At 42.7% G+C, this 225,410-nt stretch overlaps 1 protein-coding gene across 2 annotated transcripts; it reads left to right on the forward strand.

Annotated features, from left to right (window-relative positions):
- The first annotated feature begins 2,122 nt into the window (after positions 1-2,122).
- CREBBP (CREB binding protein) lies at positions 2,123-177,683 on the forward strand. Of its 2 annotated transcripts, none has more exons than XM_054041404.1 (31): positions 2,123-2,545; positions 27,601-28,313; positions 85,707-85,883; positions 98,584-98,833; positions 99,460-99,573; positions 108,319-108,561; positions 109,303-109,399; positions 110,023-110,169; positions 110,837-110,954; positions 119,697-119,889; positions 120,101-120,154; positions 122,574-122,698; positions 123,594-123,782; positions 125,020-125,439; positions 126,128-126,307; positions 126,556-126,742; positions 137,955-138,073; positions 142,369-142,608; positions 143,115-143,203; positions 149,561-149,641; positions 150,444-150,500; positions 151,441-151,518; positions 152,059-152,126; positions 161,629-161,779; positions 162,647-162,793; positions 163,303-163,416; positions 163,983-164,148; positions 165,299-165,466; positions 171,340-171,501; positions 171,784-172,065; positions 173,245-177,683. In XM_054041404.1, exons 1-31 carry the CDS (start codon positions 2,461-2,463, stop codon positions 175,420-175,422), a joined length of 7,392 nt encoding a protein of 2,463 aa, XP_053897379.1. In that variant the 5' UTR covers positions 2,123-2,460; the 3' UTR covers positions 175,423-177,683. The 2 variants fall into 2 exon arrangements, with proteins under 2 accessions (XP_053897379.1, XP_053897380.1); XM_054041405.1 differs by having other exon boundaries at positions 122,604-122,698.
- Positions 177,684-225,410: the final 47,727 nt, after the last annotated feature.

Consider the following 225,410-nt stretch of genomic DNA (forward strand, 5'->3'; position numbering starts at 1 on the left):
GAGTGGGCACAGGCTTTTGCTGTGGGAAGGTATGGACACCACAGAGAGGCTGCATGAGGTGGCATTATGGAGAAAACAGTATGGGGAGTATGGCGGGAGCATTATGAGGTGGAAGGGGGTATGGGTGAATGTTGCTAAGAGGTTTGGGTGCTGTGGGTAGGCAGCATGGTGGATGGTGCACCATATCACACCAGTGAGATAGGGTGTGGCTGCTATGGGGATGCAGCCTGGGGGCAAGAGATTTGGCTCTACAGCAGGGGTGGGCAAACTACGGCCCGCAGGGTGGATCCGGCCCTTCAGGGCTCTGGATCCAGCCTGCAGCGCCGCCGGCACCATGTCCCTGCGGCCCCCAGGTGGGGGGCACAGGGCTCCGTGCACTGCCCTTGCCTCCAGGCACTGCCCCCCGCAGATCCCATTGGCCAGGAATGTGGAACCGCGGCCAATGGGAGCTTCAGAGGAGGTACCTGGAGGCGTGGCAAGGGCAGTGCACGCAGAGCCCTCTGCCCTCCCTCCCCCAGGGGCCGCAGCACTTCCTGGAGTGCCGCGGGGCCGGGGACAGGGCAGGCATGCAGGGAGCCTGCCCTGGCTCCGGTGCACGCCGCTGTCACCCCGGAGCCGCTTGAGGTAAGTGGGACTGGAGCCTGAATCCCTCCTGTACCCCATCCTCCAACTCCCTGCCCTGAGCCCCTTGTACACCCCACACCCCTCCTGCACCCAACCCCCTGCCCTTAGCTCCCTGATACATCCTGCACCCCTGTGCACCCCTACCCTGAGCTCCCTCCTGCACTCCAGCCCTGTGCCCCCTCCTGCACTCCAGCCCTGTGCCCCCTCCTGCACTCCGCACTCCAACCCCCTTCCCTGAGCCCCCTCATACACCCCGCATGCCTCCTCTGCCCCAATCCCTTGCCCTGAGCCCCTTCCTGCACACCGCACCCCCTCCCACACCCTAACCCCCTACCCTGGCCCTGCATACTATTTCCCCACCCAGATGTGGCCTTCGGCCCAAAAAGTTTGCCCACCCCTGCTCTACAGGGAGGCAGCATGTGCAGGGTATGGGCAGATAGGGCAATGGGGAGGCAGTGTTGCAGCCTATTGCACCAGTATTATAGGTGAGCAGCATGGTGCAGAAGCCTGTACTCCAGGTCTCCCAAGGCAACAAAAATCCAGCTTGATGTTCTTTGTAAATGTTGGGGGGTGCTGCACTCTGTTGTACCAGTGCTATGGGACCGTGGGAGTGGGTTGGCAGGGGGAGAGTATGCACTGCCCCATGGGGACACATGGGTGGCAGGCTGGAAAAGAAGGCAGGAGTGCTCTCCTCTGAGAAGACTATGGGGTGGGTGCTGCCCCTCTTGCACTGGTCCTATAAAAGGCGGGCATACAGGACGGGGTCAGTGCAGAGAGGGTATGCTTGGAGGGTGCTGTTGCACCAGTGGGACAGCAGAGTGCCCATCCTATGTGGCTCCAGGTGATAGGCCCCTGGGTAATTTAGTAGGCACTAGAGGGGAGGGATTAATTTACATGTTTCTTTACATACAATTGCATCCTTTCCTCCCGCAGCCAGGAGCCCCTTGGCAACTCAGGCTCAGTTCGGTTCTTTCCGGTAGTACTCGCGTTTTTACGGGAGCGGCGAGGAGGGGCGTGCCCGTGCGCGGTGACGCAAAACGCAGGCCCCGCCCCTGCCCCGCCCCCATGGTCCCTGGAAAAGAGAAGAGAAAAAAAAACTTTTTTTTTTAATTGAGGAATCAACAGCCGCCATCTTGTCGCGGAGCCGGAGCGCGGCGCGGGCGGGAGCGGGGCCGGGCCGGGCCGGGCCAGGGCAGCGGGGCCGCCCGCCGGGGCACGGGCAGCCGCACGGAGCGCCGCGGAGGGGCAGACGGGCTCGGCCAGCGGGGCAGCGCCAGCCGAGGGGCGAGCCGGGCGCCGCCGCCGGGACCGGGAGCAGTGGCCGCCGCGGCCGCCGCGCTGCGCTCATTGTTTTTCTTGCCGGCGGTGGCGGCTGCTCCTGGGCGGGCGGGGGTCGAGGGGCCGAGTGAGGGCCCGGCGCGGGGCCGGGGCGAGTCCCCCGCTCGGAGGGGAGGGGACGGGGCGAGGAGGAGCGGGGTGGGGGGGCGCTATGCTCCCTGAGTGACTGACTGAGCCGCCATCCGGGCACCTCCTCGCTCGGCAGGGAGGGGGAGCGGCCGGGAGGAGCGAGCCAGGCAGGGAGGGGGCGCTGGGCTCTCTCCCTACCCCGCCCCGAGCCCTCCTCCCTGCGGCCTGCTGCGGCGGCGGCCCGGCCCGGGCATGGGGCAGCGGGGGCCGCCGCCGGCCGAGCACTGAGCGGCGCTGTTGCTCGGCCGAGTTTTCCCAGGCGCTCCGCGCGGAGTCTCTGTTGGCTGCTGCCCGAGGCCGGGAGCGCAGGATCCGGGCGGCCCCGGCGGGCGGCGCGGGGCTGGAGCTGTGACCGCCGAGCCGGCTACCATGGCGGAGAACTTACTGGACGGGCCGCCCAACCCCAAGCGAGCCAAGCTCAACTCGCCGGGCTTCTCCGCCAGCGACAGCACAGGTGAGGGGGTCGGGGGCAGAGGGGGACGGGTGGGTAGCCCAGCGTAGCGCAGCTCCACTTCTTCGGAACCGGGCAGGGGGCGGCTTCATGGGGGTCGCTTATACACCAGAGCCGCCGTCTCCTTGGGGTGCGCGCAGCATTCCCCAGGTGCAGACCCTGCCCGAGATCGGGAGAAACGAGCCTCCCCGCGGAACCGGCCAGGGTGACTCGCACTTAGCGGGGTCCCCGCCCCCCTGCCAGCTGACAGGGCAGGAGCGGAGGCTGCCCTGCCGGAGAGCTGCAACTGCCTCCTGGGGCTCGTCCAGCTGAGCTCCATGGTCGCTCGGTCGGACCCTGTGTGTAACTTCATCCCGTAACCATAGACCTATAAACAGTGAAGGGCTCTAGGGCGTAGTAAGAGCTGACGGAAGCGAGGGGGATTGTTCCAGCCTCACCTTGCACTTGTTTGTGCCTGAGAAACAAGTGCAAGTTAACGATAAGAGTCAACCAGAACTTTAGAATTTCTATGTTTTTCTCGGACTGAGGCAACATCTTCAGAGGCTTTTTTGGTTTCTCAGGTAAACGTGTATTCAGACAGATTTATTCCTGCATAGCCTGTGCATGTATAACTTTGTCAAAACCGCATAGTTACCCAGTGTGATGGAATAGCTCCTATCTGTTCAGAAATGCGGTATAAATATGTGGGAATCAGTGTGAAGTGCTTCAGAGAAGTACAGTATGCGTTTTTCGTTCACAGTAACTGCTTTCAAAAGTTTTGGCTTTGGATAATAGTGTTTTTTTCAGAGCACATGATGTCGTTTTTAAACACCCTGGGTCAGAGTATTTTATGGGCTGGCAAATTTCCTCCCTTAAAATATAACTCTGTGCAGTGTACACACATTTCTTTTGTCTGTGCATCCAGTTTAATCCTTGAATGTATTATTACGAACCTGTTCTTAACTAAAAACTGGGTTTAATAAATGGTTGACTCAGTCTGCTCTGAGCAATTTTCCTTAAAAAAAAAGTGCATATCTTGTTAAGCATTTCAGTTGTATGGTACATTATCTTGTATATCTGAAAACACCCCCACTAGTTTTGTAATGTTTGCACATTAATGTGGTGTAAATTTGACAGCAGGTTGTCTTTCAGCCATCTTTGCTGTTTCTCTGAGCCTTTCACATAACAGGTGGGGAGCAGAGGAACTCTTGAAAAAGAAAATGTACAAAAATTGGCAAAAGAACTCTAGGTCAGGTGTAGTACTTAGCCATTTTTAGTCTTTTTGGAACTGACTGGAGTTGACAGTGAATGACAGTACACACTGCTGTGAAATGCACCATGTAAATTAAAAAAATTGAAATAACTTTTTCTACTCTTTCAGTCACTTTAGGTTGTAACAACAATAGGTAAAATATTTGAAACAGTGTGAAGTTTGAAGGTGATAATTTTGGATGTTCTAATTTTAAAGAGAAACTGTGTGCTAATTTTTCATGTGGGTAGTCTCTAAACAGAATCACTCCGGTAGATAAAGTTAAGCATGTGCAAAAGTGTTTGCGGAGTTAGGGCCTTGGTCAATGGAAAAATGACAGTGTCAGAGCAAGTACTACATGTCTGACAAATAGGAATATCTCAGTAGGCACAATGTCGAAAATAACTTTAAAGATAAAAATTAAGATTAAAAAAGTTGCAGGTAGCATTGGTTTTGTTGTTGATCTTAAGTATTTTGAAAGTGCTTTTTCCAATTAAATGTTTTTATATTTGTTGCCATTGCTAGTAGGCAATACAAATTGTTAGGGTTCTTATGTAAAATATTACTGAAAACTCTGAACTTAAAATGGGATCTTCTTGCCCATTGGTTTAATAACAAAGTAGTGTTGCAACTGTGAAAGTTGCCTTTGACCAGTTGCTCTGGTTGATGCTTTTGAGGGCACATCACTCAAACCTAGCAGGCTGTATATTCTGCTATTGAATGATGGATAAAGCCTCAGTCCTGGAAATGCTTACAGGCATGCTTAATTTTACTATTGTGAGTAGTCCCATTGCAGGATTGGACTAAAAATTTAATGAAAATACCATTATTTATAGCTAAGTTCTTCCTTGTTTCTCTTTCACATGCTGCTTTCTGTAGCAGTTAGATTTAAGCAGCCCGTTTTCCTTGAGATTAGAATATGTAGAATTTTGGTTCTTTCCATTTATTCTAGGGTGATGTAAGAATTGTTTGAGGCAAATCTTCCTTAGTGTATTGGAGTAATGTTTGTGTGATTGAAGTTAGTCTTGTGAACTTTTTTGTTAATGTCATAGTTCTGTAAATTTTAAAATTACACTTTGATTTAGCATTTTATTAACAGTAGAAAATCAAGGTATATTGATAGAATTAATACAGTGTATATGTCATAAGTCAGTATATTAGTTGGATTACTAAGGTGCTTGTGTTCTTAGAACAGCTACACAGTACACTAATCAAAGCTAGTTACTGGGAATACAGCTAGCTGCCCACTAATTGCCAAGTTTCATCCATATAACTCAGCTAATGAGTTTTTAAAATATCCACGGGAAAGGGATTTCATTTATCTACCTAACCAGGAGGAAGGATCAATGCGTTTTGTTTCTGTATAATTATTTCTTTCTTAAATACTAAGTCACTTTCTTGTTGCACAACTTTAAGCATTTAACTCTCATTTCATCTGGTATTTATTTCATAACACCTAAATTGTAAAGTCTTCATAAAAATATTTAATATAAAAAGTAGGTTTATGGTAACCTGGTTATTGCAGTCTGTTAATTTTAATCTTTGAGGGCCATAATCATTTAGTATTTTAGTATTCACATTTTGGCATGATGTACAGTAAACCATCCAGATTTTTAAATTAACATCTCTGGAGCCAATGCATGCTGTGTGGGCACTGATGATGTATTAATTAGTAGCATTTTATATAAAGATGTAGCAAAATGGGCATTCCTTAAGATGCCTAAAAGCGCCAATATAATGTGGCTGCTGTGATTTTTTTTTTTTTTTTTTTTTACTACTGTATACTATGGTGCAAACAAGGGAATGCATCTGTATTTGTTAAATGCCTTGCAAACTTTTGGTGCTGTAGAAATGTATTATTTTCAAGAACTAATAATTATAGTCATTCAAATTGTTTTTTTTATAATCTTTAAAAATTTAAATGTTTACACTCACCTGATTTAGGGAAGTTAGGATGGCTCAAGTGAGTTAATAAGTTGCAGTTTCAACATTGAATTGCCTGGTGTTTTTTTACAACTTCAGATTATGTACTGATTAATAATTATGTCTGTTTCTTAAACATCCAAACAAGTAGTTGTGACAATTAATGACGTTTTGTGACTGTCCGGTGTATAAATTTTTTAAACATAAATATTTTAGTATATTTCAAATTATTTAAAATAGAAAAAAAGACCTTGTTATTAATTAATCTGCATACTTTTAAATTAGCTGTATTTCCTATTCATTATTTTTTTAACTAAAACACTTTTAAGAAGTATACACATTTTACTTTGACCTTTTTTTCTACACTGTACCCAAGAAATATGGATATGTACTTCAGGTATCATTTCTTTCAGTTTAAAAGAAGTTAGTTTAATAAAAATCATCCAGTTTTTAAGGCCCTGAAATCTTTAAGATAATACCTTCTATTTAAATTAAACCAGACTATGGGAGTAAATATTCATGTACCTAACTGTGAATTCATATGACTTTACAAAGTGGTTTAAACCTATCTCCTTTTGTGTGCCATGTGTATATATACTTTAAAAGCATTAACTGTTATGCACAGCTAATAAAATTTGCTTCCATGAAACTTACTGCCTGTATGATCAAATGTGCAAACACAAAAGGTCACTTATACAATACAAGACTTTCTTGGATTTACATTCATGCACAGTCCCAACAGTAGTTAGCGCATTTGAATTCTGCTGAGAAAAAATTATGAAATAAATGCTTTTCTGGGAAAAAAGGTACAGATGAAGAAGAAATGCTTTATATTGTGTTTTTAAATTGTTCTGTAGAATGTATTTTCATTTATTTGCAACACATTGCATTCCATTATCCTGAAAACTTTTCCCATGACACTTAAAGCATGTCAAAAAGTTTCTTCCGCATGGAACTATAGAACTCAGTGCCATAAGATGTAATTCAGACCAAGAGCTCAGTAGGATTCAAAAATGGATTATGTGTTTGGATGAGAACACCCAGAGTTACACTAGATAAGATAAAAATATATAAATGAGATAAAAAACTTATGCGTTGGGATATAAGAAAAACATACTAACAGCATGATGTTCAGAAGAGAAATTCCACTTGGCATCTTATTCCAAAATTATCCATTATGGGGTTTCTTGCACTGTCCTCTAAAGCATATGATGATAACCCTGTGTCAGAGGTAGGATACTAAATGGATTACAGGTATGATCTTGCATGGAAGTTCATATGGGAGGTATTTTGTGTTTTGCATTGTTAATTTGGAATTCATTTTGAAATTATATTTTGAATTCTAATTGTACATGTGCCCAGAAGTTTATCAATGGGTGCATTTTTTTATGGCTTTATAAATGTCAGGATAAATTCTGCCTTGTGCTGTGGAACAGACACATTACCCATGTGTAATCCTTTGCAGAACATAGACAGGAATCTAGGGCAGGGGTTCTCAAACTGGGGGTCGCGAAGTTATTCCATGGGGGGTCATGAACTGTCAACCTTCACCCCAAACCCGGCTTTGCCTCCAGCATTTATAATGGTGTTAAATACATAAAAAAGTGTTTTTAATGTTTGGGGGTGGGGGATGTTGCACTTAGAGGCTTGCTATGTGAAAGGGGTCACCAGTTAAAAAGTTTGAGACCCACTGATCTAGGGGTTGTGGATGAGGGGGCACACTTTGCTGCACCTTTGAGGTCTCCTGCTATCTGTTAGGGTAATTCTTGAAGCTTTCTTTGTAGAGGTGATTCCATTTCTGTTCCTGCTGTAGTTTCCTGACTTGGTCATAACCATGTGTCCATACCATCACAGTTATTTCCACAGCAATCAATGTGATGTATCAAACAGAATGTTATGACTTCAGATGAAGAATAAGTAGTCAGAAGAGATGAACTATTAAACAATGATCTTGTTTTCATGCAAATGTCTCTAATAATAAAATGTGAAGAAAGATGCATACAAAAATCTTGCTACATAAGCAAAACTTTGTTTTTATGAAACAGCAGCAGAAGAAATTCAGGTTATGGCCCTGTACGGTGAAATAACTGGGACAGCTTAGGAATCTGACATCTTCTTCTTTACTTGGTTTACACTTTCAACTTGAAAAACTTCTGTTAATTCATGCACGTTATAAGCATCATAAACTGTGCAAAAACTGTGTGAAAGCCAGAATAGAACTGGTTTCAGAGTGGTAGCTGTGTTAGTCTGTATCAGCAAAAACAATGAGGAGTCCTTGTGGCACCTTAAAGACTAAGGACTCCTCGTTGTTTTTGCAGAAGAGAACTGTCATCTTAATTATTGCTGCAAGTTACTAAATATTAAATTCTGAACCAGATGTAATTAATAGTCTGTCACTACTCCACTTCATCTTGCATTTACCTTCTCCTTTGGCACACAAGAGAAAAATAAATTTCTACTCCAAAATTTAAACCGCTTGGTAAATACAATGTACACTTTTAGTGCAATAACTTTTCAGTATTCATATAATAAAATAACAGGTGTATAAGCATAGTATCAAGTATGACCTGGTGAGAACTCCCAGAGTAAGTCTGATACAGTAACTCCCCACTTAACATTGTAGCATGTTCCTGAAAAATGCGACTTTAAGCGAATCCAATTTCCCCATAAAAATTAATGTAAAGAGGGGCTGGGGGGAGGGTTAGGTTCCAGGGAATTTTTTTTTTTTGCCAGACAAAAGGCATTATATGCAATTTAATACAGGTATTTAACAGGCTGGCAGCCCCCCCGTCAGCCCTCCTACGCCCCCCCCACAGCGCCTCTCACCTGTCAGCGGACCCTGCGGATCAGTGCCTTCCCCCTGCTCCTCTCGCCTCCTGCCCACGGCAATCAGCTATCTTGGGGTGTTCAGGAGGCTGGTGGGAGGAGTGAGGCTGGGGGGGGGGGGCATAGGGGAGCTGCCAGCTGTGGACAAAGCTGGCAGCTCCCGTATGCCCCCTATGTGGACATAGGGGAGCATTGCACAACTTTAAACGACCATGTTCTGTAATGGAGCAGGGACGTAACATCGAAAGAACATTAAACAAGAGGACGTTAAGTGGGGAGTTACTGTATAGCAAAATGAACGGTTTTGTCTGAGAGGTGAAAGGCCTACATCATCCCCACCAATCACATAGGTAGAAATAATTTAGTTCTTATCTGTTGTTAAAAGCATGTTTGGTGCAATGTTTTGGGGCAGCAGTCTTCTCTTGCGCAGTGAGAAGGAAGTTGGAGCATCCTAGGTCAGGATACATTTTTCTGCCACATATAAGCAGGCATCTCACTATTTCAGGAGTTACCCTTATTCTTAATGATAAATTGGGGTGTGTTCACTTCCTCTTTGTGTAATTTCTGCTTTTGTGTACTCTTATGGGATAAAGCCATGAATTAATACAAAACTAGGATCTTCTAAATATTGAATTTGAATCTATTTTGTAGTAGCAACAGTTCCCCCTCCCCCCCTAAATTTCAGAGATGCAGTTCAAAGATGTACAGAATCTTTGTATGGTTATACAGGATAAGGGCCACCATCTTGATGGTGCTGACTAGCCTCAACTCATTGAAGTAAATGGGAATTGAGACTACTTGGCTTCTTGCAGGTTCAGGACCATAGTGCTTTACACAGGGTTGACTATCATTCTAGTATGATGATGTTGGTATTTTTATGCAGCACATTGAAAGTTGAAGGTTTCTTACAGTAAAGTGTATAAAATCACTGTTTCCAAGTCTACTGTGGGCATGTGATCTCTTTCTTATGTATATTTGGAATATGCTTCAGTGCTGTACGCTTTTGCACAGGCTCTCAAAGCTAAGTTGCCAAGCAAAGGAAAAAGTGCCCTTCAGGGATTTAGAATTTAACATAAAAATACAACATTTGAGGCCACATTTATACAACCTAAAGGAGCAGTAAAGAGCATAAGTTTTGTTAATTTTTACAATGTGTCATGGGTTTGCTGGTTTATAATGTTGCTTAAAATTATCCTTTATAGTAGGTTACGGTAATGATTAAATTACATCTAAATATGTGTATTGTATATCTATATTAAGAAGACAGTTTGTGGGAGAGACTTTCAGAATATAATGTGTATATATAATGAGGGTATAGTTGCATTAAATTGATGTATCCTTTTAGATGAAGGAATGTAAACCCCACATTTCCTTGAACAGAAAGAAATGCTTTAGGAGCTTTTGTGATTCAAAAGGAGATATGAGCAGGTAGACTTTTCACCCCTTTAATATTGCCAGTTGCCGAAAAAATAATTTGAAGCTAATTTAAAAACAAAATAAATAGTAACTATTGTGCTACATGTCTGACGTTTGACAGTAATTTTACAGTTATGCAGCACTACAAATATTTGCCTGGCAAGAGAATTTCCTCCCCTTGAGTTAGTATCTGTTCATTCTTCAGAGGTGGGTTGTCTCTCCTTCACTGCACTATGTGGAGGCTGCAGAGCTGTCAGTTTATGGAGGCTAAACCAAAGGGACTCGCCTGTTGACTTTCTGTCCCATACAGTTCGTGCATTTCATGCTTCTTTCAGTAAGAGCCAGCTTTTAATTTTAAACATTCTTTTCTCATAATTCCACCTTTTTAGAAGACCAGAATCAACTTAAATTCTGTGTGTGAAAATGTTTTACCTGCTGTTACAAGCAAGGCTGAAAAAATGCATTCACTGTGTCACTTGTGGTGAGACAGGAAGCTTTCCTAGGTGAGTGACAAATTTTGAGATTTAATTTTAAAACCCTGAAATTTCTAGTCTTTATGGCTGTAAAGATAATCTTATACTAAGTTTATGTTTGGAACTAATAGTGTGTCGTCTTGGTCAGTGGATAGATAGCTTCAGTGCCCTTGCTGCTGTTCAGAGCATTTGCAAGCTACAGCAAATAAAAAATGACATGTTTTTTGGCTGTAGCTTTTCGGAATCCAGTGGGCAGCTTGATGTGACAAAAATCACATCAGTTTTGCTGATGCTTTTGAAATATGAGCAGTAGCAGAAGGAGGATCTGGAATTACTCACGGGACCAGAGGGACTGAGAGGATCTGAGTAGTGAAGATACACCTCTAGCAGCAGCCGGAGAAGGGATGGAGCTGTGGAGAATGCACATCACTCAGCAGCAGGAGGCACTTTGGTGTCAGAGGGAAGCAGAGCAAGTGTGCTGCTTTTACCTTTCAGCTGTTAAAGTTTTTGTGGAATCCAATTGAGACACCTAACCAGAGGTTGATTTGAAAGGTGATTACTCACTACTCCAATGATGAGTCTATGGCAAGCATCTTGATAGGAATTCCACTGCTGTCTTCTTTCTGGCAGCTCGAGGTAGGGGAAGGTTGGTTTCTCACCTGGGTGTTACCCCCGTTTTTCATTTTTACTTCTGGCTGTTAACTGTGAATGTTAACTGGAGTTATTGGAGTGAAGGGTTTTTTAACCCTGACTGATATTCTTAAACCTCAAGCTAGTACATGTCAGGTAAATTTATGAAATAGCAAATGTGACCCTTTATATTATAGAAGAAAACATTTTTTATCTAAATCTTTCAATTATTTTACTTTGTGCAATCAGTTTCAGTATTTGAGGAGTCAGTCAGTTCCTCCTTTGTTTGGGTTTTGCACACAGCAGCCAGGGACAGGGCAATTTTTTTTTTTTAAAAATAGGAAAATGTTGGCCCTGAAATTACTTTTAACTCACATTTTGAGGTTAACTACATTTTGAGTTGGGAGTGTCCTTTTTATCTCTGACTATTTACACCACACATCTCCACTTTTACCCAAAGATCTGATTGCCATTCCTCTTGTCTGGGATACCACTGTGTTGCTAGAAGAGAAAATGGCAGAATAAAAGGAGACCATCCCTGCTCAAAGGTCAAAGTCACCCTCTCTGTTATATTGGGGGGTTGGAAGGGAGACTGTTCTGTGCTCATGGCCTTGCTCTGTTTGTGGCCCTCTTCTCAGTAGGCTCCCTAATAAGCTGGATTCTTTTGTAAAGATGGACTTATTCATGGTATCAGTTTTATTTCTCTAGAGTAACCATAGAAGAGAGCCTTGGTAACTGATGCACTGGCTCAGAAATGGGCAAACCAGATTCTGTCTTTCAAGAAAGGTGTTCAGAAGTTCAAGTGCAAAGGAGTCTGGATAGTTATCCAGTCACCTATTCTGTTATGCAGGCTGTGGCTTACAAGATTCCATTTTCAAGATAAGTACTACTTTTGCATGCAGTCATTTTTGCACCGTTTTTCCAAGAAAAAAAATCCACCAACCAAGTATACCCCAAGAGTTGGGAAAAAATCATATTCTGCTGTAGAAAAGCCAGGTGTTTTTCAGGAAAAAATCAAATCAGTTGTTTTTTAAATTGTTCATTTTCTTTGAACATCTATTACACTCATTCATTTAAATGAATATAGTATGTGTATCTGTTCTATAATTTTGATACTGGAAATAGGCTCTAATATTTTTGTGCATGAAATTTTAACTGTTCTAAAAAGTTGAGTGTTGAGGACCTAAGTGTGCTTATGCCTGTTAGAAACAATAAGAGTTTTATTAAACTGTCTGGGTGTCTAGAGGTGATGGGAATGGGACAGACTGGAGAGAGTAGCATGGTTAGTGGGTTTGTGTTCATCTTGGAAATCCAACATTGACACAGATCAGTGGAAGGTTATGCCATAAAATCTGAAATGTCCCACCCTGATTTTGGTAGTGTCACTTGTCTGTTATGCTAAATAGCATCAGAATAACAATAAATAAAAAAAAAAACAGTTGAAGTATTTTGCTTAGAATATAGTCTTCCAGGAAGATCTAAGTTTGTATATCCACTAAATACTGCATGTGGAAAAACAGGAAAAAATAAACAAAGAACTAAAGAATCAACAGTGATATTAATGGATGGTGGTTGGCTGAACACAAGAAATGATCTGATAATAGTAGTAAGTATTCATACAATGGAAAATGTGTCCCTTCTAAATGCGATTGATTCTCTCTCTGAGAAGCAAATGGCAGCGTAAGTATCCAAGCTGCTGAAGATGCCATCCAAGAATGGAGAAAAAATGTAATAAATAAGTCTTTTTCCTTTTTTCTCAGTATACAAACAAAAAATGGAAATAGATTAGAGAACTTCTCAGGTGCAGCCGTCCAAACATCTAATGCATGAATATTCCATACACTCTTTACTACGGTCTCCACAAGGCTTTATACCTAATGTACAGTGTGGAAGCTTTGTCTCTGCAACAGCCATCAGGTCCAAGATTACAAGATTTACCCCAGGCATGAAATATATCATGATTTTTCCAGACTTTCTCCACTCTAAAACCAGCTACAGTTTTATTGCTTTAACCCCAATCCCAGAATCCTTTGTAGGATTAGGGTTGAGGTGCCTTGGATGGATATTGAGTGGAGTGAATCATAGAATCCTAGAAGCTTAGGGTTGAAAGAGACCTCAGGAGGTAATATAGTCCAACGTGTTGCTCAAAGCAGGACCAACCCAAACTAAATCATCCCAGCCAGGGCTTTGTCAAACCGGGCCTTAAAAACCTCTAAAGATGGAGATTCCACAGCCTCCTAATGAAATAGTTTTTCTAGTATCCAACCTAGACTTCCTCCACAGAGTGCTTCAGCTTCTTGCCCCCTTCCCTTCTGTCCCTCCCTCCTGCACTGCTCTGCTTCAAGGATGCATAATTGTAAAATGGCATGAAGCCATTTGAGTGATTTGATGGGGGAGGATGGGGTGCAGGTGGTCCAAAGTAGTTAACTCTTAGCATTGTCTATTGCCCCTTGGAGGCACAATCTCAGTTTGAGACATGCTGATCTAGATGTATGAAGTATCAGAGGGGTAGCCGTGTTAGTCTGAATCTGTAAAAAGCAACAGAGGGTCCTGTGGCACCTTTGAGACTAACAGAATAGATGTATGAAGTACCTTAATCTCTATCAAAGACTGTTTTTTCCCTCCCCCCCACTAATCCCATCAGCACTGCTCACTATAGCCCACCTGTTAAGGATAGGAGACACTAACCTGAGAGACTTTCCTTATCTCAGTTTCCTCAAACTAGTCTGTTGCTCCACCAACCCTCCCCGAAGCCAAGGACCTTAACTGTACTTTGTTAACATTTATCTTTCTAGGGTCATTACTCTTAAGAGAGACTTTGCTTGCATTTACCATAATTTTAGTATGGGTTTTAGCTTTGAGAGTACTGTATTTGATACAGGAGTCAGTGAGACAGTAGCCAGCCTGTGCCACCTTCATGACAGCTCTGCTGCTTCCTAGTGACCGAACTGGAGGATCAGCAATCCCTAGTTCTGTAACAAGGAAGAAACATTTTTGTTTTCAGTAAGTATGGAATAGAGTAAACTTAAAAAAAGAAACTGGTGTCTTTGTTTAAAAAAATAAAAGCAAACCTTACTGATTATTGGGAGTTGAGGGAAACAAGCTATTCTCCAAACACTGACGTTAATTCTTTCTGAATTTAAGGTAGTTGGATTATTTTCAGTCTCATACACAATGTGACATACCAGTACCTAAGTTTGGTTACACAAATGACAAGAATGTTAATTTTAAACTGACCTCATAAAACAGCCCCAAATAATTAACTAAAAATTAACATGCAGAGACATGGCCATCATATTCTGTCTGAATATTGATTTATTACTTTGCTGCTTTTTCTGACTAGATTACAATTTGAATTTAAAAGGTTGTTTCAATCAATTAATTTTTCTAAAATGTAAAAGGTGGTGTACATTTAACTTTCAGAAAGTTAAATTAAAAAAATACAAAATTCTAAAGCAAATAATTTTCTCTTTTGTAAGTGTTTGTATAAATTCTCTGTAGCTTAGGATATGTCTTCACTGAATATGTGACAGCTGCGCTGCTCTAGCATTTCATGGTAGACACTGCCTATACTGTCAGCATAGATAATCCGCCTTCCCAAGAGGTGGTAGAAGTCTTTTGTCGACCAAGCACTGTTTTCACCTGGGGTTAGGTCGATATAGCTATGTCTCTCAGGGGTGTGGATTTTTCACATCCCTGAGAGATGTAGCTGTGCTGATGTAAGATCCCAGCGTAGACTATCCCTTAGTCTAGAAAGACACTACTTTATACAAGGTCAGGGTTGCAAAGAGAAACTTGGTAGTAAGTAGTTTATCTCCAAATATCAGGATCATTATAGGCTGCTATTGAAAATACTAAGTGTTGATAGCAATTACTGATATGTCTTTGTGCTTATGTGCTCTAGATGTAGGATCCTTTTCTTTTGGTGATCAGAAGGTTTTGGATTCTTCATAAAAACCTATGGTTCCTCAAAAATGAGATTCTAGCGGTATCCACCAAAATCATGAGATGGGCTTAAAAATCCTGAGATTTTACAAATTGGATTTTGAGATTGTAGGGTACACTTGGGTTACATTTGTAAACTGTTCTGTGCAATGAAGGGATAGGAACTTTTTGTATATGAAAGCTGAAATTCTCACTGAATCACATTCCTGTAAGGGCTGGGGCTCTTAAGAAAAACACCAAATATTGTGATACTTGTGATTAAAATTGCAAGAGTTGGCAACACTGATTTCTCTTCTGGTATGTCTTCACTGCAGAGTTAGTCTGGGCTCTTACTTGGGCGTTGGCCCTTACCACTCTCCATCCCCCCCCACACACAAGTCACTCATCAGAGTTAAGAGGTGCTTGAAAGTTTGAAAACTGGGATAGCTAGCACAGCTGAGGTTGTGGGTTAGAGTTTGGGTTCTGCTTTCACTCAAGCTGGTAACCTCCCTGTTTTGAAGTGAGCACACAGGCTAAATCAGTTGATTGTAGATAGTGCTTCAGTGCTTTCCAACATTTCCCTCTGTGCCCGGAAGGACAGACAGAATATCCCACAATTCATTGGGAAAGAACCATAGAGCTTACTGCAGCCCAGAGAACTGTAGGATGCCCCCCAGAAAGCCTAGCAATATACAAGGAAGAGTGCCGCACCAGTGAGGACACAGTAACTTGGGTAGAGTTCTGCAGGATGGCACTTCACACTCAGGCAGGCTAATGGGGGTGTTCAGACCTGGATGCTGATCACTCAGGCTAAGTGACTAGTCTGCACTTTTTGGACCTGCACTTTTTGGATTCAGAACCAAGACGTTTTACTTCAGTCTCTTGATAACTGCTGACATTCCTTGGATTTGAAAATGACAGACATAATAGAAACTAACAGAAAAGTTTGAATGTAAGCAATTGTGTTTGAGATTAGATTTTTGTTTTTTGTGGGCGGGGGGGGGTAGGGGGAGTGAGTGTGTTCATCTAACATGAGAATTGGGTCACTTACTCAGCCATTTTGGCAAGGAGGATTTTTTATAGCTGCTGAGAGAATCACTTGCCTTTATGGATTTGTAGCAAAAGTGCATATGCAAACTCGTGTTCTATTGCATTTTATTATAACTATTTTAAAATGGATCCTGTATGTTGATGGGTTGTTTTTTTAGTGAACACAACACTACCGACTGAAATATAAAAACAGGAAACGGAATCATTATCTTAATGGGAATTGAATACTGAATGTTTACAAATCTACGGTGTTAAGCTTTATGCTTGTTTTTTCTTACGTGCTTGCTTTTGATTGTCAATAAGGCACAAACATTCCATTGTTTAGAATAGATTTGTCTCATTTTGCAGGACATCAGGAATGGATAATATCTTTTTAGGTGTTCAGCGGATGTCTTCTGTTGCATTTTCTTATCTTTTGTATTATGTTTATAAAAATTCTTCCAGTCCTTATGGTGTGTGAGTACTTGGCTCTCAGGTCTCCCAAGAGCATGCACAGTGAGCAAGGAAGATGAAGCTTAGGGTACTTACGTTATGCTTTCCATCTGTTGGTATCAGAGCTTTGCAAAGCATCGTTATCCTCATTTTGTGAATGGAGAAACTGGGTATGTCTGCACTACACAGACTGTACTGGCATAGCTATGCCGTTGTAGACCTGAAGTGTAAATACACCCTACACTGACACAAAGGTGTTTTTTTTTTTTTTTTTTTTTTTCTGTCCGGTGTAGGAACACCACTTCCCCAAATGAAGTTAGCTGAGTTGATGGAAGCCATCTTTTGTCAGCATCACTGTATCTACACTGGAGGATGTGTCAGCATAGCTATGTTGGTCAGTGATACGGGTTTTTCAGTCTCCTGACCAACATAGTTGTGTGTAATTTTTCAGTGTAGAGAAGGCCTTAGTTACAGAGAAGTTAGTAGCTAAAACTTCCAAATTTGGGTGCCTACAGGTACACCTAAGCCCATATATAGGCACCTAAATAAATGGGAATTGCAGATGCTCAGCACCATTGAAAACTAGGTCATTTATTTAGTTGCCTAAGTATAGATTTGGGTGTCTAGCTTTTTGGCACCAAAGAAAATTTTGGCCTTACTGACTTGCTGAAGACCATGGTTAAGGCCATGACTTTGTCACGGAGGTTACTGGAAGTCATAGAATCCGTGACTTCAGCCCCTGAGGCTGGGAGCTGCAGGGTCCTGTCACTGCCTGCTGCGGTAGTGAGCTTTGAGGTATCCCGCTGCCTGAGGTACCCAGCTGCCATGGGCAGCGGGGGTGCCCGGGCAGCTCCCTGACCACCGTGGCAGCGGCAGGGGGACCCCGGCAGCTCACTGCCCTGGGGCAGAGGGACACCTGCAGCTCCCCACCGTGGCAGGGGTACCCCCGCAGCCCCCTGTTACCACAGAGGGGCAGGGGGACACTGACGGCTCCCCTCTGCGGCAGTGGCAGGGGGGCCCCCGGAGCTCTCCTGCGACAGCAGCAGGGCAGGGCAGCCCCAGGAACTCTGAGCCCCCACGGGTAGTGGGGGCCCCAGAGCTCCCAGCCACCCGCAGCTGCCCCAGTCCCTTCCCAGTTTATCATGGATATTCTTAGTAAAAGTCAGGGACAGGTCACGGGCTTCCATGAATTTTTCTTTGTTGCCCATGACCTGTCCCTGACTTTACTAAGAATATCCATGACACAATCTTAGCCGTAACCATGGTTGGTGGCAGTGACTGTTCCCTTCTTCCCCCCCTCCCCCCGCCCTGTTGTTTTTCAAATCAAGTGAAAGTAAAAACCAAAACAGAATCTTATGTTGTCTTTCCCCATTCTCCTTCTGTTTTCATCTCCTTTTTATTTCTCTTTTTATTCCTCAAGTGTGTAGCATCAGCAATTTTATGAGCCGGGCTTTAAAAAAATGTATACTTCTCTGACATTTGGGAAGTTTGGTTGGGCAAGTGCCATTATCCTCTTCAGCATCTACGTTTTCATTTAATAATAATAATAAAAAAAAAAAGGGGAGAGGGGAGCTTGTAGCCCTTATGGTTTTTATGGTAAACTTCAAACATGGGCCAGGTGTAAACTGATGCATTATTGTCTTCCTGTGTCTGCAGACAGATGGTTTCATTAGAACTGGAAAAAGTACAGAGAAGGGCAACAAAAATGATTATGGGTATGGAACAACTTCCAGAGGAGAGATTAAAAAGACTGCAACTGTTCATCTTAGAAAAGAGACTACTAAGAGGGGGTGGATATGACAAAGGTCTATAAAATCATTAATCGTGTGGAGAAAGCGAATAAGGAAGTGTTATTTACCCTTCCATATAATTTAATTGGGTAACCCCTGGTTCATGGGTTACCCAATGAAATTAAAAGGCAGCAGTTTAAAAAAAAAAAAAAAAGGAAATACTCCTTCACATAATGCACAGTCAACGTATGGAACTCACTTTCAGGGGATTTTGTGAAGGCCAAAAATATAATGGGGCTAAAAAAAAAAATTAGATAAGTTCATGGAGGATAGGTCCATGAGTAGCCGTTAGCCAAGATGATCAGGGATGCAACCTCGTTCTCTGGGTGTCCCTAAACCTCTGACTGCAGGAAACTGGGATTGGATGACAGTATATGGATCATTCGATAATAGTCCTGTTCTGTTAATTTCTTCTGAAGCATTGGCCTCTGTTGGAGGACAGGACACTGGGGTAGATGGACCATTGGCCCAACCCAGTATGGCCATTCTTATGTTCGTTGCTATTCAGAGCTTGACTAAGCTTCAGCAGAATCAAAATTAACTAGAGTCTTGTCAGTCTTGCTGTTGCGAATAAGGTTCTGAACAGCAGGAGTGATAACTAACAATCAGCAACTTAGCTTTGTTGCTTGGGAAAGCAATAAGTAGCACTGAAAGTAAGCACTACAGTTTTTCACTGGGGCCAGTGGGACATGGAAATGGGTTGGATGGAGAGATGATGGAATAATTTAGAAAAGAGAAATGTAGAGAGAAATCTGGGAGAGAAGAAGCAGAAAGTAAAGAGGCAGAACGGTGTAGAAGAGAAATATAAAGAGGTCATGTAGGGAAGAGAGAAGGAAAAGATTAAATATGAACTGAAGACAACAGCTTAAGGTATACAATGATCTCCTGTAGGAAAGAAAATAAGTAATTTTTCCTAGGTTGGTAAGAGAAATTAACAAATTCAGTGTAGTAAGTAGGGTTTGAACAAAAAATCAGCTAAGTAGAAAGTTGATAATGTTACAGTTAAAGAGTATACAACAGCATTCAGGAATTTGAAAGCAGTAATAAGGAAATAAGTATGTAAGAGTGTTCAGCTGAAATCTGAGTCGCAGCTAGACCCTAGCCCAGGGGTCTCAAACATGCGGCTGGTGGGCCGCATGCGGCCCGCAGAGTTATTAGCTGTGGCCCACCAAGCTCTCCTCCCCTGCCACCCTCGCCCCCTCCAGTGTGCTTCATCCCCGCTCCTCTGCCTACCTCCAGGTGCTTACACTTTCCAGGGGAGCGGGGTGGAGGAGCAGGGAGCCGCGTGCTCAGGGGAGGAGGCGGGGCAGGGGTGGGGATTTGGGAAAGGGGTTGGAATAGGGGCAGGGAGGGGTGGAGTTGGGAAGGGGTGGCAGGGGCGGGGCCCCATGGAAGGGGTGGAGTGGGGGCGGGGTAGGAGGGTGTCAGTGATGCGGCCCTCCAGCCAATGTACTAGGTCTCACGTGGCCCTTGTGGTGATTTGAGTTTGAGATCCCTGCCCTAGCCGGCTCACATGTATAAATACTTCGCAGGGAGAAAATACTAGATACTAACAGGTTCTTGACTATAGCAGAATAATGGCTGGAAGCAGAAGCCAGGCAAATTTAAACGAAGACAGACCCATGTTTTTAGCAATGCATGATTAACCATTGGAACAAATTACTAAGATAAGTGGTAGAGTCTCTATCTCTTGATATCTTCAAGACTGGATACCTTTCTGGAAGACATGTTTTAGCCAATCAAACTCAAATTATTGGGCTCAGTATTCGGGTAACTGTGTGAAATACAATGGCCTGTAATGTATGGGAGGTTTGACTAGATGATCTAATGGTCCCTTCTGGTTCTAAACTCCATCTGTGAAAATGACTGCCTCATTTTTTTTTTTTTTTTTTAAGTCCAAATAAGTTATACACTACAGGGTTTGTTCCAAAACCATGGTTTTCAACTTTTTTTCATTTGTGGACCCCTAAACATTTTTGAATGGAGGTGCATAACCCTTTGGAAATCTTAGACATAGTCTGGGGACCCCCAAGGTCCGTGCACCACAGTTTGAAACCCACTGTTCTAGAATATGAATTATGTGCCTCTCCCTCAATGACAAACTGCTGACCTGATGGATATATATGCCCTGTGCTAAAATGTTTCATTTAATTAAAACCTGTCTGTTAACAGTCACAACTAATCGTATTGGGAAGGGGCCATTTTGGTAAAGGGGTGTGTGCAGAAAGGAGGGTGGTAATCTGGGGAAGGGGAGCTGAGTTAAGGTTAAGATTGTAGTATGTGGTAGTGGTAAAGTGGGTGGGGGAATAGAGGGTGTGTACTATTAGTCTTTGATGTCTTTTTCCACTTCCTTTTGGAGTTATGTCACTTGTGTAGCAACCTTAAGTATTGCATAATGAATTATTTTGTGGATAAATAAGCTTATTGGCATAGGCCAATTTTTTATGAAGCTAGTATTCTAATGTGTATAGCCATCAAAGTGATCTATTTTAAAACTTGTAAGCATCTAGAACTGTGTATAGACATTTAAATAATCAATCAAGAAACATAAATTAAAATTATAGGGAAATTCCCCTTCAAGTGACAAAGGTGCATTTTCAGCTCTTAGTAATGTTGGACAGATACAAAGTCAACTGTTCATTTATTCAAAATACCCAAATCAGGACATGATTATGTTGGTTTAGTAATTTAAAAAATAACTGTGGTTTAATATGAAAGTGAAATGGCTGAACAATGAAGGCCCTTTTCCAATTGTGAAATCACTCTTAAAGCAAAATGGGAATTGTTTTACAGTTTGACGTTGGGGGGTTGTCCCCATTTATCATTACTTTATATAATATGGTCACTATCAGCAGGAATGTTCTTATGGCCATTTAAATAAAAACCTGAATTAGTGGGTATTTTTGAAGGTATTAGCATATTAACTTTGAAAATACTCTTATGAGGAAAATAATGTAGTTCTTCTGTATAATGTTTTGGGAATGATTCATCCTTCACATAGTCTAGTTATTTGATATTGAAAAATGTTGATGAGGACATTTTTAAAAGGCCCTTTTAAGTTAGGACATAGAATGATAGAACTGGAAGGGACCTCGACAGGTCATCTAGTCCAATCCCCTGTACTCATGGCAGGACTAAGTATTATCTAGACCATCCCTGACAGGTGTTTGTCTAACCTGCTCTTAAAAATCTCCAATGATGGAGATTCCACAGCCTCTCTAGGCAATTTATTCCAATGCTTAACCACCCTGGCAGGACGTTTTTCCTACCATCCAACCTAAACCTCCCTTGCTGCAATTTAAGCCCATTGCTTCTTGTCCTACCCTCAGCAGTTAAGAAAAACAATTTTCTCCCTAGTCCTTGTAACAATCTTTTATGTACTTGAAAACTGTTATGCTGTCCTGTCTCAGTTTTCTCTTCTCCTGACCAAACAAATCCAATTTTTCAATCTTCCCTCATAGGTCATGTTTTCTAGATCTTTAATCATTTTTGTTGCTCTTCTCTGGACTCTCTCCAATTTTTCCACATCTTTCCTGAAATGTGGCGCCAAGAATGGATATAATACTCCAGCTGAGGCCTAATCAGCGCAGAGTAGAGCAGAAGAATTGCTTTTCGTGTCTTGCTTTCAACACTCCTGCTTATACATCCCAGAATGATGTTTGCTTTTTTTGCAACACCGTGACACTGTTGACTCATATTTAGCTTGTGGTCCACTATGACCCCCAGATCCTTTTCCGCAGTACTCCGTCCTAGGCAGTCGTTTCCCATTTTGTATGTGTGCAGCTGATTGCTCCTTCCTAAATGGAGTACTTTGCATTTGTCTTTATTGAATTTCATCCTATTTACTTCATCATTTCTCCAGTTTGTCCAGATCATTTTGAATTTTAATCCTATCCTCCAAAGCACTTGCAACCCCTCCCAGTTTGATGTTGTCTGCGAACTTTATAAGTGTACTCTCTATGCCATTATCTAAATCATTGATGAAGATACTGAGCAGAACCGGACCCAGAACTGATCACGGCGGGACCTCGCTCGTTATGTCCTTCCAGCATGACTGTGAACCATTGATAACTACTCTCTGGGAACAGTTTTCCAACCAGTTTTGCACCCACCCCCCCCCCCACCCCACCCCCCCACACACATTGAGTAACGGGCCTACTCTGTCCATGGTCTTCCTCTTGCTTCTAATGTATTTGTAGACTGTTTTCTTGTTACCCTTTATTTCTCTAGCTAGTTTGATCTCATTGTGTACCTTGGCCTTTCTAATTTTGTCCATACATACTTGTGTTATTTCCTTATATTCATCCTTTGTAATTTGACCTAGTTTCTACTTTTTGTAGGACTCTCTTGATTTTTAGATCGTTGAAGATCTCCTGGTTAATCCAAGGTGGTCTCTTGCCATACTTCCTGTCTTTCCTATGCAGTGGGATAGCGTGCTCTTGTGCCCCTAATAATGTCTCTTTGAAAAAACTGCCTGCTGTCTTCAATTGTTTTTCCTCTTAGGCCTAGTCTTCACTTACCGGCTGGTCCGGAGGCACGCCATCGATGTTCTGGGATCGATTTATCGCGTCTGGTTAAGACGCGATAAATCGATCCCGGATCGATCCCGGAAGTGCTCACAATCGACGCCGGTACTCCAGCTCGCCGAGAGGAGTACGCGGCGTCGACGGGGGGAGACTTCTGGCCGCGTCTGGACCGCGGTAAGTCCGGAGTAAGGTACTTCGAATTCAGCTACGTTATTAACGTAGCTGAATTTGCGTACCTTAGTCCGAAGTCCGGACTAAGTGTAGACCAGCCCTTAGACTTGCTTCCCATGGGATCTTACCTACAAACTCCCCGAGTTTGCTAAAGTCCGCCTTCTTGAAATCCATTATCTTTATTTTGCTGTTCTCCCTCCTACTGTTCCTTAGAATCATGAACTCTGTCATTTCATGATCACTTTCACCCAAGCTGCCTTCCACTTTCAAATTCTCAACCAGTTCCTCCCTACTTTTCTAAATCAAATCTAGAACAGCCTCTCTCCTAGTAGCTTTCTCCACCTTCTGAAAAAATAAAAAAAATTTCCAATACATTCCAAGAACTTGTTGGATAATCTGCGCCCTGCTGTGTTTTCTCAACAGATGTCTGAGTAGTTGAAGTCCCCCATTATCACCCAGTCCTGTGTTTTGGATGACTTTGTTGCTTATTTAAAACAGGGTAGATTTCATTTAAATCACTAGTCAGGAAGATTTGTTTTAATCATGGATTTCTACATAAAAGTGCATTCTTGTTGGTTGTTATAACCTTAATACATATTCTTCACAACTCAGAGATGGATGTAGGTTTCATTTTTAGAAGGTATATACCATACATTTTTAAAGTGATTTATTTTGAAAACTTTTCAGATTAGTTTTATAGCTATATGAGAAAATGAATGATTGTTTAGTTATTTCATTTACCAAAGGTAATTGAAGCAGATAGTTCAACTCCCAATGACTTCATTAATATCTCCAATTCAACAGGTTAATCATTAATATTTGGAGGCTTTTCTTGCCATGCTGTATTAGGAGAACATCACCTGACAGACATTTAAATGGTTTTATTTAACTAAAACAACAATGTTATGTATTCTGGATTTTTTTCTTCAACAGCAAACATATAATATTTTAGCAAAACAAGCATTTGAATTTTTGAATTTAGTTAAACATTCAAGTTTTTTAAAATCAGGTTTGTTTTTGTTAAAATAGTTTTAAACTAAAGTAGTTAAATGAATTATTTAAAAAAACAAAAATTGTTGACTGTCAGCCAGGTCAACATGAGAAACTTAAAATATTAGCTTTTGCAGCTAACTCAGTTGTCTTCACCTTCATTTTCCTGTTTGTTCGTAATCTGGAAAAGAAAAACAAACTTTCCTGCTTTTTCAGGTCCCAAACAATTTCTCAGTTTGGAATGAATTAGTCCAAAGGAAGAAAATATTCTTTCTACACCGGCAGAAGAAGCTATTGCTGTTAAAAGTGAGATGATCACTTCAACAGTCTCTGAATCCAAGTGCTTAAGTGACTTCCACCAGTTCACTGGTGTGACGTTCTTTAAAACATCATCACCAAACATATATTTCTTGAACGTTTCACCTTTAGCTCTGAAGTTTATTATAGTTGGCATTATGGAGGGGTGATTGCTGGATGTCCATATCGTAGCCAACTCCTCTTCTTCAGCAGTTAAGGTTTGACCCTGGTACCAAGTATTGAGAATATTAGCAAGAAAATGAGCTGGAGATAGTGCTTGTCCCATTCGTTTTTTTAATGCTTGTAATTTAACTCTGTCATTGCATATTTCTCTTTTTAAGATCTCACTCTGTTCCTTCCAAATTTCAACAGTGTCAGCAATAAACCATCTATTTCCCTGCATCTTGTTGAAGGCTACAGAAATAGGCTTCAGGGTACTCAGCATGTGTTCAACATTTCTCGTAAGCCCAATGTTGAGAACTTTGGCTGTGACAGTGCCATCTATTATTTTTCACGATTTTGTTCACAAACTGTCATCAGATTAGGCTAGTTCTTGATATAGTGCTCAAAACAGTCCACTACTGAGTTCCATCGCACATATGGGAGAGTTAGCTTGGTTCCTCCCACATCTTTCAGAGCAGCTGCTGCAGAGTGGTTGTTATGGAAGTATTTTGCAATTTCAACAACATTAGCCTTTATTTCTGGAACACTGAAGTCTTTGGCTAGGAGGTGAATCAAATGAGCACTGCAACCGTATGTTATTAGCTTGGGACTCTCTTGTAAATAGTTTAGTCTCATCTTGGATACATTTGCAGCATTGTCTAGTACTAAGTCTGTACTAGACATTTGAATTTTTTTTATCACAGTTTGTTATAGCTTTTACTGCTACTTCTTGTAAGTATTCTGCTGTGTGTGCATTTCCTGATGTATTAATTGTTTCTGTAAGGAAGACATTCCCTTCTTCTGTTGTCACAGAAGCCCATTCAACAGGATCATTGTAGACATTGCTCCACCCCTCAAGACTCAGGTTAACAATTTTACCCACTAGACCTTTTGCACACTGCTCAATTTCTCTTTCATATGCTTTATCCAGCAATTTGCCTGCCACATCTGCTCTGTTGGGTGGACTGTATCCTGGTCTTAATGACTGAACCATGTTAGTGAAGTGTGGGTTCTCAATCATAGGGAAAGGAGAGTTTGTTGCATAAACAAACTCGGTAATTTTTTCATTAATTACCTCTCTTTGTAATCTGCTGGTTCTTATCACAAACTTATCTCTGGTTGTTTCTGGATGATGGAGATTTTTTTTTTTTTCCTTTTTGCTACAGGTGATATACTGTGGCTATGTGACATACATGAAGTGATTGAAACACTATCATAGACCTTAAGATTAAACGGGACCATTATGATCATCTAGTCTGACCTGCACAATGTAAGCCACAGAATCTCACCCACCCACTCCTATAAGAAACCTCTAACCTATGCCTGAGTTATTAAAGTCCTCAAATCATGGTTTAAAGACCTCAAGGTGCAGAGAATCCTCCAGCAAGTGACCCATGCCCCACGCTGCAGAGGAAGGCGAAAAACCTCCAGGGCCTCTGCCAATCTGCCCTGGAGGAAAATTCCTTCCCGACCCCAAATGTGGCCATCGGTTAAACCCTGAGCATGTGGGCAAGACTCACCAGTCAGCACCCAGGAAAGAATTCTCTGTAGTGACTCAGATCCCACCCCATCTAACATCCCATCACAGACCATTGGGCATATTTACCTGCTAATAATCAAAAATCAATTAATTGCCAAAATCAGGCTATCCCATCATACCATCCGCGCCATAAACTTATCAAGCTTAGTCTTGAAGCCAGATATGTCTTTTGCCCCCCCTACTCCCCTTGGAAGGCTGTTCCAGAACTTCACTCCTCTAATGGTTAGAAACCTTCATCTAGTTTCAAGTCTAAACTTCCTAATGTCCAGTTTATATCCATTTGTTCTTGTGTCCACACTGGTACTAAGCTTAAATAATTCCTCTCCTTCCCTGATGTTTATCCCTCTGATATATTTATAAAGAGCAATCATATCTCCCCTCAGCCTTCTTTTGGTTAGGCTAAACAAGCCAAGCTCTTTGAGTCTCCTTTTATAAGACAGGTTTTCCATTCCTCGGATCATCCTAGTAGCCCTTCTCTGTACCTGTTCCAGTTTGAATTCATCCTTCTTAAACATGGGTGACCAGAACTGCACACAGTATTCCAGATGAGGTCTCACCAGTGCCTTGTATAACGGTACTAACATCTCCTTATCTTTACTGGAAATACCTTGCCTGATGCATCCTAAGACCACATTAGCTTTTTTAACGGCCGTATCACATTGGCTGCTCATAGTCATCCTGTGATCAACCAGTACTCCGAGGTCCTTCTCCTCCTCTGTTACTTCCAACTGATGCATCCCCAATTTATAACCAACATTCTTGTTATTAATCCCTAAATGCATGACCTTGCACTTTTCTCTATTAAATTTCATCCTATTACTATTACTCCAGTTTACAAGGTCATCCAGATCTTCCTGTATGATATCCCGGTCCTTCTCTGTATTAGCAATACCTCCCAGCTTTGTGTCATCCGCAGACTTTATTAGCACATTTCCACTTTTTGTGCCAAGGTCAGTAATAAAAAGATTAAATAAGATTGGTCCCAAAACCGATTCCTGAGGAACTCCACTAGTAACCTCCTTCCAGCCTGACAGTTCACCTTTCAGTATGACCCGTTGTAGTCTCCCCTTTAACCAGGTCCTTATCCACCTTTCAGTTTTCATATTGATCCCCATCTTTTCCAATTTAGCTAATAATTCCCCATGTGGAACCGTATCAAATGCCTTACTAGGGAGACTTGAATAAAGGGAAGACTTATATGAAGAGCAATTTAGTTTGCCAGTTATCTCCTGTTCCCTGCTGAATTTGCAAATGTTTGAGGAAGCTAACATTGTTAAACCTATTTTCTTTTGTTTGATGCTGTAGTGAAGTCATAACTGATGTTTTGCAAAACAACAACAAAAACAACTTAGGACAAATATGTACATTTAGAGGGGAGTAGTTCCACTTAATCTGCCTTACAGAGTTTGTCACTTTGCATACATTTCAGTGCAGATGCACTTCCCATATAAAAACAATCTATAATTACTGGTGCATCTGCAGTCATTCTTTCCCTGTGGAGATATTGGTGGATATTAATGTATAATATTGTAGTAAAATAAGGCATACATTCTTGGATTTGTGTTAACGTATAATGTCTCTTGTTATGGTTAAAATACAGCTATATGAACAAATAGACTATAGTCACTTTGCCTATTCAGTGTATTTGGTGTCTTATATACATTTCTGTTTAACTTGTAGATTTTGGATCTCTGTTTGACTTGGAAAATGATCTTCCTGATGAGCTGATTCCCAATGGAGAGTTAAGCCTTCTAAACAGCAGTGGGAATCTTGTTCCTGATGCAGCTTCCAAACACAAACAACTTTCTGAACTTCTAAGGGGAAATGGTAGCTCTACCCTAAATCCTGGAATTGGAAATGTGAACTCAAATAGCCCTGTCCAGCAAGGAGTTGGTAGCCAAGTCCAAGGGCAGCCGAATAGTGCTAACATTAGTAATCTGGGTGCTCTGGGTAAGAGCCCTTTAAACCAGGGAGACTCTTCTGCTTCAAGCCTGGCAAAGCAGGCAGCCAGCACCTCTGGACCTACCACACCTGCATCACAAGCACTGAACTCTCAAGCACAAAAACAAGTGGGGATGGTGACAAGCAGCCCTGCAACATCACAGACTGGACCTGGGATATGTATGAATGCTAATTTCAGTCAGACTCACCAGGGCCTTCTCAACAGTAACTCTGGCCACAATTTAATGAATCAGCCTCAGCAAGGACAAGGGCAGGTAATGAATGGATCTCTTGGGGCAGCTGGAAGAGGAAGGGGAGCAGGAATGCAATATTCTGCTCCTTCCATGCAAGGGAATGCAGGCAGTGTGCTGGCAGAGACTTTAACCCAAGTATCACCACAGATGGCTGGTCACACAGGCCTGAACACAGCACAGACAGGAGCAATGGCAAAAGTATGTACATATAACTTTATAAATTCTATGTGTCTAGATGCATATTTTTTCTCCAGGTATCTGAGAAACCGATTTTAGTAACTGATAGAAATTCAGGTGCCTTGAAAGTATTTGTTTTTTTTTTCAGTTTTTATTAGGTGTAAATTAGATATCCCTGGTTCATGTAAAACTAAGATACAAGACTTTTTGTAGTGGTGAGTGTAATTTAACTGACTGTGTGCTAAAGATCCTAAACAGATCACATTTCTGAGTGGAAGAGGAAACTTTTGGTCCTGCTCAAGTAATCTATTTATCATGTGAAAATTTTAAAGGTTTCATGCTTACAGTAAGATATGTGTAATTTAAAGAAAATTGGGTTTTGAAGTTACATTTTAAAATTAGCCTAAGACTATAAATTCTATATATCAAGTCTTTTCAGCAATGAATACGTTTCACTGTTTAAAAAAGATTCTGATTCAACTCTGATTCTCTTATAGCTTATTGCATTCCATTGTGTGTAGTAAGAAAAATAAAAGAGGAAAAATATGCTTTGTGAATTCTGCACTTATCCGTTTCAGGCATTAGAATGTCCTGAAAATGAGACACTAAAAACAGTGATTTTCATTGTACTATCATAAATGAAAATGTCTGTTTAGAATCTCTTTGAAGAAGGCTAAAACTAGGACAAAATCTTGCTAGTAAGTTATTGGAAGAGAAGAATTTAGTGGTCCAAAAAAGAGAAAAGGTGACTTGCTGACCATTTCTGTATGCTTCACTGTAGCAAATAGAAAAAGTGTATATTTAAAGCTAAGCAGATTTAGTACTGATAAAGGTGCTGGACTGACAGGCTTGAAGATATGTACCTGTTTACAGAAAAATTACAGAATAGGCACAGGCAATACAAGCTTCTCCATACTGCCATGTCAGTGTGATTCCATTGAAGTCTTTGGCTTCTTTGCTTAAAGACAGGTACCAATTAGCAGAATTATAGTGACTGTTTTTGTTATGCAGACACCTGTCTGTCAGAGGGCTATGAGACCATCAGAGACAGTACAAGTGTGTGAGTGGCAAGTCACCCATTTATAGCATCCTTTTTCGTCTCTCTCCCTACAGCTGAAGAGCGGAGTCAGAGTTTTTGTATTTATTGCGTTTATTGATCTGGTCTATAACAAATCTCCTATTGGTGGGTGGGGAAAAGTCATGTTTCACAAGTTAAACAAAACTGCTATTGTCAGTCTCCTTTCATATTGGAATCTCAGGGACCCCACTTTTGTATTTTGTTGCTGTAGTTACAACTTTGAGATATTGGAAAAGTGTAAAAGTCATGTGCTAGTTTTGGAGACTGACATCCTATTTGGCCACTGAACACTGAAAAAGACAGATTCAATTTCCATTCCCACTCAGTTCTTTACACTTCTGCTGAAACTGCAAACAAGAATGCATTGAGTAGTTTGGTGATGTGGCTACATATCCTCTTGGGTTCTGTTTTGAAGACTGTTCATTTCATATAGGCCACTAGGCTAAACATGACAGAGCAAGAACCTGTTTTCTGTGTGAAGTCTAGTCTACCAGCCACTTCACTCCTTCAGCAGCTGGGAGTGCAGAGCTTTCCAGTAAGGAATTTCCCTGAACTCTGTCTGAGGGTTGGGGATTATTTTAGTATCACTCTTGGTTGCAGTGTGTTAAATTTGTCGGTTTGTTGCTGACAGAAGTTGGGGCACAAATTCTTCTCTTCCCCGTTGAGGGATGATTTTCTTTATTTTAAGGAAGGGAAGCTTAAAGGTCTAAACAGATTGGCAGCGTGATATAAAGCTGAGCATACTTATCAGTCTATGGACCTAAACATTTAGATGTGCTTTGTATAAAGATTAACTGCTATAGTTACAGGAAAAGAATGGTTATTGGGAGGTAACTAGAGAAAGGGGCAGGTGATTATTTTCTCTTACTAGATTTGTTTTTCTCTGAAATGTGTGGAAACGGAATGAAAATATCTGATTATTTGGCTTATTTCCATTTTTTTTTTAAAAAGTAACCCATTGGAGCAGGTTTCTTTAACTTCTACACGGCTGTGTGTTATGTAGGTTATAACTCGCTTGTATGCACTTAGGGTGAAATGGACCTTGGGGCAGAGGTCCTTACTTAGGCCCTCTGCCCTGGAGTTAATTTTACCAGTTTTGAATAAGGATGACTTATCTTCCTACTGTATTTTCCACTACCTGCATCCAATGAAGTGGGTTTTAGCCCACGAAAGCTTATGCTCAAATTTGTTAGTCTCTAAGGTGCCAGAAGTACTCCTCGTTCTTTTTGCTGATACAGACTAACACGGCTACCACTCTGAAGCCTGTCACCATGCAAGGTACTGCATTTAGCTGTATGAAGTGGAAATCCATCAACTTCATGAAAAACTTGTACAGATACAGACCGACATCATCTTCCTTTCCAAATGCAAACTGATGGACATCATACCAAAAGGACTGAAGGTAAAAAATCCATTACAATCTACATACCATACAGACTATGCTGACATATTATGCCACACACTCTCAAAGAAACTGCGGAACCACCTGATCAACATCCTATACAGCAAACGGAAAGATCAAGAATGAGCTCTCAAAACTGGATACTCTCATAAAAAAACAACCTTCCACACAAACTTCTTCGTGGCATGGCTTTACAAAAACTAGACAAGTCATTTACAACACACACTTTGCTTCTCTACAAAGGAAAAAGGACACTAAACTATCTAAACTATTACATGCCACAAGGGGCCACAACAGTGGTTCCCTTAACCCACCCAACAATATTGTTAATCTATCCAGTTAGATTCTTCTGCTGGGCTAAGAGTATGTCCTATCTTGGGGCCTCTCCTTCTGCCCCTCCACCCCCACAAACGTGATACAGTTCTGTCGTGACCTAGAATCCTACTTTCGATGTCTCCGACTCAAGGAATATTTCCAAAACACCTCTGAACAGCATACTAACCCACAGAAACCTTCCTACCAACACTACAAAAAGAAGGATTCTGCGTGGACTCTTCCTGAAGGTTGAAACAACAGACTGGACTTCTACATAGTGCTTCCGCTGACGTGCACGGGCTGAAATTGTGGGAAAACAGCATCACTTGTTCCATAACCTCAGCCGTGCAGAACACAACGCCATCCACAGCCTCAGGAACAACTCTGACATCATAATCAAAAAGACTGACAAAGGAGATGCTGTCGTCATCATGAATAGGTGAGAATATGAACAAGAGACTGCTAGGCAGCTCTCTAACACCACATTCTACAGACCTTTACCCTCTGATCCCACTAAGGGTTACCAAAAGAAACTGCACCATCTGCTCAAGAAACTCCCTGAAAAAGCACAAGAACAAATCTGCACAGACACACCCCTAGAACCCCAACCAGGGGTATTTTATCTGCTACCCAAGATCCATAAACCTGGAAATCCTGGATACCCCATCATCTCAAGCATTGGCACCCTGACAGCAGGATTGTCTGGCTATGTAGACTCTCTCCTCAGACCCTACGCTACCAGCACTCCTAGCTATCTTCGAGACACCACTGACTTCCGGAGGAAACTACAGTCCATTGGTAATCTTCCAGAAAACACCATCCTGGCCACTATGGATGTAGAAGCCCTCTACACCAACATTTCACACAAAGATGGACTACAAGCCGTCAGGAACAGTATTCCCGATAATGTCACGGCAAACCTGGTGGCTGAATTTTGTGATTTTTTTTCCTCACCCACAACTATTTCATATTTGGGGACAATGTATACCTTCAAGTCAGCGGCACTGCTATGGGTACCCGCATGGCCCCACAGTATGCCAACATTTTTATGGCTGACTTAGGGGAAGAGAGCTGAGGAAGCGTTGATGTAACGCCCCTACTCGTGCTACATTGATGACATCTTCATCATCTGGACCCATGGAAAAGAAGCCCTTGAGGAATTCCACCATGATTTCAACAGTTTCCATCCCACCATCAACCTTAGCATGGACCAGTCCACACAAGATCCACTTCCTGGACACTACAGTGCTAATAAGCGATGGTCACATAAACACCACCCTATACCAGAAACCTACTGACCGCTGTACTTACCTACATGCCTCCAGCTTTCATCCAGACCACACAACACGATCCATTGTCTACAGCCAAGCTCTAAGATGCAACCGCATTTGCTTCAACCCCTCAGACAGAGACAAACACCTGCAAGATCTCTATCAAGTGTTTTTAAAACTACAGTACCCACCTGCTAAAGTGAAGAAACAGATCGACAGAGCCCGAAGAGTAGCCAGCAGTCACCTACTACAGGACAGGCCCAACAAAGAAAATAACAGAATGCCACTAGCCATCACCTTCAGCCCCCAACTAAAACCTCTCCAGCGCATTATCAAGGATCTACAACCTATCCTGAAGGACGATCCCTCACTCACAGATCTTGGGAGACAGGCCAGTCCTCGCTTACAAACAGCCCCCCAACCTGAAGCAAATACTCACTAGCAACCACACAACGAAAACACTAACCCAGGAATCTATCCTTGCAACAAAGCCCGTTGCCAACTCTGTCCACATATCTATTCAGGGGACACCATCATAGGACCTAATCACATCAGCCATGCTATCAGAGACTCGTTCACCTGCACATCTACCAATGTGATATATGCCATCATGTGCCAGCAATGCCCCTCTGCCATGTTCATTGGCCAAACCAGACAGTCGCTATGCAGAAGAATAAATTGACACAAAATCAGATGTCAAGAATGACAACATTCAAAAACCAGTCAGAGAACACTTCAACCTCCCTGGCCACTCAATTACAGACCTCAAAGTTGCAATGCTCCAACAAAAAAACCTTCAAAAACAGACTCCAACAAGAAACTGCAGAATTGGAATTAATTTGCAAACTGGACACGATTAAATGAGTCTATAATGACCCATCCACTCCCAATCTTTATTCAAGCCTATTTCCCCATACTAATTTTTCCCCCTACTGTTACTCAGACTTTCTTGTCAACTGTTTGAAATGGGCCATCGTGATTATCGCTACAAACTTTTTTTTCTCCAGCTGATAATAGCCCACCTTAATTGATTACTCTCGTTATAGTTGGTATGGCAACACCCATTTTTTCATGTCCTCTGTGTGTGTGTATATATATATATCTTCCTACTGTATTTTCCACTGCATGCATCCAATGAAGTAGGTTTAGCCCACGAAAGCTTATGCTCAAATTGTTAGTCTCTAAGGTGCCACAAGTACTCCTCATTCTTTTTATCAATCTGAATGGAGGTCATGTGACTTCTGTTTTTTTATTCTGTGATGCCATTCTATTTTCATTTTTTAAAAAGAACTTATCAGTACTGCTGGATTGCACATATGCTCCTGCCCTCCTCATGCACAGAGCAGGGGAGACAAAGGTGACATGGCTGCTGCCTCCCTCTCGGTTCCTTCTTACCGCCTGTGGTGGGAGTTGGAGCTTCCTGTCACTCGTGAGCCTTGGTTAACCAGTTTAGAAAGAGAGATTCTCATTTGGTATATAGTTCATTTAATTTAGTTATAGTATTAGTTAGTTGATAGTTTTTTTTTTTTTTTTTTTGGTATGCAGTAATCCCTTGGATTTAAACAATGTGCCACGTGCAGGGCTGTTATCCTTATCACTGGTAGACACAATAGTTACCTGATTTGTTTTGGTGAGGGATCTATGCCCTCTCTGTACCATGCTCCCCATGAGAATGAAAAAATAGGAATTTCCGCCTTAAGGTTCATCATCTTAAAGTGACATATCCCTCTTCAGGGCCTGACCCTCACAACGAGAAAGCAGAGAGCTCCTCTATGGGGAGTGCCCTATTTGGTTGCCACTACTTTGAAGCCTCTTTCAGGTGAGGAATGTAGATCTTCCTCCTCTCCCGCAGCTTCCTCAGAGTGCTCAAAACCTTCTGAAGCTGATGGGCCATGCTCCTTATCTCTCAGAAAAGCACAAAAATAGTCCCCTGGTACAGAGTCACAGTCTGGTTGTAAGCAACACACTCACCAGAAATCTGAGGTGGCACTGTCAAATAAGGATCCAGTGGGGCTGCCAAACATTTCGTAAGACAAGGTTTCTCTTAGGCATAGAGTTGGGGTCTGGCCTAAGGTTATATCTGCGTTCCACTTCAATCAGACCATTCATCTTCTGGTATGTGTTCCAAAACCTTGCTCTAGTAAAGTCATTGAGAAGCTCCCTACTTTGGATGTTGGAGAGCTCTATCCATGTGGTCCACAAGTTTTTTAGATTATCTCCTAGACTCTTTGTAGGCTCATTCTACCCCAAACTCTTTAGTAGTTCGGCAAATGAACAGTCAAGGAAGTTGTTCCCCAGGTCTATACTGAAATACAGGGAATTTAAGAGATTGGATTTATATAGTAAAAGGTCTATACTACTGTGAGCCTTCAAATGAAGGTGTCATACTATCAGGCGTCATACTATCAGGCTTTATTGGCTAAGTATTCCTTTATTAATTGGTCAGGAATTTCTGTATTCACAAACCAGTTGTCAGAGGATTATAAAGAGCAGTTCTTGATCATTGCCTCTGAAGGTCACCTCACTGCCTGGACATCTCTCAAAGGCTATCAACGCATCTAACGTGGCTTTATGTTCAGTGGCAACAGGCATTTCAGAGGTGTTCTTCTTGGTTGCAGGCCACCAGCATCCAAAAGGAATGCTTGGACTTGCTATTTGAGGGCACTACGTTTTTTCAGAAGACCAATGATGCCATGCACATGTCAAGAGTCCCATAGAACTCTTCACGCTCTGGGAGTTTATACCCTAGTGACAAACACGACAAGCACAGCACAGACCTTGCTACTATTCAAGTCTTCAGGATGTCCCTAGATGGAGATATAAACTTCCTACATATCACCTATCAGCTTTGTTCACAGCAGGCCCTTCTCCTAGATCTTGGCTTCATTAGGGTCATCTTGTCATCACAGTTGTGGACAGCATAGAGACTGTAAATCATCTTAAAAAAAATTTGACATCTCCCTTCATCCCCCAGTTTGGAAATATCTATCTATCTTTTACAGTGAAAGGACAGCAATCCTTTTCGACAGTTGGGATTTCAGCACTGTGCAGGAGGGAAATGTTATCTAGTTCATTTCCGTACCCTTCCCAAACCCCGCTTCCCATCCCTTTTCTGGGACCCATTTCGCAAGGCTATATTCATGTTAAGAGACTTTCAGTCTCTTTTTGATCAGAGAGCAATAGCAGAAATTACTTACCAACACAGAGGGAAAGGGTTTTATTCCCGCTATTTCCTGATTCCCCAAAAGGGAGGCTCTTTGGCTCCTCCTAGATATAAGAAAGTTGAATATATTAATCAAGAAAATCAAGTTCAAAATGGTTACCCTTGCATCTATTATCCTATCCATAGTGATGAGGGATTGGTATGCTCACTTTCTGTTGCCAGGATTGAAGGATCTTTGATACGAAGTAGGGAATGTGCACTACCAGTACGCGGTTCTGCTCTTTATTGAAAGAAGTAAAGTGGAACTGGTTACAGACTAGTGTATATATCGCTGCATTTCTGACTTTATCAAGCTCTGTTATAATCTAGCAAATGTTGTTCTTCCTTCTAGAATAACAGCCCATTCTACAAGGGTTCATTCCAGTTCATCAGCCTTCTTGAGTTACATACTGATGTGGACGTTGGCAAGGCAGCAATGTGGTCATTGGTACATACCTTCTCCAGACACTGTTATCACTCACGCTTTCCCAGGCAATGCCAATTTTGGCAAGTCAGTGCTACCGTCTCTCTTCATGTAATCCAAAGTTTCATCACCTGTAAGGGAATAGCTGATGAGTCACCTTCACTGGAATGTATATGTGCACAATCACTTGAAGGATTGAAAATGGTTTCTTTCCTGTTCCGTAACTACAGTTCTTTGAGATTGTTGTGCATACATACATTATACAATTGTCCCACTATCCCCCTAGTTCAGGTATTAGATGTCTGTGTGAAGAAACAGGGAGGCAGCACCATGCCCCTTTATGCCCTCTGCTCACTGCACAAGGATGCATTTGTCTCCTAGTGGTACTGCTGGCAAAAGTCTCTAACTTGAGTTCATTGGGTGTGTATAAACCTACACTGGAATGTGTATGTGCACAAGATATCGCAAAGAGCAGTTAACATACAGGGAAGTAACTGTTTTCTTGCACCATAGCTTTTAGTTTTGAGGGCCTTTCAGGATTGCTCTGCTCTGCTCTGACCACCTCTTTCCATTTTTCTTCTCACTGGTGTCAGTCACAGTAGTTCATCCCATGTTAGTGAAGCTTTTCTGGTTTGTTTTCTTTTTCCCATGTTTTTTCCCTCTATGATAGAGGGGAAAATTTGAGAAAGGCAGAAAGTGCCTCTGTGAACTGTTTTGAAGCTGAAGCTTGTTCTGAAGGGAAGTGGAAGTTGGATTGGCATTTACATTGAGCTACATTACTGTGCCCTTGGGATCACACATGTCCTATCCATCCACATTAATGTGTCCTGGATTCTCCTAAGATCTTGGAAGATAAAGCTTGCCTTTGAATCAGAACTAGAAAGGTGCATGGTGAGTGATCGGACAGTAGGCCTCCAGACCTTTAAGAAAAGAACATTTTTTCCCATGCTCTTCACTCCTTGGCTATTCAGTCCCAGGAAGATGTTGCCAAATTAAAAGGATATTGGAGAAGAGCAACAAAAATGCCTACGCAGTTGCAAAGGGATTTACTTACATGGGACAAATATAAGCAAGATGTGCACAGACTGGCTAAACAGTCTTAACACCTAGCAGTTAATATACTGGAAGAATATCAGCACCAAGAGTAAATATTTAGATACAATTAGAGCTAATGTGTTGAACATCAGGAAAAATTTCATCACATGAGATCTGTTAGGCTGGGAGATGTTGTCCCAAGTGCAGTGGTTGGAAAGCATTATCACTTGGACCACTTCAAAACAGACAAAACAAAGCGTTATAAATATACGGTAAGGGAACAATCTTGTAGTCTCCGTGGAATGACCTAGATTAACTAGTGTTCTTCTTTGAATAGTGTCCCTATGGGTGATCCACTGTAGGTGTATCTGAGCCTCTAATCGGAGAATTTAGGTAACTGTGTCCCTTCAGCCTACACATGCGCTCTCCCTCCCTTGTGATCTGCCTCCAGGCTATCTAGTACTGCGCAGGTGAACCTCCCTCAGTTCTTTCTCGGCCGCCTTTAGCCAGGCACGGAGTAAGCAGTAGTCCCTTCCTTCTTGGCATTGATAAGTGTTTAGTAGAAGCAGTAAATGTTCTTAGACTTTCTGCTTTTGTTTTTTTGTTTTTTTGTTTTTTTAATTTTTCACATTTCCTGCCCTTGTTCGGGGGGCGGGGGGGGTATCACCTTCTCATGGACATTTAGTAGTTGAATTAAGTTTTTCAGTTCTTTAAATAAAAAAACAAAAACCATACCTTTCACGTTTCCCTGCCTTTTGCGGGTGATTGTCCCAGGAGAGGCATGCCTGGTTCCCCTGGCTTCAAGAAGTGCCTCTTTTGCAACGAGGCAATCCCAATAATGGACAGATACTTTCATTGTATCCGGTGCCTGGGGGGACACACATTCTTTCCGCCAGAAGCTAAAGGCGAGATCTCATAAGAACCGGGAGCTCAAGTTAAACTTCTAATGGAGGGTTCTCTTCAGCCGCTGATTGAACCCAGTTCTCCAGGACGAAGATTGTCCGCAGAGCCTTCAACATCCAGAGGGGTAGAGTTGTGAAAGAAGTTGTCTGATTCCCGTCCCGTCCCCTCTCCCCCGCAAAGCCTCTAGAAAAAGGGCTCCAAGCCCTCAAACTTGAATCCTTGGCCAGACAGAGGGGATCCCCGGTGTGCTTGGCCACCTTGGTACTGACGGCTCCGAAGCACAGTACCCAGAAATATCAGGGAACTGCCTGTATGAGCTCTGCGGCACTGCCTAGGGACCTGATGGGCAAAGGTGTGGAGGCAGTGTCACCACCTCCCAGACATAAAGACAGAGACCGAACAGTCTCTAAAAGATCAGCACAGACAAAACCATCCTTGTTCACAGAGTGTGGCAAAACACCCCTCACTGTAGCGTTCCTCCCATAAACAACTTGATACCAATGAGTTGACACCGACACTCCTCAATGGTACTGAGTGTATCAACAGTATTGCAAGAGTTCTGTTCTTGAGGGACCTGGCAGTCGCCGAAGAACTGGAATCCCCACTACTTGGCACCAGAGCCCTGGTTCCAAGCATGTCTAGGTCCCCTGAATCACAGCTAACACTGGGCCATTTACCCACAATGCCCCAGTCAGCACCACCCTTCTCCATCGAGGAATCTGTCATCTTGGTCACTGTCCATCTTTCCCTGTTCTCTCAAAATGTTCCACCATTGCAACATCAGGGACCTCCCCAACTGTTCCCTTATGCCAACCTTCAATCCAGTATAGTCCATCATGAGTGCCACCGCTACCATTTCCATCCTCTTCCCCCCTTGGCCGTATTGGGATCCATGGGTGATGTATGGATTTATACCTTGCGAGCATCCTTTGTCTCTCATAAAGAATCCATCAGGTGGTCCCTACGGCTTCAGTGTCCAGGGGGCCAGAGCCTGAGGAAGAAACTTTTGAAGGGCAGGAGGCCAGACTTTGAAGTGGAGACTACCCCACCAGCAAACTTCAGACTCAGCCATATGAGGCTGTGAAGCCCCCTCCTTCATCACTAGCTGATGACTTGAGGCTCTTTCAGGACCTTACTAAGAGGGTGGCAGTTGACCTTCAAATTACCCTACAGGTTGTGACAGATACACACCACAGGGTGGTAGATATTCTACACACTTAACAAGGTGCTCCTGGATCCTTCCAAGGTCATCTGGCAGACACCAGCTTCCATTGCACCAACGTGCAAGAGCTGACAAGAAGTACTGTGTCCCCACTAAAGAGGCAGACTCTCTCTCTCTACGCACCCTCAACCTAACTCTATTGTGGATGCAGTTAATGCACAGGGAAAACAACATCATGCCAAATCAACTCCTAATGATAGACTGGAAGATGCTAGACCCCTTTGGGAAGAAGGCGTACATGTTGGTGACCTTACAATTCAGGCTGCCGTACTACAAGCCGTAATGGCTAAGAACGAATACATAAATTATGGGAAACTCAGCATATTTATTGACTGCTTGTCAGAGGTGCAAAAAGAACAATATCAAGCCATTGTTAAATAGGGTCAGTTAGTAGCTAGAATAGTGCTACAGAAGGCCCTGGACGCAGCAGATATGGTGGCCTGCTCGGTCTTGATGGCAATGGTAATGAGACAAGCATCCTGGCTACACCTCTCCAAGGAAGTGCAGATGATGGTCAAAGACTTCCTGCTTGAAGGGCCCAAACTCTTTGCCAATAAGACTGATGTGTCACTTCACATGTTAAAGGACTTCAGGGAGCAGAGCATAGCCCTGGGAATCTATGCAGTGGGGCAGAAGACAAAATATGGCTAACAACCACCTCACAGATCCCAAACACCTGAGTTCCCACTGTCGAAGTAGTAGTACGAGTCACAGCGTAAGACCCAGAATGCAAGAGGAAACAGTCACCCAGTTCTCAATCTCTCAACCCTCATCCTCTAAATATCAGTTTTGATGCTTTAGTTGAGCCCCTGAACAGCAGCAACCATTGTTGCAAGGGATGGTTATCTATGGACCTTCCATGTCCCTTCGGAAGTTGCCTGACCCTCTTCCATAGGGTTGGGAGAACATCACCTTTGACAAATGGGTCTTGGAGATTTTTTTTGAAGGGTTACGCCATCCACCTCACGTCCCTCCCCGAAACCCACCTTCCAACCCTATCCCTCTTCAGGGACCCTTTTAACTTGAGTCTACTTCATCAGAAAATAGATTTGCTATGCCTAGGGGCCATAGAACCAGTCTCTGTTCGTCTGTATTTCCCAATCCCCCAGGTGAACGGATATTGGGGACCCATACTAGATCTAAGGGCGTTGAGCAAATACATGAAGGCTCCAAAGTTCAAGAAGGTCACGCAAGTAGCCGTTGTTCCAACTCTGGAGCAAGGAGATTGGTTTTTGGCCCTCAGTCATCTTCCATTTAAATCTGGCCATCTCACAGGAGGTTCTTCCAATTTCCTTTGGGCAGGACAATTATCAGTATAGAGTGCTCCCATTCAGTCTCCCATCCGCACCTAGGGTATTCTCCAAGGTTGTCTCCATCTTAGCGGCACAACTGCAGACATTGGGTATTGTTATCTATCCATATGTGGAAGACTGCCTCCTCCGGGCTCCTTTGTTCGAGGATGCCTTGTAGGCCACCCAGACGACTATGTGCATATTTGCACAACAGCCTACAGCTCAATACCCAGAAATTGATCTTCACCCCTGGTACACCTGGAGTTCTTTGGGGCCGAGCTCGATGCAGTACAAGCAAGAGCGTTTCTCTTGCCATACAGATTTGCCACTCTCATGAGTCTCATAGAAACAGTCCAAGCCAGTCCGCAAACATTGTCCAGGAATTGTCTGCAACTTCTTGAACACGTGTCAGTGTGCACTTTTGTGACTCGACACACCTGGTTGTTCATGAAATGTTTGTAGATGTGGCTCAGATCTTTCTGCTCCCCGAGCAGAAACGCCTTGGATTGATGGAAGCAGCCTTCCAGTGTCCAAGTGGGTATTCCATTAATACAACCCCCACCAATGCTGACCCTAACACTAGACACCTCCCTGATAGGTTGGGGAGCCCCTCTTAAATGACCACGAAGTCCAGGGCAAGTAGTCTTCCTCAGAAGCAGTCCTCCATATCAACTTCTTGAGCTGTCAGAAACTCCTGCACACGTTCTCTCCCATTCATCAGGGATACTCTCACAAAAGTCATGACAGACAGTATAACCTACATGTTTTACATAAATCACAAAGGGGGCGCCAGATCACCCTCCCTTTGTGCGGAAGCGATAAAACTTTACAATTGGTGCATCCGCCACAACGTATTCCTGGCAGGCAAGCAGCTGACATGGATACAGAAAGCCGACAGTCTCAGTCGGAACTTCTCCCACGATCACGAATGGGAAACTAATCCTGCAATGCTTTATGACATTCAACCTATAGGGGACCCTCACAATAGATCTTTGCCACTTACTGCTCCCTGTTACACCTATCCATGAAGATGGCATTTAGGTGGCCATTACTTAGCTCGAAGGATAGAGGAGAGGGTGGCGTTGATGGTGCACCTGCTATTCATGGTCTTCTTTAAGGACAAAGTCACCTTGAGGCCACACCTCAAGTTCCTCCTCAGGGTAACCTCAACTTTCCATATGACCTAGCTAATTCACCTCCCTGTATTTTTTCCAAAACTGCATCGTGCCAATAGGGAGGCCACACTACATATGCTGGATGTTAGGAGGGCCCTAGCATTCTATTTGGACAGTACTAAGGACTTTAGGAAATCTCCCAAACTTTTCCTTTCAGTTGTGCAAAAATCCAAGGACTCCACAATATCACCCCACAGATTCTCCAAATGGTTCTCCAGTTGTATTAACCACTGTTACTATGTTCGGAACTTGCAACCCCCATTAGGAATCTGCACATACTCCACAAGATCCGTTTCCACTTTGATCGCGTTCGTTAAAGATGTCCCCATCTCTGAAATCTTCAGGGCAGCAACTAGGCCTCTGCCCATACTTTCACAGAATACTACGCGATTACCTGTGACTCAGCCTCTGATGCCGTCTTTGGCTCCACAGTGTTATCAACAACTGCCTCCATTCCAAAGTTCTAGCCCTCCATGGGGGATACTGCTGTGACGTCACCTACAGTGGAGCTCCCATAGGGACACTACTCAAAGATGTTATTCACCTTGTGCAGTAATGATGGTTCTTCAAGATGTGTCCCCCTATGGGTGCTCCACAACCTGCCCCCCTCCTTTCTGCTTTGGAGTTCTCGACAAGGGACTCTGTAGTAGCAAAGGAACTGAAGGCAGTGCTAGATAGCCTCAAGGCAGACCATGAGTTGGGAGAGCGCATGTGCAGGCTGAATGGACACTGCTACCTGAATTCTCTGATTAGAGGCACAGATGCACCTATAGGGACACTTCCTCCTCTTCTCCATCCCTAACTTTTCTATTCCTCCAGAGTTTATAGAACCTTGACATCTAGAGTAAAATTTAATTCTAAGGACTTGGCCTACTTTTCTAAGCTACTAGCAAAAGTATATCGTTTTAACTTGGAACAAACCCTGAAACCTCCTGTGTGCACACCCCCTCAGTCACACATACCCTCAGTCTTTCCAGTTGACAGACCAGTGGGTATATCTATTTCATCCATCTGGAATCTCTGTATTCCAAACTTTCTTCTTCACAGTGTATGTGAGCTTCTGCAAGATGCCTGGAGCTAAACAGCCTCTTAGAAGGCAGCCTTGCCAAGGAAAACCCAGCAATCACATCAGATACTAGCAACTCTTCCCTTTGTGTGGTGGGCAGTTTTACACCTAAATGATCCAAAGATGAGAAAATTGATAGGGTAGTCAGTCTATTCAGATGTCCAGTGGACTCTGCTAAAATGAGACAGACTTGGTTATGTTGGATTAATCAAGAAGGGTCCTTATAATATCACCTAGCAACAAGCAATCCTCATGTTTCACAGAATGCTCTTTGCATCTCCTCAGCACTTACTCTAGTTCTAATGGTGGCTTAAAACAGGGCTCAGTGCTTGGATTTAAAGGGTCTTCTGTTGTTAAATTGTGTTTGCAGCTGTTGTATGTGCTTACCCTTTCCTGCCCTACATAGTTTTTTTGGAGCAGGACCTGAGTTTACTCAGCCAGTTTCTCCTGCTGGCTTTATAAGGAAGTTGAATGTATTCCAAGACCCAAGGATCAGAATAATTGATGGATCAAAAATGAAGGAAATCCCCAAGGTCTGAGATTCCTTCCCTCCTTCCTCACCTGCTTTTGTGACCTGTTCCTTTTGCCCCATGTGCACCACTATTGCTGCTTCTGTGGGTCAGCCTTGGGTTCTCTCCTTGGGCACACAGTGCTGGATTTCAACAGCCATAAAGCCTGAGGTGGTCTATCATTTAAACAGCCTCTTGGTCTTAGATGAGGAGCTGCCTCTCAAGCTCGCCCAGGCAAACTGCTTAGGGTTCTGAGACCTCATAGAAGACTTGGACAGTATTCTACCTGTCTCCCAGTAAGATTTTCAGCAGACCCAGCCCTCAGTCATCCTATTGTCAAATCCCATTTGAATTTCTTCAAATAGCTTGCTGTCTCAGAAACCTTCCTGGTCTACTCCGACCTTGTCCCAAGAAGGGAAATGCCTCAAGAAGAGTGGCAGCCAGCTCACTTTCTTGTTTCCTACAGGGCAGACACTGAGCTGCTCAGTTATTCAGTTTGCCTTAAAAATAAAATCCTTCCTCATAGCCTTAAAGTAAAGATGACTCACAGACTTCTTCAGCCTTGTTTTCTTTCTGGTACCTGGAGAAAATCAGACTTCAAATGGGTCTTTTTGGAGTGAAGCAAGCAATCATCAGGGCCAAGTTTATACCAGTTACAACTAGGAAAGTCAGTCAGGTTCCCCTAGTTCCCACAAGATTCTTTTCTGCATCTCAGACAAACCTAGGGCCAGCCCAGAAAATTTCCGTCATAGTGGACGGAGCAGTGCCCTCAAAATCCATAGTGGACTGGAAGAGAGCTCATTAAAGAAGGGAATCTTCCCTCCCTGGCCTGTGTAGTTCCACATGCAGAGCCCTTTAAATAGCCTTCCTCATGTTTCATCTATAGCTTGAGAGGTTTCTTAAGGGCATAGCAAACCTCTTTCCACAACCTAGGCTTCCCACTCCCCAGTGGGATCTCAATCTAGTATTAAAAGGCCTGATTAGACCGCCACTTGTTCACTACCTCACCTTTCCAGGAAGACTGTGTTCCTCGTCGCTATCATCTTTGCAAGAAATGTAGGGGAGATAACGGCTTTGATGGAGCATCCCCCTTTTCGTGTTTTCTTCCCTGACAAGGGCACTCTTACACCACATTCAAAGTTCACTCCCAAGGTGATTTCTGCATTTCACATGAATCGGCTTATTTAGCTTCCAGCCTTTTATCCCAAACCCAATGGGGATAACAGGGAATCCATCCTCTAACCGCTCAATGTGAGTATAGCCTTGCCTTCTATTTGGACAGGACAAGGGCTTTCAGGAAATCTGAGACTTTTCCTCTCCATTGCACATAGGTCAAAAAGTATAGTGATCTCAACTCAGATTCTCCAAGTGGGTCTACAGCTGTATTAAACTCGGTTACTAATTGCATAATGTAGCACTCCCATCTTCAGTATGTATGCATTCTATGAGATTGGTCCCCTCTTCCATCACCTTCTCCAAGAAATCTGCAGAGCGGCTACCTGGGCATCTGCTCATACCTTTGCAGAACACTGCCATCCTGGTTTCCAAATATGGTGCCACAGTACTATCATCTGTATCAGACTTGACTCTGAAGTTCCAGCCTCCAGTGGTGGGTACTGCTTGGGAATCACTTACAGCAGAGCACCCACAAGGACACTGCTTGAAGGAAGTCTCTGGGTTAGGCTAAAAGGGGTAAAAAACAAGGGTGATGTCATGCTAGGAGTCTACTACAGGCCACCTAACCAGGTGGAAGAGGTGGATGAGGCTTTTTTTAAACAACTAACAAAATCATCCAAAGCCCAAGATTTGGTGGTGATGGGGGACTTCAACTGTCCAAATGTATGTTGGGAAAATAACACAGCGGAGCACAGACTATCCAACAAATTCTTGGACTGCATTGCAGATAACTTTTTATTTCAGAAGGTTGAAAAAGCTACTGGGGGGAAGCTGTTCTAGACTTGATTTTGACAAAAGGGGAGGAACTCATTGAGAATTTGAAAGTAGAAGGCAGCTTGGGTGAAAGTGATCATGAAATCATAGTGTTTGCAATTCTAAAGACGGGTAGAAGGAAGAACAAAAAAATAGAGACAATGGATTTCAGGAAGGCGGATTTTGGTAAGCTCAGAGAGCTGATAGGTAAGGTCCCATGGGAATCAAGACTGAGGGGAAAAACAACTGAGGAGAGTTGGCAGTTTTTCAAAGGGACACTATTAAGGGCCCAAAAGCAAACTATTCCGCTGGTTAGGAAAGATAGAAAATGTGGTGGCAAAAGACCATCTTGGCTTAACCACGAGATCTTGCATGATCTAAAAAATAAAAAGGAGTCATATAAAAAATGGAAACTAGGACAGATTACAAAGGATGAATATAGGCAAACAACACAGGAATGCAGGGGCAAGATTAGAAAGGCAAAGGCACAAAATGAGCTCAAACTAACTACAGGAATAAAGGGAAACCAAAAGACTTTATCAATGCATTAGAAGCAAGAGGAAGACCAAAGACAGGGTAGGCCCCCTGCTCAGTGAAGAGGGAGAAACAGTAACAGGAAACTTGGAAATGGCAGAGATGCTTAATGACTTCTTTGTTTTGGTCTTTACCGAGAAGTCTGAAGGAATGCCTAACCTGGTGAATGCTAATGCTAAGGGGGTAGGTTTAGCAGATAAAATAAAAAAAGAACAAGTTAAAAATCACTTTAAAAAGTTAGATACCTGCAAGTCACCAGGGCCTGATGAAATGCATCCTAGAATACTCAAGGAGCTAATAGAGGAGGTATCTGAGCCTCTAGCTGTTATCTTTGGAAAATCATGGGAGACGGGAGAGATTCCAGAAGACTGCAAATATAGTGCCCATCTATAAAAAGGGAAATAAAAACAACCCAGGAAACTACAGACCAGTTAGTTTAACTTCTGTGCCAGGGAAGATAATGGAGCAAGTAATTAAGGAAATCATCTGCAAACACTTGGAAGGTAGTAAGGTGATAGGGAACAGCCAGCATGGATTTGTAAAGAACAAATCGTGTCAAACCAATCTGATAGCTTTCTTTGATAGGATAACGAGCCTTGTGGATAAGGGTGAAACTGTGGATGTGGTATACCTAGACTTTAGTAAGGCATTTGATACGGTCTTGCATGATATTCTTATCGATAAACTAGGCAAATACAATTTAGATGGGGCTACTATAAGGTGGGTGCATAACTGGCTGGATAACCGTACTCAGGAGTTGTTAATGGTTCCCAATCCTGCTGGAAAGGCATAACGAGTGGGGTTCCACAGGGGTCTGTTTTGGGACCGGCTCTGTTCAAGATCTTCATTAACGACTTAGATATTGGCATAGAAAGTACACTTATTAAGTTTGCGGATGATTCCAAACTGGGAGGGATTGCAACTGCTTTGGAGGACAGGGTCATAATTCAAAATGATCTGGACAAATTGGAGAAATGGTCTGAGTTAAACAGGATGAAGTTTAACAAAGACAAATGCAAAGTGTTCCACTTAGGAAGGAAAAATCAGTTTCACACATACAGAATGGAAAGAGACTGACTAGGAAGGAGTACAGCAGAAAGGGATCTAGGGGTTATAGTGGACCACAAGCTAAATATGAGGGTACATCTACACTACAGGGGGGAGTCGATTTAAGATACGCAAATTCAGCTACGTGAATAGCGTAGCTGAATTCGACGTATCGCAGCCGACTTACCCCGTTGTGAGGACGGCGGCAAAATCGACTTCTGCGGCTTTCTGTCGGCGGCGCTTACTACCACCTCCGCTGGTGGATAAATTGATCCCCGAGAGGTCGATTTCTACCCGCCGATTCAGGCGGGTAGTATAGACCTAGCCTGAGTCAACAGTGTGATGCTGTTGCAAAAAAAGCAAACACGATTCTGGGATGCATTAACAGGTGTGTTGTGAGCAAGACATGAGAAGTCATTCTTCCGCTCTACTCTGCGCTGGTTAGGCCTCAGCTGGAGTATTGTGTCCAGTTCTGGACACCGTATTTCAAGAAAGATGTGGAGAAATTGGAGAGGATCCAGAGAAGAGCAACAAGAATGATTAAAGGTCTTGAGAACATGACCTATGAAGGAAGGCTGAAAGAATTGGGTTTGTTTAGTTTGGAAAAAAGACTGAGAGGGGACATGATAGCAGTTTTCAGGTATCTAAAAGGGTGTCATGAGGAGGGAGAAAACTTGTTCACCTTAGCCTCTAAGGATAGAACAAGAAGCAATGGGTTTAAACTGCAGCAAGGGAGGTCTAGGTTGGACATTAGGAAAAAGTTCCTAACTGTCAGGGTGGTTAAACACTGGAATAAATTGCCTAGGGAGGTTGTGGAATCTCCATTTCTGGAGATATTTAAGAGTAGGTTAGATAAATGTCTATCAGGGATGGTCTAGACAGTATTTGGTCCTGCCATGCGGGCAGGGGACTGGACTCGATGACCTCTCGAGGTCCCTTCCAGTCCTAGAATCTATGAAGAGGAAGTTACTCATCTTGTGCAGTGGTGATGGTTCTTCAAGATATGTCTCTATGGGTGCTCCATGACCCACCCTCTTCCCTCTACTTCGACGTTCTAGTAGTTCTCTTTGCGGTAGAGAAGGAACTGAGAAGCGCATGCTGGCTAGTCTCGTGGCAGGTGAGGAGCAGCGCATGCGTGGGCGGGATGGACTCAACCAAAGTTTTCCAATCAGCAGCTTGGAATTCTGTAAAAGGAACCACGTTTTTCTCCGCTTCTCTGAAGAAAGCATATTATTCAAATAGGAACACGTTCTGATGATGGACAACTAGGAGGGCTGTTCCTATGGAGTTTTTTCCAGGGGGGATGTTCCTTTGGAGCTTTCCAGAGGTCCATAAGATTGAAGGCGCACTCAGTACTTTTTTTTTAATTGAGGTGAAGTGGCATCTTCTGTCAGTTTTTCAAGATGCTTTTCCCAGTAAGACTGGGTGCTTTCTGGAAGATATGGTTTAGTCAAACATGAGTGTTTGGGCTTAGTACAAGGAGTAGGTGGATGAAATTGTATGGCCTGGCTTTAAAATCTGTGAATTTATAAACCAGCATATCTGTGAATCTATAAACCAGCACTCTTCCCCCTTCTGATCTTATTCATATTTTGAAATTTACTTTTGTCATCAATAACTACCTAAGGAAGCTGACAAAGGTTACACCAAAAATCTTTTTAAAAAATGTTTTAAAAAACAAGATATACCCCCATTATAATCCTAAAAATGCAAACATCCTCCTGGATCAATATCCTAAATACAGTTCACTTCAAAATTAACCCTGATTTAGGCCTTGCTGGTCACTAGAAGAGTTCATGTGGTTAACAGTTTAGTTTTCCAATGTAACATGTGAGATCTAGATATATATTGCTTCAACAAAATAGATATTTGGATGAACAAAACTATGGGTTGCAGCACAAGCAAGGTTGTTTGATTTTCTTTTTTTTTTTTTCGTTTTTCTTTTTTTCCTTTCCTTTCCTTCTTTACATGTTTTTTGTTTGAGGCATTGGTCAGTTGAGATCAAAATTGGTCTAAAGGTGCAGAAAGAGAAATGTAACGTGATTGGATTTCTGTTTTCTCTGTACCAATTCAAAATAATCCTACCCCTTATTTATTGTGAGACTTATCATAAGCTAATTCAGTTTTAAGTCACGGTGTATCAGGGTGGATAAAAATCGATTATATATTTAAAATTTTAAATATTTTTTAAAATTAAAATAAAAAAACATGTTGAAAATTTAATTTGAAATTGAGAGCCTGTGTACAGGCCTAAATTTAGTGTAATTTATTAAAATCATGTATATAAATTTTACTGCATCAGTGAGCCCTCTTCAAATTTTAATGTGTTAAAGGATGCTGCTTTTTAACTATATAAAGAACAAGGGGGAAAACATCTTTAACTTATGAGGTCAAGTCAGACTTTATAAATGCCATAATGTCATGTACTGCGTTAAGTATTTATTATTTTTGGTTTTTACAGTGGAGGAAGTGGTGGTTATTTACATTTTTCTAAATGTAAGTACTTTCAGTTTCTGTTTTACAGAAAAGCTTTTGCTTTAATTTTAGTTTCAGTTTAGCTAGCAGGTGCAGAGAATATTTTCTTCATTTGGACTAGTTTCATTCAAACCTGAGAAAGTGATTAATAGTTGAGAAGTCAGGAAAGCTTCTTTCTTCTTCAAATCTATGATTAAAAATTAGGTGAGACAGGAGATCTACTAATCCTAAAACACAAAGGACATAAAGCCAGATTTTCACAGGTATTTTGGTACCTAAATACTTTTGAAAATCTGGCCCGTAATGACCAAACCAATTCCTCATTTTGCTGTTATCTACAGTTTGGGTTTGCTTTTCATCAATTCCAAATTTTTGTCCAAAAGAGCATGATATCATATCAGAGTTTTAAAAAAAATCATCTTGTAATCTTAAATGCATCACCCACCATTTTCTAATATAAATTATTTTTTTAAATTCAGAATCTGAATAAATGAGTGTGCTGAGTTATAAAATTGCTTAAATAAATGTATTGCATCCTCCTGGTTAGCAAAAAGTACCTAATGTGGTGAAAAGGTTGTTTTTTAGTTGCAGATCAACATGTTTTATTGGTTACAGCAGCCTTTTTCTTTAGGAAAATAACTTTTTTATGTTAAATGAGATTAAAATCAGTTAATGAAGGTTTCCTACTTGCTGATTTAAATCATGATGATGTTGGTGATCGCTGATGTAAATTAGTTCACCTTGTGGTGCATGAGTTCAGTTTTGTTGGATTTTAAAATTGTTACTCTTAAGTGCATATTGTAGTAGAGAGAGAGTTTTGAAGAGTGTGGACTGAAGGAAAGGGGGAGCTCTGAGTAGGAGAATGCACCAAAATTGTGTGGTTAGTGTCTACCAAGGAGGAATAACCAATCCAACCTTTTAAAGTTGATGTGCAGAGAGGCAGAAAGAGAATAGTTGCTTCCTATTTAGACTTTTTGGTAAATAGGATGTAGGCAATAATAAACTATCAATATTTTTATAAGAAAATAAGTAATGTAACCGCACGTAATTGTTCAGCTGGTGATGTTTTGACATCATGCTAATTTTAGGCAAACTGGAGAAATGTTGGAAGAATTAACTGTTATGAAGATCAAGAAGCCTCCGATTTCCTCTTACATGGGTAACATTTTCATTAAAAATGTAAAAAGCAACAGAGGGTCCTGTGGCACCTTTAAGACTAACAGAAGTATTGGGAGCACAAGCTTTCGTGAGTAAGAACCTCACTTCTTCAGATGCAAGTAATTAAAAATGTAGTTATGGCATTTGTCTTGTGTATCTTAAGGAGTGTACAGTATAGAACACAGCTGATGCAGAAATACGGTATGCTCCCTGTTTAAGCACTATGCCAATTAAATGTTGTCTTGCCCTGAAACAGATTTAAACCTAATGACACTTGCTGATTGCTGCTTAATGAAGACAACTTGAGGTGTTTTTGTGTTTCCTAGATCTTCTGTATGTTCCAGTCATGCGATGGTAGTATTTGATCCTCTAATAGTTTTCAATCTGTGTATATCTGTGAAACTTACATAGTGTCTGAATTGCTTTATCACTGACTTTCTGTTAATTTGCTGCTTCTTCGAGTGCTTGTTCATGTCCATTCCACATTAGGTGTGCGCGCATTGCGTGCACGAGCGTCGGAAACTTTTCCCCTTAGCGGCTCCCGGCGGGGCCCCCGCCAGAGTGGCACCACTGCGCCGTGCATATATAATCCCGCTGTCCCGACCCCCTCCAGTTCCTTCTTACCGTCCGTGATGGCGTTGGAACAACCTCTTGCTCTCCTAAGAGAAGCAATTCCCTTAGCCTTAGTGTTGCATAGCTGTTATCAATTAGTTATCGGTTAGTTAGCGTTTCATTGTTGCTGAACTCTTAATAGATTAGGTGCTTGGAGGACTCCGGCACCCGCCCTGGGCTGCGGGGCATGCCGCAGGCCCATGGATTTAAGGCTTGCGCCACGTGCCTCAAGCCTATGCCCGTTAGTGACCCCCATGATTCCTGTCTACGTTTCCTGGGGGAAGCTCACCAAATAGAGAGGTGCAAGATTTGTAAGGCCTTTAAGCCAAGAACAAAGAAAGAGAGAGACTTTCGTTTAAGGCAGCTGTTGATGGAGGCCGTACTGCAGCCACCGGGCCCAGAAGGCCCGACGCCGGCCCCAGCCTCCTCGGTGTAGAGCGCCCGGAGTCAAGACACCTGGTACCTGCCAAGCATCATAAGCCGTCGGCCTCGGAATGCCAAAATAGGCCCCGGCACCGCTCATCCTCCCTGGTGCGGTCCAAGGCAAAACCAAAGGAGGGACGCAGATGCTCCCCGCAAAAGACAGGCGCCATCTCAGGCCCCAGGCACCGGGAATAGCAGAAAGGATGCTGCACCTACTCCAGTGGCACCGGCTCCACAAGTCCCACCGAGTCCAGCTATGAGTGAGCTCAGTGTGGACGCAGGGCTTAAGGCATGATAGATCAGCCCTCTACGCCTGACACCTTTGAGGCTGCAAAAGACCTCATCGGATTGTCGGCGGCAAGCCCCCTCCCGGCCAGGGAGATGCCTCCGGCACCTGGACCCAGGTTGCCGTCGAGGGAAAAGCCAGCAATGGTGCGCCATTCGAGGTCACCATCCCGGCACCGGTCCCGGTTGAGCTCTGAGTCCGTGGACTCCCAGCTACCCTTGACTCAGACGGAAGTCTCGATCCCGGAGATGAGTCAACACACGAGGTTAGTGCAGGACACACGGTGCTCTCCAGGGTCCCCCAAGACTGGCACCAGCAGGAGTCGAGCTGGGAGTCGCCGAAGGCGCCCAGAAGGCACCGGTCTCAGGAACACTGGTCCTGGTCCCGGTCCCGGTCCAGAGAGCAGCGGTCCTGGTCCCCGTCAGCCAGAAGCCGATCATCAGCCTTCTGCTGGCACAAATTGACGGCACCGCCATGGCCCTCGTGCTCGATGTCGTTGGAATCCGGCGCCGACTCAGGCTGATACAGCTACCCGGAACGGGCCCCGGACAGCAGGGAACAACAAACTGGCTGGCTACCACAATGGGGACCGCCAAGACACTGGCCCTTCTGGACCCCGTGGGCCTACCACCAGGTTCAAGGTGCTCCCTCTAGGGCCAGCTATTCGGTACAGCGGGTCCCGGTACCCGCACCGATGCTCTCCTGTAAGGGAAGCTATGGTATCCAAGCCGCCTACAGCCTCGCCAAGCAAGAGACCGGAGAGCCCGGCACCGTACCCAGTGCCGTCCCAGGATCACTGGCCGTGGCTCAAGCTGGAAGCCCCTCCCCCGGGGGAGGAAGACCGGGGGGACCAGCAGGAGGAAGCTGAGCAGCTGCTAACTTCTTCATCATCCCCAGATGAAGCAGTTGCAAGCATGGCGGTGTCAGGACCTCTGCCATTAGGCCACAAGGCCCACCAAGAACTGCTTCATAAGGTGGCCCATAACTTGGGGTTGCAAGCCGAGGAGACGGTTGAGCAGGAAGACCCCATGGTGGACATTCTGAGCCCAGAAGGTCTTTCCAGAATAGCACTCCTGCTCATTAAGACCATTCAGTCTAATTACATGACTATATGGCAGAACCCGTCATCCAGCTCACCAACAGCCAAAGGTGTGGAGCGCAAGTACTTTGTCCCGTCAAAAGGTTATGACTTCTTGTTCTGTCACCCGAGCCCATGCTCATTGGTAGTCTTGGCGGTGAATGAGAGAGAGCGCCATGGGCAACAAGCCATGGCCCCCAAGGCCAAGGAAGCAAAATGCCTAGACCTGTTCGGCAGGAAGGTGTATTCGTCAGGAGGCCTCCAGTTGAGGATTGCTAACCAACAGGCCATCCTCAACAGGCATAACTTCAACTCCTGGGTGGCGGTGGGGAAGTTTAAGGACAACCTCCCGCAGGGCTCCCAACAGAAGTTCACGGCCCTAGTGGAGGACGGCAAGGCCGTAGCGAAAACCTCCCTCCAAGTGTCCCTGGACGTGGTGGACGCGGCAGCCAGGACGATAGCATCAGGCATGGTCATGCGGCGCTCAGCGTGGCTTCAGGAGTCAGGTTTGCCACCTGAGGTCCAGAATTGGATCCAGGACCTCCCATTCGAAGGGTCTGGACTTTTCTCGGACCAAACTGATTCGAAGCTACATAGCCTTAAGGACTCTCACTCAAGTCACGGGGTATACATACCCCAGCAACTCAGAGGAAGCCCTTTAAGCCGCAACATCCTCCCCAGCACCAGTACCAGCCTCGTCCTCGGCAGGAGCCTTACCACAGGCGACAAAAGACAAAAGGAGGTGGCGCAATAACAATTCCAATAGGCCGGGCCAGAACCAACATAAGCCTCAGCCGGGCTCTAAGCCAGGCTTTGAAGGCGCGCTCGAGGACAGCGTACCAGATCATCCACCGGATCCATCCCCGTGTTTCTTCAACCGCCTGTCCCGCTTCTCCCGTGCATGGTCCAGCATTACGTGAGGTCATTAGGTGTTACGCAGGGTGCGAAGCGGATACATGCTACAGTTTTCCTCCCTGCCTACCCCACACACCCCTTCCCCGTCCCTCTTCAGGGACCCTTCTCACAGGCCTCTCCTAGAAAAGGAGGTTCACTCGCTCCTAGAGGCGGGGGTGGTACAGACAGTGCCCTTAGACCTAAGGGGGAAAGGGTTCTACTCCCGCTACATCCTCATCCCCAAGGCCAAGGGGGGCCTTCGTCCCATCCTAGACCTGCGCGGGCTCAAGAAGTTCCTGGTCAAGACCCGGTTCCACATGGTGTCTCTGGGTACCATCATCCCCTCCCTGGATCCGGGAGACTGATACGCTGCCCTTGACATGAAGGACGCATACTTTCATATTACCATCCACCCAGCGCATCACCGATTTCTGCGCTTCACCGTGAACCAGGAACATTACCAGTTCACGGTTTTACCGTTTAGTCTTGCTGCAGCCCCACGGGTATTCACAAAATGCATGGCGGTGGTGGCAACATGCTTGCGGAGACAGAGGATTCGAGTTTACCTGTACCTCGATGACTGGCTCCTGGCAGGTTGGTCCGAAGAAGAGGTTCGGACTTGCGTACAGATGGCATTGAGTCTATTCCGCAAGCTGGGGCTCCTGGTCAGTGTTCCCAATTCCACCCTTGTCCCAGCACAGAGAATGGAGTTCATAGGGGCGGTCCTAGACGTGGTACAGGCAAGGTCGAGCCTCCCAGCATCATGATTCCTGGCCCTCCAGCAGGCGGTGAGCTCCCTGTGCCAGTTTCCCACTACGACGGCCAGATGTTGCCTGCGACTGCTAGGCCACATGGCAGCTTGCACACACGTGGTCAAGCATGCCAGACTAAGACTCAGAACTCTGCAGGCTTGGCTCGTCTGTGTATACTGCCCTGGCAGGGACCCCCTAGACTTAATAGTGACAGCCCTGGGGGATGTGCTGGACTCATTGAGGTGGTGGCAGTCTCAGACCTGTAGTTTGTGAGGGCATCCCCTTTGCCGCACAACAGCTGGACTTGACGCTGGTAACAGACGCATCAGACCTCGGATGGGGGGGCTCACCTGGGGAACCTCAGAACTCAGGGCTCGTGGTCGGGGATGGAGCAATCACTCCATATCAACGTGAAAGAGCTCAGGGCAGTTCGTTTAGCATGCCAGACCTTTCACGCCACTCTGAGTGGTCACAGCGTGACAGTTCTGACAGACAACACGACCGCCACGTTTTATATAAACAAGCAGGGTGGATCCCATTCCTCCCCGCTTTGCCACGAAGCTCTCCTCCTCTGGAACTTCTGCATAGCCCATGCTATTCACCTCTAGGCGGTGTATCTCCCGGGGGAGCAAAACGAGTTGGCGGACCACCTCAGCAGGTCCTACTGCATGCATGAGTGGACGCTCGAAACGGACGTCATGCTTTCACTTTTCCTGAGATGGGGGTTTCCCCGGGTGGACCTGTTCGCTACCAAGGACAACACCCAGTGCCCACATTTCTGTTCGTTCCAGGGTCGCAACCCGGGCTCAACAGCCGACCCATTCGCGATCCGGTGGGGAAGGGAACTAAAATACACTCCCCCCCCCCCCCCCCCCCATATACCCCCTAGTGCACAAGGTATTACTCAAGGTGCGCAGGGACAGGGCGTCTATCATTCTCATCGCCCCGGCATGGGCCCGCCAGCATTGGTTCACCATGCTCCTGGAGCGGTCGGTGGAGGCCCCGATAAGCCTGCCCCTACACCAGGTCCTCGTTATGCAGGAAGGAGGGTGGCTTCTCCACCCCGACCTGCAATCACTGCATCTGACGCCATGGAAGCTACATGGTTAAATGCTTTGGAGAGCCAGGGCTCCCTTCCTGTGCAGCAGGTTCTACTTGGTAGTAGGAAGCCCTCTGCCAGGGCGACTTACTTGGCCAAGTGGAAGAGGTTTTCGTGCTGGTGCGGGTCACAACAGGTGCAACCACTCCAGGCCCCAGTTCCGACCATTCTGGAATACCTTCTGCACCTTAAGCAACAAGGGCTGGCCCCATCCTCGATTAAGGTGCACCTGGCAGCTATTTCTGCCTTTCACCCAGGGTTTTTAGGTAGTTGTTTTTTCTCCCACCCAACGGTGGGACGATTCCTCAAAGGTCTGTAAAGGGTGTTCGCTTACTCACGCCGGGTCCTGGAGATCTGCAGGGTGGCCACCTGGTCATTGGTGCACACCTTCACGACCTACTACGCGGTCAACCAGCAGGCACGGGAGGATGCAGCAGTTGGCGGGGCGGTCCTCCGATCGATTTTCGTGACTCCTACCCTCCTCCAAAGGTAGCTTGTGATTCACTTAATGTGGAGTGGACGTGAACAAGCACTCGAAGAAGAGAACGGTTACTTACCTTTCGTAACTGTTCTTCGAGATGTGGTGTTCCCGTCCATTCCACCACCCACCTTCCTACCCCTCTGTCGGAGTCACTGGCAAGAAGGAACTGGACGGGGTTGGGCCAACGTGGGTATATATATGCATGGCACAGTGGCGCCACTCTGGCCAGGTCCCTGCCGGCCCGATGGGAGCCGCTAAGGGAAAAAGTTTCCAACTCTCGTGCACGCAATGCACGCACACCTAATGTGGAATGGATGTGAACAACACATTTCAAAGAACAACAGTTATGAAGGTAAGTAACCGTTCTTTCTGCCACTCCAACTATGGCTATATCTTCACTGTTTGTTAAGCAAGAGGAAAGCAGTCATGGGGCAGGTTAACCTGTGGTAGCCTAACTTGCGATAGTGCAACTACATTACTGTGCTATATCTGGCCGCAACAAGTAAAACAGTTATCTGGGCACTACAAGCTTTGTAGTGCCACAGTTCACTGCACCAATCTATGCTTACATTTGCATGGACAACTTGTCTGCTCACTATGGGGATTGTGGGAGGAAATGGCCTACACCAGTAAAATTAATTTCCTGGCATGTTCTCTCCAGGAATCTCTCTACCCCTCACTGTATGTGAGTGAGGAAACCATTTGGGATAACATTATGTTCCTTCCCCAAGGACAGAGTCTTCTTTCTGCCCTGTCTTTGCGAGGGCTGTGTCTCCTCCCTCCCCCCCCCCTTTTAAAAGGGTCCTCTATTATAGGCAGTAGGGATGTAAATAAGGTTTAAAAATAGTAACTGTGTAACTTATTAAAATTCTGTAGGTTAAATGGTTAACCGTTAAGGAGTTCACATAGGTGGGGAACTAGGGGTGCAGATTTTCTGCAGGGTCCCGGCTGCTGGGGTCCCGCGTGCCTGGGGCCAACAGTGGAGTTTAATCCTTAACCGAAACCAATGAGACTGATGCTTATTGGTTAACCGGTTAAACTTTTACGTCCCTAATAGGCAGCAGCTTCATCACTGCTGTACATGTATCTTGGTTTTTTCCCACCCTCTGGTAGGAATTGTGTATTATGCAGTACTCAATGCATCCGAAGAAGTGGGCTGTAGTCCACGAAAGCTTATGCTCTAATAAATTTGTTAGTCTCTAAGGTGCCACAAGTACTCCTGTTCTTTTTGCGGATACAGACTAACACGGCTGCTACTCTGAAACCTGTCAATTGCTTCAGTTTCCCCACACTGAGGGATGTGTGTGAAACTGGAGAAACTGCAGACTGCAAGTAGGAAGCTGAGCAGAGGCAGGTTGATAGTAAACTTCTAGTTAAGGGGCTTATGAGAAGGGATTGGAGGGCCATCAGGTCTCAATTGTTGAGATTGCCCGTGGTTGCACATCTTCACTGCATTTATCTCAGGGTAGCAATATGTACTGACAGCTACCTCAGCATCTGCCCTATAGTTCAGGGAGGGAGTGTTGGCTGCCGTGCTGGGTGATTCTGATAGAGGCATGTGCAAACACGGAGCGTGTTAAGGACAAAACCTATGGTTGAGCCGGAGTTAAATCTGCTGTGAAGACCAGCCCTGAATGTACTGGACTGCCAAACTGAGTGTCTAAGCTACCCTACTTCTGTCAGTGATAAGGAGCAGGCCCAGTTCCTATCCCAGTGCAAATAGTACCTCTTCTCAACTCCACAGGAGAGTCTAAGGCTTGCCAAAACTCTGCAGCTCTCTGCTGAAAGTGTTCTGTCATCTGTTAATTGTTAATTCTTGTCTGTTGGGGCAAAAGTCAAATTGGGACACTCTCATTAAGATCTTATTGTAGTGAAGAAGTATTTTTGTGTTTAGTGTAATTACATGCAGAATTTAAACATACAGAAACACATAAGACATCAGAATTGATTGTGTGATTTTGTAATGGAGCTAAAACATTTTAAAGTGAAATTCTATTCTGAAATGTCATGTAAGAATGAGCAGTTCTTACTCCACAGATGTTTCCTGTAGATACTAATAAGATTAGGTGACTTTTAGTGACAAATGAGTTTTTAGTACTTTTTTGCCTGTTACTCTTTTTGGAACCAGCATAGCTGAAAGACAGTGAGCTGGATCCTATTTTTTGTGCAACAGAATTGTTTACTAAATTCCAGTTATGCTTGTGCATACCCACTGAAGACAGTAGTGGTGGTAACTGAGTACATAATCTGAATGTAATAGTTTGCACAGGTGTGTCTAAGTACAGTTTGGCTTGCATAGTATTTATTAGAAGTAATGCATGAGAGAGAATAAACCCTGTTGACTGAGTCTAGATTGATTTTGCAGGGCTGGCAGTTAGCAAACCTATCTTGTTACTTGTAAAATGAGCACACTTAATCTGAAAGTCAGATAGTAAACCAAAAATGACCTTTTTAGAGTCTCTTTCAAAGTAGAACTACACTTCAAATGGTCTACTGCACGGGTTCTCAACCTTTTTCTTTCTGATTTCCACCCCCCACTCGCAACATGCTATTAAAAACTCCACGGCTCAGCTGTGCCACAACAACTGTTTTTCTCAAAAAGAACAGGAGTACTTGTGGCACCTTAGAGACTAACAAATTTATTACAGCATAAGCTTTCGTGGGCTGCAGCTCTATGCATCTGAAGAAGTGAGCTGAAGCCCACGAAAGCTTATGCTGTAATAAATTTGTTAGTCTCTAAGGTGCCACAAGTACTCCTGTTCTTTTTGCGGATACAGACTAACACGGCTGCTACTTTGAAAGCTGTTTTTCTGTATATGAAAGCCAGGGCTGGCCTTACGGAGTAGCAAGCAGGGCGATTGCTCAGGCTTTGGCCGGTGGGGCTTGGGGCCCTATGCTTCAGTCCCATGCAGTCGGGCTTTTGCTTTCCGGCCTCGGCCCCAGTGAGTCTAACATTGGCCCTGCTTGGTGGACCCCCTTAAACCTGCTCACGGTCCCCCAGGGGGGTCCCGGACCCCTGGTAGAGAACTGCTGGTCTACTGGAAACTGCAGTAGTTTAATGTGAATCATTCACAAGTGAGAGCTTTGTCACTAATTGAAAGTCAGATTGGATTATTTTTGTTTACTTGTAATTTTTTTTGCAGTATTACTAGTAATATGAATATAAATGTGGTTCCCAAACTCTTTAATAGTCCACACGTGGCAGAAGTGTAGTTCTGATTTTCAGGCTTACCCGTCAGTATTCCTGAATACCTTTCTGCTGCTGTTTGGCTTCTAATTTTTATTACCCTTTAGTGGTATGAATCAGATGCTGAGGAGGGGGAACGCATACGAATTTAAATGTTAATCAGTCGAAATTAGGAAGTGCATGGGTAGCTGAATGTCAGGAACAAGTAGCTTTATCATAATAAGTTTTCCAATAAAGTTCTAATAAAAATTCACTTATAAATTCTGTTATACAGTAGCACTTTTCTGCCAAGACTTTTTAGCATCTTGAAAGATTTCTGCTTGCTTGTTTCTGGTAGTTGGCAACAAAGTGTGAACCTGTACAGAATGGTGTAATTAGAAACAGGTTTGAAGAGATGTCAAGGCAGCCAACATAATGGTATATGGATTGAATGGTAATGGCTCAGTTCCTTGGAAAGCAACAATATTTGACAATAGAATAAAGTTTCAAAACCACTATGTATAGTGTGCTACAGCAGAGCTGACTACAATGGGCTGTGTGTGGGGTGGAGGGAGGAGTAGATTCAGCAGAAATGTTTCAACAAATTCAAAAGCACTGTCCCATATGTATTTTAACAGTCTTGTTTCTGTCTTCTGAATTTTCGGTGTGACTATTTTTGAGAATTTAATTTGAATTTTTATTTCAAAAATTGGAGAACATTCTAGTTTTGAAAATAATCCCGTGTAACTAAGATGACCAATCAGAGGTTACATACTGGTGAAGTGAAAAATGGAAATAGAAGAAATATTTTAAGTAACACCCAGCAGGCTAAATTTTTTATTTAAAAAAAAAAAAAAAAATTGACAAACTTTAAATAGGAAAACATAGATTTAGAAAGAAAACCCTGCTCTTAAAAATAAAAAAAAATCTGACCAGCTCTAATCTAGAGTAACATAATTGTTGGATTTTTACTGTTCAACACTATAAGGAAAAGATTTATGCTAAAACTCTTCCCTTGCCTCTCAGGGAGTTGCTCTGAGGAAATAATCATCCTTATATGTTGTTGTTTTGGTTAGCAAATCTCAATTCTTTGTCTGGTTGGTGTTGACAGACAGTTTTGACTATTGTGAGAAAGGTATGTTGCCAGGTTTTCATGAATGTTGTTGGATGAATTTTCTTTCTTCTTTCCTCCTCCTTTCAGCCAAAACAAACTCCCCCTTTTAAAGTTCTTGAGATGAAAAAATGACACACAAAATGCTACACTCTAGCTTACAAAAAACATTCTCACTGCTGTGGGTTCGCAATATATCTTATGTTCTGAAGAGCATGAAGATCTGAAATACTTTGTAGAATTGTAATGCTTGAACAGGTAGCAATTTAAATATTCTTTGCACTGTCTATATTTATAAGTTTGCCTCGAAGGCAAAGTCATCTACATAGCAGTACATCCAAAGAGTCATATATGCCACATTTCTGAATATGCATTCTATATATACTAAATTTACAAAGTGAAGTTAAGATAAAGTAGATGCTTAGCAGCCATCACTGTGATTTTTCTATTTTGGAGTGTTTATTTAAATGTTTGAAGTTGCTACTAAATAAGAACCACATACTTTACTGTAAAATGGCTTTAGTAGCTCCCCTTGGATAGTGCACATCACAATACCAAGGATGAAGCACATGAGAGCTGAGCATTCTTGGTTAAGAGACTCTGGCTATGGAATAAAGTTTTAGAGGAGATTAGGCAAATCTGGAGTTTGGTCGTCTTTTGGAAATGTTGCAAATCCTCCTTCTTGGACAAAGTATTTCCACGATAACAAGAATAACACTCGCAGTACTAACTTCCCCCTTCCACCTGCCCATTTACCCCCCACTCCCAAACAAATCAACCAAACAAAATCATAAGTGCTACCATAAATGTAGTTTTTATGATCTAAAAAAGAGAGGAGCCAGAGAGTAGGTCATGACAGCTTCCTTACTGTTAAAATGTGGGCCCTAGGTTAAAATGTTTGTGCATGATGCCACGATGTAACTGTGTAAGCTGTTATGAGCAATCCTCAGCATGCGTAACTAGTTTGCTCCTGCAGTTTGTTGCATTTTCAGTGTTCATTTTAAACAAGACCATCAATGTAGCAGCTTTTGAAAAGCAACAGAGTAGGTCTGTCAGCGGCATATGGATTGTCACATCCTCATTATTGCTTTTCAGATATTTGCATAGAATGACTGTAAAAACTATGTATTGTCTCTAGTTTCAATGTCTTCAAAAGATACACATGCTTTTGTTATAAGAGCATTTTAAAAAAGTATTCACATTAATAAACTTGTAAAATTATACATTTAGTGTAATATTTCTTGGTGTTCCTAATCAGAAACAGCAAGGTACTAGTTTTGTGTGATGTAGCCATTTCGAGTAACCTGTGTGGGTGACGTCTTGTGTGATTCTTTGTGTGGACTTCTCCATTATTTTCTCTTGCATTTGATCTACTGCTCTGGATTGAAATAATTCTGGGGGCATTTCTGTCCTATCCAGCTTGAATAGAGGCTTTTTGTTTATATTTGGAAATGTAATCTCCCCCTTATGATATACTTGCTGAACCTGTCCATGACTCCTCTAGCGTATTTACCTCTGCTAAGGAGAATAGGTACTTCCATTTCCTTGAGCAAGGGAATCTTGGAGCAGAAGAGGATTTCTTTCCTCTCTCTCTCTCCCCTCCCGCCCACCTAGTTGAAGACATTTTTAACTTCCCCCATTATTTCTTCTTTTCAGACACTTGTTCATCAGAGGAAATGTTTCTGAAACTATCTGATCTATCATATGGCTCAAACACTCAAGAATGGGCAGTGGGCAAATTGTGCAGGATGAAAGAAAATTACTTATTTTCCTTCATACAGTAATTGATCTAGAGGTATTACCTGTCTTCCCCCTCTGTTGTTAAGGTGGTTGAGGCTTGATATGCAACCATCTGTTTTTTCTCTACCCATCTTCGAAACATCATTAAGAGCTTTAGGCTTGATTTGGATTTCCAGTATTGCTGATCGTAAGTGGATTTGGCAGTGTCCTCACATTCTTAGATTGTCTCCTTTCAGGGCCTGTTGGACATATGTGGAAAGGGCTGTCAGGAAGACATTTGATATAGAAGGTACAGAAACAGTTATTGGCATTATTGTTCTGTGTTTTCAGAGCTACTATGATCCACTAACATAAACAAGAAAAAACTCTAAATAATCCACAAATAGATTAGCACATGAGGTGCCATACTAGTACCCATGGAGGCTTCTTTTAAGGTAAAACTCCTTCAAATCTGATTTTTAAAAAAATATATAATTTGGATTAAATTAAAATGTTCACCTATCGTATTGGTCATTTAAAAATGATTAAATGCTTTAATGCCATCAGCATGAGGTATAAAGGCTCCTTACATCTAAAGTAGCCAAACACTATTTCTTAAGACTATTAGTAACAGATAATATATTTTTTTAATCTCTTAGAAGTGTTGGTAATGGTGTTAGAAAATACTTTATAGACTGGAGAAAGTAATGTGTACAAAACAGGTGGATTACAAGTTTCCACATCAAACCATTTCTAAAACTCCTATTCAAAATACTAAGTCTTTCATATGAGATCCATATTTAATTTTAAAAAATGCTGATTTAATATTACTATTGTATGTATTGTGGTAGCTCCTAGAGATATAGACTAGGTTGGGTCCTCATTATGCTAGGCACTGTACACTGACTAGTATTGGATGAAACTCCTATTTTATCATCTATTACCAGAATATGAGCCCTTTGTCTGCAGGTTGTATTATAATAGTGTGGCAGGGTTAAGGGCTAAGGGCTGTCTGCCTGTAACATGATTCAGCAAGGGTTTAAAGGAAGGGGTGTTCCATCTTTCCAGTCAAGGAGAGTTGCAAAAGGAAAGGGCTCTTGGCCCCTGCAGTCTGTTTTGGGCAGGGAAATAGCTTAGCTTAGTTCTGTGTTAACTTTTGAGTTTTTGTTCGAATAATAAACTATGCCTTGAGGCACAGGCCTGAAGGAGACGTGAGCATGACACTGGTCCTTTCCTGGGCTAGTGAGGGAGCTCACTTAACATATCGGTGGTGCAGAATGTGAACAGTTGCCACAGCCTGAAGGTAGAAATGAATCCTGAAGTGCCATTGATATGTTTGGGGGAACACGATCACTAGCAGCTCTTGGCACAACAGTAACAGTACCAGCAGCTGCAGCAACAATGGTTATAATTGCAGCAACATAAGTTCCAACAGAAACAGGAAAGCAAGCAGCAGTTACTTCAACTACTGGATCAGGGTGACTGGGACTCGTAATTTTAGTGTGATGCCTCAGTTACCCTTCGGTGGGGTAGGTGGGATTTCTCACTAATATGGGGCCAGAGGACAATCATGATGCCTTCTAGAAGATCTGTGAATTGGTGTCAGCTGCCTACTGATGGGCCCAAGAGATGTGGACCATCAAAATTGCCCCCTACTTTACAGGGGGAGTTCCAGGCAGATTGTGCTAAGGATAGGATCTGAGTAAAGGACGATGGAGAGCTGGAAGCAAGGAAGGACTTCTGTGCTGGTTAAGACAGGAACAGTTTGTCCCAGAATCTTTGCCTTGAGCAGTATCTCAACAATTGTTGGGTTTTTGCTCTTAGTGGCTAAAATTGGATATATGGTCCCCAGAGGAAATCAAGGAGGTGATGGCACTGAAGCAGTTTTTCAGCTCTCACCAGCAGGGCCCAAAGAGTGGGTCTGCCATCATGCCTGAATGAGGTGGTGGTGTGCCTCATGGAGAATTTGCTGAAGGCAGAACTGGACTGCAGGGCTATTGAAAGATTTCTGAGTGGGATCAGTGGTGGCTGGTTTTATGGGGGGGGGCCCGGGATTACAAGGCTCCCTCCAGGAAGGGTTCTTCTGGTCTACAGGACCTGATTATGATACCCAAGGAGGTTGAGACCCAAGGTAGCCCTCAGTGTTAGGCCTGGGTTAAAGACTGGAGAAGAGGGACCTATGGTGAGAGTGTTCCTGTCAAAGAGAAGGGGGGCGGGGGGGCTCCATGTTTGGGTAGTCTCCTAATTTGCTTCCTCTGTGGGCAGGAAGGCTGTGAGTACTAGTATTGCCCCAGTATGGAATGTAATTATGCCCAAGTGTGTGACTCTCTGAATCCCAAGGTGATCCACATGATCCAAAACGTTATGAAGTTCCAGTCATAGTGATGGGAACAGAGGTGTTTGTGGAGGAACAGCTGATAACCTCTGAGACTCTTTGGCTATATGTCGGCTGCATCCAGGGGAACATCTTGTCCTATGTAATGACCGAGGTTAGGTTGTCTGTGGGAGGCTGGAATACAGAAATGAGAATAGCCATGGTAGACCTTGTAGCCAACCCAGTGGTGTTGGGCTGGGCCTGGTGCCCCATAACCACTTTCTTAAGGGAAGCAGTTGGGATGGATCCAGAGATGGGTGTCAACACTCAAGGGGCGAATTAGCCAGAAGAGATATTTCTCTTCTCTGGTTCTGAACTCTGCAGTCCCTAGCCCAAGTTTCAAAGGGATCCTCTTTGTGCTAGGAGGGAGGCTCTTGGGAGACCAAGGGGCCACAGGGAAAAAAGTTGGGAAAGTCACAGCAGTGTTACGTAATCTGGACCCTATGGGGTGCCCCTTTAAGGACTGGACTTCTCAGGTCCCTACTCAGGGCAGGTGCTCAGTCCATCGCTAGCAGGCCTGATTTTATTCAAAGTGAGAGGGATGGTGCGGTGTTCAGGTGACTGTGTGGACTGGCTAGGGTGAATGGGGTACTGTCAGTGCTGAATGGGATTCTCAATACACCTCCCACTTTGAGCTTGAGGGGGACATTCTGATAAGAGTGGTCCAGGATAGTCAGACAGGATTATGACAAACTCATCCTTGTCCTCAAACCATACCAGAGAAAGATATTGTACCTAGTACATGGTGTATGGTGGGCAGGCCATTTACGGGGAGAGGAGACCCAGGAGAGGGTGCTAGCTTGAATCAAGGCCTGCAGTAAGGGGAAGACCGTGCTGGAATCTCCAGTCCCCACTATGAAACAAGTGAAATCTTTCCTTAGGTTAGGAGGGTATTTATTACTGCCACTTTGCCAAGTTTTCCACAGTAACTGCTCACTTAATGGACTTCTGCACATGAAGGCACCCTGCAAGACACATTGGTCTCCAGCTTGTTCAGATCCTTTTGGGGGTGATCAAATGAATCCTCTGCCAGTGAATTGATTCTGCAGCTCTTGATTTCTGCACATCAAACAGGATACTTTTGTGGATACTCTTTCATGGAGAGGACAATTGCTTAGTGATCAAGAGAGTGTTTAGTGGTGAAAAGGGCTTGTGATAGATTAGATGATCTAATGGTCCCGTCTGGCCTTAAATTCACATTCTGAGTTTATCCTACAGACAAATGCCTCTGAGGCCTGGCCTACACTACAGAGTTAGGTCAAAATAAGGCGGCTTACATCGACCTAATTATGTCAGTGTACACACTACAGCCGTGTCCCACTGATGTAAGTGCCCTACTACACCGACATAACTCAACCTCCACGAGAGGCATAGGGCTTATGTTGGTGTAGTTAAGGTAATGCAGTGTCTGTGTAGACACTTCATTACTTACATTGGCTGTTGGCTGTCTTGTCAATTTCACGGCTCCATGCTGGAGCTGTGAAATTGACAAGAAAGCCAGGCAGCTAGAGCTTGGCTGCCATGGCTCCCTACTTCTAGCCAGGCTGCTGCCTGCAGGCTCCCTGCTCAGGAAGCCGAGAAGCACAGGTGGCTGGAAGGAGAGGGTAGTGTGGACATCAGCTAGTGCAGTAATTACAGCAGTGGCTGTAGGTCGACCTAACATAGCTCTGTAGTGTAGATGTGCCCTGAGGAGAGGCTTGAGGCCATTTTGTCACAGGTCCTAGATGAAGGCAAAAACATCTGCTGTTATCTTAGTACAAAATTCATTCCTGGAGAGGACCATTGCTTGGTGGTCAAGAGAGTGTTTAGTGGTAAAATGGGCAGTTATGGCCTTACAGTATTACATCCTTGAAGCACCTTTTACTCTGATAATCAGCCACGCCCTTCTGAAATGGCTGCAGTCTGAGAAGGAGGCCAGTGCCAGGCTGACATGCCGGTGTCTAGCTCTGCATCACTGTGTTTTCACAGTACACCACAGGTCTGGTGCAATCCATGTAAATGTGGATTTCTTCTCCGAGGAAGGGTGAAGCTTGTTGGACAGAGTGTGTTTTGGACCCCAGTCTTGGACAGAAATGAGAGTGTGTGATTATAGAGTGAAACAGCCAAAAAAGGGTTTAGGGGTCACACAATTTAGTGTTGATTTAAAGGAAGGTGCATGCCCTTTTCAGGGTGAAGTTCATTAAATCACCAATTTTAATCTTGTTTTCTTTTGTACTTTTTAGTTGTCCCCCCTTCCCCCGTCCCCCCAAAAAAAGTTGATTCTCTCACTGGTAACTATTAGCACATGTTGATGTGTAACTATACATAACCTTTACACTAGATTTGCTAATCAGGAGGCTACACAATATGCATACACATTTATTTAAGTATATATAGCTTAATGTACATTTATTCAGATTCTTAATTACTTTTTTATTGTTAGAAAATGGTACGATTCTTATTTGGAATTTGTGTCAGGCTCTACTTAGTTTTATTAACTAAAAACATCTTCAATGTACTGGATACATTTAAAGTTTATCAAAACATATTTTGCATTTAAAACTAACTGATGTATTAAACAAAGGAAGTAACTAACTGAACTGATTGTTTTTGGTCATCCTGTCCAGGACTTTAGAGCTATTAGATCTCATCCTCTCACACCTAATTAGAAGAGGAAAACAAGTTTTCCTGCTTTTTCATCATGCAAATTGGTTTCTTAACTTCGAATCAGCTAGTCATTGAACTGAATTAGTTGAATAACTGAAATGAAAATATTCTCTCTGCACCTGCAGAAGAGGCTACTGCTATCAGTATCTGTTCTAGCACTTCAGCAAACTCTGGTTCCAAGTGCTTAGCGAGTGATTTGCTAGTTCAGTGGTTTGACTTTTTTTTAAATTTGGGCAACAAACGTACTGCTTGATAGATTTTAATTTAAAATTGCCACAATTTCATATTTAATTTTAATTAGGTTTATTTTTTAAATGTGTATTTAAATAAATATATCAATTTTTTTTATTTACAATTTGATATTTCTTTTTAAATTCAATCTGGCCCTTTCTCCTGGGAGAAGTAATGCAAGAAGAAAGGCCTCTGGGCCCCTGTAACCTGTTTTTGCTCAGGGGAGTAGCTTTGTTTTATGTTACTTTGTGAGTTTTGTGTTTTGAATAATAAACTGCCCTTAGGCAGGGGCCAGAAAGAGTCTTGGTCATGGCATTGGTCTTTCACAGTCTGGTGAGGGAGCCCATTGGTCTTATAAGATTCTGTAGAACAACTGTCCTCACTATTCATATATCCTATGATTTAATCACAGTTTGGACATAATGCCACTGAACTGATTTTAGTACAGGTGTCTAGAAAATGATTGGGAGAAGAAGAAATAAATGTGCTTGGAAGCTTGAATTTTTTATCTGCATCACTGACCTAATCTTATTGTCAAAATAAATTATACTAATATCTTGAGAAGACATGTTATTAGTATTTTGTCCTAAACTTGGATTTATTCAAAAATTCTTGAAAAATAATTGGGTTTTCTTCAAACTTGAGAAAAAAATTCATTTGTTGAAGCTTTGTTTGAAATTGATATAATTTCTTGATATTATTTCATTCTGTATTTGTGTATGTACTGGAACAATGGCTGTGTTCAGATGAACAAAAATTAGCTTTCTGCTTTGACCTAATAATCATAAAAGAGAAATTTGAGCTGATTAGAACACACGGATTAATCTTAGCTAAATACTTAGAGCTGCTGCAAAGTTTCTATTTTCAGAGGTTGTATTTTCCACAAATTAAACATCTTAATGCTGTTTTTAAGACTTTTTTGATCAGACCTGCAAGCCATGCTGTTTTGCACATGAATATTTTAATCTTGAATATACTATATTTGGTATTCAGTTTCCATGAATGCGATACAATCATTAACCAAAATACAAACTCCAAAATTTGAGTTCAGATAGTCTTATAAAAGCTTCATGTAGCAATCTGCGTGTGTAACTTCCTAGCAAAGTGTGGATTCTCAACTAATCAGGATTCATCAGAATTTTTCCTTTGTCCTTCTTTGCCTACTCAGTTACTTTCATGTAATTCTTCCCAACTCTCAAATGGAGATAAGGTAATAGAGTTAATCTTCCTGTGTAAAATGGACTTGTATTGGAATGTTCAAGCTTTGCCTGCAGCAGCTGGTCTGATGACTGGCATTGTGAAAATCTCCCCGTAACTTTTACCAAATCTGTCCGTCCCTAAAAAGAATGGTAAAGTTACAGTTGTCACTGAGACTTTGAATGTGTTTTCAGGAGTTAAAGTAACATTAACTCTTAACAGCATGACGTTTTGAAAGCTTCATGGCATCCTTCCCTTGTCAGAGAACTATTCACAATGACTTCAAGATCTCCTTCTTGAGTGGTAAGAGCTGATTTAGACCCCTTCATTTTGTATGTATAGTTGGGGTCATGTTTTCCAGTGTGCATTACTTTGCATTTATCAACATTGAATTTCATCTGCCATTTTGTTGCCCAGTCATCCAGTTTAATGCGATCCCTTTGTAGCTCTTGGCTGTCTGCTTTGGACTTAACTATTTTGAGTAATTTTGTATCATCTGCAAATTTTGCCACCTCACTGTTTAACCCCTTTTTCCAGATAATTTATGAATATGTTGAACAGCACTGGTCCCAGTATAGACTCCTGGGAGTTATTCTCCTCTCCATTCTGAAAACTGACTATTTATTCCTACCTTTTGTTTACTATCTTTTATCCCGTTACTGATTAATGAAAGGACCTTCCCTCTTATCCCATGACTGCTTACTTTGGCTAAGAGCCTTTTGGTGAGGGACTGTGTCAAAGGCTTTCTGAAAGTCTAAGTACACTATCTCCACTGGATCATCCTTGTCCACGATTGTTTACCCCCTCAAAGAATTCTAATAGATTTGTGAGGCATGATTTCCCTTTAGAAAGCCATGTTGATTCTTCCCCCAACAAATTGTGTTTGTCTCTGTCTGATAATTCTGTTCTTTACTATAGTTTCAACCAGTTTGCCTGGTACTGAAGTCAGGATTTACCCCCCTGTAATAGTTGGGATTGCCTCTGGAGCCTTTTTAAAAAAAATAGCATCACATTATTCTGTCATCTGGTACAGAAGCTGATGCAAATGATAGGTTACATACCACAGTTAGTAGTTCTGCAATTTCATATGAGATCCCCTAGAACTCTTGGATGAATACCATCTGGTTCTGGTGATTTATTACTGTTTAATTTTGTCAATTTGTTCTCAAACCTCCTCTAATGATGCCTCAATCTGGGACAGTTCCTCAGATTTGTCACCTGAAAAGAGTGGCTCAGGTGTGGGAATCTCCCGCACATCCTTTGTAGTGAAGACTGATGCAAAGAATTCATTTAGTTTCTCTGCAGTGGACTTAACTTTCTTGAGAGCTTCTTTAGCATCTCAGTCGTCCAGTTGCCCCACTGGTTAGCAGGCTTCCTGCTTCTGCTGTACTTGAAATTTTTTTTGCTGTTTTTGCTAGTTGCTCTTCAAATTCTTTGTTGGCCTGCCTAATTATACTTGACTTTCCAGAGTTTATGCTCCTTTCTGTTTTCCTCAATAGGATTTTACTTCCAATTTTTAAAAGATTACCTTTTTGCCTCTAACCACTTCTTTACTTTCTTATTTAGCCATGCTGGCACTTAAGTCCTCTTACTATATTTGTTAATTTCGGATTTACATTTAATTTGAGCTGCTATTTAAGTGTTTTTCAGAATTTTCCATGCAGCTTGCAGGTATTTCACTTTTGGGACTGAACCTTTTAATTTCCATTTAACTAGCTTCCTCATGTTTGCATTGTTCCCCTTTCTAAAGTTAAATGCTACTGTGGTGGGCCTCTATCAGTGCCTCCAGTGTGTTTGCCCTGTATTTAGGTTGATGAAACATTGAATCCTCAGGCATCTAGATGCCTTGTGTGTTCCACCGCCTTCCCTCAGTTTAAGCAAAAGTGGAAAATCGGTTACTCGACAATAGCTAGATTGTCCACCTCAGATGTTTGGTTTCTCATGCAAAGGATGAACAACAGTAATTGTGAGATTCTGCTTTCCTAGAGGAAGGCTTTGACAACCTCTGCCAGTAGTGAATTCAGTTCTTCTGTCCTGGTCTTCACCGACCAAGGGGAACATAGGTCCAAATACAAGTCCTATAATGAAGGCTTCCCACATCTCTAGTACTCCAGTGAGTGTTACTCCTCTAAATTCAATCAGAGAAGACTGCATTTGTTGCTGTCAGATACCATTCTGCTTTTATCTATAAAGTAATCAGATATAATGTAATAGGATGAACTTGGCCATGGAATTAAAACAGCTCGGATTGACCAAGTTGTCAACCACACTTTGGGTGTAGAAGGAAGTGGTCTGTGATAGAGTACAGGGTAACTCTGTAAAGCACCTAAAAACTGATGTGAAGAACTTGACAAAGCTCTGGATCTAGAGAGGAAGCCAGGGAATGGACTGAGGGAGGAGAGTTTCATGGTTGTAATGAAACAAGAGGTGATAATTTCTGGCTGCTGCAGAGTTTTGGATAGAAAGAAAAGAGATCAGAAAGAGAGAGGGTGGCCAGAGTGGAGGTGATTATAGTAGTAGAGGTGAGTTGAAAGCCAAAATGTGGAATATAGTTTTAGCAGTTGAGGGAAATTCCGATTTTAGTCAGATAGAAAATGGAGAAGTTGGACTTGGTGAGAGTTTGGATATGTCAGCCTAGTGAAAGAGGCAAAAATGATACAGCTTTCAGCCTTGCTGAGATAAGCATAGTCTATTTCTCTTTTTTCCCCCCTCAAGCCCGCTTCTCTTTTCCCCCTTTCCATAGTGGCTCAAGAAGTATTTTGACACACCAAACCATATTAATCTCTTAGCATCTAATGTGTGCCTAAAGTGTACCAGTCTATTTGTATCAAACCCAATGGGGTATTCGTTAGTGCTCTGGGACATAAAATAGGCTTTGTATTGGTCATAATTTTCATACCATGCCAATTCCCCACTGGTGTCCAGAGAATGATCCTTACTGTATTGATGCCATGGTAGGTGACTTAGCACAAAACGAATATGAATGTAAAAAAGATGTTTTTCTAACTGTGAGCCCTGCATGTTCCCTGGAATCAGAGTTATTCTGGGTTCTCTACTTCCCACCCACCATCCCTGGTAGTAGAGAGTCTGGTGGTCAGATTATGCCTGTAGTGATACCTGTGCATCTTCATTGGTTTTTCACAGGTGTAACTGGCAATAAAAATAATTTAGTGAACAGTTTTGATACACAGGGAATGGAATCTGGCTGGCACCGCAGAATTAGACATTACTAAACTTGTTTTTGTCAGTAATTCAGCAGCTCTGACCCTGAATTAAAAAGACGGTGATATTTTTTCCACAGATTCTTTAAGATACACACTAACCTACCAGTAAGTTGCAACAGCATGCATAGCATTCGTTCCAAGCACTTGCATCCCTGGTCTTTGTAACTTTTACATTCATGTAATTTACACCACCTATGAGTGTGGCTCACTGAGTTTGACCGAGCAATGGGATAACCATTATGAAAGCAAACTGGCAGTGATGCGGCAGTAGATGCAGAGTGATGCAGAAGAAAGACTAGGATTGATAAAGAATTTGTTTTAACAAAGGTGGGAGTGGATGAGACAGACCACACAAAGAATGGAGTGAGTAGAGGATTTAGGATTGAACTCTCAGAGACTGATGGGACCAGAAGGGAGAGACAGAGCCATTAAAGGAGACTGAAAAAGGATTAAGGGACAAGGATATAATAGAGTTGCAAAAGTGCAAGAAAGGGAGGTTCTCAAGAAAAAGGGGATGGTCCACAGCATTGAGTAAAGAGAATCTGGTTTGTGGTAGTTTTTTGGTGACTTTAATGCTGGCAGTTTCAGGTAGAGAGGGGTGAGTGGAAGCCAGATTGAAGTTCAAGAGGAGCCATAACCTGTGAAGCAAATCTGTAACCCCAGGTGGTAAATCCAGTGAAGACCTTGCCTGTTAATTGTGGAGATTGCTGCCTCCTTGAAAAACTCAGTTCTTCATGATTGGACCAAGAGTTTCACATTGCAATATATATACCATCACCGTATCTAGTGGAAAATTATATTACTACTTTAACTTTTTATCTTGTTTTTGGTGATCTGTAATTAGAAAGTATAATTCTTCTGAACCACTAACTCTCCAGAAATTTGAGAAATATGAGAAAGCAGATCTATTGAGAATGGCGGTTATTTTGTGTTGCTCACAGGTATGTGGGTTGAGGAAGCGCAGTGCTGAATTGGAACAATCTGGGTTTCATTCACCTTAAAGCTGTTGGTTTCTCAGTCTGAAAAATAAGCAAAAATACTGCAGAGATTTTGCATTTTAGATTCTGAATAAATGTGCAAGCTTGTTTTGAGATTTAACAAGCCAGGATTAATTGACACACTTCTTGAAATGGTTAACTACTTTAAAATCTTCAGATACATAACTAGGAAGCACAGAATTACCCCATTTGACTCTGGATATTTTTGGTGTGTGAAAGTGCTTGGCCTTAGGTGGGTCCTCTAGATTCCTGCCTTCATTGTTTTTTTCATCTTTCTTGTTCAGATTGGTGTTACCTGCTTGGCCAAGAAAAACTGAAACTGGTTCTCTCCAAAGCAGTTACTGTCAATCTGTAGTTGCTGGAGTTGTTGCTGTAGGAATGATATGAACCGTACTGCTTTTTGGACCAAGAGTACTGCCTCAGCAGCATTGCTGACTCTAGAAGATCCACTCTGATTCTGACCTGCTGTCTGGCACCAGGTTTTTCATAGATTTATACATTATAGGACTGGAAGGGACCTCGAGAGGTCATCGAGTCCAGTCCCCTGCCCGCATGGCAGGACCAAATACTGTCTAGACCATCCCCGATAGACATTTATCTAACCTACTCTTAAATATCTCCAGAGACGGAGATTCCACAACCTCCCTAGGCAATTTGTTCCAGTGTTTAACCACCCTGACAGTTAGGAACTTTTTCCTAATGTCCAACCTAGACCTCCCTTGCTGCAGTTTAAACCCATTGTTTCTGGTTCTATCCTTAGAGGCTAAGGTGAACAAGTTCTCTCCCTCCTCCTTATGACACCCTTTTAGATACCTGAAAACTGCTATCATGTCCCCTCTCAGTCTTCTCTTTTCCAAACTAAACAAACCCAGTTCTTTCAGCCTTCCTTCATAGGTCATGTTCTCAAGACCTTTAATCATTCTTGTTGCTCTTCTTTGGACCCTTTCCAATTTCTCCACATCTTTTTTAAAATGCGGTGCCCAGAACTGGACACAATACTCCAGCTGAGGCCTAACCAGAGCAGAGTAGAGCGGAAGAATGACTTCTCGTGTCTTGCTCACAACACACCTGTTAATGCATCCCAGAATCATGTTTGCTTTTTTTGCAACAGCATCACATGGTTGACTCATATTTAGCTTGTGGTCCACTATAACCCCTAGATCCCTTTCTGCCGTACTCCTTCCTAGACAGTCTTTTCCCATTCTGTATGTGTGAAATTGATTTTTCCTTCCTAAGTGGAGCACTTTGCATTTGTCTTTGTTAAACTTCATCCTGTTTAACTCAGACCATTTCTCCAATTTGTCCAGATCATTTTGAATTATGACCCTGTCCTCCAAAGTAGTTGCAATCCCTCCCAGTTTGGTATCATCCGCAAACTTAATAAGCGTACTTTCTATGCCAATATCTAAGTCGTTGATGAAGATATTGAACAGAGCCGGTCCCAAAACAGACCCCTGCGGTACCCCACTCGTTACGCCTTTCCAGCAGGATTGGGAACCATTAATAACAACTCTCTGAGTACGGTTATCCAGCCAGTTATGCACCCACCTTATAGTAGCCCCATCTAATTTGTATTTGCCTAGTTTATCGATAAGAATATCATGCGAGACTGTATCAAATGCCTTACTAAAGTCTAGGTATATCACATCCACCGCTTCACCCTTATCCACAAGGCTCGTTATCCTATCAAAGAAAGCTATCAGATTGGTTTGACATGATTTGTTCTTCACAAATCCATGCTGGCTGTTCCCTATCACCTTACCACCTTCCAAGTGTTTGCAGATGATTTCCTTAATTACTTGCTCCATTATCTTCCCTGGCACAGAAGTTAAACTAACTGGTCTGTAGTTACCTGGGTTGTTTTTATTTCCCTTTTTATAGATGGGCACTATATTTGCCCTTTTCCAGTCTTCTGGAATCTCTCCCGTCTCCCATGACTTTCCAAAGATAATAGCTAGAGGCTCAGATACCTCCTCTATTAGCTCCTTGAGTATTCTAGGATGCATTTCATCAGGCCCGGGTGACTTGCAGGCGTCTAACTTTTCTAAGTGATTTTTAACTTGTTCTTTTTTTATTTTATCCGCTAAACCTACCCCCTTCCCATTAGTATTCACTATGTTAGGCATTCCTTCAAACTTCTCGGTGAAGACCGAAACAAAGAAGTCATTAAGCATCTCCGCCATTTCCAAGTTTCCTGTTACTGTTTCTCCCTCTTCACTAAGCAGTGGGCCTACCCTGTCTTTGGTCTTCCTCTTGCTTCTAATGTATTGATAAAAAGTCTTCTTGTTTCCTTTTATTCCCGTAGCTAGTATGAGCTCATTTTGTGCCTTTGCCTTTCTAATCTTGCCCCTGCATTCCTGTGTTGTTTGCCTATATTCATCCTTTGTAATCTGTCCTAGTTTCCATTTTTTATGACTCCTTTTTATTTTTTAGATCGTGCAAGATCTCGTGGTTAAGCCAAGGTGGTCTTTTGCCACATTTTCTATCTTTCCTAACCAGCGGAATAGCTTGCTTTTGGGCCCTTAATAGTGTCCCTTTGAAAAACTGCCAACTCTCCTCAGTTGTTTTTCCCCTCAGTCTTGATTCCCATGGGACCTTACCTATCAGCTCTCTGAGCTTCCCAAAATCTGCCTTCCTGAAATCCATTGTCTCTATTTTGCTGTTCTCCCTTCTACCCTTCCTTAGAATTGCAAACTCTATGATTTCATGATCACTTTCACCCAGGCTGCCTTCTACTTTCACATTCTCAACGAGTTCCTCCCTATTTGTTAAAATCAAGTCTAGAACAGCTTCCCCCCTAGTAGCTTTTTCAACCTTCTGAAATAAAAAGTTGTCTCCAATGCAGTCCAAGAATTTGTTGGATAGTCTGTGCCCCGCTGTGTTATTTTCCCAACATATATCCGGATAGTTGAAGTCCTCCATCACCACCAAATCTTGGGCTTTGGATGATTTTGTTAGTTGCTTGAAAAAAGCCTCATCCACCTCTTCCACCTGGTTAGGTGGCCTGTAGTAGACTCCTAGCATGACATCTCCCTTGTTTTTTGCCCCTTTAAGCCTAACCCAGAGACTCTCAACACTTCCGTCTCCTATGTCCATCTCTACCTCAGTCCAAGTGTGTACATTTTTAATATATAAGGCAACACCTCCTCCCTTTTTCCCCTGTCTATCCTTCCTGAGCAAGCTGTACCCATCCACACCAACATTCCAATCATGTGTATTATCCCACCAAGTTTCAGTGATGCCAACAATGTCATAGTTGTATTTATTTATTAGCACTTCCAGTTCTTCCTGCTTATTCCCCATACTTCTCGCATTTGTATATAGGCATCTAAGATACTGGTTTGATCTTTCCTCCCAGTTTTGTCCTTTCTCTCTGCCAATATAGCCCACACTCCCTCTTGTTTCCGACCCATCTCCCCGGTCTCCATGTTCCCCACTTACCTGTGGGCTTTGCTCACCTGTCCCCGTCGAACCTAGTTTAAAGCCCTCCTCACTAGGTTAGCCAGTCTGTGTCCGAATAGGGTCTTTCCTCGAAAGGTGAACGCCATCTCTGCCTAGCAGTCTTTCCTCGAATAGCATCCCGTGGTCTAGGAAGCCAAAGCCCTCCTGGCGACACCATCTTCGCAGCCAGGCATTCACTTCCATGATGCATCTGTCTCTGCCCGGGCCCCTACCTTTGACAGGAAGAATTGAAGAGAATACCACCTGCGCTCCAAACTCCTTCACCCGTACTCCCAGAGTTGCTCTGCTACTGAAAGAAACACCATGCTGGTCTTCTCTTTCTTTGTTTGAAATTAGTTTTTAAACAGGATGGCAAAATGCAAAAAAAAAAAAAAAATTGAATTATATTATGTGCATTCCTTTGTCTCTGGAAATCATAATCTAGTTGCTAATATGTATTCTTTGTGAGGCTTTGACTAAAAAAAGTAATGGTACAATTATTTTGTGATAAGACTATAGACGATAGAATACAATTAGATATTCCTGACAAACTACTCTTGCATATGGCCCCTTTCTCAACTTTGGCTTTATTTTGTACTCTCTATTTTTATTCTTATAGGAAAAACATGACTTTTAGACTGAAACATAAAAGAAGAAAAGGAATTTTCACCTCTTCTGAGTTTTATTTTTGTATTACCTTTGAAGAACTTCCACCATAAAAATGAAATCTTATGGTTATCTTTAAATTTTAATAGCAGTTTAAATAAATGTTTTAAGCCAATTCTCATAACATAAGCTTTCTATGTTATAGAGAATGTTCCTCTTACTAGTCCCAGACTGATTAATGATTTTCTTTGTTCTAAGATACATTGATACATATCTGTTAATGCACAATTTGATTTTTTGTTTAGGTGGAAGGCAGGTAATAAGGGATTTGAAAATGTTGTCCCTTTATAACTTTCTCCTTCCTGGTAGTTTGAAAGGCTATTTTCTGCATGGCAGTAAAACGTTTGTTTTAATTTCGAAGCAATGATAATTGAAGTCAAAGTGCGAAAGTAACGGTGATATACCAAGTACTCAGGTTAAGAAATTCCAAAAGTTAAGTTTTTGCTCCAGCAATGTTGGATTTGGCAAGTTTATATCTGAAACATGATATGGTAAGCTTAACATTGTAAAGGACAGAAGAATTGGAAATTATAGATGGTGCACGTGGCACTATTTATAGGTTAATAGCACACCACTTTCCATTTTAAAACAGTTTTTTTCAGTTGCTTATAACTTGGCCAAACTTAACCTACTTGGGCTGACGTTTTCTATGCTAGGTTTCTACCTGAGACAGGTCTTTTAAAAAAGCTTTCAGCTAAAACAGATTGCCATTTCTGAAAAAGAGGTTTTGGGAAAAAATACTGTTTTGCCTGTGTTTAAAAAATATCTTAAAGTAGTTACATTTGAGGAGCTCTAACGGCGCCAAGATTTGGAGCAGAGACTTGAAACTTGGCAGGGGGAGTATTGGTTTTGTGTCAAAGATGTGCCTTTTGCTGTCCCTCTGAAAATTCACCCAAAGTTGGCCAGGTTCAGGGTGGATTTGATTTAAATCACTAGTCAGGAAGACTCGATTTAATTATGGATTTCTACATAAAAGTGCATTCTTGTTGGTTATAACTTTAATACATAATCTTCACAACTCAGAGATAGATGTAGGTTTTGTTTTTAGAAGGTACATACTATACATTTTTAAAGTGATTTATTTTGAAAACTTTTCAGATGAGTTTTACAGCTATATGAGAACATGAATGATTGTTTGGTTATTTCATTTACCAAAGGTAATTGAAGCAGATATTTATGAAGTCAGTGGGAGGTGAATGATCTTCAATTCAGCAGGTTAATCATTAATATTTGGAGGATTTTTTTTTGCCATGCTGTATTAGGAGGAGAACATCACCAGACAGACATTTAAATTGTTTTATTTAACTAAAACAAAAACGTTAACGTATTCTGGATTTTTTCCTTCAACAGCAAAAATATATTTTAACAAAATAAGCATATGAATTTTTGATTTTTAGTTAAACATTCAAGGTTTTTAAAATAGGTTTGTTTTTGTTAAAATCGTTTTTAACTGAAATAGTTAAATATTCTTTTAAAAAAAAAAAATTTAAATTGACTGTCAGCCAGGTCAACATGAGAAACAACAAATATGTTGACTTCTGCAGCTAACTCAGTCATCTTCACCTTCATTTTCCTGTTCGTTCGTAATCTGGAAAAGAAAAACAAACTTTCCTGCTTTTTCAGGTCCCAAACGATTTTTCAATTTGGAATGAATTAGTCCAAAGGAAGAAAATATTCTTTCTACACCGGCAGAAGAAGCTACTGCTGTTAAGTGAGATTATCACTTCAACAGTCTGAATCCAAGTGCTTAAGTGACGTCCACCAGTTCACTGGTGTGACTTTCTTTAAAACATCATCAGCAAACGTATATTTCTTGAACGTTTCACCCTTAGCTCTGAAGTTTATTATAGGTGGCATTATGGAGGGATGATGGCTGGATGTCCATGTCATAGCTAACTCCTCTTCAGTTAAGGTTTGACCCTGGTACCAAGTATTGAGAATATTAGCAAGAAAATGAGCTGGAGATAGTGCTTGTCCCATTCGTTTTTTTAATGCTTGTAATTTAACTCTGTCATTGCATATTTCTCTTTTTAAGATCTCACTCCGTTCCTTCCAGATTTCAACAGCGTCAGCAATAAACCAGCTATTTCCCTGCATTTTGTTGAAGGCTACAGAAATAGGCTTCAGGGTACTCAGCATGTGTTCAGCATTTCTCTCAAGTCCAATGTTGAGAACTTTGGCTGTGACAGTGCCATCTATTTTTTTACAATTCTGTTCACAAACTGTCATCAAATTAGGCTAGTTCTTGATATAGTGCTCAAAACAGTCCACTACTGAGTTCCATTGCATGTCTTGTGGGAGAGTTAGCTTGTTTCCTCCAACTTTTTTCAGAGCACCTGCTGCAAAGTGGTTGTTATGGAACCTAAATAATCTATGCAGAAGTCCCTGAACCCCGTAAGATTGGGTCCCTAATCCATGAACTACTGGAACTCATTTACAAAACTTTTCTTAAACATTATATGAATATATTGTCTCATACTATAGAATTAGAATTTATAATCCCTATTCCATGATGGCATATCTTTGAGCTATAATGTATCTTAATTAAAACTCTCTTTAGATAGGTTTTTTCCTCAAATGCATTTTATTAAAGTCTGATTTAAATACAAAAATCATTGATTTGTATCCACCCTGCCCAGGTTAGAAGCCTTTGAAATATCTGTGTGCACATGCTCAGTAAAGATTTGTTCTTCTTAGAGTGCTTGCTCATGTAAGGTGTGTGTGCTCTCCACATGCATCGGTGCCAGAAGTTTTTCCCTCAGTGGTATCTGAAGGGGACTGGCTCTGGCACTCTCTGGAGTGGTGCGCGAATACGCTAGTATAAGGGGCGCTGCCGGCTCCCCCCTCCCTCAGTTCCTTCTTACCGCCAGTGGCAGTGCTGCAACATCTTGCTTCGGCAAGCTTTCCTTCTCAACTGTGCCTAGTTGTGAATTCTCTTATATATAGTTCTTAGAAAGTTTGTGTAGTGTATTAGTTCCCTTAGTGTATGTTCGAAATAGTTAGTCCCCTGTGGGACTTAACCTAGGGATGGGGCATGCTCCGGTTCCCAGGCTTTAAGCCTTGCGACTGCTACAGAAAACCTATGCCAGTCAGTGATTCTCCATCAAAGCTGTCTGAAGTGTTTTGGGGAGACCCACTTGAGCGACAAGTGTCACATTTGTAAGAGTTTCAAGCCGTCTACCAAACAGGAGTGGGACATTTAATTTAGAGCATTCCTTATGGAGTCGGCCCTCGCAGCAGCCTCTGAGCTCCAAGGACACAGCTTCGGTGCAGAGCACGTCACCAGCCTCCGTCCGGTGCTAATCCCCATCCCGGGTACCGGCTAAAAAGCAGAGAGAGGCCGGGAGAGGGCATTCTCCTACATCTCATAAAGGGAAGGAGAGAGCTGGAGGAGAGCGAAGACCCACTCGGGGCAGATCTTCCCCTCTGGCTGGTGGCCAGGCTTCAGCACCTCTTCAGCTGTCAAGCCCACTTTGTGACCCACCGGCCACCCCGGGAAGGGGTAGAGGCACGTGGCAATGCTGTCCACGCCGGAGGCCTTTTAGGCTGCTACGGACATATTGTCTCTTCTGATGCTGCCCACCCCAGCCAGCAAGGTGCCCCGTTTGAGGGATAAACTCACTCTGGGATCTTTCCAGCAGTCCCCATTGGTGCGACACCGCTCCCTGTCTCAGGGAGTGCCCCACCAGTGCTCACCAGAGTAACACCACCAGTTTACCCATCAGAGTTCCCAGCTTTGTTCCCTGGACTCTAGGCAGCGTTCCCTGGGATCCCGGCGTTGTTCGCTGGCTGTGTGGTGTGAACACAGGGCTATGGTCAAGAGCGGAGCTCACATTTTACATAAACATCAGGGAGCTCAGAGCCATCCGTCTAGCTTGTGCGGTGTTATTTCCTCACCTATCCGGTTGGGTAGTGCAAGTGTTGACAGAGAACACGGCCTCCATGCTCTGTCAACAAGCAGTGGGGAGCTCGTTCGTCAGCCCTTCGCCAGGAAGCTCTTCACCTGTGGGACTTCTGCAATCCACCTAGAAGCCTCGCACCTCCCCGGTGTCCAGAACACGCTAGTGGATCACCTCAGCAGGTCCTTCTTCTCGCCCCACAAGTGGTCCATCCACTCGGAGGTTGTCAGGATGCTCTTTCAGAAGTGGGGAGTTCCCCGAGTGGACCTGTTTGCCACCAGGCAAAACAAAAAGTATCATCAGGTCTGCTCCCTGTAAGGCCTCAGCAGAGGCTCACTCTCCAATGCTTTTGTCAGGAGACCTGATGTACATCTTCCCGCCAATCCCACTCATCAGCAAACTCCTCTTAAAGATCAAGAGGGACAAAGTCATTATGCTTGCCCCAGCATGGCCTCGCCAGCATTGGTTCGGGATGCTCATGGACCTGGCCGTAGCAGCCCCATGGGCACTTCCCAGCCGTCCAGACCTACTCTCTTAGGATCACGGTCGGCTGCTGCACCCAAACCAAACCTCACTCCACCTCACAGCTTGGATGCTGTGTGGCGGAAGCCAGAGGAACAAGCCTGCTCTAGTGATCCCTCCCAGTGCCCGACACCAGAGCAACTTACCTGGCAAAGTGGAAGCGTTTCTCATGCTGGGCAGCAGAGCGGAGTATTTCCCCGACCCAGTCATCTCTGCAGTCCATTCTGAATTACCTGCTTCACTTAAAGCAACAGGGCCTTGCTTTCTCTTCAATCAAGGTTCACCTGGCAGCTATATCTGCTTTCCACCCTTGCCTCCAGGGTAGATCGGTATTCTCGCATGACATGACGCTTAGGTTCCTGAAAGGCCTTGAAAGACTCTTTTCACTGGTCTGGGACCCGGTCCTCCAATGGGACCTCAACCTGGTCCTCTCCAGGCTCATGGGCCTGCCCTTTGAGCTTTTGGCTTCTTGTTCCCTTTCCCACTTGTTGTGGAAGGTTGCATTCCTTGTAGCTATTAAAGTTCTTGGGAGCCCCTGTACACAGTATTCTACAAAGACATGGGTCCAGCTGCAGCCCCATCCGGCCTTCCTGCCAAAGGTGGTGTCGCACTTCCATGTCAACCAGGATCTCTTCCTCCTGGTGTTCTGTCCAAAGCTTCGCATGACCAATGAGGAGAGGCGGCTCCACACTCTAGATGTCAGGCACGCTCTGGCATTCTAACAGGAGTGCACCAAGCCCTTCCGCAGATCAGCTCAGCTCTTTTTATTGCGATAGCTGACAGGATGAAGGGCCTTCTGGTGTTCTCTCAGAGGATTTCAAATTGGATCACCACCTGTGTCCATACTCGTTACGAGTTGGAGCAGGCTGTGCTTCCATAGATACTGAAGGCTCACTTAAGTAGGGCTCAGGTGTCTTCGGTTGCCTTTCTGGTGCATGTCCCAATCCAGGACATCTGCAGGGCCGTGATGTGGTCTTCAATACTCATGTTCATGATGCATTACATCATCGCCCAGCAATCCAGGGATGATGCTGGATTTGGCAGAACTGTGTTGCAATCGACATGTCCAGGAACTCCTACCCACCTCCACTGGTAATGCTTGGGAGTCACCTACAATGGAATGGACATGAGAAAGCACTCGAAGAAGAAAAGATGGTTACCTTTCGTAACTGTTGTTCTTCGAGATGTGTTGCTCATGTTCATTCCATGACCCATCCTCCTTCCCTCTGTTGGAGTTTCCAGCAAGAAGGAACTGAGGGAGGGAGGAGCCGGTGGCGCCCTTATACTGGTGCATACGTGTGCCACTCCAGAGGGGGCCAAAGCCAGTCCCCTACAGATACCACTGAAGGAAAAACTTCTGGTACCAGTGCATGTGGCGAGCACACACAACTACAATGGAATAGACATGAACAATGAGTCTCGGAGAGCAACAGTATGAAAAATAAGTCTTTTAGAGTTTGGCACCTAATTTCTCTGAAGATTGTCTGTCTGTCTGTCTGTCTGTCTGTCTGTCTGTCTGTAGTGAGCAGGCTCCGTTCCTTCACAGCTCCTATATGGCTACTGAAATGTGCATGTCTCCCCTTTCCCCCCTGCCACCCCCCTCCCCAACCCCACAGAGTGACTGAGCATACGCCATCCTGGGGCTGCAGGGGCTGAACAGGACTTGCCTTGCAATTACTCCTTCAGGCTGCTGTGGCACAGAGCTCCAGAACTGAGAGCAGTCCTCTACTCTCAAAACTCCCTCTGCTGGCACAATTTTTTCCTGCTGAAAAAAAAATAGTGTGTAATCATGTAATTAAAGACTGTCATAATGCACATGCACCAGGGGCACAAATTAAGGCTGGAGAGGTGGCCTTAAATATGCCATTTCCTAATTTGAGTGCTTGACTTTGCAACCTTAACGTTTTTCTAGTTTAGCTTGTTTTGGATGAACATTCTATGTAGAATATGGCTAAATTAATGTTCCTGAAGCAACATTAACTTTGAGTGTTTTGATCTGAATGCTTGTTCACTCTGGTGACTGTACGGGCTGCTAGGAAAGTCTGTGTTGGATCTATTGCTCTGGATAAAAGTAATGTGTGTTCTTGTCCTGTAAAGTTGAATTGCAGGCTGAGTGCCTCCTTTTTATTTATTTTATACTGTAATAATTTCTCCATCTGGATTGTTCTCTGAACTAACCCCACTGTTTTTTGCCTCAGAGGAGGGTCGATGTTTTTTTCCCCCTGTTCCATGTAAGGTCCTTTTTCAAGGAAATCTCTTGTTCTAATAAACTAGTTCTCTTTACTTTTCTCCTGATAAGATTCCGAACTGTGATAGATTCCCTTCAAATGATATCTGACCACTCTGTGTAGTGCAAAAGGGCTGGAATCTGGTTGCAAATGACCAGTAGGGAATTCAGTGTGGTGGGAGCTCTGTGCTGGCATAAGCTCCTATGAATGTCTCCTTTGCCAGCCACATCAAAGCAAGTAGTGTTGCAGAATTGGGAGATGCTTAATGGACCCTTTGCCTGTGGTGCAACTTAGAGTAGCCCCCCATTGACTCTAAAGCTCACTGAGGAGAGAGCCAGTGTTGATCACCCCCACAGAATCAGGGAGCCATTACCAGCTCTGACATCCCTTCCTCACCTGTATTGAGTTCACAGTCAGGGGGCTCTTACACTTGTAAGCCCAAACACAGTTCTTCCCAGGTAGGGAGACTATGCCTTTTTGATTGGTGCTTGGCTGCATGCTAAACATGCAGCTTTTGCTTTCCAATCAACTGTACTAATGCAGCAACTTAGAGGTGGGAAAGGCTTGTGAGACTTCCTGCCCAATAACTCTGTCCATGCTGAGCGCTTCATAGCTGGCTGGCTATTTGACTGTTTTACTCCCTTCCCCTAATGACAGTAAGGTATGCATGGAGAATTGCAAAGCTGAGTCAGTGATCTGTTTAATTTGTCATCCAGTTACTAAGTACAGAACACCTAGCATTTGCTTCCTGTTTCTTGTTTGAAGCATATTCAGCAATGCTAGAGGGAAGGAGTGGGAGGGAGTCCTGCTCAGTAGCATCCACTAGGAAAGGCAGAAAGCTGACCTGACCTTGAAGGGGGATAATTTTCTCCCTTTAAAGCCTTCCCTCAATTTTTCCTCCTATTGCCAGAGGTGACTATGTAGGAGCGTAAAGAACCAGGGCATGGGAACACTAGAGTGCGTGTTGGAGGGAAGGGCAAGCGAGATCATCGGAAAGGGAAACTGGAGGTTGTTAAATATTTAAAATATGGACTCTTCAAATGTTTGAATTTACACATATGTAAGACTTTTGAAGAGTAATGATGGGGATGTGTATAGAATTCCTCCCCCTGATAAGAGAGTTATTTTTTTGACTTGTCACACTGATTTGCTGACATGGGCTTTATAAAGCTAGTGATAGAAAAGAGGAAGTAAATTATCTTGCTCTTCCCCTGCCAAAGGAATAAATTCCCTACAGTATATTTAAGTGGTTTTCTCCAGTGTAGTTCTGAATGACTCCAATGATAGGGCTTCCAGCACTTCTCTTGGGAGACTCTTCCACAGGCAAATAGATCTTATCGATAGACAATGTTTGTTACTCATACAAGGGAAATTTTGTGTTCTGCTGGCTATTGTTAAATTTATTTGTTTTTGTAATTTATGGCAAGGGTGCAAAGAAGCTGAGACAGGTGTCCTTTTTACATTTTTGTATTAATCTAAAGAAACACATTCTACTTTGCTTTTTTTCTGTTTCATGTTTATAGTTCTTGTTATACTCCCCTTGGATGCACCTAACAATTCCTCTCCTGTACTACAGTAGAAATCCTCCTAAGTCCTTGTACATTTTTGCCAATGTTATATAAAAGAATACAGTCGTATAAAACTTGGCTGCTATAAATACAAGAAGAGAAAATAAGCAATCTCCACACTTGATAATCAAGCCCCTCCCATCTTCCATCCCCATTTCATCCTTGTTTGGAAGACAAACTCATAACCTTTAAAAATGTTATTTATGACTATCAATTAAATTTTAATTTTAATTTTAATTAAACTATATACTCAGAATTTCTTGTTGGGTTAGTATGCCATATCTGATGTAAAGTAGGTTGGGGTTTTTTTGGTAAAATTTCAAAATGTTTAAACAAATAATTAAAAGAATAAAAAATTACTACATAGTCCTTTTATTTCCCCATGTGCAATTTGTGTACAGGGCTGCATCTCCTGCACAAAAGAGCGCACGCACAAAAGTTACCTGCTTTGAGGGTCTGTTTTGTCAATGCATTATTGGAAAGAGTAACTCTTTTCCTTCAGAGTTTTATCGTGCTTTTATAAATTGGACTGCAACAAATAAGATTGACACAAAGGGCATATGGATAAAACCAGATGTCTAAATTTTATTGCCTGATCAGATAACTTTGAAATAAATCAGTGACACGGCAATGTCAGGGAAAGGGTTTTTTAGCCATGTGGATCAAAGAATATGAAGATGGATACTTGCATCTACTTTTATCATATTAAAAATGTTTGTGGATAAATAAAAGTTGTTAGTAATATATTTGTTTCTATTCCAGATGGGAATGACAGGTAACACTAGTCCCTTTGGGCAGCCCTTTAGTCAAGCTGGAGGGCAGCAGCTGGGAGCTACAGGCGTGAACCCTCAGTTACCAAACAAGCCAGGCATGGCAAATAATTTGCCTCCCTTTCCTACTGACATCAAGAGTACTTCAGTTACCAGTGTGCCAAATATGGTAAGTTGCATTTAACTCGTATGTCATTTTCCCCTTCCTTGTTATGCATTTTCAAAATATATTCCAAGTCCCCATGTATAAAGTTATATCTAGTAAAATCTGAATTCACATCATACTAGTTTAGATTTTAATGAATGATATTGAAAACTCATTAATCTGATTTCTTTTCTCAGTAGTATTGGTCAGCAAAATATTAAAGGTGAATTGTAAAACAAAAATGAGGTAAGTCCCAAATATGCAAAGTGTGCCTGCTATCCAGCCTATGGTGAGCATGAAAGACAGAAATAAGCTTCAGGATACTGGGCTCTATGGACCATTGGGCTGACCTGGTTTGGCTATTCTTATGTAACTAGCATCCACCCTCCCAATAGTTTTTCACCTCAGAAATTGGTACTTTGTTTCACTGAAGATATCCCAGAATTCATTGTTCTCTGGTATCACAGACACTAGGAATTGCATGGGTTTCTCTGAGACAGTATTGCATTCTGTCATATCCCCAGTAAACTGGGAAATAATCAAGAAAGTGGGGTGGGGGGATTTAGAAGCTTGTATAAAATTTATTTCTGTGCTCAGTAACCCCCATTATTGGTTACCGGGAGCATTTAGCAAAAAGGACATACTACAAATTTCCATTTTTTGAAATATTTCCCTAAACAGTATACTCTGCATTTTTAAAAATTATTAAAACTAAAATTAAAGGGGTGGCGGCTGTCTCTGTTCCCTGCTGATGTTCAGAATTGAGTGTACCTGAGAGCAACATCACCGACCGTGCTCAGGCCTGCACCTTTCCTTTTCTTTTTGTGCACATTACCACCTGCTGCCTCTTCAGTCTGTTACACTTTCACCTCTACTGCTGTAGTTGAGTCTGTTGAGTCTGGGGAAGGATTTGCAAATTCAAAGAAACAGTGAAACTGAATTCACTAAATGCTGTCAAATGCACCCAGCAAACTGAAAAAGAGAAGATATTTTCCTTTAATCTTAGGGATTCTTTATAAAAATATTGCTACAAAATTTTCAATTTGAGAACCTCCCTCTACATTAGTGTTCATTTTTTGTTTTGCAGATCATCTTTAAGAAAAAGCTTCTTTATCAAAATAATCAGCTCCTTCCTAATTTTTTCTAGCTGTGTTAGAATGCTGCTATAAAGGCAACACTAGATTGTGGCATCACTGAATGAAGGCACAGCTGATTAGAAAGGAGGAGGAGCTTTTTGCATACAATTTTGGAACTCAAAAGTGAAAGGAGAAACAGGGTGGAAAACAATCAATTACAACAGTTTCTCCTAAAATGATTACAGAAAAAATTGTTGAGCTTTATAAATCAAGTCATCCTTAAGGTTATAAGAGAAGTTGGCCAATTCAGTTATTTATACTATGTGGTATGTAATCATAAGGCTACTTCTAGGATAAGTTTCAGTGGGGTCCTGACCCACAGTTTGAGAACCAAAGTGGGTCGTGATCCTATTTTAATGGGATTGCCAGGGCTGGCTTAGACTTGCTGGGGCCCAGGGCCGAAGCCCAGGCCCCACCACCTGAGGCCAAAACCGGAGGGTTTTAGCCCTGCGTGTTGGGACTCAAATTACAGCCCCTCCCCATCTCCAGCCCCGCCCCCCTCCCACCACCCAACCCCCAGCTAGGGTTGAAACCCTTGTGCTTCAGCTTTGCCAACTCCCCTCTTGCCCACGGCAGTGGGGCTTGGGTGGGCTCAAGCTTCGGTCCCCTCTCCTGGGGTCGCGTTATAACTTTTATTGTCCGAAGGGGGTTACGGTGCAATGAAGTTTGAGAACCCCTGAGTTAAGTAACTATAAACTTGTTTATATTGGTGGTGAACTTATAGTAAGGTCCACTATCTTAGGTTGTGGTATCGTTACTTCATAAACTGTTTTCATATTTATTACTGCAAAGTTAAAGTGCCCTGTTGTGCTTAAATTTATCTAACTATGTCTGCTGTCATCTTACTGTTAGTAAGAGATGCCGCTTCCATCCACAGTCTTGACAAAAGACTGAGAGCAAGAGCATTTTGACCACTGTATTGTATTTTAAATGAGAATTGTGTTTTAAAAATGCCATAATAAAATGAAATGCCCTTTTCGTACAGATTTTTAGAATTACACTGTGGTATTGGTCACCTTTTAGAACACTGAAGCAACAAATTTGCTTTGCAAAGTTCAGCCATGGTTTCTGAAACATTACTGAACTTACTTTGATCCTGTCTGCACTTGCCATTTAAACTTCACACCGGTTCACCTGATCCGCATTTTCAGCAATGGGTAAATTTTCTAATAATATAGACAAAGTTTGTATATAGATAGTTGTGCAGTAAATTAATTCTCCAGGTATGCTGTATTGTTTGTCACAAAGGGTTGTATTTGGTTTTAACCTTATACACTAAGTCCCAAAATAGATGCGGGAAATGTTGTGTTATGTAAGTTCTATCTGCACCACTACAAGTGTGTGTAAATTCCTAAAACAGTTAGAAGTTTTGTTTTATGTACAAAGTGGACTGTTTGCTGATAGAGTGAATACTATCTCTGATATCATTTTGGCTCTGATATGGGAAGCACACTATTGAATGCTCTCATGTTTCTGCTGTGCAAAACAAATGACTTCTAGTTAGTGCAAATTGCTTGTGAGAATAGTTCTTGTTAGTATACTTTTAAAAAATATAATTTACTTTGGAAATTGTGGATATTTAGAATATTGCAAACTTGGCTAGTTTCATGTGATATTTTCTGTTCTTGCTGCTTCTTCACAAAGTAAAATTTAAAATATCACCACTTGCTTTAATATCCCTCAATGTATTAGGAATAATTTAATTGAACTGCTTGTATAGTTTCTATGGAAACTACAAATTCAGTTATGTTTTATGCTCTTAAACATGATAGCAGTTACTATAGAAACTGATAAAGCCTCTCCATGAGATGCAAATTACTTACTGTTGGTTGACAGTAGAAACATTGCCATTCTTTAGCAGAAGCATTGATGCACAGATTCCATCCTTGTCTTCTCGATAACTCTCTTAAATCTAGCAGGAATTTCAGGAATCCTCGCTTCAGGCTGTGTCTGAAAGGAAATGTAAATGGGCAGGAGAGGATATAAATCTCATAAACTTCCAGGTCTTAGGCTTGGTCTACACTACCCCCCCCCAATTCGAACTAAGGTACGCAACTTCAGCTACGTGAATAACGTAGCTGAAGTCGAAGTACCTTAGTTCGAACTTACCTTGGTCCACACGCGGCAGGCAGGCTCCCCCGTCGACTCCGCGGTACTCCTCTCGCCGAGCTGGAGTACCGCAGTCGACGGCGAGCACTTCCGGGTTCGACTTATCGCGTCCAGACTAGACGCGATAAGTCGAACCCAGAACTTCGATTTCCAGCCGTCGAACTACCAGGTAAGTGTAGCCAAGGCCCAAGTCCCATCCAGTTGTCAGAGGAGTGCTCCTTCATTTCTTGTTTGTGTTGTCTTAAAAATCATCTATATTTTGATGGTGTGTTTATAGAAGGGGGCTGGTTGCCACCTGGTAAAGTCAGAACCCTGTTTATAATTCTATTATGAAGACATTTGCACAGCTGCATAATTCCTTTTTGAAACTGCAGTTTAATGCTATAGAATCTAAACACTTCTGCAGACAGTTGGGTTCTGGAAATTATCCATCAGGGATACTCCATAGAGTTTCGCTCCTTCCTGCCTCTCAAACTCCCTTCCTGGTTCCACATTGGGGACCACTCTCATGAGGTGATTCTTCAACATGAATTAGAATCCCTTTTGCACCAAGGGGCAATAGAGCGTATCCCACCTCATCATGGGACGGAGATCTACTCCCCGTATTTTCAATTTCCAAAAAAGACAGAGGGTGGAGACTCATCCTGACTTTGGCAATTCAACATCTTTATTTGAAAGCTGAAATTCTGGTTATAGTGGCATTGATAATCTCTTCCCTTCAGGAAAAGATGTGGTTCACAGCTCTTGACACAAAGGATGTGTATTTCCACATGGACCTTAACCCATCACACAGGAAGTTCCTGCATTTTACGGTTGGCCAGGAACAGTTTCAGGTCCTCCCCTTTTGGCTCACTACAGCACCCAGAACATTTACAAAGGTTTTCTCTGTGGTAGCAGCCCAGATGAAGCACCAGGGCTATACAGCGTTTCCATACCTAGACGACTGACTCCTGGTAGGCCACTCTTGTTAGGAGGTCAGGTCAGTGACAAGGCTTCTCGTACAGCTTCTATCAGCCATAGATGTTTTGCATAAACAAAGAAAAGTCCATTTTGTTACCCACGAGGACAATAAATTTAATGGGGGTGACATTGGACTCAGTTTCTGCAAGAGCATTTCTCCCTGCAGACGGGATTCATAAAATAACCAACGTGATTTCATGCATTACCTGCAGACCACAAGCTACAGTGCACAGGTATCTTTCACTGTTAAGCTCATGGCCGCACGCACTTACATGACGCTGTTTGTCAGCCTCCACTTGTGGTGTCTTCAAGCTTGGCTCCATTCAATCTGCCAACTGAACAAGGACCACATCAATTCAATCAATCACCTCCCTCATTTGTTGGTCATGGTGTGGGTTCCCTTCAGCCCTCCCACACCCCTGGCCACCATTGTGGCAGATGCCTTCCTCCTGTGGTGGGATGTTCACCTGTACAATCACATTGGTCAGGGTATCTGGACCTCATGAGAGAACAGGCTACATACAAACGTATTGGAAATGAGATCAGTCTGCCTTGCGTGCAAAGCCTCCCTTCCACTCATATGCTTATTCCATGTACAGATAATGTTGGACAGTATCACCACTGTGGTATATATCAGCCAACAGGGAGGAGCAAAATCTCATTTCCTCTGCCTGGAAGCTATCAGACTTTGGAACTGGTGCGTCAGGAAGTGCATCACGATACAGGCCGCCTATATCCCCAGTATTCACAACTCCCTTGCAGACAGACTAAGCAGAAGCTTCTTGGCAGACCGTGAATGGGAGGTTCACGACAATCCTAAGTAAGATACTTACGCAGTGGGGTACTCCAATATTTGCATCCCAAGCTAACAGAAAGCTCCCCTTATTTTGTTCCGGAGGAGCCATGGATTGTGACTCCCAAGGCAATGCTCTTCTGCTGCCTTGGACAAATGGCCTCAGATATGCCTTTCCTCCCATTCCCCTTCTACAAGTCATGGGGAAGATATGTCATGACAGAACCAGTATCATTCTCCTAGCCGCCTACTGGCCCAGACCGTTCTGGTTCATGGAACTTCTGAAGATGTCTGCCTGCCCACCCACCAATCAGAGTCTGCCCATTCCCAGATCTCCTAACCCAGGATGGGAGGCGGGGGGGGAATAAACCAACCCAATCTGGGCTCACTCCACCTCATGGTCTGGTGTTTGGATGGGTGTCGGAAATAGAATGCTCATGCTTGGCCCCCATTGAGGAGATCCTTAACCAAAGTAGAAAGGATTCTACTAGAACCTGCTATTTGGCCAAATGGAGAGACTTTTTTTTGTCTGGATTCAACTGCACCAACATTCTATAGATACCTTAAGCATCCCAGTTGTCCTAAACAATCTCTTGTTCCTGAGGACTTCAGGGATCGCTCTTAGTTCTCAGCAAGTACACCTAGCAGTGATTAGTGCCTTCCTCCCTCCAGTGGAAGGATGGTCCATCTTTACTCACCCTGCTTCAGCACAATTTATGAAAGACATGATCAGGACCTTCTGAGTAGTGCTTAAACCTACACATCAGTGGGACCTTAACCTTGTCCTGTGGACACTCTCAGGTCCGCCCTTTGAACCCATGGCAACATGTGCCAGGACCAGCCTGTCTGTGAAGGTGGCTTTTTGTGGCTATCATTTCTGCTAGGAGGGTCAGCGAGCTTGGAGCCCTCATGGCAGATCCTCCTTATACAGTGTTTCACAAAGAAAAGGTTTCTCTCCAGCTACACCCCAGATTTCTCCCCCAGATTGTTTGAGATCCACCTCAATTCAGTGATACTTACCTGTATTGTTCCCAAAACCCCACGCTGCTTCTGAAGAGAAGAGATCCCACTCCCTTGATATCTGGCATGCCCTGATGTTCTACCTGAAAAGAACCAAACCTATTAGGAAATTACCTGAAACTTTTTATTGACATAGCAAAGAGATTGCGTGGGCAAACCAGAATCTCCCAGAGGATTTCTAAGGGGTTTCGTTCGGGATGCATCTTGGAGTTCTATAAGATAGCAAAAATTTCTTCCCCTGGGGCTGTCGCAACTCATTCCACGCAAATAGACATGTGGAGGCAGCTTGTATCTGACATCCTGCTCCAAGGAAGCTACCAGGAGTTCTGTCCCAATGTTTGCAACACACTACACTCTAGTTCATGCCTCTGTTGCAGATGGGATCGGAAGTGCATTGCCTCAGACAGCGATAGGATTGGAAGTATTGCAAGCATCTTTGTTACCAGCTTCCTGCCACCCACCTCCAGTCTGAACAGTGCTTGCCAGTCACCCCCATGTGGAATACACATAATTAGTAGCCCTCAAAGAAGTGGAGGTTACTTGCTCTACTGTAGCTTCTTTGAGATGTGTGGTCCCTGTCTGTATTCTACTACCCACCCTTTGTCCCATCTCCTTTTGATGCTGTTGGATTTGCGGTAAGAGGAGGAACTGAAGGGGCATCAACCCGCAGTGCCTCTTCTACCCTTGGTTGGGAGCACAAGGAGAGCTACTGTGCATGTGTGGGCCTATGGACACTGCTTTGAAGAATTTCTAGATTCGGGCACATGGTGCACATGCACATACCTTCGTGTGTGGTCCCTATCTGAATTCCACATTTTGAAGAACCACCAGTTACGGCAAGTAACCTCCACTTTAAGTGACTGTCCTAATATCACACAGGAACTGTGTGGCAGAGGTAGGGATAGAATATAGTTCTTCAGGCAGGCATTCAATTGTCTTAACTATGAGATCATCCTTTCTCTTTATTCACTATGTATCTTGAAACTTCTGCAACAAATGAGTCAGGAGTCCTACAAGCAACAGCCTCATTCACTGTACAACTTTGATTTCTCAGAGCGTGGTCTGTCCTGTAAACTGATTGAAACAGGAATTCTGTGGAAATAGCAGTATGTTGTCATGTAGCTAAAGACTGTGTCATGATGTAAACACATAAGGGAGCAAATTAAGGTGGCACAAGAAAACATAGTACTGGCATTTCCTAATTTTTGAGCACTTGATTTTGCAACCTTAATGTCCTTTTAATGTAGATTGTGTGTAATTTCCTAGCTTTATAAAACCAAATTCCTTCATGTGGAATCATCATAACTTCACCTGGGTATCAGCATGGTTAGAACCTTTAGATCCACAGCCCAGACCTCCAAATTCAGGTTAATAGCCCTGCCCTTAAAAGACAGCTTTCTTTTGATAGTGAAAGTGGTTCTTTGAATGATTAAGGATTATTGCATTGCCTCCAAAGCCTACTTTAGAAGAGGCCTAGATAACCCCAGGGTAGAATCCAACAGGAATGAATCCAGGGAGACTACAGCCTGCTGTTCATGAAAAAGAGGTGAAGCCACTTGAGGAAGAAAGCAAGCTTTATCAAGGTTAACTTCTTTCAGTGCCAAAGAGGTAACAAGGAGAACCCTTGGCATTTTAAATGGTTAGCCTTAGGGTAAAAGGGTCTAGGCACAGAGTCTTAGCATCAGGACAAGCTAAGGAACTTTTTCTCTTCCTGGGTCCAAACAATATCTGAGCAGTGGATACTGGAGCTACATCCATTGTTCTCAATAATGGCACTGGATTGATAGAGATGTATATTATGAAAATATCAATTTGCATGTCAAGAACAAAAAGTATCTTTTTAACCGCTCTTTTTAAAAAATGTTGGGGGGGATAACCAGCTGTAATTAACTGATATAAGCATTGTATAACTGCTCAGCACACTATATAGATTCCAGCAGTGAGAGCTATCTGAGTACCCAGAGCCCTAGAAGGAGAGCCTGAAGCCTCTCATGACTGTCACAGAATACAATCAGTATTGCTTTCAGTGCAGGGATTTCTGGGTTGAATAGTTAGAGAAAAAGGAAATTCCCTCAAACCTCAACTTCAAAGGATGCTGCAAACATGCTGATAGACCTTGTTGAGATTTAGTATGATTTTAGTAGTCTTTGTTTTATAGTTGTAATGGTGGATCTATCATCATAACTCATGCTTTTATTGGGGATGTTGAGGTGATCCCACCCTATATTATTAAATGAAGGAATTAAGCAACATTTTGCACGTTGTGGCATGCACAGCCCTGTGCAACTGAGCTACAAGAGTTTGTGACCACCCTTTATTTGTCAGACTGTTTTGCAAACCCCAATGCGTGTAGGCACATTGGCTATAAGACAGTAACAGAGTGCCTTTTTAAGTTTTTTCTATCCGGTTGACCCAATTTTTTCAGTGCATCCATTTCTGCATGAATCAAGTTTTTAAGAGTATTTTCTTCAAGGAAACCACAGATACATCTATAATGTTCTCAGTGGGCTGTTTAGACAATGATTGATATGCCCAGGGGTTTGGCTACTGTACATTACAAATACAAGTTTAGATTTTACAATTATTCTTCTGACCAGCAGATGGAGTTCAAGAATATTACTTAAGAAGCTAATATAACCACCCAGTCCTAAGCTTTCTCAGTTGTTTTCTCTAACGTGAATTGGAGCAGCTCTCTTCTCCTTCTGACTTAAGTTTGTCAGAATGTTTTATAGCAAACTTAGTCTGCTGAATCTCAGCATTTGATCTTGCATGTTCCTCTATGCTCACTCTCAATAAACTTGGTTGGTTCTCTTGGTTTTGCATAATGTAGTGATTTTGATAGAAGAAATGATGAAATTGAGAGGTTTTGACCCTGCCCGTAGGGGAGTATATAAAGAGCTCAAATAATTTTGGATGTTGTCTACAAAAACTTTCTGTGGCTCAGCTCAATTTTCAGTAGTATTTTAAAGGAACTATAATTTAACAAAATATCTTCCCAGTAATTCAGTTTTCTGTCATGCAGTGAAATTAAGCAATGTGTAATCCTGACTATCATAACCAACTGAACAAAAGCTGCCAATGCAAAGTTGTGACTAAGAGGACTAATGTGATTCTTGGGTGTACAAACGGGACTATCAAGTTAGGAGTAGGGAGGGAAACGTGGAATTTCTTTGGAGTGCTGGTCCTGGTGTGTATTCCACAAATGGGCATGCGTGTGCACCATACACCTAAGACCAGAAAATCTTGCAAGTAGCGTCCATTGGTCCACAGCTGCATGTTGGATTTCCTTGTGCTCAGCACTGAGGCAGTATGGGGAGGTGCAGATCGACCATCTCTTCAGTTCCTTTTCACTGCTGTGTGGCCTGAGTCTGAATGCTCGGCCCGGAGCTATTCTCGCATTGTCTTAATCTCTCTAAATATAATTGTATATAATGTTAGTGTTTTTATAGTATTCTTATAGTTAGTGTAGCTTTGTTTTTCCCCACCCCAGGGACCCTCTCTCTCTCTTACCTTTTGAGAGTAGGTCTGTGCCCAGAATCACATGATTTAAAAACTGTCTTGTGTTCTTGCTCCTTCTCAGTCAGCAACTACCACCAGTACTGCCTTTACTGCTTTACTTCCCACCCCAGACCTGAGGGGGACGAGAGCTCTGACTGAGGAGGTACCTCATGGAGAAAGCCATGAGACGCCAGTCAGATCCATGCCAGGAGATGCCCCTATACAACCGCTACAGTCCTCAAGCAGTGTACCTCCAAGCATGAGTTCTGGAGCAGAGGCCGGATCAGATAAATCTACCCATTATCTCGGGCTTCTCATAAGAGTAAAGGGGCATTCTGACAAATATAAAAACAAATTCTCCTCTAAGTCTGTTTCCAAGAGAGAGGATCCCTTTCCGAGCCCTTCCAAGTCAGGTGAGTCTTCACATGCGGGTCCCAAGGACTTCAGTCTCCCTAAGCCCTCGTGACCATGAAGGGAATGCATGCAGGAACAAGGCTCCAGTGGAACTGCCACCACTGTTGACAGCAGTGATGACCGTGGCCTCTCGCAAGCCGCCAACGTCCTCTGGTATGGACCAAGAGCTGCAGACAGGACTCTTTTTCCAAAGGTAGACTCTGCCAACCACTAAGTCTATTGCGGCACTGTATCCAGCAGAACCAATAACTGGGACCCTTTGTGCTCCAGGACATACTGAGACATATGCTACTCCAGAGAATATCTTCAACCTTCCAGACCCACAATCTCCACTGGTTTTGGGCCTGGTACTTCAGAGGAACATTTTAATGCCAGAAGAGGATTTCAGAAAGAATGATTTATTCCCCTTCTCCATCCATGAGCCAGTGTTTGCTTCCACCAGCACCAGTAGTACCTCTGATGGAGATAGATCCAGCCTTCTTGTCGTCTGAATCCGATGTCCAGGACAAACTACCATCTCCCAGAGAGGTTAATCCAGACAGGGCTTTGAGAGTTTCCTGTACCCATCCTCCATGCAAGTAGGATTACTCTCCAAGGGATCATGGGTACCTCGTGCCTTCCCCTACACCAAACCAGTGTTGAACCCTTCATACAGGCCCTATTGGAGTCCTTGGAATCTTTATGCATTACAGCTTGGATCTGTGCACTCTAACAGAGTGTCACATCCCTCTCCTCTTAGGCAATTATAGAGTGGTATAGCATACACTTGTAATGTACCTCTACCCTTAAAAGGGCTGAGAAATATTACTTTCATGCCTGCAAAAGGGGAAGAATTCTTGTTCACCTTCCCTGCCCCCAACTCCCTAGTAGTACAAGCAGCCACAGATTAATCCAGGTAGCAACACCCTAAAGCCATCCCTGTGGACAAGGGAGTGAAACACCTGGATCGTCTGAGGAGGAGGGTATTCACATCCACTAGCATTCAGTTCTCAGAATCTCTAACTACCAGTCCCTGTTTATAAAGTCATATTTTGCTAACTACTTGAAGTTCCTGGAGTTCAAAGACAAACTCCCCCAGGAGGACAGGGCCCAATTCCAAACCCTTGTTAAGGAAGGTAGCCTCTATGCACCTTGCAATAAGATTTTAGCTGTGGACGCATCTGGTACCACAGTAGTAATGTAGTGTGTTGTGATTTCACTCTTTGGGGTTCCCTAGGGAGATTCAGAACACCATTGAGGACTTGCCTTTTCATGAAGCTGGTCTTTTCAGCAAGAAAATAGACAAGCCTTTGTCTCACTAAAAGACTCCAGAACAGCACTCCTCTTCCTGGGCATTCATGAGCCCCAAAGAAGCATCATCATAAACAGGTGTATAAGCAAAGATTCCTTTCACAGCCTTTCTATCACCAATAAGAATATGAACCACCACACAAGCATCAGAGTGCATATGACAAGGTATGCCGAACTGTCCACCTTGGTGATAGCCACCCAACCTCATCCAGCTGCTAAAAGCTATTTTTGATGGGATGCTTGAGCATTGCAACCTTGAGGCCATTCCCACCTGTTTCTGTAGTCCATTTTGGTGGCTGTGTAGCATATGTTGCCCTCAACTGGAGGGCTATAACAATGGACCTGTGGGTCCTAGATACCATCCAGTTTGGCTATACAATCAAGTTTGTTTACCCACCTCCTCCAAAAACACCTTTCCTGTCTTTTCAGGGAGCAGTCTCATGATGAGACCCTTCAGCAGGAGATGGAATTTTCCCTTGAATGAGGTGCCATAGAGGAAGTGCCATATCAGCATCAAGGGAAAGAGTTTTACTCGATTTCATAGTTCCCAAGAAAAAGGGAGGATTGAGGCCCATTCTTGAGATCATTTTTATTCTCAAACTAAAATTCTGCATGGTTATGCTGGCATCAATAATTCTCTCCTTGGAGAAGGACACATGGGTTGCAGCTCTTGACATGAAAAATGATTACTGTCAAATGAACCCACTGACCCATCCCTCAAAGGATTCCTGAGGTTTCTAGTAGGACAGGAACACTGCCAGTTCAAAGTACTACAGTTCAGGCTGGCAACAGCATCCAGGGTCTTCACAAATGTTGTCATCTTAATGTTAGTAGCACACATGAGATAAAATGGCTACACCATCTTCTTGCACTTGGACCACTGGCTTCAAACAGGCAGATGCCAGTCGGAAGTTCAGTCGGCAACCTTATCCTTGCTCTACTTCCCGGCATCCTTGGAATCTGGGTATACATGGAAAAGTCTATTCTGACTCCCACGTAACTCATAGAGTTTATAGTGGTGACCCTGGATTCAACTGCCACAAGTTCCTATCTCCTTGCAGACAGATTCCATGCCATGGACACTTTGATAAGACACTCACAGACCTTGAGCAACAGTGTGGATCTGTCACTTTCTTTGCCATTAGATACTAAAGTTGTCAGTTTGAGAGTAGATTCAGAGTGCTGTCCCTGCTGAGGATGAAGGCATCAAAATTTTAACAGTAGAGGCAGAAATACTTTTCACTATAAAGAATCTAGCAACAGCAGCCTTTTCCAGGTTGGCTAAATGTGTTATCAAGATAAGAATAATCTATGACTTTGGAAAATGGGTGACTAAATCTATATTTAGACTCTTAAATGACTGTCTCGTTTCCAAGTGCTGAACACACTCTTCGCTCATTGAAATCAAGTGTCACCTGTTTTATCTTACACATTAATGCTGTTCTCAGTTACATGTATGTGAAATGTACTTGATAACGCATGAAAACAAAATATTTTCTCATAGTCACAGATGCAAACCCAGGTACAGCAGGTGGGCATTGTACCAACACAAGCAATGGCGGCTGGACCAACAGCAGATCCTGAGAAACGCAAACTGATACAGCAGCAACTGGTTCTACTGCTTCATGCCCACAAATGTCAGAGACGAGAGCAAGCAAATGGAGAGGTGCGAGCCTGTGCTCTCCCACACTGTCGAACCATGAAGAATGTCCTCAATCACATGACACATTGTCAAGCTGGGAAAGCCTGTCAAGGTAAGAGCAAATTTTTCTTTCAGAAGATGAATATAAGAGTTCTTTACTACTCTCCAGTGGGTTTTTTCTCTACTGTTTTTGCCAGCTGACAGTGACTTTTTCCCGTGGCATAAAAGTTCCTTTCTTTAAATCGCTGCTACACCTTTTTGCTTTTTTTTCCCCTTCCAGTTTTGCCACTTGTTACCGCCATCATACAGTTGTTCTTAGCAGAAAGAATAAAATATTTAATCTTTCAAGGTCACTGTTAATACTATTTTACTCCTGAAAGAGTAGCATGTTTCACTTCTCCAATCACAGATCAAGGATGTCACATCTGCAGCATACCTGATCTCTACTAGCTTAGCATGTGGAAGCCATTAGATTGTTGTTGAACTAGTTTCCTTCATGTCAGAGCAGCTGAACTAGTTTTTGGCGTTTCAGAGCAGCATCTTCATTAATGTACTCTCCGGAGAAAGAGGTGTTCATTATTTGTTCAAGTCCTGACATTTTGTGTAGTTGTATTTGGGATTTTGGTGTTTGTAGCACTATTTAGTAAAGAAAATGAGGGTATTGGAAATGGAATTAGTTTATTCAGAGCCATAAAACCAGATTTAACCTTAAAGTTTATTGCCTCACTCTTTTGATAGTTGCTCATTGTGCATCTTCACGACAAATCATCTCTCACTGGAAGAATTGTACTCGGCATGATTGTCCTGTGTGTCTCCCTTTGAAAAATGCCAGTGACAAAAGAAACCAACAACGTAAGTGATCATTTCTACTTATCAGCTACTGTACAAACATTAGAATGACATAGGTAAAACAAACTGAATCAAATATACCGTACTATGAAGGACTTTGAGTTATAGTGGTTTGATAAACTCATTTGCTGTATATGGTATTCTGTTATAAAAATACATTTGGGCAGTTCCCTTTTTGATCATTATATTCAAGTTATTACTTTTAATACCTGATTCATGACAAAGGGAAATTCCCAGTCCAGAAAGACAACATCCATTTTGCCAAGACAGGATAATTTCTAGCTGTCATTTTGTATTAAGGTAGGTCAGTCAAATTATTAGTGAGTCTAGTTTATTATTCCCATAAATTGTGCAATACATTATCTGCACACAGATGGCACTTGAGAAGATGTAAGATTCTTTTCTATCTTTCATAATATCAGAAATAATTTCAAGTCTGGTCCTTAGCCAAGGGTGCTATTGATCAATGTAGGACAAACAAATTTGCATAAATGGAAACAGGTTTGTGGAGAGGAAGATCTCATGCATGTGTCCCAGCGATTAATCCTAAGAAGTAAAACTGCATTGAACTGTATATTTAACCCTAAAGAAACTGAATGAATGGCTGAAATTCTAGTAAGCCTTCTTGTGAACTCCACCATAATAGCTTAATATTACAGTTAGGTAATATTTATTTTTTAACTTCTGGTCTTTTGTGTTGATTTGTCCTCGAAGCAGATAATTGTTGAAATTATATTGGTGGGTTTTAAAGGATTGCTGGGCTGGATTAAAATAAACTGAGATAGAAGCTCTAACAGTGTGCTAGCGTGCATGCTACAGTCTGTTAAATGATATCAAGCAAAAGTAAATTTGAAAAGGAGATAAAAGAAAAGTCTCAAGTCATCGAGGGAGGTGGTGGGAAATAACTGAGGGTCAGGGATGAACTGCAAATTTGAGTAGTTGTGTTTTGAAAGAGTTCTACTTAGTTCTGGTGTAGGCGCTGAGACCACAAGGAAAGTGTGGCAAGCTAATAAGCCATGTAAGAAAGAGGTGGAAGAGTTTCACCGAAGGCAAAGGGAGTTAAGACTGGAAAGAAGATACCAAAAAAGTGATTCTACCATTCTCTTTTGTTTAGGTTAGCTTAGGTTGAAAAATTCCTGTGCAAGTTACTCAGATTTGAAACATATTGATAAATTTGGACCAAATTGATAAATTAAACAGTAATAAGTCACCAGGATAGATGGCATTTACCCAAGAGTTCTAAAGGAGCTCAAATATGAAATTGCAGAACTAAACAAATGTGGTATGTAACCTATCACTTAAATCAGCCTCTGGTATCAGATGACTGGAGGATAGCTAATATGTCACCAATTTTTTTAAAAGGCTCCAGAGGCAATCCTGGCAATTATGTGCTGGTAAGCCTAACTTCAGTACCAGGCAAATTGGTTGAAAGTATAGTAAAGAACGGAATGATCAAACACAAAGATTAACACAATTTGTTGGGGAAGAGTCAACATTGTTTTTTGTTATGGGAAATCATGCCTCACAAATCTATTAGAATTCTTTGAAGGGGTCAACAAACCTGTGGACAAGGGTGATTCAGTGTTTATAGCGTACTTAGACTTTCAGAAAGCCTTTGACAAGATCCCCCACCGAAGGCTCTTAAGCAAAGTAAGCAGACATGGGATAACAGGGAAGGTCCTCTCCTGGATCATAACTGGTTAAAAGATAGGATGCAAAGGGTAGGAATAAATAGTCAGTTTTTAGTAGTGGTGTCCCCCAGGAATCTGTACTGGAGCCAGTGCTGTTCAACATATTCATAAATGATCTGGAAAAAGAGGTGAACAGTGAGGTGGCAAAGTTTGCAGATGATAAATTACTCAAGATAGTTAAGTCCACAGCAGACTGCAAAGACTTACAAAGGGATCTCACACAACTGGGTGACTGGGCAATATTGATAAATGCAAAATAATGCCCATTGGACAATGTAATATACTCAAGAAAAAGATCTTGGAGTCATTGTGAATAACATATCTGCTCAATGTGCAGCAGCAGTCAAACAAGCTAGCAGAATATTAGGAACCATTAGGAAAGGGATAGATAATAAGACAAAATATCATATTATCACTATATAAATCCATGGTATGCCCACATCTTGAATATTGCATAAAGTTCTGGTCCCCTCATCTCAAAGATATATTAGAATTGGGAAAAGATACAGAGAAGGACAACAAAAATGATTAGGGGATTGGAACAGCTGGAGAGGTTAAAAAGACTGGGACTATTCAGCTTTGAAAATAGACTATTAAGGGGGGATGTGATAGAGGTCTGTAAAATTATGAATGATGTGGAGAAAGTGAATAAGGACGTGTTATTTACCTCTTCATATAACACAAGAAGCAGGGGTCACCTAATGAAATGAATAGGCAGCAGGTTTAAAACAAACAAAAGGAAGTACTTCTTCACACAACGCATAGTCAACCTGTGGAACTTGTTGCCAGGGAATGTTGTGAAGGCCAAAATAATAACATGGTTCAAAAAGAGCTAGATAAGTTCAAAGAGGATAGACGGATCAATGGCTATTAGCCAAGATGGTCATGGATGCAAAACTGTGTTCTGGGTGTCCCTAGCCTCTGACTGCCAGAAGTTCGGAGTGGATTACAGGCAGTTGATCACTCAATAATTGCCTGTTCTGTTCATTCCCTCTGAAGCACCTGGTGTTGGCCACTGTTGGAAGACTGGTTAGTGGGCCAGATGGATGATTGGTCTGACCCAGTTAGGCCATTCTTATGAATAGATAATATAAATTAACGCATTTTGAGGAATATAATTAGCCCTTTTATGCTGACTGTTACTTGTTTTACCAATCACCTCCCTGGTCTCCCTTTCTTTTAGGCATGGTTAATTGCTAGTGATTCATTTCTGCAATAACTGATTTTTGAGACATTTGCTGGTAGTATTAATCTTAAAAAATAGCAGCTTTAATATCTGATCAATTCCGGTGAGAAATCCATTCAGAGCATTTGCTCTCAAGTTACTAACTACAGAGTTTCTAGCAGTCATAATGCAGGTGTTATCATGGTGATCTTCTAATTTAAGTCACTGCAGAACACTTGGCTGTGCATTGTTCATACATTCATTGTTTTGTCACTTGTGTGATTTATCAAACCAGTAAGAGCACTTGAATTAAAATAAATTTTATGTAAAAAGCAGTCTTCGTTATTAGATCTCTGAGTAAGATGTTTTGGCTTGGATGCAACAGAAAGATGGAGGGTAACTGCAGAATTTGCCATCTTTTCTTGGAAGGAGAAGGCAATGCAAATCTCAAATCCCACCTCCTTTTCCTCAATTTGTTCGTAATTCAGCACTACTCACCATTAGCACTTACTGCCTAGCAGTGCACTGATGTGCAAAATTCTTCAATCTGAAATGCATGTCTAAGTGATATGCATGACTTCTCATGGCTTGTACTAAGCTAAAAAAATTAAGTGTTTGAATATTTACATTTTGTTTATTTAGATTTAGAACACAAAGGCGCACCTGTCTCACGCTTTAGGCCCTCTTAATGTAATATTAAAATTCAGTTAAATTAATGGGGTGCAACTGAAAATTGGCACATTAGCAACATGATACACAAGGATGTAAACAAACATTGGTGTGCTGATTCACAACATCCCAAATTAAATTATGCTTGCTTTTAGATGTGATTGCTTGTCATATCTCCTGTAATTGTTAAAAATGTCCATGGCAGAAAATGATGGAAAAAACTGAAAAAGAAAGGAATGGAAAGAGCAGTAACATTTACTTCTCTATCAAGTTGTGATGCAAACAGGATAATGTTTCAGGATAGCCATCTGGTGAGCCATCAGAGCACTAGAATCTGTAGCCCTGTTCCATTGTCTGTCTTAAAATTTGCACTTTGAATCCCTGTTGCATCTGTGCTGGGCTTTTATGTGGCTCCACCTTCTGAATTGTTGAGTCTGTGCTTCCCAATGTTTTTAATGCTTTCCAAATTTTGGAGCATGCTGGATCAGTCAGACCTCACTGGTATCTGGAACACTTCAAACTCCCTTTGAGTTCTAGAGGGTCATTCTGAAGCAGAGGTGCTATATACAAATACAGCACAGATGCATGTTGGTCCTCAGAACTATCTTTTAAAGATAGGGAAGGGGCAGCTTCAGGGGGAAAGAGCACAAAACGTAGGAAGATCTGGTGGATACCCCCTCCCTGTAACAACCACCTCACACTTGCTGATCCCCAAACTTCTGAAATCTTCTTATACCCTGCAGTAACTCATGTTCCAGCCAGACACTCCTCCATTTCATTAACCTTTCTCACTCCTGGGACAAATTCCTCTACCTAGCCTCCAACCCCAATTGCCAAGATCTTCAAGATCCACTGTAGCAAATTTTCTAAAATCTTTACACCTGTGCATGTGTAAACCTTTTCATTTCTGGAACCCTCTGCATTACGTCAAGAATCCAGTGCCTCACGTGCTTATCAAATGAATGGTGTGAAGCTATATCTTTTTAGGGTATCTTACTTAAGTCTGAGTGTTTGGATTTTCTACAAGGAATGTATGTATCTGATCTCAACTATATCCTTGATATAAAATGTAATCTTAAGTATCCTATGTACTCGTTCATAAGCCGAATTGTTTTAGAAAAAAAAAGGGAAGCACCAGAGAAGGGGGTCAGCTTATGAACAGTTATAGAGAGGGAGAGGTGGGACACAGCCCCTCCCCCCAACAGTGGGAGCAAGGAGAGGCAGCAGAGCCAGAAGGGAAGAGGCGGGGCCAGAGTCTCTTCACTTCTGGCCACGCTGCTCTCCCCCCCCGGTCTCCAAAGCAGCTGCGGGGATGGCAGGCTGCAGCCGTGCCGCTCGGCCCCGCCCCCAAGAGCAGGCTGTGGCCACACCGTCCGGCCCGCCGGAGCATGCTGCGGCTGTGCCGCCTGGTCCAGCCTGCTGGAACATGCTGCGGCTGCACCGCCCAGTCTGGCCCGCTGGAGCATGCTGCGGCCACGCTGCCCAGCCTGCTGGAGCAGCTCCAGCCAGGCCAGAGTCATCCTCCTCTGGCCTTCCCCAGATAAGGTGGGAAGGGATGGGATGGGGAGAGTGTGGGGGTCCCAGGCGAGGGGTGGGGTAATGTGGAGGGTGGTCACAGGGGTTACTCTCCTGACTCCCAGCTTCTCTTCTCTTCCCCCCCCCCCCAAAAAAAAAATTTCCCCACTAGTTGCTGTAAGCAGCTGGCGCGCCTGGACACTTTGTTTACTTAGGTTTACCTCCTTGCCTGTGGATGCTCGAGGTAAACAAACCATCTTGGCCCACCAGCGGCTTATCCTGATGGCTCGAGAGCCAAAGTTTGCTGACCCCTGAATTATAGGGTCAGCTTATGAATGGGTTATAAAATTTTTCCATTTTTACTTATCCATCTTGGGGCGGGGGTCGTCGGCTTATAAACGAACCGGCTTATGATCGAGTATATACGGTACTTATTTTTATTATTAAAGGTAACACCACCTATATTAAGGTTGTATGACACTTCCTCTTATAAGACCCTGTTTTCAGTTGCTTATACTTTGAAAAACTTTTATCCATTTGGACTAAAGTTTTCCATGCCAAGTGTCTGGGTCAGCTTGAACTTTTTTGGAAAATTTCAGATAAAATGGTTAAGGAATTTCCAAGAATGAGGCTAGGGCAAAATGCATTGCTGTGCCCGTATTAATAAATAAATCTTGACCTTTTGGACACGTCTGGTACCCCCATGCTTTGAGGTAGTGACTTAATTTGGCAAGGGGATGTCAAAGAGATGACTACTTCTGTCCCTTGAAAATTTATGCAAATTTGGACTAGTTTACGAACCTATGAAAAATTGCAATTCGCACAGTCTCAGCAGAGACGTCTTTGATTTTTAGCAGTTAAGTCTTTGAAGATTCTGTACTCACTAAGCCTACATGAGCCTCTCACTATTCCTAGTGCTGCCCAACCTCGCATATGCCATCCCTACAGAGCAACTGAACACTCTTCATCCCCTCACAGTCCCTACATGTGATTGGCATTCACATGTGCCATCCTCATACAGCGACTGCGCATGCTCCAGCCAAGGGCTATGGGGACAAGAATACTTACCCTATAATTAATGCTCCCAGTTTCTCTGGGCCAGGGTGGGGACGGGCACCAGAACTGAAAGCAGAGAATCTGTATTTCCTGTACTCTGTGATCCCATGCTGACACATAAGCACCATGTCTGAGGAGGAAATGGCGTGATTCAACTGCAAAGGGGACAAAAGGGAGGGTGAGGGAGAGAAGGATAAGACAAGGAGTCTGGGACTGGAGTTCGGGGAGAGAAACTGTGACCGAAAGTTGGTGGGGAGGCTGGAGTGGAGGAGTGAGGAGTAGTCTGGGATTGCTTGGGCAGCAAAGCTGGGACTAAGAGCTGGGAGTGGAGAATGGGACTGGTTTGGCAAGGACTATGGGTCTGGAAGCTAGGTAGGTGGTGGGAGGCTGGATCTGCCTGCTTGGGGACGAAGACTGGGACTGGAAGCTAGGAGGAGACTTGGACTGCGAGCAAGTGTAATGGACATAGGTTGGAAATATTTTTTTTTTTTTTTAAATGAAGAAAAAAACACTGTTGCTTCAAGTTTTATCTGCTTTGGTAAATATGCACATAAGCTTGGAACTTTTGAAGTACACTGTCCTTCGAAACTGCATGCATGCTGCCTATATGCTAGTGTCCCACTACCTCAGGGCATATGAAGGGGCATAACCCCAACCACCACTCTCTTCTTCTTGACCATCATTAGCAACATCTAGAAATCTAGAAATGATGTCCATTGCTTCACCGTTAGTCCTCTTAAAAATAAATTAATTAATTAATGGAGATATCCCATCTCCTAGAACTGGAAGGGACCTTGAAAGGTCATCGAGTCCAGCCCCCTGCCTTCACTAGCAGGACCAAGTACTGATTTTGCCCTAGATCCCTAAGTGGCCCCCTCAAGGATTGAACTCACAACCCTGGGTTTAGCAGGCCAATGCTCAAACCACTGAGCTATCCCTCCCCTTGGGAAAGCTTTGCTTTTTCAGTAAAATAGTTAATTGTTGTTAAAAACAGTGTTAGAGTTTTCCTCTGTTGGGTGTTTCAATGGAGCCTAAAGAAAATTTAGTTTCCTCAGCACTGATGTGGGTGCTCCTGTGTAGTGGCAGAAACTAAGACAATAGGCTTCAAACAGTGCCCCTCATATGAGAGTTTAACATCCTGTCATGGAGAACCACACAGGATGTCTCTTTGGTTTAAGAGACGGGCACCTTTCAGATCGGTGCTCAATTCATAAATCCATTTCTACTCAGCTTTGTTACACCCAGGAGAGTTGACTCAGACTAAGCTTCTTAGAGGAGGCCATGTGAGTATCTGTCTTCGGGGCAGAAATGCCAGCAGAATCCAGTCTGAGATCCTGGTCGCACTCGGCTGAGTCTGCATCTGGAAGTGTGTTCTGATCCTAAAGACACTCTGGCACAACTTGATCTGATTTATGCTGCACAGCCCCCAGTGCTGAAGATGAGGCATCTTCACATATCCTGTCAACCTCACAATCCCATTCCCAGAAGCTCAGAACTGTGAACATGAAGGGATTGACTCCTATTCCAGATGCTGCCTAAGATTCTGTGTTGAATTTTTGAGGCAGGCCTTCAGAAAACTGATGCCACTTGGTAGCTGGGCCCTTTAAAGGGAGCTGGACTCAACCCCACCTGTGACCATTTGCTTGCCTCTCCAGGTGGAGAAAATGGGTAATGCCAGGTGACAGGCCTTTTGGGGAAGTAGTAAGGAAAGGCCTATGGAAAAGTTCCCCCCCCCCCAAAAAAAAAAAAAAAAAAGGTGGCCAGACAGGCCTCTCCAGAGGGTGAAGGGAAACTGGACACAGGAGGGCTGGAAGAAGATCCTCCAGATCTAAGTCACCCAAATGCCCCTCTCTAGAGGAGTGGGCTTACCCAGTTTCCCACATGACTGAGGCACTCAAACTTACCGTAATGGAGAGTGAGAGACCCATGATATTCCTCCTCCAGAGATGGCTCCCTTCCAGTTCAGCTTTCTATCCTAAAGATAGTCAAGATAGATTGTGCTGATCTACATGCTTTTACAACAATCCCAAGGTCATTCAGGAAGCTGTACAAGCTGGAATTCTCCTTCTATAAGATCTGTGACTTTCAACTGAAAATGGGCCAAACCATTTCTTCTCACAGCTTGCCCTCAAATCCGGTGTCTCCCTTAAGAATCCATTTGAAAGGAAAGTGAAGAACTCTGTCAGATGCACTTAGAAACTAGGTTGCCCAGATTTATCAGATTTATAGCACAGTTGACATCTTTACATTGGTTCTAACCCAAGAAATGGGCCAGTAGATTTATTTATTTATTTTTAAGAATTCTAATATGCTTTTCTGCTTGAAGTTTCTCTCTCCTCTCCTTTGACTGCACATGCATTAGGCAGCTGGTTTGGTCTTGAACCTAAAATCAGTACTTCAAGGCAAGAGGGGCTCATATTGTGTAGGATTGAAGCTTGTGTTTCTCTAGTTTGGCTCTTCAGATGATAGGAAAGCCCAAGTTTATTTAAACTAAAATGAAATATATCTATAATATGCATGTTTCATTTACTTGCATGAAAGATATCTTCTATTGCCGTATCAATCTCATTTTTACTTTTTTCTCTTACCTCCTTAATCCCCCCACTCCACTTCCCTTTCTAATTTTTTTATTTTTTTATTTTTATTTTTTAGCCCTTCTAGGGTCTCCAGCTGGTGGAATCCAGAATTCTATTGGCTCTGTTGGAACAGGCCAACAGACTACTCCTTCATTAAGTAATCCTAATCCGATTGACCCCAGCTCCATGCAGCGAGCCTATGCTGCTCTTGGACTGCCATATGGCAACCAGCCACAGACACAGTTGCAGCCACAGGTACAAGGCCAACAACCAGCACAGCCTCAAGCTCACCAGCAAATGAGGACCATAAATCCATTAGGTGGGTGAAGAAAATAGCAGTAGAAATGTGTTCTGTAATAAACTTAATTGCAGCCTAATCCAGAAAATGAGGAAAGTTCAGGCATACTGATATGATTGCATATAGATAATGACTTTTTTTGTTTAGATTGAGTAATGAAACAAAGTTTTATCTTTAAGCATACTTTCGTTCAATCTGTTAGAAAAGTAGGAGGTTCAGTTTATGCCAGATATAGCTAATGATAGTTACCTTCAGAAAAGTATGATTAGCAGTTAAACATATCGCCGATTTTGTTATTGCTCATAGTGCTGTTTGTATTTAGGCATAATTCCTTATGGATTTTACCTTGTTTAATAAAGCATTTAAATCACTCATATTAAGATTGTTCCGCTTCAGCAGATACTGGATAGACTGAGTGAATATGATGGATAAATTGTCAGCACTCTTATGTTCTCTCTTGTGGTTATGTAAGCTCATCTCAGATCTCATGACGTTAGAATTTTAACTGTCAGTTTTTATAATGAAAACAGGTGTGCCAAAAATTATAGTATTTCTAATTTCCGTCGATGAGTAGTTTATTTCAGGAAACGCCATAAGAATTAGATGTTCATGGACACGTGTTTACCCGATATAACAAAAAAAATGTTTTTTTCTCATTTCTTAACCAAGTTCAAAATGCCATTTATGTGACATTTATTATCAAAACTCTGAAGTAAACCTAAGCAACCTTCTATACCAGTTTTGTTTAATTTTTTCCCAAAGGAGCTAACCAGATGAACCTTTCTGCAGGAGGGATAACAGACCAGCAAGCTAGTCTAATCTCAGAAACTGCTCTTCCAACATCCCTGGGGACAACGAAGTAATGCACACGTTTTATATTCTTGCTAAGTTAAAGATTTGTTTGCATGGAGAGTAAGTTTTTAAATGAAGAATATGCATTGTGTAATATGATTTTATTGCCATTGTATCTTCTGTTGTAATAATGAATGCTGCTCTTTGGCCACACGCTATCCCACCCCCATTGCCATTTCAAACCTGCACACCTCCCACCACAATTTTTCTTCAAACTTTTGACTTGAAAATGCATTTCCAAAAGTAGAATATTTTATTCTTTTGTGTACTAGTTCTGTATACTTAACAGCCGTGATTCTGTATCTCATAGATTGCCTGTCCTTTCATCTTCGTTCCAATATCTCACAACACCTAAGCAGTTTTAAAAGAATTAAATTAATGAGCCTCTTGACAATGGCAAGTAGCATCAATGAAATCTCTGGAGTGGTAGCAGTTTCCTTTTCTGCCCTCAAATTCCATGATTTCATTGCTTTTTATATTGCAGTTCGATAGCTTCACAGTTTCATTTTAAAATCTTTGTAACTGAAACTGTCAGTGAAGAAAATTGTTTTAAAAATAATTCTATTTCATATATGAAATGGGCAGTTTTGTTCCACCCTATAACATTCCCTTGTTTGTCTTCCTTTTCAGTCCACTAATGAATGATGGCACAAATTCTGGCAATGTTGGAAACCTCAGCTCGTTGCCAACAGCTGCACCTCCTTCCAGTACGGGGGTAAGGAAAGCATGGCATGAACATGTCACTCAAGACCTACGCAATCACTTAGTCCATAAACTGTAAGTATTTACCATGATGGGAGACTTTTTCCTAAATATTTACATTCCTTGATTAGTGACTTGCTGTATGGAAGTGTCTGAGTTGGGAAATTGTGGGAACCACATGAGTGGATTTTGATGTTACTAATTGAAATATCTCTAATTAATGAACTTTGATGTATCCAACCAGTGGCTCAAGAGATTGGTAATGGGATTATTATAGCAACTGAAAAGTGAGCACCTGATAGTTGAAGGCCTACATGATTTTGTAGTCTTGGTTCAGTTCTTGTTGGGGAAATGTATACACCATAAAAACCAGCATCAAGTTTGCACTGATGGGTGCCCTGCAGGAAATCTCAGCAGATGGCCCTTAGAGATTGAGTTACCTTCTTAACCCTATTATCTCTCCAACTCAGGTTTTAGGTTCTGAGGACAGTGCTAGCAAACATCCATTGCCTCTGCCCTTGCTGTATCTGTTTTGTAAATAAAGGACTTCATTCACTTGCATTGACAGTCTAAACGCATTTCACCATTACTAAATTCACTTAAATAATTGTGGGGGAGTGGTTGGACAATGGTTCTCTCTCTTAAATAGTGTTAATGTATGTTATGTGTATACAAAGTTTAACGATTGTAAAGAATTCTAAATGTACATTTATAGAGACGGATTTTGTTTTTTCCCCTGTAGCGTCCAAGCCATCTTTCCCACTCCTGACCCAGCAGCACTGAAGGATCGCCGCATGGAGAATTTGGTGGCTTATGCCAGGAAAGTGGAAGGGGATATGTATGAATCTGCTAACAGTAGGGTATGTTACCTCATTGCAGGCATTCACTACACTTGAGTGAATTGTTCATATTTTAAATCTGACATGTACAATGAAACCTGCTAAAAACCTTTCTTTTCATTTCACTACACGGCAGAAAATCTCCCAATGCTTTCAATGTATATTAGGTTTTCTGCTATAAAACAAGGTAACAAACTCAACTGCTTAGGTGGTTTTTGCAGTCCCAATTATCATACCCCATTCATCCACCAAACTAGGTCACTATTGGGAGACTGTTCCTATCTGCAGAGAGGAAACAGGCCCTCTAAATCAGGGTTTCTTAACCTATGGGTGGAGACCCAAAATTAGGTTGCCAGAATGTTTCAGGGGGTCACGTGACAGTTCCTGTGGCTCCTATCCCACAGGGTTGGCTGTACTCGCTTCCCTGTGCCAGGCTTTGCAACCTCTGGGGTCCCAGCACCACTCAGGTTTGGCCCAGCCATCATGATGATGGGGGTCCAGGTAGGCCAAATTTGAATGAGTGGCACTGCAACCCCATGAGCCAGGTGACAACTCCACTCACATAAGTTAGGTCCAGTTGGGGGCAGAGCCACACCTGAGCAGCGCTGCAACCCCGGAGGTTGCAACACCCGAAGCGGAGAGCCAAGCCCAGCCAGCTCCACAGCATAGGAGCAGCAGGAGCTGCCACTTTATGGGGTGAGTTCTGGGCAGGACTCAACCCCCCCAGAGGGCAGGATCTGACTGAAACTACACTAGAGCATGGTCATAACCAGGGTGAGGTGAGTGGGACAGCAAAGACCTGGGGTGACTTAGGCCAGCCCTATATGGCAGGGCTTGGAGAGGAAGTACTACCTCCTCCCCCTGACTCATTTCAGTGAGCCACCGAGCCTCTCTGGGTTGTACGGGGTGCAACCACCACCATGTTCCCCCTGTGGTAGGGGGCACAGCTATGCTTACTTGCCCCAGGCGTTAAAATGTCCAGTTACTGGTTCTGCCCCAGGGCCTCCATTCCCAGACTATTTACTAGGTTGTGACAGGCCATAAACATTTACAAATGGGTTCTGAACCCAAAAAGATTGAGAACCAGTGCTCTAAATAAATGTAAGTGCATAGGAACTTCCTGTATATCTCAAAGTAGTGCTAAAATGTTCCAGTATTCTCTTTCAAGAATTGTGGAAATGGATCCTCGCTCTTTGGATGTCTCCCTCTAGCAAACTAGTTCAGAAGCTTCCACAAGCCATGTGTGCTGGGACCACTCCCCTTACTTTAATTTTTGGGGGTCGGCCCAACTGCACTTCAGTTTCTTGGGCTGCTTGAAAGTGCATTCGGCTTGGAGTGCACAGCCCAGCATTCTTACTGGTTCCCTGGCTGGCTTTGTCCTTCCTTTTCCCTTTCGTTTTGACTTCTCTTATTTGTAAATAGTAATTTTAAAGGTTTCAGAGTAGCAGCCATGTTAGTCTGTATCCGCAAAAAGAACAGGAGTGCTTGTGTCACCTTAGAGACTAACAAATTTATTAGAGCATAAGCTTTCGTGGGCTACAGCCCACTTCTTCGGATGCATAGAATGGAACATATATTGAGGAGATATATATACACACATACAGAGAGCATGAACAGGTGGGAGTTGTCTTACCAACTCTGAGAGGCCAATTAAGACAACTCCCACCTATTCATGCTCTCTGTATGTGTGTGTATATATATCTCCTCAATATATGTTCCATTCTGTGCATCCGAAGAAGTGGGCTGTAGCCCACGAAAGCTTATGCTCTAATAAATTTGTTAGTCTCTAAGGTGACACAAGTACTCCTGTTCTTTTTATTAATTTTAAAGAACACTTTTAAATTTTCTCTGTCCATGCCATTGAAGACATTGTTCTGCTGGATCCTAGCCCTGTTAGGATGCTTACCCTTCCCCTGTTTGCAGCCTTGTTAGGATTTCTGAGGGAGCATTGACTCAACCACCATCATGGGTGAGGTGACTAAGAAAACTAGCTTTAATCTGTGTGCTTCATAAGATGCTGTGATATCAGTTACCAATACTTATCTGTGTTGCTTGGAAGAAGATCGTAACAAGGACTGGTGCTCAGTCTTCCTCACTTTCTCTGAACCTATAAAAATCTGGATAGTTGCCTCAAACTACTAGAGGTGGGGGAACTCAAAGTCTGGTCGACTGAGGTACTGAGCATCTGTTTTCAATGTTGGGCATGGGGTGAAAGCCACTTATTCAAGCCTGCCAAAGCCGTATAAATGTGTCCAGCAATGGCAACCATCAATGAGAAATCTTACCAGACTGGGGTCCCTAAGCCGATGCCTAAGGAGAAAGATGCTAAGCAGCTGGTTCTCCTGGGACATGACCCACGTTGTTGTTGCTGTTGCTGTTGCTGTTCCTCAACCACACTCCAGATGAGGATTGCCAGCTTCCAGGCAGTAATAGCAAAATATGGGCTCCCTATCTGGGATGAAAAAATGCACTTCTTGGATCAGCTCCCTGAAGTGTAGAAGTGTCAGGACAGATGACCTGCAGCTAGCCTGGTTACCTGTTACCAGCCAGTTTAGGTGCCACTGGGTGCCACTTGAGCTACCTGATTGGCCAAACAGCCCAGTTGGCCAAAGGCATCAACAGACGTGCTTTTAAGACCACCAGCAGCAGAAGGGCACTGGCTGCTCAAAGCATTTGCCCACAGCTTCAATAGCTCTTGTGCCTGCTTGTTCCCAGCCTTGTCTCACTCCAGGTACACTCTACTCAGACGTCTGATGGGCTCTGACCCTTGGTTCTGGTGCCTGATCTGAGACTTTGGGCTCCAATTCCTGACTACTGACTCATGCTCTAACCACTAGTCACGGCTGCCCACATCCTAGTCACTGACAAGATGCAGTGCAAGTCTTGTGGCAGATGGTGTCCAAACACACACTGGACATCCATCTAATGCTTCTGCCAGATCAGTGCAATGGCAGGGTTCTGATGCTCTTCTTAGTTAAAGAGCCACTGGTCGGACCCAAATGGAAGACTTTCCATTTGAGAATCTTGATGTCTTTTAGTATAGAGACAGAAGATGAAGGATTCCCAGGCAAAGCTCGGATCTCTTGGTCTCTACACTCTGTCAATAAGACAGAAATCCACTCACCTCTTCCCAACCTTTGGGCCAGATGTTGACTCAGAGGCACTTTTTTTCAGGTGGTGGTCCAAGCATTCTTACGAGAGGTCCCATTGGGGAATTCACCTGCTGAATTTAATTCCAGTAAAAAAAAAAAAAAAAAAATTAAAAGGGAGTCTGTATAGTCCTTCTTGTGGATTTTTACCTTTCTCCTCTGAGGACCATCAATTCCACTCTGACAACAGAAGTAGAATAATGTGATGGGTCCTAAGAACAGATCATGCCATCCTATTCCACTCTGGCATTACACCCCCATCTTCTCTGCCATACATTCTTTTTCAGGAATTATCATGAAAGTGCTGTGGGAACCATAGAGTTGGTCCCTCACCCATATGGGGGAAACGGGCTCTATACCAGTTATTTTCTGATACCCAAAAGAGCAAAATGATTCTACCTTCCATAATGGATCTGAGGTAAAATATTACAAAAGCTGAAGTTCCATGTGTTGACATTAGTCTCTATTGTACCTTTAAGTCCATAGGATTGGTTTGCGGTTCTCTACTTGAAGGATGCCCACTTCCCCTTCTCTGTCCATCCAACTCCTGGGAAGAATCTACAGATTTAGAGGGAAGGAGGATTTGGGGAACCACTACCACTACCCACAGCAGTATTGTTTGGGTTACTTTGATTTCTGTAGAAAGCCACAAATCTCTGCCTATGATGGCTGTTTTCTTCAGACATTTAAGACTACCCTTATTTAGATGCTTGGCTTATGAAAAAAGTTTTTGCCTATTCAGAAAGTCCTCCAGTCCCTGTGACTTCTCAGACTATAAGATTTATTTTCAACCCACAAGAAACAGAGTTAATTGGAACCCCGAGAGAATCCTTGAAGATTTTCTCTCCAGAGGACAGATTCCATACCATGAGTATTATCTGAGATCAGTGTTGGCGAAGCATATAATTCTTCCTTGTGGCAGTTGGGCACATGGCTTTTTGCATTTAGGTGATATTTTATGTCAGTCTGTGTCTGAGATCTGTGCAGGGCTATCTGCAAAAAATATCATCCCTATGCAGACATATGGATAGCTCAAGAGGAGTCAAGACTTGCTGCTGTGGTGGACTACGGAGGAATAGCTGTGTCAGGGAGTTTCCTTGTCACCTCCTTTGCAAACTGATGCAACCCTCTTCTCCCCCTCCCACCCCCCCAAAGTACCCTCTGTACCCAAACTGTGTCTTGAAGACCCCTAACCCCCTTTGGGGGGTGTTATACCTCATGCAGCCACACATCTCCTCAGCCATATAGAATTGGGAAAGGAGAAGCAGCCAGGGCAGAGCCACCCTGAGACTCAAGATGGCAGGCATAAGTTCAGAAGCAGTTTAAACATACTTTTTGATATTGATGTGATCACACTATGCATTTTACAATGACTGAGCATTCTTTCCACTCTGCTGGCTGACTTGACGGCTCAAGTTCCTTCCTTCAGTCATTTCCTTTCATCCTCCCTTCACGTACCTTTCGTGCTCTTTCCCCTCCTCCTTTTCTTGTTTCTCTTTCTAGCTAATCCCCTTCTGCCTTCCTTTCTCACATGCTCTTTCATATTTCATATATATATATGAAAACAAATAAAATAAGCAAAAACGCACCCAAAATTTTAAAATATACAAAATAGCTGTCAAGTGATTAAAAAAATTAATTCGATTAATCATTTGATGATAAAATTTATCATGCTATTAATCAATAGAATACCATTTATTTAAATATTTTTGATGTTTTCTGCATTTTCAAATATATTGATTTCAATTACAATACAGAATACAAAGTGTACAGTGCTCACTTTATTTGTATTACAAATGTTTGCACTGTAAAAAACAAAATAAATAGTATTTTTCAATTCACCTAGTACAAGTACTGTAGTGCAATATCTTTATCGTGAAAGTTGAACTTACAAATGTAGAATTATTTATGAAAAAACCCTGCATTCAAAAATAAAACCGTATAAAACTTTAGAGCCTACAAGTCCACTCAGTCCTACTTCTTGTTCAGCCAATTGCTAAGACAAACAAGTTTGTTTATATTTATGGAAGATAATGCTGCCCACTTGTTAATTACAATGTCACCTGAAAGTGAGAACAGACATTTGCCTGGCACTGTTGTAGCCGGCATTGCAAGGTATTTACATGTCAGATGCGTTAGATTCATATGTCCCCTGATTCTTCAACCACCATTCCAGAGGATATGCATCCATGCTGATGACGGGTTCTGCTCAATATAGATCCAAAGCAGTGCGGACCGACGCATGTTCATTTTCATCATCTGAGTCAGATGCCACCAGCAGAAGGTTGATTTTCTTTTTTGGTGGTTTGGGTTCTGTAGTTTCTGTATCAGAGTGTTGCTCTTTTAAGACTTAAGAAAACATGCTCCACACCTCATCCCTCTCAGATTTTGGGAGGCACTTCAGATTCTTAAATCTTCAGTCGAATGCTATAGCTATCTTTAGAAATTTCACATTGGTATTTTCTTTGCATTTTGTCAAATTTGCAGTGAAAGTGTTCTTAAAACAAACGTGCTGGGTCATCATCCGAGACTGCTATAATATGAAAAATATGGCATAATGTGGGTAAAACAGAGCAGGAGACATACAATTCTCCACCAAGGAGTTCAGTCACAAATTTAATTAACGCGTTTTTTTTTTTTTTTTTTTAACAATCATCATCAGCATGGAAGCATGTCCTCTGGAACGATGGCCGAAGCACGAAGAGGCATATAAATCTTTAGCGTATCTGGCACGTAAATATCTTGCTACGCCAGCTACAACAGTGCCCTGCAAACGCCTGTTCTCACTTTCAGGCGATGTAATTAAGAAGTGGGCAGCATTATCTACCGTAAATGTAAACAAACTTGTTTCTCTTAGCGATTGGCTGAACAAGAAGTAGGACTGAGTGGACTTGTAGGCTCTAAAGTTTTACATTGTTTTGTTTTTGAGTGCAGTCATGTAACAAAAAAATACATTTATAAGTTGCACTTTCGTGATAAAGAGATTGCACTACAGTACTTGTATGAGGTGAATTAAAAATACTGTTTCTTTTATCATTTTTATAGTGCAAATATTTGTAATCAAAAATATAAAGTGAGCACTGTACTTTGTATTCTGTGTTGTAATTGAAATATATTTTAAAATATAGAAACACATCAAAAATATTTAAATTTCTATTTGTATTCTGTTTAACAGTGCGATTAATCACAATTAATTTTTTTAACCGCAATTAATTTTTTTGAGTTCTTCACACAAGTTAATTGCAATTTAATCCACAGCCCTAAAAATAAATCATGAAACTGATGTGGATATCTGTAAACCAATACTCCTTTCACTCTGCTTGTGTGTTATATCCCTTTCTCCCACCCTTTTTGTCTTCTCTATTTAGAACATAAGCTTTTTCATGTAAGAGTGATCTTACTCTGTACTGTGACTAGAACAGGGGGGCCCCAGTCACTGTTTCTTGAATACTAATAATATCGGTAGTAATATTCAGACATCTTTTGAATGGGCTGGCATGTCCATCTTGATAATGACACTCGTCACGGCTTGTGGGCTCCATAGGGCACGATGATACACATCAGATGAGTCTAAGAATTATTTATCTAGCCTATGAGGCTTTCTCCCTGTCACCAGTTCCAAATTATTTATTCATTAATTGTGTTAATGTAAAAAAAAATACATCAGAAAGATGGTCTTTTCCCCGAAAAGCTTACTCTTTAATTAAACCTGCCCATGCCACAATGCTGTATTACACTAACCAGCATGGAGGATGTATGGCTCATCAGCCTTGACAAGAAGCTGTCTTGATTTTGAAGTGGAGTATTCACCACCAAATTCTACTGTGGCACTCTGCCAGGAGAGGACAATGAATTAGCAGACTTTGAGCTGAATGTACACTTGGCAGCCCTAATGGGCTCTCAAGGATTCATTCCTGCATTCTCTTTTGTGTAAAAGGGCATACCCCAGTTAGATAGTTTTATCATCAATGAAAATGCCACATGTCTGGTTCTGTCCCAGGGTGGGCAAGATCCATCATCTCTGAATGACACTTTTCTCCTGGATTGGAGTCTAGAATATTTTTGTGACTTCTCTCCATTCTCAGTAATTTTGAAGGCTATCTGGAAAGTCAGGACAGGGCCAACATGCTGTTAAATGGCCCCAGCTTGGGCACTGACAATTTCATTTCCCCAGTGTCCTGGAACTGATGTCAGAACCGGAAAACTTGCTTCACAGTTTACCAGACTTCTTGTCTGTGAATCAGGGCAGAATTTTGCACCTGGATTAGAAATCTTTCAGTCTCATCACTTAGCTTCTGGGTTGCTGGGGCACAGAAGTATAGAAGATTCTGCTGGAAGTGAGGAATCTTTGATCAGGGAAACCTACTTGATGAAGTGGAAGAGATTCTCTAAGGCATCACAGAGGGGCATAGACTCAAGACAGTCATCCACGCCTTTAATTTTGGATAATCTTCATCAAACAGTCATATTGCCATTTCAGTTGGTACAAGATGGGCCTTTGAATAACACCGCAATTTATGGCAAAAATGAAATCTGTTTTAGTTGAATGATGAGAGCCCTTCTGTGTTTTTGCCTGGGGGTTCTTCTCTGTTCCCTAAAAAGGTGCAGGGCATTAGTTTTGTTTTCACAGAACACAGGCAGTTCTGCAAGTTAAATTCAATCATTCTTAATACTAAGCAAAAAAAAAAGGAAATGGAACCTCTGAAGAGCAGTATTTCATACTAGGTGAGAGCAATCATATTCTAAGCATACAAAAAATCCAAAAAGCTCTCCAGGAACCATGAGCACTATGTTCACAGATGCATGACAGCTGCATAGACTGCAAGGAACACAGAATCATCTACTGTTACAAGCGGGGTAGCAACATGTTCATTTGTTGACTCTTTCGACATCCTTAACAAAGTGGATGTTTCCTCATCTGCAGATGCAGTGTTTGGTTGCCTGATCCTCTAGGCTGCTGTTTCTCACTAATTCTTTAAATTCTCTCCCTTCCCATGTCTCTCTTATGCTTCCCAGTAGTGACTCTGGATTGGTAGATTAGTTGTGTATATGAAAAAGGCAGTTTTATTCTTTTCTTGTAACTTGATCTTTTCCTAACAGACTAAGCTACCAGTTTAGAACATCTGCCTTTCTCCTGCAGATCTGTGCAGGTAAGCAGCTCCTATCATTAGTGACTCTGGATTGGTGGATAGGTGTGTTACCAACTTTTAAATAAGAATAAAAAATGTCCCACCAAAGAGTAAATTGTATCTTCATATTGCTTTCTCTGCCAGAAAGTGGCAGGCATCCTACCATAGTCCTTTTCATAAAAACCTATACATGATTTACAAGGGCCTATTCTTTGGAAGACAGACAAGATGGACAGTCCAGTCTGTAAAGTAAACTTCCCTTGCGTTTTTTTCCAAAAGATTCACTGTTAGTCTCCACTTAAGAATTACAGGGAGTCTCATCTCCATATAATAGTTGTGACAAGAAATGTAATTCTTGTTCAAATAGGCAGCTCTTTATCTGCAAGAGAATGTAAATGACACACTATTCAGGTGAATTAATTTTACCTCGTATTTTTGTAATTTTTTTTTGTAATAATACTGAATATTATCTTTCTCCTTTATAGGATGAATACTATCATTTATTAGCAGAGAAAATCTATAAGATACAAAAGGAACTAGAAGAGAAACGGAGGTCTCGTTTACATAAACAAGGGATCTTGGGTAACCAGCCAGCCTTACAGACCCCAGGGGCTCAGCCACCTGGTATCCCACAGGTGGCTGCTGCCATGGGCCAGGCACAGCCCGTGAGACCTCCCAGTAAGTACTTGCATATGGATTAGATGAGATGGGGCAGGGGAGATGGAAGAAGAGAGTGGGAGAGTTTTTTACATTTCGTTTATTGAATTCAAATATTTCTGCTGTGCAGTGTCAAGGTTGGCTGAAGTGTCATTGTGCCTTTATACTATTTCTGAATTAAAAAGAAAACAGAGAAATTTTTTCTTTGACCATTCTTTTGATTCTGTTACAGATGGGCCTATGTCCATGCCAAATGTGCCTATGAGTCGTATGCAGGTCTCTCAAGGTATTTAACTTTTTTCCTCCAGTACATTGCTTTGTTGATTCAAAACATAGCTTTTCTAGGTTGCTTTTCTTCTGTGTTTTCCTTCCCTATTGTTTATAACTTTAGGGGGAAGGATATGTGTGTGTGAGAGACTCTCTCCCCCTTCCTTCTTTTATTATTCGTATTCACCATAACAAAGTGTAATGCTTTCTGGAGTGACTCAGGACCATGAGTGTCAACCTCAGGGCACACTGTCAAGAAGCAGAATGAAAACCTCAAACTGGTTGTATATTCAATATTTAGATTTCACCAGACCAGTAACAATTGTGAACTCCTAACACACTGTAACAGTCTTACCATGGAGTCATTGATAGTCTCTTTAGGCATTCCATTTTATCTTGTCAACCAGGCAAGCTTGACTTTTTGATAGATGGTCACTTTACACCAAAAATCACAACAATATTCAGATTATTCGCAGTCCCAAAGGACCGGTCACTTATCTCAAGTCAGTTGGATTCAAATCTCAAACCAAAGACAGAGCTTGTAGCCAGCCAGTCCTGTAACAAACAAAAAGATTTATTAACTAAGAAGACAAATGAATAATTTATAAGCCTAAAGCAGATAAACATACACACAAATGAGGTATAATCTTAAATTCAAAAAGTAACAGAAGCTTCGTTAATAAGCAAGCTATTATGTCCTTTAGGGCTAACCCAAGCCTAGCAGCTTGGGGATCTCTTGCTTATATTTAGGAATCTTTGCCCCTCGGAGTCCAGACAGCAAAAAGATACTAGGGTCTCCTTAACAGGTATCTTTATTCCCTTCCACTGGCATTCAAGCTGTGATGGGACACAGACTTGTGGGGGAAGCAATCAACAGTTTTTTGTCCACAATGGCTCATCTAATGTGTGTAGACCTTCCTTTGTTGGGGAGAAGATAACACCTCTTGTGGTAAACTAGAATTTCACACGTGGTAATGCTTCTCCCCTGACTGTGGGGAATTTACAGTCTTAGCAAACACTTTTACAGTAACAAAGCAAATATATAAACATTAACTTGTAACATGGGATACAGATATAAGTAGGATTAATACATGCAGCATCCTACAATCATTCCACAGTCTAAATACAAACACATTTATTAAATTCTAATACCTATTTTAATAATACTAACACACAGGTCAGCCAGACTGGTTTCCAACTGTGCATTTGTCAGTGTTCAGTGAGTCTTAGGAGCCTTGGCATGAGCTGGCATCTGGTCTGCCAGCATCACACACTTTACCAGGCTTTATCACAGTGGTATCTCAAGGGCTAACAAAACGTGTCCAGTAGTTTTTCCACAACAGGGATAATGTCTGCAAAGGGTTAGAGAGTAATTTAGCACCTGTGAGAAAGGAAGGGAATCAATAGTACCCTCACTTAACTTATCTATCAGTGCTTCTTTGTCAGATAATCCTGTTAGCCCAGAAAATACTTGTAAACTGGGAATTTTCACATTAATTGGTTGATCCCATGCACATTCTAGAGGAATGCAGTAGCCTAGCTTCAGCTGCTTTTTCCTGAAAAGTACTGAAAGTTGAGATGTTTCATCTTCCTAAGTAGTAGTCCAGGTTTTATCTGCTTCATGAATTAATGTTTATTACGGAATCTAGTAAACTGAAACCTGTATCGCAACCTTTGGAGCTATGATGTGGTGCTCTCTGTTTAATGACACGTCTAGCATTTTATTTTGGGTGGGAAAAGAAAAGTTCTTTGAACAGGCACATATATATCTGTAAATATTATTGAGCCTATGATAAATTTATGCCTGTTACCAATGCATGGTTTGTGGGGTGTGTTTTTGAGGAGGAGGATGGTGGGGAGAGGGAACTGCTACCTTTTGTTTTAGTAGTTGCTGGTTGTGGTATTGTTTTGGTTTATACTTTGACTTAAGGAATGTGCTTGCCTTCATTGTGTCCTTTATATGGCTTACTTTGAGAATTACTTACAGTGAAACCTGAATAAGGGAACCTTTTTATGCAACTCCTGTCTTATGTACCCCTCCACTGCAAATTTTCCTAAAAGTATTGAGTATAGTACTACTTCGTTTTTAAAGAGCATCACCTCCATTTGTTTGCCCCTTGTTGTTTAAGACAAGTTTCAATGTTGGTTTTCCCTAAACATTTCTCCCTGTCCAGCATGTCTGTTAGTGACCATTTTGCAGTAAGGAATAATATTGACTTTTTAATGTGAAGAATGGTTATTGCTTTTCTGACAGCCTGAGGCAGAATTGTAATCAATTGCATATAATTACACACCTCACTTGCTCTCTGACAGTGTGTGTGGGCAATGCTTTTTACCATAACTGATTTGAATTATGATACTGTAAGCTGGTGACTGTACTAAATGTAAGTGTTTGATGACTTCTTCCTAATGAGCTGTTTTGGGGGTGCATTTTGCAGGAATGAATCAGTTTAACCCCATGTCCCTAGGGAATGTACAGATGCCACAGGCACCCATGGGACCCCGTGCAGCTTCTCCAATGAACCATCCTGTACAAATGAACAACATGAGCTCTGTTCCAGCGGTTTGTATTTGCTTTCCTCAAGTTCTTCTTATAGTTTAATTCCACTTAAGAATTTCCTTAGTTTTTAATAACACAGATGCTCTGAGAAAAGCCATATTCATACTAGTGTAGAAAACTCATGTGTCTGCTAGTCATAGAATCATAGAATGTCAGAATTGGAAGGGACCTTAGGAGGTCATCTAGTCCAACCCCCTGCTCAAAGCAGGACCAATCCCCAGACAGATTTTTGCCCCAGATCCCTAAATGGCCCCCTCAAGAATTGAACTCTCAACCCTGGGTTTAGCAGGCCAATGCTCAAACCACTGAGCTATCCCTCCCCCCTCCCAGTTCATTTGAATTTCATGCTAATTAGCTTCAGGGAAATTTATCTTTCATCTTTGCTATCATACAGTTTTTGTTTGTTTTATTTTCGACATTTAAATTTGACATACTGAACATAAATACTTAAGGTGGGAGGAGGATATCAGCGCTATAACAGTAACTAGTGTTTTCTGGGAGAAAGAAGCTTGGTGCTTCCAAGTACTATAGCCATCCAGTGTAAAAATCACTGGTACCATTTAAAATCTTGATTTTTTTTTTTTCCCAGAAAATTAAAATATATTTTAAGAGTTCCAGCATATTACTTTTCTGTGTTAGCCCAAAGAACAGAATTATAGAATTTAGCGTTCTGAATATAGCTTTAGTATTTTCTCCACTTTGAGTAGCTCGTTAAATGTTGTGAGGCAATGCTGCCATCATACATGTGTACAAAACTCCCTTTGATTTACGAGGTCAGTATTTTTTCTCAGATCTTATTGCCAATTATCTAGTTTGTTTTCCTTTATCGATACCCAATTCATTTCTTTCTACACAATTAATTTATTTAATAACTGATATTTTTGTTTTTAAATATTAGATGGCAATGTCTCCTTCCCGAATGCCTCAGCCACAAAACATGATGGGAGCACATTCCAGTACTATGATGGGTCAGGCTCCTACCCAAAACCAGTTCCTCCCTCAGAATCAGTTCCCATCATCAAGTGGGGCTCTGAATGTGAACAATGTAAGCATGGGTCAATCGACAACCCAGACAGGAGTTTCACAGGTAGAATTCATTTTCTGAAATATGGATTATCATAGTCTAATTTAATGGGTGGCCACGCTCAGCCCCCAACAACAGAAGTTAATTTACGGTGTATGATTGTGCTATTTTCAGTGTTCACCCCATTGTATCTGAGTCATCCATATGCTCCTATTTTTTTTCTTTGTATGCAGACTTTAGTAGCTATTATTTTAAATTATGGACTGCAAAAAAGTGTGTAATCAAAGCAGCCCTCTTAGAATTATTTTTTAAACTAGTTACATCTGAATGGGAAACTGTTGTCTATCACCAGTTGTCTTCCATGTTACTACAGAAGTTCAGTCAAATTATTTGTAGCTGAACACTTCTGCATGTGGCTTTTTAAAAAATAAAAACATCCGCCCTCCTGGAGAAAGTCTTGAATCCATGATGGATAGAAAAACAGTATCCCTCAAAAAAAAATATTTATAAGGCAATATAAAAGCATTTTAACAATATGACATTTTACTACCTATAATTCATTCATATTTCTTTATATTGTTTTATTTAGATTTATTCAAATACTTAAATATTTGTATGAAGATTTTAAATAGAAATCAGATGAAGGCATATTAGCACGGTCTACTCTCCCTGATTCTCCCTCCACCCATTCTAGTTTGTCTGATGCAGCATTTAGTAAAATATATAATATTAAAACATATGCACATAGCACCTTGTACTATTTCAATTTTATAATGTTGCTTGACTTTGAAATGTGGATCCACAATCTTTTTGAATATCCAAAATAGTTAAGTCAGGGTAAAAACAATTACATTTTCAGGTGTATTGTGTATAGTAAACACAAGGGACACAATTCTGAGATGCCCTCCTGATCAATGTAGCTCAGTAGGTGCAGCCTAGGTTGTGGGGAACTTTAAGCCACTTTGTGTCCTCTGAATCCTTGCCTCTACCTAGCCCATGGCACAACGTAGCTCTTGAATGGCTGCCTATGGGGAGTGCTATCTGGGTTCCATCTCCTTTATGCTAGTAGAACAATATAAAAGGAGCAAAAGCTATTGAAAATTATTGGTGATTTTATGTGGTCAGAACCTGCGCATTTGAGATAGCAACCCTGTGTTTATTGTAAATAAAATATTAAAAATATATGGTGATCTAAACTGCTACTCTTGTAAGACATTTAATGCTCTTAGAATGTCCAAGTAAATATGACTCAATTTTGGAGCAGCATTTTTGGAGTACATTAAGAACTCTCTTTTTATAGCAGGGGCAGGTTCCCAGTGCTGCTATTCCGAACTCCATGAATATGCTAGGACCACAGAATGGTCAGCTATCATGTCCACCAGCGACCCAGCCACCTCTACATCAGACTGCACCTCCTGTATCCAATGCAGCTGGCAAGCCACCTATCCAACACCAAACCCCACCTGGAATGACTCCTCCTCAGCCAGCAGCACCTACTCAGCCATCCACACCAGTCTCCTCTTCAGGACAGACTCCTACACCAACACCTGGCTCTGTTCCAAATGCAACACAGACACAGAGTACACCTACAGGACAAACTGCAGCACAGGCTCAAGTTACACCACAACCTCAGACTCCAGTACAACCCCAGTCTGTGCCAACCCCACAACCATCTCAGCAACAGCCAACATCTGTGCAGGCACAGCCTCCTGGCACTCCAGTAAGTATCAGCTAGTTTATTTGGTCCAAATGCAACTGAAACCTAAACATTCAACAATGAACTTTCCCCTGTATAGTACTGTGCCATAGAATTACAGATTGCAGAATCCTTATGCCATAGCAACAGTAGCTTCTGTTTTACCGTGGAAGATATATGTTAGAATAGATATTTATTTATGTATTTTGATCCATATGCAAACAAAATGCATTCATCCAAATGTTCTCAGCAGCCATGTTAGTTGTGATTTCAAATACTAGGATTAAAAATACTACAGAATGTTTCTACAGCTGTGCGTGGGAAGCTTGTACATAATCTGCCTGTGCTATGTTTGGCTCTAGTCGGGATCATTAGTCTTTCACCTTCATGATCGTTAAATTCACACACGGTTTTTAAAGATGGGTAGAAAGAGACTGCATGGTAATCAGTGTGTACTATCCACCGTACAGTTGCTTTATCAACAGAAGATGCTAATGCATCAGATGATAAACTCATTCCTGACTTTACTCTGTATAACTCGAGATCTGTGTTCTGGTATCCAGAGTTTAGTTTTAGTGAGTATCAGACCCAGGAGTGGTGGTATTTCAGATGATCCTTTTGTGTATAATTTTGTATTATTCCTCTTAGCAAGACAAATTAATATTTCTATAGATTTCCTCAATGTTCTGATTTTTGTACCTTTTTACATCAGTTATCCCAGGCAGCAGCTAGTATTGATAACAGAGTGCCCACCCCCGGCTCAGTTGCCAGTGCCGATATCAACTCCCAGCAACTGGGACCTGAGGCACCAATGCTAGAAAGCAAACCAGAGATTAAAAATGAAGAAATTGAGCCAGAGCCTTGTGAAACACAAGTGGAACCTAAGACTGAGGTAAGTGAAATTCCTTCACAGTTAATTAGCGCAATAATATATAAGAGCTAAAATAAGATGAGTGTGAATCAGTGAGCCAAGCTGACAAGAGAAAATATTAGTTAATGGAAAACTCTGATTTTTCACTCTGGTGGAAGCCCTATGTATCGTGCTTTATTGTGTATCAGGCTACTGACACTCCAAACTTATATAGTGTCTCAAACTACAAATTCTATGTGTAGTTTCATCTCATCTCTTCCTTTCTTAAGCTGGAGGAGGATTTACAAGGATCTTGCCAAGTGAAAGAAGAAATAGATGTGGCAGAGTCGAAACAGGAGCCAATGGAGGTAGAAGAAAAGAAACTTGATATCAAGGTAGAACCTAAAGAGGAAGAGGACAGTGGCACTAATGGCACCACTTCACAATCTACATCACCATCTCAGCCCCGTAAAAAGAGTACGTATATAGAAATGGGAGTCCTTGCTATAATTTTTTTTGGTTTTGTCTCCTGCAGTCTTTAAGCCAACCAGGAGGTCCCTCTGTTTGCGCGTATGCACTAACACCACAAATGGGGGGCTGAAACGATGAGTTAATGTGCTAGCCTTTTTCCTCTTGGAAAGCAGTACTCTTCTATCTTTTCTTGGATCACAAGTGAAAAGTAAGGTTTTGATATCATCCTGATTTCCACTTAACATTACTGTCAATGATAACATCAGTTTGGCTTTTTCACAATAACCAGTCTCTGTGCAGAAGGGCCAAAGCCAGGATAGTAAGGGATTGATTTCAGTTCAGGACCGAGTTGAATTGTAGGGTAATTACGTAGGTAGGTGTTGTATGCATGTATCTGACTTTGGCCAGTGCTATTTCATGAGGACTGAATTCACTTAGAACGTTTTCCTACAGAGGTCCTCTAAGTCCTGTGAATTCTTTCCAGGTTCTGTTTTCACTTCATCCCTGCTGTCCAAGAATTCTTGTTGTGGTGACATCCTCCAGCCAGAAGATCATGTGGAAGTAGCTCCCTCCATAACCTCTCCTTGATTTAGTCAGAAGGATTATTGATGAATCACGGGATACACCCCTTTCCCTCAAGAGGCTGTGTGCGCAGCGTCCATATTGTCATTAGCCCTTGTTGGCCTGAGAATTAGGGACTGAACTCAGTTCCTGAATTTAATTTTTTTACAGTTAGACTGGTATACTGGCCCTAAAACGTTTAAAAGGAAAAATACCCAGTGCAGCTGCCTTGAGAGTGCCATCACTTTAAAAGTGTGCTGGCCCAAAGCCTGTTCCACAGAAGTTTGCATGATGGTGACCACCACTCTGATCAAGTCAGTCTACAGAATTAGTGTTTTGGATATGGTTAGTTTGAACATAGATTGTTGGTACCTATCTGCTATATTTTCCTCTCTAGTTCAAAAGGAAAAAGTAGTACTATCGTGGCTAGCATCGACTTACTGAGCGGTGCACTGTGCTATCCCACGGTTCCCGCAGTCTCCAGTGCCCATTGGAATTCTGGGTTAAGCTCCCCAATGCCTGATGGGGCAAAAACATTGTCGTGGGTGGTTTGGGGTACACGCCATCAGTCGCCCCTCCCTCCGTGAAAGCAACGGCAGACAATCATTTTGCGCCTTTTTTCCCTGGGTTACCCGTGCAGACACCATACCACGGCAAGCATGGAGCCCACTCAGCTCACCGTCCCTGCTGCTGTTGTGGGCAAGTCTACTGTGGGGGCTGCTGTGATCCAAGTAGCCAATGCGCAATCATTGACGTTCTGTTATCGAGGGTAGTGACTCTGGGAAATGTGCGGGCCTTTTTAGATTGTAGGTGCATCATATTCCTGTCCTTTGTCGCTGGTGAAGAAGTCTTGCAGCTTTTGCTTTGGCTGAGGTACCTTGCCCTACCAGGACCTCCAAGCATTCGACACAGAAGCACCTGCGGCAGCTGGCATTGCTACACAGCAGCAGCTCCTTGCCTTTGCAGCAGATGGTGCAGTAGGACTGGTACCCGTCCTAGTCGTACATGTAGAAGAGCTCCAGGAATTGATCCCTGCAAGTCTGTCAAAGGCCCCCCTCAAACAGCGGGTGGAATGTGGCTGGGTTTTTTCTCCCACATGATAAACAACTGTCTTCAAGGCTCCTGTTGTTGTTTGTGACTTCGGAAACCATTTGCTCTCTGCTCTGGTCCTCCTCTACCCGCTCCTTGCTGTTGTTGCAGAAGTTAGTCTTTAGCCACTTGGCCGGGGGTTCTGAGAACATCTTCTCTGCCCGGCTCCTAGGAATCTCCAGGGCATGGTGTACAGCTCGTCGATAGGAGACCAGCTTATTAAACGTGGAGTGGTTGAATGCTGCCTAAAAGCCATCAAATCCACCAGCTTGTCTGCTGAAACCTCGGAGAACTTCCCATCCCCAAACCATTTCACCCAGTGCATTCCGGAGATTGCCTGATGTTTGGACGTGACTCTGTAGGAGACGATGATTGCAGGCCACCAGGAGAAGCCCTTGATCTTCCCCAATTCCAAAATCTTTCCCATCCTGGTATTCCACCACTTTCCCTGCAACTCTGCTCTCCTGCTCCCCAGCGATGAGCTCAGGGGATACATTCTGGTCCTCCTGGGTGCTGCTGGCAGATGTGGTACTGCTGCTCTGGAGGGACTCCTTGGAATCCTCCTCAGTGAGGTCGATCAGTGGCGCCTGGACAGACATGGCCATACTCCTCTTAGAGCACCGACTGGGAGCCAGAGACTCCAGGTCATTCTCTTCAAGTTTCATCTCATGGAGATTCAGTCCTGCCTGGAATATCATGTGAGCTGGAGACGTCTGCCTCAAGCTGCTCTCCCAGCCGGCAGCACCATGCGGTCGCACCCTTACCCCTTGCTCACATGGCTCATGAAGCCTGGACAATAGTAAGGAGCAGTTCAGCTATAGGCTGAACAAGTTCAGAATGGTGGTTGAATGTGCCTTTGGACATTTAAAAGCTCGCTGGCGCTGTTTGCTGACTAGATCAGACCTTAGCGCAACCAAAATTCCCATTGTTATTGCTGCTTACTGTGTGCTCCATAATATCTGTGAGAGTAAGGGGGAGACATTTATGGCAGAGTGGGAGGTTGAGGCAAATCGCTTGGCATCCGATTTTGAGCAGCTAGACACTAGGGCAATTAGAAGAGCACAGCAAGGCGCGCTGTGCATCAGAGAGGCTTTGAAAACCAGTTTCATGGCTGGCCAGGCTTTGGTGTGACAGTTGTGTGTGTTTCTCCTTGAAGCAAACCCGCCCCGTTTGTTGATTTTAATCCCCTGTAAGCAAACCATCCTCTCCCCTTCGAAGTAAAGTAACTATTGTTTTGAAACCATGCATTCTTTCTTTATTAATTTAGAAAAAAAAAAAGAGATAACGGACAAGGTAGCCTGGGTGGGGTGGGGGAGGAGGGAAGGGCAAGGCCACATTGCTTATTGTAGCCACACACAAAATCAAACTGTTTGAATGACAGCCTTCTGTTGCTTGGGTCATCCTCTGCAGTGGAGTGGCTGGGTGCACGGAGCCGCCTCTTCTCCCCCGCCTTCCTGGGCATCATGGTGAGGAGGCTATGGAACCTGGGGAGGAGGGTAGGCAGTTATACAGTGGATGCAGTTGGGGGTGTGTGCTCTTGTTGGCTTTCCTGCAGCTCCAACAGACGCTTCATCTTGTATGTTTGCTCCCCATTAGCCTCAGCATCGCGTCCTGCCTCTGCTCTTCGTGCTCACTTAATTCTTTCCTGGCCTCTGCTACTGAATGCCTCCATGCATTAAGCTGTGCCATACCAGTGCGGTAGGACTGCATGAGCTCGGAAAACATGTCATCGCAAGTGCATTTTTTTCGCCTTCTAATCTGCTATAACCTCAGGGATGGAGATGTTTCTATGCTCTACAATTCTGGGGGGACTGCATGGTCACCTGTGCTGCTGAGTTCGCCACTCTGACCAAACAGGAAATTAAATTCAAAAGTTTCCGGGGCTTTTCCTATGTACTTGGATAGTGCATGGGAGTTCAAAGTGCTGTCCAGAGCGGTCACAGTGGAGCACTCTGGGATAGCTCCCGGAGGCCAATACTATCGATTTGCGTCTGCACTACCCCAAAGTCTATTTTAAGAGCCCTTTAGGTCGACAGAACGGGGTTGGTTGTGTGGACGCAGTCATTTTTACATTGACCTAACGCGGCTAAATTCAACCTAACCCCGTAGTGTAGACCAGGGCTAAGAAATAAAATAAGGATTTTTTTTTTTTTTGAGTGATGGTCCCTATTGTATTCCTCTGAGGGTTATACACATGTGTCTCTGCTTCCACACCACATCCGCCATGGCCTGGAGCATTGTCCTTGCGACCAGTTTGCCTTTCTCCAAGATAGTCAGGAAGGAGGCACGATTCTGTTGGGGGAGGCTTGTCTGCAAAGTCCGCCAACAAGCCATAAGTAAGCAAGTCATATTTAGCTAATATGAGGGAGCTGATGACACCACAGCATCTGAGAATGATGAAGGGAATCACTCAGTTTCCGGCGGTGCCGGTGGAGCCAGGCTAAGCAGTTCAGCCTCCAACACTGGTTCTGAACACCTACTCGATGACTGTCAAAGAAGGGTGATGGGCACTCCTCTCATGCTGAATGGGAAGGCTCTGAAGGTCTATACTGAGGCCAGGACACCCAATAGGGCCCAAAGGAGGATCCTTCATTTGCTGTGGTGGGTCCCGAGGAGTGGGGTACCAGTGGCTCCTTTGCTAGGGAAAGGGAAGGTACTCTCACTGAGTCAGCAGAGTCTTTGGATAGTTGTATCAACAGTATGGGAGGGGTGGACCTGTGCTACGTCCAAGTCTCTGATGCCAAGAAGTCAGAGCCTGGTTCTAATGGTGGCACCACGGGAACCACATGAGCTGGAAGAGAGCAGGCAGGAATACTGGGTGCATTTGTTGTTGATATGGGAGGCAAAGAGGCCTGTGGTTGGAGTCCTTCATCGGGTGAAGGACTATGACTATGGCGTCGTGGAGTTCCCATTCAGGGTCAGCCATGAACTGCCTGCTCAGAGTCTACAATCACGTTCTGAGTCCCCAGAAGATAGGCCGCTGACGACAGGATTTTGTGGGCGATGCACCAATCCCACAGACTAATCGTTTCTGCACAAAGCACTAGCGATTGCATGCCCCTTTGTTTGTTGATGTAATAAACAGTTGCGGTGTTCTATAGAACAAGGTTTCTTTGCGTATGCACCACAAGTTTCTGCCAAAGGTCATATTCCACTTTTACCTTAATCAGCCGATACATTTACCTGCTTTTCTTCCCGAAGCCTTGCACCTTAGTGGAGGAGAGTGCCTTCACTCCCTCAACGTCTGCAGGGCCTTGGCTTTCTACCTGCAGAGAATGAGATCATTCAGGAAGTCTCCCTGACTATTTATCATTATAACAGAAAGGATTAAGAGATAGGTGATATCCACTCAGAGCATTAAGTAAGTTTTGGGGTGCGTTATGCTCTGCTATTGGTTACTGGGACTGTCTCCACCCCTTGGTATGAGCCCACTCCACAAGAGCGTAAGCATCAATTATATCCGTGCTTATGGACATACGTAGGGCGGCCACCTGGAGTTCGGTACATACTTTTGCTTCACATTACGCCTTGGAACAAGATTCTGTGATGAATGCCCCATTCCACAGAGCTGTTGTCCAGTCATCAGTTCTGTTATCTCCTCACGCACCCCTCCTCATGACTAGGTACTGCTTGTTAATCACCCTCAATGGAATACAGTATGGATCATCACTCAGAAAAGAAGAGGTGATTACTTACCTGTAACTGCAGGTTCTTAGAGATGTATGGTTCCTATTTGTATTCCAGTCCCACCCTCCTTCCCTTATGCTGTGGATCTCTCTTGAATTGTGGTGGTGAAGGAACTGAGGGCATGGTTGGTCCGCCCTGCCCTTTATCGCCGCCTCAGACAAAACCATGAGGTGGAGCAAGGGTGCATTCACGGACCAACGGACACTACTGCTTTCAAAATCTCCAGCTCCGGACATGTGGAGCATGCGTGTTACCCTCAGTGGAATATAGATAGGGATCACTCATCTTGAAGAACCTCCAGTTACAGGTAAGTAACAGGAACTTACTGCCATGATTCTTCTTCAGTGGATTGTTGTCCACTTCTTCACGTGAACACTGTTGCAGGCTCTGGTGTAGAAAAACCCATCTCTCAAGCCAGGAAAAACACCACCTAATTATGCTCAAAAAAGCAGCAATAAAAGTTAAATGTGAAAATTTTAAGCCTGTTTTGTAGAGAGAACCTCATGGCTTTGTGGAAGTAGGGAAGCTAATTCAGAGTATGTGTGATCCTCCATGGAGGCCAAACGGAACTGGCAGGGTTTCAAGAGTGGCCAAGTTAAGCCCTATCTCAGTGATTGATATATCTTCTATGGACTGAAGGCAGGATGACAAAAAGGAAAAGCCCACTGTGGTAAAAAGAACAGGAGTACTTGTGGCACCTTAGAGACTAACAAATTTATTAGAGCATAAGCTTTCGTGGACTACAGCCCACTTCTTCGGATACATACAGAGTGGAATAAATATTGAGGAGATATATATACACACAAACAGAGAGCATAAACAGGTGGGAGTGGTACTACTACCACTGTAGTAGTAATTAACTTAATTATGAAAGAGAAATTACCTCCCATCACTCAGGCAAATTATTGTGTAATCCACTCAGATTAGTCTGTACATGTGTAATTTGATTAGTATACCTGGATGAGCAGCCTAAGTGGATTATTCTGCACACTGCAATCATGAACCTTTTCTAATATTTAAGTTATTAAAGCAACATTATGAACCTTAATCGCTCATTACCAGTAGTTAGACACTCATGCTACAATTAATAGTTATATATTGCCAAGTGCTAGCTACTAATGGTAATATTTATTACTGGGACTTCTGGTACATAATTGCTGCATTCCAAGTTACTGTAGAGAATGCTTTAGTAATCAGATTATAAGGGAAGGAAGGAAAGAGTCTCAATAGAAACTTCTGCACGCAATTAAAGAAGCTTCACTGATTGCAGCTACAATGTTGTCACTTGATTTACTGTTTGTATTGTTAATAAAAAAAGTAAGAAAACCGGTGACAGAACAGATGGGTTGGTAAGATTCTGTATAACGTTTTGTTATATGCACTTAATTGTATTTTACTCTTCCATGCTTCTTGGATGCTTAATGTAATTCCATATAAATACAAAATGAAGGTTAAGCAAAGCACTCTGAAAAAATACCGAAGTTGAGATTGTATGCAAAACCTTCCCACTGTACATCATTTATATGCATTATAATATCGTCTATAATTTCAGTGTAACATTATTTCCCAATCATAACATATAAACTTTTTCCCTAAAATCTTGCAAAAACTATTACATGATGTAGTAACACAAATTTCGTTGTCAGAATGGTCTAGAATATCTTTATTGACAAATTCTGTAATGTTTTCTCTCTAACCAAGTATTTTAATAACTTAGTCCTAGCCACGTATTATACAATTTCTTTTCAAACAGCAGCAAAGCTTCCCTTAACTGGAAATGTGAGTGATTTATATATGCCAAAATATTTTAACTATTACTCTGTTAATGGTTAGTCTGCATTAAGCTTTGGCTTATTGTGTACTTTTCATTTAAATTACTTTCATGGATTGGTTAGAATGCATGCTGGTACACAGTACTACAAGACCTATAATTGTAGAAAAATATGGCATTTCCTGATTAAATTCTGAAGCATGCAACTGTAATGCTCTCTTAATGTAACTGCCTTTATGAAATTTCTATTTAAAATATAGATAAAAAAGAAGCTTCATTCTCCTTGTCTTTTGAAGCTCTGCTCAGATACCAAAAGTCTACCTTTGGTCAGAGACCAAGCATGGAAAATTTCAGCCCAAGTAGCGGGACTTAAGGGAAGGTTAAGAGTGACTGAAAACAGCTCTCATTATAAAATGACCAAAAGTTATTTTGCAGGCTCTTCACAAAGCGTGCATTACAAATGAGGGCAACCTCTCCCATATCCATTTTCTCTGAAAATGAGGTTCTGCCCCACTTCAAATACACCATGGAAGGGAACCTTTTTTTTTCTTTTGCAGGCTAAGCTTTTTCCTGTCCCCCTCTCTCTGCCCCCTTCCTTCACAAAGCAAGGACAGTTTGGAATGTTTATTAATTCAAGACTGCTTGATATCTCTCCCTGGAATCTTCCTAGGTAGACTTGAAGGAGCACTTCATTTCAGCTGTTCAGAAGCCTCCCAACTAAGTTGATATTTTCCCCACCCAACAGGATCCTCTACTGAAAAGATTACAAGTAAATAGAGAACCAAAAATACTGTCTTCAGTAATTTCAAGGATGCTGCTCTAATCTTCTCTAAGAGTTTTCCCCTGAATGACTTCAACCAGGACTCCCTCTAAAGCAATTTACGGTATAATGTTGGTACTTAACAGATAATTGATGATGATGATATAGGCAAAGGTCATGTTTCTTTCAGCCATCACACACCAAGACAAAATGGGATATGTGGTGGTTTAACGCTAGCTTCTGTTCATCTTTCCCATATTCACAGGACTTCTTTCCTGAAAAGGAAAACCCAGAGAATTGTTTCTCAAAAAGAAAAGCCCTATAAAAGGAATTTTTTTCCCCTCTGGAGGAATCTGAACACCATAGGAAGAAAAGAAGAAATCCCCTGCCCACAAGCATTCTTCGCCTTATTTTTCATACCTTAAGAAGCCGACGATTCTGAAGATGAAACTAAAGAGGTTTTTTCCTCCTAAAACTTTGAAGGCTAAATTGTGAAATGATCAGTTACCTATATATTTCGGGGGGAAAGGCATAACAAGATCCAGTGTCTGTAAGCTGAGGTGTGTTTAAAAAAACAAAAAACAAAAAAAAACCATTCAGACTGAAAATAAGATGCAGATTTTAACAGAGAGGGTAATTAAACATTAAAACAGCATATCAAGGGATATGGTAAATTCTCCATCTCTTTTAGTCTTTTAAAGACTGGATATTTTTCTAAATGATGTACTCTAGCTTAGCTACAGGTTAGTGGGCTCAATGTCCAGGAAATTCTATGTCCTGTTATGCAGAAGGTCAGGCTAGATTATTATAGTGATCTCTTTTGGCCTTAAAATCTATTAAATGAAATAATCCAGAACCATTAAATTCCAAAGTATCCAAGCCACACCACCAAGACTGCACAGCCAGTAGGAGGAACTTTCTCTTTTCCTCTAAAAAGAAATTCCGCATCCCATTTCGTTCCTTCTTGGAGAATGCCACAAAATGTAAGTGGGAGTTTCTTAATAAAAGACTTTCTAAGCAATCTCAAAAGTTCTCAGGAGAACGTGGATCCCTTCGGAAGGAGAATTCCTGCATATGATACTCATGACTAGGAGACTGGAATGAGCGCTCCATGAGGTCTGCAAGGTGCTGGCTGCATCCCAACTGTCTTGTAGCTTCCACCTGCTTTGCATGAATTATTTTTGCCTTGGCTGACAGTTTCCAGGAGGAAGTGCCAAAAACAATCCAGGGAACTTAAATCAGTGTTTCAGAGATTTCTTCAGCAGCAGCAGTTATTTAAGACTTCTTTCTGGATTCATTTCACTTCTGAAGACAGTTGCAATGGGCAGAAGGCACCATTAGTTAAGATAACAAAAAACAGATTTACAAGTTAAACATCTCGTGTCAGGTTCCAAATATTCTTGGGGAAAGCTTTTCTGGAAGTTTCTTGTCAAAGTTATCAGTAAAGAAATCGTTTCCCTCTCCAAAGCATTAAGGTAGGGATTACAAATCCTTTCGCAAGAATAAAGGAATTCTTAATACCTAGAGGGAGTTCATCCTGTGTTCAGCTGGCTGAGCAGGAAGTGGGTGAATCCATGGAATGGAGTCTCTACTAGTCAAGAATGGCAATAGTTGGAACTTTTTACATCCAAACAAAATACTAAAAGCATGCTGTTCTTTACCAGACATGCTGCCTTAGACACTGTCTCCAAAGCCTATCTAAAACAGCTCCTATCTGTCCTTCAGCATCTCTGATCTTCAGAACAGATGAGATCTGACTGAGAAAATCCTCCATTTTATTAGTGGCACCTCTCTGACCTTGGTGGCCATGTTATGCAGATTTCATCTCAAATAATCCTCTCTTCTACCTCTGCTTCTTTTCTTCACAGTCCTCCCGAAGAGAGATATTTACTTAATGTTCCTTTTACCACCCAGAATCTGAGCCCCATTAATCCACTTGGATATTAAGAAGAAGCAATTAAAAAAATAGTTACTTGAGTCTGTGGTTATAAACTCATTCCAACTTGCGTCTGATGAAGTGGGCATTCACCCACGAAAGCTTATGCTCCAATACTTCTGTTAGTCTGAAAGGTGCCACAGGACCCTCTGTTGCTTTTTACAGTGTCAAGATGGGGTCAAGTTCTATCCAATCATAATGACAGCACTTGATACCACTTTGCAGTATAAATTACAGTAATGTCAAACTCCTTGTCTCTAGGTCTGAAGGCCAACACTCTGTATTAGCATACTTTGACAATATCAAATATTTTGGGTGTGGACAAACCGACTAATCTCCTCTCCACGACAGGCAATTTCTGAGGACAAAAACCATTAATAAGCTGTAGAAGGCTATACAGAGTAATCCCCGAAACTCTCCACCTGGATTTGAATGCCTTAACAAAACTTCATCTTGGACCTCTTCAGCAAAAGTCTTCATCCTCTCAGCAACGCAAATTTTTAAACTGTGCGGTGGTTTTCCTACACCCAACATTCATTCCTAAGGTTAATGCGCATTTTTCACTGCTGTCAGGAGGAAGTCTTCCCTCCCTCCTCCTTTTTGTCAAGGCTATGTTCATCCAAAATAATAAGTCTGATATATTTTGGATGTGCAAAGAGCACTCCATAATTATTTCAAGATTTTTCAGAAAATCTCCTTTCTTGTCCTGTCAATCCACTGCTGAGAGCAAAACAAGGCATCAGAATCATCCGTTACTGGGTGGCTGAAACTGTGTTTCAGGAAGGTGTAACTGATTTTGGAATACTGATACTGTTACTAAATCCTGATCAGAAATTTCTTATGCCACTTATCAAGCTATCTGGTAATTTGTCCATATTATAGACAATAGAACTTGGACATACAGTTTTCTGCAGATTTTAGTCCCTCCCTGCAGTTTTCTTTGCTTTAAAAATCTCAGTAGGGGTAAAAGACATGGCTGTATTTGGGGGGTGGAGGGGAATCGTTCTTAACTGATTATCTTTTCTTTGACTGGCCAGGTGCTCTATTCCATCCCTCATTAAAAATTTCCCTCTCTGCCCAGTAGAAAGATCTCTTTAACAGGGTAGGATTGTTAATCTGCAGTCGTGAAGTTAATAAATATGTTGAAATTCTGGAAATACTCTCTGGCAAGGTTTCAAGAAAGGCAAAGCCAAAGTGTCCTAGTGATTCAGGTCTAGTTCTGCCTCCGATCTGCACAGCAGAATGAAAAAAACACATTAGGAATAATGAACCTAGTTGTTTGGAGATGAGAAATTATTTGATAATGACAAAATTCTGTCTTAAAGTATATAGAACAGAGCAGTTTTAATATCTGAGGGAAGTTCTTTTCTTTATATTTTAACTGTGTTTGGGGTTTTTGTTTGTTTTAAAACAGTCTTTAAACCTGAAGAGCTGCGCCAGGCTCTCATGCCTACCCTTGAAGCATTGTACCGGCAGGACCCAGAGTCCCTTCCTTTCAGACAGCCTGTGGATCCTCAGCTCCTAGGGATTCCAGTGAGTTAACATTAAAAGCCTTCGTGGTATATGTATATATGCATGTATATCTCATAATTCTTATTTTTGTAAACTCATTTGCCTAATATCTTTGTGCTTGTTCAAGTTGTATATGGCCATGGGAACATCAGCTGTGTGCCCTTAAAGTTTTCTCTCCTTGAGTTCCAGTTAAGAGGTAAGAATGAATGTCTGAATTTCCATGGGAACCAGAATGTACAAGTTGCTCTTCTTCGAGTAGTGACCATATGGGTGCTCCACTTTAGGTGAAAATGGGCTTCTCAAGCCCCTTCATTGGAGACGTTCCGTTAGCAGTGTCTGTTTGGTCCCCACCTGTGCTCTATACAACCTTGGGCCACCTATCAAGGATATATAGGGCTGCACAGGTGAACCATCCTCAGTTCCTTCTTCGCTGCCTTGACCTGAGATGGAGCTCTAGCATGTCTGCCTCGTCCATTCTTCAGCGTGTTCTACAGTTGTTCTTTTAGTAAGTTTAGTGTTTCTGATTAGTGTTACTTGCTTTAGTATAGAATTGGTTAGATGATAGTGAGAGGATTGACTTTTTCCTCTCCCTTTTTCAAACACTACCTCTCTTGTCAGGAGGCTATCCCAGTCAGCAACGGTCACTCTTAGTGCAGCTGCTGCTTGGGAGAGTTCTGTATCTAGCAAAAGTGTAACTTTAGCTTAGCTCTCAAATCTAGAGTATGGAAGAATTGAGAGATCAAACTGAGACTTCTGATGATGGAGCATTCCCTCCCTTCCACCTTCTATCAAGTCATGTCAGGGGACACATTCCCCCCTCCCCTAGTACATATGTTTCCAGACAGATCCAGTGCCCTTCCGACCTCAGCCCAGGTCTCCCCTAAAAGGGGAAGACTTTGGAGGACTCAGGGAAAGCTCCAAAGAAGAGAAGCTCAGTCTCCCACCACAAGAAGCCAGCTCCCAAAGGCCCCAATTGCATGCTAAGTCTGTGGTGCTGGAGGTCTTGACCTCTTGGCTTGGTACTGCGGAGGCAAAAGGTTCTTCCTCGAGCACTGGTGGAGCCGGGAGATTCTAGAGCACTTTGGAGAAGCATGGCTCTGGCAGGCCCCCAGTACCATCTGTGAAGGACAGGGAGGTGAAGTCTAGGATGCACACTCCTTTAGAATGGCAGTGTCTGTCAGACTTACCATTTCATCAGTACTGGACTAATGAAAGCACCGGACACTTTCAGCCTCGGCACCAACGTGTTCCAAATTGACAGTACCATCCACCTCAGCTATTGCACAGTATCGATCCACTCAGTACCACAGGCATTTACTCCAGGGACTTGTCTCTTTTAGATAAGCCAGAGTCTCCACTACTTCTGGGTGCCAAACAACTTGGTACCAAGATCCTGGTTTCCAGATTAACATTGTTTCCCAGTACCACAAGGCTCTCCACCTTTTTCTACTGATGCCCCACCATTGAAGGAGATTGAGGAGAATTGTCCGTCTCCCCTATCGGTGTAGTGTTCCACTCAGCATCCATACAGGAACCTGTATCCTCATCCATGACAGGGAAGGTGGGATTAGTCCTGGGCACCATCCACTCTCTGGTATGGGGCCTCCCAGTTACTGTACTGGGATCCTTGGGTTGTGTCAGCAGCAAGTTGCCAGACCTCTGGCTCTGTTGCACTAGGGGCGGGGAGTAGGGTTGCACAGTTCCTTCTTCTCATGTTGGGGGTTCAGTAGACATTTAAAGAACAGGAGACTAGGGCTGATAAAGGAGGCTGCCCATAAACTCCTGTTTTATCCTCATATCTGGCCAAAGCAGTCATGTCTCCACCACCACTAATAGCCAACAATTTTGAACAATTCAGGGACCTTGTGAAAGAGGGTGGCTGTCACCCTTCAGATACCTCTTGAGGTCAAAGACTCGCAACACAAGCTGCTGGACTCTCCATTAATTAAGCGCTCCTGGATCCAACAAAGACTGTGACACACACTCTTGCCACTATCCCAACAACTTGTAATTTGGTGGGTGAGAAATACTATGTTGCTCCTAGAGACCCAGAATTTTTGTTTTTGGACCCTACACCTAATTCCCTGGTGGTGGATACTGTAAATAAGTGGGCAAACCGCATTACTCGAGATCTACCCCCTATGAAAAAAGCCAGAAGAAGTTAGACTTTTTTGGTTGACATCGTTTTTGAGATGGGGCGACCAGAACTCCATACGCTATTCAAAGTGTGGGCATACCATGAATTTCTGTTGTGGCATTATATTTTCTGACTTCGTATTCTTTTCCTAATGGTTCCTAACATTGTTAGCTATTTTGACTGCCACTGCACATTGAGTGGATGTTTTCAGAGAACTATCCAAAGACTCCAAGATCTCTTTCTTGAGGGGTAACAACTAATTTAGATCCCATCATTTTGTATGTATAGTTGAGATTAAGTGGAGAATCCATAGGAAGAATGCTCGAAGAAGAACATGTTGGTTACCCTGTGGAGTAACTGTGGTTCTTTGAGGTGTGTCCCCCTATCGGTGCTCCACTACCCACCCTTCATCCCCTCTGCTTCGGACTGTTGTTTGTTGAACATTTGGATAGAGACGGAACAGAGGGCCGTTTGCCTATGCAGCCCTATGTACTCTGTGTGTGGCACACGGTTGTGTAGTGTGCATGTGCAGGCTGGACAGACACTGCTAAATCTCTGATCAATGGATCAGGAGGTGCATGCGCACCTGAAGCAGAGCACCCATCACACATCTCAAAGAACTATAGTTCTGCACAGGGTGAGTAACCTAACTTTTCCTTTCCTTAAACGAAATTATCCCATGTATGTTTTAAACACTGATTATTTTTTCTTCTGAAGATCTTCAGTCATCATTTGGATCTAGGAAAATGAAAGTTATAGCGGAGTTATTCTAAGAATGTATTCAGATTTTATAGCACAATAAGATTTTTGGTGTTTTATAGTCACCAAATAAGACTGTAGCATAAAATCGTGTCTCAAAAGCTGCATTTTTGCATCCCTCCAATACTATAGAGTGAGGCCAGATCTACACTAAAAAGTTAGGTTGACACAGCTATGCCACTTGGTGGTGTGAAAAATCCAGACCCTGAGTGACATAGTTAAGCTGACCTAACCCCTGTTGTAGACCGTGCTAGGTCGACAGAATAATTCTTCTGTTGACCTAGCTACTGTCTCTCAGGTAAGTGGATTAACTGCAGCGATGGGAGAGCCATCTCGTTGCTCTAGTGAGTGTCTACAATGAAGTGTTACACCAGTGCAGTTGTGCTTCTGTAGCAGTTAAAGTGTAAACATAGCCTAAGTAGGTGATGGCCTCATCGGATGGCCATCTGGAATGTAGCCAAGTTGTGACAAGGCTAATGATGATTTTTAATAACATGCTTTCTCTGCACTCTCTGATAACTCTACACACTTTGCAGAGTGCCTTACAACAAAATAAGAACTAATGCAATATAATAAAAGATTAGATTCTTAAAGTACAACCACACAGAAACAAGTGAAGGGGCCATGCTTGAAAGAGGAGGTAATAAGTATAGGGGTCAATAGTGATCATTCAACAAACACCTTTGAATGTGGGTGGACGAAGCTTCAAAATGTTCTGTTTTTTGTTTAAGTGGAGCCGGGATGAGGGAATTTCATGGGGGAGCAAGTTCTGCACAGTAGACCAACACAGGAAAAATGTGATCATCTGCTACCTTAGGTTCTGTGGTGGAAACTAAACAGCGCGTTGAGTGCGTGCAGGTTCCCATCAGTTCAAGACTAGAAGAATAACTTTCAAATATAGCTAGGTCAAGCACCCATCACAGAACTTGACTTGTGAATTTGTCCATAGTGTAGTTTGAGCTTTTTATGTCCGTGAAACTTGGTGACTTAGTGATCTTTGGATCTTGGTTTTTATATTTTTGTTTTTAAATCTGTTTCCCAAAATTCGAAGTTCCTTTGAGATCTATTAAAAGTTTGAACAACTTTAACAATTTCTACCCGCCGATTCAGGCGGGTAGTGTAGACCTAGCCTAAGTAACTTAAGAGCCAAATCCTATTGTCTTACAGTGAAACTTTGGATGCTAAGTCATTTGGGCAATTTTAAAAATTTTACCCACTGTCCATTATGGTGGGTTCAGTTCATCTCTGTGTAGGGGGTCATTCTGCTCAAGGCCCAACCCCATTTAAACTCCAGGTAAGCCTGAAAATAAACTACTTTGCACATATTCGTGGAGACATTTAATCCTTTTGGATGTGTTCAAAATAGTAGGAACTAAAAGTGCATCTTAAAATAATGGATGATATTTCTTGTATTTTGAAGGACTACTTTGACATTGTGAAGAATCCTATGGACCTTTCCACCATTAAACGTAAATTGGATACTGGGCAATACCAAGAGCCGTGGCAGTATGTGGATGACGTTTGGCTAATGTTTAACAATGCCTGGCTTTACAATCGCAAGACTTCCAGGGTCTATAAGTTTTGCACTAAACTCGCAGAGGTCTTTGAACAAGAGATTGACCCTGTCATGCAGTCACTTGGATACTGTTGTGGACGCAAGGTATATTTTTCAAGTTTATTATTGCTGAAAAACTAAATAGTTTGACAAAGAAGGTAAAAAAAGAAAAATCTCCTTTAGATATTTATTTTAAATAAAATTAAACTACTAGTTGGAATGGCTAGTAAAAATTAGACTTATGTCAACATAGTAAGGAAGTAGAAAATATCTAAAGGATTCTAGCCAAATTTCTATCACTGGTGGTGATATCATTTTCAGTATGAAGTGTTGAAATATTTTGCTATTATACACAATCCCACATATCTTGCACCTTCTTATGCAGATACAGGATCAGATCCTGAGCTGGAGTAAGCCATTTTGGCTCCATTGAAGTCAAGGAAGCTGAGCTTTTTTATTCCAGCCAAGGATCTATCCACATCAATCCATATCCATTTGAATCTAATAAACACGTCTCAGTATATTACAATATACTTTTATAGCATGTTCACTACGTTGCATATTCACAATGTAAAATCACATTTTAAAGTTTTTTCGCCTTTGTTTTGCAGTATGAGTTTTCTCCGCAGACCTTGTGCTGCTACGGGAAGCAGCTGTGTACTATTCCCCGTGATGCTGCCTATTACAGTTACCAGAATAGGTAAGTCCAAAATTCCTTCATTAGCTGAGGAAACGTTTGTCTTTTTGTAGCCTAGCACATATTAAGCAGAATGATTATTAACGTCTCATTTCCTTTTTCTCTACTAAATCTGCAGAAAATAAGCCTATTGATTGTCCTTCTGTGTGCAGCCCTCTTGCAGATAAACCCTTTGTTTTTTTACATTGCAGCTTATAGTACATGGTATTTATATGCTTGTCAGTATATAGACTTTACATGGCACCACTTAACTAAAGTTGTTTGTATTTTTCCATGAAATTTTCAGCATGACTTAGGGAGGGGGAGGAAAAAAGGCAATTTAGGAGAACATATCTTTTGCCTTGAGAGAGTTCTGAATAAAAATGTGCAGACATATCTTCAGATCACTGTCAGAGAGATATCAACTTAAAGGTTTATGTTGGAAAGAAAAAGACTTTGTGGATCACTCCAATTAATTTATATCTGGGTATTTTTAATATGTTGGTGCACAAAATTAGAACCTGGAGAACTTGTTAGTAAAACAAAACTTCTTAATTCAACTCAGTTTCATGGAGAAGTCTTCGTAATCTTAACAAAATTGAGTCTGTTGTATTGCATATTCATAGTAACTGTGCAAATGTAATGTAAAAGGTTTTCTTTGAGAGTTCATGATAAGTTTGACTTCCATAATAACACCCAGGATGTCACCAGGAGCTGGGAGGAAAAATAAAGTTACTATTTAAAATATAGTCCTCTGGTTAATATAGGGAAGAGTATATGATTCCATCCATGTTGGTGGTCTATTTTATTAAACAGTGTTTGGAATTAATTTAAATGTCAAAATGACACAGCTCTATCATTTTTGATATTTTTATCTCCCCCCCACTCTTAGAAAATGCATCTATAGCAATTGAGTGCAGCTTCTATTTAGTGTACTTTAATTCATCAGTGCTGCAGTGAGTAACATCTGTTAAAAGAAGAAAGGAAAAGTTAGCTTTTAGCTTCTTTTAAAAAAGGCTACTAAATGTAAATTAGCTGTGGCTCTAAAAAACTATAGGAGGAGACATTTTTCAGGTTATAGTGTGAAACTTTTTCTTGTCAGAGATTTGACAAAGCCTTGACAAGATTTGACCCCATGCCAACTTGGAGGTGTACTGCAGATTGCCTTTTAATTTAAGTTATGAAGTAAACATTGACAGTCACCACTTTTAAATTTGATCTCTCAGTTAGACCCCTCTCTGCACTAAGAAAATCATGTTGGCACTTTACAAAACTGTAGCATCCAACACAGGTGAAGCAGTTCAGTCTTAGACTAAATGGAGCAAAACCACATTTTATCTTTATTCCTAAATTGCGCTACTGTCTCGTATTTTGCAGGGCTGTAGCACAATTAGGAATATACTCAAAACACCAAACCATATTTAACTGTCTGCCATTTTCATGTAGTAACGTGGTTCTGCAATACAGTTGATTTTTCGTTGTGTAGACATGTGACTCTTAGGGAGGAGTGGATAATGTGGCACCTTTTTATGGAGCATTTTATGTATTAGTAATTTATATGTCCTCAGGTGTATCTGATGGTGATATTATTATACAAGATCCTTCCATGATGGACACATTATAAATGTGTGCGGTAGTAATGTTTCACTAGTTTATTACTAAATACTTTGACTTTTTTTTTTAACAAAAATGGATTGTGTCTGAAACACTTAAAAAAGATAAGGGATAAAAGAGTTCTTTGGTTCAGATGTCATGGATTTACGATGGTGATGGAGCTATTCACAGATGCTTTAATTTAGTAAAACAGGGAAGTAGCTTCTTAGATTATGGATTGGGCCTTACTGATCCTATAATGTTCAGTCATCATTAATGTGTAGCACCTTTACCTGAAGACTTGCCTTGTAGATGGGTCATGTGGATTTGTTTCTTCTGACTTTATTTCAAAATTTTAAAAACATAAAAGGTACTGTAAGGCATGCAGCTCAACAGGTAGTGTTTTGCACTGACACACACACATGTAAAAAGTGTGTGTTTTTCCCCACAATTGCTAAGAGAGGAGAGAACTCATTTGTAAATACAAGATCTTGGGATAAGAATTTCAAACTGATCAGACATTTCCTTCTGATTAAACATCCAGCTATTTGAATGTCCTTTTAAAATAATGCTTCTTTTTTTTCAAGAGGTGATAGATCACTAGGATTATTCTTTTAAATGCAAATTCAGTTGTTAGCATGCCAGATGTATGGGATTGATAGAGCATGGATATGTAATACTTTAACGGGGGGGGGGGGGGGGGGGAGGGGCAACATTTTATTTGTTGACTAAGAAGTATAGTGCAGTCTCATTTCACTAGTAATTAAACAGATGGATAGTGAGAGACAGTCTTTCCTCCAAAGAAGTTCCAATCTAAATAGACAAAAAAGACAAGGTGGAGGGGAAACAGACACAGGGAGGGAATGTGACTTGTCTAGAGTCACACAGTAGGTCAGGGTATGACTACACTGCAAATAAAAACTTGAGGCTGGTGTGTGCCCGCTGACTTGGGCTCCCGGAGTTTGGGCTGCAGCCCGAGCTCTGGGACCCTCCCACCTTACAGAGTCCTGGAGTCTGAAAGTCTACACTGCAGTTAAATTGCCCCTTAACCTGAGCCCCACAAGCCCTAGTCAGTTGGCACAGGCCAGCCTCAGGTGTCTAATTGTCGTGTAAACATACCCTCAGTGACAGAGCAGGATGTTGAACCCAGATCTGCAGAGTCCCAGTCCACTGGGCACTGTGTTCTGGTTGAATGAACAGCAGTTCAGTTAGTTTCTTTTCCTAACAGAATACAAGTATGTGCCAAGTCATGGAAAGCCTATACTCTACTGCGCTTATTCACAGTAACAATTTCCTTGTATAATTCCCTTACCAAAATCCTAGCTTTTCCCCCAGCCAAATAGTAAATTAGCATGAAACAAATTGTATGTTCCTAGCAAATCAGCAATAGGCTAAATATCCTTGTTTTTCAAATTGTGTAGTAAATATCATTACTGGGGATTGTATAACAGTGTTATCTGTTTAACTAAATCCTGACAAAGAATGCTCAGGCATTGTGGAACTCAGGCATTTCAGTTAAATAATGGCTAAAAAATAATAAATCAATAGGAGAATTTGGTCTTCATCTAGTTAGTTCAAACCTGAGTTTTAAACTAAAGGAAATATATTAATTGTTCTGGAAAATATGCTTAATATTTGAGTACAGATTTGAAACTGTTGATATTATATACATCAATTCCAATGTGCAGTTATTTACTTAAGGTATATATGAAGGAAAATTATCTAATTTCAGTCTGGAACTTTGAACCATTAGAGATGTGTATGCAAAGATGTTTGAACCTTTCCTTGATTTGAGCCACTGAAATATAGTACTATCTTTAATAAGAGGGATTCACAGTTATCTAAACAGTCTGCATTTGAAAAGCTTTTCATTTTCAGTGTGTTACAAGAACCACATTGCTTGTTTTTGTATGACTGGAGCAACCACAGTATTGTGTTCTTGCTGTAGATTTTAATCTTATAATATTGACTGCATGCATGCAAAATTGTTATAGAAAACTCTGAAAGCTACAGGCAAGTCTCATTTCTTCTATGCAATTCTGTATTCATAATAATGTATCTATAAATAGAGTCTCATCTGGGCGATCTGATTGTATAGCCCTTCAGAGCCTTTAGGTATCATTGTATTTCAGTTTTTTGTTTTCTCATTTTAATTATTTCATGGGACTCAATCCCTGTGAGTAGTTAACTCTGCAGGAGGCTGTGAGCTCTGGTCCTGATCCAGCAAAACACTGCAGAATGTGCTTATCTTCATGCAAATGCATAAGTGCTTTGCTAGATTGGGGTAAGAGTGCTCAGCATCTTGCAAAATAGAATCTGTAATGGTCACAGTATGAATAATGGATTGACTAGCCCGAGAGACTAATTGGATCAGTAAAATATGTAAATTTTATTGCCTTCACTATTTGATTTAAGTAACATGCAGTCTAGGGTTCCATCGTGGTTATTTATTGCTCAGTCTCATAAGTGTTTTCAAAGACTATAAACTTAATCTGAAAGTATATCGGAATTAACAATTTCCAAAACTATTTGAATGCAAAAAAATTCAGTGGAGCCATGACCATTGATTTCTCTAGTTATAGCAGTACCTATTTGGCCTGGGTGTTCAGTTTGACTTGAAAATGAGCAGTCTTACTATAAAGAAAAGAAGGGAGTTTGCTGTATCTGAGAAAATATTAATATGTACACTCTCACACAACAGTATTTATTCTGGCCCAAGTGTCAGAAATAGGCAGAATTCAGAAACAAAGTTCGTAGAAGTAGGGTATGTGCAATTAGTACTCTCTGCCAAAATGCTCTTCTGCTTAATTTAAAAATGTCTATTGTCTATCTTAATCCCCTACAATCAAAAGGTAACAAGTTAGATCTGCCCCCTCTGCATCATTCTGGCAGCTCCAAAGTCCCTCCTTCATTTAGAAAAGAGGCATATTTTTAACTTGTATTAAAGTAATTCATGTTAACTGATGCACACAAAATCCTAGTGAAGACAAGGCAGTTACTGTTTTAACCCATGTTAGCTGGTTGAGATAAACTCTGGGAGAAAGTGTAGGCTCCAAGATTTGGGACCTTCAAATGGCTCCTTTGCAGCTCCATTCCTCAGCTGCATCCAGTGCTTATTGGGCACCACTGAGGAATTAAGTTCAATTTGTTTGAATTTGGGTTGTTTTACAAATGCTTTAAAATTTACATCTTACTAGTAGCATAATGGTTAGTGCCAGTCATAAGAAGAAAGTTCCACTCAATATATTTCAGTAAGAGCCTGCAAATGACTTTGTTGTCTTCATGAAAATATAGCATCAGAAAGCTGTCACCTGGATTACAGTAGTGGGGGAAGGGAGGTATTTGAATGAATGAAGGGGCAAGCAACCCTATTTATTTCCATCCCATACATTGTTGGTTCAGTGTGGCCTTTTGAGTCCTATTCTGATGCCTTTTATGCTCATCACTCTTACCTATAGATCTGGTGTTGAGTATTAAAACTGCATTTTACTGTGCTGCCATTGCTGCTTATACTCTCTTCTCACTCTTAAACCTTCATACAGCTTTTTTTATTTTGATCCTGTGTGGCTAGTTTTATTTTTTACGGTCATGGCCTATATTTGTTAACTTTGTTCATGTTTTAAGTCATACCCTTTCCAAACATTTAGGTGTTTTTTTTTTTCTTTTGTATTCTTTACAATTCTGACAACTTTGGTTCCAGTTCATCTGATACCAAAAAAATCTGTGTAACTAGATTTTTTTTTTTTTTTCAAATGCAGATTGTATCTTTAAGTAGATCTCTGATTTACTCAACTTGGTTTACTAAATCACAGCAGTGTTTTTGCCGAGTATCACGGATTGGCTGACAGTTGGTCTAGTGACCCAAAATTGTAACCTGCTTCACATTCAATTTGCAAAGCTTCATTGCAGATATTTAATGTACTACTTAAATATATTGTATGTATGTGCAATATATAAAAAGTTGTTCACATATATACATATATTACTTATATTTATATATAAATGGCTGGAAACTCTGACCCATAAGTGCATTTCTGTTAAATGTTTGTCTAGAGTATGGATTTGGTTTCATTTGTATTAAAATACAGTTAGCTGAGCAGTTGGTCACATTTCATTTTATAAACCAAATAACTTTTGAATCTGTAATATTTTTATAGATTTTTCAACATTAGGATTATTTCTGCCTTTGCAGTTTTACTAATAGATCACTGAATGCTTTTGGCATATCTTCCCTTTTTTTTTTTTTTTTTTTTTTTGTTACTCTCTGTGAAAATATTTTTCAGGCTTTTTGACAAGGTGTTCTTTTCCAAGGAAACTCAGTAATTCTTAGGCCTGAAATTATACAACATTTTCTCTAACTAATGAAAATCAAATCCAAATTCTTAAATTTGAAGGATATACAAATGTAGCACTTAACAGCTACTTATAAATCATTCCAAAATTTTGAATTTGATTGACAACCTATTATTTGTTAGTACTGATGGCCTGTAATGTATAAAATGAGACCGAATGCTAATCTGTGCTTTGCCTTGGCTTTCTGCTCTGTGTTGTCTTGGTGTTTGCATCTTACCTCTTATGTCTGTGCTGTTTGTTCCCTTCCCTGTTCTCTAATCCTGCCCTTCCCTTCCCTCTGTTCCTTTTAATTGTCCACACTGACCCATCAATCAACCAACAACGCCCCCCCTTTCGTCGTGGTGATCTGCCCTGCTCTGATTGATGGCTCCGTTGCTTGGGTGGCTGTGTAATATGATGGACCAGTTCACCCAAATATGGCCTTCTTGCTGACAGGTATCACTTCTGTGAGAAGTGTTTCACTGAAATCCAGGGGGAGAATGTTACCCTGGGTGATGACCCTTCACAGCCTCAAACGTAAGTAATCATGATTCTTCTTAATGTTACATTTAAAATCATGGAAAAGAATTTTCGGTCTTGATTTGGTTGTCTGAAATTGACCATTTACTGCTTTTAGGGTAAACTAAGGGAAGGTGCAGTGTTTCTTACTAGGAGAAGGTTTATATGTGTACAGATGATTTACTGTTATAGTGTCAGACGATTATCAGTATTCTGTCTTCATTTCTTCTATTTGCCACACTCCCAGATAGCTGCCCATGTACTAATGATTTCAGAGACTGCAGACCCTAAAAAGTATAAAGAAAAAGCAAGTTTTAATGATTCATTAATCATTTGCATGTGCTAGTGAAACAAGGCAATACTTCTGGAAAGCCTGATCTGTTACCTTCTTGAAGCACTCATTTCATGAATGAATGGTATAGCTTGTTTTCAGCCTGCCAGACTGGCTTTAAGTGAGGTGCAACAAGGCTTACAGTCAAGACCAGCTATTTTTGGAGAGAGCTTCTTTACTTACTGCAATTTTTCTAGGTTTTTTCATCTTGTATTGGATCTTACATTGTATATATTTGCGTAGTAATCATAGTGCTTTTAGTTTAATACACAATTAACTAATTATGCTAAGTGTGAAAAAATACACACTAAAATAAAAATGAGTGGAATTGCTTTGTCTAAACAAAATGTGAATTCCCCTGGTGTGCTTTCTTCTTCAGACTTGAGATTTCAATCATTTGCTGCAATTCAAGTAATCATAATAAGGTCTTAGCTTCATCTGATGTAATGCTGGCAATAGGAAAATTTCATGTTAATTCTTTCTCTTTAGAACAATCTCAAAAGATCAGTTTGAAAAGAAGAAAAATGATACACTAGATCCAGAGCCGTAAGTATTATGTCATTTTTTTATTAAAAAAAAATTAACCCGACTTTCTGACCATCACTGTGTAGTTATTACAGCTTCCTTCTGTGGCCAGCATTTCAGAAACGGGAAATTATATAGCCAGAGCAATCCTCTTCCCCATCTCCACCCAAATAGGTAGCAAAATCTCTGTATAGTGTTCTTAGCTGTTTGTATGGCAACTTTTAAACATACTATATTTGGGGGGAAATGTGCCTTTAATATCTTGCACTTTTATAGAACTTTTCATTAAAATGGGGTTGCAACCCACTTTGGGGTCCTGACCCACAGTTTGAGAGCCACTGAACTAGGTGTTAGGATGATAGTAAGCTTGAGCAACTTTACTCAACCTGTGTTGCAAAGGTTAGTTGAAAACTAAAATAGATGGAGGTCATAGAATACCTGTTGTTTGCAAGCAGAATTACCTAGTGCAGTCAATAGGAAATTCAGCTTAAATATGGATGACTGGTAGGACCCAGGGAAAGCGTCTAGAAAGTAAGAGTTTGGACAAAGGACCATTCTCATTCTCTTTTGGGCCCACAAAATTTTGACAATTCCTTTTTAACTTACGTGTATTATACACATTTTTAGATCTTAAATATAATGGCAGAATATTTAGTTGGGGTTGGTCCTGCTTTGTGGACTAGATGACTTCCTGAGGTCCCTTCAAACCCTGATATTCTATGAATATATCCAGTTCATTTTGGTGTAGAAGTATTTTTCATTGGTCTATAAATTTGGCTTAATGAGGTTACTAGCCAGGTAATTATATTTAATTGATACCCAGCCACACAATCTTGTTTTACTGTTGAAAGGTAGCCCTCTGGAGAATTACCTGCCTAACAAGCATTGACCTGGTTTTTGTAGTTTCATACTCTTTACCTCTAAGGAAATTAAGGTAGCTTTTTTTTCATTTTCTTCCAAGCTTTGTTGATTGCAAAGAATGTGGTCGGAAGATGCACCAGATTTGTGTGCTACATTATGATATTATTTGGCCTTCAGGGTAAGTAGCCTAGATGGGTTTTAGCCTTTCTTCTGCAATTATAATGAAACTCTTAACTGTGTAGATCCTGTTGAACTGTTGATTTACACACAATAATCCTCTTTCAGGGACCACATATAAAGAGAGAAACCATGTGTAAATGAATTTTTAATTTGGTTGTTAGTAGCTCCTTTGCATATTCAAGCTAAAATATGTGGAGAGAAACTTGTTCACAAACATTGTTTCCTCTTTATGGATTACTTACTGTTTGTAAAAGTTGGATAATGGTAGGGGATAAATATTAAAAGAAATATAAAATGAATGTGCAATATTAGTTACTCATTTGGTGGAATGAGTAAACCAACTCTAAAGCATCTAACATTTTCTGAACTTGATATACTTAAATTTGTTCCTAAACCATATTACATGATGAGACGGTAGTTTGGGATGCAAGTCATTTTTTTCTGACTACTACAACTAAGAGTAAAAGTGTTTAATGATGGATTAAGCTACCTGGGGCTGTTTATACTAAATTATCAGCAAAAAATTGTTGTTTTACAGCTTTGTCTGTGACAATTGTCTGAAGAAAACTGGTAGAACACGTAAAGAGAACAAATTCAGTGCTAAGAGTAAGTGTGTGTGGTTTATTCATATATTTTAGAATTTCTTCAACCTTTATCTTGCCTGTGCTCCCACCCCAGTACCTTCCATTACAAATCCTAGTATATGTTAGGCTTGCAGAGGAGATCTCCCCTACCACTGGTGCAGCTTCACTAATGCTAGCAATATTAGGAGTACTAGTGCAACAGTGGCTGCCATTATTTTACTCAGTGTCATGTAGACCTGCTCTTCACAGGTCTCGATCATTAATGCCTGTGCCCTGGAGTTGCACCATGGATAGTGCATTGGTGAGAGATTTCTCAAAGGCTAGTGTATGCAGAACTCAATGAACAGCACAGAATTCACTGTTAAGTGGAAGTGATTATATTGGATGGTGCTGAGAGCTGAATTTCTGATTTTGAGCAGTTTTTTTGAGGGGGGGGGGATTGTTTGTTTTTTAAAATATAAATATAGTATTTTTATTTCTGAGGTATAAAATAAAGCAGAAACTCAAAACTAAACACATAGATAACGGATTAAACTTGACTAGTTTCCATGTAGCCTTAAAACAGAAATAAATGTCTGACATTTCTGTGCTCGGCAATCAACAAGAATTAAGATATATAAGTTGTGCAGACTCATACTGTTGTAGTCCATGCACTTCTGGTATAATTCAGGAATGTTAAATGATCAGTTGTTTTCTTTTACAGCTCTCTCTGCTTTTTGAATTAGTATAACGTAATAGAAATTCTCAGTCTGAATAGACGTCATATTTAGTTGTCACGTTTTTATGTCTAGAGCTTTTCTAAAATAAATTATAGTTTCAAATTTTTGTCATGCGGTAGCTGAAATATTAATTAAAAAACAAAAGCTTTTAGGCACTTAGGGCAAAATGTTTTTCAGTTTGCTGTGCTAATCTTTATTGCAGCTTGTGTACACATTAACTCCACAGAACACCAAGTGATGTCAACAAAAGTTCCAAGTACAGTACAAGTGCTGAATATACAATAAGGACCAGCACTGCAGAATATGGCATTCATAGTGTAGAGTGGAAAAACAAATTAAACATTAGAAACCTAGGAAATTCAGAGTTAATTTAAACAAATCCAAATGTTGGAAAGTATGGAAAGGCATACAGACAACCTTAACTTATTCCACTATGATGATGCAGCCTCCAAACTTTCTTCCTTTTCCTTTTCATATTTGAGGCCTTTATTTTGAACACTGTAGTTTTGTAATTAAGGGTTTGCAGAGTAAGCATACACCCCACGTTGTATAAAGTGGTATTTTTTGGATCCAGGACATTTTTTAAAAAAGTTTAAGAAATTCACAGACTGGAGTGAACATCTCTTCAGTTTGTAAAAGCCAGAGTATTGATCCAGTGATTACAACTCACTGTACTCCCATCTTCTCTTTGTTATCTTTGTTCGTAAAGGCAGTCCATGCACAGACTTTTATATACAAGTTGTAACTGTTCTTTGTCAACACACTCATTTTCACTTTTTTCATGCATGTGCCATACATTTATGAGCTAGTCTTGGGAGATGTTTGTAAGTAGATGCAATAATTCTTCTTTACTGATATTTCATTAATTGGTGGCATATGGAGTTTTAGGGTGGGATTTTCATTGGCCTAACTCGGCTTTTATTGACGTCAATGGCAAGTTTTACCATTTACTGTAGTGGGAACTGTTAGGCCAGTGCTGCGTGCTTTTGAAAATCCCATGCATAAAGATCATGGAATGGTGGCCTTCAGTATTCTGTTTGTCTACTCCGGATTTTATTAAGTACAGTTTTATTCTCTGGACATTTTATGACTGTACAAACCCCAGCCATTGTAAGATTAAGAATAATGTATTCTGGTGTTTGTGGTTGCTGTTGAGACTAACCTGTTATGGGTGGGTAAGGTTTTTTTTAGAATTTATTCCCCTTTGCCTCCCTCAGGACATCACTACAGGGGCAGAGTTAAGATTGTCTGAGTGTATTTCTGTACTTGGAAATGTTTGGTTTCTTTTAAGTTCATTCACAACTTCGAGTTTCCTGGTGGATGGTGTGTTTTTTTGTGTGACAGTATTCTTGTAAGATTTTTTTACCCTTAAGCTGGTGGTAATGCATCAGTAACCTAACTTTAAGTGGGTTTTTCCTTGGTTTTTATTGCATTTTTGAAGTATATATGTTTCCTGGGCACCATGCTGGAGGGGAACTGGGACTTCCTGCATGCCTCCTAGAGGGGGTGTCTTGAAGTGGTGAGAGGACTCCCCCACGTCTCCTTTTGCCCCAATCCAGCAAGCCTTGTATTAGTCTCTTCTTCCATCTGACAAGTGTAGTTAGGCTCATAATCATCCTTGACAAGCCAAAGTTTCCCCTCTTTGATTCCTACCACTTGTTCTGCCTAATTTCCCTGTATTGCCCTCTTCAGTCCTCACATCTCACTTCCTCACACTTGGCTCTCTTCTTTCCTTCTCTGATCCAAGAGGATTTCTTCAGTCCTCCAGTGCCATCAAAAATAGTAATAAACAGGCATGACACCTCCCAGCAAGATGAAACTGGATTGTCTAATTTGATCTCTTCATACTCTCCATAAGAGTTAAGGTTTCTAAATAATTTGTCTGTAGAAGGTGTTCTAGGGATTAAAAATACCTAATTCATAAATTCACAAAGAGCTGCATCTGTGTGCAAAGTTTATAATTCTTAAAACCTACCATAACCTAAAACACGTGGGCCAAAAAAGTACAAGATGCTAGAGGACAATATAAAACACATGTATTTTTATAAAATGGCATATAAAGATGATTAATCCTGCACATTCCTCTTCATTTAATTTCTTATTCTATTGTAAGCATTCCAATTTGCAAAAAAAAAAAAAAAAAAATATTATTTCTCCAATAAAAAGTTAGCTGTACACTGAAAGTAGGGCTAGTTACCAGGATAAAATTAACCCCAACACAGAGGCGCTTGCAAGGTTCTTTGCATCACTTAAGTCCTTAATACGAGGCATTGTCATAGAAAGGACCTTGCACAGTCTAGCTGCACGTGGGTGGCTTTTCAGAGGTCCTGGCCAGTATAATGGGTAGCAAGAATATTCTGTGGAATCCAGTGGGGCTGGAATTAGAGATGCTGCCTCACCCCGTGGCTTGAAATAGTAATAACAAACACCAAATACATGGTTTCCATCATCAGCACCCCAATTGTAAAATTTGTTCCAGGACCCTTAAATCCCTACAAAAGCTGCAGTGATGGCATAGGAAGAAACATAATGCTTCCCAGGGTTCCCAATAGCATTACTTAAAAGGGAGGAGGGAGAGAGCAGGGAAGTATATCTAATGAAAATATTATCTTAGAAATTAACGATAAAGAATTTTCAGGTTAAAAATGTTAAAATACAAAAAGAAGAATATAATTTTTTAGATTTAAAGTGGGGGGAAAAAAATTAAACCATGAAAAATAACTAACTTCCACAGTTACTTAGCACATATGAGGTCCAGACTTTGTTTCTCCTATCTCTTGGCTGGGGATATTAATAAATTACATAAAAATTGCATGAAAAGAAATACATATTAAAGGAAAAGCAAGCTCTAAGTAACGAGAAATGAACAAGAAAGATTGGAATTGAGAGAGGAATGTATTTTGTTCTTTAGAAGTCATAGGTTCTAACAGTTCAAAAGGTTTTTATTATGGTTTAAAACTGGAACATACTCGTATGTTTGGGAATTTATAAACAGATATTTGATACTTCTATAGTTCACCATTTAAACTATATTAACTTGTAAAGCAGTGAATTACAAGTTACATTTACCACTAAGAGGCTTCATATGCCTAGATGCTGAAAGAATCTCATAAATGTCTGATTTTACGTGCTATACAGTATGCTATGTTACCAAGGCACAATAATTAATACAGTGTCCTAAACAGCCTGATTTACTTGATTTTTGTGGCGTTGTCTGACTGCTGGTATTTTAATAGTAGGTAAAGAAAGACAAATCCTGTATAAAACTAGACTTCAATTTAAGTTTGTAAGGTGATGGTGGTAGTTTGATATAAAAATACAATTTTTATTTAATCTTATTTTTGAATCAATAATGTCTCTTCTCTATGGTTGTTTTTTGCATTGGTTCCATGACCCACATTTTCTTAAACCAGAGGTTTTCAAATTCTTTCAGAGTATGGATCATATTTTAATTGATATTTTGCATTTAATTTAATATAAGTTTTGTCGGGGCTGGGGGGATAATTTTTACAGTTTCATTTTCTTCTTCAGTTCATCTTCCCTATCCCATGTTCCTCTCTCCTTTCCCTGCTCTCTTGTAAATATTGCCTGGCCATCTGGTTTCCTCCTTCCTGTGATGTTACTCTCCTGCTGGCAGCCCCCTGAGGTGGCTAGCAATCCTAGCACACTGGTGGCTTCAGTTCCTAAGAGCAGCTTCAGCTTCCCTTCTTTCTCCCACTTTCCCCAATTTGTTTTGGTAGTGGCCCGTTCTAGAGATGTAGAAACAAGGATGAGAAGATGAAAAGTCAGTTCTATGTATACCACAAGTTAAGAACCACTAACGTAAACAGCAAAATTTGCAAATAGTGTAAAAGAACAGGGCTTTAAAAATGCATTTGCCCATAGAAAGCTTCTCTGGGCAATTGCTGTCAACTTCTACAATATCCAAGCTTCTTTTTTTCTTTAATTTCAAACATTCCTGGTTGCAAAGATAAACTTCCAAATATAAATCTAATTTAACTGTTACAGTGTCATCTTCCTAAATATGTAGAGAGATGGCTCCAGTATCTCTGTTGCTGCTCAGAGCTCTGGTCAGTTTTCACTCTGCTGCAGTTTGGCAATCTTGTCAGTGTTCACTATGCCTGTTCAGAATCATTTGGTCATCTGAAAAACTGACAAGACTCAGGTCAGTTTTACTTTGCTACTTGGGAGAATTATGATCAGCAACAGAGGAAGGATCTGGAACTGTGCAGTGGGGGAGACTTGTAAACTGACTACGGAAGAGTGGACACGTCCCCATTCAGCACCCAGAAAACTTAAGGGAAGGACAGAGTAGCAGAGACAAACTTTCCCTCATAGAAGGCATTTGATTAGTAGAAGGTAGAGGAATGAAGATCCCATGCCATCATCACAGCAACCAGGAGGCTCTGTTGAGGGAGAGACCAGAGAGAGACAGTGTGCCACTTCTGCTTTAGGTTGAGCATTTCAGATTTGTCAGACACCAACTAGCAGGAAAAGATGGAGATCCTGAACAGCAGTTTGCATTTTCTTTTCCAGTGGCTGGTTGGCTTCTCATCTGAGCATTGCTCTTAAAGAATGGTATTGCTATTTGGCTATTAGGTATAGTCCTCTTGTCATTTAAGTGTCTGTTAAGATGTACCTATCCCTGTGTGTGAGGGGAGACAGAAATTGGTGGAATAGATTAGATAGGAATATTGCAGAGAGAGAGAGAGATTTGGGGCAAAGAAGTGAGAGAAAGAGCATTCAGAGCTAGACAAATTCAGACTGGAAATAAGGCATACATTTTTAACAGTGAGAGTCATTAACCATTGGAATAGCTTTCCAAAGGTTGTGGTGGATTCTCCATCCCTGACTATTTTTAAAACAAGATTGGATGTTTTTCTAAAAGATCTGCTTTCAGAATTATTTTGGGGAAGTTCTATGGCTGTTAGACAGGAAGTCAGATTAGAATGATCACAATGGTACCTTGGGGCTTTGGAATCTATGAATCTAAATGTAAAACTAATCTTTACCCAGTCTTCTCTACAATACTACCCTTACTTTCATACTTCTGTTTGAAAAGCCCAAACCAAGCATGTTTCTTGCCAGCAGGGAATAATCATTGTTATACCCAGAAAAAGCACTCTGATACTATGGTGATGGTGTCCACATAAGAACCTAGACAGACAAAATATAGGGGAGACTGGTAGAGAACACAGTGTAGGGTTGGTAAGGGAGTCAAGAGGCTGGAGGAAGAGAGAGAAAAGAGGAGGCAGACACCAAAATAATCATGGAAAAAAGAAATCATGATCTGTCATAGGAAACAAAATTAAAATTGAACGAAGCTATGGAGGGAAAAAAGGTATAACACAAGCAAGAAGCTTCATGGACTGCTGGCAAAGTGGGCAACTTCGCATGGGAAGGGCTCTGCCTCCCCCGCCCTGCACCCATGGGGGAGGTGCTCGGGGTGGGTTCGAGCTCCCCAGCCCCCAGAGGAGGGGTAAAACCACCCTTGGCTGCATCAGCCACTGGAATGGTGCCCTGGCCAAGCTCCACACATGGAAACACGTGACCCACAGGCCATGCAGGTATCAGCCTTCGCCTCCCCAGGCCCGCTGGCTTGCAAGGCTGGATGAGTTTGGGGGTGGGCCCAGTGGGATTGGGGGCAGCGGCTGTGGGGGGTCTGGGGCAGCGTGACATTCCATCCTGCGGGGCGCAGCAGGGTCACGCGGTGGAGGCTCGGGCACGTCTCCTGCTAACTTACAGTCGCTCATTAAAATCACCAGATGAGTTGGCTGCAGCACAGTGGGCGGGGGCGCCCCTGCTTGGCTCTGGGTTTTAATTCCTTTCCACTGTATGTAACCCGGCCCTAGCAGCTCCAGTTGGGCTGGGGAAGGGGCACCTCTCCCTGCCTGAGTGGCCTGTGATAACCTGCTGCGTGACCACACGACTGAGAGGGAACTTAGCCCAAAGGTACCCCAAGCTCAGGGTAGTAGGTGCCGGATATGTTTTTCAAGCTTTAGTAAGGATTGTCTTGAAAAAGAAGTTTAAAAACTCCTTCCATAGCTTTTTATAGTAACTATGACCTGTAGCTGACAGCCAAAATATAGTAGCCTGTTAACAGAGAGAACATTAACATTTTTAGAGCAGTCAAAATGCTTGGCTCTTAAGGATTATATTTTAGGGTAAATGAAGGATTGATAACATTGTAAAGAAATATAGCAATGCTTGGGTCGGCATGGATATTGGTAATCTCTTGCAAACATAGTTATATTCTTGCTCTATACATCTGTTAATTTGGCCTTCTCCTTAATTTCCGTCCCTTAGTGTGTAATAGCACAGAGTAATGAAATTACCTTGAAAGGAAGTGGGAATCACTTGGTAGAATTACCCATTGAAAGATGTTAAAATGAGGGCAAAATAATTAGTAGAATTAATTACAACTGCTAGCTAAAAATATGCTGGATGCAATTAATTAGTTTCATATAATGGAACTTTGCACCTTTTTTCTACGTTCTCAAGATAGAAACATTGCCAAAATGAAATACCACTTTTAAAGATGATCTGCAGATGTAAACGTCAAAGCCCAATCCACTGTAATATGATGTACGGAATGTCCCACATCATTGTTCAGCGTATTAGTATTAAAAGTGGAAATGATACAATTTTCTTTTTATCGAGTTCCTCTGGAGTCAGCACGCAGTCTCCCATGTAGTGACACTCCAGCGTGTGCTGTGCTAATATCCTAACCACAGAATCCCACTAGATTGTGGAGTTAGACTATCAAGGTGTTTAGGAAGTGGTATACTTAGGGTTAATTTTTATAGTCATATTTTTATATATTGTATATTTTTTTGTATTTTCATATGAAATAAAATCTTGCAATGTAAGCTCTGTAGGTAGGAATGGTGTCGTCTTTTGCATCATAACTGTCAGTGCACTCTTGGGTTTTAAAGTAATCTTCAGGTGGGTATTCAGTTCCACTACAATGTGAATACCCTAGATGGTCAATTATAAGAGACAACAGTCTTGCCTCTTGGCTAGATGGCAACTGATTACGGCAGGAGTCAGCAACCTTTCAGAAGTGGTGTGCCGAGTCTTCATTTATTCATTCTAATTTAAGGTTTCGCATGCCAGTAATACATTTTAATGTTTTTAGAAGGTCTCTTTCTATATAAGTCTATAATATATAACTAAACTATTGTTGTATGTAAAGTAAATAAGATTTTTAAAATGTTTGAGAAGCTTCATTTAAAATGAAATTAAAATGCAGAGGCCCCCAGACCAGTGGCTAGGACCTGGGCAGTGTGAGTGCCACTGAAAATCCGCTCATGTGCTGCCTTCGGCACACGTGCCATAGGTTGCCTACCCCGGATTACGGTTACAATTTTGGCATGGAAGGAATTTTTAGTAAATTTCATTGCAGAGGTGAGGGGGGGAAAGAAGATAAGTCATGAAAAAGGTCACCAGTTAATGTAGTTTTTGCTACGTAAATGAGGATGGGTGCTGAATGGTGAGGCCTCTGCGGGGGGAGATTGAAGAGTAATCCCACCCTGCACTCACCCCACAGACTCCTGTCCCACAGAGTTGGGCCCAGCTCCAGGCATTCCAAACTGGCATACGGGGTTGCAGCACCACTCGGATTTGGCTTGTCCACCTCTATGGAGATGGAGGGGTGGACAGGCCAAACATGAGTAGCACTGTGACCTTGTGTCCACGTCACAACACCATTTGTTCTGGGGGCCTAAGCAAATGTGCTTTTACAGCCATTTTTCCAAGATTTCACTGACTTTATTCAAATTCACATTTTTGTGACCTCTGTGACAAATCACATAGCCCTACAACTGATGAATAGTAGCTGCAGAGGACTGTAAATTAAATGTAGCAGGGTAAAATGCGTGACCATGAGAATGCATAAGTGAATTATGCCACCACTTTGATTTTAGGTAGGGAGGAAATATGCTGATAAGATTTGAAAAATTAAATACAAATTACTACTTGGCAAAATGTATGTAAAATTGTATAAATGATCTAAAAAAGCAGTAGCAATAAGCCCTACAACATAAGAAACTCTCATTTTCACAGTTTAAATGACAAGGGTTATTTTTCTTTAAAAGTAAAGTTTTGAAAGACTTTATATTTTGAATTTATTAAAAATTGTATCTTTTTGTCTGTAAAGTGTACTTTTTTTATTAATAGTTTTTAAATGTTATGTTAAAAAAAACTGAGTTAGTGGAGCAGGGATATACAGTATGTGGACTTTAACCATTAGGGGCTTCTTTGCCAGGGCAAATAACAATTAAAGCTCAATATGAACATTTTTATAATTTTGTAGATTACTCAGACTAAAACGTCTGTTTTAAAAACAGTAAAAGCTCCATTGAAGTCGGGAGGCTTTTCATTTCTGTTAACTTGCTTTGCTTGAAAAGGTGTGGCTGGGAGCCAGATTTATAAACTGATGTAATCTCTGTCAAACAGCCAGATGAGTGTTTTTCTTACAAGAAAAATATTGCAGTATTTAAAAAAATCTCGTACAAATTTTTAATTACCATGAAAGCCTCCTTTTATTAGTGCATTTACAAAGTGTTTTTTCCACTGTGGTGTGGTTAGCTTGCCTATAAGAGTTGTGTAAATTTAACTTTCGCTAAAAAGGTGACTTTTTATTTTGGCTGTAGAAGATAACTCTAATTCTCATGCAATAGTAAAGAAAACTGAAAGCATCATTCTAGGAGCAGTGAGTCAGAAAGATCTCTCTGACGCTGTGTTTCAGTTTCCCCAGACTTTTTATCACTACTTACTTGGTCTTTGATATTTTTTCCCCCTTAGGGCTTCAGACTACTCGTTTAGGAAATCATTTGGAAGATCGAGTAAACAAGTTTTTGCGGCGACAGAATCATCCTGAAGCTGGGGAAGTTTTTGTCAGAGTGGTAGCCAGTTCAGATAAGACAGTAGAAGTAAAACCAGGAATGAAATCCAGGTTAGTCCTCTTTTTATGGCAGTATTTTGAAGTATATATCTTGTGTAACTTTTTGCCTGCCTAGGTATAGTAGAACCTCACTAGTTTGCACTGATTTGGAGACGCTTCATAAATTACCAAAGCTTGGTAATTGGCAAGCAAGTGAACAAACATAATGAAGATAATACACCATAAAATGTACTTCGTTAATTTATTTTGGTAGTTGTATTTTAACTTTTAACTTACTTATGACACTGATATATTCTGTAGTATATTTTATAAAAATAATGGGATCTTAGATTATGCAACGTTGAGGTCTTGTATTACTATTAAATCTAGAAGAGGTGAGGGAAAACTACTGGTTTTGTGCAGATTGTAGGATGCGTAATTTAGTACAGTGCAGATTAATAAAGTTCTACTTTAGTAACATTTCATTAACTATGTTGCCTTTCTGTATACATTGGCTTCTGGAAATGCTTTTATAGTAAATGGGCTATTTCATGATAAATGGGATGGTTTTTGAAAGGCTTTATCCATAAAAGTACTTTAGTTTTACTCCACAGATGGCAAAGTGTTGACTGCATTTCACTTAGTAACTTCAGTGTGTTATAACTAATGTACCATTTATTTAGAGGCTGGCAGTTTCTTTGGACAATCTTGTGCTTTGTGTTTGCATGTTCAATCATAAGTTAATTGTATGGGAAAACTTTTGTCTCAAGGCTTTATGGAAACTGACCTTGCACTGTCATGATACTATTTTAATATGATTCTATACTCTGCCACAACTGGTACTTAAATTTTTCTGAAGAATTAAATAATGTTGTAAAGATCTGCTTCCTTTTTGATAAAATTTTAGAGTCCATTGATAGATTTCTTCCTTTTCTGCAGGTTTGTGGATTCTGGTGAAATGTCAGAGTCCTTCCCTTACCGAACCAAAGCTCTGTTTGCTTTCGAGGAGATAGATGGAGTGGATGTGTGCTTCTTTGGCATGCATGTACAGGAGTATGGCTCTGACTGCCCACCTCCAAATACCAGGTACTTTTTCATTTCTAGAGTGACTGGTGCACATGGAGCCTTTTAATACTTTAAATACAGGCTAGTTACACATACTTCCACATACTGAAATATTCGTGGCACACGCAGTCTTACTATAAAGTTAAGTGTGTTGAAGACTTTTCCACATTAAAAAAAAAAAAAAAATTGACAGTCAAAATGTTAGGAAGTACATAAAATTCAAATCTGTCTGCTTCCATGCTTGCATTTTCCCTGGTCTCTCAATATCTTTGCCTGTTGTCCAAAAGGTGAAACACTAGCAATATTTCACTTTTATTTCAGCAACTTTACATCATGTACTTTGACATGTCTCTTTGGTCAGTGAAAAGTGCTTCTCCTCTTTGAAATCAGCTGCAGTCTTTATTTTCCAGGTCCCTGCCCAAAGCAACCAAGTCAGTGGCTATTGTAAAAGCTGAACACCAGCCTATGAAATCTAATGTGGTTTGTATTTGAATAATTTTCTTTTTTTGTTTTCTCCCTGATCCTCACAGGCGTGTGTACATATCGTATCTAGATAGTATTCATTTCTTCCGACCCCGCTGCCTCCGAACTGCCGTTTATCATGAAATCCTTATTGGATATCTGGAGTACGTGAAGAAACTTGGGTGAGCAAAAGTTGTCTGAATTCTCTGCAAAGTGATGCTGTAATTCAATGTCATGTGAACAGTATGGTTATTCTATGTAACTTTAATTCAAGAGTAGACTTCTCTCCTATTTTGATTTGTTTAAGACAATCTCTTAGCTTCCTTCCACCGTCTTCTCAACAGTCTTATGAAACAGACACCTCTTCTCCCGCAGTGGAGATTAGGGTTTGGATTTCTGCACCAGTGAGCATATAGTGGTTTTTTCCCCATACTGGGAACGTTTTTCCTAAACTTCTCTTTCCCTTTTTAGACTGAGAGAATCTCACTCCCTCCAGCCACTAAACTGGTGAGAGAGGTGGGTACTAAATAGCCCAGGCAAAGCCTAAGTTCCATGATTAGACCATGGGCCCTTGTAGATATAAGCTATTACTGCCATAAAACTCCCCAACATCTTTATAAGGTAGTGAGAAGTCTGAATCCATTTCTAAATGTGGTTGGGTTTATGTATAGAAAAGGCAAAGGAAGTTAATTAAAATGCCAAATGAGTGTTAATTGAGATGTTACTGGTTTTTGCATGTAACCTGCAGGTATGTGACAGGTCACATTTGGGCCTGTCCCCCAAGTGAAGGAGATGACTATATTTTCCATTGCCATCCCCCTGATCAGAAAATACCAAAACCCAAACGCTTGCAAGAGTGGTATAAGAAGATGTTGGACAAGGCATTTGCTGAGAGGATCATTCATGACTACAAGGTTTGTATACCTTTTACTGGCTGGATTGATTTTACAGTGTTCATTATATCTAGGCTACTTACTACACTTCTTCAATATAAGGGAAGAGGCAATGACTGTTCTGGTTAATGTTTTATAAACATTTACATTTTTAGCCATTATCTTCCCTTGCTTACAGTTTTCTGCAGCTTTCACCTCTGAGGTGACAGCCTTTTAGTCTTGGTCTCTGCCTTTATGGAAATTTTTTGTGAACATTTGAGCAAAACTAATTCAGCCAGGTTTGGCTAGAGTGTGGGAAATAAATAAATATAAATATCTAGATAGATAGCTATACAGTATATGGATATATATTTTAATCAGGCCTATTTGAACAGGAGTGGTCCTGAAATGCCTGGAGTTGAAAGATGAGTTTTGGCATGGAAATAGCCTTTGTCAAGGAAAAGTGCTATGGAGGATGGTGGCAAAAATTGGTTTTGATTTGACCAAGTTATGACCCATTGAAAATCTCAGGCGAAGGTGTACATTACATTTGAAAGGCATTTTCTCACTAAGTTTATTAAGTCTGATGCTAAGGAAAGTTATGCTGTTCACTCTTAATTAGCTAACTTAGCTGAGTAGTGAATGAAAGGCTCCATAATGCCCTTGTCACATTCATTGCTTATCTTGTAATGGAAAAGCTGTGCCACTTGTAAGTTTGTAGGGGAGATGTTCTTTCCTAGGGGTATAGGACACATGGCTAACGTTTAGCCTAATAGCCAGTTGTTGTTTTTTCTTTCAAAAATCTCTACTTTGAGAAAGAGTTCTCTTCTTTCAGTAATGGTCCCTATTGTATTCCACTGAGAGTTACAAAGGAGAAGGCTGCTAGAGAATCTGTTCTTTTCTGATCATACAAATACTTTTGTTTTGAAAAAACTAAACATATGTATATATTGCTAATAACTTTATAATCATTAGGTGTGCAGTTGTATTTGTGACAGTGTTTTAGAATACACTCTAAACTCCTCCATGTAGAATCAATTCCTTCCAAGTGTCCTACTGTGTACTAAAAAAGCTTTAAGCCATGTGAGTGCAGCAGGTGTGCCTCAGGTTCTGCTATTGACTTCAGGCTCTTTTTTTTTTTTTTTTTTTTTTTTTGGTACTTCATTCAACCATTGTGTGACACATTTAACAGGATATCTTCAAACAAGCAACTGAGGACAGGCTGACAAGTGCCAAGGAGCTGCCTTACTTTGAAGGTGATTTCTGGCCAAATGTGCTGGAAGAGAGCATTAAGGAACTGGAACAGGAAGAGGAGGAGAGGAAAAAGGAGGAAAGTACGGCAGCTTGTGAAACAACAGAGGTAAGTTAACCTTTGCATACAATACTTGTCCCCAAATCAGAAGGTTGTCCACATTGCTAATCTCATCTAGAGCTCATACCCGATACTGATAATGCAATTCAGAACTAGAAGAAAAAAATATTTTTTGTCTTTCAGTTGAGTTTTTAAACCAAGGTTCCCATCAGCTACAATTCTGGCTTCTTTCCAGATAAAAGTTAAAAATTCTGTGACTCTTTTTAAATAGAGTAGTAAAAACTTCCATGTCACAGACAACGTTCCTACTTTCTTTTAAAATGCTTTCTAAAACCCAAGGATGTCTGTGAGCTATTTTGGATTGCATAATGGCTGTCTGGTTTGCTTTACAGCCCTTTCGCTGAATTTCTAAATTCAAGCTACCTTAAAATATCTGCATTTTGAAAGACACTATTTAAAGCCTGAATTCTTCTTTCTATAGCAAGCCTATTCGTGTCAATTTGCAGTGATAGAGGATTGAAATTCAAATGTTAGTACTACTAATTACTAATGTTTTTTCATTGACTTAGCCCATGATTCTAGATGGTATAGTTTCCTCCAGTACCGAGCATGTTCCAGTCCCCAGAATCATCAATGGCACCAGGGTGTTTACCTCTAGCTTCCCTATCAGCCCCACCCTATTCCAGCAAGGAGTCAGTGACCAAGATGACAACCTCTCTCTAGTCTCACACCATGCCCCATCATTACAACAACTGGGACCCTCCTAGCCACTTTCTGATCCTCAGCCTTCCTGGTATGGCTACCCTTGGGTGCAGCCACTTTCTTCCATTCATCAGGGATGCTCTCAAAAAAATCATGACAGACAACATTGTGAAGGGTTCAGTCAGAGACCCCCTTGGGACTGTCACCTGATGTGCTGAAATTACCTCTGAACCCGTTTTCCCTGCCAGCTTGGGACTCCAGAGCCCTGCCTTGTTGAGCTGAACGCACTAGCCTGCTGCAACACAGACTCGGGGTCTGGGCCACGCCCCCAAAGCTGCAGACTTTAACCAAAAACAGCTCAGCAGGTTACCTCGCCAACACCCATACACCCAGTTCCCAATGGGATCCAAACACCAAATAAATCCATTTTACTCTATATAAAGCTTATACAGGGTAAACTCATAAATTGTCCGCCCTCTATAACACTGATAGAGAGAGATGCACAGCTGTTTGCTCCCACAGGTATTAATCACTTACTCTGGGTTCATTAATAAACAAAAGTGATTTTATTAAGTATAAAAAGTAGAATTTAAGTGATTTCAAGTAATAACAGACAGAACAAAGTAAGTCACCTTCAGGGCAAATGGTCCCCCACGGAAGCTGTACTCCACATCAACCTTTTGGAGGTAAGAGCCGTCAGAAATTCCTGCACACACTTTCTCTCATTCATCAGGGATACTCTCACAAAAATCAAGACAGACAGCATAGCATGCATGTTTTACATAAATTGTCAGGGAGTCGTCAGGTCACCCTCTTTTTTGCATGGAAGCACTAAAACTCTGGAATTGGTGCATTCTCCACAGTGTACTCATATCAGCCATCAGTATGAGCTCAAAGGCTTTCCAAATGGGTCTCAAATTGCATTAACTGTTATCATGCCTGTAACCTGCTGCCTCCATCAGGAATTTGCACACACTCCACATAATCCATCTCCACCTCTGTTGCATTTGTTAAAGATATTTCCATCTCAGTAATCTGCAGGACAGCAACGTGGGCCTCTGCTCATACTTTCGCGGAACTCTATGTAATTACTTCAGATTCTGCTTCTGGTGCCAACTTCGGCTCATTGGTGTCATCAATAATAGACTCCGTTCCAAAGCCCCAGCCCTCCTTAAGGGACACTACTGTGAAGTCACCTACAGTGGAGCACCCATAGGGACACTACTCAAAGAGGAAGTTATGCACCTTGTGCAGTAACGATGGTGCTTCGAGATGTGTCCCCCATAGGTACTCTGTGACCCGCCCTTTTGTCCTCTACTTCGGAGTTTACAACAAAGGGGCTCTGTTGTAGAGAAGGAACGGAGAGTGGTTTGCCCACACAGCTCTAGGTAGCCTCATGGCAGAGCACAAGGGAAGGAGAGCACGTGTGCAGGCTGAACGGACACTGCCACCTAAAATCTCGAATCGGGCGCAGATACACCTACAGTAGAGCACCGATGGGGGTACACACCTTGAAGAACCATAATTATTGCACAAGGTGAGTAACTTCCTCTTCTCATTTTAAATGTAGTCCATGTGAATACTGCAGGTAGGTAATTAGTATTCATGTATTAATGTTTGATAATTATTTAATTTATCTGACTCAACGTAACTTAGATTGAAGGAAGTAGTAGGAAACAAGTGATTGGACAAGGAGAAAATCATTGTCATCAAAATGTGGTTACAGTAATTTTTAAGTACAGGTCTTCCAACAGTTTCTCAACATAAATTTCCTTCAGGAGTAGTTTTTTCATTTTTAACACCTTCAAAATGGCAAAGATCAATCTGCAGTAAAGACAATCAGCAATACTAACGGCAAGTCAAAGATTTAAATTTGATTAAGTTGCAGGCTTCTTTTATGTTTCAACATAGCACAAAATGAACAATTTAAAGAAATGATTGAAGCACTTCTCTGAATATGCAGATTTGAACTTTTAGGTTCACTACCTGATGTTGCAAGTGAAGAGAAGAGAAAAAATTTACTAGCCAAAAGAACCAACAATTGCATTAATGCAAGATAGCTGGCTGAAAATGAGAAATGGTCTGATAAAGGCTATAAGTATCCATACTGGGGGGAAATGAGTTCCTACTTAATGCTAGTGTTTCTGTGTCTAAAAAGAAAACATAACATTGTATCCAAGTTGCTGAAGGTGCCAATCCAAGAATGGCAGAGAAGTGTAACAGTGAAGACTTTTCCCTTTCGATTAGAAAATGCAAACAGAATGAAAAAGTGCAGACATCCTAAACTTCTCAAATGCATTCATCCTAAACTTCTGTCACTGTTTCAAATCTCATTGAGAAGGAAATTGCACCTAATAACGGGAATGTCAAAACTGTGGCCTCGTGATTTGTTTATGTAGCTCACATGACATAGTCAGATTGTCCAAAATCTTTAAATTTCTACCTCTCACGTTTTTGAAGAGCAGCTTCCAAATGTGAGCTGAGCATAACTGATGCAGTGGTGATGGTCTCAGTCTGCTGGCTGCCTGAAACCATGAATGAGAAGTGTGGATGCCCTATTAATCTCTTTGAAGTGTCATCTCTGCAATCCAGTGAAAACATTTCAGTGTCAAAATTGACTAGTTCAGTGCTGAGCATTTTAGCAGATAGACTGAGCGGGAGAGTGGGAGTGAAGCCCACAGCAAAGTTGGAATTAGGAGTTGTTGCAGAGAAGGAAATGCAGAGGGAATAACATAGGTAATACAGACAGGGAGGAGGGAAAGAAACAGAAGAAAGAGGTTGGGGAACCAAGAGAAACAAAGCAGAGATAGCAGTGACCCCACTGTAAAGTGTATTTTCTCACTGAGTAATGCGAAATGCAAAAATAAGATCCTGAATAAAAAACAAAACAGAACCCCTAAAAGTTTAGTTACTGCATAAAAGCCTTATTTGCCTCTTGATCTCGCTGCAAACTTCCCAGTGACAATATAAGCAATTGCTATGGATCGAAGGGAGTACAGAGTCCTAAATTTATATCAGGGACCATAATTTACCAGAGAATTTGGCACCCCTGCATAACACAATCCTCAGGTACATGATGCAACCATGATGGTTGGCAGCCCCTACCTTTCCACAGCCCCCCAGCTCATGCTCTCCACACGCACTCACATGGGGAAAAGCTGCTCTAAATTCAGACAGCCACTAGAAGATTCACCACTCCCCTTGTGTTAGGAGGGTTTGTGGGTAGCTACTGTTGCATCTCTTCTCCCACCACCCTCCAAGGCTGGAGCCTACGCCCCGCTGACACTTGGCTACCCTAATGCTCCCTTGGTACAGTTGGCACCCAGCACAAATGAGTCTGTCTCTCAGGCAGCTCTCATTTACCACAGGGACCATCCTGGTGCCTGGATGGTGCAGAAAGAGGGGAGTGCAAAAAGGCACCTTTACTCTCTCCTCTGCTCCAAGCTGCACTGAACTGTTCTTGGTTGCTGTTGAAGACAAGCCCTGTTTTTCTGCCTTTGCACTCAAACATAAATGTTAAGTCGCACTGAATAGGTGGAGGACTTGGATCAAAAAATACCAACATTTTACTTATCAAGGGCCTGTATAGACAGGCACGAAATGTACAAAAGCAATTGAAGGAAGTTTTGAAGAGCCTTGTCAGATTACAGGCTGATAACACTATCACCATCTCAGAGGGAAATCTAGTTTGGTCTAATTGACAGCAAAGAGCTGGAAAAGCAAAAGGACAAAACCAAAAAATTATTTAAGGAAGCTATGGAATTAATGACTGATCCCATACACAGAGGTCATAGGTTGTTCACAGACTAGGAAGAAGAGGCTGAAACATGGCTGATAGAATATAACCCGGACTTTCCTCACTCTCCTAGCCTTTAAGAGTGAAAAGTTAGATTTCTGCCCTGAACATATGGTTTGCAAAGGAGACTGTATCATTGTTGCATTCAAATTTTGGAAGGAAAATAAAGGAATGCAGGGCAGTTGCATTCGGAATGTGATAAATTTTGAAAAGACCTGCACTTCCGTCTGACTCCCATCAGCAGCACTATAGTGTGTTTTTAATGCATTCACATGGGCTTGGTCAAAATTTCAGTACAAGGTAGATGCTGAAAAAATGAATGAATTGATAAAAGAATATTGGTATCTAAAGGCAGAAGCAAGAGAGAGATAATCCTAACTTGTTAGAAGAGTGGAGACTTTATTATGTTTACTGAATTGCAAGCTTTTCAGTTTAAATGGTGTTTGCCTTCGTGTTGGAATAAATTGCTTACAAAGAATATAAGTGTGTGTGTTTCATTTCATAGAATTTTCATGGGTGCTTTTGAGTTGTGGAAATCACAACTCGGGGAGGGGGTGTTTTGGGAGGTTTTTGACTTGTTCATGTTTTAAAATAATTGTCAAGGGCATCTAGTTCCAAAGAGGCAATTTTTTTGCCTGGTCTTATAAATCTAAACATAATCTGATCTGTAAATGGGCATAGAAATGCTTTAAAAATTATTATTCATACATAAAATTGATCCCTCAGTCAGCTGTAAAAATCCATACTGATGGGTTTTAAAAGGAAATTATTGTCCCTGTGCTTGCCTCTACCATTTAATACAGTCATTACGGTCTGATGTGTCACGGCATCTGCCTGGCATATGCCTTGTTACGAAACTTCTAGTGGAAAGAATTGTACATGCGCAGTAGCCAATTTTCTGAATGAAATAGTGTAGTCTTTTTAATTTTAAAGCCCCCAGAACACTCATCCTTGTCTGCACGTTGAGCCTCAGGGTGCACAGAATTTCAGAGCTGTTCGAAGTGATAGAGCCCAAAAAAACATCTGAAATGCCAAGGCGATTCTGTTAAACTCCTAAAATATTGGTGTTGTGTAAAGAACTGCTGGCAAGCTGTGAAAGGTGAAGTGTGCAAAGCTTTCACACACAAGTTATAATGAAAAGAAAACTGCATAAAATCCCAAATCCTTAAATGAATAGATGTATATTTAAATTACAGACACATTTGTTACTTTAAATTGTTTGAAAATTGATTTTTTTTCCCCTTCCCTTGCCTGACAGGTTTTAAATTCATGCCTCCTATTTCTCCTGGAAGACTGTAGTGTGGCTAATTTACATAAATTGGAACAGAGTCTCAACTCTTGACCGCAAAGGGCTTGAGTAAAACAATAGTAAATGGAACCAAGTTTTACAAAGTTTAACATTCTTCCAACATATTTATTGCAGGGGAGCCAGAGTGACAGCAAGAATGCCAAGAAAAAGAACAACAAAAAAACCAACAAGAATAAGAGCAGCATCAGTAGAGCTAACAAAAAGAAACCCAGCATGCCAAATGTGTCCAATGATCTGTCCCAGAAACTCTATGCCACCATGGAAAAGCATAAAGAGGTACAGTCAAAAATACTGCTGAAATAGGAGATAACATTTTTGTAAAATGAGGCTTGACAATAGTGAAGTCAAAACAGGAAGGAACAATGCTTGTGACTGCAATTACTTTTATTTTTCTTTTACAATACATATTGAAGTAGGTTACCTTCAACTAAATTAATTAGATTATACTATATCTGTGGTATGGTATAAGCTTTGTTTCTCTATTAAAAAGCTTTTATTTCTAAAAGATGTTTTGGAGTTATTTTTATAACCCTAGTCATTTTTCCCATTTACTTGCAGGTCTTTTTTGTGATTCACTTACATGCTGGACCTGTAATAAACACCCTGCCTCCCATTGTGGACCCTGATCCATTACTTAGCTGTGATTTGATGGATGGACGAGATGCCTTCCTTACCTTAGCAAGAGATAAGCACTGGGAGTTCTCCTCATTACGCCGATCCAAGTGGTCCACATTGTGCATGCTTGTAGAACTACATACTCAAGGGCAGGACCGTTTTGTCTATACGTGCAATGAGTGCAAGCACCATGTGGAAACAAGGTGGCATTGTACTGTCTGTGAGGTATGTGCATATGTGTCTGACTCTTTTTTCTCTTTCCACTTCTCCTTCTAAATGTGTCTCCTTCTCCCCCAAGTTAAATGTTCTGCTAAGAACTGCCTATAGATCCAGAAACTAATTTTGAGTTAGGTGTGGGGATTGTCAGCATGGGTAAATTGTCATAGCAGAGTAATTATTCATGCTGTGCAAGACACGGGTTTACCTAACCCCTGCTGTAGACGAAGCTAGAGTTGACAGAAGAATTATTTTGCCAGCTGAGCTATTGCCTCTTGAGTATTGCTGCCATGGAAAAACCCCTTCTATCACTGTCGTAAGTGTCCATGCTACAGCAGCGTAGCTGCCACGCTACGGTTGTGCCACTGTGGCACCTGTAGTGTACACAGTTTCAGTTCTTTCAGGTAAGTATATGCTTTAGCTTGAAGCTCCTCAATATGAAGGTTGGTTTGGGGGATAAAATTTTGATTTAGGGGTAATAACTAGTTTCTAATCTAACTGCTATAGGAGCAGCTAAATGTACAGCAGTCAAATAAGCAATCAATTTCTGAATCTAAGGTAGATTTAGCTTACTGTTAAACTCTGATTCTGAGCTAGGTTTAACTTGATATTAAAGGATCTAGGACCTTTAGACTCATTGTGCTGGTCTCTGAAGCTGGACTTCAGGAGGCTGTCATGTCCTATCCCAGAGAAGCAACTGTAACTGATGGGGTGGAAACTTACTGTCTCATAATACCGTCTGAAAAGGACAGAAGCAGGCAGGGCAATTAGTTGCTGGGGATAATATCTGAGTAGTTTCTAAAGAGGTTACTTGCTCTAGAGTGACTTAACTGGAATGTTTTCATAAATAGAATCATAGGGTTAGAAGGGACTGCAAGGATCATCTAGTCTAATCGCCTACCAAGATGCAGGATTTGTTGTGTCTAAATATTGGGTGAGCCTAGCATTTCCTCTCTTGAGGTGGCCCAGTTCCTACAGCAATAGCACTGGGTGTTGGGCCCTTCCAAATGTGCCTTAGTTGGCATTAAGTGAAGCAAGACAGATCCCACCCTGCAAAAAACCCCATAGAACAGTAAAGCCTAGTTTCACATCAAGAATACGTTGGCATTACCTCTTTAGCCCTTGTAGTATCAAGAGCTTTATGCTGTATTAAGATGCTGAACTGAGTGGGTTTTTCTTTATTTTTAGGACTACGATCTTTGCATTAACTGCTACAACACTAAGAGCCACGACCACAAGATGGTTAAATGGGGCCTGGGTCTGGATGATGAGAGCAACAGCCAAGGAGAGCAACAGTCAAAGAGCCCCCAGGAATCGCGGCGACTAAGCATCCAGCGCTGCATCCAGTCCCTGGTCCATGCCTGTCAGTGCCGCAATGCAAACTGCTCATTACCATCCTGCCAGAAAATGAAACGGGTTGTTCAGCATACCAAGGGCTGCAAGCGTAAGACAAATGGTGGCTGTCCTGTATGCAAACAGCTAATTGCTCTTTGCTGCTACCATGCCAAACACTGCCAAGAGAACAAATGCCCTGTGCCATTCTGTCTCAATATTAAACACAAGCTCCGGCAGCAGCAGATTCAGCACCGCCTCCAACAAGCTCAGTTAATGCGCCGAAGGATGGCTACCATGAACACCCGAAACGTGCCTCAGCAAAGTTTGCCTTCTCCTACCTCAGCAACGCCTGGTACTCCCACGCAGCAGCCAAGTACGCCACAAACGCCACAGCCGCCTCCTCAACCCCAGCCCTCCCCTGTAAGTATGTCACCAGCTGGCTTCCCCAGTGCAACAAGAACTCAACCCCCTACTACTGTTCCAACAGGAAAACCTACAAACCAGGTGGCAGCACCTCCACCTCCTGCCCAGCCTCCCCCAGCTGCTGTGGAAGCAGCTCGGCAGATTGAGAGAGAAGCTGCCCAGCAGCAGCAGCAACTCTACAGGGTCAACACCATAAACAATGGTTTACCTCCTGGCCGTCCAGGAATAGTAAACCCAGCAGTGGGTTCAGTGAACCAGATGCAGCAGGTTGGCATGAATGTACCCCGGCCTAACCCCGTAAGTGGTCCAGTAATGTCCAACATGCAACCTGGACAATGGCAATCATCTCCAATGCCACAGCAGCAAACAATGCAGCCGGGAATGCCGAGGCCTGTTATGCCAATGCCGCCACAGCAAACTGTAGCTGTGCCAAGAATGCCAGGTGTGCAACAGCCACCGCGCAGCATTGCACCGAATGCACTTCAGGACTTATTGCGGACCTTGAAATCACCTAGCTCTCCACAGCAGCAACAGCAGGTTCTTAATATCCTCAAATCCAACCCTCAGCTTATGGCAGCTTTTATAAAGCAAAGAACAGCCAAATATGTGGCAAATCAGCCTGGGATGCAACCACAAGCAGGCATACAGCCTCAGCCTGGGATGCAGCAATCTCAGACTGGGATGCAGCAGCAAGGTATGCACGCACAGCCTAGCTTGCAGACCATAAGTGCAATGCAAGCAGGAGTCCAGAGACCGAGTGTTCCTCCTCAGCAGCAGGGAATAGGTGGCATGAATCCCCAGGGGCAAGCGATAAACATTATGAACCCTGGACACAATCCTGGCATGGCAAATATGAGTCCACAGTATAGAGAGATATTGAGGAGGCAATTACTACAGCAGCAGCAACAGCAGCAGCAACAACAACAACAACAAGGAAGTGCTGGCATGGCAGGAGGGATGGCAGGGCATAATCAGTTTCAGCAGCCTCAAGGACCTGGAGGTTATCCTCAAGCCATGCAACAGCAACGAATGCAGCAGCATATATCAATACAGGGGGGGTCCATGGGACAGATGGCTCAGATGGGACAGCTGAATCAGATGGGCCAACCTGGCATGGGGGCAGATGGCACCTCCAACATTCAGCAAGCACTGCAGCAAAGGATTCTGCAACAGCAACAGATGAAACAGCAGATAGGGTCCCCAGGCCAGCCTAATCCCATGAGCCCCCAGCAGCATATGCTCTCAGGACAACCACAGGCATCTCATCTCCCCGGCCAGCAGATTGCCACGTCCCTCAGCAACCAGGTGCGATCTCCAGCACCTGTTCAATCTCCCCGGCCCCAATCCCAACCACCACATTCCAGCCCGTCACCAAGGATACAGCCCCAACCGTCACCTCATCATGTCTCTCCCCAGACTGGTTCCCCCCACCCAGGACTTGCAGTTACTATGGCTAGCTCCATGGATCAGGGACACTTGGGCAACCCAGAACAGAGTGCAATGCTTCCACAGTTAAACACCCCAAACAGGAGTGCATTGTCTAACGAATTGTCTCTGGTTGGTGATACTACAGGAGACACACTAGAAAAATTTGTGGAGGGTTTGTAGCATTATAGGAGCATCACTTTTTTCCTTTCGTGTTCCTGGACATTTTGTACTGAAAATTCAGACATCTAGGTTGTTTTGAATCCTAGATGGAACTGCTACTTCCTACGCATGGAAGAATGAATTGCTGTTTAAAAAAACAATACAAAGAATATATTTTTTGTTAAAGCCAGGCGGTTAACATATCTGGTCTCTTTTGTGGGGTTTTTTGTTTTTGTTTTTTTGGGTTTTTATTTTTTTTGTTCCTGTTGACTCATACCTTTTTTTTAATGGGAAAACAAGTTCATTATATTCATATTTTTATTTGTATTTTCAAGACTTTAAACATTTGTGTTTAAAAGCGAAGAAAAATAATATTCAGAAACTGTTTCCTGAAAAATGCAACATTATAATGTATCCCGATAACTTTGACATGTTGCGGGAAGATTTTTTTCTATAGTGAACTCTGCAGGCATTTGAAGTATTACCCCTGGAAAAAATAGGAATTGACTCTTGCACACACAAATACACACATTGGCTAATGCCAAAATCCTTGTCTTGCAGATGTAGAAATTGTTGCTTTGTTTCTCTGATAAAACTGGTTTTAGATGAAAAAAAAATAGGGATGATCACTCTTAGACCATGCTGATTTCAATAGAGAAGAAGCATTCTTTTCTTTCATTCTTTCTTCTATGTGAAACTTGAAATGAGGAAAGCAATTCTAGTGTAAATCATGCAAGCTCTATAATTACTATAAATAAGAAAATCCAAGAAGATTCAATCACTGTATAGAATGGTAAAAAAAACAAAAAAAACCTCATTTCTTACTTATATATCATATTGTTAAATAAACTGTGTGCAACAGACAAAAAGGGTGGTCCTTCTTGAATTCATGTACATGGTATTAACACTTAGTGTTTGGGGTTTTTTGTTATGAAAATGCTGTTTTCAACATTGTATTTGGACTATGCATGTCTTTTTTCCATTGTATATAAAGTATTGCTTAAAATTGATATAAATTACTGAAGTTTTTAACATGTATTCTGTTCTTTAAAATCCATGTAAGAATGTTTAAGGTTTTTATTTATTTATATATTTTTGGGATCATGTTCTTTGTAAGACATGGCTATGAATATTCACTCATTACACAGAAGCAGCCAGTGGCATTGATAGGCGAGGCACGATACAAGGAGTACTGTCAGTAGCATGTCTGTTTTACCACACCCTTTATCGATTGTTTCCTTTTTGGGGAAGGGGAGAGGAAGAGAATCTGTTCCCCATACATTTAATACTTACAGGCATTCATCCAGAAGGGTTAACTGGAATAAATTATTAACAGACGTTGCTTTTTTAAAATGCATTGAATTTAGAGAAGGATCACCATTGGAAGAGAGAGAGAAAGTACTGAGTTAATTCTAGGCTAATTTATTTAGTCTATAGCAAAATATGAACATAATATGAACCTATTGACTTTAACACTATTTTTCTGCTGTTAACTCCAAGTCTAGATTTGAGGGTTTTCTGTGGAATAAAAATAACTAATCATGTACGTGTTCCCTCTAATATCCTGTCGTCATGCCCTGATGTTCATGGGCACAGTCCACCACCCAGTAAATTACTTTCTTTCTGAATTTAAAACTGAGGAAACTCTCCAGGTTTAGGATGTGAAAGTTAAATCCACCGTTAGCCTAGGATTACAACACCTTAAATTTTAGTCATGTGGTTTGTGAACTTCAAAGGGGATTTGCAGCAAATCTAGAAGAATACCCCCTAACCCATGGTCTGGTGTTGCTCCGGTTGGGAGCATCTGGCTTGCTTGGCTTTTTACATGAAGTTAACACTTCCTCCAGTATTACATTTTTTTTTATTGGGACAGTGTTTTAAGGAAAAAAAGCAAATGTATTAACTTCTGGAAGTGGAAGAACTTTTTGCCCCATACTGTGAAAATAGTAGTGCACCACAGCACTGCTTAATCTTTTTTAAACTGTAGAGGGTCTCTGCTTAACTTCTTCTGCAAATCTAAACTGTTGTACCAACATCACCATCTTTGGACTCACCTTCCCGTGCAACTATCTTCAGCAATCAAGATGTCAAAATTCTGGGCTGGGGTGAGGTCACTGAACACTAACCCAGAGCTTGTCCAAAGGAAATTGTTGTAAAAAGGATGGAAAGCCCTGATGCTGTGTCTCATGCTGTATACATAAAAGGAGAAAAATACTATATTTGTGATCAAAAAGAGGAAACTTGAAATGTGCTGGTGTTTCTAATAAAAGCTGGTAAAACTGCTTGGATTGAAGGATGGTTCCAACTGGCTAGTGCCCATTAAGATCAGCTGAATCTGAACTAAGGTTTAGCTGGCTGTGCTGAGTCCCGTGTGTGTGTGTGTATGTGTATATATATAAAAATTATTTTAAAAATCCATTAGCACTATTTCTAAAGCTGTATAAGGGAAACCTGAGGGAGATGAGGCTGCTTTCATGTTACAGTTCAACTGGCTTCCAGCTGTGGAAAGTGTACAAGAAAGTCCTTATAGAAAACAGGGAAACATAATTAAGTTCTGATACCCCTGTTGAGAGAATGCTGCTAATACTGTAAGTATGGGGTGTGTGTGGGAGGGAGAGTCTAGAATGCACAGTCACTATTCCTGATCCCATATACTTCGCAGCCATGCTGAATGCAGTGGCACATAATTTCTCTGGCATCTTCAAATAAATTCAGAAATTAGACATGGTTCTTAAGCATAGACTTTAGAATGCTTTAGATAAAAGGGTGAATTTTACAGGTGGGGAACAGGTGCTGTCCCACTTTGACTCTGGCAGAGCTAGGAACAGATCCTAGATCATAAGGTACCAGCTGCTTTGCTGTACACTATTCTCTGCAGAGAGCTTTGACAGTCAGTATAGGCTTCCTCGACTTTATTTTGACAAGAAGCTCAGCATAACTTTAGTTCTGGAATGTTTTTCAGTTTTGTCAAGCCCTGGATTTGAATGCGTTGCAGAGTTTTATGCTGGCAATAAACAATTGCCTTGTAGAAACCTTGAGAAATTTAGGGCTTCTGCAACCTGAAGGCACGGGAGGCAGGTTTGAATCTTTTGGCACTGAGGTGATTAGGGCTTTTAGCTCCAAAGAAGGGATGTATCTCCTTTCTTTCCTGTCAAACCAGGAATCGCTTAATTATTTTTGAGCGGAAGGGGCCTTGAATTCTGAATTGCCTCTTGCAACAACTTGGTCCACTTGCCTCCTTGTCCTCCCTTTCTCCACCATGCTATCTATCAAGGATGGATAGTCACATGTGCTGTGTATTTCAGCTAAAGTCAGCAGAGAAATAGCAATGTTAACAGATAAGATGTCATCGTTATGATTGAGTCAACACCCGAGATGAGTGAGAGCATGGCTCATCCCTTGCAAAGATGTTGTTTCAAACTCTTTATAGATTCAAGATAGCTCTGCACTAGTTCATGTTCACTTTGTTTTGGAAGGTTTTCTTGGCAATCTGAAGGGCTAGAAATTTTCTTTTAATGGGAGCTGCAACTGATTCTGCACCATAAGTTCCTGTGTATGGTCTGATGCAGCCCTGCAGCATAAAATCCATCCTCTGGTAGGAAGTAAGGAAGTTCTAATTTAGTACTGAGATTCAATTCTGCCTTCCCCTACCCTGAAATGTACTAATAGCAATGTTAGTTTGAGGGCAGTACACTGTAATGATCAAACTGGAGCTGTAGTACCAAAATCAAGATAGCATAACTACACAGCGCTGAAAACAGCCACTGGAGTGGAGGGCTGCACTTTATCTGATGTAACTTGTGTATATTATATGCATGATAATGTACATTTGAGATAATCAAGATGGATATGATAAGGAAGCTACTTGAGAAAAAAAATCTGTATGTGATAGAAAACAAGAACTTGGAATGCAATGCTGTAGCATCATAGCTCATCCATACCACTCTGGGATGGATTAGAGATGGAGATGGTGATGACTACAGTAGCTTGTTCAGGCATTTCTATTCTAAAAGGAAATCTTCAGTTTCTTTTAACTTTCCTGAATTTTCACCTTGTTTGAAATTTTGGATGCCCTGCTTTCAGTTAGGAATCCATTTATTTATTTTCTGCAAACTTCACCCAGAACTCTTGAGCCATTCCCAAACATTGGCAGACTGGGAACAAATAGTTCTACCAAACATTCTGCAATTGCTTTCTGAACAGCTGTAGTCCTTAGGTCACACACATGTCTTTCCTGGGGTTGGTAAAAAGTTGGTTTTGATTTACCTAAGTTGTAGGTGTTCACATGCACTGCTTTTGTTTAATAAAGTACGGCATCTGCCACTGTTCCATTAGCCCTGTCCAAGCAAAGCATGTAAATTGAGAGGACGTTTCTGCAATACAGATGTCTCAGTAGTCAATTAGCATTACACCCATGTACATAAGAAAGTTAATGTCAGTTTTAATGCAAACAGGCTTATACAATATAATCTGTGAAACTGTATATTCCATAAATTCTACTGAAGAGGCCTTTCCACATAATAGGGAATGAATGTATGAAATAGTGCAAAGGCTTAGACCTCCTTTATTTCATATACTGTACAGTGTATCTGGTGCTTTATTGCAGTGATGCAAATAGCTGTATATGATGGCATTTTTCTTAAAAAAAAAATAGACTAGGAAATCCCTTATAAAAATCATTATAGTCAAAGAATATAAAGGTTGCAAAGTGAAGGAGGCAGCAGCTAAGAAATTCCAAATTTGTTTCCCATTAAGTCTGCCCCTTGTGCACATGGATTAGTGTCATCTTTAATTTCACTGTCATACTTTTCCCCTTACAATCCTTTCTTCATTCTGTGTGCAAGTTGGTTAGTACTCAGTGAGGCAACTGTTCAATATTTATATTTATCCATATTGTTAATTCAGTGACTTAGTTCCATCCACCACACACCTTCCACACACAGCCCTGAATGGGCTTTTTTTGTTTTTCCCTTCAGAGGGTTTTCTGTAGTGCTCTGCATTGTTGTGTATCAGCCCCCTACAGACATTAATGATTTATCCTTACGCTCAGGTCAGGAATTATCTCTATTTATTGGAAATTAAGTGACTTGCCCAATGCCATGAAGGGAAAATCTGGTTGAGGTCACAGTAGAAACCACTGTTTCATGAGCCTAAGTCCAGTGGCTTAAGCACAAGACCAGCCTCATTAAATAAATACCAACATGTGGAAGTGAGTGAGGCATTGGTGCTCTGGGTCTGGCCCTTTTCACTACACAACCCTGGCTAATAGACTCACCAAGTGACAGACAAGGGCACCCACAGAAAAAAAACTAATTAAACACTATCTCCTGCATGTGCTCAAAAGAGCACAGCAAAGATTTCATGGGCACCATCAATGTTGGGGTTTCCTAACCTTTGGTTGCTTCACTTTACAATTCTATTCTTTAAATGGGGGTGAGGTGGTTAATGGAATATAGAAACAACAAGGAGTCTGGTGGCACCTTAAAGACTAACAGATTTATTTGGGCATAAGCTTTCGTGAGTAAAAACCTCACTTCTTTGGATGAGGTTTTTACTCACGAAAGCTTATGCCCAAATAAATCTGTTAGTCTTTAAGGTGCCACCAGACTCCTTGTTGTTTTTGTAGGTACAGACTAACACAGCTACCCCCTGATACTGGAATATAGAAAGTTTCACATAAAAGTAGGGAAGTTGTGCTGCTGCTCTATATGGGCTCGGTGCTATCACCCGTGCAATGGAAGTAGCTCTTGTCCCTGTAGAATAAGCATATTTAAAAATTCAAAAAAAGGCCATTAAACTGAGTCACAGGGTCTGACATGGAGAGGGACCCACTTAATAAGCAGTATGGAAAGGTGATGCAAGTGGCAGGCTGGGACAAGAGATCTCCTAGCGATCAGTTATTCAAGTTAGATGCAAGTGACAAAACAAGAAGGCGTAACCCAAAACTGAACATGGAAAGAACAAAGAGATGGGCACACAAGCCTTAACAGTGAGAGCAACAAACTAGCAGGGAAGGAATGGGAAGTACTTCTCACGGGTCGTGCTCATCAGCTAGTCTGCGAGGGTGGTAATGAAAAATATCCCCTGTCCGCCCGAGCAAAAGAAGGTCACTCTGTGACCCAAGGCCTACGCACCCCTCTTGCAGCGTCAATGCATTGGATTGTTTAGAAGTTTCATTATGTTATAGTTTTGGCCTTTGTTCCACACACAGTGGCGTACTTTGCTTTACAAAAATACCATCATGTCTAGGGGAAATCTTCCTATTCCAGTGCTGGAAAGCTGCCCTAGCAGGGTGACTGGATTCCCCTGGACCTGGGGGAGATGTTGGCTGTATAGTGATAGCACAGTTAGTTATTTGCTATGCTCTCCATGTAGGGAACCTGGCACGAGCAGGCAGGGACACAGCTGGAGCATGCTGGAGTCTTAATCCCGGGCTGTTCTAATGGACCCCAGGCAGCAAGCTACAAACTGGCAGAAGCAGCAGCCATTGCCTCCACTTCAATTGCACTAAGTGAAGCACTAGCATAGCCCATAATCCTTGTACCCAGTGTATGAAATGTAACTGAACTCCCTATGGTTGCAAAGTTCCTGATTATTTGTAAAAAGAAAGGAAGTAACTAGCTATTTAAGCACAGAATCATAGAAATGTAGGGCTGGAAGGGACCTAAAGAGATCATCTTGATCCTGCCTCAGCACATGGGGCTGGACAAGTAAACCTAGACCATCCCCAATAATTCTTTGTCCAACCTGTTCTTAAAACTTCTAGTGATGCGATTCCACAACCTCCCTTCCTATTCCACCACTTAATTAGCCTTATAGTTTCCTAGTATCTAACCTAGATCTCCATTGCTGCAGATTAAGCTCGTTACTTTTTGTCCTACCTTCGGTGGACATAGAGAGCAACTGATCACCATCCTTCTTATAATAGCTCTTAACATATTTGAAGAGTTTAGCAGTGCCGTGCCTCCTTCCCGCCCTCCCCCCTCCCCCCCATCTTTTCTCAAGAGTAAGGGCCATTCTATACTGAAAACTTACATGGGCATAACTTGTTTCTCAGGGATGTGAAAAATCCACATCTCGTTGAGATGCAGCTATCCCAACCTGATTCTTTTGTCAACCTAGCTACCACCTCTCAGACAGCTGGATTAACTGCAGCAATGAAAGAGCCCATCCAATTGCTGTAGTGAGTCTGTGTACTGAAGCACTACAGTGGAGCAGTTGCAGCACTGCAGCTGTAGCATTTTAAGTGTAGACATACCCTATGCATGACCAGTTTTTTTACCTTTCCTTATAGGTCCTTTAGTTACTAAACATTGTGTCATTTTCATTGCTTTTCCCTAGACTCTCACCAGTTTTTCCACATCTTTCTGGTGCCCAGCTGAGGCCTCACCAGGGCTGAGTAGACAATTATACTCCCATATATTACATATGACTCTCCTGTTCATACACCCTAGAATTTTAGCCTTTTTTGCAACTGCATCTCAGTATTGATTCATATTTAATTTGTGATCTACTATAACCCCTGGCCTTAGATCCTTCAGCAGTACTACCGCCTAGTGCGTTATTCCCTATTTTGTAGTTGTGTGTTTCATTTTTCTTTCTATGTTTAGTACTTTAGTGAATTTCCTCTTGTTGAGTTCAGACCAATTTGTCAAGGTTGTTTTGAATTCTAAACCTGTCCTCCAAAGTGCTTGCAACCCCACCAACGTTGGTGTCACCTGCAAATTTTATAAGCATACTCTCCACTCCCTTAACCAAGACATTAATGAAAATATTTAATAGTACCTGACCCAGGCTGACTCCTGTGGGATTGCTAGATATGGATCCCCCAATTTGACAGCAAACACTTGATAACTACTCTTTGAATACGGTTTTTCAACTAGTTTTGCACCTACCTTAGAGTAATTTCATCCAGACCACATTTCCCTAGTTTGCTTATGAGAATCTCATGTGGGACTGGGTCAAAAGCCTTACTCAAATCAAGTTATATCACATCCACTGCTTCCCCCTATCTACTAGGCCAGTAACCCTGTCAAAGAAGGAAATTAGGTTGGTTTGGCATTATGCTTGACAAATGCATGCTGGCTATTCCTCATAATCCTTTTATCTTCCAGATGCTTACAAACTGATTGTTTAATAATTTGTTCCAGTATCTTTCCAGGTATCAAAGTTAGGCTCATTGGTCTATAATTCCCCAGGTCCTTGGTGTTCACCTTTTTAAAGATAGGCACTATGTTTGCTCTTCTCCAGTCTTCTGGGACCTCGCCCCTTGTCCATGAGTTTTCAGATATATTTATAAAAGGCTCATTTTCTGATCATCGCTTTCTGGAATTACCAGGTGCATTTGCAAGCTGTTTGGATTATACTAATTATGGATGGTAAGGGGAGTGGTTCTTGGTTTCATCTAAATAGAGTGAGTACTTTATGATAGGGCAGTGGTTTTCAAGCCTGTTTCGCAGACCCCTGGGGGGTCTGCAGACTATGTCTAAGATTTCCAAAGGGGTCTGCACCTCCATTTGAAAATTTTAGGGGTCCGCAAATGAAGAAAAGATTGAAAACCACTGTGATAGGGACACAGGCAGGGGTGAACAGTGCAAAATACCAACAAGGGTGGGTTTTGTTTTTATTAATTAAATCTGAAAACCCAATAAACCCCACCCAACTAGAAACAATGGAGCAGGTCTAGTGCCATTGTATTAAGAAAGATGTCAGTTAGGCTAGTTGAGCAATCTGATTAGGTGTAGAGTTTTAGGTTCTCTGTAATTTGAATTTTGATTTATAACATTGAAAGACACACACGGTACACACCCAGCTGTTTTTAATAAAATCAACAATGGCTACATCATCCCAAAGTGGTAGGATGACCAGATGTCCTGATTTTATAGGGACAGTCCCGATTTTTGGGTCTTTTTCTTATATAGGCTCCTATTACCCCCCACCCCCGGCCCGATTTTTCACATTTGCTGTCTGGTCACACTACAAAGTGGCAAGGAAATACCTGGTAGAGCGAAACTTACAAGAGGTTCATTTTTCATATCAATTATTCAGCAGTGAACAAGCAAGTAATTATTAATTGTGACATCAATGCCTCTTTCTAGCAACCATAACCATAAAGACTAGAAAAACTCTGGCTATCAAAGGAATGAGAGTGCTCCAATGGTAAGTCACTGAGCCTGTGAGGGGAAAATGAGTTTGCGTGTTGTCATAACTATAAAGGGAAGGGTAACAGCTGTCCTGTGTACAGTACTATAAAATCCCTCCTGGCCAGAGACTCCAAAATCCTTTTCCCTGTAAAGGGTTAAGAAGCTCAGGTAACCTGGCTGGCATCTGACCTAAAGGACCAATAAGGGGACAAGATACTTTCAAATCTTGGGGGGGGGGGGGGAAAAGGCTTTTGTTTGTGTTCTTTGTTTGGGAGGGCGTTCGCTCTCGGGACTGAGAGGGACCAGACATCAATCCAGGTTCTCCACATCTTTCTAAACAAGTCTCTCCTATTTCAAACTTGTAAGTAAATAGCCAGGCAAGGCGTGTTAGTTTTCCTTTGTTTTCTCAACTTGTAAATGTACCTTTTACTAGAGTGTTTATCTTTGTTTGCTGTACTTTGAACCTAAGACTAGAGGGGAGTCCTCTGAGCTCTTTAAGTTTGATTACCCTGTAAGGTTAATTTCCATACTGATTTTACAGAGATAATTTTTACCTTTTTCTTTAATTAAAAGCCTTCTTTTTAAGAACCTGATTGATTTTTCCTTGTTTTAAGATCCAAAGGGGTTGGATCTGTATTCATCAGGAGTTGGTGGGAGGAAGGAGGGGGGATGGTTAATTTCTCCTTGTTTTAGATCCCGGGGGGTTGGATCTGTATTCACCAGGAGTTGGTGGGAGGAAGGAAGGGGAATGGTTAATTTCTCCTTGTTTTAGATCCCAGGGGGGTTGGAACTGTATTCACCAGGAGTTGGTGGGAGGAAGGAGGGGAATGGTTAATTTCTCCTTGTTTTAGATCCCGGGGGGTTGGATCTGTATTCACCAGGAGTTGGTGGGAGGAAGGAAGGGGAATGGTTAATTTCTCCTTGTTTTAGATCCCAGGGGGGTTGGAACTGTATTCACCAGGAGTTGGTGGGAGGAAGGAGGGGAATGGTTAATTTCTCCGTGTTTTAAGATCCAAGGGGTTTGGATCTGTATTCACCAGGGAATTGCTGAAGGTTTTTCAAGTCTTCCCAGGGAGGGAATCCATTGGAAATGGTGGCAGCGGACCAGAGTTAAGCTGGTAGTTAACCTTAGAAGTTTTCATGCAGGCCCCTACATTTGTACCCTAAAGTTCAAAGTGGGGATACAGCCTTGACATGGTGGCAGAGCGGTGGGGTCATTTTAAACCCAAAAGCCAGTGAGATTTTTTTTTCCTTCTAGCTGCTTGGAAAGCAGAGCTGGAAGTAGATGCATATCTTATCTCTCCTTGCCTGAAGGCAGAGGTGTTAAGTTTTTTTAACAAGGTCCTTTGTTAAGAGAAGTGTTCAAATGAGCAAACAAAGGACAGGGTAAAAAGAATTTACAAGCTGAATTGTTTTTTTTTTTTTTATTTTTACATCCTCGGGAGTAGCTAGTTAGAAAGTCTCTGTTAATTCAGCAGCAGCCAGAGCTGAGTACATCCCAGTTTCAGTCAACTGCAGAGGGGGTGACCCAGCACAAGAAAACAGGAAAATGACTACCAAAGAAATAGCTAAAAAAATAGAACTGGCCAAACTAGAAGCAGAAGAAAATGAAAGAAAACATCAGAGACTGCTTCAATTAACAAAACTCGAGACACAGCAGAGAGAAAGAGAAGAGAAAGCCAAAGAGGAGGCCCACAAGAGAGAGATGGAGCTGAAAGAAAAAGAAAGGAAGCATGAACTGGAAGTAGCAAAGGCTAAGCCGGATACAACAGCCCATCCCAACAACCCCTCTCCAGGTACCACTTCCCATCCCAGAAAATTCCCCACCTACAAGGCAGGCGATGATACTGAGGCCTTCTTAGAAAAATTTTGAAAGGGCTTGCCTTGGATACAGCATCGCTGCAGACCAGTACATGGTAGAGCTGAGGCCGCAGCTCAGTGGACCCTTAGCAGAGGTGGCGGCTGAAATGCCTAAGGAACACATGAACAGTTATGAACTTTTTAAAAACAAGGCCAGACTCAGAATGGGGCTAACACCTGAGCATGCCCGTTGGCGGTTCAGAGCCCTAAAGTGGAAACCCGATGTGTCATTTACCCGGTATGCCTACCACATTGACAAAAATTGTGATGCCTGGGTATCAGGAGCAAATGTTAAATCTCTGGAAGATCTGGTTTCCCTAGTAAAAGTGGAGCAGTTTTTAGAGGGTGTTCCTGAAGAAATAGAAAGGTACATCCTAGATAGGAAGCCCAAAACTGTAACTGAGGCGGGGGAGATTGGAGCAAAATGGGTGGAGGTGGCAGAAAAGAAAAAAAACTAGTAGCAGTTGGAGCGAATATCAGAAGGGGCAAGCCAAAACAAAACCTTACCACCGGGGACAACCCAAGGCCTCATCCACATCCCAAGGGAGACCCCAGACGCCTTCTCACTCCACCACACCAGTCTCCACCAACCAACATCACCCCGGTGATACCTTAGCAGGGCGATGTTTTAAATGTAATGAACTGGGACATATAAAGGCTCACTGCCCCAAGAACCCCAACCGATTACAGTTCATTACACCCCAATCACACCAAAGATCCCCAGACCCAGATGCCTCTCTCATACCCTCGGAGCGAAGGGAAACCTTGAGAGTGGGCGGAAAGAAGGTTATCGCTTGGAGGGACACTGGGGCACAAGTGTCAACTATCCACCAATCCCTAGTGGACCCCAAACTCATCAACCCGGAGGCTACAGTGACAATTCAACCCTTCGTGTCACAGTCTGTAACCTTGCCTACAACCACGTTGCATGTCCAGTACAAGGGCTGGTCAGGAATGTGGACTTTTGCAGTTTATGACAATTATCCCATTCCCATGCTGCTGGGGGAAGATTTGGCCAACCATGTGAAGCTAGCCAAGAGGGTGGGAATAGTCACCCGCAGCCAGGCTAAGCAAGCTTTCACCCCCATCCCTGTTCCTGAGCTGTCCACCAGGGCCCCGTCTGTGTTACCAGAGACCCAAACAAAGGTAGTGGAACTGGATCCCCTGCCAACGACTGCAACAGCCGTAGTGGATCCAATCCCAGAGACCCAGCCAAAACCAGTCCCAGAACCGGAATTGGCAACGCAACCAGCACCAGAACCATTGCCAGCACTGAGTCCAGTGCTTGCAAACCCGTCTACAACTCCAATGCCAGAGGGCACCAGCGAGCCTGACCTGGTGGAAGCAGCAGATAACCTTACCCAAGAGGCTCAGCCAGAGCCTGAGATACCACATAGTGCACCAGCGGACAGCGGTTCACAGTCAATGGAAACAGCCCCAGCACCTGCATCACTTCCAGAGGGACCAAGCTCCAGTCCACAGTACAAGGAGGAACTGATGTCTCCAGCATCAAGGGAACAGTTCCAGGCCGAGCAGGAAGCAGATGACAGCCTTCAGAAAGCTTGGGCGGTGGCGCGGAGCACCCCACCGCCTCTCAGCTCTTCTAACCGATCCCGGTTTGTTGTAGAACAAGGACTTTTATACAAGGAGACTCTATCTGGTGGGCACCAGGAAGACTGGCATCCTCAAAGACAGTTGGTAGTTCCCACTAAGTATCGGGTAAAGCTCTTGAGCTTAGCCCATGATCATCCCAGTGGCCATTCTGGGGTGAACAGAACCAAAGACCGGTTGGGGAAGTCCTTCCACTGGGAGGGAATGGGCAAGGACGTTGCTAATTATGTCCGGTCTTGTGAGGTGTGCCAACGAGTGGGAAAGCCCCAAGACCAGGTTAAAGCCCCTCTCTAGCCACTACCCATAATTGAGGTCCCATTTCAGCGCATAGCTGTGGATATTCTGGGTCCTTTCCCAAAGAAGACACCCAGAGGAAAGCAGTACATACTGACTTTCATGGATTTTGCTACCCGATGGCCGGAAGCAGTACCCTTAAGCAACACCAGGGCTAAAAGTGTGTGCCAGGCATTAACAGACATTTTTGCCAGGGTAGGTTGGCCCTCCGACATCCTTACAGATTCGGGAACTAATTTCCTGCCAGGAACCATGGAAAACCTGTGGGAAGCTCATGGGGTGAATCACTTGGTTGCCACCCCTTACCACCATGAAACCAATGGCCTGGTGGAGAGGTTTAATGGAACTTTGGGGGCCATGATACGTAAATTCGTAAATGAACACTCCAATGATTGGGATCTAGTGTTGCAGCAGTTGCTTTTCGCCTACAGGGCTGTACCACATCCCAGTTTAGGGTTTTCACCATTTGAACTTGTGTATGGCCGCAAGGTTAAGGGGCCATTACAGTTGGTGAAGCAGCAATGGGAGGGGTTTATGCCTTCTCCAGGAACTAACATTCTAGACTTTGTAAGCAACCTACAAAGCACCCTCCGACACTCTTTAGCCCTTGCTAAAGAAAACCTAAAGAATGCTCAGGAAGAGCAAAAGGCCTGGTATGATAAACATTCCAGAGAACGGTCCTTCAAAGTAGGAGACCAAGTCATGGTCTTAAAGGCTCTCCAGGCCCATAAAATGGAAGCGTCGTGGGAAGGACCATTCACGGTCCAGGAGCCCCCCTAGGAGCTGTTAACTATCTCATAGCCTCCCCCACCTCCAACATAAAGCCTAAGGTATACCATGTTAATTCTCTTAAGCCCTTTTATTCCAGAGAATTAAACGTTTGCCAGTTTACAGCCCAGGAAACAGATGATGCGGAGTGGCCTGAAGGTGTCTACTACGAAGGAAAAAAGGATGGTGGCGTGGAAGAGGTGAACCTCTCCACGACCCTTGGACGTCTGCAGCGACAGCAGATCAAGGAGCTGTGCACAAGCTTTGCACCAATTTTCTCAGCCACTCCAGGACGGACCGAACGGGCATACCACTCCATTGACACAGGTAATGCTCACCCAATTAGAACCCCACCCTACCGGGAGTCGCCTCATGCCAAAAGTGCTATACAAAGGGAGATCCAGGACATGCTACAGATGGGTATAATCCGACCCTCTAATAGTGCATGGGCATCTCCAGTGGTTCTAGTTCCCAAACCAGATGGGGAAATACGCTTTTGCGTGGACTACCGTAAGCTAAATGCTGTAACTCGTCCTGACAACTATCCAATGCCACGCACAGATGAGCTATTGGAGAAATTGGGACATGCCCAATTCATCTCTACTTTAGACTTAACCAAGGGGTACTGGCAAGTACCACTAGATGAACCCGCTAAGGAAAGGTCAGCCTTAGTCACCCAGGCAGGGGTGTATGAATTCAATGTACTCCCTTTCGGGTTGCGAAATGCACCCGCCACCTTCCAAAGACTTGTAGATGGTCTCCTAGCGGGATTGGGAGAATCTGCAGTTGCCTACCTCGATGATGTGGCCATTTTTTCTGATTCATGGGCAGAGCACATGGAGCACCTGGAAAAAGTCTTCGAGCGCATCCGGCAGGCAGGACTAACTGTTAAGGCTAAAAAGTGTCAAATAGGCCAAAACAGAGTGACTTACCTGGGGCACCAGGTGGGTCGAGGAACTATAAATCCCCTACAGGCCAAAGTGGATGCTATCCAAAAGTGGCCGGTTCCAAAGTCTAAGAAACAGGTCCAATCCTTCTTAGGCTTGGCTGGATATTATAGGCGATTTGTACCCCACTACAGCCAAATCGCCGCCCTGCTGACAGACCTAACCAGAAAGAAACAGCCAAATGCAGTTCCGTGGACTGATGAGTGTCAAAAGGCCTTTAACCAGCTTAAGGCAACACTTATGTCTGACCCTGTGCTAAGGGTCCCAGACTTTGACAAACCGTTCCAAGTAACCACAGATGCGTCCAAGCGAGGCGTGGGAGCAGTTTTAATGAAGGAAGGACCGGATCAAGAATTCCATCCTGTCGTGTTTCTCAGCAAGAAACTGTCTGAGAGGGAAAGCCACTGGTCAATCAGCGAAAAGGAATGCTACGCCATTGTGTATGCGCTGGAAAAGCTATGCCCATATGTTTGGGGACGGCGTTTCCAACTACAAACAGACCATGCTGCGCTACAGTGGCTTCATACCGCCAAGGGAAATAACAAAAAAGTTCTTCGGTGGAGTTTAGCTCTCCAAAATTTTGATTTCGAAATACAACACATTTCGGGAGCTTCTAACAAAGTGGCTGATGCACTCTCCCGGGAAAGTTTCCCAGAGTTAACTGGTTAACAATTGTTCTTGGAATAAAACATATTGTTAGTTTTTATATAATCAGTAGTATGTCTAAAGGTACATGTGTCTTATTAACTCTGTTTTCTCCTAGAACTCCAGGAAGAAATCACAGCCAGTGTGGAACCGAACGTCCAACACTATCTGTGATTTGGGGGGGCGTGTCATAACTATAAAGGGAAGGGTAACAGCTGTCCTGTGTACAGTACTATAAAATCCCTCCTGGCCAAAGACTCCAAAATCCTTTTCCCTGTAAAGGGTTAAGAAGCTCAGGTAACCTGGCTGGCATCTGACCTAAAGGACCAATAAGGGGACAAGATACTTTCAAATCTTGGGGGGGGGGGGGGGGGAAAAGGCTTTTGTTTGTGTTCTTTGTTTGGGAGGGCGTTCGCTCTCGGGACTGAGAGGGACCAGACATCAATCCAGGTTCTCCACATCTTTCTAAACAAGTCTCTCCTATTTCAAACTTGTAAGTAAATAGCCAGGCAAGGCGTGTTAGTTTTCCTTTGTTTTCTCAACTTGTAAATGTACCTTTTACTAGAGTGTTTATCTTTGTTTGCTGTCCTTTGAACCTAAGACTAGAGGGGAGTCCTCTGAGCTCTTTAAGTTTGATTACCCTGTAAGGTTAATTTCCATACTGATTTTACAGAGATGATTTTTACCTTTTTCTTTAATTAAAAGCCTTCTTTTTAAGAACCTGATTGATTTTTCCTTGTTTTAAGATCCAAGGGGTTTGGATCTTGATTCACCAGGAGTTGGTGAAAGGAAGGAGGGGAATGGTTAATTTCTCCTTGTTTTAGATCCAAGGGGGTTGGATCTGTATTCACCAGGAGTTGGTGGGAGGAAGGAGGGGGGATGGTTAATTTCTCCTTGTTTTAGATCCCGGGGGGTTGGAACTGTATTCATAGAATCATAGAATATCAGAGTTGGAAGGGACCTCAAGAGGTCATTTAGTCCAACCCCCTGCTCAAAGCAGGACCAATTCCCAGCTAAATCATCCCAGCCAGGGCTTTGTCAAGCCGGGCCTTAAAAACCTCCAAGGAAGGAGACTCCACCACCTCCCTAGGTAACGCATTCCAGTGTTTCACCACCCTCCTAGTGAAATAGTTTTTCCGGATATCCAACCTGGACCTCCCCCACTGCAACTTGAGACCATTGCTCCTTGTTCTGTCATCTGCCACCACTGAGAACAGCCGAGCTCCATCCTCTTTGGACCCCCCCTTCAGGTAGTTGAAGGCTGCTATCAAATCCCCCCTCATTCTTCTCTTCTGGAGACTAAACAATCCCAGTTCCCTCAGCCTTTACTCATAAGTCATGTGCTCCAGACCCCTAATCATTTTTGTTGCCCTCCGCTGGACTCTTTCCAATTTTTCCACATCCTTCTTGTAGTGTGGGGCCCAAAACTGGACACAGTATTCCAGATGAGGCCTCACCAATGTCGAATAAAGGGGAACGATCATGTTCCTCGATCTGCTGGCAATGCCCCTACTTATACAGCCCAAAATGCCGTTAGCCTTCTTGGCAACAAGAGCACACTGTTGACTCATATCCAGCTTCTCGTCCACTGTGACCCCTAGGTCCTTTTCTGCAGAACTGCTACCTAGCCATTCGGTCCCTAGTCTGTAGCAGTGCATGGGATTCTTCCGTCCTAAGTGCAGGACTCTGCACTTGTCCTTGTTGAACCTCATCAGGTTTTTTTCAGCCCAATCCTCTAATTTGTCTAGGTCCCTCTGTATTCGATCCCTACCCTCTAGTGTATCTACCATGCCTCCTAGTTTAGTGTCATCTGCAAACTTGCTGAGAGTGCAGTCCACACCATCCTCCAGATCATTAATAAAGATATTAAACAAAACCGGCCCCAGGACCGACCCTTGGGGCACTCCGCTTGAAACCGGCTGCCAACTAGACATGGAGCCATTGATCACTACCCGTTGAGCCCGACGATCTAGCCAGCTTTCTATCCACCTTACAGTCCATTCATCCAGCCCATACTTCTTTAACTTGGCGGCAAGAATACTGTGGGAGACCGTATCAAAAGCTTTGCTAAAGTCAAGGAATAACACATCCACTGCTTTCCCCTCATCCACAGAGCCAGTTATCTCATCATAGAAGGCAATTAGGTTAGTCAGGCACGACTTCCCCTTCGTGAATCCATGCTGACTGTTCCTGATCACTTTCCTCTCCTCTAAATGTTTCATAATTGATTCCTTGAGGACCTGCTCCATGATTTTTTCCAGGGACTGAGGTGAGGCTGACTGGCCTGTAGTTCCCCGGATCCTCCTTCTTCCCTTTTTTAAAGATGGGCACTACATTAGCCTTTTTCCAGTCATCTGGGACCTCCCCTGATCGCCATGAGTTTTCAAAAATAATGGCTAATGGCTCTGCAATCTCATCCGCCAACTCCTTTAGCACCCTCAGATGCAGCGCATCCGGCCCCATGGACTTGTGCACGTCCAGTTTTTCTAAATAGTCCCGAACCACTTCTTTCTCCACAGAGGGTTGGTCACCTTCTCCCCATGCTGTACTGCCCAGTGCAGCAATCTGGGAGCTGACCTTGTTCGTGAAGACAGAGGCAAAAAAATCATTGAGTACATTAGCTTTTTCCACATCCTCGGTCACTAGGTTGCCTCCCTCATTCAGTAAGGGGCCCACACTTTCCTTGATTTTCTTCTTGTTGCTAACATACCTGAAGAAACCCTTCTTGTTACTCTTAACATCTCTTGCTAACTGCAACTCCAAGCGTGATTTGGCCTTCCTGATTTCACTCCTGCACGCCTGAGCAATATTTTTATACGCCTCCCTGGTCATTTGTCCAATCTTCCACTTCTTGTAAGCTTCTTTTTTGCGTTTAAAATTAAGATTGCATTTTGCGATTAAGAAAGCAAGGATTTCACTGTTTAGCCAAGCTGGTCGCCTGCCATATTTACTATTCTTTCTACACATCAGGATGGTTTGTTCCTGCAACCGCAATAAGGCTTCTTTAAAATACAGCCAGCTCTCCTGGACCCCCCCTTTGCCCTTCATGTTATTCTCCCAGGGGATCCTGCCCATCTGTTCCCTGAGGGAGTCAAAGTCTGCTTTTCTGATGTCCAGGGTCCGTATTCTGCTGCTCTCCTTTCTTCCTTGTGTCAGGATCCTGAACTCGACCATGTCATGGTCACTGCCTCCCAGGTTCCCATCCACTTTTGCTTCCCCTACTAGTTCTTCCCTGTTTGTGAGTAGCAGGTCAAGAAAAGCTTTGCCCCTAGTTGGTTCCTCCAGCACTTGCACCATGAAATTGTCCCCTACACTATCCAAAAATTTCCTGGATTGCCTGTGCACCGCTGTATTGCTCTCCCAGCAGATATCAGGGTGATTAAAGTCTCCCATGAGAACCAGGGCCTGCGATCTAGCAACTTCTGCTAGTTGCCAGAAGAAAGCCTCGTCCACCTCATCCCCCTGGTCTGGTGGTCTATAGCAGACTCCAACCACGACATCACGCTTGTTGCTCACACTTCTCAACTTTATCCAGAGACTCTCAGGTTTTTCTGCAGTTTCATACCGGAGCTCTGAGCAGTCATACTCCTCTCTTACATACAATGCAACTCCCCCACCTTTTCTGCCCTGCCTGTCCTTCCTGAACAGTTTATATCCATCCATGACAGTACTCCAGTCATGTGAGTTATCCCACCAAGTCTCTGTTATTCCAATCACATCATAGTTCCCTGACTGTGCCAGGACTTCCAGTTCTCCCTGCTTGTTTCCCAGGCTTCTTGCATTTGTGTATAGGCACTTAAGATAACTCATCGATCGTCCCTCTTTCTCAGCATGAGACAGGAATCCTCCCCTCTTGCGCTCTCCTGCTTGTGCTTCCTCCCAGGATCCCATTTCCCCACTTACCTCAGGGCTTTGGTCTCCTTCCCCCGGTGAACCTAGTTTAAAGCCCTCCTCACTAGGTTAGCCAGCCTGCTGGCGAAGATGCTCTTCCCTCTCTTCGTTAGGTGGAGCCCGTCTCTGCCTAGCACTCCTTCTTCTTGGAACACCATCCCATGGTCGAAGAATCCAAAGCTTTCTCTCCAACACCACCTGCGTAGCCATTCGTTGACTTCCACGATTCGACGGTCTCTACCCCGGCCTTTTCCTTGCACAGGGAGGATGGATGAGAACACCACTTGCACCTCAAACTCCTTTATCCTTCTTCCCAGGAGTTGGTGGGAGGAAGGAGGGGGAATGGTTAATTTCTCCTTGTTTTAGATCCCAGGGGGGTTGGAACTGTATTCACCAGGAGTTGGTGGGAGGAAGGAGGGGAATGGTTAATTTCTCCTTGTTTTAAGATCCAAGGGATTTGGATCTGTATTCACCAAGGAATTGGTGAAGGTTTTTCAAGGCTTCCCAGGGAGGGAATCCATTGGAAATGGTGGCAGCAGACCAGAGTTAAGCTTAGAAGTTTTCATGCAGGCCCCTACTTTTGTACCCTAAAGTTCAAAGTGGGGATACAGCCTTGACACATGTGTATAGAAAAGGGTGTGGAAAATTGCAGATAGTGAAGTGAAATACACAGTAAAGGAGGCCAAGATACACTGACCATAAAGCAAAAGCCTGGTGCTTTCCAGTGCCTGTATGTAAAGAGGAGGAGATCCTCAGCAAATGGTTCATTCTTTGGAGTTGCTCTCTCCTGACTGGGATATCAGGATTCATCTAATTGGGAATCTCTGACCCCATTGGTGTTATCAGTGGAACGTTAGAGATCAGGTATTCTACAGTGGAAACATGGGGCTAGGTACTCAGGTACCCCTTCCGAGAAAGAGGAGGAACAAGGAACTGGCTGGAGACTATTCCCACAGCAGAAGCCTGGCGGCTTACTTTGAAACCTCTCAAAATTAACTCATGATCTTTGTCCAGTTTCAAGGGGATAGATGCGAGAACAAAGGGTTGTCATAAAAATCATCATCACAACTGGCATTAACTGGTTAATGAGAAACTAAGGGCAACTTCCATCATGATGCCAAAATCGAATGGACCAAGTAGACTGAACCCCTGCGAGAGAGCTCCTCTGGGTCACAGTATAGGTACATCACTGAGCTGATTTAGGGGAAACCTGCAATGTCTGTTCTAGGACTTAAAGGCCTTGGGTCTTGGGGGGCTGTCAGTTGGGCACCTTCCACTGTGGGCTCCACCTCTCTCTCATAGGTCAGATAGGCTGCTACCTATCGGGAGAGGGATAGTTCAGTGGTTTGAGCTTTGGCCTGCTAAACCCAGGGTTATAAATTCAATCCTTGAGGGGGCCATTTAACGGTCTGGGGCAAAAATCTGTCTGGGGATTGGTCCTGCTTTGAGCAGGGGGTTGGACTAGATGACCTCCTGAGGTCCCTTCCAACCCTGATATTCTTTCACTAGCACTAAATTAACTTTAAAAAAATCCAATGTACAAACTTTATTGTTGGTACCAGACAAGTACTATCAAAATCATCAGCAAGAATCACCAGTGATCAGTATTAACATTTCAATGGTCAATTACTGCATGAGGGACATTCATATTTCTCAGAGCTTTGGAGTTAGGTTACAGCCAGGATGCAAACAGTTGCACAATCCTGTCTCCACCCTCTGGTCCCCCCACACGTACACCAGGTCATAATGGGAAGGCTTTCTTTGCAACTGTTCACAACCTCATTAGCTTCTTGCTCTACTTAAGGCTCCATTTAGACTAGGGACAAGCAGTGCAATGAAGCACGCTAGTGCCTATTTGTCTATAAAAGGTTGTGTTATTCATTATTTCTATTGTAGGTGTATCTAGAGATCCAAACCAAGATCAGAAACCCATTGGGATAGGTGCTTACACAGTCCCTACCTCGGAGAACTCTCAATCTAAACAAACAAGATAGACAAAGGGTGGGGACAGAGAGGTGAAGGCACTCAGCCAAGGTCACACAGCAGTTCAGTGGCAGACACAGAACTAGAAGTCTGGTCTCCTGATTCCCAATCCAACGCCTGTTCACAAGACCAGGTTTAATTTTTCACTTAAACCAGGCATCTCACCTTCGTGTGTCATCTGAAGACTGCAGTGTATCTTAACCAAGTTTATAGCATTTAATCAGTAAGTAATTGAAAATTCTCAGAAATTTTGCTTATTTATTGTTTAAAATTAATTAAAAATGGCATCTTTAAGAAAAAAGTGTGGAATGTCAACATTTTAATCTTGTTTGCTATTGTTCACATACAGACTAACACGGCTAACACTCCGCTGTGTCTATGTTGCTTGACCACCAAGTGATTCGCCATTACAGCCCACCTGCTCCCTTTGCTTTCACCTTTAGCCATATCTTCCCTGAGGCACAGATCCTCTGCTAGTTTAAACTGTTCTCACTCTATTGACTTCAATGGAGTGAGGACGATTTACACCCTATGAAGATCTGCCGCTGAGTATCCATACTAACTTCTAAGTCTACTTCCACAGGGCATCCTTAAAGCTCAGTGCCTCCAGCAAACACAAAGACTACTCTTGGTGATGTGCATTAGCTGAATTTCATGGCATCCTGCTGCCAAATTTCTGGCAGAGTAAAATTCATCCCTTGTGTAACTTGGTTGATTTGTGTGCAAATCCAAGTGGAGACTCTCAATTTATTTTTAATTGCCTATAACAACTGTGCTTCATCAGCAGATTGCACAGACTCACTGGCCACTTCTGCCCCATCTCATTAAAGAATGCTGCTCCCAATGCCACGAATCTTTTTTTCCACACAGAGGAACAGCTGGGCACAGTTATCAGTCTCCAGGAAATCCCTTGAGAAAGAGGACCCAGAAACATCCACATAACCTCACAGGCCACCATGCTCCCCTTCTTCCTCCCCTGAACACCTCACGTGAGTTTCATCTCTCACCCCAGCTCTGACTCCCACTCCCTGCTGCCTTCTGCACTGCCCACAGCATTGCTCCTGGATCACTAAAGGGCTGCTTTCTAGTGCTCATTATTACCATCACCTGAGCCTCATAACTGGCTCTCAGAAAAGCACAGTGCCCCGTTTAGCGCAGGAGAGACAACTGAACTTCAAGTCACACAAAGCTATGCTCGCGAGCCATAAAGAGCATATCAGTGACACAGTACAATACCTTTTTGTTTGAATAAACCAACGTTTCTCAAACTGGGATCCATGGGCCCCTGGGGGGCCGTGAGGGTACTCCAGGGGCCTCACAGGTTTGCTGATCAACTCCTCCTCTTCTCTCCCAGTGCCTCCTGCCCGTTGCGGAACAGCTGTTCCCCGGTGTGCAGGATGCGCAGGAGGAGGAGGCGTGGGGATGGGGCTTGCTCAGGGGAGGGGGCGGAAAGAGGCAGGGAAGAGGAGGTGCAGGGTTGGGGCAGGAAGAGGTGGAGCAGGGGTGGGACCTTGGGAGAAGGGGTGGAGTGGGGATGGGGGGGGTCTATGAAAAACTTTAAATTAAAATGGGGTCCTCGGGTTGCCAAAGTTTGAGAACCGCTGGACTAAACGGTTCTATATGGAATAATGTTACAAGATGTTGGGCTGTGGGCTACGTCCCACATTGTTAAGCAACTACTGGAAAGTTAGAGAGGGGACTGAATAGGACATCAGAAATACTACCAGGAGCAGTGGCTATCTCAGGGGACTGACTGGGGGTTATGGTGACTAGTGGCCTGTATGAAATAGACAGGAGAGTCCCAGCCTGCCCCACTTCCACTAAGACTTACCAGCCGTCAGTGGTAGCCCATTAGGGCCCTAAGCAGGAATATCCCCCCCACCCCAACAAATACTAATAATTAATGGGGAGCTCCTTGAGCTGCTTGGGGCCCTAAGCAATTGCCTAATCTTAGTCTGTTTATGACTAGCGCCTGCTATGCTGGCTGTGGAGGGGGTAAGCAGTGGGAGCAGCTGTGTCTAATGGCTCTGGCCTAGCCCAACTCGCGCGCACACAACCGCCACAGTGCGAGAGTGGATTATATGAGTGGGCACTTATTTAAAATGTTGCTGTAAGGATGGGAAGGGAAGAGACTGGTGGGTGGGAGGGGGATACTGCCATCTTACGCTCTGTGAGGATGAGAACCTCATCTAGTGAGACCAAGCAAGAAAATCTGGCTCCCTCTCCTGGTTGACCCAACAGTGGTAGGCTGGATAGTGACTGGTGACAATAGCTCCCAGGGTGAGGCTGAGAGACTCATTAGGGAAGGAAGGGCTTGTCTTTCACTAGAGCGGCTGAGTGGGTAGGGGAAGTATATGTGGTAGGCGATGAGAACCCCATGAATTACAGGGTTATAATCCTCGCCCGTCAGAGGAGAATGGTTTCATAAGAAGGTGGGAAGAGTGTTATGGGAGGATGTGTACATCGAGCAGGTATCTTGTGTGTGAATTCCTTGAAGCATGAGAAGTTCATAGGTTTAGGAAGGGCTTAAACAAAGGGAGTTCAAGTTTAGGGTGAGTTGCCTTTTGTTGCTGTGGAAGGATTGGCATTAGCCATTGAATAGAGCTTGATATGGATTTTGCCCTGAAAATGACCATTGTTGCTGAACTTGGAGTCCTTATTTGGAGTCCAGCTGCATTGTGTGTGACTGCGAGGGTAGAACGACGTATGCTGGGGCCATCGATACTTCGGGTAGGATGACACTGTCTGCAGGCCTGGTCTTGGCTCAGGTATTGCTCACTGGGTATTTGGTGCTGCACAACTAGATTGGGAGATGTTATTTTTTGCATCTGGTCTTACAAATCTAAATACATAATAAACCCACCAGAAGCACAGACAGCACATTTGATGGCAGTTGCAGCAGAGAGAGAAAGATTAAATAGGCCCTGGAGAATGACATTCCCTCTTTCTGGTGAGCTCTCTGGGTCAATGTAGAGGCACAGTGTGGCAGGGGGCAATGTGGGGAAGATTTGCATTGCTACGGCTCATGCTCTACTTGTTCTGTTGATAGAGGACTCAAGGGCTGTCAATCTGTCACCTTTCACCAGTGCTAAATTCACTATGAAATAAAAACAAAATAGGTGGAAATCTTCAAGGTGACCTTAGGAGAGACAAAAGCAGTGCCTTATGAAAATAGTGCTTATGAGGGAAGGTTAAGAAAATGCATTTTTTATTTTTTGTAGGAAAGAGGAGGCTTCAGCGTGTTCCTAATGGTTTTTATAATAAATAAATCGATCAAGTTTGGAGAGCAATGTTTTTACCTTTTTACCTTGGTAGGAAGTTTAAAAACACTTGTAAATAGGAAATTCTGGTAGAAAAACTTCACATTAAGCAAATTGGAGGGTGGGTACGTACATGGGACAGACAGGCAAGGAAGGAGATTGAAGCAAAGAGTCAAATGACTTCAGAAGACATCTGAAGAAGGAAGTGATTGACAGCTACAGAAGGCGGAGCATTCCAACATCCTGGCCATTATGTGTTGCTGCAATGGCCTCAATGAGTCAATGCAGCCAGGACATACTCTGACCTGCATCGAGACTGAGATGGTGCCAGCAGTTCTATGATGTTTGTGTGGGTAAGTTGTCCCCCCTCAGTGGCTGCATAGGGATTTGCACCATTGCAGAGAAGAATTTGACCCTGGCAGAGAGGGTCATTTTTATTCATGCTATTTAAAATTATTTTTTTATTTTACACCCACTTGACTCAACTGTCTAAATAAACAGCTGGAAGAAAAGCTCTTTTGCTAAAGATTCATCATCCCTCAACCCTTCAATTAAGTCTGAGGGCCTGATTCTTTGCTGCTTGAAACCTGATTTAGCATGTATACATGTCCAAAATGGGTGTCAAACGCTACTGCAGGTGTGAGTTGAGAGTTTTCATTTTACACCAAAAGGTGTAACGCCATTATTTAAAAAGGGCTCTAGAAGTGATCCCGGCAATTACAGACCGGTAAGTCTAACATAGGTACCAGGCAAATTAGTTGAAACAATAGTTAAGAATAAAATTGTCAGACACATAGAAAACCATATACTGTTGAGCAATAGTCAACATGGTTTCTGTAAAGGGAAATCATGTCTTACTAATCTATTAGAGTTCTTTGAAGGGGTCAACAAACATGTGGACAAGGGGGATCCAATGGACCTAGTGTACTTAGATTTCCAGAAAGCCTTTGACAAGGTCCCACACCAAAGGCTCTTACGTAAATTAAGTTGTCAAGGGATAAAAGGGAAGGTCCTTTCATGGATTGAGAACTGGTTAAAAGACCGGGAACAAAGGGTAGGAATTAATGGTAAATTCTCAGAATGGAGAGGGGTAACTAGTGGTGTTCCCCAAGGGTCAGTCCTCAGACCAGTCCTATTCAACTTATTTATAAATGATCTGGAGAAAGGGGTAAACAGTGAGGTGGCAAAGTTTGCAGATGATACTAAACTGCTCAAGATAGTTAAGACCAAAGCAGACTGTGATGAACTTCAAAAAGAACTCACAAAACTAAGTGATTGGCCAACAAAATGGCAAATGAAATTTAATGTGGATAAATGTAAAGTAATGCACATTGGAAAAAATAACCCCAACTATACATACAATATGATGGGGGCTAATTTAGCTACAACAAGTCAGGAAAAAGATCTTGGAGTCATCGTGGATAGTTCTCTGAAGATGTCCGCGCAGTGTGCAGAGGCGGTCAAAAAAGCAAACAGGATGTTAGGGATCATTAAAAAGGGGATAGAGAGTAAGACTGAGAATATATTATTGCCCTTATGTAAATCAATGGTATGCCCACATCTCGAATACTGCGTACAGATGTGGTCTCCTCATCTAAAAAAAGATATACTGGCACTAGAAAAGGTTCAGAAAAGGGCAACTAAAATTATTAGGGGTTTGGAACGGGTCCCATATGAGGAGAGATTAAAGAGGCTAGGACTCTTCAGCTTGGAAAAGAGGAGACTAAGGGGGGATATGATAGAGGTATATAAAATCATGAGTGATGTGGAGAAAGTGGATAAGGAAAAGTTATTTACTTATTCCCATAATACAAGAACTAGGGGTCACCAAATGAAATTAATAGGCAGCAGGTTCAAAACAAATACAAGGAAGTTCTTCACGCAGCACACAGTCAACTTATGGAACTTCTTACCTGAGGAGGTTGTGAAGGCTAGGACTATAACAGCGTTTAAAAGAGAACTGGAAAAATTCATGGTGGTTAAGTCCATTAATGGCTATTAGCCAGGATAGGAAAGGAATGGTGTCCCTAGCCTCTGTTTGTCAGAGGATGGAGATGGATGGCAGGAGAGAGATCACTTGATCATTGCCTGTTGGTCCACTCCCTCTAGGGCACCTGGCATTGGCCACTGTCGGTAGACAGGATACTGGGCTAGATGGACTTTTGGTCTGACCCGGTACGGCCGTTCTTATGTTCTTATGTGTAAACAAATGGAGAACTGGTGCAAGGCATTGACAATCCAGCCTGGATGGCAGAAAATGAATGTCTGGCTCCCACAGAAATACTCAGGATTTATGGTGGATTTGACTGAGCATGAAACAAAGAACAGGAGCTAAAAGCTATGGCTGTGATTGACTGACTAGAATGTTTTGGAGGAGAATCATGGCCACGCCATGTGCCAAATATAGTCTAACAAAAAGCATGGACTCTGACGACTCAGCAAGACATCACCTCTATGTCTACCAATAATAAAGAAGTGACTTATAAATGAATAAGAATTGATGATTAATTATATTTTTGGAAGCAGAGCAAATTTAGGCAATAAAACTGACTCATAAGGTGGTAATGATTCCACAGAAGCGATTAATAGAACAGTATTTCAGTCACTGTGGAGATTCAACAGTTATTAACTTCATCTTACTAACCCTTCCTTACCAAAAACCGGGCACTCTAGCCAAGGCAGAGAGCATGTTGCATGCTTCAAAGTCAGTAGCTGAACTAAGAAGTAGCTACAGAAATATAATTTTAATACAGAGCTGAAGAAAACTGTTTCCTAATGGCAGAATTTAGATCATTAACAGGCCTGGACATCAGATCAAAATCTATAGCACGTCCTCTCCAAAGCTCTGGATTGCAGATATAAAATCATTTACTGAAGCACAAGAGGTGCAATTAGAAAAGTGCTGTTAAAAATAGTTCAGGAGGCGAGAGCCAGACGGCCCATCAATAAATATTCCACAGCTGATAGCTACTGTTAAACTCAAACAGCGTAAGAAAGGAGTAAATGGCTTCTGAATGCAGAAGGAGTGCATTTCTACCATGAATAATGGCAATTTCAGTGCAGCAGGAAGAGTACACATCACAGAGAAACTTTTCAAAGTGGGTTTTAGATTCTGATGCAATTTTTGCAGCATCTGAAATACCTGTGTAGAAATGTACATGGCTTCTTCACTCACTGACTTAGAAAAGGACACAAAAATCCAGACATTCTGCACATACAGATCCAAGGGCAGAAAATCAAATACAATGGGGGACAGCTTTTTTATATGTTGTTTTTCCTTTCAGGTGCAAATAACCCAGCAGGGAAAACATCTGATTTAGGCACCTGGAGATTTCTTAGCCCTCATAATCCTGACCTGCAACCTTTTTCTGGGTTCACCATTGAGGCCATTTCACATTCCTCAGAGAAGGACCAGTTCACCTAGTGCTAAATGAGAAAATATGTCTGCCCAGCTGCTACCCCCCCAGGGTTGTGCTGCAACTTGTGATACCTAATGTGTATGTATAGCAGAAATGGGGACATAAAAGATGAAGGTTAGTGAACACAGGAATTGGTGTACCGGATCAAACCAGTAGTCTGTGTTGTTCAATATCCTGTCTCCTGTAGCGGTGAGTACCAAATTCTTTAGAGCAGGGGTCGGCAACCTTTCAGAAGTGGTGTGCCGAGTCTTCATTTATTCACTCTAATTTAAGGTTTCGCATGCCAGTCATAACGTTTTAGCGTTTTTAGAAGGTCTCTTTCTATAAGTCTATAATATAGAACTAAACTGTTGTTGAACGTAAAGTAAATAAGGTTTTTAAAATGTTTAAGAAGCTTCATTTAAAATTAAATTAAAATGCAGAGCCCCCCGGACCGGTGGCCAGTGTGAGTGCCACTGAAAATCAGCTTGCGTGCCGCCTTCAGCACACGTGCTATAGGTTGCCTACCCCTGCTTTAGAGAAAGGTGTAAATCATGCATAATGGACAATTATACAATAACATGCCTACGGGAGAAGCAATTTCCTCATCCCAGGCAGTTAGTGGTTGGTTTATGTCCTGAAACATGAGTGTTTGTTTCTTATAAATATTAACCCAATATTTTCAAAGTTAACATCTTGACTCCTCAATACATAACCGGATTTTCAAATATATTAAGAACCCAGCAGCTCCTTTATATTGCAGTGTCTTCAGGAAGCCTCCAGTAGGTGCAGAAGCAGCAGTCACTAGTCAGGGAGGAACTCATCTGGCCCCGCCCTACTACTAAAAGCAGATCAGGCCTCTTCTGCTCTGGAGGAGCCTAGTCTGCATGGGGGATACTCAGCTGACCTCTCTGGCCTTTTAGCTCCATCAATTGGATTGGTGGGTGGCGGGTAGATTGTGGTAGTATTCTCCAAAACACCAGCCACTTCTTGCACCAAAACAAAATGTCACTGACTATTTTGTGAAGATCTTCCCTATAATCCTCTTTCTTCTTTCTAATATGCTTTGATTAGGAGTAAAGTAGTTAACAAAGTTGACACAATACTAGGCAGTTCACACCTCAGACTCATTTAATAGATTCACACACTCCAAGGTGGGAAGGGAGCATTGTGATAACACTGCTCTACAGCCAAATGCTTCTGAAATAAATGTAGTCAAACTTTACTAATTCTGGGTCACTGGAACGAAAATTATGCTTAAAATTGTTGATTGGCTCTAGTTTTCAAGATATGCTATTGGGTCAGTATATACGACCCTTGACTTGGGAATGGCGGAGGATAAGTGAGTTATAAAGGGAAGGGATCTCAATTTAAACCACAAATGACTAAAATACATCTTTGACTGGATCTATGAATAAATCTATGACTGGGTTTGGACAGTACTTGCTTTTTAGGCAAAATAGTGAATGATGCAATCTGAAGCTGGTATTGCATCATACATGATATGAATTGCATCATGTTATTCCTAGAAGTCATGGATGATGCAATCATAACGAAGCTTACATCACTCTGCTGAACAAATTGCCCTATATCAGCTCTAGAAATCATACAGTGTCGTGCTCTCTTATTTGTCAGTGTTTGATTTTGCAAAGGGACACATTTCTGTTTAGCCAAAGTGAGCAGAGATGCCTCGTACTTGTGTGAACAGTGCAGATAACTTCTGCCATGTTTGTGGTGAAGTGACTTTTGCATCACAAAAGCGCAGTATAACCACTATGGTTAAGAAAGCCTATCACCTTTATTTTGGCTGCAAAATTGGAGATCAGGACAAGAGGTGGGCCCCACACATATGCTGCAACACTTGTGCAACAAATCTTTGCCAGTGGTTGAACAGGAAAAGGAAATCTATGCCTTTTGCAGTGCCAATGATTTGGAGAGAGCCAACAGATCATATCAGCAATTGTTACTTCTGCATGGTGCCTCCAGTTGGGAAAGGTGTGTCAAAGAAGAAAAAGTGGACTGTGCATTATCCAAACATTCCATCAGCTATACGCCCAGTACCCCACGGAGAAGGACTGCCGGTTCCTGATGCACCAGAATCATTCTCACTTGAGTCAGACGAGGAAGAGAAAGAGGATGAAACTTCTGGTCCTGAACCATCAATGTCACAGGACCCACATTTTCTCCCATCCTCCTCCTCTTAACACACCTCATAACACAAGGTGAACTGAATGACCTTGTCAGGGATTTGGAACTACCCAAGAGTAAGGCAGAGCTGTTGGGCTCCAGACTACAGAGGTGGAATCTCCTGGCAGGTGATGTTAGGGTTTCCATGTTCCGTGACCATCAAAAGGATCTTGTCCCATTCTTCTTCATGGAAGGTGATCTTGTAGCCTGCAACAACATCGATGGTGTGATGGCAGCCCTCAACATTGTTCACGATCCAGATGAGTGGAGACTGTTCATTGATTCATCGAAGACAAGTCTTAAAGCTGTTTTACTGCATAATGGCAATGTTTTGCCATCAATTCCAGTTGGTCATGCAGTCCATATGAAGGAAACCTATGATCACATGAAACAACTTTTGAGGTGCATAAACTATGACCAACATCAGTGGCAGCTTTGTGGCGATTTGAAGGTTGTTGCTCTCTTGCTTGGTCTGCAGACTGGATACACAAAGTACTGCTGTTTTCTCTGCGAATGGGATAGTCGTGCAAGAGATTCCCACTACATCAAGAAAGATTGGCCACTCCGACAGTCATTGGAGCCTGGGAGGAAAAGTGTTTAGCATCCAACACTTGTTGAATCAAGGAAGATTTTGTTACCACCCTTACACATCAAGCTGGGTCTGATGAAGAATTTTGTCAAGGCCATTGACAAAACACAAGCAGCTTTCAAGTACCTCCATGGAAAATTTCCAAGGTTAAGTGAAGCTAAGATAAAGGAAGGTGTCTTTGTTGGTCCTCAGATTCGTGAACTTCTTCGAGATGATGCATTTGACCATGCACTGCGTGGCAAGGAAAAGACGGCATGGAAAGCCTTCCAGTTAGTGGCAATAAATTTTCTCGGAAACAACAAGGCAGACAACTACGGGTTGTTGGTGGAAAACCTCCTCAAGGCATACAAAAGCCTTGGTTGCAACATGTCATTAAAGATACATTTTTTGCACTCTCATCTAGATTTTTTTCCACCGAACTGCGGAGCAGTGAGCGACGAGCATGGCGAGCGATTTCACCAGGACATTGCAACAATGGAGAAACGCTATCAGGGCAAATGGAGCCCATCAATGCTTGTAGACTATTGCTGGACAGTGACAAGAGATGCTCCATTTAATGAATACAAGAGACAAGCCAAGAAGCGCCGAGTAGACACTGAATAGAACTATACTATGTACATAATAGCTTTTTGCCTTTTGTTTCATAATAAATTTTATTTATATAACCCTTTTGCTGATTTTTAAAGTGTGAGGTTTTTACCCACGAAAGCTGATGCCCAAATAAATCTGTTAGTCTTTAAGGTGCCACCAGACTCCTTGTTGTTTTCATAAACACATGACAAGACCTAGGTTTACAATTTATGATTAAAACTCTACTATCTACACAATATACATAGACATAAAATGTAAAAACTTAAATATCTTAGAAACAGTAGCCAATCAGTTGTTTTAATTGTCATATTTGAATTCAGCACATCAAAATACATAATAAATAGCACATTTTATCTCTGAAGCAGATGACTGAAGCAGATGACTTCTCAAAAATTGTAGAACAGTGTAATTTAGGGCAGGGGTTCCCAAACTTGGTTTGCGGCTTGGGCCAGGCCACCACTTCCCACAGGTCCCATTGGCAGGGAACGGCGAACCGCAGCCACTGGGTAAACAAAGCGTCTCGCGGCCCGCCAGGGGCCTACCCTGAACAAGCCACGAACAAAGTTTGGGAACCCCTGATCTACGGTGATTTCCTACATAACATAGGCCATAGAACTTCCCCAAAATAACTCCTAGAGTAAATCTTTTAAAAAAACATCCAGTTTTGAATTTTAAAATGATCAGTGATGGCGAATCCACCATGGCATTTGGTAAATTGTTCCTAGGGTTAATTACTCTCACTGTTAAAAATGTATGCCTGATTTCCAGTCTGAATTTCTCTAGCTTCAACTTCCAGCCACTGGATCGTGTTATACCTTTCTTTGCTAGATTGAAGAACCCATCATCAAATATTTGTTCCCCATGTAGGTACTTTTAGGCCCTGTGTACACTAGCAAGTTTCTGCACAGTAAAGTAGCTTTCTTCTTCGAGTGATTGCTCATGTATATTCCACAATAGGTATGCGTGCTCCCCTAGCAACCTCTGGAGTGGCGCTTCCATGGCGCCCCTCCTCCCCCCCCCCCCCACCCTCAGTTCCTTCTTGCCACCAGTGAAGGTGCTTCGGAACTGCTCTGCTGCAGCTTGTCTGCAGCTTCCGTCCAGAACTCTTGTTCATTCGGTGTAGTAGTACCTGTAGTTGAAGTAGTTAGATAAGTTTAGTTTAGTGCGCCCAGGCCAGGGAATGCCCCGTGCCTCAGGTTTTAAGTCGTGCAACACTTGTAGGCGGCTGATGCCAGTGAGTGATCCCCATGCGGACTGTTTACGCTGTTTGGGTGAAACCCATCTCAGCGATCGCTGCAAGATTTGCAGGTCTTTCAAGCCTCGGACCAAGAGAGAAAGAGACATTCGGCTCCGGGCTATCCTGATGGAGTCGGCGTTGACCTGCAACTCTGGTGCGCCGCTCCGAGTCGGCACCAGTTACCGCAGCGTCGGTGCGTGGCGACCTCTTGGTGCCATCTACCAGTCGGCACTGCTCCCCATCCGCAGGACATGCCAAGAAGGCTAAGAAGAGGCCTTCTCCACCGTGGCATCAGAGCAAAACCAGGGGAGAGGCTAGACCTGTGTTGGGCAGTTCTCGGTCCCCATCGGCCTCTAGGCCTCCGACACAGGTCGAGCAGAGTGGCCCAGCCCATTCGGAGCAGGCTTCCCCGGATGTCCGGATGCCGTCCACGCCGGAGCCCTGCAAGCGGCCCGGGATGTTATGTCCATGCCAGTATCAGAGGCACCGCCAACGCTGGCTCTGCGGTCTAGAGGCAAGCCACTGCTGGGATCTCCGCAGTTGCCCCTGGCTCGGTACCGTTGCGGTCACAGGAATGTTCCCGATGCCGTTCGCCGCTCAGCGACCGTCCCATGCGTAGTCCACGCCGGTCACCATCGACCCTATCAGGTTGTCTAGCTGGGTACTGACTGACTGGGGCTCCAGGCACTGCTCCGCCTCAAGGAGCGGGCCCCGTTGAGACCGAGACAAATGGCACCGAAGGTCTTCGTCTCCGAAGGGCTAACGTAGCCAGTCGCGACACGAATGTCGACACCGTTCCCGTTCGTTGTCTCGCTCCAGGACCCCGCCACCACACCACTCCCGCAGTCCTGGGCGTCGATCGCCGTTGCAGTGCGGATCCACCCGCCAGAGCCGATCGCAGAGCAGCTGCTACGGGGGTACTGTTCCTCCACATCAGGATCGCGGTCTCGTGGTCAGCACCGTTCCCACCGCCGCCATGCCTCTTGGTGCAGGGACAGCGGCAGGTCGTACGCCAGCCTGGCCTCCCTTCATAGTTGTTGATCCTTGGGACAGGCCATTTAGGCTGAACAGCCTGCTCCCCTGATGCCACAGCAGGTGCATTGGCACCGGGCTCCGTGGCCAGCGCCATGGTACCAATGGGCCCCATGGTCCCCCAATGCAGACCCCAGTGGGGGCTCGCTCGGTGGCCGGAGCCTCGGAACGGCTGTCAGCCTCCCTGTCCCAGCCTCCGAGAAAGGAGTCGGTGGGACATGCATCTTCGGGCCGTGCCCGGAGGACAACCAAGTGGTGGGTCCTCCGGTACCAGTGGACATGCAAAGTACTGCGCCTGCCTCACCCTCCCCTGATGAGGCAATTACAGCCCCTCCCCCCTGTTCTGCAGGAGGACTCTAAAGACCACCAGGAACTATTGAAAAGGATGGCATCAAGCCTCAACCTTCAGTCTGAGGAGGTGGAGGAGCCCTCGGACTCTCTCTTCAACGTCCTATCTGCCTCGGTACCGGGCAGGGTGGCCCTTCCACTCCACAAAGGGGTGGCAAAAATTTCAAATGCCTTGTAGCAAACCCCAGCTTCCTTGCTCCCCATCTCTAAGAGTCTGGAATGCAAGTATTTTGTGCCCGCCAAGGGGCATGAATACCTGTACACCCACCCTGCCCCCAACTCCCTGGTGGTCCAGTCGGTCAACCACAGGGAGCAGCAGGGCCAACCAGCCCCTACTCTGAAAAATAAAGACTCAAGGAGGCTGGACTTATTTGGGAGAAAAATGTATTCGTCCTCGAGTTTCCAGTTATGGGTGGTGAACCATCAAGCTCTCCTGGGTTGGTATAAGTTCAATTTGTGGGGCTCTCTGCCCAAATTCGAGGACTCCCTCCAGGAATGTTACAGGAAGGAATTCAAGGCTCTGATGGAGGAGAGTACAGCGGCTGCCATGGCAACTCTGCAGGCAGCATCGGATGCAGCAGATACGGCTGCATGGTCTATGGCCTCCGTGGTATCCATGAGGAGGGCGTCGTGGTTCCTGCTGTCTGGGCTGTCCAGTGAGGCACAGAACTCCTTGCAGGATCTCCCGTTTGATGGCAAGGCCCTGTTTGCGGAACAGATGGACGTGAAGCTGCACGGCCTGAAACATTCCCACACTATGCTTAAGACACTGGGCCTCTATGTTCTGACTCCAGCTAGGCCTAAGTTTAAGCCGCAGCAGGCTCCCACCAAGGCCACCCATTCTAAATACGAACCCCCTTATAAAAAGTCAGGGGACTATAAAAAAACGCCTGCAGAGGCAGTCCTGGTCTGCTGCCCAGCCTGGGTCCTCCAAGGGCAAACAGGCAGGGAAATGGCAGTTTTGATGGGATGCCCGGGGGCTACCTACCAGTTCACGCCAGGGATCCACCAGCAATACAGGTTCCCTTTTCCAACCGGTTGTGTGCTTTTCTCCCAGAGTGGTCGTGGCTGACCTCGGACCGATGGGTCCTCAACACCATCTCCCGGGGCTAAACCCTCCAATTTACCTCTACCCCGCCCAACCACCCTCCACCCCCATCCCTCCTGAGGGACCCCTCTCATGAGGCCCTGCTCAAGCAGGAGGTGGGGCAGCTCCTTGGCTTAGGAGCAGTGGAAGTGGTGCCTGCGGAGTTCAAACGCCAGGGGTACTCCTGCTATTTCCTTATCCCACGGAATCACGTGGTGCTGCTCCTGTCCACGATGCCCTCCTCATGGACACCGCGGAGGCCATGGACTGTGCAGCCGTATCTGCTGCATCCGATGCTGCCTGCAGGGCCAAAGGGGGGCTCAGGCCCATCCTGGACCTGCGAGGCCTGAACCAGTACATGGTAAAGCTCAGGTTCCACATGGTCTCTCTGGCCTCCATCATCCCCTCCCTGGATCCCAGGGAATAGTACGCTGCCCTTGATCTGTAGGATGCGTACTTCCACATCCATAGATTCGAGGGGCATAGGTGCTTCCTCCGTTTCATGGCTGGGCATCAATTTACGGTCCTCCCATTTGGCCTGTCCACTGCTCCCAGGATATTCACAAAGTGCATGTCTGTGCCCGAGCCGGTGATTGCCTCCCTACAATGGTGGTCCTTCCCGGGGAACATGCTCCACGGGGTCCTGTTCAGTGGCAGGCCCCCATCGGTGGAGCTGGTGTCCGACACTTCAGACCTGGGGTGGGGAGCCCATGTGGGGGACATTCAGATCCAAGGTCTGTGCAGGACCTTGTCCTGCATATAAATGTCAAGGAACTCAGGGCGATCCGGTTGGCATGCGTGGCCTTCCGCTCGCACCTGGAGGGCAGAGTGGTCAGGGTCCTCACAGACAACACGACCTCGATGTTTTACATCAACAGGCACGGTGGGTCCCACTCCTCTGCCAGGAAGCCCTCAGGCTGTGGGACTTCTGTATAGCCCATGACATTTGCCTACAGGCCTACCATCTACCGGGCGCCTGGAATTCACAGGCGGATTGCCTGAGCTGAGACTTCTTCTCTCAGCACGAGTGGTCTCTACACCCAGAGGTGGTGCATGGACTTTTCCAAGAGTGGGGAACTCCCCAGGTGGACCTGTTCACGACTTGACAGAACTGCTGGTGTCCCCGGTTCTGCTCCAGGGGGGCTGGGCATGGGTGCTATCTCCGATGCCTTCCTCCTATCCTGGTCAGGCCAGTTTCTCTATGCCTTCCCACTGATTGGCAATGTCCTGGAAAATATAAAGACGGACAGGGCCCAGGTCGTCCTGATTGCCCCGGCGTAGTCCAGGCAACATTGGTACAGGACCCTCATGAGCCTAGCGGTCGCCCCACCATAGCCATTGCCATCCCGCCCAGACCTGCTCTCCCAGGACCAGGGCCACCTCCCCCACACTTTCCACAGGATTTGATCATTATGGAAGATATCTGGCTGCTGAGGGTGAGCAGGGAATCCGCCCTGGCCCCTATGCAGCTTGCGTGTGTGCAACAATGATCCCCCTCTCACACCCCCATGACAGCACAGTGGCATGGGAAAATTACCATTAATGGGGCAAGAAACAAAGCAGGTCTGCTGAAGAACCTATGGCAGCAAATTGCCCAGTATCTCCATGAGAGTTTCCTGGAGATCTCTGAGGGAGATTCCAGTGAAGTGAGGGAATCAATCAAACCCTGTTCCGCCTCTCAGACTAGGCGTGTGGTGGGAGACAAGCCTGCTTTCTGCAACCCTCCTGCTCCCAACAACTAGCTTCAGCGATTCCCAAAATCAAATCCACTTACCAGGGGCCTCCTCTCCTGTTTGCACTTTGCCAACATCCGACAGCTGTGACTGGCTAGCCTCCTCTGGGATAGAAAAGAGCTCCTGGTTACATGCATCCTCTGAGCCTCTACGGTCCAGCCCTGAGTGAGTCCAGCCCTTCCCGTCACAAATATTATGGAGCATATAGCACGCGGCTATAAGCATAGGAATATTGTCATTGGCCAGGTCCAGCTTCCCAGAGAGGCAGCGCCAGTGGGCCTTTAAACGGCCAAAAGCACATTCAACAGTTATTCTGCATTTACTCAGCCTGTTGTTGAACTGCTCCTTGCTGTTGTCAAGTTGCCCTGTGTATGGTTTCATAAGCCACGACATTAAGGGGTAGGCAGGGTCTCCCAGGATCATAATGGGCATTTCGACTTCCCCTATGGTGGTGATCTGGTCCGGAAAGAAAGTCCCTCCTTGCAGCTTCCTGAACAGGCTAGTGTTCCAAAAGATGCATGCATCATGCACCTTTCTGGACCAGCCTGCATTAACGTCTGTGAAACGCCCATGGTGATCCACAAACACCTGGAGAACCATTGAGAAATACCCCTTGTGATTAATGTACTCGGTGGCTAAGTGGTTTGGTGCCAGAATTGGAATATGCGTGCCATCTATTGCCCCTCCGCAGTTAGGGAAGCCCATTTCATAGAAGATTAGGGTTGGAAGAGACCTCAGGAGGTAAACTAGTCCAACCCCTGCTCAAAGCAATCCACAATGTCACACACATTGCACAGAATCACGGGTCTTTCAGAGCAGGATGCAATTAATGGCCCTGCACACTTCCGTCAACACAAGTCCAACGGTAGATTTTCCCCACTCCAAACTGGTTAGCGACCAATTGGTAGCAGTCTGGAGTAGCCAGCTTCCACAGTGCAATTGCCACGCGCTTCTCCAATGGCAGGGCAACTCTCAGTCTCGTGTCCTTGCACCGCAGGGCTGGGGTGACCTCCTCACACAGTCCCATGAATGTGGCTTTCCTCACATTTGAAGGTTCTGCAGCCACTGCTCATCATCCCAGACCTGCATCACAATGTGATCCCACCACTCAGTGCTTGTTTCGTGGCATCAGGAGATGCTGGAAGGAGGAGGGAGGGCACAGCATACTCGGGGAGGAGGTGGAACTGGGTGGGGAAGGGTAAGGGCAGGAAGAGGTGGGGAAGAGGCGGGGTGGGAAGAAGCAGGGCACGGGTGGGACCTTGGGGGAAGGAGTGGAGTGGGGGGACAGGCCTGGGGGGGGGCACACCCTGGTAGATTAGAAACTTGGCGCCTATGGTGCCTGCACTCTCAAAAAGGCTTATTTAAAATACATCCGGCTCTCCTGGACTCCTTTCCCCCTCATATTAGCCTCCCAGGGGATCCTGCCCATCAGTTCCCTGAGGGAGTCAAAGTCTGTTTTCTGAAGTCCAGGGTCCGTATTCTGCTATTCTCCTTTCTTCCTTTTGTCAGGATCCTGAACTCAACCATCTCATGATCATTGCTGCCCAGGTTGCCACCCACCTTCTACTTCCCCTACCAATTCTTCCCTGTTTGTGAGCAGTAGGTCAAGAGGAGCACGGGCCCTCGTTGGTTCATCCAGCACTTGCACCAGGAAGTTGTTCCCAACACACTCAAAAACGTCCTGTAAGTCATCAGCATTATTACCTTTATCAACCAAACCTGTAAGCTCATAAAAAAAATCTATCACGTTACTTTGAGAGATTCTGTTTTCCATAAACCCTTGTTGATTGGCATTGATTATATTACCATCCTTCACTTCTTTATTAGTTCCGTATCAGCTGTTCCATTATCTTGCCCAGGATCGATTTCAGACTCACAGGCCTATAATTAGCCAAGTTATCCTGTTAACCCTTTTAAAATACCTGTCCAACATTAAGTTTCTTCCAGTCTTCTAGAACTTCCCTGATGTTCCAAGATTTATTGAAAATCAGCATTACCAGTCCAGTGAGCTCCTCAGCCAGCACTTTTAAAACTATTGGAGACAAGTTATCTGGACCTGCTGATTTAAGTGTGTAACTTTAGTAGGTGCTGTTAAACATCCTCTGAAATACTAGTATATGCTATATGATACGACTACTTCATCGGTTTCCTTCTCAAATACAGAACAGAAATATTTATTGAATGCTTCTGCCTTTTCTGTATTATTATTAATTCTAGTAATGGAGAAGTACCATTGTTTCAAATATTTTTGTTCTCCATACACTAAAAAAAACTTATTGTTGTAACTTTGCCAACCGTAGATTTTTGTCCCCTTGTATCCCTTTGGTGCTTTTATCAGCTTTCTACAATTTATAGCTTCTGATTTATATTCATCACTATCAACTTCTTCTTTCTTCCATTTGTTTTTTATTTATATAAATATATTGTTTAATGCTCTCTGCAGACTCAGGCAGACACCTCTACATCAGTTACACATGATTCACAGTATGAAAGTTTTCTTTGCAACTTTGACAGAAAATTACTTTTTATACAGAAAGTTGAGGTTTTAGCTTACAAGATGGTAGCTTCAGTCACAGAACTGGATTTTTGACCGGCATGACCCAGACCAATCTGAGTCCTGCCTCCTGCTCTGTCTTCTAATGAACAAGCAGGGGAGTGACAGGGGCTGAAGCTCCTGCCTGGCAGGCTTGTGTGCAGTGTGAATTATCTGGTTAGGTGGAGCAGAACAAGAGCTGGGGTCAGAACAAGGCACTCAGGACAAGGGGTTCTGATGTCCCCACAATCCCTTGGCCTGCAGCTGTGGGACTTGAAGCAGGCAAGACGAGGCAATAGGGCGTGTGCAGTGATGAGCTGCCAAAATATTAACAACCGGTTCCCTCCGTCTCACCCCACTAGGGGGTCGTGCCCCCCCTGCCCTGGGACTCCTGCCCATCCAACCCCCCCATGTTCCTTGACAGCCTCCCCCCTGGGACCCCTGCCCCATCGACCCCCCTTCCCTGTCCCCCGACTGCCCCCTGCCGCCCCATCCAATCCCCTCCTCTCATTCCAGATGGCCCCCTGGGACCTCTGCCCCATCCAACCACCCCTTCCTCCCTGTCCCCTGACTGCCCCCCACCACCCCATCCAACCCCTGCTCCTTCCTGACTGCCCCCCCGGGACCCTTGCCCCCATTCAATCCCCCTGTTCCCTGCCCTCTGACCACACCGTCCCTAATCCACCCCCCCAACTCCCCTGCCCTCTATCCAACCCCCCACCCCCTTACCGCGCTGCCTGGAGGTGGGGGCCGAGCTGGAGCTGCGCCACCCGGCTGGCCGAGGTCGGGCCGGATCTGTGCGGCGCCTGGAGCCCTCCTCAGGCCCCCGCCCCAGCTCACCTGCAGGAAGCTGCTGCTTCCTTCTCAGCCCTCCCAGGCTTCCCACGCGAACGACTGATTCGCGGGAAGCTGGGGAGGGGGAGGAGAAGCCAGGGGAGCGTTCAGGGGAGGAGGCAGAGGTGGAATGAGGTGAGCTGGGGCCAGGGGAAGGGCAGGGAGCTGCTGGAGCTTTTGTTAAATTTAAAAGCCCTTTTAGAACCGGTTGTCCTGCAGGCTTCTAAATTTAACAACCGGTTCCTGCAAACCAGTGGGAACTGGCTCCAGCTCACCTCTGTCCCTAGTGCCCTGGGCAGCTGAGGTAGCCTCAGCAGTAACTGGCCCTGCGTCTGGAAAGGAGGGAAGTTGGCTTTGCCTGTGCTACCACTTTTGTTGGTCAGGGATGTGAAAAAAACAGCCCCCAATGGACATAACTTTCTACAACAAAAGTGCTGGTGTGGACAGCACTATGTTGGCAGGAGAGGCTCTTGTGCCAACGTCGGTACTGCTGCTGGTTGGAGCTGTTTTAATTACTTCAGCAGGACAGCTGTCTCCTGCCAGCAAAGAGCAGTTACACAAGGTCTGTAGTGTAGACATAGCCTATGGGAACTTGCCCTATCTGTAGTTACCAGTGCTGTGAAAATGGATCAGTCACTTCCCTTGGCCAAGCCCTGTGATCTGACAATAAGGAGTCTCAGTACTAGCACAATAACTTCAATGAAAAGAAAAGATATACCCCTTATACAATATATTCTCAGCAGCAGGGTAGTTTACTGCACAGGAGGACAGAGGAGGATTATTTTAACACCAATGATTATTATGCATACTAAACAAGGGTAATCTTTCAATGGAAGTTAGGAACCTAAATACTTTTGAAGATCTGGACCTGAGTGGCTTTGCTGAATGTAAGCCTGCAAAACTCAGTCTCTGAATCTCATACCAAAGGTAGCCATTGAATGCTTTTCAGTATTTCAGGCTCCTGCAATGGTTTTACATTTTAAGCATTGAGAAAATTCATGTTGGGCCTTCTGGCAAGACTATCTGAAATAAAAATCCCTAATAGCCCTTATTTCACATATGCACAGCTTGGTTATGTATTGGGGCTTTATTGGGGGATGGTTCCTGGGATTCAAATAAGCAGCCAAGTTTCCACCTTTCAAGATCCATAGGTCCGACACATGCCTATCACAACATGTGGTGTAGCTCATCCACTGCATCAAATGCCCCAACGTCCAGCTGAAACCAGACAATCACTGCACTCTCAAATGAACTCACACAGAAAACATTTATTAAAGTTAATGTTTAAAATTAAATATACACAAGTTAAGAGGGAAGGTATGGTACATCCGTGGTCTGGCTTGAGTTATGAGGGATTACAGGTATCGGTTACAAGGATGAAGAGATACATACATTACATATATAACCAGCATAGACCCAGATTGGGGTGCAGGAGTTTTTAGAGCGTCAGTGGATAAGTGGGCTCGGGTACACCACCCATGGAATGTATTAAGAGTCCAAGTCAGTATCAGCGGGGCTGGAGTTGAGTGTGGGTGGGCCATGGACAGAAAATGTTGGACAGGGAGCTAGGTTCCCCCCGGGAAGCTTTACCTACTGCCCATGGTTGCTAGCTAGGCATGATAGTGTGACAGATGACAGAACAAGCAGCAATGGTCTCAAGTTGCAGTGTGGGAGGTCTAGGTTGGATATTAGGAAACACTATTTCACTAGGAGGGTGGTGAAGCACTGGAATGGGTTACCTCGGGAGGTGATGGAATCTCCATCTCCATCCTTAGAGGTTTTTAAGGTTGGATTAGATGACCTCCCAAGGTCTCTTCCAACCCTAATATTATATGATTCTATGATGAGTTGACCCCCTCAACGTAACAGCTTCTAAATTTGAAACAGCTTCGTAACTACATTTAAAACAACACTTCTTATTAGTTGCAAATGCAGAATTGAAAAAAAGAAAAGAAAAAAGGCTTATCATGCGTGGCACGCATGTCTACCGCTCAGAAGTGTTTCCTATAGACTACAGTCATAGCTAGTGCTCTCCAGTTTTCTCTTTTTATAATAAAAAATACATACCTAGTTAGCTAGCTGGCATTAACAAAGAGTGACGAACCCGAGCCATCTAAAAAGAAACCGAAAACGTACAACTTCCATTCGGAATGGGAAAGTGAATTTCTATTTGCAACAATGAAAGGTAAGTGTATATGTCTTCTCTGTCACACAAGTATATCAATAAGTAAAAAGGGGAATTTAGAAAGACACCACAAAAGGACAGTTTCCCTTTGAATAATGCACTCCGTACAAAGAAAGTTAATGAACTGAAGGCCGTTTTGAAAGCTCAACAGTCATTTTTTACTAAACCATCGGCAAAAGGGAAGGTCTCTACTGAAGCATCGTTACGTGTTTGCCATCTGCTGGCAAAACACAAGAAATCATTTACGGATGGAGAAGTATTTAAAGAAGCAATGATTGTGGCATTGCAAAGACTTTAAAAACAAAGAGGAAATAATGACGGCAATCCAGAGCATATCACTTGGTGCTTCCACAGTAGCAGGACGGGTGGAATCTTTGTCCGAAGATGTCTTTCTCCAACTACAGGAGGATCTGAATGACTGTGAATGCTTTTCACTGCAGTTCGATGAATGAGTCAACATGACCGACACAGCCTAAGTAATTGTTTTTGCTTGAATGGTTTTTAAGGAAGCGACAGCTAAAGAGGAACTTCTGACTGTTTTGCCCCTTAAAGAGAGAAAAAGAGGTGAAGATATCTACAACTAATTCAAAAAGTATGTGTTTGAGAAAATCATTCTAATCAAGAAATTTGTTTTGATCACAACGGATTGTGTACCCGCCATGCTTGGCGCACATGCTGACTTTGTTGCATTTTGCAGAAATGATCCAGATTTTTCTTCATTTGTGGATTACCAGTGTATAATCCACCAGCAAGCACTAGCGAGTGAAGTTATGGACTTCTCACATGTAATGAAAATCATTGTCAGAATTGTAAACTCAGTTTGAGCAAGAGCCCTCCAGCACCACTTGTTTAAATCCTTACAAAAGCAATTTTCCCTCTCTTGGTATTGATACCTCCTCATCAATTATTAGGAGTGGACCACATCCACCCTGATTGAATTGGCCCTGTCAACACTGATTCTCCACTTGTAAGGTAACTCCCTTCTCTTCATGTGTCAGTATATTTATGCCTGCATCTGTAATTTCACTCCATGCATCTGAAGAAGTGGGTTTTTTACCCACGAAAACTTATGCCCAAATAAATCTGTTAGTCTTTAAGGTGCCACCGGACTCCTCGTTTTTTTTACTTGATGAAGTGGATTCTTCTTATGGTGAGCTGCTCCTCCATGTGGATGTGAGTTGGTTAAGCAGGGGGAAATTCCTCCAAAAATTTTTTTCGATCTAATGCCCGAATCATCACTTTTCTAAAATCAAGGAATGAATTGTGCAATGAACTGTCAGACAATGCATGGCTGCTAGACTTCAGGTTCCTCCTTACTGACATACATCCAAATTGAACAAGCTGAACAGCAAACTGCTGGGAAAGGATAGAGACTTATCACATACGATCAATGCGGTGAATGCATTCAAATTGAAACTAGGTCTGTGGTGTGACTAGTTCGGTCACAGAGACCCCCTTGGGATTGTCACCTGACGTGCTGAGATTACCTCTGAGTCCGTTTTCCCTGCCAGCTTGGGACTCCAGAACCCTGTCTTGTTGAGCCAGACATGCTAGCCTGCTGCAACACAGACCCAGGGTCTTGGCCATACCCCCAAACCTGTAGACTAAACTGAAAACAGCTCAGCAAGTTTACCTGTCTCCAGCACCCAGACACCCAGCTCCCAATGGGATCCAAACTCCAAACTCTGTATAAAGTTTAAACAGGGTAAACTTATAAATTGTCCGCCCTCCATAACACTGATAAAGAGAGATGCACAGCTGTTTGCTCCCCCAGGTATTAATCACTTACTCTGGGTTCATTAATAAAGAAAAATGATTTTATTAAGTATAAAAAGTAGGATTTAAGTGGTTTCAAGTAACAGACAGAACAAAGTAAGCCCCACCAAGCAAAATAAAGCAAAAACATGCAAGTCTAAGCCTAGTACATTAAGAAATTGATTACTGGTAATATCTCACCCACAGAGATGTTCCAATAAGCTTCTTTCACAGACTAGACTCCTTCCTAGTCTGGGCCCAATCCTTTCCCCTGGTACAGTCCTTGTTAGTTCCAGCAGACATCTTAGGTGGAAAACAGAGGTTTTCTCATGACTGGAACCGTCTTTGTTCTGTTCCACTCCCTTTTATAGCTTTGGCACAAGGTGGGACTCTTTTGTCTCTCTGGATCCCTCCCCCTCCTTCTAAATGGAAAAGAACCAGATTTAAGATGGATTCCAGTATCAGGTGGCATGATCACATGTCTTGTGAGACCCCAGACTCCATCCTTTCTGGGCTGGCCCACAAGTACACAGGAAGGTTTGCAAGTAAACAGAGCCATTTACAACCAAATGTTCTTGTCAATGGGAGCTATCAAGATTCTAAACCACCATTAATAGCCCACACTTTGAGTAATTACAATAGGACCTGAGAGTTATACTTCATATTTCTAGCTTCAGATACAAGAATGATACATACATACAAATAGGAGGAATATATTCAGTAGGTTATAACCTTTGTTATGATACCTTACAAGAGACCTTTTGCATAAACCATATTCCAGTTACATCATATTCACACTCACAAGCATAATTCCATAAAACATATGGAGTGCAACGTTACATGTGGTCCTCCCAGTTAAAGGATAAAATGCTGCAGCACTTCCCGAGTCTGGAGAAAATATTAGAAAAAAATTTAAGACAAAGAAAAATGGTTCCACCCAGAAAAGTTCTGTGCATAGCTGACCAAATTAGCAGAGGAATTCAACAGGTGATTTCAAGAATTAGACATGATGGAGCCAATCGTCATGTGTATCTCAAATCCGTTCCTTCCAGCAGACATTGGTGGATTGGCTGGGACATTCCATCAGGTGTTTGATTTACAAAGTAGTGGAATTGATATGGAGATAATTACCATGGAAAGTGACATTGAACTGAAAGCCAGATCAAGGGACAGCAATTGTTGGAGACTCGTAAACCAAGAAAAGTACCCCCTTCTATTGTCCTGTGCTTTAAAAGTGAAAGCTTGGTTCCACCTATCTGAGTGAGACGGCGTTGTCACAAATGAAGATGATCAAGTACAAGTATCGCACCCATCTCACAGATGCTCATCTGCAGGACTGCATACAACTAGCTATTTCAAATTACAACCCGAATTTCGAGACACTGGCCAATAATGTGGAGTCACAAGTGTCACACTGAGACTCGGTAAGTAGGGAAAATGTATAATTATGTATATTAAGCACTTGATCTCAGCTTTATATAACAAACTGTTATTTCTACATTTTCTTTGAGGTAGATCCTGGGTTCCACTTAAATTCCAAAAGTGATCTTGTGCTTAAAAAGGTTGGAGACCACTGCACTACAACAACCTGTAACCCCCTAGCCCTCCCCCCTCTTTGTCCTATGACTGTGTTATGAGAGAAAGGGACTTAACATAACAGCAGCCATTTTGTATGCTCAGATACCATTAACTGGAAGCAAGACACCGCATAGTCAGAAATAATTTGGCTTTCACTTAGGCAGATGAAACCGCTGCTTTGTCATGAATAAGGACAAATAAAGTGACAGACTCATGAGAATGAAAGGGAATGTGGTTAGCTGACCTTGGATCTGGGTGTCTGACAGTTTCTTGCTGGGAGTTGCTTTTGCTGATAAGTAGAAATGATGTGTTCTTTGATGCTGGTTGGGAAATTGTCAGACCATTAGGGGTTACTATGAATTGTGGGCTTTGTTTTTGAGCAACCTATAAAGATTAGTTAAGTGTGTGCAATTTGGAGATAGTTGGGAGAAGTTTGGAGAGAATTTCTACAAGCTAGAAAACTGACATCTAACTCCCTGGCAGCTAGGAGGAAGGCTGGCCGGCCACTGGAACCCTGATGCTGAGCATTCAACACCATCTCAGAATTTGGGTAAGTGTATGTAGGGGGTTCTAGATTATTGCTATTTTAGATGTGTGCTGTAGACTCAATAAAAACAAGGATTTGGGGGTGAAAGCACTCATGCATACCAATCATTCATCAGACAGAGGAGCCATGTCCCTATTGATTTATGTCCTGACAGCGCCTGGAAAACAGACTAGTTACCATAGTTTCTGATTCAGAAAACCCCAGGTAATAACTGCAGAGGTGTTAATTGCCCACTTCATCTTGAATGGTCTCTTACCATATATGTTAACTCCTTATGCTTAACAATGTGTTACATCTTGTATTTAGCTGTGACACACAGACCTGAAGTAGACAGAGCGCTGTGTAGCTCAAAAGCTTGTCTCTTTCACCAACAGAAGTTGGTCCAATAAAAACTATTACCTTACCCACCTTGTCTCTCTCATATCCTGGTTCCACCATGGCTACAACACTTCAAAGTGCCAGGCATTCCGGGACCCTTAAGACACAACCTGTTTCCTCAGAAAGCACACACAGCCCCTCTGGGTTGACGATTGCATAGCAGACCTCAGAACTGCCCCTAAAGACAGTTTTCGAACGTTAAACTGAACTGGAGAATGGGCAGGAATTCTCTTGGGAAACAGGCTCCTGAGCTGCTGTCTATCCCAACCTAGGCCAGAAACTCTGGATAGTTTTAGATCTCTGAAATGGCTTGGTTCCACTTTTTGTTGAAATTATAAGGTGCAGAGGACTGGGATTTAGGACTTCTGGGATCTATCTCCAACTCAGATTCACTGTGTGCTCTCGGACAACTCATTTACCTGCTGTGCCAGCTTTGCCACTGGCTAACTGCAGACAATACTGACCTACTTCACAAGGGGTTGGGAGAAGTAGTATTTGTAAAGCAAGATAGAAGTGCTAAGTATTATTAATGTCTCCTGAGTTCTCTGCTTTTGGAAACAATGGCCATTTCTGCCCTTAATGTTTTAAACAGTTGCTGCTGGAGGAGCTTAGACTGCAGATTCCTGGCTTGTGGTTTGTCTGTAAATCACAAAGCTGGATTCTACCCAAGACTCTCTCTTGAATGTTTCAGCAGGCAGTCTGGATGAAGAAAGCTCTGTTCTCAGTTATGTGGCCCAGTGAACTACTTTATGAGCTGGTCCGGTTTCAAGGTCCCAGCCAGACCTGCAAGGGATTCTGTCCAAGTCTCAGGCACGTCCTTCCAAACTGGATTTCACTGCCTATAAACATTTTGCGTTTCCTGTGTTGAGGATGTATGTGACTCTGCAGTAGTGCCTGTGGATCAGTTGACCAGCCTCAGAAAAAGGAGGAGGCTTGAGAGCCCAATTTATTACCCCTGCGAACTACATAAAAACTTAGGGCTTGTCTGTACACAGAATTTGAACTGGTTTAAACTTATTCCAATGTAGTTAAACCAGTATTTAGATCAGTGTAGCTTGAAGCACAACCTAACAATCTTAACTGGTTTTGAACCAATAGATTGCCCACACACAAAAGTTGCAGTGGTTTAACTAACTCAGAATAAAATCACACCTTATCGTACAATGGTGTGTAGGCCTGGACTTACTATTGCTTGTAGCCATGAATCAAAACAACATGGATGGGGCCTGAGTACTTCAGAGGAGCCCCATGCTGTCCCAACTTGGGTCCTGGTGAAATCTGGCATGGAAGTAAGCATCACGGGTGAAAGCAGAATACATCAGGGAGGATGGATAAGTGGCCCATCCAACAAAACTACACACCAACATTGCAGGATGTTAAATGTCATTGGGGGGTTTGATTTTTGCTTGCTAGAGGAATTTGGGGGAGGGATAGCTCAGTGGTTTGAGCATTGGCCTGCTAAACCCAGGGTTGTGAGTTCAATCCTTGAGGGGGCCACTTAAGGATCCGGGGCAAAATCAGTACTTGGTCCTGCTAGTGAAGGCAGGGGGCTGGACTTGATGACCTTCCAAGGTCCCTTCCAGTTCTAGGAGATGGGATATCTCCATTAATTAATTTATTTTATTTAATCACAAAGGCTGCTCTGTTCTGTTTGCAAAGTCCAGAAAAAGTATCTGGTGGGATGGAAAGAGTTTGCTGGTGCAAATGCAAAGGAGGATGAGTAATTTAGTATCTCTGCATGAAAGAAATGTGCTCAGAAGACTACAATTGACAACACTGGTTTGCTGCCACCCTCCGTATTGAAATTCTGCTGTAATGTGCATGTTCCATACAATGCTATTCTTTCTGCATAGAGCGCTCCCATATGGAGTGGAAGTGGGAAACTAGGCTGCCTATTCCCAGCTCAAGGTTCTCCTTTTTACCTATATGTTTGGAGCAGCTCATCCTTTACACCACTTTTGTTAGCGAAGGAGCCTCTGTTGTGCGCTATGAAGAGCCCCCCTCAGACTCAAAGCCATTTGCAGACCAGCTGTCAAGCAAATCCTTTGCATCCATAGCATGGCACTGCCCAGGGGTCAGTAGTTTTTGTTCATCCCCTAATGGTGCATTCTCCCACCTGTGCTCGGTAGTGCTAGTCACGCGTAAAAGGTTCACAAAGCCTGCCTACCTCTGCTGGTCATTGCCTCTCCTGTCACGCACAGCTTTACCTTTGCAAATATATGGATCCTGGGTCAAAAGGATATGCCAACAGATCATTTTAATTCTCTCACATCATGACTCAATTGTTTCCATTCTCTTGCTGCATGTGCAGTCACTGTTCCCCTTCATCAGGGCTCTGGTATCAGCCATCATTAATGCAGAAGGATGGGATGGGTCAGGAATAAGGAATCAGTGATGCATCTCCTGCTTTGATATAGCATGATCACAAATGTGACTTTTTGATCAAAGTCTGACCCTTTGCATGCTGCTGCCTCCTTCATACACTGTTTATTACCCCTTTTCATACTGACACAATAAAGGCCAGGGGGCAGGTTTTCATATGAACACTTGTTACTTTGCTTGATCTTTCAGTCAGTCACCTCTCAACCCCAAAGTTAGGGCCCTAAGGGTTGGCTGGTGCATAGGATTCATGGGATCATAGCCTGTTAGATAGAGTTCATGCCCCTGCCAGGGGAGGAATTAGTTCCTGATAGAACACACAGGTTTTATAAACCAACACTAAACTTCAACTCAGCCAAAAGGATTCCATTCCACCATGCAACATCTCCCCCGACAGTGAACAGACACCACTATCAGCAACTGTCAGCAAACTCTGAATGTCCAGAGTGCAGGTGAGTACGTATCAGGAATTCACCAGAAGTTTCCATTTCTTTACTCTGTTTCCATAAAAAGCTATAGCAACACATTACAATACAGTCTACTTCCATGGCCGCATACTATTTCTCTAGCAGTACAGGACAGCATACAATTTCTCCAGTGATCATACGGGGTTCTAACAAGCCCTGGATAGACATGTAGCATCTAGTAATAACTTGTCATTCCTATATACTTGTACTGATTTGTTGGCAGAATGATCCAATATATCTATTAATGGACTCTGCATAGAAGGTCGCCTCTCTAAGGAATATATTTTAAACAACTGTGCAGTCTTGGTTCACTTCATGGAAGGAAGCGTTTAATGACAGATTAATTACTGGCTGCAAATGTAGTGGCCTATATATGCCAGCTCATTTGCACTCTTACTGTTATACACAATATAATGCAGATTAGGTGTAAAAACAGTTTACTGGGTACCTCTCATTTAAATGACTAAGGAATTCCAGCACAAACAGCGACAAGATGCCACATGTATCTTACTGGGAGCTGGATTGTGACCCATCACTCATTTCATATAAGCCACTGAACAGACTTCAGTCAGTGATGACACTGGTCATCATTTATCTGGCCTGGGTTAATCCTGGAGATGTAGAGGGGAAAGGTTCTACTCTCATTATCAGCCCCTAGACTAATCAGCCATTAGTTACTACTCTTCCTCATCTGAGTAAAACTGAAGGCTAAGGTAAGTTTATGGTACGTAAAAATGACACTACATTAC

Source organism: Malaclemys terrapin, chromosome 10 (assembly GCF_027887155.1).
Source record: "Malaclemys terrapin pileata isolate rMalTer1 chromosome 10, rMalTer1.hap1, whole genome shotgun sequence".
Classification (NCBI taxonomy): domain Eukaryota; kingdom Metazoa; phylum Chordata; order Testudines; family Emydidae; genus Malaclemys; species Malaclemys terrapin.

What these genes read in the sequence shown, in the direction of transcription:
- CREBBP (XM_054041404.1), top strand. Translation starts at nt 2,461, where the DNA reads ATGGCGGAGAACTTACTGGACGGGCCGCCCAACCCCAAGCGAGCCAAG. An exon ending in ACAGCCCGTGAGACCTCCCA is followed by an intron (nt 119,890 to 120,100) that starts GTAAGTACTTGC and finishes ATTCTGTTACAG; the next exon opens with ATGGGCCTATGTCCATGCCA. An exon ending in TATTACAGTTACCAGAATAG is followed by an intron (nt 143,204 to 149,560) that starts GTAAGTCCAAAA and finishes TCTTGCTGACAG; the next exon opens with GTATCACTTCTGTGAGAAGT.